At 38.3% G+C, this 288,358-nt stretch overlaps 13 protein-coding genes, 1 long non-coding RNA gene and 3 pseudogenes across 15 annotated transcripts; 4 read left to right on the forward strand and 13 right to left on the reverse strand.

Moving 5' to 3' along the window:
* Positions 1–5,019: 5,019 nt before the first annotated feature.
* LOC144664224 (polycystin-2-like protein 2) lies at positions 5,020–9,607 on the reverse strand. The gene is made up of 3 exons (XM_078525333.1): positions 8,662–9,607; positions 7,843–8,011; positions 5,020–6,632 (listed from the first exon to the last, which is right to left on the reverse strand). The coding sequence occupies exons 1-3, from the start codon at positions 9,601–9,603 to the stop codon at positions 5,020–5,022; spliced, it is 2,724 nt and encodes a 907-aa protein (XP_078381459.1). The 5' UTR covers positions 9,604–9,607.
* An 8,124-nt stretch (positions 9,608–17,731) lies between these two features.
* LOC144664226 (uncharacterized) lies at positions 17,732–40,966 on the reverse strand. Its single transcript, XM_078525334.1, has 9 exons — positions 40,950–40,966; positions 35,771–35,822; positions 24,963–25,169; positions 22,787–22,930; positions 21,037–21,339; positions 20,174–20,464; positions 18,533–18,938; positions 17,875–18,015; positions 17,732–17,807 (listed from the first exon to the last, which is right to left on the reverse strand). The coding sequence occupies exons 1-9, from the start codon at positions 40,950–40,952 to the stop codon at positions 17,732–17,734; spliced, it is 1,623 nt and encodes a 540-aa protein (XP_078381460.1). The 5' UTR covers positions 40,953–40,966.
* Positions 40,967–46,877: 5,911 nt separating this feature from the next.
* On the reverse strand, positions 46,878–61,532 carry LOC144663537 (polycystin-1-like protein 2). Its single transcript, XM_078524516.1, has 10 exons — positions 61,263–61,532; positions 60,534–60,689; positions 60,042–60,167; positions 59,110–59,286; positions 57,583–57,831; positions 56,025–56,744; positions 54,972–55,208; positions 53,364–54,617; positions 52,639–52,807; positions 46,878–49,152 (listed from the first exon to the last, which is right to left on the reverse strand). Exons 1-10 carry the CDS (start codon positions 61,347–61,349, stop codon positions 47,537–47,539), a joined length of 4,791 nt encoding a protein of 1,596 aa, XP_078380642.1. The 5' UTR covers positions 61,350–61,532; the 3' UTR covers positions 46,878–47,536.
* LOC144664227 (sperm receptor for egg jelly-like) lies at positions 61,420–179,898 on the reverse strand. The gene is made up of 4 exons (XM_078525335.1): positions 179,823–179,898; positions 178,211–178,616; positions 61,532–61,860; positions 61,420–61,436 (listed from the first exon to the last, which is right to left on the reverse strand). Exons 1-4 carry the CDS (start codon positions 179,896–179,898, stop codon positions 61,420–61,422), a joined length of 828 nt encoding a protein of 275 aa, XP_078381461.1.
* Positions 82,212–85,088, reverse strand: LOC144663240 (uncharacterized). The gene is made up of 4 exons (XM_078524152.1): positions 85,037–85,088; positions 84,078–84,281; positions 83,029–83,184; positions 82,212–82,327 (listed from the first exon to the last, which is right to left on the reverse strand). The coding sequence occupies exons 1-4, from the start codon at positions 85,086–85,088 to the stop codon at positions 82,212–82,214; spliced, it is 528 nt and encodes a 175-aa protein (XP_078380278.1).
* On the reverse strand, positions 108,780–117,692 carry LOC144663558 (NLR family CARD domain-containing protein 4-like). The gene is made up of 5 exons (XM_078524550.1): positions 117,660–117,692; positions 117,162–117,242; positions 116,611–116,691; positions 110,792–113,619; positions 108,780–109,826 (listed from the first exon to the last, which is right to left on the reverse strand). Exons 4-5 carry the CDS (start codon positions 113,558–113,560, stop codon positions 109,728–109,730), a joined length of 2,868 nt encoding a protein of 955 aa, XP_078380676.1. The 5' UTR covers positions 113,561–113,619; positions 116,611–116,691; positions 117,162–117,242; positions 117,660–117,692; the 3' UTR covers positions 108,780–109,727.
* On the reverse strand, positions 116,857–126,628 carry LOC144663241 (death domain-containing ATP nucleosidase-like). Its single transcript, XM_078524153.1, has 6 exons — positions 126,504–126,628; positions 124,135–124,204; positions 119,792–120,538; positions 117,905–118,090; positions 117,660–117,716; positions 116,857–116,972 (listed from the first exon to the last, which is right to left on the reverse strand). Exons 3-6 carry the CDS (start codon positions 120,498–120,500, stop codon positions 116,857–116,859), a joined length of 1,068 nt encoding a protein of 355 aa, XP_078380279.1. The 5' UTR covers positions 120,501–120,538; positions 124,135–124,204; positions 126,504–126,628.
* Positions 139,448–140,325, forward strand: LOC144663242 (uncharacterized; annotated as a pseudogene).
* LOC144663244 (uncharacterized) lies at positions 148,678–150,151 on the forward strand (annotated as a pseudogene).
* Positions 150,163–151,056, forward strand: LOC144662923 (uncharacterized). Its single transcript, XM_078523855.1, has one exon. The coding sequence runs from the start codon at positions 150,163–150,165 to the stop codon at positions 151,054–151,056; it is 894 nt and encodes a 297-aa protein (XP_078379981.1).
* LOC144663245 (polycystin-1-like protein 2) lies at positions 167,278–177,628 on the reverse strand. Its single transcript, XM_078524155.1, has 10 exons — positions 177,089–177,628; positions 176,415–176,570; positions 175,883–176,008; positions 175,005–175,181; positions 174,079–174,327; positions 172,868–173,587; positions 172,300–172,536; positions 170,679–171,932; positions 169,726–169,894; positions 167,278–168,897 (listed from the first exon to the last, which is right to left on the reverse strand). The coding sequence occupies exons 1-10, from the start codon at positions 177,626–177,628 to the stop codon at positions 167,285–167,287; spliced, it is 5,241 nt and encodes a 1,746-aa protein (XP_078380281.1). The 3' UTR covers positions 167,278–167,284.
* Positions 179,899–185,853: 5,955 nt separating the features above from the next.
* On the forward strand, positions 185,854–186,381 carry LOC144664228 (uncharacterized). The gene has a single exon (XM_078525336.1). It carries the CDS (start codon positions 185,854–185,856, stop codon positions 186,379–186,381), a length of 528 nt encoding a protein of 175 aa, XP_078381462.1.
* Positions 186,382–195,276: 8,895 nt separating this feature from the next.
* On the reverse strand, positions 195,277–213,669 carry LOC144664229 (uncharacterized). The gene is made up of 4 exons (XM_078525338.1): positions 213,660–213,669; positions 197,794–198,000; positions 195,545–195,700; positions 195,277–195,284 (listed from the first exon to the last, which is right to left on the reverse strand). The coding sequence occupies exons 1-4, from the start codon at positions 213,667–213,669 to the stop codon at positions 195,277–195,279; spliced, it is 381 nt and encodes a 126-aa protein (XP_078381464.1).
* A 397-nt stretch (positions 213,670–214,066) lies between these two features.
* Positions 214,067–242,558, reverse strand: LOC144664231 (polycystin-1-like protein 2; annotated as a pseudogene). Its single transcript, XR_013572760.1, has 16 exons — positions 242,439–242,558; positions 236,712–236,763; positions 235,639–235,860; positions 234,951–235,103; positions 233,011–233,304; positions 232,139–232,544; positions 231,042–231,639; positions 230,337–230,492; positions 224,184–224,309; positions 223,091–223,267; positions 222,202–222,450; positions 219,447–220,166; positions 218,828–219,064; positions 217,202–218,455; positions 216,393–216,561; positions 214,067–215,676 (listed from the first exon to the last, which is right to left on the reverse strand). The product of XR_013572760.1 is annotated as a polycystin-1-like protein 2 (transcript).
* On the reverse strand, positions 226,270–230,088 carry LOC144662382 (uncharacterized). Its single transcript, XR_013572434.1, has 3 exons — positions 229,437–230,088; positions 228,977–229,102; positions 226,270–227,725 (listed from the first exon to the last, which is right to left on the reverse strand). It is a non-coding gene; the product is annotated as an uncharacterized LOC144662382 (long non-coding RNA).
* A 19,760-nt stretch (positions 242,559–262,318) lies between the features above and the next one.
* Positions 262,319–275,165, reverse strand: LOC144662181 (protein SSUH2 homolog). The gene is made up of 14 exons (XM_078522939.1): positions 275,108–275,165; positions 272,310–272,381; positions 270,953–271,324; positions 269,176–269,319; positions 268,666–268,741; positions 267,847–267,982; positions 267,687–267,747; positions 266,880–267,004; positions 266,448–266,510; positions 265,912–266,015; positions 264,573–264,665; positions 264,161–264,263; positions 263,220–263,324; positions 262,319–262,867 (listed from the first exon to the last, which is right to left on the reverse strand). Exons 2-14 carry the CDS (start codon positions 272,365–272,367, stop codon positions 262,721–262,723), a joined length of 1,587 nt encoding a protein of 528 aa, XP_078379065.1. The 5' UTR covers positions 272,368–272,381; positions 275,108–275,165; the 3' UTR covers positions 262,319–262,720.
* Positions 275,166–279,259: 4,094 nt separating this feature from the next.
* On the reverse strand, positions 279,260–279,869 carry LOC144663844 (uncharacterized). Its single transcript, XM_078524908.1, has one exon. The coding sequence runs from the start codon at positions 279,852–279,854 to the stop codon at positions 279,264–279,266; it is 591 nt and encodes a 196-aa protein (XP_078381034.1). The 5' UTR covers positions 279,855–279,869; the 3' UTR covers positions 279,260–279,263.
* Positions 279,870–288,358: the final 8,489 nt, after the last annotated feature.

Below are 288,358 nucleotides of genomic sequence, written 5' to 3' on the forward strand. Positions count from 1 at the left end.
AAGATTTTGAGCTATTGTATTGAAATACTACCACGTAGATTATAATTTATTTTCACTCCAGATCCAGCAAAACGGTCAGTTGGAGACTTGAAATGTGCAGTCTGGGGCCTTTTGCAAATCTGCCATCACGTTGATTCATCCTAATTTTTAGTCCAGGTGCAAAAGAATCGAATAAGAAAGTGCTACATGAGCCACTGAAAATAATGATTTTGGCCCTTGTACTATAATACCATCACATAGAAAACAGTTCATTTTCTTTCAAAATCTAGGAAAACCGGCCAGTTAGAGACTTGCAAAGTACAGTTTGGGTCTTTGCAAATCCACCATCACCTGAATTCATCTTAACTTTCACTCCAGGTTCAAAAGTATAGAGTTAAAAAGTGCTACATGAGCCACTGAAAATGATGATTTTGGGCCCTTGTATTGAAATACCATCAGGTAGATTAAAGCTTATTACGACTGAATTTATTCAGGAGTTTAGTAGCTAGCGCGATGGCACTCGCTTGTTCCATCATCTGTAGACTTCTCATTGCAACTCCGCTGACCAGCAGATATACCAGAAGAAAGAGTGTAACAAGGCGGCCGTATAAAGGCGGCCTTTTAAATTTAAAGGGGTTTACAAGAAAAACAAGAAGCAAGGAAAAAAATATGGCTGACAATTATGTGTGGAAAGTATTCGACCACCGAAAAAGTGGAAATTGAGAGCCGCAAAAGCGATGTAATGATTGATCTCTTTCGTATATATCTGTCGAGCTAGCGTCGTACATGTAGGAGCATTCGAAAACTAAATCGGGTTTCACATAAGCTTCATTAACAATGGATCTAGCTAGAAACCAGAGCGTTGGCTAAAATCGAGTGAGTGGCTGCTTGTTCGCAAGAAAAGGAAAAGCTTTTTAGATGAAACAGCACAATTACATTTGTACCTGAATCAGTCTATATGTTCTGATATATTTATTTACAGCGTTATTACTTAACGGCTTACATGTAAATTATTCTGCAATGCATACCTACGGAACGATATAATAAACAAACCTTTTTAGTGCTACGGGTTAAAAAAAGAAAAAAAAAAGAAAAAAGAAAGAAAACTGTCTCCCCTGGGATTCGAACTCGCGACCTTCATTCCCCAGACAGATGCCTACACGAGTGTGCTACTCAGACAAACTAAGTAACGTAAGACGAAAATATCTTATATCAATGTAATAGACATTCCGCAGTTTATCGGTTATCATGTGCATTAAAGAAATGTTTGAATCACCTGCTGCTCATATATTTTCAAGGAATGAAAATTAAACTTTTAAACTTGGCAAAAAAATTCAGTCGTGGCTCGAAGAGCTCTTTGATTTTCACTCCAGATCCAGCAAAGCCGCCTAGTTTGAGACAAGAAATGTAAAGTCTGGGTATTGTTTTTGCAAATCCGACATCACTAATTTTTACTCCGGGTCCAAATCAATCGAATAAGAAAGGGCTACATGAGGCACTAAAAATGATGATTTTAAGCCCTTGTGTTGAAATGTTACCAAGTAGATTATAGTTTATTTTCTCTCCAGTTCCAGTAAAACGGGCCAGTTTGTGGCATGAAATGTACAGTTTGTCTTTCTGCTAATCCGCCATGGCGTTGATTCATCGAAAATTGCACTCCGAGTCCAAAACAATAGAGTAAGGAAGTGTTACATGAGCCACTGAAAATGGTAATTTTGGGCCCTAGTACAGAAATACCACCACGTAAAATAAAACTTATTTTCAAGTCAGATCTAGCAAAACCAGCCAGTTTGCGAATTGAAATGTACAGTTTGTGTCTCCTTGCAAATCCGCCATCACGTGAATTCATCTTAATTTTCATTCCAGGTCCAAAAGAATCGAATAAGAAAGTTGTACACGAGCCACTGAAAATAATGATTTTGGGCTCTTGTATTGAAATACCATCAGGTAGATTAAAACTTATTTTCACTCCAGATCCAGCAAAACCGGCCAGTTGGAAACTTTAAATGTACTGTTAGGGTCCTTTTTATTGCTAATGACATGCAAACAAAAACACAAAGAAGAGAAAATGGGAACCTTTTCAGCTCAGACACATTATTTTAAACGATATACCTTTAATAAGGAACTCATCATGAAAATTTTATTGATCTCTTATCCCATCTTCATATTCCTTGTTCAAAAAGAATTACGGCACTAACACAAGTTCAGGAACCAGATTTTCAATAAGTTCCTCCGTCGCTTCAGATTTGGAACGGAAAAGGTAAACAAAGGAAGCACGTACTTTATCCTATCCAATGAGATAACACTACTTATATACCAATTGTTTCGTTACAAAACACAAGAAATAACTGTTATTTGTGTTGATTACCTAACTGCAGCGCACACCTTCCCTTCTTACCTGTATTGTAACAAAATTATCAACGGAATATGACGAACGTTTCTCTGCCTTCACCCATAAATTCGTCTGACCCAGATATACAAGAATGTCAATACCTGCAAGGTTTTGTCTGGCGAAAGAAGTACCTTACAGAACACGCGTACAGAAGTCTAGTTGCTTTAATTTGTGTTAATTCTCTGGCAATCATTCCCACGATTCTGTTTAACGCGCTGGTCATCTTTGCGTGACGACAAGACGCCTGCTGCAGACCAATTCGAACATCCTTCTGGCGTGTTTGGCGGGGACAGATTTGCTAGTTGGGTTGATTGTTAAACCCATTGGTATAACAGGAATAGTGAAGCGAGCATTCGACATCGAGCCATTTTGTACGTTGGAAACAGTATCCACCATAGCCCTCTTTGCAACATGCTATGCTTCGTTGAGTCATCTCGTGTTGATCAGCATTGACCGCTATATTGCTGTAAAGGATTCTTTGAGATACCGGGAAATTGTCACAAAACAGCGGATAAAAAAGGGTGTACTTATGGCCTGGGCCATTACTGTGTTTTTTGTAATTCAGGAAATTATCTTGGCAGTAATAGATAGTGGAACTAAAATTTATTCAGTATTTTGGAAGTTGACTGGTGTAATTGCTGTCATTATCGGCTTAGGTTTTATTGCTGGTATCTGTTACTGTTATCTGTATATTTTCTCAGAAACACGGCGACAGAAGAAACGTCTGTAAACGGAACAGTTGCCTCAAGAAGAAGCTAAAAGGATAAAAAAGGAACACAAAGCAGCCAACACCCTAGCTATAATTTTGGGTGGGTTAATAGTAACTTACTTGCCTGCAATAATATTCTTTCTTGTGATTTCAACTTTTTCTAAGGACACATTTAACCCAAGCTTTACAGCGATGTTTAACAGTTGGACCTCGAGTTCCATTTTGTTGGGTTCTTTTGTTAACCGTATTATTTACTGTTGGCGAAATAAGAAGCTTCGACGCGCTTTTCTTGAGATTTGTCATGTAAGACAACCAGTTAACAGAGCACCTGACATTGAGATGATAGAAATACAACGCCATCGACCTGAAATTCAGCCTTCAACTTGTGAGGCTTTTTCGATGGCTGCAGCAAACCAAGAACCAGTTTTGCTGTCATTCAGTCATCTGAAATCCGAAGAAATTGTTCATATTGAGGAAGTGGATAACTAAATCTCGTATGTGGGACGATTAAATGCAGAGGGCCACACAACGTTAGAAAGACTATGGCACAATTCTTTGTCGGATCTCACGTAGCTTGGAGATGCATGTACTAGAACTCACTCGAGGTGTATAAAACAGTAATTTTAAATGCACGGCTAGTACGACGACACTTGTATTGGACAATTTATTTGGCCGATATTTCGACTAGTCGACTAGTCTTCTTCTAGTCTTCTAAATCTCGTAAATAGCACAATTTTAATGCTAAATTTGTATGTTTAATATTTCATCCTTTATTGTGAATGAAGGGAAATTGGTATCTACAAAATGTTGTTAAAGATGATGCAAATAAATATATCGAGACTCGTGGAATTGCGTTTTTTTTGTTTTGATGGATATTCTCTAATGTTAAGCATGTTTTAAGTTTACCAAAACGTAGTAAGAAAAATGTAAACCCAGATGAAATAAATGAAATATGCTGATTAAGGTTTATAAAGTGTTTGAGATAAAAAAAATAATACTGTAGATCGCGGTGAAATTATAGGATTGTGAAATAAAAGGTTGAAGGGATGTTAGGACAGATGTTTGTGTGTGGAAACAAGAAAATGCGGGGGCACCTTTAGTGAAAAGTATTTCTAGCATTTTAAAAAAAATCTGTAAGAGCATTTAGAAATATCTTGTTACATGTTAATCAGGCACTTTGATAAAGTTTTTTTGAGGTACCTTAGCGCAGTTTTCCAACTTGAAATGTTTTAAAACCGCATACATCATAACAGGAAATTTATCTTCAACAATAATCTTTCAACAAAACTAATTGAGTTATTGTTATATTGTTTTCATAGGATATTTACTTTTAATGGTGGGAACCCCACAAAACTCTTGGCAAAAATTCACTGACGTCTTTCTCAAAACCCCTTGCCTTTTTTAAATATTTTTTTAAATTTTGTTTACAAGTAGTCAAAACAGTAAACTTGAAAAAGGGAAATGAAAACTAAGTAATTGAATAGATTTCAAGGAAATAATATTTGAATGGATACAAAGAATTCCACAATCGCTAATAAAGCTGTAAAGATAAAGTCTATGGCCACATGTGTTTGTTATGGCTCAGTTTAACAAATATAGAAGACTGCCTTCCGACAGAACTTTTTTTTGATATCCCGCGTCCTGAGACTTAAATGCACATCGAGCCACCTTTAAACATGTAGATTATTAAAAACATAATGAAACGTCTGTCAGATGTTTCTAGAAAGTTAGCAACTTTGACAAAAAATTGAATGCTTATTTTCATATGACACACTCAAATCAAAACTCAAACTATGGAGAAAATAGAGAAATTAAAATGATAAAAGCTGTGCTAATTAACATAAAATTTCAAAGCCATCGCCTTGGTGCTGTTTTTCTTTGGTTCATCTTGGATAGTGTAATTCTGAACTATTAGTCTCATGTAACTGAAAAAAAAAATTCACAATTCGTAGCATATGGCAAGAAAAATGTATTCCTCTTCGTAATAACCTTGAAAGATATCATCTAATAGAGTAAATAATTGTTTTTCTCTCTTTCTTAGTTTCTTTAAATGCCATTTTGTAATAATACCAGTGTCACGAGCGTGCCTAAGCTGTCCAATAGCGCCACTGACTCTATCGTAGAACGATTTTCTTGTTGTGGTATCTTGCTTTTTTAGTGATGGTTCAAGATCCCTGTTTTGCCTTGAGGCTGCAATCGCTCTGCCTTTTGAATCAGTGTCAACGGTCGTCATGGCCCCAGAGTTTTTTGTGCGATTTTCTACACCTTTATCATATCTTGATTGTTTGCCCTCTGAGGTCGACCTTTGCTTTAGGCCATTGCTAATAGCGTCAAAAAACCTCTTATTCTTTTCATCATTAGAACTACGCTCATCTACGAGGACATAAAGCTCGTTGTTAATAACGGAACTCTTGGCATCCGACAGTGCATCGTTGATTGCAGCAATAAAGAAGTTCATGAACATTATCGTGAGGCTTATTAGAAGAAAAGCTGCAAATATTCTGCCAAATGTATGATTTGCGTCTACCAGCTCGTTGATGGGCCTTGCCTTGACCCGGCCTAAGATTAGCTCAAGCTGGAAGTATGTAGCTTTCAGGAACGATGAATATCGCTCCGATCCCGTGCCGAAGATTAGAATGCCAAAATGCAGAAAAGCCATAAAACCAATGGCAAGGACGATTACATAGGATCGAAGGAGCTTTGCAGATACTTTTAGCGTTCTTGAGAATACAGCAACATGCTCATTAAAACGAATTAGCCGCAAAAGCTTCAATGTTACTATAAAGAGCAGAATTCCTAAAACGCCTTTCTCTGCCTCCGTCCAAACTATGACTTCTTGGAAACTTACATTTGCATAAACGTTTTCTTTCAATTTTCTAACTGTCGAGACGGCTTCAGCTGATCGGACAATATTCATTACCACAGCTAGTACTGAGACAGCAACTTGAAAAATTTCCACCCAATTCCAGAATGATTTGAAAAAACGTGATCGTAGTTTATAAACTCTGTAGCATATCCTTCCGACATAAAGCAAGGCGAATATGATGAGTAACAGTACGCACACAAGATAAAATTCGTGCGATTCAGTTTCCTTGGAATACACAGAAATAATTTTTATCCTCTCAAATGACGCACTGTAACTCGAAGGTTGGATTTCGTAGAAATAGGTGCCAACAACTAAAAGATTTGTGGAAGGGTTGAAAGCAGTGAACTCTAGAATGACAGGGCGGGATTTTCGATCCAACCAACTCTGCCTCTGTAACGTTTCGATTATGACGAGGGCGATTTTCTTTTCGTAACCCAGATCGGCTTCGAATCCTCCTCCAGGATAAAGAGAAAACTGTCCCCATTTTGGTACAGCGTCAGTTTTCCCAGGCTTCTGATAACGCCATGGCTTTGGACAAAGTCGAAGAAGTTCGTCTCGCTTCGTAGAGTTGTCGACTGAAATCCAACCTGGTTTGTTGAAAGGGGACGTATCTTTGTTTTTCTCTGAGTACGCACCATAGCAGACGGGGAAAGCTGGCTTCATGTAGTCCAAAACATCACATGGTTCTGGAAAACCAAAGAACAACTGCATTTATACACTAGACAGAGCTAGGTACCAAAACTTTTTTTAAGCTGAGATTTACATAGAAAAAAATCCTTTATCAGAGGTATTTGATGTAATGGCAGGAAGCTTATTCGTCAGATTGCTTTCGCGCGAACGAAAATTGATACCGTACCCACACTTCACTGCATTGCCCCGAAGAAGTAACATAAAGGGATGAAAATCTCTGTTTCGCTCCGTTTTTTGTCTTAATTATCTCATAATGTTAAAGGGAAGGAGACGGATGCATGTTTGAATAAATATATAAACTGTTTGCAAAACAAGGATTTAATAGCAATCTTTTCTTACTACAAGCTAGTTTGATTGATTATTTTTTACCATAAAACGCCAAATAATATGGCTGTTCTATTCTCGACAAACACCTGCAATAATGCTAGGCACATTCATGCGTTTTTGAACCCCTTCAGCTGTAGAAGTTGGGCCATATTGTAAGCCCAATCATCACCCTTTCCATCATCGACCTTTGTTCCAATATAGTAAATACACTTTATTTGATGTTTGAACACATTATACGTGCGAATACAATGAGCAAAATGTTCGCTGGTATTATAATGTTAAACCATCGAATAAGTATGGGTCCGTATTCTGTAAGATTGTCCGACCGTATTTTTGCCCTGTTCTACAATGTTACAACCTGGCATATTTTGCGCGTTATTTTGCCTTAATATGGTAAAATGGCGCAATGGTGGAATACTAATTAGCGTTATCTGCTATTTGTACTAATTATTATGTACTATAATTAACTGAGCGCTTTTATGCCGGCTCGATTACTATTGCAAAACAACGCACATGCTAAATTTAATCTGTTCTTAACAGGGGCTATAGGACACAATAAGAAAACTGCATGTATAACTAAGGCCAAGCATAAAAATGGTAATGGTAATGGTACTTCTATAGCGCATCTTCCGAAGCTCAATGCGCTTCAAAATTACAGCACGGGACGAGATCGGACATCAGCATATTACAGGCTCCCTTGGCAGCCGCTATCCGTCCATGTATGTGATCTCGTCCCAACACCCAACCCATGGATACATGTGAAAAGGCCAGACCACAACAGCGGGAACTTCGTGCCCTACTCAAAAAGTCTTCTTTGAATATTGGTTAGGGTGAGGGACTTAAGACGATATATCATCACTCGTTTGTCAATTTACTTACTTGGTTTAACTCTTAGCTGCCTTAATCGAGGCATTCCAACAAGGACAGAACGTTTGTTGCCGATGTATATACTTTGTTCTTCCCACTGTCCATTGTACCACTTTCCAGCATAAACGCCCGGGAGGAAAACATCACGTAACCAATTCCAGTAAAGAGAGTTGTTGAAAACCTAGATCAAAGATGATGAGTGTAAAGTGATTAAGCTTTTTTTACAATTTGTGGGAAGGGTACTCTTTTATCTCCAAATGTATTTTAGCAATGAAGCTATGACAGGGAAAGATGTTATTGTTTGCGATGTCGATTATCACGTTATCTTATATGAGCGAAAAGTCAACAAAATATTCAATTATTATATGATGATTCAGGACCTTCATGCAAGTGCTGTTCATCTATGGAAAAAAAGGTTAGATGGTAAGGCTTGGTATTTAGACAAGTTACAATTTCGCATGAAAATGAATGTAAAATAATATTTAAAATTGGAAAGTTAACAAATATTTCAAGACCAAAAATTCACAACATGCAGCTGAACAGAAAATTATACGACTTTGGAGAAATGATGTCAGGGAAAAAATATTAGTTTTCACAACGATTTGCAAGTCTCGCTCACTAAAAACCTTAAAAATCCTTTATTGGTAAGAAAAGCTTGTGCTAATAGCCTATATTTTCTTATCTGGACTCGGGTTAAGACCCAGGAATTTTAATGTTGGATATTCTAATGGTAACATTGTTTTCACATTTTTATGCTAGCATGCACGGGACGTAAAAGATATAAAATGGTCATGAAGAGACTGCCTGACTATGATTAATATTTACATTTACCTCGCGGAATCCTGGTAGGCCATCGCGGGTCGACTTTGCCATTAAATACTGGTGATTATTTTGATTTCCATAACACACCACCATCAGAATAAAAACAAATGTACAGTACACAATGATCTCCAAGTAAAAACTCGCCGTTTTCTGTTTCTTCGCTTGACGTCTTCTCATTTTTTCCACTTCAGATAAATCCATCGTCCATAATCTTTTTTTGGAACGCTGGACATTTTGAGCTTCTTCAAGGATTGAATAATCATCGCTATTACTTCTTTTCAACTTGAAGATTGCTGCCAGAAAGGCAGCTGTAAGGAATACTTTGACAGGTTCATTAACTGCAACATCTTGTGTAAATGATATCACCATTGAAGACAACCATTGTTCACTAATGCTTTTTCCCCATACAAGGCTGTAAAAGATAGAAAACGCCGCAGAAACAGCACAAGTGCAAAAACAAAGAAACCAAGCAACGTAAACAAGTACATTATGCACAGAACATGAACACGTCAGTCGATCAGTCATTCTCGAGCTCCCCTTTTGGAACAGAAACGCGATTAGAATGTTAATTGGTGCAACAACAAGGGTGCTTTGAATTCCAATGATAACTTGTTTCCAAGAGAATTTTAATGGTCCGACTTGGATGGTCTGTTCTGATTTTCCGTTTAGCTCATAGAACATAGCATTGGCCAACATGGCTGACAGGAGTAGTGAAAGGCAGCACGATGCACGCTGTACTCTTGAAAAGGGGTCCCTTGGTAGCTTCGCTATCACTGACACCCAAATATGTTTCTCTGTAAGGCCCTTCCACCACCGTTTTGACACATTTGTTTTGAAAGTAGTTTCATTTGCTGATAGTTCTAACATTCTCTCAATTCGCCCATCGCCCCGCTCGAGAGCTAACCACTCGTTGTTTGAAAATGTCCACGATTCCTGGGTTTGCTTGTCCATAATGACAAGGTCGTCAAGGAACCACGATGGACTGGCTCCAGAGTTATCGTGTCCTATTCGCACGGCCTGTATTAAACCCAAGGGTCTATCAACAGCCAGAACAAAGACTTCCGAGCTTCCTCGATAGAAAGGCGAGTCATCTCTACCGGTTTCATTGCTAAGTTGTATAACTCCTGTGTTGTCCTCCGCACCGTATATCTCCATGGCAACCTTGGCTGTTGTACCGGAATTCCACCAGATCCCTGTTTTTATGGTGATCTCATATTCGTATCTGTTACTTGATGACGTGGGCAGTTTTTTTGTATGAGAAGCCTGGAAATGAATTGCTTTGATTAATTTAAATGCACAAAACAATTAGACAGCTTTTAAAATGGAAAGAAAACATAAGATACAGTTAGATAATTCCCCTCTTGCCGCCAAGAGTGACATTGAAAAATCTATTTACTTCATGCCAAGATATCTGTAACATCTAAAGTAATGCTAGCTCAGAGAATGTAAATCCCATACGGTCATATATCCCTGGAAAATAAATTTTAAGATCGTATTTTCTACCTGGACGTTAAGGTTCATATGTTATGTTCCCTTGACAAATACATCGTTACATAATATCATCACCACAAAATCCTGTATTCGAATTCCTTAACGTATCAGTTACCCGCTAACCATAATAAACTTACTCTTAAGGCATCGTTTTTGTCCGCTCTTCTGGCAACAACAAGAACCAATAAATAGGCCAAGAAAGCCACAGCCACTGTCACAATTACCGCCACATTTCCATTCTCCCCAAGCTTTTTGAATTCAACAAGAACCTTGTCGAAATCGATTGGATTTGGCTTGATGAGAAGGCTTCCTCCAAATGACGTCAAATGATTACAAGAACACTTTACAGACTTGTTCATGGAAGCAGATAGAGCCTGCCGAAAAGTTAAAAAGTCAAAAGTTAACAAATTTCTGTCAAAGTTTAGATGTAGTTTATTCAGGAAGAACTTCAGGTATTCTAGTTCATAAAATATATGACTGTAGTCTCGTCAAAGCCCATGCTGGTGAACTAGATTTTGGGCCTAAAATACGTATCCCGAAAGTACTGAAAGGCTTATACCTAGTGGTAGTAGTATGGCCGTATATCCAACACAAATTAGGCAGTGGCATAGTTATACACCCGAGTCAACAAATGGGCCAATGTGTATGACGACGCTAGCTTCACTTTAGGATTGTTGATTAACTTTAAAAATACAATTAAAAAAATAATTCATGCGCAAAGCTAGCGTCACTTTTTAAACGTTGTTAAAAGCTATTTGTGCTGACTTACCCTACAGCCATCTGTTATCCACTTTTGTCGCATGTCTGACCAATAAACGCAGCTTCCCATTGCCACTCTCAAAGTATAGTTCTGATCAGTACTCGGCTCATAAACAGGCACCACACTTACATTTTTACTTTGGGGTTGAGTTGGAGGAGGGCTTTTTACCTCAACACAGGATCTTCTTTGCCGTCCTTGACCAAAACACGAACGTTTCTGTCTCATACGAGGATTTGTTCTGTTGCTATGGGTTACCACTGCTAAATAATACTTTCCAGGTTTCTTAGCAAGGAATTTCATTTGAGTTTGATAGTTGGAAGAACAACCATTTTTGAAGTGTTGATCCATTTTTGTCCAAATACATCTCTCATTGCTGGATATAGTGGCATTAAAATCGTGTTCATTGATGGTTGGTCGATGGCCGAACCTTATATATATGGTAAAATTTACGGATTCGTCTTGGGGTGCAATATCAAGCTGTACCATTGTGTTTTCGAAATCAACCGTTATCTCATGAAAGCGAGGATAGTTGTTCTTGGTAAAGAAATGCAACATTTTTACGGGCTTGCCTTGGGCATTCAGTGGAATTTCTATGATAACATCACTTGATAGTTGCTTTATTTCCACAACCTGTTGTTCGTCATCTTTTAAGTCCAAGGATAACACATTGGAGTCCACTCGCTCCCTCGTCCTGTCCCATGTGAAAGGATTAAATGGTATTGATAACATCTGAAACGTAAGAAAAAAACACTGCTGTCATTGATGAATTAAAATTGCAATGGCACATTTTTTAGATGAGTTTTTCTTACAATTAATTAATTTATTTTATTACCTTTTTTTTACTGTCGATTACCGTCATTAATGAACGAATTAAGAATTTCTATATAACATTCATACTACAATGCTAAGATGAACTAACTAGCAGAAACAAGCAGACTAGCCTGCGAGCAGGCTCTCTATTTGGGGGCAACGTGAATATTGAACTCTTCGAGCGCCGAAGGCGCGATCCCGCGAGTGCCGAAGGCGCGAGTCGGCGAGCGAAGCGAGCCCGCGATTAAAATTGAGAGCCTGCACGCACGCCATTGAATTTCAAATCCGGCGCGTTCGTCCACGAACGCAGCACTCTGATTGGTCAAAAATGACAGGCTCAATTAATGTGAGAAAAACCAGCGTCCATATCAACAAATCAACTACGGCCGGCGTCCGTGAATAGGTACCCGAGTTCGTTCAGCAGCGTTCATGAAGCATTTTGGAAACCTTCGCTTGATTCTAACGGTCTCCTTAACTTAAAACAAGAACAGGAAGATGCGGTAAATTATCTTCTAGAAGGACGAGATGTTTTTGTGGTTATGCAAACCGGTTACGGCAATTGCTTCATACATGTATTTCAACTCTTTGCAGTGGCAATGGTGGAGAAGAAAGTTTACGAGCGACTCTCAGACACTATCGTTTTAGTAATATGCCAACTTTCCAGCATAATTGAAGACCAGGTGCCCGGGACCAGGTGAAGGAGGGGCAATCGATGGGTTGAACTGTGTTGCTTTGCGAGATTTAACCGGCGTTACGAGCGTCAGTTCGCAGTTAATATTTGCATCGGCTGAGAAGTCCGCGACAGTCGGACGAAACGCGCAGGAGAATAAAGCAGCTTTACAAATGCCGTTCGCAGAGTGATGCTCACTAGTTAAGTTCGATTTTCTGATTTTTTTGGGGACAGAAATCGCACACACGGCTGGACAAACTAGACAATATTGCGAATTGTTTTTCAATTTGTTCGTACATCTGTCATCACTTGTCCGCGGCTCCCTTGCCTCTATCCATTTATCATTATCTATAAGTTTAAGAAAGCCTATAAAAGATTCAAGAAGAAGGTTCGTTTTAATTCCTGCAAATTCTATCTTTTAGAAACTATTATGAATATATGTGGTTGGTAAGTTATCACCTACCTGAGCAGAGAAGTTTACGTATGTCGTGGAGGCACCGGTGCTATCAGTCACAGTTACAGTAAAATTTAATGTGAAGTTATGTGCCATGTCTCCAGATTGCAACAAAGAAACAACTGAGGTATTTAAGCCATGATATACCACATTGGTCAACCCGTTGTTAAGTTGATATCGGAACTGGTAGGACAGGGGAAAGTTGTAACTAGTCCAGCCACTGCAACTCAGATGGAAGTAGGTCCTTAATGAAATACCTGATGAAGGTTCTATGGTACACGTTCCTCTTCCGTTTACATGCGAACCGATTTCCCAGTTCCTCTGTCATCACTTGTCCGCGGCTCCCATCGCGATTTGACGCTTCAAATAAATTTTCCGTTTACATGCGAACCGATTTCCCAGTTCCATATTTTACCAAACATGTACACTTGCAGATACAGTAACATTCACTCTCTTTGTTTACAATTTTTTTCGAAATAAGCGCGCGAGCGTTCGATCGATATATTGACACCGGAAGCGTAGCGAGTTGTCAACAAGTTGTCACATTTCGAGGGGCCGGATTTGAAATTCAATGGCGAGCGTGCAGGCTCTCCCTCGGCGTGCCCGCTTCGCCCACGCACTCGCGCCTTCGGCACTCGCGGGATCGCGCCTTCGGCGCTCGAGCAGTTCAATATTCACGTTGCTCCCGAATAGAGTGCCTGCTCGCAGGCTACAAGCAGACGAGCAAACGATTGAGGGTCCGGTTTATATTATTCCACATCAGCTTGTAGAATGTTGGTCAATTTGTTTATTTAATGATTGAATTGGTTGGTTTTTTTTCGGTTATGACAGAACAATTATATTTCATATTTTGTACTTGGCTCGTGTTACTAGCCACTTTATAAAGATAATGACGATCTGCGATTTTGTCGTTTTGGTATATGTTTTGGTATATTTGGTTTTGGTATATGTTACTTTTTGATCAACAGCTGGAGGGAATAAAAATGGTGACATCAGTTGCCTGCTTGAAAATTTAAATTTTCAGACGGTGTGTGTTTACTTTAAGAGTTGCAAAAAAGCACTACATACCTGAGTATCGACATAAAAATTGTTGGCGACACGTGAGACCAGAACAGTACTCTCTGCTGGTAAAACGAATTGGCCATTGTCACTTTCAATCTTTAGTCCAGCAAGTTTCGAAGGTGTATGACGTCCTAACATAAAGGCCATACCACTTGTCTGAATGGAGATAACTTCTTCATCCGGGAGTCTTGTCTCTAGTACCGCATCACTCACAGTGCTTGCGAGGTGCATGCAGCGTTTAACTACATGTCTACCCTACAGGAAGAAAGAAAATATTTGTTGCAAATAGGAATTTGATGTCTTCAATCCGATTGAAGACATCAAATTCCTATTTGCAACTCCATATCTCATGATCCAGATCTCATTTTTGTATTGTGTGACATAAGGTTAAAATACCGGGTCGTCACGGGGTAGGGACCAGGTAATTAAATATTGGACCACCCCCTAGCGTTCATGAGCTTTGCACGAGGACACGCATCAAGCGGATACAGCTACCGGTACCATTTCTTTTTCCCACTTCATCCCCGTGGCCCTTACCGATTTTCCTAGTCTTGCGTTTTGGTTGCCCCCACCTTCACTTGGCAAAATCATAATTTGTAAATTCAGGACAATTTTTTTTTTTTTTTTTTAATAACACACAACAATACAATTACTTACAATACTACGCAGACTAAACACAACTACAATTACCCTACTTCACTATCTAGTCAGTACAGTTACTTAGTCAGCTACGGTGACATCTTCTTCCCTTTACTTACATTACTCCTACCGGGGAGAGATTACCCTCATGTAGTCGGGTCTGTCTGTTGGCAGCCCGTGAGGACAATAGGCTTACATATAGATATAATAGCGCAGGGGAGAATGATTTGTTGTCAACCAAGTGAGTCCAGTGTGAAGAGACTATTGTCAAAACCACAGAATGACGATGAATGACGAGAGGGAAAAGGTGGTGATTGAGTCCTTTCCCCACAAAAGCAGCATCTATAGTCGCTAATCTTGTAATGAGGTGGCCGTGGCCTTTGATCAGAGCCATACATTAGTTCAATTTTTATTAACAATTAAAGGGGCTATGATCCTTTTTGCTCAGAGCAATTTTCACTAAATCATTGGGTGTTTTTTTTTTTTTAACTTTTTGCCAAACAGACCGATCGCGGGTAATACAGCACTCAGCGTTATTTTTTATGTTACGCGCTTATCGTTCCTGCAAATTGAAAATGCTGTTAGCATTCCGGGCTCAGATTGGTTGAAAGGGGTATAGCCAAGGAGGACGAGAACTTCCTTTGTCAGTATATAAGTAGATGTTACTTACCTGACTAGAATCTGAGTTTCTAGAAGCAATCACTGCACCAACTTTTAACATGTTGTTCAGACAGGAGCCCAGGTTCTCAGCAGACTTTGTAATCAATGGTATATCAACGGCATTCTTAGCTTTCGCTTTGGACATCAAGAGTGACGTCATTGAGTCGATCGCAGATAGTGAAGTGACCTAAATCACATTAAAGAAAAGAATATGTTTGCTGCTGTTCTCTAGCTTAGTAGAGCCAGTTAAACAAGATTTATAAATATATTACACTTGCAGTGATCCCCTCAGTTGCATTTAATTAATATCTCTATTTTTTCACAAAGGTTTTTTTTACAGTTTTTACCCAGTATCTGAAATTTCCAGGTAAAATTATCCTTTCTAATGTTATTTTGTCACATTTTCGTCCCAGAAACTTTGCGGTATTAGTTAATTATAGCATTCAATATAGCGGGTCTAGTGTGGCGAAGTTATGTCGTCACGTGCTGTCTTAAGACGTCACAATCAGCCAATGGCATTTAAATATTGTAGGGTAACACAGGGAATAATGCTATCTAGCTGTCTTATAATAACAAAAACCCATGAAAGAGGAGATTTCCATAGTACCTACGTGTGCCCCGAGGGTGAGGGTAAATACTTTCGTTATTCAGCTTTACTCAGTTATAACTGTTTTTTTTTTCGTATGGGATGTGTTAAATTCCAATTCAATTTTGAGTCTCAAGGGGTCAGGAAATTGCTCGAAAATACCAACGGACTCTAAGGACCCTTCTGCTTTCGCCCATGACACCATTCTAAAAAGGTTACATTTCCACAACAAACGCAGGCATTTACAGTGATGCACACCAGTCTCTAGCAGTGCTAAATTGATTAAAAATGTACTCACCAAGATCTTTTCAGACACCGTTTCTGTATCTTGGGTGGCAGAACCAAGTACGGAGGAACTTTGCAAAAGATCTGGAAGGTTTTTCACGTGAAAGGTAGCAACCTTCTGCACGATCAATTCTTTAGTCTGCATAAGTTTTAGATATTAACATTAGACGCATGCCATCACTTTCAATTGGGTTAATAATTCAATTAAGGAACACCTCCAAATACTCCCATTATCAAAAGACAATGTAGAAATTATGTCACAAAGATACTGATGATGACAGGTTTTTACTTAACAATATTACTTAACAATATCTGCAGTTTACATACGATTTTTTTGATAGGTAAATTGTATCATTCTACTCCTTTTTACGTAAATTTTAATATTGTTTATCAATTTGGCCTCTGGCCTCGCAACGCAATTCGTAGAGTATCACATTAGTGACACATGGGAGTTAATGAAGCTTATCTTTACAATAGGGATATTACAGACCAAAAGCCTATTTTGCCTTTACCTTTGTTTTTTCGATCCGGTTCAAACTGGAATGTCTGGAAATTGCTTGCAAAATGGTATTTGCAATTTGAACCGCTCTGTTAAGGTCATCCATTTGGTCTAAATCGTCCAGATGGCTTTGAATGGTGTTAGAAGTGACGTCCTTGAATGGCCTTACCTGCATGTTTATAGAAGATGAGAAAATTGAAATCGCAAGAACAATAACAACATCATCAATAAAAACAATGACAATAATAGTTACAACAAAGGAGCCGTAACGTATTGGCGGCAAAAGTAGAATTTTTTCTGGAGTTTCTGCTATCACGGCAAAATAAAATATATTTGTATACATAACAACTATCGGTCGCCTTCATAATAAAAATCAACAATAAAAATGTGATTTTAAAACTTAGGTTCTCACTTTTGAAAGGAAGTGGATCACAATTTCCTTTGGAGAACGCATTAATAGAGGCAAGATTTACAGACCTTTGTAGCTATGTAGCAAGGCCAGGCAATACAATTGACCTTTTTTAAAGAAAACCTTAAAAGGCCAGGAAATTTGCTCAATGTTCAACGTACTTCCATCAAAACTTTATGGAACTGTCTCTATCCTTTTATCATTACCTATTATAAGTTTAATGAATTTAGGCTATTTATAAGGTATAAGGTATTTTATTTAAAGTCGTTGACGTTGGGAGTGGTTGACCAATCTCCCGAGCCAGGGGCTAATGTTAAAAACGCACGATTGAAACGAAGAACGCCTATAAAATTTTTAAGAAGAAGGTTCTTTTTAATTCCTGCAAATTATATCTTTAAGAAATCATTTTGAAATACTGTGGTTGGTAAATTATCACCTACCTGAGCAGACAAGTTTACGTATGTCGTAGAGGCACCGTTGCTATCAGTCATAGTTACAGTAAAATTCAATGTGAAGTTATTTGCCATGTCTCCAGATTGCAACAGAGAAACAACTGAGGTATTTAAGCCATGATATACCACATTGGTCAACCCGTTGTTAAGTTGATATCGGAACTGGTAGGACAGGGGAAAGTTGTAACTAGTCCAGCCACTGCAACTCAGATGGAAGTAGGTCCTTAATGAAATACCTGATGAAGGTTCTATGGTACACGTTCCTCTCTCTGGGGGCAGTGATGTTGAAAAGTCGTATGCACTTATTCCAGCAAAGCCAAGTGCATTTGTAACAAGTACTGCCAATCGGTAGTTTTTGCCTCCGGCGAGTGAACTCTCCTTTATAACAATTCTGCTTGAATTAAGTGGTGTGCTTGCTATCAAATGTAGATTATTTCCTTTTTGCCATACAATAGGATTGGACTGGTCACCTTGGTAGAACATCCAGTTGTAGGATGTTATGTTGGAGCACTGTGAACCTTGGCACATTGTTTCAATGCTCAATTTGACAGAAGGAACTAATTTTGGACCACAATTTATCAGGCATCTGCAAACCAAAAATAACAGTTAATTTACACTTTTAATCAAAGGGACAATTAATTAACCAAATTACTGTTGGTTGGTTTTCTAAATCCGGGCCCTAAATGCGTCATTTGCCATACCTTTTTTGGCAGACATGTCCATTTGCGCATTTTAAGCGGTAAATTATCATATCAAATGATATGTTTTGCGACTTGTATTTTTCTCGTTTTCTTAAAAGTGAAAAACTCTTTCAAAAGTAAAACTGATACATTTTTTGTCAATATGCAGTCGTGCTTTCCTTAAAAAAAAAAAAGAAAAAAAACTATTTCCACAGCCCAAAAATAAATACCTATTCGTACAGCACATTCCCGGTTAGAGTCAGGGGTGTAAACCTCGGGGAAATCTACTAAAGTATATTGACTTAATAGAATCACTCAATCCAATTACAGCGCCCACGACTCGCCAGTTAAAACAGTTTATTACATTACTACTGCCATTAGTGGAGTATAAGGCTGATACATATAAAATACGTTGTTTCATACCTTTGATATATTCTGGGTGGATCTCCTTTAACAAGATGAACAACTTGAATCGCGCTTGCAGTGCGATAACCTTTGGCTACCGTCAAAGTGAAAACAAATGTCTCACTGCCGTTTGTCGCATTAGTGTTGATCGAAATGGTGCAACCAAAGCTAACCTTTTCATTTTGTATGGCTGATAAATTTACTGGTGGAAACGAGCCCTGCTTCAGCAACTGAAGACAAGACTTGTTGTTTCTTGGTATGCTGCCGTAACGCCAAGTAAAGTTCATCCCTTTTTTGTCACCAGTTTCGGGGTCATAGGATAGCGAGCCGTTCATCGTAATGTTTTCGGTCAATCCTCGGATGACTTCGGTCCCTCCGTAGATGATCGCCACCAGGTTTTGTCGCCTTTTACACAGTCTTCCATCTACAAATGAAATGAAGGACAAAAAAAAAAATAATAAAAAAAATGTATCTGCCAAGATGCAGGTCAACAATGCTTTGGATTAAGAGAGAGAGAGAGAGAACTAAAATTTTACATCACATCACATTCCAAATCAAGTGCTAGGAATTGACCAAAACAAAACATTATACACTAGTAACTATACGGGGGGAGGGAGGGGGGTAGGGGGTTGAGGCCGCGCGCTGGCTTTGGACGCTTTTAACTTTTCAAAGATTCAAGCAAACGCTGCCAAACTTTGCGAGTTTATCTAAAATTTATCTGGAAATAATATGGTAGGATAGGCTGCTGTTTCAGGAACTCGACATCACCATGCCAACGGCATTTTGACAGGCATGTTTTTCCAATTTTGTTATTTCCATGTTACTATTACTAAGAGTAACATTAATACATTTATTTTCACCTTTTTATGGTTTTAAGCACAATTTTTTTAGTTTTGAGTACTTTGCAGAAATTTTGGGTGGTTTTCTGTCGTTTTGGAAAATTTTGAAATCCAGGATGGCGGATCCAAGATGGCGGCTGTTTTTGACAACATGATGTAATTGTCGCGGCAGACAGCAAATAACGTCAGAACTAAGGACGGCTTACAAGAAAGTAGAATGAATTTATCAGTTACAGAAGATTTCGTCTTTCGCACATTTTGATAAAGAAACAAGAAAAACGGATAATTTGATATTGCAACTGAGTGGTGTTAGCCCAAAAAGAGGTGATTAAAGAGAACATTTAAACCTTAAAAAGAATAATTAATGAAGTAATTATAAAAATAAATAAACAAATAAATAAATAATCCTGAACGTATTTATAGATGAATATATAAACAAATAAAGGACAGAATGAATAAATAAATGAACGAACGAACGAATGAACGAATGAACGAACGAACGAATGAATAAATGATGGATTGATTTAATGAATGAATGATTGAATGAATGAATGAATGAATAAATAATGAATGAATGAATGAATGAATGAATGAATGAATGAATGAATGAATAATTTATAAAGATAAAGGGTGGTGTACAATCCCAACAGAGATACTGTTTTGACCGAAGCAATTTATGGAGATAAAACGGCTTTTCTTTAGCAATTCAGTGAACTTCAGCATGATAACTGATAAATAAGGAGTCAAAATAAGTGATCCGCTCTCGGTCTTATAACAATATTCGTTTTGTCATCACTTACAAATAAATAAAACAACTTACCTGTAAAGCTAAGTTTGTTGCAAAAGTCAGAGTTGCAACAAGAGGTATCACAGCATTCCAGTAAATTAGAGCTCATTGCTTCCATACAACTTCTCGGTAGCTTTTCGCAGTTTTGTTTAGTATTGCATCCCATCACAAAATTTTCCATGCTACTGTTTGCTCTCTGGTAACGCCAAAAACATCGGTCCTCGTATCCTTTACAAACAACTTGGGCGCTGCTGTTTTTGGATACCACTTCATCGCTGCATTTTAGGCCTGAGCCGAGACAACTATAACACCTCAGTGGTCGGGCTTCAAGCAAAGTATTGGAGAAAAAAAAAAAATGTATAGTCAGCAGCGAACAATTTTAATGAAAAGTTGCGATGAGACTATAAAGGTAACCACGCGGTGAGCCAATTTACAAGTAACATCTTGGCTACACCGGGCGAAGTACGCTCTTTGTTTTCCTCAGACTTACAAGGCGAGCGGAATTTTGTTACTTACCCAAACGAGTTGGTAAAGAGACGAAAACAATTGACCGTCAACTTCAACGTAGTTTCTATCAGCAGTCTTTAGAGCAGGAAGTAGGCTTTTTGGCAATATGGTTTACAACAACATGACGTATAATGATTGGTCCAAATCGATATTGCAATAATAATTATTTTTCCTCGTAATGCAAGGATCACAGTATGACTCACTTGGCAAAAGTAAGGATCGGAAAAAAACCAACAGCAACAACAATAACAACAACAACAAAGGCGACAACACTGACTAAAACATTAACAGCAACAGCAACGGAAATAGTAAAAAAAACCCATAAAAATCACTTACACCCTGAAATTAATAAAAGGTACACACTCGTAAACATAACTATTTTTACATACCTTTAACTTTGACGAAGGTGTAATCTGACACATTGTGCGATATGAAATTTCGCAACAACACCTCAAGAACACAAGTGTAATTCCCTTCATCACTTTCAAAAACATTTTCGCCAACGAGGGGAAAGACTGGTACAACCAGATCTGTCTTACTATACAAGACCACTCCATTTTTTAACCATGATATCCTCTTCATTCTTGTTAGGGCAGGGTTACCTCTGTCAGTTATGTTGCAGGTTATTGTGACGTTATCATCATGTTGCAGGACGACGGATTCAGGAACAACAATTTTGGGAATTTCTGATCCTATACGATTCCGGTACAAAGTAAAAAAAAAAAAAAATACGTTATTTATTTGCAAACAAAATCTTATGCGATAATTTATCCATTATCGTAATTTTCAAGTTATGAGACTTCTTGGATCGACAAAGTGCCTACCCGATTTATTAAGGAGTGCCTGCCGATCATCAATGCATTTCTCTGATCTTTAATTTTCCCAGAGGTCTGTTAAACGGCCGATATTACACTGAAACGTCATTACTTCATACGACTGATGTTGCTCCTTAAGAAATTGATAATAAGGACTTAACTGCCTGTGTGCTCTAAGATATGAGCAAAGTTTTCGATAACGTTGACAACCAAATATTTTCCTTTTAAACAACAAGATGTTGGCGCCTAGAATAGCGTGCTACAATGGTTTAACAGCTTCCTCTCAAACAGATACTAACTTGTACGAGACACCGTTGTTTCTGATCCACTACTAGTTGAATACAGCGTCCCTATAAAGGGTAGTATCATGGGCCCTTTATTATTAAGCAAATATAAAAACGACCTCTCAGAAGCCCCACGAAACTGCTCTATTGAATTTGACGTTGATGATGCAAAAGTGTTTTTCTTAATTCACAAAACACTGGACTGTTGAAGAGTTCAACGATGATCTCATTTAGGTATAGGTTAAATCTAAATCCAGATAAGCCAAACTTTCTGGAAGCCGACAAATCATTTCAAAACTTCAAGAGTGTCGTTTGTCTTTGTTGGGAGAGGACATCTCCCTCATGTATGCAATCAGCCAAAAGCACAATCCCGGATTTATACTTGTCTTATGATGATCATACCCTTGCGCAAACTAATCACGTCAAACATTGCATTGTCAAAAGTTTAGTGCTTAGCGTAATAATTGCCCTACTTTACTGTTCAAACTTTTGGGCAAATTATTGAAGGCTGTACAAACTTTGCTTTCCAAATTATTAATGGCGCAGTGAAAATTTGATTATGTAACTTTTCTCCTAAAAAGTCTCTCTTCGCCCTCTGCGAAGAATCAATATTATTAACACCAAGGTATTATGTAATGCTTGGTCTTTTTTTATTCATTTTTAGTCAATTATTGTTTAGTTATATTTCTATGGTTTTTTTGTCATGCAATTGTGTTCTGATAACTTAAACGTTAAGGAATGGATGAACAGCTGCTAAAAGTTTCAGCATTCTAAAGTAAATCCCCCCCCCCCCCCCCCACCCATTGTACGTCCGAGGGTTAAACACGCTTTCACAACGTATTAACTATAAATTACGCATGGTGTATCAATAAAGTTACGTTGTTTTCATGTTCAGAAATTGCCATAATCAGCCATCTTAGAAACAAGGTTTGAGAATGCTAAAGGGGGCGGGGGCTGTAGAGATTCACACTAATAACATTATTGAAATATTTTCCAAGTCGGAACTTTAACTGCAGGCCTGGATCGGTCAGGGCACTTACTTTGTATGACACTGACGCTGAAGCCATGCCGCGCTCTTGCTACTGGATCACCCACTGTAAAAGCGTGGCACTCATAAGAAAAGATGTCATCCTCCATTGTAATGTTTCGGAAGTGTAGAGTGACAAAAAGCTTGGTTTTGTTATCTGCAGGTGAAAGAGATTAGCTTCAAGTTAGGTAGTGTCCAGTAGCGTTGTCTTGTTTTAATTACTTATTAAAAGTGATATTCGCTTATCGGAGCAGATAAAGTACGCGGAGAAATAATTTGTAAATAAACCTCTTTAGGCGACGTGTGTATTTAACAACTATTCCACGAGCGCGCGTTGGATATGAGATGGTAGATAGCCAACGAGGATCGGTAGCGCCTCGTTGGCTATAACGATCTCATATCCAACAAGCGCGAGTGGAATAATTGTTTTATTAAAAAACGCCCAATGATTTGCAATATTTGATATCCCAAGCCATTCTCTTTGACGCATATCTGCTACCATATTTGTGCTCAATAGCATAATTAACAATAATTCCACGAGCCTGCGTTGGATATGAGATGGTAGATAACCATCTTGGCGCTACGCGCCTCGTTGGCTATACCGATCTCATATCCAACAAGAACAAGTGGAATAATTGTTTTATTAAAAACGCCCTAAAAATTGCAATATTTGAGCTCCCCAGCTGTTTTTGTTGACGCGTATTGGCTACTGTTTTTGTGGTGAATGGCATATGAGCTCATATACAATTGCCTGTTAACCAAGTAAAACTCAGTAATAGCAATATACCATTGGGCGCATTTAAAAACTCAATGCGCTTACATTTCTATATCAAAAAATAAGTTAGTTAAAACTCATATCATGTAATAATTTCCTAAGACACTAATAAAAAAAGCAAGTGAGACAGCTAATCAAAATTAAGGTTATATGGAAGCTAGGTAATACTAAAAATTGATCAAAAATAAAATTTCCGAATACAAAAATTTTTTTTTGTGCAGATTTAAAGTCGAAAGAGATGGCGCATTTTTGACAGAGTCCTGTAGGCTGTTCCATAGTATAGGTGCAGGGAAAGAAAAGGCACGTTCACCGTATGTCACAGAGGTCACAGTTGCCTGACTGTAAAGAGTATTTACGAAGATGAACGTAACATCCGTTGCGGGCGATATTGTTGTAGAAGGGGCGACAAGTAGGCTGGGCGAGGCCATATTGGAAGGTTAATAAACGAAATGACCTCGATTTGGCTTCTTAAATGTACACTGACATTTGTACTTGGACATGATAGGTTCCGCGAAAATCACGCTAATCGGATCGGATTAAGTACGCGGACTAATATCAGTGCATATTTTTGCGCCAAATTGAGGCAAATGCTTGTTTAGTTCAGACCCAGAGCTAAGTGGTCTAAAAAACAGAACTTATATTTCTATTATTTCTTCGCGTGACAGCAACAAGACCAACAAAGTCGACGACGTTTATTTGCACTGTACAATTACAGGAAATAAAGATACAACCATAAATTAAAAAGACAAATTTTAGATAAACTCGCAAAGTTTGGCAGCATTTGGTTGAATCTTGAAAAAGTTATAAGCGTCCAAAGTCAGCGCGGTCACTTTCCGATCCCCGGTCTGGATAGGGTTAAGTGGTCACCCAATGTGCATCCCTATACGAGACCTTAACGGCTAACATATGGACGTTTTGCCCGGAACACCCTAAGTGAGACCCAAATTTTAAAAATTACTCCCCTCATATGGGGTATTACCCTCCCCCCCCCCCCCCTCTAAGCGTTGCCCCAACCCTCGACATATGTAGTGGGAGCACGTATGTATTCGTAAACTGCTTTTGTCTGGTACTCTGAAAAAAAAAATAATATGGCTGTTTTTTACTGTGGGGTTATTACTTTAAGTTATCAAACGAAAGCCCTAACAACCTGAAATGGGCATACAGATGACAGAGAATCTTAGCTTCTATGTAACAAAACGGATGGTTTGAGTTCAAGTTTTTTTTCTTATATGCTGCGAAGAGAGTAATGCGGTTTTATGGACGTTATCGCGGCTTCTATGACACTGGCGGAACGTGCGTTCTTTTTATTAGAACACATCGTATTTATCCAACTCTCAAACGTTTTAATGCACCCCTCTTGATTACTATCGGATAACTACAGAAAAATAAATGAAAGTTAGATTCATCTACCTACCATGCTCTTCTGTTCGGTTTGTGAAGTACAAGTTGTCACTAGCTGTAAGGTCGTAATAAACATTGAACTCGTCTCTCCTAACAAACTTGATTTTTTCAGGAACCTTCACTCCAGATAAATCAAAAGCTACACACGTCACTTTTGCTGCAGAGAACTCCAGTGGATAAATATTCTCAGGAAATGGCTCAACAATCCCGAAATTATTAGCTATAAAAGAAAAAACAAAATAATAATTAAAAAAAAATGCCTGTTAGCGAATAATGTGTTACACTCGGGATCGAGTGGGTTTTTGTTCTAGCCCTTATTTCCCAGCCCAAAAAAATCTCGCCCAAATCCCATTTTCCAGCCTTATTTATTCCGGAATTTTCCCAAATCCCAGTCCCAGTTCTATTGTTTATGTTTGTGATTCCCACTCCCAGTGACCCAAATCCCATTCTCTCAGTGCAAATTTCCCAAATCCCAATTTCATTTTACCCCTTCAGGCCCCTCGATAAAAAATAAATATATACATAATTGTTTACATTAAAAAATTAATTGTTATCGAATTGTTATCAACAGGACAAGATGCAACTTCCGGCAAACTAAAAAAATAAAAAAAATTCTGCTCATGGAATTCAAAGCTACCCTAAGTTTAGGAACATTTTTCAGTTGATGCAATAATTACGATATAAAACAAATGCTCAATCACTGAAGAGCAAGCTAAATTTTTTTCTTGACATTAAAAGGTGCCATAGCAACGATATAGTTTGTTAAAAACACACCTTTTTTATTTTTAGATGTTGCTTATGGCAAACTGACAATACGAATCTGCACGTAGGATTGAGAGCCAACTTTATTTACGAAAATTTAAGGCGGCTCTGAAATTGATAAGCAGAAATATTTGAAATCTTGCCTAAAATTTCATCTTAACCCTATTCAGACCGAGGGGGGGGGGGGGGGGGGGGCTTTTGATGCCCGCGCTAACATTCAACGCTTACAACTTTTTTTTAGATTCAACCAAACAATGCCAAACTTTTGAAATCCAAGATGGCGGCTGTTTTGACATCATGATGTAATTATCACGTGATGTGACGTCATCATCCCACGTGACGTATACCAAAAGAAAGATGTTTGGACATACTATACATCCTATAAGTTTCATTGTGATTGCTTAAATATTCTGGAAGTTACATAGGGGGTCAGAGAAGGTTCAAAAAAGCCCGGTCTGAATAGGGTTAATGGTCTTGCTGATCAGCTTCGAGAGCAATTTTTTAGGTCCAACAAGAACATTGAGAAGCTTGAGAAGCTTAAAATCGGGCGCTTTGCCTTGAAAGGCAGGGTTCAGTACAGCAGAAACCACGAAGCAGTTACTTAAGTAGCACTCAGTCCGACTGTGTTTGTGTAAGTCACAGGGCTTGCATGAGCTGTATTAGTGTGCATAATATAATATCTAGAACGTTGTCGAGATTGCATTATTACTTAATGACATGATGGTTTCAATTTATAAATGTATCTCACACAATACAAATAAACGATTGAAGTAGACGACTAGACAATGTAAAGTTTGACTTAGCAAAGTGCAGTGTATTGGTAATACTGTAAGGTGCGGTTTCACCTGACGGTCGTGTGCTTTTCGGTATTTTCCAGGCATTGCACTTTGATGGGACAGTACTACAACTGTTTACCGGGGAACTACTATTGTCAAGAAAATGATCACAACTTGTTGATGAATGATTGAACATTTGTTTCATACCATTACTGTAATAGCAATTGATGAAGGCTTTTAGTACTGAACCAAAGTATAAGGACTGGGAAATACTGAAACCCATTATCAGCCACCTTAAACGGAAATATCTTGTTGGTGTTTCAAGGAATACAAGGAAACTTCACTCATCCCATGTATCTATGTATTGCGGTATTTTGTAATTTTTTGAGTGATTTTTGGGGATGTTTGGCAGGTGATAGTTTTTTTAAAAGAATTAGTAAAATTTAGACAACTAAGAAATATTGAAAATTTAATGTGAATTTAACATTGGAATTTGAAGTTAGAAATTGGCAGACGGACACCAAACAGTCCCGTGACATCCTGGAGTGTTTTTGCATGGGGGTCAACTGTGTGATGATGTTTCCATTTTTCTCTTCAATCCCCACTGATAAAGAACTGTTGTTGGTGTTATGTTGGTGTTATCACATGTCAAGCCTTTAACAAGGTATGAAAGAACACAAGGATTTAAATTATTCTGGTGCTCAATTTTTGCGTAACTAAAATTAATGTTACTCAAATTCCTGATGGATTCTGTCTTAAACTGTTACGAGCTTAGTATTTCCAAATTATTGCATGTCAATGTAAGGCAAGACAAGAAATGCCTTGGTTCTTATGTAATTCTCTTAAAAACACATAAGATATTGACTATAATTTTGTCTGTGCTATGGCAATTCACAGTGGGGTGGTCTTGATGTTTCTTTAACTTGTAGACTGGACTGGACTAGTAAAACGCGGACTTGTAAAACGCCTCTAGACACTTCGAATTCCTTGGCCACAATCATCTTACGGCTCTCTTCAATACATAATGTCTCAAAAAAAACAGTAACCTCAGAAAGAAGTCAGAAGCAAATAAGGTCGAAAGACCGAATTTGAACATATAACGGCAAATGTTCTAATGTCACGAACGTAGGAGTCGTGTAGGCCTGTCACCTTTATTTACCACATACTGCCCCCAAATTAAAACAGTACCCTCAGAAAGAAGTCAGAAGCAAATAAGGTCGAAAGACCGAACTTAAACATTTAACGGCAAATATTCCAATGTCACGAACGTAGGAGTCGTGTAGGCCCGTCACCTTTATTTACGATTGACTGTTGATTTCTGGACGGGCCCCGTTCTACCTCGTGCGAGCAATAGTCAGGTGGCTTAACGACCTGATCGTGACAAGAGTGATAAAAGCATGAAATTTGGCACACAATTTGCTTACACCCTTCCAAATAATATTAGAAGGGGTGCCCAAGTCAATCTGCTCACGATTCCGTTTTAAGGGGATATTTCGGTTTTGACTGATATCAAGGTTGGGTATCCTGTGGTTCTATTTTCAAAACAGATATTTTGCCCTAGTTGAAACAAATTTTTGCAATTTTGTCTTGTTTCCCTTAATTCTCTATAAACTTTTTTATTTTGGAAAAGATTGCATGTAAAATAGTGTCAACAAAACCAATTTACAGTTTCTAGTACCTAGTCTTCGCTCGGCTGATAGCACAGGACCAAACAAAACTTTAACAAAGAAACGAAACAAAGGCGTGTAAATTGACCGCATCTTTTCGTACATTAAATCTGATAGTATATCGGGAATGCTCATGTTCAATGCTAAGACCCTCACAAATGCCCCTTGCTCTTAGAATGGCTCTCTGGGCAGTTGAACATTTACACAATAGCGTGCACTGCAACTTTTCTGTTCGGCACATTTGCAGCGTCCTTTGCAGAGATACATTTGATAAGCTCTCTGCAAACATTAGAAACTTTTGGGATAATTATCTAAAGTGGCTGCCACTGGTTGTCCTCTCCTTTTGCCCATGAAAACTCTGCAGGAGAAGGAACGTCCTGAAATGCGTCTCGATTTCGTCCAAATTCCTGCCTGATACACTGTTCTCTGAGCATGCTGCAGGAGTGCATGTTTAGAGAGTAAGCTCAAAGTTCTTTCTGCTTTTAGGTGTTTAATTCTTTCTAATCAATTTGTAAGCTGATCAAATTAGAATAAAACTCCATACTTTCTTCAGTTTTTACCGATAACCTAGTGTTAACGCTTTATTATACCTGTGTCGGAGGAATAGTTTGCAGGTCTCTTTTTTTAGCTTTGAAAATGGCATCAGTCGTGTGTCGTTCACAGAATCCAGATGACTTGATTTGTCATATATTTGACCGTATATCTCTCTAGCTTTTGGAAAATCTCTAAGGAGACACTCAGCTGCTCGAAGAGACGTGTCCAGATGTGGTCCAGGGCAGGTGTTACTTGACTACATAATTCCCATGCTCTGAGATCCATGCTGTCTTTTTTCCAATTATGCCACAGAACTGAGTTACATCCAGTGAATGCGTTGAAAACTGGTATAGCTCGGGACTTAGACTCTCCAAGGGTAGAACAGTTTCATTGACGTTTATTAGTGAAAAGTGGCGCCCCATGCTGAATGCCATGTTTTTTCAATAATACTAATAGTATTAAAACTTGGACCATAAGAAAACAATCTTATAAAGACCAGCTGTGGTACCGCAGTTTGAAACGTGTGGTTAGAGAGATTCACCCCCAATTGGCTATTAGATAAACAGTATTTTTCACAGCGGATGAAAGATCAATGTAACATCATCCCTTGCACGCTTTACCTCATACCCTATTTCCGCGTGCGCTGTAGTGTTAAACTATTGCATTCTCTAACGGGTCTGTCACTGTGCTCCTGGCGAGAATGGAAGACTTTCTGATTTTTCTTATCACTCTGTGCCGAGAACTATTTTTCTAGTGAGCTCACTAAACTATTATCTAGTAGGCTTTTGTTTTCAGTCTTCATTAACTTCTACCGTGTTTGTCTCTATGGACCTGCATATGTTACTTTGTTATTTTTGTACATTTTAAACGGCATGATTTATGCCCAGAAAATGGGATCTTCCAAAAAGTGTGTCAAACTTGACAAAATTTAAAAGAACATGACTCGGCGAAAGTGCTTGCGTCAACGAAAAATCACCGTCATGGTAAATTCAAGATCATTGTTTCCGAAGAATCAGCAAAGAAGACGCACCGGGGATTGTTCAGAGTCATCATCATCGTCATATCCTTTATTTAAACACAATAAGGGTTTTAAGCACAATGCTTGTGGGGTCGTGTGCTAAACTGATATATTACCAAATGCTTAAAACTGTATAAATATCTAGGGCCTCACCGTTTTATCTAGAGAAAAAGACGTAAACGAGAAATGCCATCCACGCATTGTTTTTACATTGTCCAGAGTTTAAAATAAATTCCCGGAATTAAGGCTTCAATGGTAAAGATCTGATCTTTAAAACAAAAACAAAACCTGCTCCTCCTTACCACCCCACAAACAACTCCCCCCGGCCCGCCCATTATGCAAACACCAGTGTTTACAGTCGCAAAGCAAGTCGATCAAGGTATTGATGCATAGTGGTTATCCATGTATACTCCATTGTGATTGATGTCAGAAGTAAGTTATCAGTAATGAAGCCCATTCACACCCGCTGGCTTTTTGGTTTGTTCCGCCTGTGACCTCAGAAACAGACACAATATATCATACGAAAAGTTTTTAAATTGGCAGGAATTTTGGAGGAGTTTACCAAGAAATTAAACTAGAAGCAGAAGATCTTTTCCAAGATCTTGCCGCAGTCATTTAAGCAACCTTAAGCTCAATTTTTTTAATTTTTTTTCTTTGTTATGGAGCGAACTCTAGTGGAGAGACTTCTCGAGAACGTAAGGACTTGAGAGTGCAATTAAATAACATTTTTCACAGATGTTGTTTAAGTGTAGTTCCTGTTTTGTATGTGTAAATTAAATTAGATAAGCCATGCTTTAGTGTCCGCAAATTTTGTCGGAAATTGTTCGAAATAAGACAAAAAGTGTCCAAAAGTAAACATCCGAAATTTTTTGCAAGTAATTATAGTAGTCGAACTCGAACAGGAGCATTTCTATACATCAGTCAAATGATTTAACTCAAAACAGGATTAAAACCATTTTAATGGATAAAACAAGTGTTTATTTTTATGCTCTGCATATAATTTTAACAAATTTCCGAAGAAGTTAAAACATTTTCTTCAAAAACTTACAAAGACAGCAGAATGGCAAGAGCGCCGCCATCTTCGATGGACGAGAGAAGCCTGGGCGCCAGTCATTTTGCCGGTTTTGACTAAATATCCCCTTAAAACGGAATCGTGAGCAGATTTACTTGGGCACCCCTTCTAATATTATTTAGTAGGGTGTAAGCAAGTTGTATGCCAAATTTCACGCTTTTATCACTCTTGTCACGATCAAGCCTTTATTTTGCGTTAAGCCACCTGACTACAATACAAACGACTGCACTCAACAGACGTCAAGTAGTGGAAAGAAAGAAACATATGCACACAACTCATAGCATCAATCCCGTTGTTTTAGTAGGGGTTTGCAGAACGAACATATGCTATACTGCAAAAACATCTCCACGCTAAAACAGACCATAGAGTGCTCAAAAAAGCTAGAAATATGCCGTCGAAGAAACACACAAGAGCTTCAAACACAAATTGTTTCGCTCGCTAAACCGTTTAGTTTCCGTTTAGTGTCCGCGTTCTACAAGTCCGTGCTTAACAAGCCCTCGTTTTACAAGTCCGCGTTTTACAAGTCCGCGTTTTACTAGTCCTCGTTTTACAAGTCCGCGTTTTACTAGTCCGCGTTTTACTAGTCCGCCTTTTACAAGTCCGCGTTTTACTAGTCCGCGTTATACTAGTCCGCGTTTTACAAGTCCGCGTTTTACTAGTCCGCGTTTTACTAGTCCAGTCCAGTCCTCGAAATACAGTATGCCAAAACTCCCCGCCCTCTAAAGATAAGTCCTTGACGGTTCTTGTCGTTTTTCGGTGCCTATTCATCTTCGGCATCTTTCTCATCCACCTCTCGTTCTGTCCTGTGTCTGTCATCACACGAAAGAAAAGCTGATTCTCAAAAAATCTGCCACAAAAGGAAATTGACAAAAACAATATGAAAACCATATATCGAAAGTTTCTTATTCTAAAATTTTATCATACGTCTTAATTCAGAGCTACAAAGAAGTTCCTCCTTTTGAGTTATTGATACTGTTCTTACAGTACCTCTTTCCACTAGCTAAATTTTACAAAATTCCTTCGCGGCGAAAAGGTAGCGCGAATCCAGAACAGACTCCAATCGAGAGTGGGTTAATTCTAGATTACTATTAATTAACTATTACAACATTCATTTTTAAAATAGTTTCCCAAGCCGACTAAGCTAACTAAACGTCGAGTGTATCTTTCAGTAAACAAAACATGCCGTTATGACGCCGGAAATCCAGCTCACGCATACTATACCCCGTGACTCACGCAAACCTCCGACTTACGTGCTACTACAGTCATTCCTTTCTAAACATTTTTTTTTGACCACCACCGTACCTTTCTACCCAAAAAACTCATGAAACCGCCCGGTTTTAACCTGTTTTAACCTTTCAAAAATTAGAGCGTTCGAAACTAAATAAGATCCGTAATCACAAACAACATACAGCCGTTTACCAGCACTCTTTAAAACTCCTGAAACCCTTCAAAATCAGGCAAAATAAATCTTTGAAATAACCTTTATCAATGTTTCTTATTTTTTATTCAGTTCTATAAAATGCCTTTCATACACTACTGTCAAACAAAAATTTCAATTTCCTCAAAGTTTCAAGACAAAAGAATAACAAATATTTCGTGCACAATGTAATTTGATTAAGCCAATATTATCACGTCTAAAAATACTTCAAGCAATTCAGTGAAAACCCGTTTTTTTTTCGTATCAACGAAAACCACTTTCGAATAATCAATACATGAAAATAACAATAAGATCAAAAGGAAGAAAGGAACCTTTCTAATTATTTGAAGACTTTCAAAGCCGTGATATTATGCATCCAATCCGCGATAAAATTTAATTACAACAAAATCCAAGTTCTCATTTTGAATTCCATTTTTTTCAGTTGATACCTTTATCCAACTTGTGAAAAATTCCATTCAAGTTCCTATTAATACTGTACATTCCCAATGTTTTGCTCAGGTCTTCAGAAGCGTCTTACTAACCAAATCTAAAATAATTCCAAAACATGCTGTACAAACATTCTACTCTTTGTGACAAACGACTTGACGACCAATTGTTCGAAATGAAAATCGACACAGTTCTTCCTAAATAAAAAAAAAGTTTTACGGCGGAGTCAGGCTCAAAAAATATACCGCAAGATCACACCCCCATTCATAGTCAGAAACCAGCAAACCATCTAGTTTGCTAAAAAAAACACTGCGTGACATCAATGACGTTACCTTTTTCATTTACAAAAATAACTTTAACTTGTCAAAGTAAGTGCAATTTCACAATGGTGAATATATCGGCCCAGTTCTCGGCCGGGTCCAGTTCTCGGCCACTTTGTGTTTAACGCGTCTTTTCACACTCCAGTTGAATCAAAAAGAAAAGGTATTTCCTTCAAACGATAGACTGATTCATGTGCTTTAAGTATCTTGAGTTTGATCGTTCAATTCGATATAGAAAGCTCACACGTCGAGTTTACGCGGAGGTAGTTGTTTGTTTACGGCTCCAAATTCATGGATGTAGTTAAATTCGTATTTTATCCAAAAGCCCCCACCATACGAGCTAATTTTTGGCATGTGAAACGTAGAATAATTCAGCTTTCTGCTTTAGTTAACTTTTCGTTGAACCGTTGTATTTTTTGGTCTTAATTTACTTCGAAATTTTTTCTTGCGACGTTTGCGTATTTGCCAGTTCTCGGCCACCCTGCTCGCTATCACAGCTTAGCGCTTGGTTTTTAATATAATTTCATCTGCTGCTGCCAGAATGAAAGAAATAAATGTTTTAAAAATAAAGTTCAATCTTATCTCTAAGTTTTGAGCTGACTCTGGTCTTGTCTATTATTTTTACAACACCTAAATATTTCAAGACCTTTTCACTGCAAAATAAACCATCTAAATGCACGGGTCACACAATGCGGTTTTGCCAGAACCTGCACATAGGCAACTAGGCGCGTTAAAATCCTTCTTTTCTAAAGTAAAACAAAGCATCATAAAAATAATTTGGGATCAATATAGTATAAATAGGTTTACAGAGTGATTTTATGACTGTGAAAATTAATTGAGCATTTTTTTACAGATAATTACGCACAAGCTTTTTAGTGGCTGAGAACTGGGCCAAGGTGGCCGAGAACTGGGCCCACAAATGGAGCTTTTATTTTTATTATTGCTCGGGCAAATTAATTTTTGACCGGTCGATAGCTTTACACCAAAAAGCTGAATAATGTAGCTAGCTCTGGGAGAAATTTCAAGTTCCTGCGGTTCTTCTGAGGTAAGAAATACAAGTTTACGTCAAAAGTGGCCGAGAGCTGGGCCAAGGTGGCCGAGAACTGGGCCCACAAATGGAGCTTTTATTTTTATTATTGCTCGGGCAAATTAATTTTTGACCGGTCGATAGCTTTACACCAAAAAGCTGAATAATGTAGCTAGCTCTGGGAGAAATTTCAAGTTCCTGCGGTTCTTCTGAGGTAAGAAATACAAGTTTACGTCAAAAGTGGCCGAGAACTGGGCCAAGGTGGCCGAGAACTGGGCCCACAAATGGAGCTTTTATTTTTATTATTGCTCGGGCAAATTAATTTTTGACCGGTCGATAGCTTTACACCAAAAAGCTGAATAATGTAGCTAGCTCTGGGAGAAATTTCAAGTTCCTGCGGTTCTTCTGAGGTAAGAAATACAAGTTTACGTCAAAAGTGGCCGAGAACTGGGCCCCATACTGTACTTTGCACCGTAAGCTTTTTTCTCTGTCCTTCCGCCGAAGCAAAAAAACAAAACCTGATTACACATTAACCCAAAAGTCGACCAAGTGTGCCTGCAACGATTTCCTGTCAAAACTAAAATGAAAACCATTGCGGTATGCGTCACCCGTAGCGGTTTTGTAGCAACCCCGAGCTATCCCCGTCTTTTTGGCCGCGCCAGGAGACTACGCTCTAGGACGACCAAAGGGTAAACCTTAAATCGGCCACGCCCGATTAATTAGATAAGGGCCACATATTTTGCCAAGTAAATGCGGAACATTCAGCTCAGTGATCATGGCTCTAATATTCGAGTTCGCATCAAATGTCGACACCTGGTGTAGTTACCCAAAATCTTTCCCCAATTCGTGCAGCAAACACAGGTTATTATTCAGTGCTTGGCGCTTGCAACGAAGCTTCTCTTCACTCTCATCAGCATTTGGTTCTCTTTTCTTTTAAGCTCTTTCTGGCTTCCATTTATTAAATTTTGCAAGCATGACCTTTGCCATGACGCACTATGGACGAACCATTCACATTTTGACGTAGGGAGCAGGCGCTACATTTCGGTAAATGATTTCTTAAATGCTCAGTACAGGGCAATAAATTGTATGTTTAAAGAGAAATAATATGAAAAATTAAAAAAAAGTAAAAGTAAACGGTTCCCCGCGGCTAGGATTCGAACTCACAACCAGCCCTCTTGGTACAGATTACAATCATGGTGACACATCTATTTCGCCACTTGTGCAAAAAGTCAATTATGAACTGTACGATAGCAGGCTCCAATGGGTTCTGAGTACCTAAAGTCTACGACCTCGAGGCAAACGTTCGAAGAAGTGTTGAAATGAAAAGGTGTTTGATGTATTGAACTGAGTTACAGTTAAATATATTTGGCTGGGAGCCGTCGACGTTACTTCGAATGGGAAGCTGCTAAAATTTTGCTGGAGTATCCGATGCAAAGGTAATATATATTTTCATCTGTAGAATGTGAATAGTCGAACGGATAGAAGGGTTAAACTGGTCCAAGTCATGATTTGTTCAGGGCAGAACTTTATTTTCGTCAGAATTTTCTGCTTTATATTCTCGTTATATTAATTAATTTTCCGATTTCAGTGGTTCATAGCCACTTTAATTTTTTGGCTCCGGCAAGGCTCAGGAAAAAAAAAACGGTCTGATGGAAACTTTACATTCGAGGTCGATTGAGACTAGCTGGGAACTAAAAATTTAAATCGATTAGACGTATACTTATATACATCATTCAAATTTAAATAATGCATTATGTTGTAAAGTTTAGTTCTAACCATACCTTCACAAACGCACGAGATCCTGAGGACGAACACCAATAAAACTACTTGCATCTTCAAGTAAAAAAAGAAGATTCCATTAAAAAAAGTATCATTATAAAATTATAGAAAACAGCGACCTTTATATTAAAGTATGAGTACGAACACCATCCTTCATAGCTACTGCGCCTGCCTAAGATGTTCCCGTGCCATATTATAATACGATCAATCTCGTTTCCAGACCCATCGCAGTATCTGGCAGTAAAATTGTTTTTAAAGTTGAAAGTCGTACTAGCATTCGTTTTCGCTTTCGTACCGGTAATGCTATTTGAAAGTTCCTTGTTATAGTGTGCCGACAATGTTATTATTAACAATATGGTAACTACATGGTTTAATTCACCTTTCATGATAACAAAATATGCGTCTCGATCAATCTTTATGTTTTCCAGAACTATTTTTATAGCTGTACAATTTTATCCCCGTGTTTAATGCGTTAAATGAGTTTTTCCTTTTTCCTTCTAATCAATAAATAAAATAAATTATATTTTTTAGAGAGTAAGCCACATCAGCTCTAGCTGGTTCTCATGCGGGTCCTCTATCGAAACATAACAAACTCAGTTTGTCATTGTTAAACTCCAGAATCTATTAGTTTCGATAAAGCAATTTTAGTCAGCGAAAACGCGGATATAACGGGTGACTGGCTGGTGAAAGAGTATGCTTGAAATGAATATAATCTAAATCCATTACGGACCAACTGTTGCCTGTCAACATACATGTGTACCGTAAAGATCTTAACTTTAGGCATCGTGTTATCACGACCACGAAATTGGGAGATTGTACATGCAACGTCTTCTAGGAAGCTGGTTTCGACAAAAAATTGATAGAGATTAGGCTTAAAAGCACTGTCGGTGTGACTATAATCATATAATTTCGGTAAATTATAAGCAAATAACGCTAACTTAATTTTATAACGTTTACTTTAGGATGATAAGTTCCTTTCAAACAGTCAAGGAATATAGGTTTTCATTTCGCTAGAGACATAAACCTACACCTGAATTCGGATGCGAACGACTCGACGGTATGGTGAAATGCGGCACCTTTAATAAAATAGAATATAGAATGCAATGGAATAACATAAAAGAAAGATAAAATGAAACGTGGTTCGTTAATGACAATGAGACATGAAGATTGAAACAGGGGGGGGGGGGGGGGTACTCGGGATTTAAAGTGACGGGGATGTTCGAAGCATTTTATCTTTGGTTTGAAATTTTTGATTCCTGGATTTTTTGGGGGTAGGAAAATTTGGCAAGTATTTTCTTGAGTGACTTGATTTAAGTAGGGATTTTTTGGGTATTAAAAACAATCTAAAGATTCGTGGTAGTGCCTTGGCTGTACAGTTCTTCGAATAAAGTACAAAAACTGAACGTGTATTTAATGTTTTTCATGTCATGCATGTCATTTGTTGTTTAGTTTACAGCAGGTAGCTTAATTGATCTTAATGGCACATAATGACTATACTTAGACGCATAAACACAAATCATCTAGTTAGATAAAATCTCAATGTATAATCACTAGTTTCGAAACATATTGATGTTTAATTTTTCTGTAAGGAAAAGTTGGAAAAGATTCTCCAGTGTCATTTAAAAAAGTTCCTTAGCAGTCAAGAGATAAAAATTTTCATATTGACATGTTGAGGGTCCTCCCACTGGTCACGTCCCGAATTAGTATACAGTGCCCCTAGATATCTGTGATCCTCGAGCTAGCAATTATTAACAATTTAGTATTGTTCGGTGTTTACCTAGTATACCACGAAAGAAAAGTTGTTTAATCTGAAACTGTAGGGCCAACACCGAGGAAACGGCCGTCTTTTAAGGCCTTAAACTGTTTCTGATTCTGACAAAAAAAGGGTTGTGGATCAAGCTATCGACCAACACGTTCTATGCGTCTGTTATGTATTTTAGCCTCGAAATATTTGTTAATGCTGCTCTGAATGTGGTTCAGATGTCGGTTTGACGAATTTACGTTCGACGTTTGACCCAACGGTCGAGCTTTACCTGTTTGGGTTCAACGTTTGGCCTGAGCCTAAGAAATGTTGATAAATATAATGGGAAAAAAATGTAAACACCATTTTTTGTCACAATGACAAACAAAAAAACACACGTTTGATGAGATAAATGTTAGGAAGAAGAATTTTTTCCTGTTACAGGCGAAAATATTGCACAAATCAGAGGATTGTAGAAATTGTGATTTCCACTCATATAAATCCAGAGAATCTTTAGTAGACTGTTGATTAATTGGGTGTTCTAGATCTAATAAAATTCAATCTACTCTTTAACATTTACTGCCTTTGTTACTAGAGACTTGAACTACACCTGTATTCAAATGCAAACAACACCACGGAATTAATGTGCCATCGGTGCGTGCACATATCCTTTATTTAAAAATAAAAATAAAGATCTTGAAGCTGCTTTCGATAGCATTACGCTTTAACGGGTGTAATCTTATAAAGGTTATTTACTACAGTGTGTGTCATCTTCTGTTTCGTTTGAGGATGGTTTCACTGAGCTTAGTAGCGTTTATGCGACCTTAGTTATACACAACTATAATACGATACAAACTACCTGTATAACGACTAGTCCTGCTGCAGATGTATTAATGGATATGTACTTTAAATTATCTAATACGAAACGTCGTTAGCTGTATAGGATATAATATTTTTAAGTATAAAACTTTTTTTAGCTGTGAAACTGTTTACTGTTGTCGAGTAGAACTAGACACCACGTCTCTTTGACACATTTAGTGTGCTAAATAAAACCTATGGTGGCCCGAACCTATTTATTAACGTGATGGTTGCATTTTTGAATCGCGCTTTTTGGCAGGGAATATTTCACCGATTTCTTCGAATTTTTGCGTCCTGAATGAAAAATGTTTGAATTTAAGGAAAATGGCATTCGTTTTTTAGTCAGAATAAAATCTTTTGAGATTTGAACATATTTTCAAAATCCAGTTTCTACCAAAAATGACCATAAATTTACAAACCCAACGACAGATTTCTCGTAAACTTTAGCAAATAAGCCTCAGAGCGCTCATGCTTTGTATCAGAAGTCTGACAATCCTGACCATGAAACTCGCGCAAACGCTGGTCAAATTTCTCTGAAAATGCTTCGCTATGCATTCATGTCACGACGCACAATAGCTAAACACTGCAGCCGGACTACCTGTCATTTACAAGGATAACGATCCCCAAAAACCTCATCAAAAAAATCAGAAAGGTATAGCAAACACAGCATCGCAACAAGACCATGACGCTGCGAGGTAAAATCAGATTTTATATTCAGCTCCCCTATCTTGTATTCGTTTCCGAAATCACGAATGACTCTACTAACCCACCAGTCAAGTTGGGAAGTGCCAAGTGACTTCTCTATCCCCTCCGAGACGCACCGATAGCTGATTTGTTTTGACCTCAGGGTGCGAGCAATGAAAATGTTTCATAAAATGATGTTTAATGTTTCGAGACTGTTATCCCCAAGGCCCCGGGGAAACGCACGCACAGGCGCAGCGAGCGGGGGAGTAACTGGGTTCCCCAGAATGGAGAGGAGGTGCTAGAGAAAATGAGCGTGAGTGAGAGAATAAGATACCTGCACGCGTCATGTGCTTCTGTTGCCGCTGTTTGCTGTAGGTTCTGATTACTCACTTTCTTTTTGATAAGGTTTTGGGGATCATTATCCTTGCAGATGACCGATAGTTTGTTTCACTGTTCCGCTATTTGTGCGTCAGTTGACATGAATGCATTAGTGAAGCATTTTTAGATATAATTTTACCAGTATTTTGTGCAGCGAATTGCATGGTCAGAATTGTCATGAAACTTCCTGATACAAAACGTGAGAGCTCTGAGGCCTATTTGCTAAAGTTTAGAAGAAATCTGTGGTCGGGTTTTAAATTTATGGACATTTTTGGTAAAAACTAGATTTTGAAAATATGTTCAAATCTCAAAAGTTGTTATTCCAACTGAAAATCGAATGCCATTTTCCGTAAATTCGACCATTTTTCATTCAGGACGCAAAGATTCGAAGAAATCGGTGAAATATTTCCTGCCAAAAAGCGCGATTTTAAAATGCAACCATCACGTAAATAAATAGGTGCGGGCGTAGCTGAATTCGGACTCCCGCAATTTTACAAATTCACTTAGCTATTTTTCACCCAACAACGATCTTACAGTTTTATCAAGTTTTATTAAGTGCGTCGAACGTGTCAAAAAGACGTCATGTCTAGTTCTACTCGTTATTCTAACACGTTTTTGCGTTACAGGAAGTTTCTCAAAAATGTTAACTGTTGTAATTATGATTTTAGAAGGAAGTTGAAAAAATTGTATTATTTTATTAGATTCGTGACTGGAATTGCAAATTAATTGCAGACACATCCGTTAGGCGGGTTCATTTAATATCATGATGTTTAGTTAAGGGTAAAAAAAATTATTAATGGCAGACAAGAAACTCACGAGATATATAAATCTACATTGTTAAACGTCAACGCATAATAGAGTACACTTTCACAATTCTGATAACATAATGGAAATAAAAGTGAGCTATAATATAAAACGAGGATATCGATCGATTTAAACTATGGCAAAGAAACCTAATTAACGTTTAATTAAACTTTAAAAACGGTTAAGCCGAAATTAAACAAAGATGTTATTAGCTCCATTATGAGCACAAACACTGTCAACAAAATGTCATCCGTCGTTTACCATGCGTTTGGCTTAACTGACTATAATAATGCACATTGACGCAATTATATAATTAGGTAAAATATAAGAGTAAATATCGCCAATTAAAGTTTACTTAAATATAAAAAGCTCCTCAAAACAGCCAAGGAATATATATTTTTTCATACTAAAATGTTGCTAGAGACTTGTACTAAACTCGAATTCAAATGCAAACGACATGATGCAAGGTAAAATAAAGTAAATTAAATAAAATAGAACATAAAATGCAACAAAATAAAATGAACAGAAAAGAAAGATGAAATAAAAAGTGCATTGTTAATTTGCTTGAACAATAGCACAGAAAGCTTGAAACAAACGGATAAAACTGTAAAATTCGACGCAATGAAAATTGATAAAAATTCCATTGTTAATAACAAGATCACGGTTAAAAATAAATTACTCCGCGGAACCTTTGGGAAAGATAGAAAAATACATACCATTATTATTTCTTGCTTTGTTCAATAATGTGGCCCACACAGAACAACACGATATGACTGTGCGGTTTTAGAAATGTGTATTGACTGTTTTATAAACTACTGAACACGTCATGCATGCTATTTGTCAATTGGTTTGTAGCAGGTGGTTCAACTGAGCTTAACCCTATTCAGACCGGGGGGGGGGGGGCTTTTGCGTCCCGCGCTGACCTTGATTTTTTATAAGTTTTTTAAGATTTAACCAAACGCTGCCAAACTTTCTGAGTTTTCCTAAAATTTATCTGGCAACAATTTGGTAGGGTTGGATGATGTGTCAGGAATTTGACATCACCATGGCAACGGCATTTTGACAGGCATGTTTTCCCAAATTTGTAATTTTGCGTGTTTCTGTTAATAAAAATCAACTTAAATGGAATTACTTTTACATTTTTAAGTGTTTAAAGCACATTTTTATTTATTTTGAGTACTTTGGAGTGATTTTGGGTGGTTTTCTGGCATTTTGGAAAAACTTTGAAATTCAAGATGGCGGATCTAAGATGGCGGCTGTTTTGACATCATGATGTAATTGTCACGTCATGTGACGTCACCATCCCACGTGACGTATACCAAAAGAAAGAGTTTTGGACATACAATATACCTATAAGTTTCATGGTGATTGCTTTTAATATTTTGGAGGTTACATAGGGGGGCTTCCGAAGCCCCCCTCCCGGTCTGAGAAGGTCCAAAAAAGCCCGGTCTGAATAGGGTTAATAGCACATTATGACTATACTTGGACCCATAAGCGCAAATCGTATTGTCAAATAAGAACGAAAATGTGAAATGACTAAGTCCGAAATATATAGATTATTTTCCTTTCAAAACTGTTTTGATCATGATTTTGGGAGGAAATGTAAAAGAGCTGTGTCATTTGATAGGGAAAGTGAATTGGGTATACCTAATTGAATTTCATGTCATGTGATAAGGCGGTTAAAATTTCATATCTTTCACTTAGGATGAAAGTTCCTTTAAAGCAGTCGAGGAATATAAATTCGAGGAATATAAATTTTCATATTGAAAAGCACAAGGCCCTCCCCCGGCTCCAATTAGTATACAGTGCCCGTGTATACCCAATATTTCCAGTAAAGAGGAAAGTTGCTTTACCTGCAGGGACAGAGCCGAGGAGACCGCCGCCTTTTCAGGCCTAACAAAGTGTTCCTGTTTTTGACAAAATTGTTTTCGGAACAAGTTACAACCGAAGTAGTTCGCCATACTAAACGTAGATAAAAACAACTTGAAAAGGCAAAAAGCATCCTTTTTCTCCACGAGTGACTCACTTAGAAGCGTTTGGTTAGATACATGGCTGGAACAGGAATATTTTCTTGTTACTGACGAAATCTCGCACAATCAAGAGGGTTTGAACATCAGTTCTACTCATGACGATATCAATACATGCACAGCCTTATAAAAAATAAAATAAAATAATCTCAAATGCAGCAAAATAAATTGAAATAAACTGAATGCAATTAATTAAATGAAAAGAAGATAAACTAAAGCGTGAACCGTTAATGCCCTTTATCACTATACAGACCGGGTTTCCTTACTTTCTGTGATGGGGATACGAGGTGGGGCATGCAGTGGGTGGGTTGGAGCTTACACAGCGACTGGCACCTACAAAGGACACTGACTTAAACTTAGGATGTGTTTTAATTAATTCAGTACTGAATTATTTTTGAACCGCAGTTGTATTTAGTATAAGGTACCATTAGGCTTCTGGGCCGGGTTGTTCAAAGCATGATTAAGCTAATCCAGGATTAGAGTGAATATTGATTTCAGTTTTTTAACTTCTTAGTGAGGTTTTCTGTTTATATTTCCTGTCCTCCATTTTTGTCATTGACTAATCTCAAACTTCACAAATCATAAGCAATAAAAACACTTTTATACACGAGAAATTAAATTGAACCCTGGATAAACTTTTAATCCTGGGTTAGTGTTAATCGGCTTTCGAAAACCCGGCCCAGGAGACTTATTTTCACAGACCGTATTTATTCAATTAAGCGCCCAACCTCGAATAAGCGCCCACCTTGAAGGTAAAAAAAGTTAATAAGCGCCCAGCCTCGACTAACCGCCCACCCCCACCCCCTCAAAAATACTGAAGTGCACAGGAGGAGTACTTTGATTATCATTGAAATTGAGATTCAAATTAACTCAGTATTACTAAGAGACTTCCCCGAAGACCGAGTTTCGGTAGTAATTTACAGAAACTTTCAATTAACAGTTATAATTCTGCTTTGGTAGATCTTCACGTTTTATTATTATCCACTGTTTTTTTGTAAAATAAATTTACTACTTGCGAGAAATGGCGAAAGTTAATTAATCGGGCGTGGCCGATTTATAGTTTACCCTTTGGTCGTCCTAGACGATAGTCTCCTGTCGGCTAAAAATGACGGGGATAGCCTGGGCCAATCGGTTTCCTTTCAGTTTTGACAGTAAATCGTTGTATGAACACTGAGTCGACTTTTGGGCTAATCTGCAATCTGGTTCTCTTCTTTGCTTCGGCGGGAGGACAGAGAAAAAAGCTTAAGGGGTGAAGTACTAAGAATCACCATTGTGAAACTGTAGTTGCTTTGACAAGTTGAAGCTATTTTTGTAAATAAAAGGGGTAACGTCATTCATGTCACGCAATGTTTTTGTGGGAAACTTTGAATCTAGACGCTTTGCTGGTTTCTACAAATAGCAGTGTGATCTGGCGGTACATTTTTTTTGGGGCGGACTCCACTTTAAAACTATTTTTTATATATTTAGCAAGAAGTATGTCGATTTTCATTTCCGCACAGTTGGGCGTCAAAGTCGCCTGTCACAAAGAGTAGAATGTTTGCACAACATATGGTTTGGATATATTTTAGATTTGTCTAGTGACGTTAGTAAGACACTTCTCAAGACGTCAGCAAAACATTGGCAATGTACAGTATTGGTGTGAACTTGAATGGAATTTTTTACGAGATCAGTAAAGCTATCGAATGAAAAGATGACTTGAAAATGAAAACTTCGAATAATTAGAATTAAATACCAATTGAATTTTAGATGAGAAATTCCGGAAGTGACATCTGTGTTCAAAATAGGAATTTTTGTACAACTTAAAGTTCCGAAAAAAAAGACCACATGTTTTGTAAAAATCACAGACAAACATGATCAGGAAAACAAAACAGGCCAATGGGTTTATTCACGAAAATACAACTTTCTTAAGAAAGAGTTTGTAAACAAGACAATGGAATCGAATTACATTTCACACGAAATTTGCATACATTTGAACTTGCAAAAAAGAAGTATCTCTGCCGAGACATAATAGCGAGACCTTACATTAATAATTATTGTATTCTGATCTGATTGTTTTTTTATGCATTAACTATTTGAAAGTGGTTCTCATCGATGAAAACAAAACGGTTTTTCATTCACTGCTTGAAGTATTAATTTAAAGACGTGAAAACATTCGCTTAATCAAATTACATTCTGCACGAAATATTTTGTATCCATTTGTCCCGAAACTTTGAGGAAATTGAAATCTTTGTGGAAAGTACTGCATAAAAGCAGTTCATAGAATTGAATAAAAAGACAAGAGCCATATTGATAAATTAGGAAATTTTAAAACTTTATTTTGGCTCATTTTGACGAAATTCAGGATTTACAAAGACTGCCAGTAAACGGCTGTATCTTGTCTGTCTCTAACGATTTTGCTACGGTTTCGAACGAGCTAATTTTTCAACATAATGTCATGGTAGCGGGCAGAAGTCGGTTCGTTCTGAATATTTCATACGGTATACAAGTTACAGGTCAATATACAGACCCTCTGTACAGAAAAAAACGTTTTGGGAACAAACCATTGTGAACTTATTTTCTATGTTGATCAGTAAAAATCCTAAGTACGACATGGGGTTTGTTATCAAGTTCGTTAGTACGTTAATACTGCAAGGTGTATAACCTCAGAGAATTATTATCAAGTGTGTTTTGTTTTATTAGCGGTTTATACTCTAAGGTCTTGGTATGGGAGATCAAAATTAAGGCAAATTTCTGTTATTATCTGATTGCTTGGCACAGTTAAGTACGATACTGAATTGGTTATGAAATGTAAACATACATTAAATTGAATGAGAGTAGAAAGGGAGGGACAGGTGGGGGTGAAAGGCTAAGGAGATGGAAAGGGAGGGAGAATTAAAATCCATGCTTGGTTATATCACGCAACCTTTGACTTCTGTTGTTTTCTCACAAGAACAAAACTTAAAGTGGGGTTCTACCTGAATTTGAATGGAACTTTAAGAGATTTAAAGAAGGGATTGAAGAAAAGAATGGAAACACCTCCAAACAGTTGACCCCCTCGCAAGGGCACTCCGGGTTGTCAGGAGACTGTTTGGTGTCGTCCACCAATTTTTAACTTCAAATTCAAATTTTAAAATCACATTAAATCTCCTATATTTCTTATTTGTCTAAATTTTACTAATCCTTTGAGAAAAACTATCGCCTCCCAGACAACCCCCAAAATCGTCCAAAAATTAACAAAATACTGCAAAACAAATATATATGGGATAAGTAAAGCTTTTTTGGATTCCTTGAAATGCGGCTGAAATGGTTTTCAGTGTTTTCCAGCCCTTATACTTTGGGTCAGTACTACTATTCTTCACCAGTTGCTATTACAGTGATGGTATGAAACAAATACCTAATCATTGGTCAATAAGTTGTGATCATTTTCTTGACAATAGTAGTTACCTGATTAGGAGTTGTATACTGTTTCATTAAAGTGTAAGGGCTGGAAAATACTGAAATGCGTCAGCCACCTAAAGCGTTGGAAAAATTGGTCTTCAGGTAAAAACCCCCGCCTTTATTAAGTATTGCGAAAAGGCTGCATTTTGCTAAGTGTTACAAATTTATATTTTCTAGACGTCTAGTTCAATCGTTTATTTGTATTGTGCGAAATATATTTTTATAAATTGAGACCATTATGTCATTAAGTAATAATGCAATCTTGAAAACATTCCAGATTTTCATTATTAAATAGAAACACGAAAAATTCAAATTTGGGAAAACAAGCCTGTCAAAATGACGTTGCCGTGGTAATTTCAAGTTACTGGCACAATAACTAGCCCTACCAAATTATTGCAAGATAAATTTTAGATAAACGCGCAAAGTTTGGCAGCGTTTGGTTAAATCTTGAAAAAGTTATAAGCGTCCAAAGTCAGCGCGGGCCTCAAAAGCCTCCCCCCCCCCCCCCGGCCTGAATAGGTTTAAGTGACTGTTTTTCCAGTGATTTTTACTGTACTGTACCCTGCCTTTCAAGTCAAAACAGATAGCTAATTATTAAGCGCCCGATTTTAAGCTTCTCAAGCTTCTCGAGCTTCTTGTTTTAATAAGCGCCCAGCCTCGAATAAGCGCCCACCTCGAATAAGCGCCCACTCTCAAGGTCCAAAAATTTAATAAGCGCCCAGGGCGCTTAATCGAATAAATACGGTAATCAATGAGGGAACACATGTTTCACTTTTGGTTAACAAGACAAACCAGAAAGGCTATTTTCTAGTGTTAATCGTAATTAAGGTTCACCAAAAGCCAAAGGTAATTGAAAAATTGTAACCCAGATAAATGGAAAGGGCTGATAAAGGTTTATAACGGGTTTGAAATAAAATGCTGTAGATCGCGGTGAAATAATAATAGCTGGATATAAATGGTTGAAGGGATATTCGGGCAGGTATTTGTGTGTGGTAACAAGAAAATGCGGGGGCAACTTTAGTGAAAAGTATTTCTAGCTTTAAAAAAAATATGTAAGAGCATTTAGATATCACTTTGATAAAGTTTTGAGGTGTCTTAGCACAGTTTTCCAGAGGGAAGAGAGCTCCTTTTACTTTACAAAGGATTTATCTTCAACAATGGTATTAAAAATCAATAAAGTTATTGCTTTATTGTTTTCAAAGGATACTAACTGTTCATGGCGAGAACCCACAAAACTCTTGGCAAAAATTCACTGAGGTCTTTCTCAAAACCCTTTACCTGTTAAATGTTTTTTCTAAAACTTTGTCTACAAGTAGTCAAATAACTAAATTTTGACATTGGGAAATAAATACAGATTATTTGAATTCATTTCAAGGGAATAGTCTTTGATTGAAAACCCTAAACCTAAGACTACCACAATCTTTGCAATTGCAACCTCTGTTGCTAAGAAACCTGTTAAGTTAAAACTATGACCATAAGTGATCGTTATGGCTCAGTTTGGCGAAAACCGAAGATTGCCTTCCGACAGAAGTGTTATTTTTAAAACCCGCGTCCTGAGACTAAAAAGCATATTAAGCCACCTTTAAAAACATAAATCATTAAAAAAAATAAAAGGTATGTCAAATATTTCTCGAATGTTAGCACCTTTGACAAAAAATTGAATACTTATGGACGTTTTAATTTTCATATAAACATCCTTAATCGAAATTCAAACTACGGAGAAAATGGAGAAATAAAATGATAAAAGCTGTGCTAATTAACATAACATGTCAAAGCCATCGTCTTAGAGCTGGTTTCCTTTGGTTTATCTTGGATAATGTAATTGTGAACTATCAGTCTCGTGTAGCTAAAAAAACCCCTCACAATTCGTAGCATATGGCAAGAAAGGTGTCTTCCTCTTCGTAATAACTTTGAAAGACATCATCTAATAGAGTAAATAATTGATTTTCCTTTTTTCTCAGTTTCTTTAAATGCCATTTTGTAATGATACCAGAGTCACGAACATGCCTAAGCTGTCCAATAGCACCACTGACTCTATCGTAAAAGGATTTTCTTTTCGTCTTTTCTGGCTTTGCTAGTGATGATTCACGATCCCTGTTTTGCCTTGAGGCTGCAATTGCTCTGCTTTTTGAATCAGTGTCAAAGGTCGACATGGCGCTAGAGTTTTTGGTGCGTTTGTCTTCACCTTTAACATGCGATCTCGATCGTTTGCCCTTTGAAGTCGACCTTTGCTTTAGGCCATTGCTAATAGCATCAAAAAACCTCTTATTCTTTTCATTATTAGAACTACGCTCATCTACGAGGGCAGAAAGCTCGTTGTTAATAACAGAGCTCTTGGCATCCGACAGTGCATCGTTGATTGCAGCAATAAAGAAGTTCATGAACATTATCGTGAGGCTTATTAGAAGAAAAGCTGCAAATATTCTGCCAAATGTATGATTTGCGTCTACCAGCTCGTTGATGGGCCTTGCCTTGACCCGACCTAAGATTAGCTCAAGCTGGAAGTATGTAGCTTTTAGGAACGATGAATATCTTTCCGATCCCGTGCCGAAGATTAGAATGCCAAAATGCAGAAAAGCCATAAAACCAATGGCAAGGACGATTACATAGGATCGAAGGAGCTTTGCAGATACTTTCAGTGTTCTTGAGAATACAGCAACATGTTCATTAAAACGAATTAGCCGCAAAAGTTTCACTGTTACTATAAACAGCAGAATCCCTAAAATGCCTTTCTCTGCCTCCGTCCACACTATGACTTCTTGGAAACTCACATTTGCATAAACGTTTTCTTTCAATTTTCTAACTGTCGACACGGCTTCAGCTGATCGGACAATATTCATTACCACAGCTAGTACTGAGACAGCAACTTGAAAAATTTCCACCCAATTCCAGAATGACTTGAAAAAACGTGATCGTAGTTTATAAACTCTGTAGCATATCCTTCCCACATAAAGCAAGGCGAATATGATGAGTAACAGTACGCACACAAGATAAAATTCGTGCGATCCAGTTTCCTTGGAATACACAGAAATAATTTTTATCCTCTCGAACGACGCACTGTAACTCGTAGGTTGGATTTCGTAGAAATAAGTGCCAACAACTAAAAGATTTGTAGAAGGATTGAAAGCAGTGAACTCTAAAATGACAGGGCGTGATTGTCGATCCAACCAGCTATGGCTCTGTAACGTTTCGATTATACCGAGGGCGATTTTCTTCTCGTAACCCAGATCGGCTACGAATCCTCCTCCAGGGTAAATAGAAAATTGTCCCCACTTTGGCACAGCGTCAGTTTTCCCAGGCTTCTGATATCGCCATGGCTTTGGACAAAGTCGAAGAAGTTCGTCTCGCTTCGTGGAGTTGTCGACTGGAATCCAACCTGGTTTGTTGAAAGGGGACGTATCTTTGTGTTTCTCTGAGTACGCACCATAGCAGACTGGGAAAACTGGCTTCATGTAGTCCAAAACGTCACAGGGCTCTGGAAAGTTAAAGAACAACTGTATTAATACACTAAAAGTTTAAAAGTTGAGATTTACATAGAAAAAAATCCTTTATCGGAGGTAGTTGGTGTAATGGCAGGAAGTTTATGCGTCAGATTGCTATCGCGCGAACGAAAATTGATACCGTACCCACACTTTACTGCATTGCCCCAAAGAAGTAACATAAAGGGATGAAAATCTCTGTTTCGATCCGTTTTTTTGTCTTAAGTGCGACTTTCTAGAATTATCAACCAGGCAGTGGAACAAATGGAATAAACGATTTCGATCATATTTTCCCATAGATAGGTGCTGGTGAGAAACCAAACGGACCGTAGTTAGTGTTTCCTAATACAGCCTTCTTTCGTAGAAATATGTCAAAAAAGATTTCGCCCCAATTGGGCTCAAAATCCACTTCCGGTTTGACTGATTTTTTTGAAAGTTGATCGCCTCGCGCGTTATACAGCATCTGTTTATTGATCATTTAATAATATTTATAATGTAATTAGGTCTTTATTGTATGACTGAGCGAAAAATAAAACAAATTAATTTAGCCTGAAACGGGGATAAATCCAAAGGCAAAATTTGCAAATGAGTAGCGAGCGAAATTATGCAGTAAAACTCTGCCATATTTTTCTATGTGCGATAACTTAAAATATCATAAAAACAATTTTTATGGGTTGACTAGAAACTTATCTAATAGGATATCCAAAAAAAACTCCGGGAAAAAGGTTTTTAGTGGCCCGCTTTAGCCTGCATTTAACACTAATTTTGCCGATAATCTGCTGTTTTTGCGTGACAGCAATTGCGTGACACAGGTAGTAAACAGCGAATGAAATTATCGTTTTCAATGCATGTTTGACGCTCTTGTGAGAATTCCGTCAAACAACCTATGCAAAGAAACAAGTCATGTGGTGAACTATTTAAAAAGGTAAAGGCAATATTAGATTTTTTCCCTTCGCCATTTCTGGAACCTTTGCGTGATCTCTACACGCTCTTGATCACAACATGCTAGATGGTTTAGTTCTGTGTTAACTGTTGATCATTCGATCATCCACAAAGCCGGTCGTATAAATGGAAAGCATTCTCAGTTCAATTATTTTACGTAAAAACGATTCAATATAGTTTGGTTTATTTCTTTCCGTGATCTGAAGGAAACAGCGCAACAATTAAATTTTAAGTATTTGTCGAGTGCGATGATGTTGTCGTTGTTGTTTGTTGATGTGTTGTTGTTTCCTTTTTGTCTCAAATTGCCGATATTTTTCCAATTCATTTCCTTTTAAGGAGAAAACTATAAAGCATAAGAAATTCTTGGGGAGAATTGTATACCGCCAGTAGATATCAACATTGAAGGTAATACTGGGGATTTTAAACAATTTTATGGTATACCGCAAGACAGATAAATCATAGCATTGCCTTTCTAAGTTATGTACAACGTTCTATGTATTTTGTGCCCGAATAGTACGTTTCAAGGAACTGAAGCTTCGAATATGATTAGCGCCAGATTTTAACACAATATTTGCATCAGTACTGAATCCAGTGTCTTTGCGACCTGCAAATTGTATAATTAAATTATTTTTATTTTGATAACAAGTCCTTATCCAATTCCACACTTCGATCGGTAAACACGACTCTTCGCTTTTTGTGGATAAAACAAGATGAATGCTTGTTGTTCTTTTAAAGTCAGTACTCTTTTGATCGCAACGACAGAAATCAGCCTACGGAGAAAGTCTCGCTATTATCATGCACTGAAAATATAGCACAGCACAAGTCACTCTGGGAGTTTCATGATATGGAGAGTGAAGTAAAGTTAATTCTTGCTCGAGCTACGATTTTTTACATTCCTCAAAGTGTCGACGTAATGACTACTAAACCCATGGTCTCGGCTGGACAAGATGAACCTAAAGATGTAGGGTCCCTTAGGAGATACCAAAGCATAAAATCGTCAGAATCGTCAGAGGAAAATGTCCGAATGCCGAAGGAAGCTTAAGGGGTAAACATTTGACATTTGGGACATTTGATTCCCGTTGGATCAGGTAGATATCGACATCTCACACGCTTTTGTCTGAATGCAGGCATTTCGACATACAAATACGTCTGACAGTTTTCCTTCTGTTTCCATAAGGTATGTGCAGCCCGTGCAGATCACGCAGACATGCACAGCACTTCGAGGCGGTGGGGGGGAGGGTACTTGGAATTTCAAGTAATGTGGATAATGTACCCCCTCCCCCCCCCCCCCCCCAAAAAAAAAAAAAAAAAAAAAAAACGAGGGCTTCCAAAAACACTCTAAAAAATACCTGGACAAAAACATTTACCCTGAAAATATCCCATGCATGTGACGTCTACTCCTTTTCGTGTATTTTAAATGATTAGCTTATTTAAAATACAGAAATTGTGAAACTGTTTACGGGTATTGTGACAAGCCGTGTAACGTAATTGTTTACATTTTAGCTGTTTTACGGCAAAATTAGTGATAAACAAAGGCCAAAGCGGGCCACTAAAAACCTTTTTCCCAGAGATTTTTTGGATATCCTATAAGATAAGTGTCTAGTTAACCCATAAAAAATTGTTTTTACGATATTTTAAGTTATCGGACATAGAAAAATATGGCAGAGTTTTACAGCATAATAATTTCTTTCGCTACTCATTTGCCAATTTTGCCTTTGGATTTATCCCCATTTCAGGCTAAAAATGAATCTCGATTTGTTTTATTTTTCGCTCAGTCATACAATAAAGACCTAATTACATTATAAATATTATTGAAATATCAATAAACAGCTGCAGTATAACGCGCAAGGCGATCAAACTTTCAATAAAATCAGTCAAACCGGAAGTGGATTTTGAGCCCAATTGAGGCGAAATCTTTTATTGCATATTTCTACGAAAGGAAGCTGTATTAGGAAAAACTAACTGCAGTCCGTTTTGTTGTTCACTAGGACCTATCTATGGGCAAAATATGAGCGAAATCGATTTTTCCAATTTGTGCCGGGGAAAGGCGATATTAGTTGATTTTTGGAGAAAGTCGCACTTAATTATCTCATAATGTTAAAGGGAAGGAGACGGATGCATTTTTGAATAAATATATAAAATGTTTGCCAAACAAGGATCTAATACCAATCTTTTCTTACTGCAAGCTAGTTTGATTGTTTATTTTTTACCATAAAATACAAAATAACATGGCTGATATTCTCGACAAACACCTGCGATAATGCTAGGCACATTCACGCGTTTTTTAACCCCTTTCATGTGGAAGTTGAGCGCAAAATTGTTGGCCAAAGTTGGTCATGCTCCTTTCCATAGTAATAAATGTTGTCTATTATCTTACAAGCTATTATGTATTAGAATGAACTGAACGCTTTTATGGAGGCCAAATTTATTTTGCAAAACAACTCACAGGCAAAATTTAATTTGTCCGAAATCTGTTCTTAACAGGGACTATGGGACGATAAATAGACGATATCTTATCAGCTCATGCATCAACTACTTACTCGGTTTAACTCTTAGCTGTCTTAGTCGAGGCATTCCAACAAGTACGGAATGTTTGTTGCCGATGTATATACTTTGTTTTTCCTGTTGTCCATTGTACCACTTTCCAGCATAAACTTCCGGGAGGAAAACATCACGCAACCAATTCCAGTAAAGAGAGTTGTTGAAAACCTAGATTCAAGATGATGAGTGTGAATTGATTTATCTTTTTTTGCAATTTTTGAGAATTAACTGTACCCTTTTACAGTGGAACCCCGCTTTAAGGGCACCACATTATTACGGACAGTTACGTTTGTCCATAGAAACAGCTCATACATTTTCTCTTACATTAACCCGCCATAATACGGACACCCGTTAATACGGACAACGGACACTTTTCTCTGACCCAAGTGAAAGTTAATCTCGCTTTACGACAAAAAACCGCAAAAATCCTCCTCATTTTAGGAAAGCTTGTGCTAACAGACTACTTTTTCCTATCTGGACTGGGGTAGAGGGTGCAGAGAGCATCGGAGTGGGTTTTAAACTAACTTAACTTAAAAGTAATTGTTATGTGTAGAAAATCGACCTCGTTGAGGTCTCTTTCTTGTAACGATCCATCCATTTTAATATCTGATATTCTAATGGTAACATTGTGTTCACATATTTCTGATAGCACGTGACACAAAAGGTGCAAAATGATCATGAACAGACTGCCTTGGACTCTTATTAATATTTGCTTATATTTTACCTCGCGGAATCCTGGTAGGCCATCCCGGGTCGACTTTGCCATTAAATACTGGTGATCATTTTGATTTCCATAACACACCACCATCAGAATAAAAACAAATGTACAGTACACAATGATCTCGAAGTAAAAACTCGCCGTGTTCTGTTTCTTCGCCTGACGTCTTCTCATTTTTTCCACTTCAGATAAATCCATCGTCCATAATCTTTTTTTGGAACTCTGGACATTTTGAGCTTCTTCAAGGATTGAATAACCATCGCTATTACTTCTTTTCAACTTGAAGATTGCTGCCAGAAAGACAGCTGTAAGGAATACTTTGACAGGTTCATTAACTGCAACATCTTGTGTAAATGATATCACCATTGAAGACAACCATTGTTCACTGATGCTTTTTCCCCATACAAGGCTGTAAAAGATAGAAAATGCCGCAGAAACAGCACAAGTGCAAAAACAAAGAAACCAAGCAACGTAAACAAGAAAATTTTGCACAGAACATGCACACGTCAGTTGATCATTCGTTCTCGAGCTCCCCTTTTGGAACAAAAAGGCGATTAGAATGTTAATTGGTGCAACAACAAGGGCGCTTTGAATTCCAATGATAACCTGTTTCCAAGAGAATTTCAATGGTCCGACTTGGATGGTCTGTTCTGATTTTCCGTTTAGCTCATAGAACATAGCATTGGCCAACATGGCTGACAGGAGTAGTGAAAGGCAGCACGATGCCCGCTGTACTCTTGAAAAGGGGTCTCTTGGTAGCTTCGCTATCACTGACACCCAAATATGTTTCTCTGTAAGGCCCTTCCACCACCGTTTTGACACATTTGTTTTGAAAGTAGCTTCATTTGCAGATAGTTCTAACATTCTCTCAATTCGTCCATCGCCCCGCTCAAGAGCTAACCACTCGTTGTTGTAAAATGTCCACGATTCCTGGGTTTGCTTGTCCATAATGACAAGGTCATCAAGAAACCACGATGGACTTGTTCCAGAGTTATCGTGTCCTATTCGCACGGCCTGTATTAAACCCAAGGGTCTATCAACAGCCAGAACAAAGACTTCCGAGCTTCCTCGATAGAAAGGTGAGTCATCTGTATCGGCTTCATTGCTAAGTTGTATAACTCCTGTGCTGTCCTCCGCACCGTATATCTCCATGGCAACCTTGGCTGTTGTACCGGAATTCCACCAGATCCCTGTTTTTATGGTGATCTCATATTCGTATCTGTTACTTGATGACGTGGGCAGTTGTTTTGTATGAGAAGCCTAGAAATGAATTGTTTTGATTAATTTAAATGCACAAAACAATTAGACAGCTTTTAAAATGGAAAGAAAACATAAGATACAGTTAGATAATTCCCATTTGGCGCCAAGTGTGACATTGAAAAATCTATCATGCCAAGATATCTGTAACATCTAAAGTAATGCTAGCTAAGAGAAGGTAAATCCCATACGGTCATATATCCCCTGGAAAATAAATTTTAAGGTCGTATTTTCTACCGGGACGTTAAGGTTCGTATGTTATGTTCCCTTGACAAATACATCGTTACATAATATCACCACCAGAAAATCCTGTATATTCGAATTCCTTCAGTTACTCGCTAACCATAATAAACTTACTCTTAAGGCATCGTTTTTGTCTGCTCTTCTGGCAACAACAAGAACTAATAAATAGGTCAAGAATGCCACAGCCACTGTCACAATTACCGCCACATTTCCTGTCTCCCCAAGCTTTTTGAATTCAATAAGCACCTTGTCGAAATCGATTGGATTTGGCTTGATGATAAGGCTTCCTCCAAATGACGTCAAATGATTACAAGAACACTTAACAGACCCGTTCACGGACGCAGATAGAACCTGCCGAAAAGTTAAAAAGTCAACACTTAGCAAAGTTCTGTCAAAGTTTAGATGTAGTTTATCCAGGAAGAACGTCAGATATTTTAGTTCATAAAATATATAACTGTAGCCTCGTCATAACTCATGCTGGCGAACTAGAGTTTGGAATTTTTATTCCGAAATTACTTAAAGACTTCCACCTAGTAATAGTAGCATGTCCGATGTCCAACGAAGATTTGGCAATGGCATAGTTATACACCCGAGTTAAATGGGGCAATGTATATGACTTCGTTTGCTTCACTTTAGGATAAGTGACTTACTTTAAAATTACATTTTTTAAAACAATATATATGCACAAAGTTAGCGTCACTATTTCAAAGTTGTTAAGAGGCTGTCTTTCTGAAAAACACCCACTCAAATTCGCGTCAAAAAATAATTTGCCTGAGACTAGGGGCAACTGAAAGACTTTACCGAGGCTAGAACTAAAACATATTTGGTTTGATTCAAAAATGTTTTTTTCTGACCGCGTTAGGAGCCATTAAATATTTTTCGCCTTTGGGCCCGCTGCAACGTCTGGAAAGTTAGAAAAATAGGCATTTTTCGAGCGCGCTTTCAAATATTTCATTCGCATCAAACACCGACAAATTTTATATTAATCTGTTTATAAATATTTCTAGTTTTCTGAGAAAGTAGCAAGTTTTCCCTTGATTTATCTGGAAAGGCGAAATCAAGGATATTATGACCACTACTGATCCGCATCGAACGTAGGTTGAAAAACTATTTTTTGACGTGTTTTTCAGAAAGACGGCCTCTTAAAAGCTGTTTGTGCTGACTTACCCTACAACCATCTGTTATCCACTTCTGTGGCACGTCTGACCAATAAACGCAGCTCCCCATGGCCACTCTCAAAGTATAGTTCTGATCAGTACTCGGCTCATAAACAGGCACCACACTTACATTTTGACTTTGGGGTGGAGTAGGAGGGGGGCTTTTTACCTCAACACAGGATCTTCTTTGCCGTCCTTGACCAAAACACGAACGTTTCTGTCTCCTAAGAGGCTTCGTACTGTTGCTGTGGGTTACCACTGCTAAATAATACTTTCCAGGTTTCTTGGCAAGAACTTCAATCGGATTTTGATAGTTAGAAGAACAACCATTTTGGGAGTGTTGATCCATTTTTGTCCAAATACATCTCTCATTGCTGGATATAGTGGCATTAAAATCGTGTTCATTGATGGTTGGTCGATGACCGAATCTTATATATATGGTCAAATTTACGGATTCGTCTTCGGGTGCAATATCAAGCTGTATTATTGTATTTTCGTAATCAACCGTTATCACATGAAAGCTAAAAGAGTTGTTCTTTGTGAAGAAATGTGACATTTTTACGGGCTTGCTTTGGTCATTAAGTGGAATTTCGATGATAACATCACTTGATAGTTGCTCTATTTCCACAACCTGTTGTTCGTCATCTTTCAAGTCCAAGGATAACACGTTGGAGTCTACTCGCTCCCTCGTCTTGTCCCAGGTGAAAGGATTGAATGGTATTGATAACATCTAAAACGTCAAAAAACACTGCTGTCATGGATGAAAAACAATTGTAATGTACGCAATATATTTAAGATGAAGCAAAATCCCACAGATAATTTTTTGCTGTTTTCTTTTTTTTCTAGCGAAATGTTTACTCGTCGGTTATTGCCGAAAACTAACGAAACAATTGGGGAATGTCTATATGATAATTATACTACAGTGATAAAGTTAACTAACTAGCTAACAAACAAACAAACAACAAACAAACAAACAAACAAACGAGGAAACGATTGAATTTCCAGTTTCCGTCATTCTACTTGTATGCAGGACGCGTGTCACATATCAACCTAGTAAATGGCCCAGCTCTCAACGAGTCTCTCGTAGCTCAGTTGGTTAGAGAGCCCAACCGGTATCTGGGAGGCCATGGGTTCGATTCCCGCCGGGGACTCAGAATTTTTCTTTGTCCCATGCTCGTGTCATGTTAAACACTTCATCTTCATTGTTTATTACCGAGCTTAAAAAATTTACCATCTTTATTATTTACTAGAAACTTGATGATTTCTACATTGCTGATCCTAGTAGTATGCAGGACGCGTGTCACATATCAGCCTAGTAAATGGCCCAGCTCACAAAGAGTCTCTCGAAGCTCAGTTGATTAGAGCGCCCAACCGGTATCTGGGAGGCCATGGGTTCGATTCCCGTCGGGGACTCAGAATGTTTTCTTTGTCCCATGCTCGTGTCATGTTGAACACTTCATCTTTATTATTTATTACCGAGCTTAAAAAAAATACCATCTTTATAATTTACTACAAACTATTTCAGACGATGTGTGTTTACTATAGCATTTTCAAAAAAGCACTATTACCTGAGTATCCACAAAACTATTGTTCGCGACGCGTGAGACCAGAACATTACTCGCTGCTGGTAAAACGAATTTGCCATTGTCACTTTCAATCTTTAGTCCAGCAAGTTTCGAACGTGTATGACGTCCTAGCATAAAGGCCATACCACTTGTCTGAATGGAGATAACTTCTTCATCTGGGAGTCTTGTCTCTAATACTGCATCACTTACAGTGCTTACAAGGTGCATGCAGCGTTTAACCACATGTCTACCCTACAGGAAAAAAAAAAGAAAATGTTTGTTTACAAATAGGAATTTATGTCTTCAATCCGATCTATTATTTATCTGTTTACTTAGTTATTGAGAGAATAAGTCAGATTTTTTTGTATTGTGTGACATAATGTGGTCATGTGGTAGGGCGTGGACAGTTGAAAAATTGTACCACCCTCTATCGTTCACGAACTTTGCACGAAGACACGCATCACGTTTATCGAGCGGATTGAGCTACCGTTTCTTTTTCCCACCTCCTCCACGTGGCCCTTACCGATTTTTCTAGTCTTGCGTTTTGGTTGCCCTCACATTTACTGTCATTAATTGAAAATTCAGGGCAATAATAGTCCTTTCGCTGATCTTGTCATGACGTAGCTATGGGTCTTTGCTAATAGCCAGACATTTGTTCAATTTATATTAACAATAAAATGGGCTATGAACCGTTTTGCTCATAGCCATTTTCACCAACGCATGGTTTGTTTGTTTTTTCGTTGATCTCTTTCCCAGCAAACAGAGCGCGTGTAATGCAGCCCTCAGCAATAATTTGTTATGTTAGAAGGGGTGAAGACACAAAAACAGTTAATAAAATTACCTGAAGTTACTTATATAATTTGCTTTTCAACACAACATCATATCTTTTTAAAGTGCCCATATCTTCATGTCAAAAATCATTTGACTTATGGCAACGAAAGTTTCATGGTTTTTTAACATTATTATTATTATTATTATTATTATTATTATTTAATTTCATTTCAATGGTTTGGAAAAAAATTAAAGATATAAGACATTCTAAGAACGCCAAAACCCGCAAGACATTAAAAGTGAAGTAAATAATGTTCATTAAAACCGAACATTAAAAGCAATAAACACCGAAATATTATTTAGATTAATTGTTCTTGTTGTTGTTTGCTTAAAGGAATTCCCTCAGCCTTTTTGCATTGCGACTGTTTGCTAATGTTATCATCTTGGAAACTACAATGATATTTCATCAAACAGTACTAGTGAAAGAGCGCAGACTGAAAGATTTAGCGAGATTGATCCAACATCGCATTTTTTTAAAAGTATTAAGATGCTTTTTTTTAAAAAAAAACCCGCTATAGTTATGCTAAAACCAAAGAAAAACCACAAAAATAAACGGATGAATGAAAATAAATATTACGTAAGTGATAGAGAAAGTTCCCATTGCTATTGGTATTCAATGCTCAGATAGGTTGAAAGGGTTATAGCCAAGTATGACGAGGCCTGATTTTGTCAGAGAATAAGTACGTAGCTGTCACTTACCTTTCCAGAATCTGGGTTACCAGAAGCAATCAATGCACCAACTTTTAACATGTTTTTCAGACAGGAGCCAAGGTTTTCAGCTGACTTTGTTATCAGTGGTATATCAACAACATTCTTAGCTTTCGCTTTGGACATCAAGAGTGACGTCATTGAGTCGATCGCAGATAGCGAAATGACCTGAATCATATAATAGAAAAGAATGTGTTTGTTGCTGTTTTCTAGCTCAGTGGAGCCAGTTCAAAGCATGATAAACTGATAAACATATCAAACTTGCAGTGACCCTATTTACTTTGGGAGCCAGTTAGCTATAAGTGTTTTATTACTCAGACAGGAAGCTTGCGGTGCGGTTTTCCTTTTAGTTGCATTTAAGTAATATCTCTATTTTTTCACATGCATTTTTAACCAGTATCTGAATTTTCAGGTAAAATTCTCCTTTCTAATGTTATTTTGTCACATTTTCATCCCAGTTACTTTGCTGTGTTAGTTATATATAGCATCCAATATGGCGTGCCCATTATGACGTCGTTATGTCGTCACGTGCTGTCTTATGACGTCACAATCAGCCTGTGACATTTAAATCTTGTAGGGTAAGCACGGGGCATAATGCTTTCCAGCTGTCTTAAAATAACGAAAATCCATTGAAGGGGGGATTTCTATAGTACCTACGTGTGCCCCGAGGGTTACGGTAAGGACTTATAATGAGCTTTACTCAGTTATAACTGTGTTTTTTTTTCGTATAGGATGTGTTAAATTCCAATTCGATTTTGAGTCTCAAGGGCTCAGGAAATTGCTAGAAAATACCAACGGAATCTCACGTCATGTCACGCCCTTGACATCACTTTTAAAAGGTTACATTTTCACAACAAACGCAAAGATTTACAGTGAAACACACCAGTCTCTAGCAGTGCCAAATTCATTGGAAATGTACTCACCAAGATCTTTTCAGACACCGTTTCTGTATCTTGAGTTGCAGAACCAAGTACGGAGGAACTTTGCAAAAGATCTGGTAGCGTTTTCACTTGAAAGGTAGCAACCTTCTGCACGATAAATTCTTTAGTCTGCACAAGTTTTAGATATTAACATTAGATGCATGCCATCATTTGCTATTAGGTTTACATTTCAAGGGAAAAACTGCAAATATTCCCATTATCGAAAGACAATAAAGAAATTTTGCCACGAATATACTGATGATGACAAGTTTTTCACTTTACATGTACAATTTGATAGTTAAATTTTATCATTCTACTTCTTTAACGTAAATTTATCAATTTGGCCTTTGAACCACAGCGCAATTCATGGAGCTCGAGTATCACATTGGTGATACATGGGAGTTCATGAAGCTTAGGAGTTTAGAGGTTTCCAGGATTGCCATGAGAAACTTTACAATAGGGATATTACAGACCAAAAGCCTCTTTTGCCTTTACCTTTGTTTTTTCAATCCGGTCCAAAGTGGAATGTCTGGAAATTGCTTGCAAAATGGTATTTGCAATTTGAACCGCTCTGTTAAGGTCATCCGTTTGGTCTAAATCGTCCAGATGGCTTTGAATGGTGTTAGAAGTGACGTCCTTAAATGGCCTAACCTACATGTTTATAGAAGATGAGAAAATTGAAATGGCAAGAACGGCAACAACATCATCAATAAGAACAACAAAGGAGCCGTGACGTATTGGCGGCAAAAGTAGAACTTTTTTCTGGAGTTTCTGCTATCAAGGCAAAAAAATATATATATTTGTATACATGACAACTATCGGTCACCTTCTAAATAAAAATGGATAATAAAAATGTAATTTAAAACTAAGGTTCACACTTTTGAAAGGTAGTGGTTCAAAACTTGCATTGGAGGGCGCATTAAAAGCTGCAAGATTTACAGACCTTAGTAGCTATGTAGCAAGGTCATGCAGTACAATTGACCTTTTTTAAAGGAAATATTAATAGGCCAGGAAATTTGCTCAATGTTCAACATACTATTATCAAAAACTTTATAGAACTGTCTCTATCCATTTCTCATTACCTATAAGTTTAATGAATTTAGGCTATTTATGGAAACGAAGAACGCCTATAAAATATTCGAGAAGAAGGTTCTTTTTAATTCCTGCAAATTCTATCTTTTGGAAATGATTTTGAATTTTTGTGGTTGGTAGATTATCACCTACCTGAGCAAAGAAGTTTACGTATGTCGTAGAGGCACCGTTGCCATCAGTCACAGTTACAGTAAACTTCAACGTGAAGTTATTTGCCATGTCTCCAGACGGCAACAAAGTAACAACTGAGGTATTTAAGCCATGATATACCACATTGGTCAACCCGTTGTTAAGTTGATATCGGAACTGGTAGGACAAGGGAAAGTTGTAACTAGTCCAGCCACTGCAACTCAGATGGAAGTAGGTGCTCAGTGAAATTCCTGACTTAGGTTCTATGGTACATGTCCCTCCTCCAGGAGGCAATGACGTTGTAAAATCGTATGCACTTATTCCGGCAAAGCCATGTGCATTTGTAACAAGTACTGCCAATCGGTAGTTTTTGCCTCCGATGAGTGACTTCTCCTTTATAACAATCCAGCTTGAATTTAGAGGTGTGCTTGTAATCAATTGTAAATCATTTCTTCTTTTCCATAAATTAGAATTGGACTGGTCTCCTTGGTAGAGTATCCAGTTGTACGATGTTATGTTTGAGCACTGTGAACCTTGGCAGATTGTTTCAATGCTCAGTTTGACAGAAGGAACTAATTTTGGACCACAATTTATCTGGCATCTGAAAACCAAATTTAAGGGTTTATTTACATTTTAAGGAATGTGGTTGGTTGGTTGGTTAGATGATTTTCCATACCTTTTTTCGACGTTTTTGCTTGTTAAGCAAAAATGGTAGAATAGGGGTTAGTAGACAAAATTTGGATCCACATATTTGTAAACTCTCAAGGGACTTTTTTAATTTCTCAAGGGACTGTTTTAATTTCTCAAGGGATTACTTTCCGCTGTGGGTGATCACTTGCGATTTCGTGGAAAAAACGTGACTTGTCACATTTACAAACGTTATATAACAATTTTAAAAGTTACATGTCAGCTTTCTTATCTCAACGCACGTGTGTCTGAAAGGCGATCTATAAAAAGCGTCGCACAAACAATGGATTGCGTAACTAAAACACGAATAAATAATCCCTAGCACTTACATCGCGTTGAGAGCAATGTTGCATGAATCGGCTTTACAACACGCGATAGTATCTACGCAGTTTGAGTGGAATTTCAGTCAAAGACAGCAAAATTCTTTCGTATCTCATCTTCAAATATAATTCGAAAGCATTCGCTGTATATGTGGCTTTTGTTTAATCCTGGGTCTTGATATCCGACCCTCGCCGAGCCTAGACAAAACGCAGCTTGAGTGTAACGATTTGTTTACGCAATGTTTTCTCCGACAGTAGTCGGAAATATCCGTATTTTTTTCGTGCTTTTTCATGGAGCAATCGTAACGGTACGGCCTTGAACACATTGAACGGTGGTCTACCTATAACAATTCAAATATAGCGTCGCAAAAACAAAGCGTCGAACGCATATTTTGCTGTTTCATTTGCTAATTTTGCTGCCGTAATCGACTGCCTCGAAAGGTCCTTGCAGTTTTAAAGTATAGAATTGTCAGATCTCGCTGAAATTTGCACTGTTTATTTGTGTAATGTTAAGGAATATGTGTATAAATACCCGGCGCGAACGAGCCATTTTTGACAAAATTATATGGCTGCATTTCCTCCGCGAAGATAGGAAATTGTTAAATTAAACTACAAAGAAACTGTAATGATAAGTTCGAAGAACAATGCACAGGATAAACCTTCGACTCATACTTCATGCAAAAACGTCGATATCTCGAAGAGACTTTGATTAAAGACCTGGTCATTTGCACATCGGAAGTGGTAAATTGAATTTTATAGTATCAAACGATGCTTGGGCAACTTTACTTTTTCTCTTTTGGTTAAAAAAGTGAAAGACTCTGTCAAAAGGAAAACTGATGTGTTTTTGTTAACATGAAGTCATGGTTTCCTTTAAATAGTAAAAGGTAACTATATCCAATTTCAGACCAAAATGGCAAAGTCTGCCCAATTAAAAAAAAAAACATCATTACCTATGGGACGGCACATTCCGTTACAGTCAGGGATGAACACCTAGAGGAAATTTACTAAACTGCACAACTTTATTGTATCGCTCAATACATCTACAGCGCCCACGACTCGCCAGGTAAAACGTAAAACGCCTACTACAGTAAGTGGCTAATCAATATTGCAGTACTGATGCATATAAAATGCAGGGTTTCATACCTTTGATATATTCTGGGTGGATCTCCTCTAACAAGATGAACAACTTGAATGGCGCTTGCAGTGCGATAGCCTTTGAAAACGGTCAAAGTGATAACAAATGTCTCACTTCCGTTTGTAGCATTGGTGTTGATTGAAATGATGTGCCCAAAGCTGACCCTTTCATTTTGCACGGCTGAGAAATTTACTGGTGGAAACGAGCCCTGTTTTAGCAACTGAAGACTAGAGTTGTTGTTTCTTGGTATGTTGCCGTAACGCCAAGTAAAGTTCATCCCTTTGTAATCACCAGTTTCGGGGTCATATGAGAGCGAACCGTTCATCGTAATATTTTCGTTAAATCCTCGGATGACTTCGGCTCCTCCGTAAATGACTGCTACTAAGTTTTGCTTCCTCTTACAAAATCTTCCATCTACAAACAATAAATTTAGGAAAGACGAACTAAGTATCTCTGCACTGTTCAATGTCTAGAGATGCCATTGGTTTTTGGGTAAGCGGAAGCAACAGGAAATCATATAGGAGCTCCAGCGAATGAGGCGCGCCAGCGGAGCACCATGGGTAAGGAAATTTGGTAAACCCATAAAGCCGGAAAAAAAAATTGGTAATCGAGTGAGCGTACTATACGCCCGTCCGCCCGCCCGCGCCTACAGACTCTCGGAGAGGGGGAGGGGAGTCACAAAATAACCCGACCGGTGGAGGAGAATGTCATCTTATCATATCCAAAAGAACATTGAGGTTAACGACGGCTTGTATCTTTGATACTGGTCATCTATGTTATGGTCAATTGATAGCTGTCAAAACAAGGTATCCGCGGACCAGTATCACATGACCAAATCGCGGGCTCAGGTGTACAATTCATCGAGGTCATGTGATTTTTGTTTTTTGAAGTTGACCGCTGACCATGTTATAGTTTTCCATGGAATCGCGGCCTCAAATCTTACTTGTTTTGTCTAGGGTAAGGACAGGATTGTGTAAGCGCAATTTCTGCGAATAAAGTGGACAATAAATTTCGGCTATGGATCTTTCTAGAGTAGTATACGTTTAATAGCTTCAATAACAGTATTTTCAATGAGAGTATTTTCATAAAATTTTAAGAACCAGAAAATAAGTGTGGAGCTCTGCTTTTAGGCTTGGCTAAATGTATATATTACTAATTTCACAGGAATATAACCTATCATTAAAAACAGGCAAACAAGAGGGTAATACAATGGATAAAGTCACTGGTACAAGTTTAAAACACGATTTCTTTATTTTCCATTTTTTTTGTCAGAAAAAAAAAAGAGACTGTGATAAACGTGTCGGGGCAAAATGAAGATTTGTAACGAGTTGTAAAATATATTTCTTGTCATCACGAACAAAATTGCAAACACGATTACTTTGGTTCTTCGCTATATAATAAATATGAGCCAATCAGAAAGCTAGAGATGCAATCACCGAGGTTAAGAAGTTGCAAATAAAAGGTAGCCAGGATTAATACCTACCTGTATACCTAGGTTTGTTGCAAAAGTCAGAGTCGCAGCAGAATACATCGAAGCATTCTAGTTGATTAGAACTCACTGCCTTTTCGCCAATTAAAGGTAACTTCTTGCAATGTTTTCTAGTATTGCATCCCATAACAAATAGTTCCAAACTACTGTTAACTCTCTGGTAACCCCAAATACATCGGTCCTTGTACAAATTACAAACTTCGGTGCTGCTGTTTTTGGATACTAGTTTATCGCGGCATTCTTGGCCTGAGCCAGTACATTGGTAGCACTTTAATGGTCGGGCTGCAAGAAAAAGTATTGGAGAGAGCAAAAACAATAAGCAATAGAGCAGAAACTTGTGACAAAAGTTAATATAAGAGTATAAAATATCACTTATGTCCAGAATTGAACGCAAGTATTGTTTTATGAGTACTTCATGTCATTCTCGTTCTCAGAGCCTCCGTTTCTTTTGGTCACGTGGTCGGCGAAACGAAGGGCTCTGGTAACACTGACTACCGGATGTCGTAAAATCCACGACATCCGGTAGCGCATGCCCACTGCATGAATGTTCGTCTGCGTCTGCTCAGTAAAAGAAAGGGGAAGGCTGGGGCGGACTAACACGAGAAGAAAACGAATTTTAAAAGAAGATACGAGATTTGAGTTTGGCGTTCGAAAGAGCTGTACAGCAATCCGTGCTACAACTGTCGGAGGACATCAAGAAACAAGAAATGAAACAGGAAGCCGCCCTGCCTGCTGTAGTCGTTAAGTAGAACGACTGTCCTTGTGTTTTGCCCGCTGGTTTTGTTGTGTCGTCTCTACACGCAATATTATCTGACGGCAGATAGAAAAGTTAGAATCCAGAGGAATTGGAGTTATAGTCGCGCTGTTATAGTGTTTAAACATGGAGTCGAGGATATTATCAGCTGATATAAACATTCCGACGGTTGATGATACTGTGAAATTTATTTATGGCCATGCGGAGGTATTGCAGAAAATTCAGAACAAAAAAGGCGCTGATCGACGAGGTATCATTCTATTGAGCAGCGGTAAGAAATATCACATTGAATTTCAAAATCTTCATGTAATTCATAAACTCCATTTAGTGTGTATATCTTTTTGTATAAGTTAAGTTGATAGTGCAAATGTTTGCAATATTTTTAATGCAATAAAAAGTACAACCGAGTTACACCTTACAAGTGACGTATTTGTCATTCGTTCATAAACAAGTGTCTGCTTCGTGAATACGTTATCACAACAAACCTCCAGTGTTATTTTGTCTTTTTCCGGTAACATTTTCAAACTTGCCCGCTTCATCTTCAAATTGTTTCGATGACCGGAAGTATAACCAAAATTGCGTAGAAGCGTTTCGTTTTTTACCTAATTGCGTATGCAGTTTTTATCAGCCAATCAAAAAAATCATATTTTTTACCGTTACCAGGGCCACTACGTCATGTCATTTAAAAAAATACGCGTGGCCCTGGGGAAGAGGATGACTTCATGTTTGACTGTGATATTTGACATTTCCATATATCTTCATATTTGACAGATTTTGGTGTGTTTTAGTGAACTTTTATTAATGAGGACACTTTGTGATGCCTGTCTTGAGCAACGTGCATCTCATTAGCGTTCAATCCTGGACCAGACGACGTTCGAATAGTATCCCATGATGCATTTCGTTTCATCTTATATTATCACTGCGTACGTGACCTAATCAGTATTGTTCAGCTCTCGCGAAGCGAGAAGAAGCGTTCGCCATGGCGTGTTTCCGGACTAGTTTTGATTCAAAAGCTGCTGCTTTCGAGATAAAACGACTGATTCTACGTTCACTGCGTTTCAAAGGAGAATTTCAGTGTCACATTGAAGGGATTTACCTGTGTTTCGCTAGTATACAGAGAAATACATGTTAGTATTATCGAACAATTGGACGAACGTCGAAGAGCTCTCGTTCCTGTGACAGTCAAAAATTCGGCTATAGATGAGCTATTTGTTGCTGGAGTGTTAATAAAGAAGTCCTGTGCTGATCCGAATCGGTTTTCTTACATTTCTTCTTACATCTCTATCGATCTCTAGTCTGTCCGCTTCGCAGTCGGCGGGCTCGTTCGCGTTGTTTACATAATCTGTGAATACATATTTGAGCTTATTATTACGGTTATTTTTCACCAGTTGTAAGCATTTCACTTATTTGAAGAGTACAGTTTTAAAATTACTTTCGAAATTAGTCATTTTGAATGTAAATATAAATGGCAATGATGACAAAGCTCACGATAGAGCCCAGCGATTGTTGCCTGAAACAGACATCACACACGCTTCGCAACACGCGGCGCTGCTTTTCGATCGAAATTTCAGTCATCTTTGATCGCTGAAAAAGTCGTTAAGATGCGGGTACTTCTGGGTACTTCTTTGCAAGTAGAATAATACGGCCTTCATTAAGCAAGCGTGAGACCCATATTTAGTAAAAACCTGCTTATAATCCGAAGAATCGTGAATATTTATGACCTTGTCGCGGGTCAGTGAACACTTTGTGAAGGAGAGCTAATCAAAATAATCAAAATTGAGGGCGTTTTTTAACAAACCACGGTCATAGGACAATTGCAAATCAATGAAAGTATGACAAACAACAAAATAATACAATTTTCTTGCTTTTGACTGGAAAAAAATACGAAATGTGCCGTAGAGAAAGCGGCGCTATTTTACGGTGGAATCCGCCATAACTTCGATATTGCGTGAAGTGCGCGGAGAATTGCACCATGGGATACTATTCGAACGTCGTCTGATCCTGGACATAATTTATCTGTAAAATATCGGGGCGGTGTAGTCTGCGTGCAAAGCGGGGATTAAACGATTGAATCCACCGAGCGAGCTAATTAATCGGGCGTGGCCGATTTATAATTTACCCTTTGGGCGTCCTAGACGATAGTCTCCTGCCGGCCGAAAACGACGGAGATAGCCTGGGCCAATCGGTTTCATTTCAGTTTTGACAGTAAATCGTTGTAGGCACACTGGGTCGACTTTTGGGCTAATCTGCAATCTGGTTCTCTTCTTTGCTTCGGCGGAAGGACAGAGAAAAAAGCTTAAGGGGTAAAGTACTAATAAACACCATTGTGAAACTGTAGTTGCTTTGACAAGTTGAAGCTATTCTTGTAAATAAAAGGGGTAACGTCATTCATGTCACGAAATGTTTTTGTGGAAAACTTTGAAACTAGACGCTTTGCTGGTTTCTACAAATAGCAGTGTGATCTGGCGGTACATTTTTTTGGGGCGGACTCCACTTTAATACTATTTTTTATATATTTAGCAAGAAGTGTGTCGATTTTCATTTTCGCACAGTTGGGTGTCAAAGTCGCCTGTCACAAAGAGTAGAATGTTTGCACAAAATGTTTTGAATATATTTTAGATTTGCCTAGTGACGTTAGTAAGACACTTCTCAAGACGTCAGCAAAACATTGGCAATGTACAGTATTGGTGTGAACTTGAATGGAATTTTTTTACGAGATCGGTAAAGCTATCGAATGAAAAGATGACTTCAAAATGAAACCTTCGAATAATTATAATTAAATACCAATTGAATTTTATTTTAATTAAATTTTATCACGGCCTGAATGCATGTCATGGCTTTGACAGTCTTCGATTTCAAAAGGTTGCTTGGTCCCATTTTCGATAAAAAAAATTCATCTGAAACATTTTGCCTGTCGTGTGACGCACGTTAATCTGGTTTTGAATAGTTTGAAATTGTGTTTTTAAGATTTTATTCTTGACTATTATGTAACTCTTGCGAAGAAAGATTTAATTGATGAGGAACTAGTACTGTTATTTTCCGGATATTCCGATCTTTTATTCGAGAAATGAATTATTTCTTGGCTCGTCATTCAAGCGTTTTGAGTTTAGTTTTGGAATAGGGGAAATTTATTTCCCGTTGAGGGATGACCCGACATGGCAGAATATGAGTGGAACTTGAATAGGGCTGGTAGCCGGCCGAAACAACCGGCTACTTGCCAAACTTTGGCCGTCTACCCTAAGCTTTGACAAAAAAATAAATAAAATAATGGAAAGATGCTGTAAAATACTGCACGACATCCGTGTCTAATGTCTGAGTCGAATTGTAAACGCATTGCAAGAGTTTTTAATATGTTCACCTTTAAAATAAAGCAGCGAAACGCAATGCGGTGAAATCTACATCTTTTGATGAGAAATTCCGGAAGTGACATCTGTGTTCAAAACGGGAATTTTTGCACAACTTTAAAGTTCCGAAAAAAAGACCACATGTTTTGTAAAAATCACAGACAAACATGATCAGGAAAATAAAACAGGCCAATGGGTTTTATTCACGAAAATACAACTTTCTTAAGAAAGAGTTTGTAAACAAGACAGTGGAATCAAATTACATTTCACACGAAATTTGCATACATTTGAACTTGCAAAAAAAAAGTATCTCTGCCGAGACATAATAGCGAAACTTTGCATTAATAATCATTGTATTCTGATCTGATTGTTATTTTTTATGCATTAACTATTTGAAAGTGGTTCGCATTGATGAAAACAAAACGGTTTTTCATTCACTGCTTGAAGTATTTATAGACGTGAAAACATTCACTTAATCAAATTACATTCTGCACGAAATATTTTGAATCCTTTCGTCCCGAAACTTTGAGGAAATTGAAATCTTTGTTGGACAGTACTGCATAAAAGCAGTTCATAGAATTGAATAAGAAGATAAGAACCATATTGATAAAGGAAATTTGAAAACTTTATTTTGGCTCATTTTGACGAAATTCAGGATTTTCAACAAAGACTGCCAGTAAACCGTTGTATCTTGGGATGCTACTAAAAGTGGTAATGGGGAACCGGGAACCGGGAACCGGAGTCTGGGAACGAGTGTACAGCGGTAATCCGTATAAGAGTTCAAAATGGCGGACGAAAAGACAGAAACAAATGCTTTATAGTGTTACCAGACCAGCTGAGACCAGATAATCCCAATATATTTGGACAGGGCCAACTGTCCTTTCAACAAATGGGAAGCCGCCTTTTGGCTCACTGATCGTGTATAAAGACACGCAGACCGATGGTTTTCGAGTTGTAATGCGAACTTGTGGACGTGTATTAGAATACGAATGTTTGTTTCTTTCTAGAAGGAATCTTTCAAGCAAGGCCAGTATTCGAATCTACATTTACACACGCCGCAACGCAAAGGACGGCTGTGGGAGCAAGGAGCTTGCACGCTGATCAATAGCTTTGATCGAAATAGCACATTTCGAAAATCAAATTGTTTTATTGAAATGCAGTCGAATAGTAGGGTAAGTCATAATATGCTGTATTTTCCACTACAATTGCGGGATTGGTTTCATTTGACAGGATGGAACCTCTGCGTTGCGTAACATTAGCAGATATATATTTGCTTGGTTTGTTATCCGATTGATCAAACCTTCGTAAATTGTTGAGTCATATTTATGCATTGTCCAACTCTCGTCAATGAAGTTCCCAAGTACATCTATCTCTTGGCTTAAAAACAGGTTTTTTTTGGCATTTGTAGGTTGTTAGATAGTAATGTGAATGGTGAGTTTTGTTTTGTTTTTGAACCAAACAATTTTTGTAGGCCACACTGAACATTTGTAGCATTTCCAAGATGCTATTCAGTATAATACAGTGTACATCATTGTCCTGAAAATCACTTTTTCTTCGTACACATGGTATTGCATAAAAAGAAAAATTTAAATGTAACATGTGCTATCAAAGCTGTACTGTAAATTATAAAGTACGGTTCTCCAGGGGTGTATAATTGTACTGATTTACCCTTTTTGCAACATCCACGGAGTGTTAGGATGGACATTGAAATAAAGACAACTTTGCAATGTTGTGAATATTGATTTTCTGTATATGTCTTTACCCAACTGCATGCATTCATTTCGAATTCATATTACAGTGGAAAAAATAAAACTGGATGCGTGCCATAAATAACAAGCTGCTTACCATGATGTGTTGTGTTGTCCTACTGGTTATTTTTACAATACACATAGTGTTTTGAATTCATTTACAGATTCACCAAAACAAATTATGACACAGAAATATATTGCAATGCAACACACTGAGCTTTGCACGAGGCTGTCAAAAGGCGTGGGCTGGAAAGAACATCCCCAGTCACTTGTACAAAACACAAAATGATCAGCAGACAGAATGAGAAAAAGAGAATTTCAAATTTATCTTCATTTTGCAGTAGATAAACACTGGTATCTATTTGTTGTCCTTTAGCCAACTGCCGGACCTGCAAAAATGAAATTCAGCTATGATCAGTGTGCTGAAATATAACAGCATACAATAAACTGGTGAATAGCCATTACCAAATAGTTATTTTCTTTTCATAAATGGAACAAATTGACATAAATTAAAAGTCCAAGATACTATCTGTTGTGAGAAGTACATGATCATTGTGTATCGTGATTGCAATAGGGGTTATGGCATCACAGCTGTTGGTTAAGTCTGCGTTTGAGCCCAGTGGCCCATCAAGCCTGAGCTTACCTCGGTTACCATAATCAGTTATAGCATTAGCAACTGGTGGTTCGGGGAAGGGTGTTGGAAATTATTAGAAAATATTGCATGGCCTTATTAGAAGTTTTGTCTTTTCTATTACTGGCCACAAGATAAACATTAATTGACACTGTAAAAGTATTTCAACAAGCAAATTGGTGATTTCCAAGTGAGGAATTGTGCTTGAACTTTGTGTTAAGTATTCCTTAAGATTCAATGTGGTTCACAATTGCACTTGCCATAGTATAAATAAAAAACACACAAATTCTCCCATTGACAAACTGTCTAAAGAATTTCTTATACACAGTTGCATGTCCTGCTGACATGAGGTTTACAACCTTGTCAGTGTCTGTGATAGAAGTCCTCTATTATCTCTATTATTGTTGCTTAACAACAGCAACTGATATCAGCATGCATTTTAGATGCACGGCGGATGGAAGTTCGGTTAATCCACCAGAATGGAACATTCCAGATTCGATCATTTTCGCCTTCGGCATTTCATCGGCGCAAATTATACACAGTGCGCCAAGATGTATCACATGAACAGTGTGGCTACCGTTGCGTTACCGTACGTTGCGTTACATCCGACAATTCGGTTACATCCGGGTTCGTTCTTATGACGCGTGATATCCCCTAGGGAATCGCACGTGCGAACTGGAGTTGTAGTTTAGTTTTGCAGTGTATGGACAAACAGTTTTTAAACGTGCCTTTGCACGTTTTGTGCACCCTTTATTGGATTTTTGACATTGTTTAGGAACAGCTTATATATGGAAGCTACAAACAGAACTTAGCCCAGGAAAAGAAAAGACCCGACCATCTATAAAGAAATCTTGGTTTTTCGTGGAACAGTTGGTTTGGTACGCAGAGTATTGCCGCGTCATGATCATCGAACTTCTAAAAAAGTCTACCAAAAATCTAGGTTGTCTACCTTGCCCAGATTTTGCACACGTTTACCCCGGTTTATGGATGCAACAATCGGGGAAAATAATTACAACTCCAGGAAAAATCTTTGAATATCAGAAAATATTAATGATCATTCATCTACCTTGCAACTCGTCCCAAAATTCCGCCTAAACAGCACCTTCATAGCGAAAAAACACACGAAAAGTCGATTTATAATTACGCTGTTTGCTCCGACGATCGAGTTCGAACACTAGTTCCCAGACCCTTTTCCGTGTTTTCGTCCGCCATTTTGAATTCTTATACGGATTACCGCTGTACACTCGTTCCCGGTTCCCGGTTCCCCGTTACCACTTTTAGTAGCATCCCTGTATCCTGTCTGTCTCTAACGATTTTGCTGCGGTTTCGAACAAGCTAATTTTTCATCATTTGGTAGCGGATGCTACTAAAAGTGGTAACGGGGAACCAGGAACCGGGAACGACCGGGAACCGGGAACCGGAGTCTGGGAACGAGTGTACAGCGGTAATTCGTATAAGAATTCAAAATGGCGGACGAAAACACGGAAAAGGGTCTGGGAACTAGTGTTCGAACTCGATCGTCGGAGCAAACAGCGTGATTATAAATCGACTTTTCGTGTGTTTTTTCGCTATGAAGGTGCTGTTTAGGCGGAATTTTGGGACGAGTTGCAAGGTAGGTGAATGATCATTAATATTTTCTGATATTCAAAGATTTTTCCTGAAGTTGTAATTATTTTCCACCATTGTTACATCCATAAACGTGTGCAAAATCTGGGCAAGGTAGACAACCTGGATTTTTGGTAGACTGACTTTTTTAGATGTTTGATGATCATGACGCGGCAATACTATGCGTACCAAACCAACTGTTCCACGAACAACCAAAATTTCTTTATAGATGGTCGGTTCTTTTCTTTTCCTGGGCAAAGTTCTGTTCATGTGATACATATTGGCGCACTGTGTATAATTTGCGCCGACGAAATGCCGAAGGCGAAAATGATCGAATCTGGAATGTTCAATTCTGGTGGATTAACCGAACTTCGATCCGTTGTGCATCTAAAATGCATGCTGATATCAGCTGCTGTTGTTAAGCAACAATAATAGAGATAATAGAGAATTTCTGTCATTCACACTGACAAGGTTGTAAACCTCATGTCAGCAGGACATGCAACTGTGTATAAGAAATTATTTAGACAGTTTGTCAATGGGAGAATTTGTGTGTTTTTTTATTTATACTATGGCAAGTGCAATTGTGAACCACATTGAATCTTAAGGAATGCTTAACACAAAGTTCAAGCACAATTCCTCACTTGGAAATCACCAATTTGCTTGTTGAAATACTTTTACAATGTCAATGTTTACCTTGTAGCCAGTAATAGAAAAGACAAAACTTCTAATGAGGCCATGCAATAATTTCTGAAAATTTCCCAGCTCAGGCTTGATGGGCCACTGGGCTCAAACACAGACTTAAGTGGAAGTCCCGCTTAAAGCGGTCCTCTCGTCTTCGCGCCAAAAGAAAGTTTCCGTTTATTTTTTGCCTGTGAAAAGGCTTTGGTACATACATACAAAAAAGCAATAAATTATTTTCTAGTTCTTTATTTTCGCTTTGCTACAGACCAAAATTGAATTTTGGCCGACATGGGGCCGCCAACGGTAGTCGATGGGCTAAATTTCGACCATTTTGTGAAGCGCGCTATGTCCACAAAAATGTACTTGACGGAATATCATTTGGCACAAATTCTAAGACACCTTTATTTAGTTCACTGACGAAACGAGGAAAATTTTACGAAAATTCTAAGCATGCCAGCGCTTCTGAAATATACCATACTCTGAGGTCTTTATTCACACGTTAAAATTTAGGTAAATAGAAGAGAATAAAACTCAAAAGTTTCAACATAAATTGGAGTAAAAAAGCACATCAATGTAATCTTCTAACCTCAATGAATCGTTTTATACTTTCAAACCGGTGGGTATCTCCTTGGATTGCACGCGAGAACAAATTAAAATCTGCCATATTCAGTGTGTTTACATAATTGTCGCTTCGTGCCAAAGCTCATTTGCATAACCTTCCAATCGATGAGAAAACTCCCTCCACCGTCCAAACTCGATTAAATACCTTTAGAATATAAGGAAGTTGCTTCTTTTGATATTCCTATACCATACAAATCCAGCTCTGAGAAAAATTGCGTTGAAGATGACAAGAATACTCGCGGCGTGCGAGACTCCACAAAGTAAATATTGACGGTTAATTACACTGGTCGCACTTGTCCCATAATTTAAGTTCAATTCGCTCCCGTAGTATCTCTAGGGGAAGAAGAAGAGTCGAAATTCAGCCATTTAATAAATATAAAACGTGTTAAAACAACAAATTGAATTCTGACAACGGGAATCGATCATGCAAAGACAACTTATAACTTAACGTCCAAAAACATCACTAGGGTTTTATATTTTGGTTTTTTTTTTTTTTTTTTTTTTACAGGTTGCTTACTGAGGAAGCGTAGTCGCCAGATACAATCCACAAGTTTGAATAGAACGTATTGTTTTATGTTATGAAGTGATGAAGGGCCTAAGCTTCAATTCATTCTTGATACGTTTGCTTTCGAAATCGGTCATTCGAAGCCACAATGGAAGGCTTGTGCTTCGGGATTCATCAACTTCATTTTCCCCTTTGCGATACGATGTCACATAACTAAGTGAATTGTGACGTGACTGGCTGATCAGAGGTCAAACAAGGGTCAAACTTTGGGGGTGGTGGGGAGGGGGTTGGGTTGTCGGTATTTTACAGCAGGAGTAAACTTGAGGGGTTTAAGAGCTTTTTTCACAGCAAGAGAAAACTCAGCAGTTGAAAGCATTTAAATGAATTTATGCTTTCCATTGGTCAACATTTTCTTTATTTTTCTTTGAATATGTACTAAAAAAGTTCACTGCGACTTCAGCCAAACAAAATTATTAAACATAACTTGAATGAAGTAAAAGTACTTATGCCTAAATGGATATAGCGAAAAATCACTGATGAAAAACTAAGTGTTGGTTTGCGTTTGTACATCTATCCTGCTAGAAATGTTGTATTGCGTAGTAACCCGTCGCAAAACGAATGTCTGTTTGCCTTGGTCAAGTTTACGGTTTAAGTTTTTAGTTTCATATACTTGGAAAAGCCACAAATGAAGGGCGATAAAGGAAGGAGTGTAATTGGTATGACGTTCTCTTCTTGTGCATGAAAAGGGGTAAGAAACGCGTACGGGGAATAGAGACAAGTTTAGGGAATGGAAATGATTTAATGGAAAGGGAAGGTCATAAACGGGATACGTAATGAGAACTAAAAACTGTTCAACGGGCCGATTAGGAAATGAAAACGGGAACTGAAAAAGGTTTGAGAGAATCATTATATTTCCCCTCTGTAATGGCCCTAGATCACATACCGTAAAATTCCGGTTACAAGCCCTGGGCTTATACAACTTTGTAAGGGTTTTTTGGTGGGCTTATAAGTGGAGGGGCTCATATCCGGGAGGGCTTATATATAATTATAAGCGGAATAAAAAAACGTTCCGAAACGGGCCACGGGAGTGTTGATCAAAATACGTTTTTAAGTTAAAAACGCATAATAAAGCAACATTTAGCCCTGTTCAGTACTTTCATCCGGCAGAGGGGGGCTTATATCCGGGGGGGGGGGGGGCTTATAATCGGATGTATTTTTTTTGTTTCCTGGTAGATGGGCCTATAACCGGCGCCCGGGGGGGCTTATAAGCGGAGGGGCTTATAACCGGAATTTTACGGTATGTACATGTCGTCAGTCCTGATTACAATTCGCATTTTTTAATTCCCTTTCGGCTTCTAAATTTTCCGCTGTCAAACAACTACGCTAATTAGATTTAGAAAGCACGAACTGTTCTTGCAAGCTTGCGGCTTGTTATCGGTAAAAAAATGCCTGTATGCTTTATGAACATCAAGGATGGAGCATGGAGGTGGGTGTGGGGATTAAACAAAGACCCAGGTGCAAGGATTTTTTTCGAGACTTGCAGCCAAACGAAGGAAAGGTACAGTTAATCAAGTAGAGGGCGAAGTCGATGACGACGATGACAGTCTCATCGAAGACGAAATTGTTTACCTTGATGACAAAGCCAGAGTGAAGCAGTAGAAGATATTGTCAGCCAAATGGAACTGGTCTTATGACGGTCATGATATTTGCGAGCATGCCAGACTCATGACACATTATCGAAATTCAATGTCACGACGCTAAAAGCCATGTGCGCTCACTTTGAACTTCCACACAAATCCAGAGATCTTAAGTCCTCCTTATTTAAAAAGGTAAAAGACATAGCATTTTTCATAATGCCCGTGCTCATTTGAAAAAAAAAAACTAGCAAACAAAGGGAGTAAAGACCTATAAAAAGGGACTGAACGAAGTTGTAAAGCAAGAAATTTCAAGAATGTGCACAAGATTATATATTTTTTTTTCACAGATGCCCGTGACAGTAAGATAAAACACAACTAAGGGTAGCATTTTTTCATTTCAATATTGAAAACAGTTTAGCACACTCCGCCTTTTATCGGAACCTTTTCTTGGATTTTTTTTCTGTTCTGTCTTTTTGCGATTTGCTCCTAAATGCCCGACCACAGAGGTAAATTAGCAAAGGCACGTTACACTTGAGTGATACAAGGTGGAATAAGAAATAAGGAAAAAAGAAATATTTAGCGATAAAAACACGAGTCACTTATTAAAAATAAAGATCATTTACTACTTCTGACTTTTCTCTTGCTGTGAAAAAAGCTCTTCAACCCCTCAAGTTTACTCCTGCTGTAAAATACCGACAACCCAACCCCCTCCCCACCACCCCCAAAGTTTGACCCTTGTTTGACCTCTGATCAGCCAGTCACGTCACAATTCACTTAGTTATGTGACATCGTATCGCAAAGGGGAAAATGAAGTTGATGAATCCCGAAGCACAAGCCTTCCATTGTGGCTTCGAATGACCGATTTCGAAAGCAAACGTATCAAGAATGAATTGAAGCTTATGCCCTTCATCACTTCATAACATAAAACAGTTCTATTCAAACTTGTGGATTGTATCTGGCGACTACGCTTCCTCTGTAAGCAACCTGTAAGTGATGTTTTGGAAGTTAAGTTATAAGTTGTCTTTGCATGATCGATTCCCGTTGTCAGAATTCAATTTGTTGTTTTAACACGTTTTATATTTATTAAATGGCTGAATTTCGACTCTTCTTCTTCCCCTAGAGATACTACGGGAGCGAATTGAACTTAAATTATGGGACAAGTGCGACCAGTGTAATTAACCGTCAATATTTACTTTGTGGAGTCTCGCACGCCGCGAGTATTCTTGTCATCTTCAACGCAATTTTTCTCAGAGCTGGATTTGTATGGTATAGGAATATCAAAAGAAGCAACTTCCTTATATTCTAAAGGTATTTAATCGAGTTTGGACGGTGGAGGGAGTTTTCTCATCGATTGGAAGGTTATGCAAATGAGCTTTGGCACGAAGCGACAATTATGTAAACACACTGAATATGGCAGATTTTAATTTGTTCTCGCGTGCAATCCAAGGAGATACCCACCGGTTTGAAAGTATAAAACGATTCATTGAGGTAAGAAGATTACATTGATGTGCTTTTTTACTCCAATTTATGTTGAAACTTTTGAGTTTTATTCTCTTCTATTTACCTAAATTTTAACGTGTGAATAAAGACCTCAGAGTATGGTATATTTCAGAAGCGCTGGCATGCTTAGAATTTTCGTAAAATTTTCCTCGTTTCGTCAGTGAACTAAATAAAGGTGTCTTAGAATTTGTGCCAAATGATATTCCGTCAAGTACATTTTTGTGGACATAGCGCGCTTCACAAAATGGTCGAAATTTAGTCCATCGACTACCGTTGGCGGCCCCATGTCGGCCAAAATTCAATTTTGGTCTGTAGCAAAGCGAAAATAAAGAACTAGAAAATAATTTATTGCTTTTTTGTATGTATGTACCAAAGCCTTTTCACAGGCAAAAAATAAACGGAAACTTTCTTTTGGCGCGAAGACGAGAGGACCGCTTTAAGCGGGACTTCCACTTAACATCCTTAACCAACAGCTGTGATGCTGTCCCCTATTGCAATCACGATACACAATGATCATGTACTTCTCACAACAGACTTCTCACCACAGATAGTATTTTGGACATTGCATGCCAATTTGTTCCATTTATGAAAAGAAAATAACTATTTGGTGATGCCTGTTCACCAGTTTATTGTATGCTGCTATATTTCAGCACACTGATCATAGCTGAATTTCATTTTTGCAGGTCCAGCAGTTGGCTAAAGGACAACAAATAGATACAAGTGTTTATCTACTGTAAAATGAAAATAAATTTGAAATTCTTTTTTTCTCATTCTGTCTGCTGATCATTTTGTGTTTTGTACAAATGACTGGGGATGTTCTTTCCAGCCCACACCTTTTGACAGCCTCTTGCAAAGCTTAGTGTGTTGCATTACAGTATATTTCTGTGTCATAATTTGTTTTGGTGAGTTTGTAAATGAATTCAAAACACTACGTGTATTGTAAAAATAACCAGTAGGACAGCACAACACATCACTGGTTAGCAGTTTGTTATTTATGGCGTGCATCCAGTTTTATATTTTTCACTGTGATATGAATTCGGAACGAATGCATGCAGTTGGGGAAAGACATATACAGAAAATCAATATTCACAGCATTGCAAAGTTGTCTTTATTTCAATGTCCATCCTAACACTCGGTGGATGTTGCAAAAAGGTAAATAAGTACAATTATGCACCCCTGGAGAACCGTACTTTATAATTTACAGTATAACTTTAATAGCACATTTTTCTTTTTATGCAATACCATGTGTACGAAGAAAAAGTGATTTTCAGGGACAATGATGTACACTGTATTATACTGAATAGCATTTTGGAAATGCTACAAATATTCAGTGTGGCCTACAAAAATTGTTTGGTTCAAAAGCAAAACAAAACTCACCATTCAAATTACTATCTAACAACCTACAAATGCCAGAAAAAAACTGTTTTTAAGTCAAGAGATAGATGTACGTGAGAACTTCGTTAACGAGAGTTGGACAATGCATAAATATTACTCAACAATTTACGAACGTATGATCGATCGGATAACAAACCAAGCCAATGTATATCTGCTAATGTTACGCAACGCATAGGTTCCATCCTGTCAAATGAAACCAATCCCGCAACTGTAGTGGAAAATACAGCATATTATGACTTACCCTACTATTCGACTGCATTTCAATAAACAATTTGATTTTCGAAATGTGCTATTTCGATCGAAGCTATTGATCAGCGTGCAAGCTCCTTGCTCCCACAGCCGTCCTTTGCGTTGCGTTGTGTGTAAATGTAGATTCGAATACTGGCCTTGCTTGAAAGATTCCTTCTAGAAAGAAACAAACATTCGTATTCTTCTGATACACGTCACCAAGTTTGCATTACAACTCGAAACCATCGCTCTGTCTGCGTCCACCATTTTGAAAATTGAGATTTGTTTTTGTACACGATCGGTGAACCAAAAGGCGGCTTCCCATTTGTTGAAAGGACAGTTGGCCCTGTCCTAATATATTGGGATTATCTGGACTGGTAACACTAAGCATTTACCTTCATCAGTAAGCTACATTTTACTCCGTTTCTGTGTTTTCGTCCGCCATTTTGAACTCTTATGCGGAATACCGCTGTACACTCGTTCCCAGACTCCGGTTCCCGGCTTCCGGTCGTTCCCGGTTACCGGTATCCCGTTACCACTTTTAGTAGCTATGGTAGCGGACAGAAGTCGGTTCGTTCTGAATTTTTCAATACGATATACAAGTTACAGATCAATATACAGACCCTCTGTAAAGTAAAAAAACGTTTTGGGAACAAACCATTGTGAACTTATTTTCTATGTTGATCAGTAAAAATCCTTACTACGACATGGGGCTTGTTATCAAGTTCGTTAGTACGTTAATACTGCAAGGTGTATAACCTCAGATAATTATTATCAAGTGTGTTTTGTTTTATTAGCGGTTTATACTCTAAGGTCGTGGTATAGGAGATCAAAATTAAGGCAAATTTCTGTTATTTTCTAATTGCTTGGCACGGATTAGTACGCGCACAAACAAAAAACCAAGAAAAAAGGATACTGAAACGGTCAGGAAATGTATGCAAACCCAAAACGCTGGTGAGGGTGGAGGTAGTTTGAGTAGAAAGCTCGATGGGATAGGGTGGAGTAAAAGACTGGAGGAGAGGGGAGGGAGGAGAAAGATGGGAGTAGAAAGGGAGGGACAGGTGGGGGTGAAAGGCTAAGAAGAGGGAAAGGGAGGGAGAATTAAAATCTATGCTTGGTTATATCACGCAACTTTTGACTTCTGTTGTTTTCTCACAAGAACAAAACTTAAGGTGGGGTTCTACCTGAATTTGAATGAAATTTTAACATGTTCTCTTCATAACAATCGAAAATTTTACCAAAATTCTGCAGAAACTCGCTAAAAACAGCACAAAATGGTGGAGAATTATACTGCCAGGCGTTGCAATGCAGGGGAAGACTGGAAACTAAGAAGTGGGAGTCCGCTGAGCGAAATTGCGAGGTGTGCTTAGATGTCCGATATATCGGACACTGGTCCGCAAAGGGTTAAAGAAGGGATTGAAGAAAAAAATGGAAACACCACCAAACAGTTGACCCCCTCGAAAGCGCACTCCAGGTTGTCAGGGGACTGTTTGGTGTCCGTCGACCAATTTTTTACTTCAAATTCTAATATTTCTTCTTTGTCTAAATTTTACTAATCCTTTGAGAAAATCTATCGCCTCCCCGACATCCCCCAAAATCGCCCAAAATTAACAAAATACTGCAAAACATAGATATATGAGATAAGTAAAGCTTTTTTGGATTTCTTGAAACGCAGCTGAAATGGTTTTCAGTATTTTGCAGCCCTTATACTTTGGGTCAGTACTACTATTCTTCATCAGTTGCTATTACAGTAATGGTATGAAACAAATACCTAATCATTGGTCAACTAGTTGTGATCATTTTCTTGACAATAGTAGTTACCTGATAAAGAGTATTGCGAATAAAAGGCTGCACTTTGCTTAGTGTTAAAAATTTATATTTTCTAGTCGTCTAGCTCAATCGTTTATTTTTACATGTATTGTGCGAAATATATTTATAAATTGAGAACATTATGTCATTAAGTAATAATGCAATCTTGAAAACATTCCAGATATTATGTTCTACCAGGGTTCTACACGCTAATACAGCTCATGCAGACTGTGACTTTCGCAAACCTCCCATGCACTGAGTGTTACTAAAGTGACTGTTTTTCCAGTGATTTTTACCGTACTGTACCCCGTCTTTCAAGTCAAAGCAGATAGTTAATTATTAACCGCCCGATTTTAAGCTTCTCAAGCTTCTTGTTTTTTTACTTATGTAATCAACGGGATATGGTGAAAGGGTGCATGAGATGGAAAGAAAGTAATAGTTCTGCTTGGTCGTATCTTTTTCCAACGATAAAATAAAGGATAATTCGAATAAATTTTTGCCCTCTAAAATACTTTTTTTCTGATCAGCCTATATTTTAATTTACTTGAAACTATCAGCCAGTTCTGGATTTCCTCCATGGATATTTTCTCTTAAGTTTAATGAACTCTGAGGACGAAATTTTCTTGCAAAATAAAATAGTACGTATTTGGACAGTTAAAGTATCATAGTCTCCTTTAAAGTTCAATCAAATCACAGCGAGCGTTTTGTTGGATCGAAAATCGCTCTACATCGCTTCTAAACTAGACTAGACGCCAAAAATCCCTTGCTTATCCCAGACTTGCTTTCTTAAAATTGTTTTACTGTATGTGTTTTTAAAAGAAAACCATCTGTCAACAAATTTACCGCGATGATTTTATTTACGTTTAGGAAAGCCTGCTTCTTTTCCGATTTTTCATTCCTATTCTGGAATAGAAATGGATGGATTCGTTGGTGGGTGGCTTAACCTTGGAGGGGACTTCATGTCCTATTCTTTCGCCACCTATTAAAATTATGTATTAAATATTTGTTGTACTAAATCTACAAATGAATAAGTAAGTAAGTAAATAAATAAATAAACAAATTAATAAATAAATTAATTAATAAATAGATAAATAAATAAATAAATAAATAAATAAATAAATAAATAAATAAATAAATAAATAAAAATTATTGTGTTTGTATTGTATTAATTAATTCTGAATAATTATTACTGAAAAGTTTTCCGGCAAATGATATCCTCTTCAAGACCCAAACTTGATTTCTTAATCTTATACGTTATTCCAAACTAAACTGCTTGAAAACCATACCTTTCACAGCGGCACATACCCATATTAAAGCTCACTTATTGGATCCCCCCCTCCCCACCCCTCCCGATAAGACCATGCAGCTCGTTTTTTAAACATTACTTAATCAGTCAGCTACAATTTTTTCCCAGTTGGAGAATTCTATGCCAGATATAAGAGTCGCTACTTACTGTTTCTTTCAAACAGCTGCACCGCGGCGCAGAGCGCAGGTGCACAGTGAAGGAGCCAGCAAAATGAATTTTCAGTTACACATGTATAACTTCATGTGTGTATTGTATCAGACTAGTTGAATAAGTAAAAATAGATGCTATGTTTTTATCGTTACATAATTTATTTATTAAAATGTCTCTCCAAAAGGCATATAACTTGCATCCCTGCATTTGGTCAGAACTCTTACCTGGTGTGACATGGATGTCAAAGGAAGCCCAACTTCTTTTCACTAGATCGCCCTTTGCGAATGCGTGACATTCGTACGTCTGATCCCCATATCGACTGTCATCCTCACGCGTTACATTTCGGAAGTGCAGTGTGACAAAAAGCTTTGTTTTGTTCTCTGCAGGTAGAAGACATGAATTCTATTTTTCTGTAAACTATGGTAACATTGTCATCTTAATATACAGAAATTTAAACAAAATGTCAAAAACGTAAATTATTACATGGCGAATTTCATCCCGGTTTGCCGGGCTGAGAAAATACGTCTGCGATTACACGAAGAAAGTTTCATCCCGGGCTGAATTACAGCCCGGGCTGAAAGTGAGTTTACGGATGCGCAGTGGCGGTTTTCAACGAAAAAAAAATGGCGGCCACGATAATTATTCAGTTTTAAAAGTGTTCAACCCGGGATGAACTTCTCCATGTAAAGGTAACAAAATTCCAGCCCAGGCTGAAATTCGCCATGTAATCAGGCGGGGTGATACTTTGCACAAAAAGTAGTTGTGATCCTTGCTCGGTCGAGTTCATGCGTTGCTGGTGACTTACACACTCTAAAAGCAGTGTTAAAAAGCTGTTTGAATGGAACTTAGATTGCTTATACGTAATAGTCGTGGATCGTTCGTAATATATTTCGTTATTTCTGCATTAAGTTAAAAAGAAACTGTCAAACCTAAACAAAGTATGTCAAAATGATAATACAATGAGAACTTTACAAATAGATAGTTGTGAATCATTTTTATAAAAGAACTGGAAACATGTCAAACATGTTAAAATTTATCTTTTCCTGATAATTTTCAGATTACGTCTAAAAAAAGCTGTCAGATTCAAAACATACCACTCCCCCCCCAATTGCTCCCTTCTTTGGTAAAAGTTTTTAGGAAAATTGTGATTCGACGAGAGTGATATGTAGGTTATAAATTTATCTACAGCCTCTCCATGTTTGAGGAAATCAAAAGTGAAAGAATTTCCTAAGAGATGTGGTAAGCCTCAATTAGATTGAAGTTATTTACTTACCGTGCTTCTCTGTTTGATTTGTAAAGAACAAACTGTCATTAGCTGTAAGTTCTTGATATTCTCCTTTATGTATCCTAATAAACTTGATTTTCTCGGGAACTTTTACTCCTGCTGAATCATATGCCACACACGTCACATTTGATGCAGAAAACTCCAGTGGATAAATATTTTCAGACTGAACATAGAAATGGTTCGGCAACTCAGCTGCAAAATAAGAAAAGATGAATTTCATAAAATTACTTAAAGTTAGGGTCTTTAGGCCCGTAGGGAGGGGGGGGTGCGATGGGTGCGTCCGCACCCCCGCCCCCCCCCACGAGCCTTGGAAGTCCGCTCATTAGCTCATTGTGAAAAAATATATCAAAATGAATAAAGAAATAAACTAAATAAAGGAAAATGGTATTTCTGTACTTCGACTATTTACATTCAATATGGTCCTTTACCTGCTTTGTTTCCTTACAAACTGTCTTCAGAACGCACGAAACGCTGTCTAAGATAACCTATTTTTTGAAAATTTCTTGGGGGAGGATACTCCCATACCCCCCTACGTTTTTTGACGCCTTCGGCGCTCAGGATTCCCCACCGGAAGCGTACAGGATTTCCCACTGGAGGCGCTCATACGCCCCCCCCCCCCCCCTTCCCCCCCCCATGAAAAATCCTGGTTACGGGCCTGTGTGTAACACACGAAACTCACAAATTTCCTTTGCTCTGAACGCAAGACCAAAAAAACCAATGCTAGGATGGGGGAGGTAAGCCGAAACTTACCGTACCCTTCCCCCTCCCCCCTTTCCGTTCCCTTCCTGGGAAAGCGGATGCCCTCATGCAATATTGTAAACTGTTCATCCCAGGCTATTTAACTCATGGCAGTTAAAACGCTGGAAACCAACGATTCAAACCGGGTTCAGCGAATACTTAGCTATAATATTATAGTTAAAGCTTTGTTGTTAAGTTCACTGTCATACCTTCACAAACACACAGCATCTTTACAACAAACACCAGTAAAAACACTTTCATCTATAAATTAGAAATAGAACATTCTGTAAGCCCAAGGTTGTCACTGTTGCAAAGGAATAAATGGCCATTAAGATTGAAGGTGCTTTTGTCCATACAAGGTAAGAAATTCAGATCTTAATATTAAATTATTTATTTATTTATTTTTCTTATTAAACTTCTAACAAAACTTTATGAACAGCAAAACAACAACAGCAACAGCAAACAGTGTACGAAGATCTATCCAATTGCACCTTAGATCTGAATTACCAGTTAAATTTGGGGACGGACCATTATTTTCTTGGAGGGGGGTATGAAAAAGTTTGCTTTGCAAACTTTTCGTTTTTTAATTCATGCAGCTCTGCATACATTTTTTGTAAAAAAACAAACTATTTTGTATTCATATATTGTGTTTGCAGGAAATTTTTTTGTCTTTTTCAGGGCATGCAAACATTTTTTCAATATTTTTCATATCCCCCATTAACCGCGAGAAAAATAATGGTCCGTTCCATATTTCACGGCCTATTCCAACTTTTAAAAGACAGTTGACATACCATACTCTTTCTTACACTGAGCACTTAACTCTACTCTCTCTCACTGTTATTAAAGTTTATTGACTAGGGCCGACGCTGGTGATATTGTACCGTTATTTGATGGTTCAATAAACTTTAGTGATATTGAAAAGAAGTGAGGATCTCAAAATAAACGTCGTGTTCATTTTAATTTTTTAAAATCATTACTTCACTACCCCTCCCCTTCTTGCGTTTTTTGTTTTGTTCAAGGAATGACGTTTATAGTAGAAAGCCTGGAACGTGCTTTGCTGACGGCGAACGTGCTTTATGACGCCGTTATGACGCGAATGAAGTAAAATGACGTCATAATATCCGCCATCTTAGGTTTCAATACTATTCTGCAATACATGTAGGGAAGCTTCGTATTTTTTTCATACATGAGGGATATTTTTTAGGCTAAAAAATGTTTATCCAAGAGGATTCGAGCCTGGGTCGTCAGATTACTAACCGAAATCATCTCAACTCGGCCACCGACGACTAGCCGCCGGAATCCTGAATTTTTGGCTAAAAATTCTAACCCTATTCTGAAAGCTAACCGCAAGCAAACTAAGCTAATTGAAGTTGGCCAACTGGGACGCTATTTAGGCTCAGCAAATCCTATTTAGGCTAACCGTAGTGCTATTAGGCTAACTGGAGTGCCAGTTAGGGTAACCCGAGTACTCTTTAAAATTTGAGTGTTACGTGGTATAAAAAGTCATCCAATTAACAAAAAAAAAATCAGGTAACTTTCGTCTAAAAACCGTGGACTACGTCTTGAAATAGTAATTCCTCCCACATGGTAAGATCCGTTGGTAAATTATTTGCTATTTTTCAGTTCATTTTTTACATGTATTTACAATCTCAGCTCACAAAATTGGATGGTAAGCACCATCCCTTACGATCAGTTGCTGATGTTTTTGAAACAGTAAGCATTATTCAAAGGTCATACCAACCGGTTCTCTTGGGAAAATGGTAAACAACCCTTGTCAACCACACGAAAACGTTTAAAGTGATCATAAATTAAACGATCATTGAGACTAAAGGAAACATACATACCTTTATATTTTCTTGGTTTGCTCTGTAATCCTATAAATATAGTTTGCCTAGAATAACAAAATATGACTGCGCAGTTTTTCAGACGTGCAGCGACTTTTTATAAGCTTCTAAACATGCAACCTTGCATGTGTTGCGTCGTTTGGCCTTGCAGGTGGCTAAATTGATCATGATAGCATTAACGTATTTATACACACTGATGCAAATCATTTGATTAATTATATTATGCACGTATTACGAGCTGTCGGTATTATATAATGTGTTTTTTCGCTGATACGAGAAGACAGATAAAGTGATAGAAGCCTTTTTTCTTTTAAAAACTGTTGTGATTTTGTTTTGGGGTACGTTTAAACTACCTGTTTCATTTACAAAAAAAAATTAATACATGATTTGAATATTTTACTCGTATTACGACTTGTTCGGTAGTATAATTATAATGTGTTTTTTCGATGATACGAAAAGACAGATAATGTGATAGAAGCTTTTTTCTTTTAAAAACTGTTGTGATCTTGTTTTGGGGGACGTTAAAACTACCTGTTTCAATTAAAAAAAAAGAATCAATACGTGAGTTGAATATTTTTTTAAATGTAACTGTCAGCACGTCATTTTCGCTGAGCAGGGCCATTATCAAAGTAAACGTCATTTATGTTTACATTGATCCGCGAGTGACTCACCAGCAAGTGCTTGATAAGAAGATTGATTAATACAGTATGATTTTCCAAGTTACCGTCTTTTTGCTCATTTAGATGAGTGAAATCCTATTGATAAAATACGGGAGATCATAACAAACAACGAACGTCAGCTAAGATCTAAAAGTAAACACAAAAACTAAACATTAAAAGTTTGTTTTTATTATGCAAAAACGATAAATGTTGTGATAACTTATTCATAACGAATAAAGAACTAAAAAACGGAATCGAAGAGGGAGATCCCACACACACACACACAAAAAAAAAAACTACCAAAAATTTTTTTGACCACGTTTTTGTTTTCTCGCTGTTTAAGTATTTAAAAGGATCGCTTTTAAAATATCTCAAACACGTCCCACCGAACGGTGGATTCATTTGAGTGTTTTTAGTTCTTTTAGGTGTTATCTAAGCGACAAATTATGAAAAGAAATGCCGTATCGATATCCCTTCTGTAGGTATGTGAAAGGGGTACAATTTTCCTATCGAAGGTATCAAAATGATTGCCTTTTCTGTCGAAACTAGTATGTTTCGACCTCGGGGCGGAGCCTCCCTGTATACCTCCCGGAGGGTGCCATCAACGGTTTAAGGTAAAAAACACACGGCACACGTCCTACTGTTCTTCTGACAAGGTTCTCAGTTGGAGATTGTGTAGTGATCATTAATGTGTTTTCCAGGCGTTTGTGGTTAAGTGTAGCGTTAAGTTCTTGACCATGAACAGTTTATTTGACTCAGTTGAGAAAAAAAATATGAAAAACTGTCTGATTAAACTGCATGGCCGTCCTCGCGCCTGCGATAAATATTCTTTAATTAATTAACAGCACGAACCTTTTTTTTTTTTTTAAAAAAAATTAGGTGTTTCGAATAAAGGGAAAATACGTACTGTAATCATCCCTTGGCCGGCTTTGTTAATTTTGTGCCTCGTTTAGAAAAACAAGAAATCTTATAACTGTGTTTTTTTGAAACGTGCCGTAACTCTTTTATATGCTAATATACTGTAAACATGACACCGTTAGTGTTTTCTGTCGTTTGGTTTGCAGGTGGCTATTGGGCGTTATTGCTTGTGTGTGACTCCAATTATACCAATAACGCTTATCGATTTGTAAACTGTGCGTGTGTAATTCTATAACATTTTTCGGAACGTCGTTGAATGTACATTCATGTGTTATGTTATTATAAAAAGCTTTCTTTCGGTTGAAAACTGTTCTGATCATTAATTTTGTGGGTAGAACTTTAAAGATCTGTTTCATTTTTCAAGAAACTTGACTGGAATTGGGTATACACTAAATTGCATGTCATTTCAGTTAGCAAGGCCATTTAAATTAGAATTACACGATACGTTAAGGACCGTTTACACTAGCGAGTTTTGATGCGATTTTTGTCACATGTTCGAAACCTCTGGAATATCGTCGCGACAAATCGGACTGAAATCGCGTTGCTCTTGTTAAAGCGGACCTCTTTTACACATGAATACCATACAATACTGACATCGATAACACCTTAGCAATACATCTACAATAATTATCCTACACATAATTTGCCATCTAATAAATAAATTATTGCGATCTAATAGATAAATCTAGCCCGAAATGTTTTATGCGTATTGTTTTTTACAGCTATACATTTCTCAGCTATTACTGTCGTCACTTTGACAAAAAATAGGAATTTTAGAATGTAGTTTTAATTTGCAAGGATTATGAAATAATTTTATTCACTAATTTTCTAGTGTTTTTAGTTTAAACGTCAGTTTTTTAGAGTTAGAACGACCCAAAAATTACCCCCTGGGCTCCAGGCGAGAGCAACCCGGCAGTTTTTGTCTTTCCCTCTCCTCAAAATTTTTGCAAGACTTTACGTTAGAGTTTTGCATATCAACGGATCAAATTATTAATGTTTTTCCACTTGTTAATACAGACCTACTGGTACTACACTACGAGCAGCCCCCTTTTTTATCGTAGCCCGTCGAGCGTGAGTGGAAAAATGGCCGCGTGAAATCTGGGGAATAAGACGCGCAAATAAGTGGTTTGCGCGGCCATTTTTCACTGAAGGCGTTATTCTCGTAATGATCACGCTCATGACGAGCTTAGCCCTAAAAAAAAAATTCTGTCCAGGAGGTCTTTTAATCTTGTACATAACTTGTCACCGCATGCCAGGAAATGTGAAATGAAACCGGTCCTAGTTATGTGTACGTGATCTGTTTCTTGTGTCACGCAGTTTCTGCTTTCGCGGTTTTGAAACGTGCCGATGGATCTTCTTTAAGAATATTATTTGCTAAATTGTCGATATCGGCATCGTTTGCGACCTTAAATCGATGATAAATGTTTCATAAGTTTTCCGGGCAACACGGTCAACTTTGAGTCGGCGTTTATGTGTTTTTGTATCAGTTATACGACATTGGATATCCGACGGACAGCCGAAAGCATAAGTGGACTGTGGTAAGTTACAAATGTAAAAGCGAGTCAACGAAAATAATATCGGTAAAAGGGAGATCAACAGTAATTTTGCCGCGGAAACAAGTTGAATGTATGAAGATTGGGGCTTTCAAGGAGTCGATTGTTGCAGGCTTCACGACATGAATTGAGTAGCATTATTACCAATTTTAAAAGTGTTTTTATCGCATTTTTGTGACATGTTCCTCGCTACACTGCAAAACTCGTATGGGTGAATGCGAAACAGGAAAGCCATGCAAGATTGTGCAAGGGTTTCGTCTAATAAACGAAAAGAGATTCGGCATTTTCGTCTAATGGTTACAGTTGCCGGGTTAATTTATTCTGGCGGGAAATACGAGGTAACGCAATTCGCAAGCAGCGCGGCTCGCCGCCGTTCATCCAAGATAGAAGCAAGACAAACACCGCAGCACAATGGTAAGTTGTATTTTTTTATTTGTGGAATATAAACTTGAGCTTGGGTTTTCAGTTTCACTACGGTCGCTTATGTCAAGCGCTGTAATAATAATCAGCTTGCGGTGCTTAAACCTGGCTAATCGCGCGCTGACTTATTTCGCTCTACTAACCTCGCGCTAATTGTTTCTGTCTTACTTGGGTGGTGAGTTCTTTACTGAGCTCTTGTTATCTGTGGGCAGAATATTAACCTCGCGCTAAATTATTCTGCCTTACTTGGGTAGTGAGCTGAGTTCTTTACTGAGCTCTTGTTATCTGTGGGCAGAATATAACCTCGCGCTAAATTATTCTGTCTTACTGGGGTAGTGAGCTGAGTTCTTTACTGAGCTCTTGTTATCTGTGGGCAGAATATAACCTCGCGCTAAATTATTCTGTCTTACTGGGGTAGTGAGCTAAGTTCTTTACTGAGCTCTTGTTATCTGTGGGCAGAATATTAACCTCGCGCTAAATTATTCTGTCTTACTGGGGTAGTGAGTTCTTTACTGAGCTCTTGTTATCTGTGGGCAGAATATAACCTCGCGCTAAATTATTCTGTCTTACTGGGGTAGTGAGCTGAGTTCTTTACTGAGCTCTTGTTATCTGTGGGCAGAATATTAACCTCGCGCTAAATTTTTCTTTCTTGCTTCGTTGGTTAGTTCAATATTTATCTTGCGTTTTTTTTTTTCAATCCGCGATTGAAATTTTATTGAGCTGTTTTAAGACATGAACATCAAAACCCAAATCCGGCTAAAATATTTGCTTTTTCTTTCTCCACAGAGAAGCCGCGGCTGTTATGACTGACACCTCACTGTACATTGCGGCAGTTCAACGTGCGAACTACGATCTTATGTTACCGATCTTAATCCCCTTAATGGAGAAATATTCTCCACTAAGGGGATTAAGATCTAATTTGCATAATTTTTTTTTGAGGACTAAGCTCGTCATGACGAACTACAAGAAATAAGTTTTTCTTGTATTCTATTTAACAATTCGAGCACATTTTTCCATGGTCTACACTTTTATAGACAATAGAAATAACATAATGAAATGTACAAAAAATATATGAAACAACAAGTCATTGCGCGGGTGGTTCCACTGTAAAATTTTGGACATTTTGTGGCGTAATTTCTATGGTCTGTAAGAGTGTAGACCTAGCTTGAAAAAAGTGGCTGAATTGTTAATAATACGGAAAATTTATCGGCGAATTAAATGGAAAATTAGTGCAAAGTGGCGTGTGCTTGTGACAGCTCGCATGATTAGAACTCGCATGATTATCTTATTATAGAAAACTAACGCTTGTGGTTAATTAAGGTTTTTGAAATGAACGCGAATTGGAGAAAAAGTTACTCCTGAATAAAAGAAGTTAATGCGGTAGAGGAGGAAAATTTTTAAAATAAAGAAAATTAATGCGATTAAGGGATTGGAGCCTTTACTGACCGAAATGAAAATTGAAGAGAAACGACGGGGAATGAACACGGGGGGGGGGGGGGGGGGGGAAGAGGATACTTTGCTGTATAAGATATGTCAGGAAAGTGACAAACCTGACGCTAAGCGGACGCTACGATTATTACAAGAAAGCCACTGTTATCAAAATTTTGATCTTGAAATTTCGATTTGAAACACACTTTTTTGTGAGTGGGGGGGGGGGGGGGGGGAGGGATTGGGGGTGCTTATTTTTATCCGGGTCTTATAACTAGAAGCAGGAGGATGGGTCTAAAACCATGAGATGAGCCAAAAGGGGGAGATGGGGGATCGAAGGGAGGTTTTAGGCGTCTTCTTTTGATTGGGCCTTTAGGTGCAATTATGACTTGATTAAAGCTGGAAACTCATGAGTAATTGATGATGATGTTTTCAACTATACATGTGTGTGTGTGTGTGTTCCTTAAGTAGTAAGAACTTTGTCATTAAAGGCCATACATCATAGCTAGTGAGAATGAAAGTTGTTCCTGAAATTTTTACCCTTACCCAAGCGTTGAAGTGAGTGGCTTTAAAAAGAGAAAAAATAGGTAACAAAATCACAGTGGTGAGAAACCACTGTGATTTGGTAATCATTCCTGCATCAGTGTCATCAGTTAGTCACGTGATAATAGCCTGATTTTTCAGACAGTCCGAGGTTACCTGGCGAGAAGAGACTGAACCGCGGATGATCTGATAAGTCCAGCTACTAGTGCGGTGAAAACGACTGCACAGTGAATTCTCAAGGAAAATTTTACAAGATAAATATTGTTTTTCTCTTGTAGCTTTTTCCTTGCAGAAATTTAAAATAGTTCATTTTTAGCACTGACCCAGTATTTCGGTTAATTTTACTATTTGGTCTCGTGCTTCAAAGCGCGTGGGACGAAAATAAATCGTGGTTCGGGCTTCGAAAAAGGAAAAACGTAGCAAAATAATATAAGAACGAGAAGGACGAATGAAAAAATACACCGCTACACATAAACTGCTTACGCGACGAGACGGGGTACGTAACCACGCGACGCTCAAGCAGAAGACGCGACGCCCTCACGTTGCCCAGGAATAGCTGCTTGGTCGATAACCATTAACGGATTACCTTAGTCTCTTGTTCATTATTTGAAATGGAATATACGATACCGTCAAAAATACCCCTAGGGCCGGAACAGAAGGGTAGAAATAGAGCGAAATGAAATTCTTGTGTTGTTACGCTCCCCACCCCTACAGGGTTCGCATAACCACGTGATCAGTTTGCTTGCAGTGGTTTCTGTTCTGGTTATGTTGGTTATTTCGCACGCGTGTTGAGTCTGTGAAATTGGCAGCTATCTTAGCCTGCATTTTTACCCACAGGACTTTATAAGGTACGTAATCAAACTCATAATATTTATAAATATTAACGACCACAGTGCATACAGTGCACAAGAACCGTTTAAAGTTCAGTTGGCTGTAATGTGTTGTGTTGCAAGATTTGCTGAGATCTGAAAGTCGATCAACTAGGGTTTGTTTTATGTCACTGTGCCTTTTATTGAAGTCCTCATGGCATCTTATTTTATGTTTTGGTTAATGAGATGCCTTTTTATTCTATAAATGTGGTTGTGATTGTCGTTTATGCAGCAGACACTTTAAACTTCGATTTACTACCTTCCGCCATGTTGACAACAAAACATGGCGGGACTACTGGATTAAGGATATGGATCGAAATCCCTCCCGAGTAGCATATATAGTGGGCTCATACTTACTTTTACCCAGAAAAGGCCGGCAATCTGCTGTCAGGGGACAGCTGGGTATTGAATGCATATTTGGTTCAAGTGGGTGGGTAAAATTATTAAGGATAATGAGTAATCAGAAGACGGTCAAATAGTATCCCATGATGCATTTCGTTTCATCTTACATGTATATTATCACTGCGTACTTGACCTAATCAGTATCGTTCAGCTCTCGTGAAGTGAGAAGAAGCGTTCACCATGGTGTGTTTCCTTACTAGTTTTGATTCAAAAGCTGCTGCTTTCGAGGAAATCGATCTATTCTACGTTTACTGCGTTTCAAAGGAGAATTTCAGTGTCACATTGAAGGGATTTACCTGTGTTTCGCTAGTATACAGAAAAATACATGTTAGTGTGATCGAACTATTGGACGAACGTCGAAGAGCTCTCGTTCCTGTTACAGTCAAAAATTCGGCTATAGATGAGCTATTTGTTGCTGGAGTGTCAATAAAGAAGCCCTGTGCTGATCTGAATTAGTTTTCTTACATTTCTTCTTACATCTCTATCGATCTCTAGTCCGTCTGCTTCGCAGCCGGCGGGCTCGTTCGGTGTTGTTTACATAATCTGCGAATACATATTTGAGCTTATTATTACGGTTATTTTTCACCAGTTGTGAGCATTTCACTAATTTGAAGAGTACAATTATAAAATTACTTTCGAAATTACTAATCATTTTGAATGTAAATATAAATGGCAATGATGACAAAGCGCTCACGAAAGAGCCCAGCTATTGTTGCCTGAAACAGACATCGCACATGCTTCGCAGCATGCGAGGCTGGTTTTCGATTGAAATTTCAGTCATCTTTAATCGCTGAAAAAGTCATTGGATGCGTGTACTTCTCGGTACTTCTTTGCAAGTACAATAATACGGCCTTCATTGTGCTAGTGTGAGACCCATATTTAGTAGAAACCTGCTTATAATCCAAACAATCGTGGATATTTATGACCTTGGCGCGGGTCAGTGAACACTTTGTGAAGGAAAGCTAATCAAAATAATCAAAATAAAGGACGTTTTTTAACAAACCATGGTCATAGGACAATTGCAAATCAATGAAAGTATGACAAACAACAGAATAATACAATTTTCTTGCTTTGACTGGAAAAAAAAAAACGAAATGTGCCGTAGAGAAAGCGGCGTTATTTTACGGTGGAATCCGCCATAACTTCGATATTGCATGAAGTGGGCGGAGAATTGCACTATGGGATACTGTTCGACCGTCATCTGATAAGTAATTATTTAGGTTGGGTTTTCAGAATGTGACCATTGGCCAAATTGCAGCTGTATTAAGTTAACAAATAAAAAGCCTTGACCATGCTTTGTTCTTTTATGAAGCATGTTAGGAAGAGATGAGAGCATGAAAGAAATGTAGGATAAAACACGAGCTTACTACCGATTGTAGAGAAATTGGATTCAAACAGGATGCACTCAGAGTGTTGGAATGGATCATACATGACTGCACCATCAAAATGTTTGGTTTTACAAATTCTTTTTCCAAAGAGCATCTAAATTCCTTCAATTAAAACACCTGTCAATTTATGTACCCTCATGTAGAACTGTACTATTTGAGCCGTGAAATTTCTCTATGGTTTGTGAAAAAAGGGAGATCTGAAATGATCTTCAAGCTGTGTGTGTACACAAACAGCAGTTAGATGATGGCGACAGCATTCATATAAGCATGTTGTTAAGCAATAGGAACACTTGTAAGATTGTCACTTTATTTAATAAAAGAAAATACACTGTATATGGGAATTTCAGCAGTAAAAAAATTGATGGTAATATTGGGGTGACCATACATGTATAAATGAGGTGACTGTAAGGCTGGGTTCCACACTACTCAGTAACTGGCAGTTATTACACGGTCAAATGCCACACTTGTTAGGCCTTAACAGTGCATCAAATACTCCACCCTCTCTGGACTTTTAATTATTAAAGGATGGCATACAACAAAACAAAGAAAACTCTGTTGTATTCTCTTTGTCCATGCACCTTACTTGAAATTATGTTTTCAAATTCTGCTCTTTCATTTTTAAGGAGGGGTTTGTGGTAATATGTTATTGATAACATAGCTATAAGAAAAATTCCCTTATGACAACAATCCACCCTTAGAATTTTTTTCTAAACGGTACAAAATGTAAATGAACACCCTTACTAAAAACAGAGTGCTGGAACACTAGCAGTTCCAGAGCATCTGCCTTAAATGAATGGATGACAAATAAATATATCTCCTACCATATAACCGCAGACCAAAGTTTTTTTTTTGATGATTATACATGTAGAGCTGACCAGACAGGCCACATTTCACATCAAATTCCACAATATACAGGTATGGAGCTAACTTGCATTGAGAGGGCATCTTGGGCAAGACACTTAATTCTGATAGTGCCTCTCTCCACCCAGGTGTATAAATGGGTACCGGCAAATTAATGCTGGGGGAACCCTGTGATGGACTAGCATCCAATCCAGGGAGGGGGGGGGGGGTAGGAATATTCCTTGTCACTTCATGCTACAGAAACCTGGAATAAGCTTTGGCCTCTATGGACCATGACGCAGACTTTGGTGAGAAATTGACTTTGGAGAAATTGGTGCTTTTGGATTTGACTGATACATTATTTAAATTAGAGCTAATAATTCATAATTCAATATTCTCCCATCAGTAAAATTGGTCTCAGAATATTTTATAATGCAACCAAAACTAGATACTATCTAAACCTTAAAGCAATATCCTAGACTGTTTTTAATGCGTTCATGTTTCCTCACAAAATATTAACAAATCGCTAAATTAAACAAACCTGATTTTTTTGCATGTAACAAACCAGCAGGAATTTTAAAATGCTATATGCTTATAGGTGTTTGGCAGCTTGCCTTAGATGAAGGGTAGTAAAATATAGTGACCTATATTTGGTGCAAACATTTGCACCATTTTTTTGTTTGTGTATATTTGCTCAAAAACTTCAGTCAAAGGTTATTTTTGATGCGTTTTATTCTCTGTAAAATATTTTGAACAGTTATGCAGCAGTCAGTCTGAAACAAATGGAGATTAATATTTATTTCTAATTATATTATCATTGAAATTGTGTTTCTATCTTCATAACAAAACATCTGGCAAAATCTGTTAGAATTGCTAATAAGATTTATATATGAAAATGTGTGTGTCAAGGAAATAATCATACCCACCCCAAGGACATTCATTGAAAATTTCTTGGGGGAGGGAGGGAGAATTTCAATTAAGCCAACATAGTTTGTGCTACATGTAACGTAAAATTATTTCTTACAGCTTGACAGGGAGCCTATACCAACAACAATCCGTGGGAGGGCCTGCATTTTTTCTGAAACAACATGATGGGTTAACCCTGCTTTCGAACTGCGTTTTTTGTGCAGAATGAAAAGTTTGCTCTTGAAGATCAGAGCTGTTTTCTCAGTGGAATCTTAAAAAAGCGTTGGGTACAGCCCTCAGAAGGCCTCTCGGGAATGGCTTGCTTCTTTAAAGTGAACAATAGCAGAAGCAATGGGAACAATGCCCATAGCCACCAAAACAAAAGCAACTGCTACACGTGAGGACCAATAGAATTGAATGTTTTTGAGTGATGCTATACTACTGAAAATAAAATCATCCATATCTGTTTTGTGCAAGGAAAGCATTTAACATGCCAGCTAGGTTAAATGAATTTCTTGAGGCTGTGAATTTTACTATTATTTTGGTGTAACAATTCATTTCATTATCCATAATAAAGTAAAACACAATAATAATTTGCAGTTTATGGAATGGAATGTTTATAATTTCTTTACCACAATAAATTCATTTAGTCATTCTTTGTCCAACTAAGTTATAAAATTTTATTGTCTTTATCTTTGGTTTAATATTTTTTATACAGTGTTGATTTTTAATTCCCTTTTTTTCAAATATGATAATAAATATGGGACAACAACAACAACAACAACAGAAAAAACAAAGTTAAACTGGTTTGACAAATTTTAAATCAAATACATTGTATACTATTTAACCACAACATATACACAGAAATAAAATATGGAACTCCACAGAGATTTAACCACCAAAATGCCCTTAATATGTAGATAATGTCCCCTTGAATTGCCTGACATTGAACAAATAACCACAAAACACGTGTTCCAAGAACTTTCTCTTATATCTGGGAGATTTGGTGACTGTTTAGAGACATGAGGTGATTAAGTCTGAGTCAGAGAGACTCCTAGTTTACTCGATCAAGAGAGTTGGTGTTGTATAGACATCCGTAACTCCCATAAGGAGGGGGATTGTGGTCACGTGTCTAGCAAAGGCGTGTGTTGTGTATGCTTAGTGCATTTGTGGAAGAGCAACTTTGTATGCTTGAGTCCTGGCCTCTGTAGCCTTTAGGAGTACTACAGTTGACATTTGATGACATAAGCACAGCAAAGTCCACATATATATTTTATTATAATTATTTTCATTAACATTCTTATTACTGATTATTCAGAGGTTATCAACACCTATATTCTAATATGACTTAAGTTTACTTTGAATTGTGCAATAAGTATAGTAAAAATCACTGATTGTGTTGGTGGTTTTTATCAAAATTTAAAATCAAACCTGTTAATCCTACAAAGCCATATATTCTTGTCACATGTTCTAGACCTAAATAACATTAATCTGCGTGTAGTTTTTGGTATTGATTTAGTTGTTTGTTTTTGGAACTAAAACAATTTGAAAGTTATAATGTCCTGGACAAACATATTTCTGAACTGTCACGAAAATGGTTTTTTTCCTATTTACACCTGATAATAATTTGATTTAGTAGTGATAGTTAGGGACTGGTCAATAAGTACCAGGGGTAGGCCTAGACAGATTGTGCTCGCAAAATCATGAAAAGTTGCTCTTTTTAAAGCCAAAAAGTTGCTAAAATGTTGCCCAAAAACCCAAAAAGTTGCTACTAAAACTTCAAAAGTTGCTACTTTAATATATTAAGCAATTGGAAAAAGCAATTGGAGCAATCGGAGCAATTGGAAAAAGGTGGCTCGAACATTTGTGACCCACCCCTTCCTTCTGGATTTAAACTGACTTCAAAACCCACCCACCCCTGATAGGGGGTTGAAGATTACATCACCCACCCCTTTGCTCAAAAAATTCATGGGAAACTTTAGACACATACTGAAACAGTATGAAATAATGATTTTAATTCATAAACAATTATTGAAGAGGTCTAAGTTTTTGCAGAAATTGATAACATAAACTACGACCACTGTCCATCATTCGTATTTGCAAAGTGTTTTAGAAAAGAGTTAACTAGTGAAAGCCCAGAGTGAATATACGAAGGCTGAAGAACGTCAGGTATTGTAGTGTTCCCGTATTAGTACTTCATGTATGCGTATGTTGTAAACCGCAAAGCATTATGGTTGTTCTTGTTGGCAGCCATCTTTGAGTAGCATGGCGAGTGTTATTAAAACATGTTGAGTTCTAAGTGAATCGAGTGATATTCTGTGGCCATTCAACCACGGACAGTACATTGGCGATGAGAAAAATAGTCATTCCGCTTTTGTAAGTGTTTATTTTGAAAATCAGCCAGAAGGAAGCGAGATTTTTGAGGAGAATGCCTGACCCAGAAACGAACTCAACGAGTGCCACAGGAGGCTCGGCGAAGAATCAGCCAACAGGGAGTCAAGCAGCTCAACCGACACAATTTTCAGCAACGGAAGTACGAAATCTACCCTGCTTCAACCCCAGGGAAGATCCAAACAACTGATCTGTGCGTTGAAAGCGCTGGAACCATTCATTCGAGCGGTATGTGCTGGCAAAAGGGATTTCAAGCGATCCACAGAAAGTTGCATTACTGTTACACACTGCGAGAACAGAACTGCAGGAATTATACTATACCCTCACAGCCACGGAAGGAAAACTGAAGCCCTACAAGGATGTAATAGAGGTTCTGGACGAGTATTTCGTACCGAAAGTTAATGTTTCCTTCGAAAGGCATGTATTCAGACAAATGGAACAGCAGAATGGAGAGAAAGTCGATCAGTTTGTGTGCAGGTTGAAGCAGAAGGCGATTACGTGCGAGTTCACCGACGTTGATGAAACAATTCGGGACTAACTGATTGAAAAGTGCCAGGACCAAAGGCTCAGGAGGAAGTTCTTGGAGAAAACAAATGCCACGTTAGCTGATCTACAGCGCATTGCGAGAGCCTACGAAGCAGTTAATGAACAGTTGAAATCTATGGATAGGTCTCCAACACACCCGACAGGACAAGTCAACGGGATCAAGCAGCAGAAATTCCAGAATAAAGGGAGGAGACAGAGTGTAAAGAAAGGAAAGAAAGGTGGACAAAGCCACAAGACACACAAGCCTGGAGCAGATCAATCACAAAGATGTTTTAAGTGCAATCGTTTTGGTCACTTTGCAAGAGATGCTTGCTGTCCAGCAAGGGATAAAGAGTGTGAGAAGTGTGGTACGCGTGAACATTTCGCAGTCTGTTGTTGGAAGAGGGAAGCTACGAAACCATCACCCAGTGACAATCGGGGAAGCTATCAGGCTAGGAACAGTACTTACCACGTACGTAGAAGATGGAGCAACTGGCCGAGAAGATGGATATGCATTTGTTGTTGGAGGACAGCAGGAAACTGGAGAAATTACACTTAAGGTTGGTGGAGTGGAATTGAAGGATGTGTTAATTGATTCGGGAGCATCTTGTAACTTGATTGATTATGGGACCTGGAACAATCTGAAACAGAAAAACGTCAAGTGTGAATCCAAAGTGTCAGACAAGAAGCTGTTTGCATATGGTCATAAGGAACCAATGGAGGTTGTAGGAACATTTGTTGCACAAATAGCTTGTGAAGCTAGTGGAGAGAGTTGTGTGGGTGAATTCACTGTCATCAAAAATACCGGAAAGCCATTGCTTGGCAGGACCACAGCAGAGAAACTTAAAGTATTACGAGTGGGACCTGTTAGTCACTGGTGTTGGAAAGTTGAAGAGTTATCAGCTTAAATTACACATCAATAAGGATGTCAAACCAGTAGCTCAGCAAGTGCGGAGACTTCCCTTTGGACTCAGGGATAAAGTTGACCAGAAGGATATTATCGAGACATTATCGAGGAGGTGCCGGACACTCCTACTGCATGGGTATCACCGTTGGTGGTAGCTCCGAAGCCGGACGGGGACATTCGAGTATGCGTAGATATGAGGAGGGCAAATGAAGTGATTGAGCGTGAGCGACATCCGATTCCCACAATTGAAGAAATCCTATACGATCTCAATGGATCCACCGTCTTCAGCAAGTTGGATCTCAAATGGGGATTTCACCAAGTCGAGCTGGAGGAAGAGTCAAGAGAGATAACAACATTTGTTACCCACTGAGGCCTGTATAGGTACAAAAGGCTCATGTTCGGGATCTCATCGGCACCAGAAAAGTACCAGAAAGTCGTATCGGATGTAATACGGGGATGCCGTGGAGTAGCGAATATTGCAGATGATCTGATTGTTCACGGAGTAAACCTGGAGGAGCATGATCAGAATTTGCATGCAGTTCTACAGTGTCTGCGGGAGAGTGGACTGACTTTGAATGGAGCGAAATGTGGGTTTAGACTACCTAGGTTGACATTTTTTGGACATGACCTTAGTAGTGAAGGGGTTGCACCAAGCGATGAGAAGGTTGCTGCAGTTGTAAATGCACAGGCTCCGAAGAATACATCAGAAGTGCGGTCGTTTGTACAGCTTGTGCAGTACTCGTCAAGGTTTATCCCCAACTTTTCACAAGTGGCAGAACCTCTACGGAAATTACTTAGGAATGGAGAACCCTTTGTCTGGGCTAATGAACTGCAGGTTGCATTTAAGAAGCTGAAACAACTGATGACGTCAGCGAATGTGCTTGCCTACTTCAGGGGTGACTGCAAGACAAGGATCGTAGCAGATGCGGGTCCGAATGGACTGGGAGCGGTATTGCTGCAACTACAAGGTGGGGAATGGAGAGCAGTGTCGTATGCTTCGAGGAACCTTACAGAGGTTGAAAGGCGTTATGCGCAAATGGAGAAGGAGGCGCTGGCTTTAGTTTGGGCGTGCGAGAGGATGAATCTCTATGTGTATGGGGGCGTGTTCGAGCTAGAGACAGACCACAAGCCTCTGGAGTGTATCTTCAGCAGAACATCCATGCCATCAGCGAGGATCGAGCGTTGGGTACTTCGCCTACAGTGTTACAACTACCGAGTGGTGTACCGCCCCGGGAAGTCAAATATCGCGGACGCGTTGTCAGGGCTGAACCAGGCCAATCCAAAGGATCCTAGCAGTGAGAAAGAGGATTTCGTCAGATTTGTTGTTCAAGAGAGTACACCAGTTACCTTGACTCCAAGAGAGATTGAGAGGGAGTCTGAGAACGATCCAGAATTAGCAAGTGTGCGCCAGTACATCAACACAGGCGATTGGCTGCAATGCAAGATGCCAGGCTATGTAAGTGTGAGGAACGAGCTGTGTACCATAGGAAAACTAGTGCTCCGGGGAGATAGGATAGTGATACCCCATAGTCTCAGGAAATCTGTATTAGAATCAGCCCATGAGGGACATCAGAGCGTCGCCAAAACGAAGAGTAGACTGAGGACCAAGGTGTGGTGGCCTAAAATGGACGTGGACACAGAATGGATGTGCAAAGGCTGTCATGGGTGTCAGGTTGTGGGACAGTTTTCACCCCGTGAACCGATGCAGAGGGTCGAACCACCTACTGGACCTTGGCAGGATGTCGCAGCAGACCTGATGGGACCACTGCCCAGCGGTGAGAACTTACTAGTCGTTAGTAAATAATAAAGATGGTAAATTTTAAGCTCGGTAATAAATAATAAAGATAAGATGTTCTACATGACACGAGCATGGGACAAAGAAAAATTCTGAGTCCCCGACGGGAATCGAACCCATGGCCTCCCAGATACCGGTTGAGCGCTCTAACCAACTGAGCTACGAGAGACTCGTTGTGAGCTGGGCCATTTTACTAGGTTGATATGTGACACGCGTCCTGCATACTGCTAGGAACAGCAATGTCGAATTCATCAAGTTTTGTAGTAAATAATAAAGATGGTAAATTTTAAGCTCGGTAATAAATAATAAAGATAAGATGTTCTACATGACACGAGCATGGGACAAACGTTCTCTTTGTCTCTTTGTCCCATGCTCGTGTCATGTAGAACATCTTATTTTTATTATTTATTTACCGAGCTTAAAATTTACCATCTTTATTATTTACTACAAAACTTGATGAATTCGACATTGCTGATCCTAGCAGTATGCAGGACGCGTCACATATCAACCTAGTAAAATGGCCCAGCTCACAACGAGTCTCTCGTAGTTCAGTTGGTTAGAGCGCCCAACCGGTATCTGAGAGGCCATGGGTTCGATTCCCGTTGGGGACTCAGAATTTTTTCTTTGTCCCATGCTCGTGTCATGTAGAACATCTTATCTTTATTACTAGTCGTTGTTGATTATTATAGTCATTATTACGAGTTATGCGGTCAATTACCACGGCCAAGATAGTGGAGGCCTTGACAGGAGTGTTCTCTAGATTTGGATACCCCTACTCACTCAAGACGGATAACGGTCCACAATTTGTGAGCAAAGAGTTTGAGGAGTTCTTACATGAGTTTGGAGTTGAGCATAGGACATCACCACTGCTTTGGCCACAAGCCAACGGCGAGGTAGAAAGACAGAACAGAACTCTATTGAAGACCCTAAAGATTGCAGAAGTAGAAGGAAAGAGGTGGATGAAAGAATTGCCAAAATTCCTCCTGGCGTACAGGTCAACACATCAAGTCTCTACAGGTGCTACGCCTGCCTTTCTAATGTTTGGTAGAGAAATCAAGACCAAACTACCAGAGTTAAGACCAGACAAGTCAGTGATTAATGAGAGTACGAGGGACAGAGACTGGAGCCACAAGTTAGCACAGAAAGCCTATGCAGATGGAAAACGTGGTGCTGTACCAAGCTCGATAGTTCCAGGAGACCAGGTGCTGCTAAAGAACACCAAGAGTACTGGGAAACTAGCGCCAAACTTTGAGCCGGAACCCTACACTGTGCTAGCAAAGGATGGACATCAAGTAACTGTAAAATCCAGTGAAGGAGCTGTTTACAGAAGAGAAAGTTATTGGGTTAAGCCATATATTTCATCCGATGAAGTAGAACTTGACCCGGAGGACACTGTGATTAAAGACACGGACACTAAGATCAAACACACAGACACTTCAAACCCAAAGCCTGTTGACTTAGAGTGTTCGAGACCAAAGAGGACCATCAAACAACCGGAGAGATTTACAGACTATGTTTTGAGTAAAACCTAAGAGGCTACAGAATACGTCTGTACAAGAAACTGTTGTTGACATAAGAAACTCTTGCTGACATTTTATTAGTGCAGAATGCACTATTGTGATGGTTTGGTGGTTTGGCGTCTGCTAAACCCCTAAACCACTAAGCCGCTAACGCGGTGTAAACTTTTAATCACCAATTAATTAATTAATATCAATTAATTAATTATTCCTGAGGAGGGGTGGGGGTGGGGAGCACCTGACCGTACGCCCCAAGTAAAACGCGGAGCATATCTACGTTACTTTCATATGAAGATTTCAAAGGTATATATTTGTTTCAGAAAACCCTTTGCTCTCCTTGTGGTACTACTCTTTCAAACGCATGCGCAGATTAGTCTACGTTATATTCTCAGAAACATTGCATGTATCACGTGTTTGCAGTAGGATTCCTGCAGACTCCATGGCGCCAAGTAAAAACCGCAAAATTAATTAAATTACATTTTGAGACTTCCACAGCGCTTTCGTCATTAAGCATGCAAAAACTTAGACCGAGAGTTTCGGCGCGAAACTCCTAATAACCAGAAAACAAATATCCTAGCTGAACCGCGTTTTAAAAAACCTTTCGAAAGAGATGTTTTTTGAATTTTTTGTTCTTTAATTTTTAAGAAACGTCTTTCTAGCAGTGAAAACCGCAACTTAATTAAATTAAGGTGAAATAATTTGGCTTTATTATTCGGAAAGCAAAACAACTGCCACCGATGTCGTTGCGACAAAAAAGGTATCATGTTTCAGCATTTGCAAGAAAAACAAAAGTATCTCGTTTGCTGTTTCAATATCAAAACTAAAATTCAAACTAACGAAAATTAAAATAACAGGGACATGTTTAGAAATTTTGTATTAAAGCCTAACATGGTGTGCTTTTCAATGCGGTAGAATTTGTAGAATCCCTGGCGTTAATTTAATTAGACTTTAAAGGCATTACAGCGATCTAAGGGAAAAACAAAAGTTTCATGTTACATCCGTCACTTCCTCTCTTTTGATTTGTTCTCCGTATTATTTTGTGAAACCTCTTCCTGAGAGGGATTTCGTGTGGAAGCGAAAAATTCTTTGTGTTTGAACACGCTTTCGTGACGGTTCCGACACTTCTTGAAAGAAATCTACACACTACGTGACTCTCGGCTTCATGCCTGAGTGAGCGTGTGACATGTTCACCAGACCGTGGCGAGAGCATGGCCTTGCGCACGGCATGCTTTAGCGACAGTTTCGGGGGGGAAAGAGCCTGTTCTGAAAATTGGTAATAGACCATTTTACAGTTGCCTGCCAAGTGACCTGGCCTTTGAATGGTAGTGAGGCTGAGGGTGACCTTGCATTGATACAAACCTCCCTGCTTTATCATGTAAATGATAACTAATTAGCAAAAAAACAACATGATTTACAAAACAAAAGCAGTGAGGTCTGTATCAAAACAAGGTCACCTCCAGCCTCACTTCCATTCAAAGGCCAGGTCACTAAGCAGACAACTGTAAAATGGCCTATTGTTTAGGTCATTTTCTAAATGCTGAAGGGGACAATGCGGTAGGATTGTTGTAGAAACCGTGGCGTTTATAATTTAATGCAGTCTAAGAGAAAAACAAATTTAAATCAAGTTAGCGAAGTTGACATAAAAGCCAACGGTTCAAATGATTGAAAACTTCTTTGACTAAGAAATTGTGCTTTGGTGTCAACTTGTCGCCCCCGTGATTTAGTTGTCACGTTTTGTCTTTTAACATCTTACGCCGAGCAAAACACATGAAACTGCGTTTCAGACTGAAAGGTGAACTCATTTGACTTATTCTCAGGCGAAATTACCCTGGAAAATTATTATCATGCTGTCAATTGATTGTCCATATTGCATTCTGCACTGACCTTTGAGTCTCTGAGTTTGATTAAGCAGTAGTATATTTAAACCGTAATAGTGTTGAGAACGTTTATACTGTTATAGCGGAAAGGAAGGGATGTAGTGTTCCCGTATTAGTACTTCATGTATGCGTATGGTGTAAACCGCAAAGCATTATGGTTGTTCTTGTTGGCAGCCATCTTTGAGTAGCATGGCGAGTGTTATTAAACATGTTGAGTTCTAAGTGAATCGAGTGATATTGTGTGGCCATCCAACCACGGACAGTACAGGTATGTTATGATTACAAGCCACCTAAGGGGGGTCAGGGGCGCCCCCCCCCCCCCTGGGAACTTATATTTAGGCCTTCTGAAGTCGCTAGAAATTCATTTAAGACTGCTCACATCGCGTAATTTATCAATTTGTACTGATGAATACAACTGAGAATAATTTTCTTACAACTACAACAGTTTGAAAGCTAGTGAATAAATAAGAGCGCCCACCCCCTACGTGAAGATCAAAACAATCATAACCCACCCCTTTTGGAGGGCTCAAAGACTGGTTACCCACCCCTTTCTGCTCCGGACCACCCCCACCCGTCTCTTCTTATTGACCAGTCCCTTAAGAGCTTTGAATAACAAATGAATGATATTGATGCATGTATTGACTACCATATCAGTGGTCCAAAGAAAGACACCTTACTTGGCGGCTGCATAGCAAATACTGTAACTTTTTCGAAATAACTTTTGCAATAAATTGGTTAAAAAAATGCTACAAGGATAACACTTGGACAAAACGCTTTTTCCTGCTTGCTCTAAAACTTGTTAGTTTCCTGGTGTTGTTCAAGTGACCAAACAGTTTTTGTAACATTGATTAAAACAACCGACCCACCAATTAATCCACAGTTGTAACAAAAGAGGTTAAAGACCCATGCATTGTCATCCAGAATCCAATGTGTATTTGTCCGATGTGAGCACTGGCTCAAGCATTCGGCCCACTTGAGCTTCTGGATTTTATAGTGTGTGATACATGAATTCTGGTCATGTGAAGAATATTGGTCCTATGAGGGCACACATCAAACAGCAAAGGTTATTCAAAGAATATAGGGTGAAAGTGGCCTTGAAATTTTGAATTTCCTGATTCAGTGATGCGTTGAAATGGTCTGTCTTTTATAAATAGAGTGTAAAAAAGTAAAACAAGAGGTACAGTTTCCAATGTTTTTCTGGCTACTGCATAACACCGGTTACACTTCAGACGTCACAAGCCAAGTCACCTTGTTACAAATATTAGGGTGAACAGAGTCTCCTAAACCTAGACATTAACATAAAAATAGTTTGGGATAGCATTAAGGGCTGGGAGACATGTCTAGTCTGTTTATCACAATGTCCTGTGCTTTTGATCTGGAGCAGTAAACCATGATTCTTTGACTTCCCAGCGTTAACCCTTACTGTTAGAATTATGTCCCGATATCCTGTTTTAGTATAAATCTACTAGCGTTCTATCACGAATGCTGTTCTCTGATTGGCTACGCTACTCACTATCTATTCTGTTGTAGAAGGTGAGTAGCGAAACAGCGTACGGTTGTCAACAGAATGGTCGCCGCTTTTTCGCTTTTAAATTGACCGTAAAGAAGGACTTGGATTATTTACTATTCCAGGCGATGTTGGAGAAGATAAAGACTATACCAAAATATGTAATGAAGATTTTACACGGTAAGATAAGCAATTAATATTCACTTACGCTTTTTAAAAGCGGGCGAATCTATAATTTTATAACATTCAGAGATGCGTTTCACCGAGACATTTTGTGGAAATAAAGTTTAAAATGTCTTTGCAAACTAACACAGTTTCATCGTCCCATCGAGGAGCAGTAAAAGAAAGGCTAACCAGATTCGACCTGCAAGTTTTTTTATGCATCAATAAGACTTAAATAAAACAACAAAATTGAAAGCGAATTCAAGGTTGCGGGCGACTCGTTCAACTTTTCATAAATTTCTTATCGTTCACGTTTCCTACATTTAAAACAACTTGACTTCCAAAGGGGCTTTGTAAGTTAGTCTATCTTTAAATTGTCATTTTACAATGAAAATCCGGCTTTTAGTTCAATTTCGAGCAAACGACGTTTTAAATAAATCGTGAATGAAATGCAAAGGCGCACACAGAAGCTAAACAGTGCAATGTGGTTTCTTCCGTGCGAACAACTCGCTTAACTTTTTTTAATCTTTTACGTTTTCGAATTTTAAAAAACTTGACTTCCAAGGGCACTTATACGTCAGTACATCTTTCAATCGTCCTTTTACAATAAAAAACTTGGCTTTTCCTTCAGTTTCGGGCATATAACGGTTTGAATAAATCGTGAATGAAATGCAAACGCGCACACAGAAGCCAATGTAATGTGGCGCAGTTGTCAATTATCCGCGTGTTGTGTGACTTATTTATATCATTATTCAATAAAAACGAGAGCCTGTCTTGTTGTTAAGTTTTGAACGTCTAGTAGATTTATACTAAAACAATTAGATTATTCGCTCTCGATTTCTATGTGTGATAGTTGATTCGGGCTTCGCCCTCATCAACTATCACACGATAGAAATCTCGAGCTCGTAATCTAATTGTTAAATAGTTCAAAATGCCAGGTTAACTTACAGTGCCCCTTTCTTGTTTTGAAAAGGTTGTCAGGACTCAAGAACAGGTGTTAAATGGCGAGCACAGTGAAAGAAATTGAAAAGAAATTAAAATAAACTATTAAACTATTTAAACTATTTTGTCGAATAAAACTGTTTTTATTTTTCTGAAACAAAAAAAACTTTCAAGGAGCTGCCTTTACTCAGCAGCATACTGGAATCTCGTGTATGTGTTAATAAATAACAGTTACTGGAACACATGCACAAAATGTCACTGTACATTTATCCATATTTATCAACTCTGAACATTACAATTTATTTACCGTATATTCATGCAAAATACAGTACAAAGACTAAAATAAACAATGTCTCTAGCTAAACACGACTACAAATTACCTGAGGTCATGTTCTTCGTACAACCCTCGGTAAAATATAAATTGAATATTTTTGTGCAACTAAATGCTTTAAATTCTTCTCAGATGATTCACAGAACCAAATTAAACTCGTACAATAACAAGTTTGGACTTCAAGGTTAATCCTGTTAATTATATTCACCTGAAATTTTTTTCCCGACCAGAAAAACAAAATTAGAGAATGCTACTTAATCGTTAATAAGGACGCAAATTTAGTGTTTCTTCAAGTTCTTTTTGGATGCTTGTGTCTTATTTCAATTCAAAATTCCAAACAGAAACCAAACCAGCTGCTGCTGGGCGGTGAGGGTCACGCCTGCAGACTGTATGTAAAACTACAACCATTTTAGTCCGTGACCAGCTTGTAAAATCTCCTTACTGTTTTGTTACATTTTATATAATTTTCCTTGGGAGAATTTGGTTATTAGTCAACACGTCTTTCCTGAGTTGATAAGCTTGTTCATTTTCATAACCTGCCTAATTGAATTTGTTTTAAAAATGTAAGGAGAAGATACAAGCTCATCAGTGCTGAGCATTAACTAGTTTAAATGAATTTTAACACGATACATCTGCCTGCAGTGCACTTATACTAGAGAAATCATCATCAATGGTCATCCACAATTAAAACACACGAGCATCAATCCTAAATATTTAAATGATATTTGTGAGGTTCCAGCTATTCAGTCCGTATTAGTGATTTAGACTTAAGTGTTTTGATAAACATAAGACATCGGACATCTAAGGATGGTTATTCATTGACTGTCCAAAGTAATCACGTGCTCGCTCCTGAGCTCTGTGACTGTTTGTAAGTTCGAAGAAAAAGAAATGTATGAGAATTTTGGAAGGGTCTTATTGTCGTAAAAATTTTGCGAGTAATGTCTACATTTACGTTTAAAATTAAGGTAAATCTACCTCATTTGTTTTTTTTTTCGTCTCTGCGGCTCAAATAGCGAATGTGTGCGATTTGAAGGGTTGTGGGTTGACTGTTGCTACACGTTATAAGAGAACAACAGTAAAAGTCAAAGCAAAACACCAACCATCATGATACATCCAGGGTCGCATCTCCTCAGGTTTTTGTAACAAAGAATCTAACTCTGCTTGGGATTTGACCTCTCACTCAACAGTATGCGGCTCGTCCCACATGATCGGCTCATTCTCTCGTAATTCAAACTGTGTGCGCAGTCGATAGTCATCACTCTTAGGATAGCTGGTCTATCAGACAGAAGAAAAGCGACAAAAAACATAACAATCTGACTGTATGAACAATTCATTAAACGCTTTAATAACTGAACCCAGCACACACCAAGTTTTAACATTTTTATATTGTACTTTTAATGTCTCAGGGCCACTATGGATACCAGCCTTGTTGCTTAATAGGCAACCCTGGTTAAATCAGTTAAGTTACTTACCTACCAAACTGCCAACCTACCTACCTACAAATTAAACGAAAGCCGTTTTTCATCTGCTTTATGTTTGTTGCTGATATTAGAGATAACAAGAAACAAATGGATAAACATTCACAAATAAGTTCCCTTGCCGATATGGCAAGAGAAAATAAAAGAAATAATTTAAAGTAAACATTGATTTCGTTAAAAAAAGAACAGATCATTTTGTTGGGTTTGTATTTGCATTTTGTTGGTTTTCTTGTATTTAACAATCGGAAAATAGAAAACATCAACAGCGCTGACATATAATAAAATAACCTTTCCATACGATTTGTTCTTAATGTTTTGGGTTCGATCCAAGTTAGCCAAAATAAAAGAAATTAGAGTCAATGTGTATTTCTGCGTTATAAGAGATAGTAGCAGGCAGGGGCAGAGGCAGGGGCAGGGTCAGGGGCAGGGTCAGGGGCGGGGGCGGGGGCGGGGGCGGGGGCGGGGGCGGGGGCGGGGGCGGGGGCAGGGGCAGGGGCAGAAGTAGGGGCTGCGGCAGCGGCAGCGGCAGTAGGTAGTAGCAGACTGAGATAATTGCGTATGGAGGAATAGTTTGCTGTGAAAGAAATGAAGAGATTTCATTCAGAAATAATATAATCTTTCAAACAGTAAAGGCTGCTCCTAACTCGGTACATTTCCCAGACTACTCGCAGAAATTGTTTCTATGCAGCTTAGTGAAAACAGCGCCAAGTATTCACAGCTACAAAGAATAGATATAAGTGTTAACAAAAATAGAACACTTACATGGTAATCTGTGTACAAGGTTCCACGTAGTACTGCTTCATACAACTCCTTGGCTTCTTTCTTTGTCATCTTAACACCATACAGGTACAGATGCCTCAGCTTAGGAATACTGCTTAGATGCAGGGTCAGATCACTGACTCCTCGGCTAAGTGGATTGGACATTAGGTCAAGCCGCTCCAGCTCTGGTACATACTTCAGTGCACGGGCAAGTGCTGATACTTCCTCTTCACCCATCTGTGTTCCACTCAACTTCAGCTCGGTCAAATGACACACACAGTGCAGGTGTTTAGCCAGGTCAGTGATCCCATGACCCAGTGGGATGTATGATAATTCAAGTTTCGTCAACTTTGGAAGACTTTTTAAACAATGAGGTAGAGCTGTGGCTTCCTCTTGACGTATCTGTGTATTATTCAGCTTCAGCTCATTCAGGGCAGACACACTGCTCAGGTGGTTAGCCAGTTCAATGATCCCGTGTCCCAGTGGGTTGTCTGATAAATCCAGTACTTGTAACTTCTTTACATCTTTTAGTGAAGCGGCAAGTATCTCACACTCTTTATCTCCCATATGCACATCAACCAGCTTTAATTCAGTTAACTGTGGCACGTGGTGAAGGTTATCAGCCAAATCACTCACACTACTGTACAACGAGTTCAATGACAAGTTGAGCTTATGTAAATTAGGAGCCCGGTGCAGTGACCTAGCAATGTCAGTAGCACACTTTGCTGTCAAATTGATTCCTGCAAGAGTAAAGCTGTGGAGATTGTCAGTCAAGGAGATACAGGAAATCATACTCTCTGTCAACTGAGCGTCATAGGTATCGCCATTGAAACTCTTGATATCAACGTTTCGAGGACTCAAAACAAAAGGTAACACTTTATCCACAACCATGAGCTCTTCACTTGTTGGCTGTATAACTTCAATCTCGCTGACAAATGACATACAATGTTGCAGTCTCTGCTCCGGCACGTTGCCAGTCGAACTCAAAGCTCTGCTGTTGTCTTGATTCTTTGATAGATCATCAACAGTGTTTTGGGGAGAAGACACCGGTGGTGAAACAAGTTTAGTAAGCAGTTCAGTAGGCAGAGCGTGATTGTAATCCTTACGAATGCGAGTGAGATAGAAGAACATTTGCTGACCTTCTTTCTTTAGAAAAAAAACACCTTCTGACACATAATTTTCTACAGTCCCGATCTCACCCGAACACGGCATGACGGCAGTGTTCAAGTCACGCATGATAGAGAAAATGTCATCATCGTCTGCTGTACTGTCGTTGAAAAATACATAGTTTGGTAAACTGCTAATACATTTCAGTAAGCGTTCTCTGGCAGCAATAGACACCTCTTCCCTATCTAGTATTACGACATACTTAACACATTCGAGAAACAAAGGAAACACAGCATGTCTGTCCGAGGCTGGACAACAAAACAAACATTTTAAACTAAGAGAAATAAACTTTCTTTGACCTTCTGACAGATCGTTAATGGAAGGCGTTTTAGTGAACTTATACGCTGTGAGACCTTCTTTCTCTGCTATGATCCGCAAATGACTGAAAACAGCACGGGCAGCATCTGAAGACAACTCACAGACGAAATTCAGAACTTCGACCATCTTCTGTACCTTTTCTAAAGAGTCAACTTTTGACAGGCAGATGTCAGTTTCATTCTTCTTAATCACCAGTTCTTGAACGATGAACCAGGCTGCAAGGAACTCCTGAACAGATTTATGGAGAAAATATACGATTTTTCCAGGATTTAAACTTGATATTTTCAAAACCTGAAAAAAACCAACATCAATAAACTTCTTAAAGACATCGCCACCGGGCAGTTTGCTGAAGTTGAAATGAAGACAGTCTTCCAAAAGAGCATAAAATGCCAGTTCTCCTAATTTTGAGAGTTCCTCTTTGTATTCATCTATGCTTTTAAATGCCTCGTCTGAATCTTTTGCAGCCAGGTGATTCAAGAGGGTCTGCATAAATTTTGTGTAAAGGTCTGCCTGAGATGTGGGTAGTCCTTTACGATCTTTCTCTTTCCAGACTAGACACAGCATTAACAGAAGAAGTGGTATCTCCGCCATGCTCCAGAGGTTGTGTCGCGACAGGTATATAACCAGCTGTCCAACTTCTTTTTGATCACTGAGTATTTTGCTCGCAAACTGTTTAACTTGCTCCTCACTATCAAACCCATTGATTTCGAACTGAACATGACTTGGCCCTCTCAGCTCATCCTCTTTCACTGGCCGTGTGGTCACAACAACACAACAACGTCTCAGTTTACTGCCTTTCCAAATCTGATAAACTGGTGATGATTTTCCAGCGCTGTACTCATCATAGCCATCCAAAACGAGCAGGACTTTCTCCTGGTTCTGGCAGACGTATTCATATAAGTGAGCGACTGCCATTGGTTCATCAGCAGACAACAGCTCAGCTGTTTTTAGCATGGCACAGAAATCTTCAATGTCGCAGATGTCTCGCAACTTAATTAAAAGTAAAACATCAAACTTCTTTAAGATATCTTTCTCGCCTCTTGTCCAATCCGCAGCAATTTTTTGAGTGAAAGTTGATTTTCCTATTCCCGGTCTTCCATACACGAGAATTCTTTTAGGGTTTAGATGACGCCCGTGGCCTTCAAATATTTCGCTGTAGTCGTTAAGCTTTTTTTTCATTGTTCCGTCAGGTTTTCTGTCATCTCTCAGCATTGATAACTGTATGTAAATGTCATCAATTTGCACAGTGTTGTCTGGATCCCAAGGTGTGATTTTCACTTGACTCATGGTGTTGTAAAACTCATGCAGCTGTTGTTGACACCATTTCAAAAATATGGCCGCACAATCTATTGTCAAGAAACAAAAAGCAAAACGTATGACAAATACCTGATACAGGCTTTTGAAAACGTTAAAACACAGAAAATTATGCAAATACGCTAAGCGTGCGAGAGGACAGAAAATTAATAATGGGAATTGTAAATGTCACTTAACGTCCGTTTCAAAAGCCCGTGTCAAACATTTTAGATATTCTTAATTTTAAAATTCTGGCAGCAATTTCAGAATTTTTTTGTTTAAAAAGAAGCGAATTCATTATTTTTTCTCTCTTCCCAAATAGAACAACTGTGATCACTTGTTTTGTTTTTCCAACAGCAGCAGATACTAATATTTTGTAACTCTTTTATTATACTGTAGAACAGGTTTTTTTTTTTTTTTACAATTGAAGCGAACGCACCAGCAATAACCAAACGACGATGAATAGTTTTATTCATCTTACAACAAATGAAATAATTATCGGTGGTTTCTAGGACAAAATAAAAGTAAATACAAAAAGGTTAACTAGAAAACAACGGCGTACAACAAAAGTAAAACGAGAAAACAAACGATAAAGAAATGACATATACCTGACGGTTTGGATGCATAGAGAACAAGCATAGATCAGCGGAACTTCGGCGTAGATCATCAATCAACCAAGTGTCTTAGACTTACAATAAACGCGCGAAATCCTACAAATTTAAACTCGGGCACGGGAGAACTGGGAGGTGACGCACGACCAATAAGGGATTGCTTACCACAACAATAATTCTGCGAAATTGCACGGAATATTGCCTGATACATTGTCGACGAAGCCGTTGACCAAGCTAGCTAAAATCAGATAATATTTCGCTAGATTAAGCGGGAAGGACGCGGAATATAAACCAGAAGGCAACAACTGAAATTATAACAGTTTCAGCTGTGAAAAAAAGTCATTTGTAGGTGTAGGCAGATGGGAAAGGAAGCCATAAGTCACATCAAGCTATCGCACTGTAAAAATGTGACTGCGATGACTGTACATGAGAGACACGAGGGATAGATAGGGGAATGTGGGTAGTGTTTAACTTTGAGTCTTAAGGAGGCTCGATGTAGTTTTTTAACCGAAGGGTGCTTGTTTTGAAAACTAAAATTATCTGGGAAGCCATTGTTCGATTTTTACCAAAATACACCATAATGATCAAATATGACCAAATTTTAATTTTTTACCCGTCACTTAATCACAAAGGTTACCATAGCAACCATTGACGTTTTCTTTTGTTCTCAAACAAGCTTGATTTTCTCGAAATCTAGATTGACTCTTGGTATTCATTTTTTGATATGTTCAAGTATAGTAGATTGACTACCTGTACAAAAAATTTTAGGAAAATCTGTAAGAGCGTTTTTGAGTAAATCAAGAATGAAGTTTTTGTTATTTCTTATAATTTCCTACAATTGGCAGTCGATATATTTTAACAAATTAAAGCAAAAACTCTTTCGCCTTCAGTTAATGGTTTTAGATGGTGTAAGTATTTATATTTCAGTAAGAGTAACTGCGCTCAAATAATACAAAACAATTTAAAAGCGCCTATTTTATATTAAAACAGGGTTTTTCTGAAAATGTCATTCTTCATTTACTTGAAAACGCTCTTACAGATTTTTCTAAAATCTCGTCAACAGTTAGTCAATCTACTAAACTTAAACATATCAAAAAATAAACACCAAGAGTCAATCTAGATTTCGAGAAAATCAAGCTTGTTTGAGAACAAAAGAAAACGTCAATCGTTGCTATGGTAACCCTTGTGGCTAAGTGATGGGTAAAAAATTAAAATTTGGTCATATTTGATCATTATGGTGTATTTTGGCAAAAATCGAGCATTGGCTTCCTAGATAATTTTATTTTCAAAACAACCACCCATCGGCTAAAGAAACTACATCGAGCCTCCTTAAAGGACTCTAGTCAGCCACGCCTTTGTTTATGTTTACATCCGAAAGTTTCGGTATTATATTTTACGTGGAGCGTGTCAAAACGAAAGAGATCACTGTGAAACTGCTTAAGACAGTCTAAAGGTAATTAAACAGACTTCCAGTAATACAGCTTACAGCAATGCAGAAAAATTTCGCTTCGTCATACAGTATTCATAACTTCGGTGGCTTCGAAAATGGCGGAGGCTTACTAGGGTCCTTTAAGATCTCTGCTGGTATCTTTTCTCAAATCAGGTGTATATGGTCAGAAAAACATTGTTATCAATCATTGGTACATAACGGACATCCTCTATTGTTACCCACCGATTAATTTCGTGCGCGCTCATTGGCCAAGAGGCATTACGTGGTACAAAATAGGACAACGGCCATCAGGCTATACAGTGATAAATGGAAAAGAAATTTCTATGTGCTGGGTGACACTTGTTTAACCCTATTAAGACCGGCCTTTTTCAGATCTTTTCAGACGGTGGGGGAAGGGGGGGGGGGGGGGGGAGATACCGCACCCCTCGGTAACTTCCAGAATATTTAAGCAATCACAATGAGACTTAGAGGATATATAGTATGTCCGAAAATCTATCTTTTGATATATGTCACGTGGGATGATGACGTCACGTCACGTGAAAATTACATCATAATGTCAAAACAGCCGCCATCTTGGATCCGCCATCTTAGATTTCAAAATTTTTCCAAAACTTCAGAAAACCGCCCAAAATTACTGCAAAGCATTTAAAATCAATAAAACTGTACTGAAAAACCGTTAAACGGTGAAAATAATTTCATTAACGTTATTTTTTCATAGAAACACGAAAATTACAAATTTGGGAAAATATACCAGCCTGAAAGGGCTTATTTACTAAATATGTTCGTAGGTTACCAATACAACTTGTGACAGTTTGTTGAATTACAAAACAACTATCCTGTTGAACCTTGCGGAATATCATCTGATTTAAAAACACTCAACACAGAACCTCGTCGACTCGACCGGTATTCCGCGGAATCTCGCAGGATAATTGTTAAATAAATGTAATCTGCAAATGTGAAGCTTTTCTTCTAAAAAATAATACCTTTAGCCTTGATGCGCTTGGCATCCCGTTTCTTCGAACACCGTACCCCTCTCTTCGGTTGGCTGGATGAACTCTGCTTTCCTAATGATGTATGTACCAGAAAAAAAAAGAATTATTTTTTTAACGTCAGAGTAGTCTGAGGGGAAAATTAACGGGATACGGGATGTTTAAACAAGAGATTACGGGATATCTGACACAAAAAAAATTGGGGATACAAAGCCCCAAATTTAACAGGATACGGGATATTTAAACCAAAATATGAAGGGAAACAGGATTGTCCAAACCCCCTAATGGAGCCTCAAATATGGTGTGTACTTTCCAGGGGCTCATGTAACTGCAGTCTATTGCGATTAAACTGTAACCTGAAAGAACAGAAGTCAAGTTTTGATTTTTGGACGCGCTATGCCTGGGGGTGCACAGAAGATGTTGTCATGTGCTGGATTATTTTTATAGCAGAGGGTGGGGGTGAGGGAAATGGGTGCTGCCTTGATATCAGCTCACATAAATTATACAATCATCAGTAGTAAAGCCTTAATCCTTCTTAACAATACCTTTAAGTTTGATGCGCTTGAGATCACGAGTATTTGCACTTGGTGCCCCTCTCTTTAATTTCCTGGATGAACTCTGATTGTCTTTTAATATATCCCGCAAGAAAGAAAGAAATTTATCAATGTCAGAGGAGTACTACATTTGTAAAACGATTTCTCCTAAAAAAAATGCATATACCAAACACATTGAATAACAAGAACAAATTTTACATTATAAGGGATTAAAACCTAATCACAGAGAACAAAATGATCTTCAAAGAAGAGATATTTATTACAACTGGTAACTATAAAGGATTCCAAACGCACCTAAAATGTCTCATCGTAAAGGTGAGCTCTATCTTCATCTTCAGAAATTAATGCACACTGCCTGAACGCCAACGTAAGGGAGGGGGGGGGGGGGGGGGGGGTAAAGATATTTGTTATGAAGTTTTGAGTCCTTAGAGTAATCGGTAGGTTTTTTCAGTAATAGAGTTTTCGGCCTAGATAAGAGGTATTAAATACCTTGAACTCTGTTGCGCTTGATTGCTGAGCTAATTGCTGATAAATCTGCTGACACATCTGCAAGTAAAAAAAAGGTTTAAAAGGAATAAACTTTAATGAAACCTTAATTGCATCAACCAGGCTTCAGTACGAACACCTTGAAAAACAACTGGATTATTTTAAACAAAAGAAACTGCCATGAAATCGCAAAAAAAGTCTTTCATTGTTGGACTGAGAGCAATTTTGCATGATCCCAATTATATTACCTCCATAATGGCGCCATCCTCGAAAAACAACGGGATCGCTCAAAATATTTGCAACAACAGAAGCGGCCATCACACTAGCAAAATGACTCCAATTCTCTTTTACGCACTCAGTACCATCAGCATAATCTGCTATTCCTTTTACGATTAGCCATTCAATCTGATCATCAAATGCAGCTGTAAAAATACCTGAAAAAGAAAACATGTAAGAGTGTTAACTTGAGAGAGAAACAGTAGTAAATACAAATAAATATATGAATAAATAACTAAATAAATATTTGAATTTTAATTAATTAATGACAATATGGGTGTCGAAATTATCCTCCATCATACATGTAGGCTCTGTACGTCAGATTGCAGAACAGTCCACTTTTACCTAAAGGTCCTGGGTTTGAATTTTACCTGCGCCGCTTTATTCATTTTTCAGTGGTCAGGATTTCTAGTGTCTCATTACTTAATAACTTTATTATTATGCAAATGATGGATATCGTGAAATACAACCCAGACGATATTTTACAATTCGTTTAACTGTTTGTTTCTTATACCTAATCGTACCTTTTTGGTACGCTTCGGTAGCATATCATGCGAGTTTGGTCGAGCCATGGTTCGTATTTTGGCGAGACGCAGTCGAGCCAAAAATACCCATGGCGAGACCAAACGAGCCTGATATGCAGCCGAAGCGTACCAAAAAGGTATGATTAGGTATTTACCGTACCCAAATTCAGCCAAAAATCCGGTTATATTTATCGTTCTGTTGAAGCCATGCTTGCAAGGTACGTACTGCAAATTGTGTTGACTTGGTCTTCAACACTTTAACCAAATGCAGTCTTCTGCCATTTTTTCCACTCGTTTGTTTAGAGTTTCATTCTCTAATTTTCAAAATCAAAATTAAGCGAAAAATTTGGAAATTCCGACTCCACTTTTTCAGTCTGAATGTCTTAGTACTCGTCGGCAAACATCACGTAATTGGCGCGCGCGCTCAAGTTTAGTTTGCGCGGGAAAATTTTTCTCTTTTTACGACCGCTAAACACCGCTAAATTAAAATTACGAAGTTCTGTTTTATTGGTTAAACCTCTTTTTTTTTCATCGTACAGTAACACTACTTTACTTCAAAGTGACCGTGATATGGTGGCATATCAGGTCAGTGACTGGATATCGTAGGATATCAGGACAGTAGATCGCGCTTCTGATTGGCTACTTGCGAATTTGGGTACGGTAATCACTGATATGACTGCATGAAGTCGGTTCCTTCTTGAGAGAAAATAAACGCAACACTGTATGCAGGTGCTCATGACTAATGTCAATGTAATGCATCCAACTAAGGAGGAAGGGAGAACTACACTCAAGCGAAAACAATTGCTTGAGCATAACTCAACCTGGGGATAATGTTCAGCAACAAATCTTTATTACAGATGGACTGCTGTATTGTTTCACGCTAGTTTGATTTCGTTGCACTAAAGTTTCAATGTGCTTCTCACACAGATACCGTCCCTGTCTCTCCAAGTGTAAGCCCACCCTAAAGTACCAATAAGCCCCTAACTATTAGACGCAAAAATCCTTCCAATAAATTATTAGGTAAGCAACTTCATATAAACCCTCAAGAAACCCTTCAACCACTTAAAACGTTCATTAGAAACTCTTTTAAATCCTTTGGAAAATCTTTGGGAACTGTCTGAAAAGTCAAAACCCTTTAATTTTGAAACCTGGTTTCAACCAAATCACAATGCTCTAGAAGATTTGTTTTTTATGTGAAAGGTCACATATAAGACTACAGTGTAAGCCCCCCTCCCCCCGCCAATAGAATAGGCCTGCTTGAAAATACATCAAATTGAGACCACTAAAAAAGCCTTTTGACACGAACAATTACCTCACTGTTAAACAACAACCTACCTTCACCTTCCATTTCTATTGCAAATGCCGGTGGAGAGAACTTTGCCAGTTCCTCACGCCGCCATCCAGCACTGACCTGCTCAGGGCCACTCAAAAACTCACCATCACAATGTACTTTGACTTCCCGTGCTGCTGGGTTTTTCAAAGGTGCCTCCCAGCCATCGCCTGCGTGTTTGATAAGGTCAAGAAAATGCCTGCTAACACAACTTCTCATGCCAGTTGATTGCTCTCCAGTACTGGTAACTATTTTGGATGCATATGCTGTTAACTTCGCGGAGACAACAACATCTCCTAACTTGGTTTTCTCGGGGTTCAGACCACTGCAGCTTCCTACAGAAATGACACCCTTGGGCCTTAGTTTAGTGACAGCATTTTTTACAGTAATCAGAGAACTGCCAGGGCCAGTGGAACCTTTGTAGCACCTTATCAAAGCAACTTTTACTTTCTTATCTTGACCTGCACACATGTCTCCAAAGTAAACATAACCAACACCATCAAACCAGCATCTAAATGGATCTTTCAACTGCACATAACAAGCTATAAACTCACAGTTCTTGACCGTCACTAGCAAGAATTCAACAGTCAGATTCGTGTCATCCGGATCCTTTAGTGGTGCTCGAATATCTTTTATGGATGGAAAATGAACACTTAGGTCAGGTGGAACATCATTTGAACTGCTACCAGAAGTGTCCATTGCAGCTTTGGCCATTTTTATCACCTGATTTTGATAATGTTCTTAGAGAGCAACTGTTAAAAAAATATATAAAAAATTAACTCTGCAGTAGCACAAATCCAAGCAAAATCTTAGAATGGAATGTGATGGTGACAATTATGGTTTCGTTAATGTTAATTTTTGTTTTTCCATCAAGCATTCCCCAAAATTATCTATGGACAAATTAGTTCATTTAGATGAAGGATTCTCAGAATGCAGTTAAAGTGAGGACAGTAGGATCTTTATGACCCATGTAGGATGTGACCGATGAATGTAAGAAGCCCCTGGAAGTAAACTTCCTTAAAGGAGGTGTGTTGTGCAAGCCCCACCCATTGCCCTTCGCTTATGTCTAGGATTGAATGCAAGTATTGCTAGGGTTAGGGTTAGAGAAATCAGGATTCAACTGCACAGTTAAACCAACGATTTTGTAGGAGTGGGTATTATAGTCCATCAAGTGGGAGTAGAAGTACTCGTAGTTAATGCTATTTGTCACGGAAATCAGAGCCATTAAAGCGCCATTCGTATGGGCCACTAGCCTCATCTGCAGACTTAAAATGTATTTAAATTAACGACTTACAGTTACATTTGCTGTTTGCTGTACCTATGATATCCTGCAGTCTTTCATTAATCTGAATATCGAACATAGAATGTCCTACCATTGATACCTCAGCAATGAAAATTATCTTCAAACTATCAAATTTACATCTTAAGGAGTTCAAACGACTAACATCAAGCTTCTTATAAACCTTCAATGACTGGTTTGCAGGCATTGACAATGAAGTATGGATTGTACTTCCTTGAATATTGTAAGCAGCTTTACCAGTTGGAGCAACAATAATAGCTTTAATTTGATGAAAACCTTCACCAGCTCTTGTGTTTTTAAAAGTTTTTGTAAACTGCTTGAAACAGCACTTTAGTCAAGTGGGATTTTGCGACTACAGCACCACCAGAAGAAACAATTAAATTAAAGGGTTCATCAGTTGTCTTCACAAGGTGTAAAACATGATAGAAAAATTTCATTTGATCAAAATTAAGAGAACGAACAACTTCTTCATGCTCTTCATCTGGCAATTCATCAAATGAGATATTACGTTCATAATTCTCAGTATTCGAAGGAATCCTCAGCAAGCAAGATCATAGTTTCTAACTTCTTCTGTGTTGCATACATGTTCACATTCAGTTTCTGCAAGTTGATACAGTTCTACATGTTGTGTGTTTGGAGCTATACATTGGAGGCCCAAGTTTACTGCCTTTAATGTTTCCAATGAGCTTGAAACTTGCAAGCTATATCAATTGATGACAAACCTCGAGCTTGTCAAATTTTAAAAAATTCATCGAGCGGTTTTTAACTTATTATCACTTTTGTAGGCATAGGCCAAATAATTAACAAAAATGGCAACAAGAGCATCTGAACGCACGCTCATCAAATTCTTTTTTCTCGCAATCGACAAAAGCAATCCCCACCACTGTTTTTCACACGATTTTAAATGGAGTCAAACTACTATAAGATGAAATTGCAATTCACAGGCGCGTCGTTTTCTTTAGATATTACCCCGTTTTCTCTTTAGTATGTTTTTGACTGTATTTATAGCCCCGAAAACTTCATCCCCAAATATGAGAGTGATTCAGTTCGACGCGAAAGCAAGGAAGCAAAGTGTGAGCAGTGCAACTCGTCGATCGTTCCCACGTTCGATCGACATAGTTGCATTGCCCGTGCAACGAAGATTCCCAAATCATGGTAAGTTTCAGAAGTCGTTCAACGATCGAAAAAAAAAATGTAACATTGTATACTCGACAAGCAACGAATGTTGCAGTTGAAGGTGGAAGTCGTGTATCGTGTTTTAGCTAGAAAAATTCACCATACCTTTAAAAAGGCTGCCGTGAAAATTTTGCGATGGGTATTTGTTTCCTTGCGCCGTACGCTTCGTTGAATTTTTTTCTGAAACGGTTCACAAGAATTATCTCTCCGTTGCACGAGCCAAGCAACTTCGTCGATCGAAGGAGAAAACTACTTCGTGTAAGAAGACATCAGAGTCTCCTGGCCGGTTCTCCTGGCTGATTTTCTGGCCAATCAGGAGGAAGGAGTTCAAACGCTTCTGGAACTGGTTCGGTAAGACAAAGTTCCCAGGGGCTGCTACGCTCTTGTAAACTTTCGCCCGAAAATCCCATCGTCCCGATAAGCTGCCCGTCGCCCCGACTAACTGCCCCTGGGTCTCCGAGGATGGTTGAAATGCATCGTACCAAGAATGTGTTAGTTTATTATTATATAATTTGTATGTTGTACAGTGCAGGTTTCTCGTGGCTTTTCTTGCTTTCTTCGTTTTATTTGGTACAATTTTGCCTTTTTATTCTTGTTGTTATGCTTCATACATGTACTCAGTGTAGGATGATTATTTATGTATTTACTTTCTTGTTGATTCCAGGACCATTAGCTGTTCCACTATGATGTCTACGCACACGGCTTACCTCGGCCTCGGCCGTAGTACCGATCTCTTTCTCGATTGATTCTTCTCCAACGGTAGAATTATAATAATTTCTCTGGAAAGATACCTTTTGGAAATCTTCTTCGACGAAATTTTCTTCTAGCTTCATCATATAAACTTTGGTTCCTTCGAGCGCGAGTCGAGCTAGTCGCAGAGAAAACCCGCGTGAGACGCTTGAGTGCGTTCAGCCAATCAGATCACGCGTATGAACAAAAGAGCAATTCAAAACAAAAACAAACGACCGCAACGACTCTTGGGCGAACGTGGGCCTTTAACAGATGATTCGAACCTTGCTTCAGCTGCAGAAAAGCTACAGAAAAGTGTTGCAGTTCCAAGTTGTCTTATCATGGCAGATAAATCTTTTTTAGCTTTCTCAAAGTATGGCGGGGAACCACGGAGAGCTCTTAGAAAGCGATAGTCTTCATCTAAATGAACTAATTTGTCTAAAGCACCTTCCTTCTTTAACTCCCCTGCTATCAGTCTCTTTTCATTTGTTTTGTTCTTTCGTAATGCAATCTGGCACTTGCCTAAGATTATTTTCATTTGTAGCTTTTTCAGTTTAAAGAAAATATTTCAATACACTGAGCAACTCTACGATCAGAACGCCTTTACTCTGATTTGTAAAATGTCACTATAATACACGGGCACATTTCTATCCTTATTATCTGCTCTTGCTTGATCACAGAATATAGCAGGATATGCTAGCTCTTCACAATATTGGTCTTTAAACACACTTATTGGATGATTGCTTTCACCTGGTGCAATTTTCAAAACTTTTTCACGTTTACAATCTTCTACAAAGTCTAGGGATGTTAACATTGTATCCAAAGTACCAGCACACATTTCTGATTCATCCACCTCATTCCAAGAATATTCTGTTTCCCCTTCAGTAGGACAAGAATCCTTAGAAAGATCTCTACTAGAAAAATGCAAATCTTGTCCACTATCTGAGCATCTCGACATATTTAGAGTCACTGGTATACCTACTAATGCTTTAAGACATTGTTTGTTTGCTGAGCCATACCCTTTTTAACACACTTCCACAAAAACAACATTTTTTGGGTCAAGAATTTTATATTTGAACAGTTTAACCACAGCAGAAGTACTTACATTTCCTATTGCTTCACTGAAATGAGAAGATGACTCACCTTTCAGTGGTGGTAAATCATGAACAGTGGCCATGTGCATACTTAAAAGTTTTGCTCTTTTTCCCAGGCACTACACAAGGAACAAAAAAACACCACTTCATTACTATCACAATCATTTTGAGAAAAAAATGGACTGCAGTTACTCTTCTCATAACATTCACTATCAGTTTCTACTCCATGACCATACAAAAGATGATTTTCTAACCTATTTAAGTCTATTAAAACTTCTTCACAGTCAAGGCAAATAAAATAAACGGCACGCAAAGCATGCAGAGGCGATGACGTTTCCCAATGAAGCTTAAAAAATTTTCAGGAAATTTGTCAAAAAAATAACGTTAATAAAAAAAGCTGACAACTTCTGTGTTGAACGATTATTCAACAATGTTGCGTTACCTTATAGTGTGACATCAGAATAACGATATACGATACAGTTCTCGCGAGCGAGCTAGGTCAAGGGCTGTTTCATAATTGCCAACGACACAGGCCCATTGTATTAATAAAAGTAGAGGTGCGATCATGTCTGTTGACTGAATTCAGTAGAACTCCTCAAATATAAAATTTGTCTCTTTCGTTTATACTTGGGATCAGGCTTTTCTAACTTTCCAGAAGTATTTCCTTCGTGTTTTTGCGGGGATTTCTTGTTAACTTGATCTCCGTTAGCGTAACATTTATTCCTGTAGTGTGTGGTGAAATTAAACGCGTTTTGCCGATGCCCTCAACTGCGAAAGACAACTCACACATGACAATCACAGATGGCGGAACGAAAAAGTAAACAACAAGAGCGATTCTAGTTCCCAGTTTCCTTCGGTTTGATAATGGAGTAATTCCCACATTTTCACATGAATCCTTGATCGCGCCCCAGCATAAAAATTATAAAAATTATCAAGTTTAAATGAAAACAATCCACCATTTTCTGAAAAAGATTGTACAGTAGTATTCACTGACTTATTTGAAGGTACACTCATTTCCCTAATGCTGCTTGAACGGCTGCAAGCACTATCAATGCATATGTCATTTTCTTTACACCCTGTGAACAAATCATTCCAATCTGGGTTCAGTTTGATGTTTTCTTGTTGATACAGTATACCATTTTTTTTATCTCTCATCCTGAGTGGGCCTTCTTTGTTTTCCATTGATTTAGTTTGTTTTCTCTTCCTGATATCATGACCTACATTTTGTAGTGACTCACTTTCTGTTTCCCATTCAAGTAAATTGTGATACTGACTTTGTCCTGAGGTAGCATTCTCATTAACTCTTGCTTGTTCTAAAGCTCTTTTATGATTTCCATTTTGATCTGACATGCACATGTTGAAAACCTGATACTTCATAATGTGATCCATTGCACCTTTTAGCATTGTCTATTGACATAAATGACAGACTAAAAGAATTGGTGTGCCAACAGCTCTGATCACCTGATAAATTTTTTAACTTTAATTCCCAGGACTTCAAATGGGACTAAACTCTTTTCTCTGTAAAAGTTTTGAAGGTGCTGAACCATTTCCTCCATATTATTAAATTCCAACACTATGGCTGTTCCATTTACTGCAAGATTGCCATGGGTATCTCGTGAATGGGAATCAAAAATGCTATAATGACCTTTGTTGTCAATAACAATAGCAACTGTATCGATTTCAGTTGTTAACAGAAGGCATCATAGTCTTTTATTAACATATTTAATGCCTTTTTTCAATGGTACATAACAGTCTCTAACATCAGACATGTGCAAGTCACCAGCAAAACTGCTACTAACATTAATGGGAAAGAATTCATCATTAATTGACAAGGGCGAAGGAATTTCGGATAGCAACAAAAAAGTCTTTTCCTATTGAATTACTAATATGAGAATAAAGTACATTGCCTTGAAGCAGTATTTCATTAAGCATATCCCTACACCATGATGCATTAGTTTTGAAACTGTAAACAACAGCAGTTAAGTACATCGCAACACATTGTTTACCAGCATTTGGTCCAAACAGTGAAACATCACCTTGATGATAATCAGCCGTGACAGTTTTTGACGGATCTACAACTTGGAAAGGCCCACGATTAATTTCCACATCATTTGCAAGTCGAATCAACAGTGGAATATAGAAACTATACAGACACATTAATTTTGGGTGAACTTAAACCTCGCGTAATAAGCCATTTGCCACGAGCGGATAACTCTTTTTAATGTTGGCAGATATAGGGTTTCCATGTAAAACAAAAACAACAGCGCACACCAGAATTTCTTTCTCATATGAACTGAATATTCTTTGGCTTTCAAACGAATATAATGTAGCCCCACTGCTGCTCTGCATTGCGTTAAAGACACCACATCAACGGTATCAATAAACGTTCATGCAAAACAAAACTTTCAGATAGCTCACCTTTTCAATCTCCTTTGTTTGCTTTCTCGAACAGTATCATTTAGCAGTCACGACAGTGAGGAAGTCACTAAAGTCACCAGATATTTCTGCTATTTCAGGTCTGACAAATCTGACAAATATTTCAGTGCTCTTACAGCACTCTTTCAGTGCCATTTCAATGCAGAAAGAGGTCCAGCCGAAACAGCGCTCATAATTTGATGTGGACCCTTGCGCCGAATGCGTTTGTTGAATAGTCATGAATCATGTAAAGTGAGCACAAAATTTTCTGATACCTGACGTACGACAATCACAACAGACAGCAAATTTCCGTTGCAGCAGGAAACCACTCTTACTCGCAGCCACCCAAGATGGCGGATTGCAAAGCATATGAGCCAAGACTTACCCACTCACCCACGTGACATTAATTCCTGTAGATAATCCCACTTGGCTATGTTGATCAGTCGATCGCGCTTTTATTTACACACGATAAATGTGTTGGAACAGACAGCAGAGAAGAAACGTAAGTTTGCTCAATTGAACAACAGTAATATTTTATTTTATTTTTTTATTTTTACATTTCCCTTTGTTGCCTCAACAAAGGATACCTTATTTTCCTGACATCGGATAAACAACTTACGATACACGCGAGCAAGCTTAAGGTCAAACGGTATCTCGTTCACAGCGGCTCCTTGTGGTCCTGTTTATTAAAAGGATTTAAAAATTTCTGTCTTCTAAATCTACTAGAACTCATCGAATATAATAAGTCTCTTTCGTTTATACACTGTAGTGTTCCATTCTAAATGCACGGGAACAGACGTAGATTTGCTCAATTGAACAATAGTAATATTTCATTTCATTTCTTTATTTTATTTTTACCTTTCCCTTTGTTGCCTCGACAAAGGTTACCTTATTTTCGTGACATGGGATAAACAACATACGATACACGCAAGCAAGCTTAAGGTCAAACGGTATCTCGTTCACAGCGGCCCTGTGTGGTCCTGTTTATTAAAAGAATTTAAAAAAAATTCTGTCTTCTAAATCTACTAGAACTCGTCGAATATAATAAGTCTCTTGCGTTTATACACTGTAGTGTTCCATTCTAACTAAAAGGGAGCTCGAGTGTTTTGCTTTTGTGCTCTACGCGGCGATTTCTTGTTAAGTTAAACTTGATTTCCGTAGCAGTCACGACAGTAAACAAGTCACTATTCGGCTCTGTTGATCGGTTGGTCGGAAGCTTGAATTTTCCATAGCTTGAGCGTTTGCACGCGGTGAATCCAGTGTAAGATCTTGAAACAAAGCTGCTACAAATGTAATGAAGCTAATGCTTTTGACTCAAATGTTTAGTTCTAAGCCAGGCCAAAACTTTCAACGAAATACTTTATCCCATTTATCCCCGAATGTTTAACACGCTTTGCATAACTTTCAAGTGAGGAAAAACAATGTAAATTGGCTCCCCGAAAGTTCTTTACTCTTTGCCGAACTAGAATGAATAAATAAAATATTTCCGAAGAAAAAGGATTTAATTGCATTGACATTTTCGGGCAACGCTACGAAATCGTTTCCATTAGCAAGCAGGCAAGGTTTGTACACAACTTTTTCAATCTACCATCTACAGACCCATATCTCTAACCTGCATAGCATCGAAAATCCTCGAACATATTGTACACAGCCATACGATGAAACATTTTGATCATTGTAACATACTATCAATTAATACTTGCTATTCATGACATTGCAAGTTCTCTACAACAAACAAATCTATTCATGCTGCTGTGTTAGATTTTTCGAAAGCCTTCGGTGAAGTCTAACAACAACGCTTACAAATGAAGCTGGGGAGTAACGGCATCCATGGTAACCTCTTGTCCTGGATGGAATCCTTTCTCACTAAGAGGGCCCAAACTGTCATCTGTGAGGGTGCAACATCTACCTCCTCCCCAGTGACCTCGGGAGTACCACAAGGGTCAGTATTAGGTCCGCTGTTTTTCCTAACATACATCAACGGCCTGCCAAACGGTCTAACCTCTACAGTTAAGCTTTTGTACGGTGTGGTGGTTGAAGACTCAAATTGCGACAATCTCCAAGACGACCTCAATAAACTAAAAACCTGGCAACATAAGTGGAAGGTGCAATTTACACTTCTAAATGCAACATCATCTGCATTTCAAATAAGCAAAGTCCTCCTCAACGGACATATTCTTTTTGCAGGTCCAAACTTGAGCAAGTACATTCTGCACCGTACCTAGGAATTACTGTTAACAGTAAAATAAAGAGGTCTGAACATATCTCATCTATCTCAAGCAAGGCAAGTCGATCCTTGGGTTTGATCAAGAGAAATCTCTGGAATTGCCCCAGGAAAGTACGCGAAACGGCCTATACCAGCATCGTCCAACCCAACTTGGAGTACGCAATTGCCTCGTGGGACCCACACCACAAAAAAGATATTTCATCCCTGCAGAGAGTTCGAAGAAAAGCTGCCCGTTTTTGCCTTCAAAACTTCAACAAAACAGCAAAAGCGTGTCAGACATGTTATCTGACTTGAAATGGGACACATTAGAAACAAGACGAAAGAAAAACAGACTGACTCTAATGTACAAACGTAGTCATAATCTAGTAGACATAACCATGGGAGAACACTTAATACCAAACAGTAAAAGAGAACACGCAACAGCCATGCTTTTATGTATAGGATACCAAAGGTATCTAAGGACATTTTTTTCCTAGATCAATAACAGCCCGCTGCCCGCTGACTTAGTGAATTGCAAGTCATTATCTGATTTTAAATTAAATTTAGGGAAGCATGTGAAATAAGTAAAGTAAATAGTAATTAAGAATTATTATTTAATTATCCTGCTATTCTGACATATCACTTTTATGTAATTTATGCATATGTACATACCGTATTTTCTCGATTAAACGCCGGACCCCGATTAAACGCCGGCCTCGTATAAACGCCGGGTCAAAATTGCAAATTTTTAAATAAACGCCGGGGGCGTTTGTTCGAGGTCCCGGCGTTTATTTGAGTCATTTGAGGTCAAGCTAACAAGTAAAAATCTCTTGAATGTCAGCGCTATGACACACTAGTACCGTATGCTGCTTTGGAAATTTCAAAAAACGATCAAAGGAAAATTCCGAGCGATACATAGCTAGGATGGACGCGGTATAACGGGGTAAAACGAAGAGAAAAATTATTTCCGCCTTAATTGACAATAAACTGCCCCTTGGTCTCGGTAACAGTAAATCAATCTGAAAATTTGACAGAAAATTACAGTCCGTTAATAAACGCCGGGTCCCGATTAAACGCCGGCTTCAAATAAACGCCGGGTCCATCAAGCTAAGTTTGAAATAAAAGCCGGGGGCGTTTAATTGAGAAAATACGGTATTTTGTATTTAATTTGGCTTTTATTTATAGTTGATGTGATGCCTTACAAGATTTTTCAACTTAATAAATGTAGATGTAGATGTAGATGCACGTTTTGTTGTTTGTTTTATATTCCTCTTTATTCGCTTTTAACGCATGCCATTTTTCTTTCGGGCAATAAGACAACATATTGGGGGGGGGGGGCACCCTGCGATGGACTAGCATCCCATTCAGGGGGGGGGGAATAGAAATATTCCTAGCTAATTAATGCTACAGAAACCGGGATATTCTAGTGGGTTAGTGCTAAATTATGTGGAAATCGTTACAGACCGGACAAAAGCACCAAACTTGGCATACAAAGACTTTTGACCATGTCATTTCCAAAAATCCAATGCTCCAAAAACGATTTTTACTTGGCGGCGAATGTGACGTCATTTCTAACGTCACACTAGTGTTTCTGACGTTTCGTGTTATAGGAAGATAAACAAAGTTGGGGTTAAGACTTGCTGCCTCTTATGCAGACAGAAAAGTGAAGACCTTTTGCAGTACTTAACAATAAATATAAATTAAAAAAACGTGAGCCTTAAAAAAAAACTGTTTCAAAAATTGTTAAGGTTCCTGGTTCCTTTGCGCGAAGGCGTATTATTTTAGGTTTCTCCAATTAACCTAAGTGTCATATTTTTTGATGGATAAACCATTTGACGAACATTTTAGATGCTAATGATGTAATCGTGTAAAAATATATTTGCTTGTGGTTGATTTAGCTCGCCGGGAAACTTTGATGATATCACGCGCCTGCATAACATCGGCGCATGTTAAAAAACTACATGATAAGAAAATTTGCGCTTAAACTTGTGTGTGATTGGATTGCTGCAGCAGGGCAAGTGGCACGATAAATTTGATTTTTTTTTTCAAATAAAAACGAACAATACAAAAACAAAAAATAATAAAATAAATCTGCTTTGCATATCCCAAAGAAAGAGGAAGCACTACCGCATTGGTTATTATTTCCACATCACCACAAGCACCTCAATAATATGGCTTGGTCTATGAGGACCACCCATATTTTTTGTTTAGTACAATGTATAATTTCAGCAAAATGGACAGGTTAATGGGTATACCGAAATTTGGACATGATACTGAGAACAGAAATTATCTCATTGGCGTTTAGTGTACAGTCCCACAGAGGACGATATTTTACTCTGTCTTACAGAAATGTCTTCAAAAACTTATGTTCTTACACCTTGCTGTCGACCACAGCAACTACGGTTGCTGGGGCACTGTCCATTTTCATTATATGCGAGCATGGGGCTTAGTGACGGGTATTGTCACAAAGTTAAAGGTAAAGGTACGTAGAGATTTTACTGGTATAATTACAGTTCTAGGAACTGTACTGCAGTTGAGAATGGTTTGGAACATAATTCTGTTTTGTCTATATAGTACATCAGTATGCCAATTCTCACGCATTATCCCAGAGTCTCCAGAATACAGACTGAATCTCCCAGTCTCCTGTATACCCCATTCAGCCTCCCAAGTCCAATGTGGCTGGTATAGTATCTGCCATAGCATGTTTATCGAGTGCACAGCAATCGAGCGTTCCTACATACAGGACAGACCGTTCATTCACTGGTCGCAGAGGTCGCCCTCAACCTAGTGAAAACTGTGACAAGACCAAAAACTAAAAGCTCATCTGTTATCCTGATTTCATTAGTCTTGGTCTTGTCACAGTTTTCACTTGGTTGGCTCCGTAAGTCTACGTTTTTGCTCCTCAGTTGTTTTGTCTGTGACAAGACCAAAAACCAATTGCTCACCTGATATCCTGATTCCAAACATAGACATCATTCTTTCCACCGTCCTTTTTGAAATTCCCAATAGCTCACTGATTTTAGGTACTGTAAACGCATTATCTACAAGGAATACCAGTTGACCCTCTGATACATAAAAGGAGGGCGACCTCTACGACCATTGAATAAACGGCCTGTCCTGTATGTAGTAACGCTCGATTGCTGTGCAGTCGATACACATCCTATGATGGATACTATATATACCAGCCACGATAAAATCAGGCAATTCCCCAGAATTCATAAGAGTACAATTTAAATACTCCAATCGAAGCAAAATTCTACTATAATCACCGTCCTGGTAGGAATCTAGCTGAAAGAGCCTGGGGAGAAGGTCTATCCCCCTCCCTCCCTCACCGACAAAGGCTTATTGTCGCGACCAATGATCACTAAATCGTAAACAAAAATTAAAAAGTAGAGTTGAAAATGTGAGTTAAAAGTTGAGTTAAAAATGTACAGCGAGCTAGGTCAAGTACAAACGTTGAGTTAGAAAACCGCTGAAAGATAAGTGTACAACACGTCTCCATTAATATGAACTCTGAAAGAACGGTGTAAAATTTTGAATTGAAATGTAAAATTCAAATGTTGAAGTTGAAAATTTAAATGATGAAGTTCAATTCCAAACAATGAATTTTGGCGGGGATCGTACGCCATAGACGACCCCTACTTTATAATTACTCAAACCTCGTGATCATGCAGTAAAGTTGGAAGTGGTCCAAATAATAGTGCGGCATAATTCTCCCAATTATCTCACGCTTATATAAATGCCATGAAAGCGACTCCAATAACGAAAACTTGCAAAAAGCGTATTCGATACAACTAAAACACCGAAAATGAAATCATGCATACCTTGATCGTTCGTTTAGACCATTCACACTGGATCGAAGAATCAGCAAAATTGGTAATGGGTGAGAGTGCAATCTCGTACAACAAGCTTTCTTTTCTCTTTTGAGGGTTCAACAGGATCGTGGGAATAATTGCCAGAAAATTGATACAAAAAAGCAAGTAGATTTATGTACGTATGTTCTGTTAGGAACGTTTCTCGCCAAACAAGATCTTGCATGTAAATGCATTTTTCAATGTGTGGGCTAGACAAATTCGTGGATAAAGGGTGAAAAATCGTCCTCATCTCGCAATGACACAGTTGTTACAACAGAGGAAGGAAGAGAAGATGGACCCTGCATGCAGTTTGGTAATTAAAACACAAAACACAATTTCTTGTGTGTCTGAATATAATGAGTCTGTGAATATTGATTTTCCACTGGTTACTTTAACGTAAATGTTTCTTTTGTCTACCATGCTGTTCGAAAAACAAAAGCGACGGAAAAGCTTAGATAATGTGGTTCCTCGACTTGTATAAGTGCAGTTACTTTTTTGAGCAAGGAATATGTAAATTATGATATGAGATCAATTGAATTGTACTGATGGCTTCCATGAAAGGTATATATGCTTTAAAATTTTGTGTTAAACCAATCTCTCCTTTAGAAGTGCCTATTTCCCCGTCTTTGCGTTTGTTGCAGTGAGTACTCTTCTGTCTCTGAATTTTGACGAGAAAAACCACTTTTCGGATCACGTTGTTTCCTGAAAGAATTATTTGTACAACGAAAGAAAGCTGAATCAAATTGTAACCGGAGGTACAAGTCTAATAGCAAGAGAAAAATTCAGGCTTTCAGCCGACTTCGATTCATGGTTTCTTTACTATTATGGTAAACGTGGTCTATATTAAGGCTTGCTTTTTATAGAAGATCAGTTCTGTTCTGCAAAATGCGCACGGTGATTTCTTCCTACCAAATTTTGTCAAGCCGTACCAACTTTAAACGCGCCGTCGTCCTTGCTTGGAGCAGGGCAAATTTTTGTCAAGCGTTAAAACTGACAATTTCGGAATTTACATGACTTTAATATCTGAAGAAAAACGTCAATCAAGGCAATTTGATCTCGCTTTTAAGAGTCTATCCAGGCAGAATATTTTATTTTACGCGGGAATCAAACTGTGAATACAGAAAACGGAAGTTATAGCAGTTGTTATATATTCTTTCCTCGGGATTTTGCAGGAGAATCCTTACTATAGATAAGAACACATACTATACTATGGATCGCAAGTTCACTTTCCAGTTGCACCTCCAGGTACATGTACTCAGTTGGATTGGCGCAATTAAATTCCTTTTTAAATCGGCTCAGTACAAGTACGTACCGCCGATCAACAGCGTGTTTGATTTCAACGTGAATGACGCTTTGTGGCTATCAAAAAGTTTGGTGTTTTCAAGTGCATATGCGATCACCAAATTGAAAATCTGGTGGCGACAAAGTTTGTCGAGATTTTTTGTAGAGACAAAAAATAAATTGTCAAGCTAGTGCGTTCGGTACCTAAATCAACAATTTGAATCACCAACTGTTTTAGCTTTGTGCATTAGTTACCATAGTGATAAACGGTCAAATTTGAATTGTAAATAATAGTTTAATATATTATTCAAAAAAGGCTAAAAAGGATAAAAGGTAGGTCATCATCAGTGACATTAAAATGGACTTTTACATTCAACTTGGTTTTGTGTTGTTGTGTAATTCCCGAGAAGAACAGTTTGGCGATAAAACAGTGCACCTGTCATCCTCGGAGACCAGGGGCAGTTTATAGTTGGGGCAGGGGAAAAAGTCTATACGGGCGAAACAAAATACGACGTAGAAAAGTGAAGAACGAAGAGAAGAGCCCTGGGGACAACCTCTTAACGGACCAGTTCCAAAAGGTCGTCGTCGTTCTGGCTTCTGATTGGTGCCACAAAACCTTTTATGCTTCCCAATAAGAGAGCAACAAGACCAGGAGTCGTTTCGTGTGTTCTTACACGAACAGATACACGAAGGCCAAGTTGGTCGCCATGTTTGTTGTTCGCTGAAGCTACATAGAGCAGAAACGTTGCAGTCACATTTGTTGGGGAAATCGTTCGGCATATCTGCAAGAAACTTACGCAAAATACGCTGGATCATCATAGGATAGGTATCGTAACGGTAGTGAAGATTGCGAGTTTTAACACACATAGCGATCAACTAATCATTGATGTCGATATAACTTAGGGGTTTCGAAATTCGCTTTCCTTGGACGGAACAATTTTTTTTTCTCGCATTACTGTGCCAATGCTGAGTAATTTTTTTTATCGCACGGGCCAGGCAGATATATCGAGCAACGAACCGCTTCGTGTACGAGGGGAGCACGACTTTCTTCAGCTTTTTTTTCCCGCCAGCATGAAAACCGGCCAGTTTGAGAAAGAGATGCACAGTTTGGGTCCTTTTGCAAATCCGCCATCACGTTGATTTATCCTCAAGTTCACTCTAAGTCCAAAAGAATCGAATAAGAAAGTGCTACATGAGCCACAGAAAATTACCATTTTGGGTAATTGTATTGAAATATCACAACGTGGAGTGTAATTAATTTTCACTCCATATCCAGCAAAAGCTGCCAGTTTGAGACTTGAAATGCATAGTCTTTTTTTTTGCAAATCTGCCATCACGTTGATTCATGCTAATTTTCACTCTAGGTCCAAAAGAATCGAATAAGAAAGTACTACATGTGCCACAGAAAATGATGACTTTGGCCTTTGAATTGAAATTCCACTTCGTAGATTATGGCGTATTTTTCACTCCAGATCCAACAAAACCTGCCAGTTTGAGACTTGAAATGTACAGTTTGAGCCTTTTTGCAAATCTGACATCACGTAGATTCATCCTTATTTTCACTCGTGGTCCAAAAGAATCGAATAAGAAAGTGCTACATAACTTACAGAAAGTGATGATTTTGGGACCTTGTATTGGTACCCCACGTTGATTAAAGATTATTTTCCCTCCAGATCCATCAAAACAGGCATGTTGGAGACTTGAAATGTACAGTTTGCCACTTTTTTCAAATCCGCCATCACGTTGATTCATCCTAATTTTCATTCCAGGTCCAAAAGAATCGAATAAGGAAGTGCTACATGAGCCACTAAAAATGCTGATTTTGGGACCTTGTATTGAAACACCCCACGTTGATTAATTAAAGATTATTTTCCCTCCAGATCTATCAAAACCGGAAAGTAAGAGACTTGAAATGTAAAGTTTGGGTCTTTTTACAAATCCGCCATCACGATGATTCATCCTAATTTTCACTCCAGGTCCAAAAGAATCGAATAAGGAAGTGCTACATGAGCCACTAAAAATGATGATTTTGGGACCTTGTATTGAAACACCCCACGTTGATTAATTAAAGATTATTTTCCCTCCAGATCTATCAAAACCGGAAAGTTAGAGACTTGAAATGTAAAGTTTGGGTCTTTTTACAAATCCGCCATTACGATGATTCATCCTAATTTTCACTCCAGGTCCAAAAGAATCGAATAAGGAAGTGCTACATGAGCCACTAAAAATGATGATTTGGGCCCCTGAACTAAAATACCGTCACATAGTCAATAGTTGATTTTTACTCCAAATCTAGGAAAACCGGCCAGTTAAAAATTTGCAAAGTACAGTTTGGATCTCTTTGCAAATCCGCCATCACGTGAATTTATCTTAACTTTCACTCGAGGTCCTAAAAAATCGAATAACAAAGTGCTACATAAATTACTGAAAATGATGATTTTAGGATCTTGTATTGAAATACCACCACATAGATAAAAGATTATTTTTACTCCAGATCCAGCAAAACCGGCCAGTTTGAGACTTAAAATGTACTGGTTAGGTGTTTTTGCAAATCTGCCATAACGTTGCTTCATTCTAGTTTTCAGTCCAAGTCCAAAAGAATCGAATAAGAAAGTGCTACATGAGCCACTGAAAAGGATGATTTTGGGCTCTTGTATTGGAATACCCCACGTTGATTAAAGATTATTTTCCCTCCAGATCCATCAAAACCGGAAAGTTAGAGACTAGAAATGTACAGTTTGGGTCTTTTTGCAAATCCGCCATCACGTTGATTCATCCTTATTTTCAGTCCAGGTCTAAAAAAATCGAATAAGAACGTGCCACATGAGCCACTGAAAAGGATGATTTTGGGCCCTTGTATTGAAATACCCCACGTTGATTAAAGATTATTTTCCCTCCAGATCCATCAAAACTGGCATGTTGGAGACTTAAAATGTACAGTTTGGGACTTTTTGCAAATCCGCCATCACGTGGATTCATTTTAACTTTCACCCAAGGTCCAAAAGAATCGCATAAGAAAATGGTACATTAGCCACTGAAAATGATGATTTTGGCCCTTGTTCTAACATACCGTTACAAAGAAAATAGTGTATTTTCACTCCAAATCTAGGAAACCGGCCAGTTAGAGACTTGCAAAGTACAGTTTGGGTCTTTTTGCAAATCCGCCATCACGTGAATTCATCTTAACTTTCACTCGTGGTACAAAAGAATCGAATGAGAAAGTGCTACATAACTCTTTGAAAATGATGATTTTACGATCTTGCATTGAAATACCACCAAGTAAATTAAATCTTATTTTTACTCCAGATCCAGAAAAAACGGCATGTTGGAGACTTGAAATGTACCGTTTGGGTCTTTTTGCAAATCCGCCATCACGTTGATTCATCCTAATTTTCACTCCAGGTCCAAAAGAATCGAATAAGGAAGTGCTATATGAGCCACTAAAAGTGATGATTTTGGGACCTTGTATTGAAACATCCCACGTTGATTAATTAAAGATTATTTTCCCTCCAGATGCATCAAAACCGGAAAGTTAGAGACTTGAAATGTAAAGTTTGGGTCTTTTTACAAATCCGCCATCACGTTGATTGATCCTAATTTTCACTCCAGGTCCAAACAAATCGAATAAGGAAGTGCTACATGAGCCACTAAAATTGATGATTCTCCCTCACCGTTGCTGACGTCACTACAGGACCACGTGAGATTGCGCGAGCAAGCTTGCCTTCAATGTGCGATTTTGTTTGCCAGCACAAGACGTTGTTTGAGTCAAGTGTATTTTACCTTCTTTTACAGCGTTTTTGGCGAGAGAAATCTCTCGGTTTTGTTCTATTTGGTTAATTTTCGGGTACAATTACCTGAATTAACGCTTCTTGTTCGGCTTATTGGAAGCTAGCCGCAAATTTTTACGCTACTTCACAATCGAAGGTGCGTAATGGCAGGAAAAGATTCTGAGGGCAAATCGCCTGTTGACACGTCCTCAAAACAGGTGGAGGAATCTCCCGAACACCATAACCCTGAATTGAAGGGAAAGGACAAGCAATTAAGAAAGAAAGAAGTTTCTCGAGAGAAGAAGAAAACAGCTTCTCAGCCCAGTTCTTCAAAGACAACGACCGTGGCGAAGAGCGATTTCATTGACAGCGTTAAAACCTCAATCAAAGAAAGCATGGTTGAAGGTTTTCGCCACATATCAAAGTCACTGTCTTCGGACATTGCACAGGTTCTCTCGAACGCTGGTAATCCATCTAAGCGTTCACATAGCGATCACTTATCTGAAAGCGACTCGGAGGACGAGCAAAGCCCTGCTCGAAAAGTACCACGAGGCGCGAGCGCCACGGACAACGAGTCCATTGACATCTCTATAGATTAGCTCTTTCCTGAGGGTAGCGAAACGAGAAAGGACAGTGATAAATCTGAGAAAACTGTCGAAAACGATTTTTTGGGGTCCATTGCCGCTGAATACGATCTTGATGAGGCATGTTCAAGTGATGTGGACCCAAAACTTGCAAAGATAATAAATAAAATGATACGAACAAAGTTGCCTGATGATAAGTTGAAAGAAAAACTTTCAAACTGCAGCAGACCAGGGAACTGCGAAAATGTCACAGGGACTAAAGTCAACCTTGAAGTCTGGTCTAAAATTAGATCAGGCACAAGGAGTCGAGACCTGAAGCTCCAAAGGCTCCAAAACGTAATTCAGAAAGCAACGATCCCACTGATCAACCTTACAGATCAGTGTATAAAACGTGAAATTTCATCCTTGAAACTGTCAGATGAAAATGTTGCTATGGTCACAGGATGCAAAATTGATTTTGACCAGTCCCCTCAGCAGAGGCAGCCACCTCGCCAACACCAATTTAGTCACAAAGAAGCTGAGACAATAAGTGCTGAGGTTGAATAATTAGTTCTTAAAGGTGTTCTCTTAAAATATTTCCATGAGGAAGGTGAATTCCTATCGACTATCTTTTTGAGACCAAAAAAAGATGGTTCTCATCGGATGATCCTCAACTTGAAAAAGTTGAATGAATTTGTGGCATACCATCATTTTAAGATGGAGTTATTGAAACATGTTATTAGCATGATCAGACCAAACTGTTTCATGGCATCTGTGGATCTCAAAGATGCATACTATTCAGTACCAATCCACCGAGATCACCAAAAATATTTAAAACTTGAGTGGCAAGGGCAGCTCTACCAGTTCACTTGCTTACCTAATGGTTTAGCTTGTGCTCCTCGATTATTTACGAAGTTACTCAAACCTGCTTACAGCACACTCAGGAAACAGGGTTTTCAGTCAGTTGGCTATATTGACGATTCCTATTTACAGGGTATCACTAAGCCCGAATGTGAGAATAATGTCCAAGCCACCACTGAATTGTTTGATAGTTTGGGCCTTTATTTTCACCCAGACAAATCAATTTTAGAGCCATCACAGGTTCTATAGTTTCTAGGTTGTCTTAAATTCTGTGACCATGACTGTCACTGTGTCTCATGCCAAGGCAGAAAATATCAAGCATGTTTGCAAAGATCTTTTGACCAAAACACAACCTACCATCAGGAAAGTGGCAGTTGTCATAGGCAAACTTGTGGCCAGTTTCCCTGGGGTTGCTATGGGACCCCTGTTCTATAGGCAGCTAGAGAACGAAAAGACTGCTGCCCTTAAGTTTCATCATGGTAATTTTGATGAAAGTATGGTGCTGTCACCTACTGCAAAGTCAGATCTACAGTGGTGGGTTGAGAACATTGGAAATGTTTCTAAACCCATTTCGCAAGGTAATCCCTCTTACACTCTTCATACAGATGCCTCCCTACAAGGATGGGGAGCTGTTTTTCAGGGGTAGACATCAGGAGGCCGCTGGGCATCCGATGAAGCTCACCAGCATATTAACTGTCTCGAATTAAAAGCAGCTTACCTGGGCTTACAGTCCTTCTGTAAAAACTTGTTTCATACCCATGTGAGAATTTTGTTGATAACACCACAGCAGTTTCTTACATCAATAATATGGGTGGCACTCATTCACTTGAATGCAATCACATTGCTAGAACTATTTGGATGTGGTTCATTGCAAGGAACATTTGGCTATCTGCTGCACATTTGCCAGGAAAGTGTGATACTGCAGCTGATAAAGCCTCCAGAATTTTTCATGATCAAACAGAATGGAAACTTGATTCCAACATTTATGTGTCAATTACACAAGCCCTGGTGGCCCCATCTATTGATTTATTTGCATCCAGGATTAATTTTCAGACTAAGCCTTACATAGCTTGGCATCCTGACCCTGGTGCATTTGCTATAGATGCTTTTTCTGTTGACTGGGGGAAACACTATTTTTATGCGTTTCCTCCGTTTAATCTCATTGACAGGGTTCTGCAGAAGGTGGAAGCCGACCAAGCCTCTGGGATACTAATTGTGCCACAGTGGACAACACAGCCTTGGTTTCCGATTTTGATGCGCCTCCTTGTTCAGGAACCTCACATTCTTCCTTGAGGAAAGAAAGTGCTCCAGCTGCCATACAACCCCAATGCCATTCACCCACTCCACCACAAGTTGACTCTGATGGCTTGCAAATTGTCAGGATGTCATTACAACGTCAAAGACTTTCAGAACCAGCTATTGACATTGTCATGTCATCATGGCGAGAATCAACAAAGAAACAGTACAGGACCTACCTTGCAAGATGGCATAAGTTTTCAACATAACGGTCTTGTGATCCCTTGCAACCAACTGTAACAGATGTTATTGAATTTTTGACTGAACTTTTTCAATCTGGCACTGGATATAGCTGCTTGAACACAGCTCGGAGTGCATTGTCGGCTGTCATTGTTTTTCCTGACAATACGCCTGCTAGTAGCCATCCCTTAGTTGTAAGATTCATGAGGCCCTCTTTACCAAAGTACACAAGTACTTGGGACGTTAATGTTGTGTTAGAATTTTTACGTAAATTTGACCATGTTCAAAAATTATCATTGAAAGAGCTCTCTTGGAAGCTTACCATACTGTTAATGTTATTGTCAGGTCAGCGAATTCAGACTATACACCTGCTCGATATCAGGTACATGACTTTGACACAATCGAGTTGTTCATTTTCTGTTTCTAAACCAGTGAAACAAACAAGATCTGGTACTCATGTACATGACCTTGTTTTCCAGGCATATATAAAGGATCCTAGACTCTGTATTGTAGAGTGTCTACAGGAGTATATTGTTCGTACGAAACCTCTTAGAGGGGAGGAAACTCAACTCCTCATTAGTTTTGTAAAGCCACATAAGGCAGTTTCTAAAGATACCACTGGAAGATGGGTCAAGTGTGTTTTGACAAATGCTGGTATTGATACAAACCAGTTTGACGCCCACAGCACTCGCTCAGCCTCAACTTCAGCTGCAAAGAGATCTGGTTTGGACATGACAACCATCATGAAAGCTGCTGGATGGTCAAATGCGTCTACTTTTGCTCTGTTTTATGATAAACCCATTGAACAAAGTCCTGATGCTAATTTTGGTCAGGCAGTATTATCTCATGTTTAACAGGAAAGTTTGTATACAACTATTGAGGTGACATTGTACTTTGGCACTGTTCTTGCATTAAACTTGTTGCCTGGATATTGTTGTCGTTGCGTAGGAACGAAGGGATCACGTGCCCACCCATTGAGGTGTTGACTGAGCCATTGGCTCATTACCCATACCCCCTTTTGGGTCGGTGTTTACTCAACAATGTTAAAAATTGAAGGCAAGTTTGCTCGCGCAATCTCACGTGAACCCTTCGTTCCTACGCAACGGCTCAGGAGAATCACAATCAAACTTCACTTACAGGTAAGCTCGTTTAATTTTTGATTTTGGGACCTTGTATTGAAACACCCCACGTTGATTAATTAAAGATTATTTTCCCTCCAAATCCATCAAAACCGGAAAGTTAGAAACTTGAAATGTATAGTTTGGGTCTTTTTACAAATCCGCCATCACCTGGATTCATCACTCCAGGTCCAAAAGAATCAAATAAGAAAATGGTACATTAGCCACTAAAAATGATGATTTGGGCCCTTGTACTAAAATACCATCACATAGAAAAAGTTTATTTTCACTCCGAATCTAGAAAAAACCGGCCAAATAGAGACTTGCGAAGTACATATTGGGTCTTTTTGCAAATCCACCACCACGTGAGTTCATCTTAACTTTAACTCGTGCCTCCAAAAGAATCGAATAAGAAAGTGCTACATAACTAACTGAAAATGATGCTTTTAGGATCTTGTATTGAAATACCACCACGTAAATAAAAGCCTATTTTTACTTCAGATCCAGCAAAACCGGCCAGTTGGAGCTTCAAATAAACAGTTTGGGTCTTTTTGCATATCCGCCATCACGTGGATTCACCTTAATTTTCACTCCAGGTCCAAAACAATTTGATTACGAAAGTGCTACATGTGCTATTCAAAATGATGATTTTGTGCCCTTGTATTGAAATACTACCACGTAGATTATAATTTATTTTCACTCCAGATCCAGCAAAACCGGTCAGTTTGAGACTAGAAATGTACAGTTTTGGTCTTTTTGCAAATCCGCCATCACGTTGATTCATCCTTATTTTCAGTCCAGGTTCAAAAGAATCGAATAAGAAAGTGCTACATGAGCCACTGAAAATGATGATTTTGAGCCCCCTGTATTGAAATACCCCACGTTGATTAAAGATTTTTTTCCCTTCAGATCCATCAAAACCGGCAAGTTGCAGACCTAAAATGTACAGTTTGGGTCTTTTGCAAATCCGCCATCACGTGAATTAGTCTTAACTTTCACTCCAGGTCCAAAAGAATCGAATAAGAAAATGGTACATTAGCCACTGAAAATGATGATTTGGGCCCTTGAACTAAAATTCCGTCAAATAGAAAATAGTTGATTTTCATTCCAAATCTAGGAAAACCGGCCAGTTAAAAATTTGCAAAGTACAGTTTGGATCTCTTTGCAAATCCGCCATCACGTGGATTTATCTTAACTTTCACTCGAGGTCCTAAAGAATCGAATAAGAAAGTGCTACATAAATTACTGAAAATGATGATTTTAGGATCTTGTATTGAACTTGAATACCACCACATAGATTAAAGCTTATTTTTACTCCAGATCCAGCAAAACCGGTCAGTTTGAGACTTAAAATGTACTGTTTGGGTCTGTTTGCAAATCCGCCATCACGTGAATTAATTTAATGGATATGACTAGCGTAAGCCTGGAGCGTGACTTTTTTGAGCTCTTCACGCGCTCCTGTAGGGTAAACATTGCGTGACCAGCCCAAAAATGTGCGTAGGAGGCTAGACTTGCATGGCCTTCCGTGACATGGACGTTGATATACTAATAAAATAATGTGAAAAATGGATATGCAAAGATGATATTAGCTGCAGCAGTTCCTTCATAAGCCTGCAAACCCAGGCGTTGCCCGTGGCGTTGACAGGTTGTTAGTCCTGGTAATGTTTATCGCCTCGCTCTTATCTCGAAAACGGGACAATACCATTGTTATATTTCCGTTATTGTTATATTTCTATGAGGGCCACAAGTTTATCAGTTTGATTACTGTCAGATGTCACCCTCGTTAAATAAAGTCATACTTACTTACTTACTTACTTACAATGTTGTCACGAGGTTTATGTCAAAGTGGTCGTTTCTCGTTTACGTTGACAATCTTGTCTAATGGGTTCGTCTGTTAAATTCACGAAGCGAGTTACACTTCCTTATTTAACTAGCCACTAGAGAAACTTGTTAGTTCTCTGTCTAAATGAGAGCCTTATTTTTCAAAACATTAAATAGTTAATATTTTCCATAAATTGTGTTTTGTGTGCGCTTTCTTTGTCTGGTGTGTAATTTGGTGGCTGAGGTACGTAAATGAACGTGAACTGAATCACAGGTTCAAAGCACAATCTCGGACAACGGATGAGACATGACATGAAAGTCTACTTAATTTTCCCCCACCCTCCCACCACGCTACCGACATGGAAGACTTATAGATCGTCATTATCCCGATCTCTGTATTTTTTCTCCGTGGGTATCGAAGAGAAATTAACTAAGCAGGAAATATATTAAGAACCATCACGGACAAAATGTGCAAAAGAAAAACGAGCTGTCCGTACGGAAAGTGTAGTGTTTGAGAAAGTTGTCACGTGACTCGTCACCAGTCTGGCAATTGTTAGACGAGACACGTCTGTCACGTTCTTTGAGAACGTGATCTGTCTAAAGAAGAATTTCACCCAACTCGTTGACAGCGGTTTTTCATGTCTTGCAGTAACTAAGGGAGGTAGTTAATGGCATCACTTACCAAACTATTGATTTTGTTAAAAAAAATTTAGGCACACCACCTCAGTGACTAAAGAAAGTAGCTTACTTACTTAAAATAATTCGAGTCATCCTGCCACGTTCTTTGATAACGTGATCTGTCTAAAGAAGAATTTCCCCCAACACATTGACAACGGTTTTTCAGATCTTGCAGTGACTAAGGGAGGTAGCTAGTTAAATGGCATCACTTAGCAAACTATCAATTTTGTTTAAAAAAAATTAAGCACATCACCTCAGTGACTAAAGAAGGTAGCTTTTGCACAGAAAATAATTCAAGTCAGCCTTGTGACTTTTTTTCGTATGAACTTGCTACCGGGCTTACGTCACAGCAAGCTCAAATTTTAATCACTCACTGCTAGCTAGCGTGACGTTTATCCTTTATAAGTTTTAAATGTCCTCTCATTTTACTTCCGGTATCTCCGGAATCCATTCTGTTTGCACAATTACTCGCGTGAATCTGTTGCCATCTCATTGAGTTGGGCACTGGCTATAATTTTTTTATCATTTTATTTTGGTGCACTACATTTATCTTATGTTGCGATGACCTTTTTCCCCTCAATTAACTGCCCAGAGCTCAAATTTTAATCTCTTACTGCTAGCTTGCGTGACGTGTATCCTTTATAAGTTTTAAATGTCCTCTCATTTTACTGCCGGTATCTCCGGAATCCACTTAGAAGTCTTACATCAAGTATTTTGTTTACGTTATTACTCGCGTGAATCTGTTGCCATCTCACGGAGTTGTACACTGGCTGTAAGTTTTTTTTATCAGAGCGCGTTCGAGCCTTGTCGCGAATTTTTTAACCCATTGCTTCAGAACAATAACAAGCCTGTTCCCGTCTAATTTGCATATGCATGTATACGTGCCTGTTCCACTTGACCGCGCAATTAAAAGTTTACGTCTGGCGTAGCGTTCGCTTTCCCACTAAACTAACTCCATTAGTGTAGTGTACAAACACTACACAAATAACCAGGATGAGTTTCACTAGTCCTATTACAAAGGGGTGTAACCGAAAAGAGGACGCGACGCGAGTGTGAAAGCAGCGAGACAGACTACCATATTTATTCGATTAAGCGCCCTGGGCGCTTATTAAATTTTTTTATACCTTGAGCGTGGGCGCTTATTCGAGGCTGGGCGCTTATTAAATTTTCACCATTGTTAGCAAGTAGTAATAAGCTTAGTTTGCAAGAATACAGTAAATAATAACAAAACGTGAAGTTGTATCAAAGCTGAATTTTAACTGTTCATTGAAAGTTTTGTAATTATAAATTACTAAGAAAGCTCGGTCTTTGAGGTAGTCTCTTGGTAGTTCTTAGTCAATTTCACTCCTCTCATTTTACTCCTCTCGTGCACTTCATTTTTTAGGGGGTGGGGTGAGCGCTAATTCGAGGCTGGGCGCTTATTAACTTTTCCTACCTACAGAGTGGGCGCTTATTCGAGGCTGAGCGCTTAACCAAATAAAGAGAATATTTGTATACAAATAAGATTTTTATGTCTTCACCCCTGCCTGACATTAAGAGTCAGGATGTGTTGTGTGACATTAGGTCACCATTACGAGGTCACGTTTTGCCGCATACAATTAATTATCATACCACCCTCTAACAATCACATGCTCATCACCAAAGACTCGCATCGTGCGAATTCGTTAATGCAGCTACCCTTTCTTTTCAATCTAAAAGGTAAGCTCTGTTGATTTTTCTTACTCTGTACTGCTATAATTCAAGGGTTAGTTGCTTCAATACCACGTTCGGAAAATTTTTCCTAAAACGACTTGGGAAATTTACCGCCTGCGTTCCTGTGTCGTCGGAAACCGACCGGTTGTTTAAGCTCATATATTGGCGCTGTGCCGTGCTTTGTCGCCTTTGTTTAATGGCTTTGAAAACGCCCACGGTGCTTATTTTAGGGCATTCTTTTGTTGCAAGGATGAAAGGGGATTTAGCGGCGGGATTTGATTCACGTGCTGAGCCGAATTTTAGCCTTAATGGCACTGCGTTTGTCCACATGTTTGGAAAAGGCGGTCGAACGGTTGCAAAACTACGCGACCACGACCTTCCCGTCGTTACGAGTCTTGCTCCGGACGTGGTAATTCTAGAGATCGGCACTAATGATCTTTCAAGGTTGGGGCCTGAAGTAGTGGCATCGGAAATTGAAGTTTTAGTTTCTTCGCTGCGTGAAAAGTATTCTGTACGCGTCATAGGGGTTTGTCAAGTAATCCCTCGTGGTGAATCTTACGCGGGATTTGAATCCTTCAATGACAAGGTGCCAGTTTTGAATCAGTGTGTTAGTGCATTACTAGAAGACATTGATAATGTCTTTTGCTGGTATCACAAGGGTTTTTCTAATCCCTCAAACGCCCCAGTTATACATGATGGTGTGCATTTGGACGCTAGAGGCCAATACAATTTATATCGCAGCTATCGTGGCGCCATTTTAAAGGCCGTGGAGATACTTCACGTGTAAGGAAGTTTGTTTGTCCATTTATTTGTTTATTTGCTTATTATTGTGCTACACGTTGTACCTATAAATTTTGTTTTTAAACTGGAGAGTTTTTACTTTTGGTAATTTAATTCCGGCGACATTTTGTCAGCCCGGCCTGTATTGGCCAAATAACAATTTTATGTTGAGGCTTCGTTCCTCTATTATTACTGGAGTTTTGAGTCCTCCAGGTTGTGTGAGGCTACGTTCCTCTATTATTACTGGAGTTTTAAGTCCTCCAGCTTATGAGTGAGGCTTCGTTCCTCTATTATTACTGGAGTTTTGAGTCCTCCAGCTTATGTTTATGAGGCTTCGTTCCTCTATTATTACTGGAGTTTTGAGTCCTCCAGCTTATGTTTATGAGGCTTCGTTCCTCTATTTCAATTTTAATTTATTTTCATTTAATTTGAAGTATTTTTATTTTTATTTGCCTCATTTTATTTATTGGCTGACCATATTATAACGTCAGCATAGTAACTATTGTGAGGCTCAGTTCCTCTAATTTTCTTAAATGGGGGCTTTGTGCCTCTCAGAGTAACATAACAAAAAATAAATAATAATAATAATAATAATAATAAAGAATGAATGAATAATAATTGTCATAATGATAATAATACTAACTCAACAAAAAAATAAATAAATAAATAAATTAATAAATAAATAAAAAACAAAACAAAGACAAAGACAAAAACAAAAACAGAAAACTGTAGTTAATACTGGTTTTCATTTAAGTTTATTTGAGACTGTGTCTCTACATCTATTTATTATATGGACTTTTCTATGCTTGTACAAACCTTCATTTTGGTTTTGGGCCGCAGTGTCTGCCGCTTTTCTTTGTATCCTAGAATGCCCCCACGCCGTCAAAAACGTTCATCAGTTACTACTCGAGAAGGACCTCCTCCGAAACGCACACGACGGGGCAGTCAAACTAATGGCCAGAGGGCTACAGCACAACAAACCACCGCAGCACAACCAGCCGTGGCAGGACCAGGATTACCAGCTGATCTGTTGGAAAAGATTGTGTCTACAGTGACAATGGAAGTCACGAAGCAGTTAACACCCCTTCTTATCCCTGCGGACCGGGCTGCTCCTCCAAACCTCCAGCTACTGGATGAAGTACCAGCTGCTCAGAATGATGTGATTGTTGCTGGAGTTAACCCACCACCATCGCTTGCCGCTGCTGCTGCCGCTGCTGTAGTTAGTGATTCAGTAAACACAGTCAATACCACTCTGTCAGGTGAGGTTCTGCCTGCAACCACATCAACACCTTTACCATCAGGCCCCTTGTTTTCCTCTGCCAATTGATGCCAAAGTTTCCCCGAAACTGAGGGCAAAGATTTGGTTGCAAGAGTACATAGATTTTGGCTCATTATTGGCAAACCCGGTGTTGGATAACAAATATCAGCTAAGTTTACAAACAGCCACGGAAGGCAAAATCCCATCTCTGTGTTTTGAGCCTGCAGCTAGACCAAAAAAGATCCAGACCATTGACACATGAATGCATGCCTTTCATATTTTTACGGGCATTTATACCAGTAAATATCCGAATGAGGCACCAGCCCTTATGAAATACGCAGATGTTATCCAAGACTTGGCAGCCAGAGGGCATAATTGGAAGTATTATGACGAAAATTATCGCTTCCTTAGGCAGAGCCAGGCTAGTGCCTACCCATGGGGTAGCATTCACTGGGAGTTGTGGCTCCGATCACAACAGACCCCATATAAGAGAACCCCTTCATCTTTTGGCACGAGTTCCAGACCACCTGGCCGGTCTAATACATCCATCCCTAGGGGTTTTTGTTATAGCTATCACAAGGGTAATGAGTGTGGGGGCTGCAATTTTAAGCATGCTTGTTTCAAGTGTCAGGGCCAACATAGAGCCTCACAGTGCAATTTTCGTGGCTCACGTAAACCCACCACTACCCACCCCCATGCTTACGGGCCTTCATCTGCCAACACCAATAAAGGTTCATAAGTTGTGTCATCTTCTTTCTGGGTATATTCATTCGACTGTTAAATTTTTGCATTCTGGCTTTTCTGAGGGTTTTCTCTTGCATTATGAAGGTGAGCATTTTTTCTTTTGAGACCTCTAATTTACAGTCAGCTCTAGAGCATCCTGAAGTAGTTGACGCAAAACTTAAGAAAGAACTGGATGCCCATAGGCTAGCTGGCCCATTCCATTCTCCCCCATTCCCTGTTTTTCATGTCTCTCCCATTGGTGTGGTCCCTAAGAAGTCACCGGGTGAATTTCGACTAATCCATCATTTATCATATCCAAAAGAAACATCAATTAATGATGGGATTTCTTCTGAACATTCGAGTGTACATTATGCTACCATACAGGATGCCATTCGCCTTATCAAACTTGCTGGCCCTGGCTGCTTTTTAGCCAAGACGGATATAAAAAATGCATTCCGAATAATTCCCATTAATCCCAGTGATTATCATCTTCTGGGAATCAAATGGAATGGCCAGTATTTTTATGATAGGTGTATGCCTATGGGTTGTGCCAGTTCATGCAAGACGTTCGAAACTTTTAGTACTGCAGTCGAATGGATTGCCCGGGAGAAGCTTAGCATTCAGAATATTCTTCATTTACTTGACGATTTTCTGATTGTTGCCCCCTCGAAGTCCCTCTGCCACAAACAATTGGATATTTTCTTAAGTCTATGTAGTTATTTAGGAATTCCCATAGCACCAGAAAAGACATGTGGCCCTTCAACCATCCTTTCTTTTGCTGGTATTGAGCTTGATACGGTTCAATCTCAGGCTCGCCTGCCTCAGGATAAGCTTTTAAAGTGTACCCAACTTATTTCCCAATTTCTCCACCGAAGGAAGGTCACTTTACAAGAGTTACAATCATTAATAGGTCTTTTGAACTTTGCCTGCTCTGTTATTCTGCCTGGTCGCGCCTTCTTACGTAGGCTAATAGATCTTACTACAGGCATAAGAGCTGCATATCACCGTATCAGGCTTTCTGGCCAAGCAAAGGATGATCTTCGGGTTTGGTTGTCATTTTTTGTCCTCATTCAATGGTCGATCATTCTTCCTTGATGAAATTTGGCATGGTTCGGATAAACTAAATTTATTTACTGATGCAGCAGGTTCAATTGGTTTTGGGGCAGTCTTTGCAAACCACTGGTGCTATGGGAAATGGCCATCAGATTGGCTCAATAAGAATATTGCATTTCTGGAATTTTATCCAATTGTTTTGAGTCTCTACTTATGGGGTCATCTGATACAAAATCGATGTATCTTATTTTTCACGGATAATGAAGCCCTAGTTTACATTATAAACAAACAACCATGTCGTGATAGAGACCTTATGTTTTTTGTCAGAAAGTTGGTTTCAGTCTGCTTGAAGTACAACATTCTTTTTAAGGCTAAACATGTCCCTGGTGTCTGTAACAAATTGGCGGATTCTTTGTCTCGATTGCAGATTCACACCTTCAAGCAGCTGGCCCCTCCTTATATGAATCCCTGTCCATCGGAAATTCCCCTGCATCTGCAGCCCCAGCATTGGCAGCTATAGTTTCTAAGCTTATGCAATCAAGCTTGCAGCCATCCTCTTTACCTACTTATAAAAGGACATGGGTGCTTTTTAACCAATTCCTGCATGATACATTTCAGTGTACAATGTTTTCTCTTCCAATCCCACCTCCAACCCTAGCACTTTTCATAGCCTATTTGTTTAATAGGCATTATGCCCCATCCACTGTGAACACATTAGTCTCTGCTCTGGGGTATTCACATAAGCTTGCAGGTTTTCCTGACCCAGGGAAAGTATTTTACATTGTGCAGACATTGAAAGGATACCATAAGATTGGCCATCGTTTGGATTGTAGACTTCCAATCACCCTGAATATTCTTCATAGATTATTAGATTCTGCTTCTCATATTGCTGGCTCACAGTACCAAATTACTTTATTCCGAGCAATGTGTTCTCTCGCATTTTTTGCATTCCTGCGAGTGGGTGAAATTACTGCAACAGGGGAATCTTCCTCCCCTTTACAAATTCATCAATTAAGCAAGCTTTTGAACCCTGCTAAGGAAGTGTTTGGCTTAAAGATAACCTTTCAGGACTTCAAACACAATTACAACCAACGCCCATTTTCCCTCGTACTCAATCGTCAGGATAGCCATTGCCCAGTTCAGTTATTACTTGATTACCTTGCGTTACGAGGCAATGCTCAAGGCCCTATTTTTCTCACAATTCTAGGGACTCCTGTCCCTAGGGTGTTGTTTGGAGACCTTCTATGTCAAGCCATTAAATATTGTGGGCTTGACCCATCTCGATACAAAGGACATAGTTTCCGAATAGGGGCTGCCTCATATGCTGCTGACAGGGGTTTTTCCGATGCTCAGATTCGCATTCAAGGGCGTTGGAAATCCAATGCCTTTCTTAAATATATTAGACTATCTACTGCCTCCAACTGATTTGTTGTTTGCCCTAATCAGTAGGTGGAGACTGTCTCGCAAGGGCAGCAGTCTCACTTGCCTTTAATTTCAGCTTTTTCTACACCAAAGCTTCATTAGTTTTAATTGATTTAATCTTGGTTACACTGTATTTGTGAATTTCTGGTGATCAGGATTGTCTTGCAAGAGCAGCAGTCTTACTCACCTTTAATTTCAGCTACACTATATTTGTTAATTTCTGGTGATCGCGACTGTCTCGCAAGGGCAGCAGTAACGTTCACTTCAGTATATTTTCCTAATTGTAAATCAAGCTAGGCAATTAGGTTTCTTATGTCTGTTCATAATTATGTTGATAGTTGAGGTTGTCTAGCAAGGGCAGCAACCTTTTTTCACTCAGATGAATGAGGCTATCTTGCAAGGGCAGTAGTCTCCTTCTTCTGTTTCTTTGTAGGTCCATAATTTTCATTTGTTTAATTATTGGAAGCTGACGTGTCCAACTCGTTTAAATATCTTCTACTAACATTTATTAATCAAGGCTGTTTGCAAGGGCGACAGTCTCATACTTAAATCTTATGCTCGTTTGTTGAGGCCGTCTGTAAAGGCCGTAGCCTTACCTGGTTCAATTTATTGTATGGTCACTTGTTCATGGATTACATTATATAGAGTGCTGTATTTCCCTTGGGTGGGGCAGCATCATGCCAAATGTCATGATGCTTTTAGCGTTTTGGTTGCCCTCACCTTTACTGGGAAAAATCATTATTTCTAAATTAAAGATATTATAAGTCCTTTTCACAGATTTTGTAATGAGGTGGCTATGGGCCTTTGCTCATAGCCATATATTATTTCAGTTTATTTAAATAATTAAAGGGGCTATGAGCCTTTTTCTCATAGCCATTTCACCAATTCTGTGTTTGTTTGTTTGTTTATCTTATTGCCCAGCAAACAGAGCGCGGGAAATACAGCACTCAATGTTTATTTATTTCAAAAGGGGTGAAGACATAAATACGGTATTTTAAAAAACTTTCTTTAACATAACGATTCAATTTCCCCCCCCCCCCCACTTTTTGTCAAAGCTGTTCAGTTTCCGTTTCCGTTTTCATGTTTTTGCTCACAAACACCTGCCCTGAGAGTCGTGCTAACAATATTTTGTAAATCCTTTACTCACACTTGCGATCTACAGCATTTTTTTTGCAAATGCGCTGTTCAAAATACTTTACCATGTCATCTTTAATTTATTTTAAATCTTGGCTACATGTTTCGTCTTACCATTTGGCAAAATTAAATCATGCTTAACATGAGAAATACCCTAAGAAGAAAAACAAAAAAAAAATCGCAGTTTCACAGGCCTGTATAATATCATATTTAATTTATTTGTATTACATCATGGTGACAACATTTCGTAGATAGCAATGTTACTTGATTCACATTAAAGACATTAAAGAAAAAATACTACGCATACAGACTGCGCATACACTGTACTATGTACAAAATTTAGTTATCCATTTCCTCGATATGAACAATTTCTTCCGGGTTAAGATGACTGAATGACAGTAAAACTGGTTCTTGGTTTGCTGCAGCCATCGAAAACGCCTCGCAAGTAGAAGGCTGAATTTCAGGTCGATAGCGTTGTATTTCTATTATCTCAATTTCTTGTGCTCTATTTTCTGGTTGTCTTACATGACAAATCTCAACAAAAGCGCGTCGAAGCTGTTTATTACGCCAGCAGTAAATAATAGGGTTAGCAAGAGAACCCAACAGAACCGAAGTTATCGCCCAATTGGAAAAAACTGCCGCGATGCTTGCCTCAGTTGAAAAAATTGCCACTACGAGAACGAGTGTTATTAAAGGCAAGTAAGTTATTGTTAATGCACCCCAAATTAATGCAAGGGTGTTGGCTGCCTTATTGTCCTTCTTCACTTTTTCGCTTTTTCTCGAGACAACTGTTCGGTTTGCAGACGTTTTTTCTGTCGCCGCGTTTCTGAGAAAATGTACACATAACAGTAACAGATACCAGCAATGTAAACAAAGCCGATAATAACAGTTATTACTACTGCTAACGTCCAATATGCTGAGTAAATTTTAGATCCACTATCTATTTCTGCCAAGAAAATTTCATGAAATACAAAAAAACACAGTCATGGCCCACGACACAAGCACGTCCTTTTTTATCCGCTGTTTTGTGACAATTTCTCGGTATCTCAAGGAATCCTTTACAGCAATATAGCGGTCAATGCTGATTAACATGAGATGACTCAACGAAGCATAACACGAAACTGAAAGGGCTATGGCACATACCGTTTCCAATGTACAAAATGGCTCGATGCCGAATGCTCGCTTAACTAGTCCTGCGATAGCCATGGGTTGAACAACCAGCCCGGCCAGCAAATCTGTCCCCGCCAAACACGCCAGCAGGATATTCGAATTGGTCTTCAGTTGGCGCCTTGTTGTCACGACAAAGATGACCAACGCGTTCAACAGGATCGTGAAAATGATTGCCAGAGAATTAACACAAATCAGAGCAACTAGACTTCTGTACGCATGTTCAGTCAGGTACTTCTTTCGCCAGACAAAACCTTGCAGATACTGGCATTCTTGTATATCAAGGTTAGACGAATTTGGCAGAGAAGCGGTCGTCATTTTGAAACGAGTGAAAATGATCAAAATACAAAACAAGAAGGAAATATGCCAGCAGATGCGAGACAGTTCAAATTTAAAAACATTTGGTGTCGGTTCTTTTTTTTCCTGGACAACAAAAGAAGTTGAATACGGTTTAGGTAGTTCTTTTCTCATTGGATACTGAAAAATCTGCTTCCCGTTCTGTGGAATAGAAATGTAAATACTGGGCACTTGAAAGGATAACATCAGAGCATTTCTTTTACTTCTCTGTAATATCATTGTATGAATAAGGGGATATTTTGGGATTAGATCTTATAAGACTGATAAAGTAGCACTTCCCTTTTGATAACAATTAATTAACGTACTTATTAGAGTCAATAAGTAAATAATCATAAGGCTTTTCCAATTTGCATAAATGATATAGTATGTATTATCTTGAGTGTTATGAAGGATAACATCAAAGTACTTCTTTACTTCTCTGTATTATAATTGTACGAATAAGGGGATCTTATGGGATTAGACCTTCAAAAGGTGCCCCCATTTTTGTAACGGTTAATTAACGTTTCGATTAGCATCAACAATTTGATTATCGTCAGGCTTTACCGGTTTGCAAAAATGATGAAATAAGTTTTTTTCTTGAGGGTTTGTTTTCACTGGACAATTAGCTTTTAAACAGGTGTTAACTGGCCTTTTCTTATTGGTCACCTGGAGTACGAGATAAGTTGGTCTTTTAAAAAAGAATACTAGCCTTACGCTATTTTTTCATCCAAAGCTTTATATTCCGATTTCGCTTTTTGCAGAAAACCTTTCTTTATAAAAATGTTTTTTCTCCTCTCTCCTTTCGGTTTGTATAGGTTCAGAATTTTACCATTCGTAAAAACTAAAGAATAAGAATTTTAGTTTTAAAGTAAAAAAAAAGCTCAAAACGTGCTGCCTCGCTGCTAGCTAATCTTCCTTGTCGCCATTCAACAATATTTGAATATTTTAACTGCACGAAAGAACCAATTACTAAAATAATTCACGTTTAGGAGTATTCTTAGACAGCTAGAAATCAAAATTAAACATTTTTAGTAAATATTGAAACTAATTTTGTGGTTTTATTGAGATTAAACTACAAGGTAATTATTTCGTGTACACGATTTGATAAACACTGACCAGGCAAGTGAATCTTTTTTTTTTATAAGAGAACGGCTGAAGCTAACGTTTTTCATATTCAGTAAATTTGACCCCTGTATATGGGTACATTGTTTATTTAGGAACTTAAATAAGGATTTTCATTCATTTTATTCTAGGAAGCATTCCCTGACAGCTAGAAATAAAAGAAAATGACAGTCAACAGTTTAAATTTAAGTTGAGATCTAATTATGTGTTTACAAAGATTAAGCGCGATTTGATAAACAAATAAATTGTAATTGACGGAATGAATACACATTTTTATATAAGAACGTCTGATTTGGGTGCTTTTTCTGGAGATTCTTCAAAAATTCTGTCCACGAAAATGATTTTAATATCACTCCGAAGCGTGAAAGTACACGTCCACCTTGCTGTCAGGTGATGACAATAACCATGTGCCATGTTAGACTTGAACGAGAGTTTAATTTATACTGTACGTGCATTTGCTAAAAAAGCTAAAAAACAAAGTTCTCGCCAAAATTCCACCTTGTGTTGTTACTAAATGTAAATTTAGTTGATTTAACGATAGTTGGGGCTTAATTGCACATTTTCTCGCTGTATTCATTCTTATTCATATTTTAAAATATTCCAATTTTATTAAAGGGCAACAGGAAAATTTCCATTTTCATGAAGCCGGAAAAATCGTCGTCATCTCGCAATGACGAAGTTGTTACAACAAAGGTAGGAAGGGAAGATGGACCTTGCAGTTTGGTAATTAAAACACAAAACACAATTTCTTGTGTGTCTGAATGAGTCTGTGAATATTGATTTTCCACTGGTTACTTTAAAGTAAATGTTTCTTTTGTCTAACATGCTGTTCGAAAAACAAAAGCGACGGAAAAGCTTAGATAATGTGGTTCCTCAACTCAACTTCCTTTTTTCTTTGTCCCACGCTCGTGTCACGTTGAACAATTTCTTCACTATTTATCACCGAGCTCAAAATAAATTTACCATCTTTATTATTTACTACACATTTAATGATTTCGACATTGCTGAACCTGGCAGTATGCAGGACGCGTGTCACATATCAACCTAGTAAATGGCCCAGCTCACAACGAGTCTCTCGTAGCTCAGTAGGTTAGAGCGCCCAACCGGTATCTGGGAGGCCATGGGTTCGATTCCCGTCGGGGACTCAGATTTTTTCTTTGTCCCACGCTCGTGTCATGTTGAAAAATTTCTTCACCTTTCTGATCAAGTTGTTTTCCTGAAAGAAATTATTTGTACAACGAAAGAAAGCTGAGTCAAATTGTAACCGGAGGTACAAATCAAAAAGCAAGAGTAAAATTCAGGCTCTCAGCCGACATCGATTAAATGGTTTCTTTACGATTATGGTAAACGTGGTCTATATTAAGGCTTGCTTCATATAGAAGATCAGTTCTGTTCTGCAAAATGCGCACGGTGATTTCTTCCTACTAAATTTTGTCAAGCCGTACCAACTTTAAACGCGCCGTCGTCCTTGCTTGGAGCAGGGCAAATTTTTGTCAAGCGTTAAAACTGACAATTTCGGAATTTACATGACTTTATTATCTGAAGAAAAACGTCAATCAAGGCAATTTGATCTCGCTTTTAAGAGTCTATCCAGGCAGAATATTTAATTTTACGCGGGAATCAAACTGTGAATACAGAAAACGGAAGTTATAGCAGTTGTTATATATTCTTTCCTCGGGATTTTGCAGGAGAATCCTTACTATAGATAAGAACACATACTATACTATGGATCGCAAGTTCACTTTCCAGTTGCACCTCCAGGTACATGTACTCAGTTGGATTGGCGCAATTTAATTCCTATTTAAACCGGCTCAGTGCAAGACGTGCCGCCGATCAAAAAGCGTGTTTGATTTCAACGTGAATGACGCTTTGTGGCTATCGAAAACTTGGGTGTTTTCAAGTGTGTACGCGATTACCAAATTGAAAATCTGGTGGCGACAAAAATTGTCGAGATTTTTTGTAGAGACAAAAAACTTTGTCAAACTAGTGCGTTTGGTCTTAAATCAACAATTTGAATCACCAGCTGTTTTAGTTTTCTGCATTAGTTACCATAGTGATAAGCAACTTTTACTTGTCAAATTTGAAATCTACATAACAGTTCAATATGTTATTCAAAAAAGGCAAAAAAGGATTAAAGGTATTTAAGTTCTAAAATCAAAACGTTTTCGACGCTAGGTCATCATCAGTGATATTAAAATGGACTTTGACATTCAACTCGGTTTTGTGTTGTTATGTAATTCCCGAGAAGAACAGTTTGGCGATAAAACAGTGCACCTGTCATCCTCAGAGACCCAGGGGCAGTTAGTGGGGGCAGGGGAAAGTCTATAGGGGCGAAAAAAATTTCCGCGAAGAAAAGTCAAGAACGAAAAGAAGAGCCGGCTCTTCTTTTCGTTCTTGAGGGATGTTCAATTTTGTTTGTTCAATTTTGGTTTCTTGCAAGCAACCAACAGGGCTTCCATTATTTTGCGTCGAAAAGTTGTTTTTTTTTTTCGTTAACGCCATGTTCCATGTGAAAATGTGATCTGAATTTTTTGCAAGGTGGCGGGCTGACACCGAGTTAAGGGTCTTATTTTCGTGTTTGTCATTCTATGGCAAACCCGAAAAAACTGGCACAAATCTAATGTCATCTATCGTGCCGTGTGCAAATGTGGCGAAACTTACATTAGTGAAACAAAACGTGATTTCACAGTGCGAAAAGCAAAGCACGAGAATAAGGCCTAGTTCAGACGCCGTGCTTCAACCGTTCCGAACTTAGTTCAGAAAAAATACTAAACGTACAAGCCGCACATACACACTGCACTATTTACAATATTTAGTTATTCATTTTCTCGATATGAACAATTTCTTCTGGGTTCAGAAGATATCTAAATGACAAAAAAACTGGATCTTGGTTTGCTGCGGCAAAGCCTCACGAGTAGAAGACTGAATTTCAGGTCGATGGCGTTGTATTTCTACCATCTCAATGTCTGGTGCTCTGTTTTCTGGCTGCCTTACATGACAAATCTCAAGAAACGTTTACGTTTTCATGTTTTCGTTCACAAACACCTGCCCTGAGAGCCCTTCTACCAATAATTTTCTAATCCTATAGTATCATGCACTGCGATCTACAGCATTTTATTCCAAATCCGCTGAAATACGTTACCAGTCCTTTATAATTTATTCTCAATATTAGCTACATTTTTTCTTATTACCATTTGGCAAAATTAAATCATGCTTAACATGAGAAATACCTTGGGAAGAAAAACAAGAAAACAATCAGTGCAGTTTCACAGGCCTGTATAATATTATATTTATTTGTATTGCATCATGTTCACAACATTTCGTAGATAGCAATATTACTTGATTCACATTAAAAAAATACTAATTTTACAGACTGCGCATACACACTGTAGTATTAACAAGATTTAGTTATCCATTTCCTGGATATGAACAATTTCTTCCGGGTTAAGATGGCTGAATGACAGTAAAACTGGTTCTTGGTTTGCTGCAGTCATCGAAAAAGCCTCACAAGTAGAAGGCTGAATTTCAGGTCGATGGCGTTGTATTTCTACCATCTCGATGTCTGGTGCTCTATTTTCTGGTTGCCTTACATGACAAATCTCAAGAAAAGCGCGTCTAAGCTTTTTATTTCGCCAACAGTAAATAATAGGGTTAACAAGAGAACCCAACATGACAGAAGTTGTTGCCCAACTGGAAAAAATCGCTGTAACGCTTGGGTTTAATGTGACATTAAAAAAACTGTCTACTATCAGAAGGAGTATTATTGTAGGCAAGTAAGTTATTGTTAACGCACCCAAAATAAATGCTAGGGTGCTGGCTGCTTTTTTGTCCTTTTTCACTCTTTTAGCTTCTTCTTGAGGCAACTGTTCGGTTTGCAGCCGTTTTGTCTGTCGCCGTGTTTCTGAGAAAATATACAGATAACAGTAGCAGATACCAGCAATGTAACTAAAGCAGAAAATAAGAGCTATCACAGCAGTCAACGTCGAATATACTGGGTAGATTTTAGTTCCACTTTCTATTACTGCCAAGACAGATTCCTGAATTGTCAAAACGACAGTAATGGCCCAGGCTACAAGTACAGCCTTTTTTACTCGCTGTTTTGTGACAATTTCACGGTACCTCAACGCATCCTTGATTGCAATATAGCGGTCAATACTGATCAACACGAGATGACTCAACGAAGCATACCACGATACAATGAGGGTTATGGTGGATGTAGTTTCCAATGTACAAAATGGCTCAATGCCGAATGCTCGCTTAACTTCTACCGCGATAGCAATGGGTTGAACAACTAGCCCAGCCAGTAAATCTGTCCCGGCCAAACAAGCCAGCAGGATATTCGAATTGGTCTGCAGCCGGCGCCTTGTTGCCACGACAAAGATAATCAGTGCATTCAACAGGATCGTGGGAATTATTGCCAGAGAATTTACACCGATTAAAGCAAGTTGATGTCTGTACGTGTGTTCTGTCAGGTACTTCTTTCGCCAGAGAAAACCTTGCAAATAATCGCATTCTTCTATATCTGGTTGGAACGAATTCGTGTGAAAAGGCAGAGAAGCGGTCGTCATTTTGCAAGGAGAAAATGATCAAAACACAACGCAAGACGCGGTAAAATGCAAGCAGGTGCGAGGGAGTTTGCAATTTTGAAAACATTTCCTGTGGGTTCTTTATTCCCTTTGCAAAAAAAAATTCAATACGGTTTAAGTATTTCTTTTCTCATTGAATACCGAAAGTTCACTTCCCGTTCTGTGAAGTAAAATTGTAAATGCAGGACATTTGTCGAAAGATAACATCAAAGTACTTCTTTACTACTATATAATTGTACGAATAAGGGAATGTTTTGAGATTAGATCTTCAAAAGTAGCCCTTCATTTTTATGACAGTTAATTAACGTACCAATTGGACTCAATGGGTAAATGATTGCGAGGCTTTCCGATTTGCATAAATGAAATAATAAGTTTTTTCGTGGGTGTTTTTTTTTTACTGGACAACACGTTTTTAAGCGTGGGTTTACCGGCCTTTTTCTTATTGGTTGCCTGGAGTGCGAGATAAATTGGTGTTCCAAATAGAACAACTGGTTAATATGTATTATTTTCTCAACCACTGCATTTTATTCAAGTTTGGCTTTTAGCAGGTTACCTATTTATCAAATTATTATTTACCTCGCCCTTTTTAGTTTGAGGCTTCAAAATTTCACTATTCCATCCAGTGGTCAACATAAGATAAGAATTTCAGTTATGATATAAAATAATTGGCTCAAAACATGCTGGCTCGCTAATGATTAGTTAGTCAACATTATTTGAATATTTTAACTGCACGAGAGAGCAAATTACTAAAATAAATCACCTTTTGGAAGATTCCCAGACCCTCGAAATCAAACTTAAAGGATACAATTTTAGTTAATATTGAAACATTTTTTTTGTTTCTATAAATATTAAATCATTAAATATCTATTTTGTGTACACGATTTGATAAACACTGACTAAGTGAAAAGACATTTTTTAATAACCGAACTGCTGAAGCTAACGGTTTTTATATTTTGATGATTTGATCCTGAAAATGTCTTAAAATGTTTTATGTACGTTCATTTCGTCCGGGAGCATCCCCAAACGGATAGAAATAAAAATATGACAGTAATTATTTTTTTATTAACTCGAAATCTAATTTTGTTTTTGTAAAGATTAAGATGATTCCTTAGTATTTTTTTTCGCATACGACCTTCCCGAACCCAATAACATCCAAGACATTGGAGTGTCGTGGTAAGACATGAGAAAGGAGAAACGACAACAAGACAACGCGAGAAAAGGCGACTTATCTTTTAACTCGGAACACTAGGCCCTGAGAATTAATCATTGACTTCAGGTAAATTAATTTCTCTTTGAAAGAAAAATAGGAAGATCGCGCGCGATCTACGCCATTACGCACAGAAATACGAACATTTTATTTTACCAAACGGTCTTGCTAACAGCAAGGCTACAGGCTACTTTTACAAAAAAGAGTACACTTTTTAGTTTGAAATAAATGTTCCTACAGCAACGTCTGTCATTGTCAGATAAAATATCTGAGTGAATTTTGAATATGTAAGTTTTTATACAAGTTTCTGAAAATAGCATTCATAACAAAAATCAAATACATTTATACACTTACTGCATGTATAATAAAGAAACACATTGACATTACTCTAACATAGTGTTCGCCCGGTATCCCTTATGCACCATTCGATACGATAGTTGAAATTAAACAAGATAAGAATTTCAGTTTATGCCGTAAAACAATTGGCTCAAACGTAGTTGGCTAGGAAATGGTTATTTTTCCTGCTGTCATTGAATAAAATTGATATATGTTAAGAATGAGAATAATTTCTGCAAGAGATGGTGCAAATTAATCCCCAATTATTGATAAATCGACTTACTGTACACTGAATTTCGGTGAGAGCTTTGATTCTTTTTCGGTTTGTTCTCTTATTTATACATGCAAGTACAGTACAAATTAGACTCTTGTTCAAATCTAACATGGCGCATGATATTTGTCATCAACCAACAGCAAGATGGATTTTTCACACTTCGGAGTGATATCAAAATCATTTCCGTGTAGAGAATTTTTAAAGAACCTCTAGTCAAAGCACCCAAATCATTCGCTCTTATATAAAAATGGTGTATTCATTCCGCCCATTTACAGTTATTCTGATAATCAAAACGTGCACTTGCGATTTAATGTTTGCAATCACAAAATTAGATCTCAATTTGAATTTAAAATGTTGACTGTTATTTGCTTTTAATTCTAGCTGTGCAGGAATGCTCCCTGGAATAAAATGAATGAAAATCTTTATTTACATGTCTAAACAAGAACATCAAATTGTAGACCATTTTCAGAGTCAAATCTTCTGAAAATTAATTGCCTCGTCAGTGTTTACCAAATCGTGTACATAGATAACTACTTAATAGTTTAATCTCACGAAAACACAAAATTAGTTCCAGTATTAACAAAAAATCGTTATAGCCTTTTTCATTTTCATTTCTAGCTGCCTAAGAATACACCAAAACGTGATTTATTTTGGTAATTGTTTTTTTCGTGCAGTTAAAATATTCAAATATTGTTAAATGACGACAAGGAAAATTAGCCAGTAGCGACCAGTGTACTGTCGTGAATTGTAATAAACGTCGTAAGTTGTAATAGCTGTCGTAAATTGTAATAACAGTTGTCGTGACTTGTAATAGCTGTCGTAAATTGTATTATAATATAGATAGGAGTCTACGCGCGCTCTGATTGGCTAAAAACCTATGTTTTATCAGAGTATAAAACATAGAAAAATCATGTTTTATTGTTTTTCGTCAGCTTTCCTCGAGTGCTTCGCGCGTCGTTGACTGTTCGTTGGCTATAACCACTCGTATCCAACAAGGGCGAATGGAATACATTGTTTTATTAAATTCTTTTTTAAGTATAAATCCACTGGACATTTCATTTTGATGTAAACGAAGTGAGGCGGGAAAAATTGTGGCGCGGTGTCCACTGCTTGAGTTGAATGAAACTCGCAAGGAAAGCGAGCGAGAGAGTTTTCTTTCGAAGATTTTCTTCGACAATCTCCTCTTAAATCGTCTATTCATGCTGGAACTTGATTGTGACAACAATTAAGGTTTACGGGAATATCCGAAGCAATAGCTTTTCTGGAAATCAGGGAAATTATACGCCTTGTTCAAGTCGAACGAAGCAAGGGACGGATGTCATCGAGACTACTATATTATGCTGAGACGAAATTGCACTCGGTGCAGTCGGTGAAGTTTATCGAAGTTCAAAAAGACAAGATCAAGATTAAAAGGTAACAAACTTACCTGAAATGCTTAGCCTTATTTTACGTCGAATACTGAATGAAATTGTGTCAGTTTTCTGGTCTTCCCGTAAACTATTTTCTGCTTTTCATCTTTGTTTACTCGCTCTTGTTGTACATATTTTTAATTAAACTTTTCACTCGCGGTGTCTAAAATCTATATCATAAAGCAAAGAAAGAAGCCTAAGCCATGTTTTATACTGTCATAAAACACTCCGGGCATTTGAGAACACTCGAGAAATGTAGAAAACATTCGCCTGCGGCTCATGTTTTCTACATTTCCCTCGTGTTCTCAAATGCCCGTCGTGTTTTATGACAGTATAAAACATGGCTTAGGCTTCTTTATTTGTTAAATAACAGTTGTCGTAAATTGTAATAATGCACCTATCGCAAATTGTAATAACAAGCTGTCGTAATTTGTAATACCCTGAGCTGTCGTAAATTGAAATAGCTCATTGCCGTGTTTTGTAATAACCAGGTCCCTAGAAAGACGATTAGCGCTTATCGTCTTTCTAGGAACCGGGGCCTGCAGTCTTATCATATTTTATTTTGCCATTTAACTCTGGAAATCTGTTAATCTATTAATTGCAAGCATTTCACAGCGAAGAGAGTCAGTTAGAGGTTCCGGCATTTTTTTTTATTTTTTATTTTTAAAAATGTGCATTAGAGTGATTTCATTAAACCCGTGAAACACTATCTACCAGTCAGTGCTAACTGGTCAATAATAAACAAAAGAAAACAATGGAATAAGTGTCTAATGGTATCAGAAAGTGTAATAACTATTTCACGGGTTAGGTTATGATTAAAGGGAATATGTCACAGACTTTAACCAGAATTTGGCATCGGAAATGACCATCAAATTCGGGGAAATATTATAATGACCCCCTAAAACAGTGAAGGAACATTTCAATAACACAGCAAATACAAAAGAAGATACGGATGGCCAAAAGTGATAAAGATTGAATAGGATTGCAATATGGGTTTTTGAAATATTGTTGGGTAAAACGGCTTTCAAAGTTAGTCTTATTTGCTTGTAACTTTAAATAATAACTCCCGGGAGACATGGCTGCAATGAAGCTACGGTTTTCTCATTTGAATGCATAGGAGTAATTGCTTTGCAAACGTAAAAGTTTCATAGCAAGTATTTGGCAAAACTTTAAAAATAAACTTAACTCAGCCGTGACACAGTCGCTTTAAAGAGTGAAAGAAACCAGGCTCTCCGATCGAGGATGGGGCGAAAAGGCACTTGCCTCGTCTAAATTTTTATCCAAAATTAAAGACAAAATATTTTCTGTTGGGATAAAAAATCGCCAGTTGAACAAAATCGAGTTTCTTAAGAAATACCTCATGAAAAATGTCGCTAAAAGAGATTCAGAGCTTCTAGATTACACATTTTCTGGAGGGCATGCCCCTAAAACCCACTAGTAAGATCTTGCCTCGTCTATGGCAAAGTTCTGGTTACGGACCTGCATTTTATAGAATTATTACAAAACACGACAATGTGCTAGTACAATTTACGACAGCTCAGAGTATTACAAATTACGGCAGTATGTTATTACAATTTGCGATAGGTGCGTTATTACAATTTACGACGGCTATTACAATTCACGACAACCGTTATTACAATTTACCACAGGTATTACAATTCACGACAGTACAGACCAGCACGTTTAAAGCTAATTTTTTACTTTAAAGCTGAAATTCTTTTTTTCTTTTAGTTTTAACAAATGGTAAAATTTTGAATCTACACACCGAAACAAGTTGTTATGTATCTAGATCTGCAAAAAGCAAAATCAAAATATAAAGAATTGGGTGAGAAAGTAACATAAAGCTAGTGTTCCATTTGGAACACCAACTTATCTTGCACTCTTGGCGACCAATAAGAAAAGACCAGTAAACACCTGCTTAAAGACTTATTGTCCAGTGGAAACAAACACTCAAGAAAAACTTATTTTATCATTTATGCATGCAAATCGGTAGAGCCTAACGATAATTTACTTGTTGAGTCTAATCGGCACGTTAATTAACCGTTATAAAAACGGGGGCTCCTTTTGAAGATCTAATCCCATAAGATCCCCTTATTCGTACAATTATAATACAGGGAAGTAAAGAAGTACTTTGATTTTATCCTTCATAGGTATCAAGCATTTACATTTCTATTCCAAAGGACGGAAACCAACCTTTCAGGATCCAATAAGAAAAGAGCTACTCAAGACGTATTGAATTTCGTTTTTGTCTAGGGAAAAAAGAACCCACACGGAATCTTTAAACATTTGCAAACTGTCTCACATCTGCTTTCATGTTCCCTTTTCTCGTTTATTTTGATCATTTCAATTTCTTGTTGCAAAATGACGACCGCTCCTCTGCCTTCATCCACGATCTGGTCAGACCCATATATAGCAGAGTGTAAATATCTGCAAGGTGTTGTCTGGCGAGAAGAGTACCTGACAGAAAACGCGTACAGAAGTCTAGTTGCTTTAATTTGTGTTAATTCTCTGGCAATCATTCCCACGATCCTGTTGAACGCGTTGGTCATCTTTGTCGTGACAACAAGGCGCCGACTGCAGACCAATTCAAACATCCTCTTGGCGTGTTTGGCGGGGACAGATTTACTGACTAGGCTGGTTGTTCAACCCATTGCTATCGCGGAGCTAGTCGAGCGAGCATTCGGCATCGAGCCATTTTGTACGTTGGAAACAGTATCCACCATAGCCATCTTTGCATCATGCTATGCTTCGTTGAGTCATCTCGTGTTAATCAGTATTGACCGCTATTTTGCTATAAAGGATGCCATGAGGAACCGGGAAATTGTTACAAAAAAGAGGATAAAAAGGGCTGTACTTTTGGCCTGGACAATTTCTGTGTTTTTTATAATTCAGGAAGTTCTCTTGGCAGTAGTTGGCGGTAGAATTAAAATTTACTCAGTATTTTTTACGTTAGCTGGTGTAATAGCTTCTCTGATCGGCTTAGTTTGCATTGCTGGTATCTGTTACTGTTATCTGTACATTTTCTCAGAAACACGGCGACAGAAAAAACGTCTGCAAACCGAACAGTTGCCTCAAGAAGAAGCTAAAAGAGTGAAGAAGGACAATAAAGCAGCCAACACCCTAGCAATAATTTTAGGTGCGTTAACAATAACTTACTTGCCTTTAATAACACTCGTTCTTGCAGTGGTATTTTTTTCTAATGACACATTAAACCCAAGCGTTACAGCGTTTTTTTCCAGTTGGGCATTAACTTCAGTTCTGTTGGGTTCTCTCGCTAACCCTATTATTTACTGCTGGCGTAATAAAAATCTTCGGCGCACTTTTCTTGAGATTTTTCATGTAAGACAGCCAGAAAACATAGCACCAGACATTGAGATGATAGAAATACAACGCCATCGACCTGAAATTCAGCCTTTCACTTGTGAGGCTTTTTCGATGGCCGCAGAAAACCAAGAACCAGTTTTACTGTCATTCAGTCATCTGAAAGCCGGAGATATTGTTCATATCGAGGAAGTGGATTACTAAATCTTGTAAATAGCACATTTTTTTGCGAAACTTGTATGTTTAATATTTCATCCTTTATTGTGAATGAAGGAAAATTGGTATTTACAAAATGTTGTTAAAGATGATGCAAATAAATATATCGAGACTCCTGGAATGGCGTGTTTTTGTTTTAATGGATATTCTCTAATGTTAAGCAAAAGGTAGTAAGATATTTAAACCAGATGAAATAAATGAAAAGTGCTGATTAAGGTTTATAAAGTGCATGTTTGAGATAAAAATAATTAATGCCGTAGATCGCGGTGATATTAAAGGATTGGGATATAAACGGTTAAAGGGATGTCAGGGCAGGTGTTGGTGTGTGGAAACAAGAAAATGCGGGGCACCTTTACTGAAAAGTATTTCTAGCTTTTTAAAAAAAAATCTGAAAGAGCATTTAGAAATATCTTGTTACATGTTAATCAGGCACTTTGATAAAGTTTTTTTGAGGTACCTTAGCGTAGTTTTCCAACTTGAAATGTTTTAAAACCGCATACATCATAACAGCTCCTTTTACCTTACGGGAAATTTATCTTCAACAATAATCTTTCAACAAAACTAATTGAGGTATTGTTATATTGTTTTCATAGGATATTTACTTTTAGTGGTGGGAACCCCACAAAACTCTTGGCAAAAATTCACCGACGTCTTTCTCAAAACCCCTTGCTTTTTTTAAATATTTTTTTAAATTTTGTTTACAAGTAGTCAAAACATTAAACTTGAAAAAGGGAAATGAAAACAAAGTAATTGAATAGATTTGAAGGAAATAATATTTGAATGGATACAAAGAATTCCATAATCGCTAATAAAGCTGTACAGATAAAGTCTATGGCCATATGTGATTGTTATGGCTAAGTTTAACAAATATCGAAGACTGCCTTCCGACAGAACTTTTTTTTTGATAGAAAGTTAGCACCTTTGACAAAAAATTGAATGCTTATTTTCATATGACACACTCAATCGAAACTCAAACTACGGAGAAAATAGAGAAATTAAAATGATAAAAGCTGTGCTAATTAACATAACATGTCAAAGCCATCGTCTTGGTGCTGATTTTCTTTGGTTCATCTTGGATAGTGTAATTCTGAACTATTAGTCTCGTGTAGCTGAAAAAAAAAAATCACAATTCGTAGCATATGGCAAGAAAAATGTATTCCTCTTCGTTATAACCTTGAAAGATATCATCTAATAAACTAAATAATTGTTTTTCCCTTTCTCTCAGTTTCTTTAAATGCCATTTTGAAATAATCCCAGTGTCGCGAGCGTGCCTAAGCTGTCCAATAGCGCCACTGACTCTATCGTAGAACGATTTTCTTGTTGTGGTATCTTGCTTTGTTAGTGATGGTTCAAGATCCCTGTTTTGCCTTGAGGCTGCAATCGTTCTGCCTTTTGAATCAGTGTCAACGGTCGTCATGGCACCAGAGTTTTTTGTGCGATTTTCTACACCTTTATCATATCTTGATTGTTTTTCCTGTGAGGTCGACCTTTGCTTTAGGCCATTGCTAATAGCGTCAAAAAACCTCTTATTCCTTTCATCGTTAGAACTACGCTCATCTACGAGGGCATAAAGCTCGTTGTTAAAAACGGAACTCTTGGCATCTGACAGTGCATCGTTGATTGCAGCAATAAAGAAGTTCATGAACATTATCGTGAGGCTTAATAAAAGAATAGCTGCAAATATTCTGCCAAATGTAGGATTTGCGTCTACCAGCTCGTTGATGGGCCTTGCCTTGACCCGGCCTAAGATTAGCTCAAGCTGGAAGTATGTAGCTTTCAGGAACGATGAATATCTTTCCGATCCCGTGCCGAAGATTAGAATGCCAAAATGCAGAAAAGCCATAAAACCAATGGCAAGGACGATTACATAGGATCGAAGGAGCTTTGCAGATACTTTCAGTGTTCTTGAGAATACAGCAACGTGCTCATTAAAACGAATTAGCCGCAAAAGTTTCAATGTTACTATAAACAGCAGAATTCCTAAAACGCCTTTCTCTGCCTCCGTCCAAACGATGACTTCTTGAAAACTTACATTTGCATAAACGTTTTCTTTCAATTTTCTAACTGTCGATACGGCTTCAGCTGATCGGACAATATTCATTACCACAGCTAGTACTGAGACAGCAACATGAAAAATTTCCACCCAATTCCAGAATGATTTGAAAAATCGTGATCGTAGTTTATAAACTCTGTAGCATATTCTTCCCACATAGATCAAGGCAAATATGATGAGTAACAGTACGCACACAAGATAAAATTCGTGCGATCCAGTTTCCTGGGAATACACAGAAATAATTTTTATCCTCTCGAATGACGCACTGTAACTCGTAGGTTGGATTTCGTAGAAATAAGTGCCAACAACTAAAAGATTTGTAGAAGGATTAAAAGCAGTGAACTCTAAAATGACAGGGCGTGATTGTCGATCCAACCAGCTATGGCTCTGTAACGTTTCGATTATACCGAGGGCGATTTTCTTCTCGTAACCCAGATCGGCTACAAATCCTCCCCCAGGGTAAATAGAAAATTGTCCCCACTTTGGCACAGCGTCAGTTTTCCCAGGCTTCTGATATCGCCATGGCTTTGGACAAAGTCGAAGAAGTTCGTCTCGTTTCGTGGAGTTGTCGACTGGAATCCAACCTGGTTTGTTGAAAGGGGACGTATCTTTGTTTTTCTCTGAGTACGCACCATAGCAGACTGGGAAAGCTGGCTTCATGTAGTTCAAAACGTCACAGGGCTCTGGAAAGTTAAAGAACAACTGTATTAATACACTAAAAGTTTAAAAGTTAAGATTCACATAGAAAAAAATCCTTTATCAGAGGTGTTTGGTGTAATGGCAGGAAGTTTATGCGTCAGATTGCTATCGCGCGAACGAAAATTGATACCGTACCCACACTTCACTGCATTGCCCCGAAGAAGTAACATAAAGGGATGAAAATCTCTGTTTCGCTCCGTTTTTTGTCTTTATTATCTCATAATGTTAAAGCGAAGTAGACGGATGCATTTTTGAGACAGATGCATTTTTGAATAAATATATAAACTGTTTGCAATACAAGGATTTAATACCAAACTTTCTTACTACAAGCTAATTTAATTGTTTTTTTTTTACCATAAAACGCGAAATAATATGGATGTTCTATTCTCTACAAACACCTGCGATAATGCCGGACACATTCAGACGTTTTGAACCCCTTTCCTGTAGTAGTTGGGCCATATTTTTGGCCCAATCATCGACCTACCCATCATCGACATTTGTCCCAATATAGTAAATACACCTTATTTGATGGTTTAACATATAATACGTGCGAATGCAAAGAGCAGGATGTCTGCTTGTATTTTATGTAAGCCATCGAATAAGTATGGATCCGTATTCTGTAACTGAGTTTGTCCGACCAAAATTTTGCCCTGTTCTACATGCAGTGTAGCAACCTGGCATATTTTGCACGGTTTTTGCCTTACTATGGTAAAATGTGCATACGCTTTCAATAAATACATAATGTGAGCCTAAGGTGTCCCCCGCGACCTTAAATAGACGTTATCTCATAACTCGTGTGTCAAACTACTTACTTGGTTTAACTCTTAGCTGCCTTAATCGAGGCATTCCAACAAGAACAGAATGTTTGTTGCCGATGTATATACTTTGTTTTTCCTGATGTCCATTGTACCACTTTCCAGCATAAACGCCCGGGAGGAAAACATCTCGTAACCAATTCCAATAAAGGGAGTTGTTGAAAACCTGGAGTAAAAATGATGAGCGTGAAGTGATTAAGCTTTTTTACAATTTGTGGGAAGTGTACCCTTTTATCTCTAAATGTATTGTAGCTATGAAGCTATGTTAGGGAAAGATGCTATTGTTTGCGATGTCGATTATCATGTTATGTAATAACCGAGAATTGAATAAAATATTCGATTATTATATGACGAATTAGGACTTTCTATTTTTCATGCAAGTGCCGTTTAGCTATGGAAAAATAGGTCATTATGATAGTAAGGCTAGGTAAAATTATAGACAAATTACAATTACGAAAACCATTTAGCATGTAAATGCATGTAGAATATTATAATATGGAAAATTTGAAATTTAACAAATCATGCTACGAAAGCTAAGCAATAAAGTCCAAACATGCAAGTGAACAGAGAATTGAACGACTTTGGAGAAATAATGCCAGGGAAAAAAAATAATAGTTTCCACAATGATTTGCTAGCCTCGCTCACTTAAACCGGAACAACCCTTCATTGGTAAGGAAAGCTTTTGCTAACAGCCTACATTTTCCTATCTGGACTGGGTAGAGGCTGCAGAGAGCATCGTAGTGGGTTTGGAAACTTACATAACTTAAAAGTCGTTATTATGCGTGAAACATCAACCTCTATAGAGGCCCTTTCTTGTTACGATCCAGTCATTTTAATGTTGATATTCTAATGGTAACATTGTTTTCGCATATTTTGTTAGCACGTGACGCAAAAGGTCTAAAATGATCATGAACAGACTGCCTTGGACTATTATTAATATTTACACTTACCTCGCGGAATCCTGGGAGGCCATCACTGGTCGACTTTGCCATTAAATACTGGTGATCATTTTGATTTCCATAACACACCACCATTAGAATAAAAACAAATGTACAGTACACAATGATCTCGAAGTAAAAACTCAATGTGTTCTGTTTCTTCGCCTGACGTCTTCTCATTTTTTCCACTTCAGATAAATCCATCGTCCATAATCTTTCTTTCGAGCACTGGACATTTTGAGCTTCTTCAAGGATTGAACAACCATCGCTATTACTTCTTTTCAACCTGATGATTGCTGCCAGAAAGACAGCTGTGAGAAATACTTTGACAGGTTCATTAACTGCAACATCTTGTGTAAATGATATCACCATTGAAGACAACCATTGTTCACTGATGCTTTTTCCCCATACAAGGCTGTAAAAGATAGAAAATGCCACAGAAACAGCACAAGTGCAAAAACAAAGAAACCAAGCAACGTAAACAAGTAAATTTTGCACAGAACATGCACACGTCAGTTGATCAATCGTTCTCGAGCTCCCCTTTTGGAACAAAAATGCGATTAGAATGTTAATTGGTGCAACAACAAGGGCGCTTTGAATTCCAATGATAACCTGTTTCCAAGAGAATTTTAATGGTCCGACTTGGATGGTCGGTTCTGATTTTCCGTTTAGCTCATAGAACATAGCATTGGCCAACATGGCTGACAGGAGTAGTGAAAGGCAGCACGATGCCCGCTGTACTCTTGAAAAGGGGTCCCTTGGTAGCTTCGCTATCACTGACACCCAAATATGTTTCTCTGTAAGGCCCTTCCACCACCGTTTTGACACATTTGTTTTGAAAGTAGCTTCGTTTGCAGATAGTTCTAACATTCTCTCAATTCGTCCATCGCTCCGCTCAAGAGCTAACCACTTGTTGTTGTAAAATGTCCACGATTCCTGGGTTTGCTTGTCCATTATGACAAGGTCATCAAGAAACCACGATGGACTTGTTCCAGAGTTATCGTGTCCTATTCGCACGGCCTGTATTAAACCCAAGGGTCTATCAACAGCCAGAACAAAGACTTCTGAGCCTCCTCGATAGAAAGGTGAGTCATCTGTACCGGCTTCATTGCCAAGTTGTATAACTCCTGTGCTGTTCTCCGCACCGTATATCTCCATGGCAACCTTGGAAGTTGTACCGGAATTCCACCAGATCCCTGTTTTTACGGTGATCTCATATTCGTATCTGTTACTTGATGACGTGGGCAGTTGTTTTGTATGAGAAGCCTAGAAATGAATTGCTTTGATTAATTTAAATGGACAAAACAATTAGAAAGCTTTAAAATGGATAGGAAACATAAGATACAGTTAGATAATTCCCTTTTGGCGCCAAAGGTAACATTGAAAAATTTCTTTACTTCATGCCAATATATTTTTAACATCTAAAGTAATGTTAGCTCAGAGAAGGTAAATCCAATACGGGCATATAATTATCCCCTGGAAAAATATTTTTAAGACCTTATTTTCTACCGGGACGTTAAGGGTCACTGTTATGTTCCCTTGACAAATACATTGTTACATAATATCACCACCAGAAAATCCTGTATTCGAATTCCTTAACGAATCAGTTACCCGCTAACCATAATAAACTTACTCTTAAGGCATCTTTTTTGTCCGCTCTTCTGGCAACAACAAGAACCAATAAATAGGCCAAGAAAGCCACAGCCACTGTCACAATAACTGCCACATTTCCTGTCTCCCCAAGCGTTTTGAATTCAACAAGAATCTTGTCGAAATCGATGGGATTTGGCTTGATTAGAAGGCTTCCTCCAAATGACGTCAAATGATTACAAGAACACTTTACAGACCCGTTCACGGACGCAGATAGAACCTGCCAAAAAGTTAAATGTCGAAAGTTAACAAAGTTTTGTCAAAGTTTAGATGCAGTTTATGAGGAAGAACGTCAGATATTTTAGTTCATAAAATATATGACTGTAGCCTCGTCAAAGCCCATGCTGGCGAACTAGTTTTTCTGCTTAGAGTACGTATTCCAAAAGTACTTAAAGACTTATAATTGAAAGTAAAATGGCCATTTGTCTAACGAAGATCAGGCAATGGTACGTACAGTTATACACCCGACTCAAATGGGGCAATGTGTATGACGACGTTAGCTTTACTTTAGGATTGTTGATTAAAGTTTTAAATAAGATAAAAAGACTTACCCTACAGCCATCTGTTATCCACTTCTGTCGCACGTCTGACCAATAAACGCAGCTTCCCATTGCCACTTTCAAAGTATAATTCTGATCAGTGCTCGGCTCATAAACAGGCAGCACACTTACATTTTTACTTTGGGGTGGAGTAGGAGGGGGCCTTTTTACCACAACACAGGATCTTCTTTGCCGTCCTTGACCAAAACACGAACGTTTCTGTCTCTTATGAGGCTTCGTACTGTTGCTATGGGTTACCACTGCTAAATAATACTTTCCAGGTTTCTTGGCAAGGAATTCCATTGGAGTTTGATAGTTGGAAGAACAACCATTTTTGAAGTGTTGATCCATTTTTGTCCAAATACATCTCTCATTGCTGGATATAGTGGCATTAAAATCGTGTTCTTTGATGGTTGGTCTATGACCGAAGCTGATATAAATGGTCAAATCTACCGATTCGTCTTCGGATGCAATATCAAGCTGTATTACTGTATTTTCGTAGTCAACTGTTATCTCATGAAAGCTAAAAGAGTTGTTCTTTGTGAAGAAACGTGAAGTTTTTAGGGGCTTGCTTTGGACATTAAGTGGAATTTCGATGATAACATCACTTGATAGTTGCTCTATTCCCACAACCTGTTGTTCGTCATCTTTCAAATCCAAGGATAACACATTGGAGACCACTCGCTCCCTCGTCTTGTCCCAGGTGAAAGGATTAAATGGTATTGATAACATCTGAAACGTAAGAAAAAAACACTGCTGTCATTGATGAATAACAATTGCAATATGCACATATTTAAGATGAAACAGAATCTCAGAAAGATGGAAGATTTTTTTCAATTTATTTATTACTTTTTATACTGTCAGTAACCGGCATAAATGAACGAATAAGGTATTCTTATGTAACACTCATACTACAATGCTAAAATAAACTAAAGACTAACTAACTAGAAAAAACAGACGAGCTTGTAGAATGTTGGTTTCAATTTTTTTTGTTTGGTTGAATTGGTTGTTTTCTTTTTCCGGTTATGACAAAACATTTATATTTCATACTTTGTAATGGGCTCGTGTTACTAGCCACTTTATAAAGATAAAATAATGATGATCTGTTACTTTTCCAGCAGCCGGAGGGAATGAAGATGGTGTCCACGGATGCCTGCCTGGAAACTAAGCTAATTTTTCAGATGATGTGTGTTTACTTTAACAGTTTCAAAAAGCATCATTACCTGAGTATCGAGAAAACTATTGTTGGCGACGCGTGAGACCAGAACATTACTCCCTGCTGGTAAAACGAATTTGCCATTGTCACTTTCAATCTTTTGCCCAGCAAGTTTCGAAGGTGTATGGCGTCCTAACATAAAGGCCATACCACTTGTCTGAATGGAGATAACTTCTTCATCCGGAAGTCTTGTCTCCAGTACCGCATCACTCACAGTGCTTACAAGGTGCATGCAGCGTTTAACCACATGTTTACCCTACAGGAAGAAAGAAAATATTTGTTGCAAATAGGAATTTGATGTCTTCAATCCGATTGAAGACATCAAATTCCTATTTGCAACTCCATATCTCATGATCCAGATCTCAATTTTGTATTGTGTGACATAAGGTTACGATACCGGGTTATCACGGGGTAGCGACCAGACAATTAAATATTGGACCACCCCCTAGCGTTCATGAGCTTTGTACGTTTACACGCATCAAGTGGATACAGCTACCATTTCTTTTTCCCACCTCATCCCCGTGGCCCTTACCGATTTTCATAGTCTTGCGTTTTGTTTGCCCCCACCTTTACTTGGAAAAATCATAATTTGTAAATTCAGAACAATAATAGTCGCTAATCTTGTAATGAGGTGGCCGTGGGCCTTTGATCAGAGCCATACATTAGTTCAATTTTTACTAGCAAATAAATGGGCTATGATCCTTTTTTCTCAGAGCAATTTTCACTAAATCATTGGGTGTTTTTTTTTACTTCTTGCCAAACAGACCGATCGCGGGTAATACAGCACTCAGCGTTATTTTTTTTTATATTACGCGCTTATCGTTCCTGCAAATTGACAATGCTGTTAGCATAGCGGGCTCAGATTGGTTGAAAGGGGTATAGCCAAGGAGGACGAGAACTTCTTTTGTCAGTATACGAGTGTATATTACTTACCTGACTAGAATCTGAGTTTCTAGAAGCAATCACTGCACCAACTTTTAACATGTTGTTCAGACAGGAGCCCAGGTTTTCAGCAGACTTTGTAATCAATGGTATATCAACGACATTCTTAGCTTTCGCTTTGGACATCAAGAGTGACGTCATTGAGTCGATCGCAGATAGTGAAGTGACCTAAAACACATTAAAGAAAAGAAAATGTTTGCCGCTGTTCTCTAGCTTAGTAGAGCCAGTTAAACAAGATTTATAAATATATTACACTTGCAGTGATCCCATTTACTTTCAGAGCCAGTTAGCTATAAGTGTTTTTATTACTCGGACAGGAAGCTTAGGTACGGTTGTCCTTTCAGTTGCATTTAATTAATATCTCTTTTTCACATACAGTTTTTACGTACCCAGTATCTGAAATTTCCAGGTAAAATTATCCTTCTAATGTTATTTTGTCACATTCTCGTCCCAGAAACTTTGCGGTATTAGTTAATTATAGCATTCAATATGGCGGGTCCAGGATGGCGAAGTTATGTCGTCACGTGCCGTCTTAAGACGTCACAATCAGCCAATGGCATTTAAATATTGTAGGGTAAGCACAGGGAATAATGCTTTCCAGCTGTCTTAGAACAAAAACCCATGGAAGAGGAGATTTCCATAGTACCTACGTGTTTTTTTCTTTTCATATGGGATGTGTTAAATTCCAATTCAATTTTGAGTCTCAAGGGGTCAGGAAATTACTCGAAAATACCAACGGACTCTATGGAGACTTCTGCTTTCGCCCATGACACCATTCTAAAAAGGTATTGTTTCCACAACAAACGCAGACATTTACAGTGATGCACACCAGTCTCTAGCAGTGCTAAATTGATTAAAAATGTACTCACCAAGGTCTTTTCAGACACCGTTTCTGTATCTTGTGTGGCAGAACCAAGTACGGAGGAACTTTGCAAAAGATCTGGAAGGTTTTTCACTTCAAAGGTGGCAACCTTCTGCACGATCAATTCTTTAGTCTGCATAAGTTTTAGATATTAACATTAGACGCATGCCATCATTTTCAATTGGGTTAATAATTCAATTAAGGAACAGCTCCAAATACTACCATTATCAAAAGACAATGTAGAAATTATGTCACGAAGATACTGATGATGACAGGTTTTTACTTAACAATATTACTTAACAATATCTGCAGTTTACATACGATTTTTTTGATAGGTAAATTGTATCATTCTACTCCTTTTTACGTAAATTTTAATATTGTTTATCAATTTGGCCTTTGGCCTCCCAACGCAATTCGTAGAGCATCACATTAGTGACACATGGGAGTTAATGAAGCTTATGAGTTTAGAAGTTTCCAGGATTGCCATGACAAACTTTACAATAGGGATATTACAGACCAAAAGCCTATTTTGCCTTTACCTTTGTTTTTTCGATCCGGTCCAAAGTGGAATGTCTGGAAATTGCTTGCAAAATGGTATTTCCAATTTGAACCGCTCTGTTAAGGTCATCCATTTGGTCTAAATCGTCCAGATGTCTTTGAATGGTGTTAGGAGTGACGTCCTTGAATGGCCTAACCTGCATGTTTATAGAAGATGAGAAAATTGAAATCGCAAGAACAATAACAACATCATCAATAAAAACAATGGCAATAATAGTTACAACAAAGGAGCTGTAACGTATTGGCGGCAAAAGAAGAACTTTTTCTGGAGTTTCTGCTATCACGGCAAAATAAAATATATTTGTATACATAACAACTATCGGTCTTAGGTTCTCACTTTTGAAAGGAAGTGGATCACAATTTCCTTTGGAGGACGCATTAATAGATGCAAGATTTACAGACCTTTGTAGCTATGTAGCAAGGCCATGCAATACAGTTGAACGTTTTAAAGGAAACCTTAAAACGCCAGGAAATTTGCTCAATGTTCAACGTACTTCCATCAAATATCTCATGGAAATGCCTCTATCCATTTATCATTATCTATAAGTTTAAGAAAGCCTATAAAAGATTCAAGAAGAAGGTTCGTTTTAATTCCTGCAAATTCTATCTTTTAGAAATTATTATGAATATATGTGGTTGGTAAGTTATCACCTACCTGAGCAGAGAAGTTTACGTATGTCGTGGAGGCACCGGTGCTATCAGTCACAGTTACAGTAAAATTTAATGTGAAGTTATGTGCCATGTCTCCAGATTGCAACAAAGAAACAACTGAGGTATTTAAGCCATGATATACCACATTGGTCAACCCGTTGTTAAGTTGATATCGGAACTGGTAGGACAGGGGAAAGTTGTAACTAGTCCAGCCACTGCAACTCAGATGGAAGTAGGTCCTTAATGAAATACCTGATGAAGGTTCTATGGTACACGTTCCTCTCTCTGGGGGCAGTGATGTTGAAAAGTCGTATGCACTTATTCCAGCAAAGCCAAGTGCATTTGTAACAAGTACTGCCAATCGGTAGTTTTTGCCTCCGGCGAGTGAACTCTCCTTTATAACAATTCTGCTTGAATTAAGTGGTGTGCTTGCTATCAAATGTAGATTATTTCTTTTTTGCCATACAATAGGATTGGACTGGTCACCTTGGTAGAACATCCAGTTGTACGATGTTATGTTGGAGCACTGTGAACCTTGGCACATTGTTTTAATGCTCAATTTGAGAGAAGGAACTAATTTTGGACCACAATTTATCAGGCATCTGCAAACCAAAAATAACAGTTAATTTACACTTTTAATCAAAGGGACAATTAATTAACCAAATTACTGTTGGTTGGATTTCTAAATCCGGGCCCTAAATGCGTCATTTGCCATACCTTTTTTGGCAGACATGTCCATTTGCGCATTTTAAGCGGTAAATTATCATATCAAATGATATGTTTTGCGACTTGTATTTTTCTCGTTTTCTTAAAAGTGAAAAACTCTTTCAAAAGTAAAACTGATACGTTTATTGTCAATATGCAGTCGTGCTTTCCTTAAAAAAAAGAAAAAAAAAACTATTTCCACAGCCCCAAAATAAATACCTATTCGTACAGCACATTCCCGGTTAGAGTCAGGGGTGTAAACCTCGGGGAAATCTACTAAAGTATATTGACTTAATAAGAATCACTCAATCCAATTACAGCGCCCACGACTCGCCAGTTAAAACAGTTTATTACATTACTACTGCCATTAGTGGCTAATCAGGAGTTTAGGCTGATACATATAAAATACGAAGTTTCATACCTTTGATATATTCTGGGTGGATCTCCTTTAACAAGATGAACAACTTGAATCGCGCTTGCAGTGCGATAACCTTTGGCTACCGTCAAAGTGAAAACAAATGTCTCACTGCCGTTTGTCGCATTAGTGTTGATCGAAATGGTGCGACCAAAGCTAACCTTTTCATTTTGTATGGCTGATAAATTTACTGGTGGAAACGAGCCCTGCTTCAGCAACTGAAGACAAGACTTGTTGTTTCTTGGTATGCTGCCGTAACGCCAAGTAAAGTTCATCCCTTTTTTGTCACCAATTTCGGGGTCATAGGATAGCGAGCCGTTCATCGTAATGTTTTCGGTCAATCCTCGGATGACTTCGGTCCCTCCGTAGATGATCGCCACCAGGTTTTGTCGCCTTTTACACAGTCTTCCATCTACAAATGAAATGAAGGACAAAAATAAAAAAAAAATGTATCTGCCAAGATGCAGGTCAACAAATTATAATGCTTTGGATTAAGAGAGAGAGAGAGAACTAAAATTTTACATCACATCACATTCCAAATCAAGTGCTAGGAATTGACAAAAACAAAACATTATACACTAGTAACTATACGGGGGGAGGGAGGGGGGTAGGGGGTTGAGGCCGAGCGCTGGCTTTGGACGCTTTAAATTTTTCAAAGATTCAAGCAAACGCTGCCAAACTTTGCGAGTTTATCTAAAATTTATCTGGAAATAATATGGTAGGATAGGTTGCTGTTTCAGGAACTCGACATCACCATGCCAACGGCATTTTGACTGGCATGTTTTTCCAATTTTGTTAATTCCATGTTACTATTACTAAGAGTAACATTAATACATTTATTTTCACCTTTTTATGGTTTTAAGCACAATTTTTTTTAGTTTTGAGTACTTTGCAGAAATTTTGGGTGGTTTTCTGTCGTTTTGGAAAATTTTGAAATCCAGGATGGCGGATCCAAGATGGCGGCTGTTTTTGACATCATGATGTAATTGTCGCGGCAGACAGCAAATAACGTCAGAACCAAGGACGGCTTACAAGAAGGTAGAATGAATTTAGCAGTTACAGAAGATTTCTTCTTTCGCACATTTTGATAAAGAAAAAAGAAAAACGGATAATTTGATATTGCAACTGAGTGGTGTTAGCCCAAGAAGAGGTGATTAAAGAGAACATTTAAACCTTAAAAAGAATAATTAATGAATTAATTATAAAAATAAATAAACAAATAAATAAATAATCCTGAACGTATTTATAGATAAATATATAAACAAATAAAGGACAGAATGAATAAATAAATGAACGAACGAACGAATGAACGAACGAACGAATGAATAAATGATTGATTGATTTATTTAATGAATGATTGAATTAATGAATGAATGAATAAATAATGAATGAATGAATGAATGAATGAATAATTTGTAAAGATAAAGGGTGGTGTTCAATCCCAACAGAGATACTGTTTTGACCGAAGCAATTTATGGAGATAAAATGGCTTTTCTTTAGCAATTCAGTGAACTTCAGCATGATAACTGATAAATAAGGAGTCAAAATAAGTGATCCGCTCTCGGTCTTATAACAATATTCGTTTTGTCATCACTTACAAATAAATAAAACAACTTACCTGTAAAGTTAAGTTTGTTGCAAAAGTCAGAGTTGCAACAAGAGGTATCACAGCATTCCAGTAAATTAGAGCTCATTGCTTCCATACAACTTCTCGGTAGCTTTTCGCAGTTTTGTTTAGTATTGCATCCCATCACAAAATTTTTCATGCTACTGTTTACTCTCTGGTAACGCCAAAAACATCGGTCCTCGTATCCTTTACAAACAACTTGGGCGCTGCTGTTTTTGGATACCACTTCATCGCGGCATTTTAGGCCTGAGCCGAGACAACTATAACACCTCAGTGGTCGGGCTTCAAGCAAAGTATTGGAGAAAAAAAAAATGTATAGTCAGCAGCGAACAATTTTAATGAAAAGTTGCGATGAGACTATAAAGGTAACCACGCGGTGAGCCAATTTACAAGTACCATCTTGGCTACACCGGGCGAAGTACGCTCTTTCTTTTCCTCAGACTTACAACGCGAGCGGAATTTTGTTACTTACCCAAACGAGTTGGTAAAGAGACGAAAACAATTGACCGTAAACTTCAACGTAGTTTCTATCAGCAGTCTTTAGAGCAGGAAGTAGGCTTTTTAGCAATATGGTTTACAACAACATGACGTATAATGATTGGTCCGAATCGATATTGCAATAATAATTATTTTTCCTCGTAATGCAAGGATCACAGTATGACTCACTTGGCAAAAGTAAGGATCGGAAAAAAACCAACAGGAACAACAATAACAACAACAACAAAGGCGACAACACTGACTAAAACATTATCAGCAACAGCAACGGAAAAAGTAAAAAAACCCCATAAAAATCACTTACACCCTGAAATTAATAAAAGGTACACACTCGTAAACATAACTATTTTTACATACCTTTAACTTTGACGAAGGTGTAATCTGACACATTGTGCGATATGAAATTTCGCAACAACACCTCAAGAACACAAGTGTAATTCCCTTCATCACTTTCAAAAACATTTTCGCCAACGAGGGGAAAGACTGGTACAACCAGATCTGTCTTACTATACAAGACCACTCCATTTTTTAACCATGATATCCTCTTCGTTCTTGTTAGGGCAGGGTTACCTCTGTCAGTTATGTTGCAGGTTATTGTTACGTTATCATCATGTTCCAGGACAACGGATCCAGGGACAACAATTTTGGGAATTTCTGATACTACACGATTCCGGCACAAAGCAAAAGAAAAAAAAATACATTATTTGTTTGCAAACAAAAGCTTATGCGATAATTTATCCATTATCGTAATTTCCAAGTAATGAGACTTCATGGATTGACAAAGTGCCTACCCGATTTATTAAGGAGTGCCTGCCGATCATACTTTCTTTACTTACGCCAATCATTAATGCATTTCTCTGATCTTTAATATTCCCAGAGGTCTGTTAAACGGCCGATATTACACCTGTTTCCAAACAAGGCAACAGAAGCAATAATAGACCAATCTTTCTGCCACCGACATTGCCAAAGGTGTGCCAGAGTTGTTTATAATCAGTTTGTCATCTATCTAAAAACAAAGCAGAGGCCAACAACAAAATGGAAACAGCGGCAAAAAATGTCACTCCACTGAAACGTCATTACTTCATACGACTGATGTCGCTCCTTAAAGTGCTACTACGATCAAATTTTCGATTTCCATATTTTTACATTTTCGTGTACAATAAGACTTTCTTACTCACCTTGCAAATTTTCAATCCATTACGAACATCAGAAGTCGTTTTGTTTTAACGTTTATTTCCGACATTTTATGGCCGCCATTAAACAACCTTGTTCCAAGGCTTGGTTGCGAATAGGGAGAAAATGACGTCAAAGGCTAAATACCTCACGGGTTGAAATTATAATAACAATATGTATTGAAAATCACGCGAAAAGCAACAAAAACTTTGGGCTTGTTTTTCGTGCAATTTTCTATGCTGATTGTTATTCTAATTTCAACCCGTGAGGTATTCTAGTCTTTGACGTCATTTTCTCCCTATTCGCAACCAAGCCTTGGAACAAGGTTGATTAATGGCGGCCGTAAATTCTCTGGAATAAATGTTATAATACAACGACTTCTGATGTTCGTAATGGATTGAAATTTGGCAAGGTGAGTAAGAAAGTCTAATTGTTCACGACAATGTAAAAATATGAAGATCAAAAATTTGATCTTCATATTAGCACTTTAAGAAATTAGCACTTTAAGAAATTGATAATAAGGACTTAACTGCCTGTGTGCTCTAAGATATGAGCAAAGTTTTCGATAACGTTGACAACCAAATATTTTCCTTTAAACAGCAAGATGTTGGCGCCTAGAATAGCGTGCTACAATGGTTTAACAGCTTCCTCTCAAACAGATACTAACTTGTACGAGACACCGTTGTTTCTGATCCACTACTAGTTGAATGCAGCGTCCCTAAGGGTATTAACCTGGGCCCTTTATTATTAAGTATATACAGGCTCCTGGTATATATAAAAACGACCTCTCAGAAGCCCCACGCAACTGCTCTACTGAATTTTACGTAGATGATACAAAATTGTTTTTTAATTCACAAAACACTGGAGTGTTTGAGAGATCAACGAAGATCTCCTTTAGTTATTGGTTATTACTAAATCCAGATAAGCCAAACTTTCTGGGAGCCGAAAATCATTTCAAAACTTCACAAGTGTCATCTTTGTTCGGAGAGGACGGTCTCCCCCATGCAATCAGCCAAAAGCGCAATCCTGGATCTGTCTTTCGATGATCATAACGCGACCACTGTATCTGAATGTACTGCGCGCTTTGCGTAAATTAATCGTGTCAAACATTGCATTGACAAAAGCTTACTGTTTAGCCTAAAACATGCCCTACTTTACTGCTCGAACGTTTGGGCAAATACGACATACATGAATATACGGAAATTAAAGGCTGGTTAAAACTTTGCTTGCCGAATTATTAATGGCGCAAGGAAATTTTATCACGTAACTTCCCTCTTAAAGAGTCTCTCTTCGACCTCTGCGAAGAACCAATATGATTATCACCAAGGTATTATGGCCTTTAAATGTGTGACCGGGCATGCCCCTAAATGCTTACAGTGCGGCTACTGTAACCGGGGTCACCCAGACAAAGTTAACCAATCACAAAGCAGAACTAAAACAAAAGATTTCTATATTTTCAGCTTCAGCCAATCAAATGTCGAGTACAGAACAAAGAAATTGCAACTTCTTCGTTCGCCACGAAAACAGATCGATACAAACTTTGGCCGTATGGCGGCGATGAATTTTCAATTTTAATTTCAATTGCATCCGTTTTGAACTTGAGTGGTTGTGACAGCAACATTTGGAAGGTAAATATTAGCGATGTTTATGTAAGAGAAGTTCGAAACTGTGTAAAAACTGGGGAAGAAACGACTGTATCTTCTGTGTCAATGGTGCGTGGCGGAGTTCGCTCGAGACAATTTCAAGTTTTCTCTTCGGCATCAACTGGAGTTTTGGAAGCTGTACCATTTGGAAAATAAATACACGTGATGCCAGCGAAGACAGACATTCTGCGCTGTATAACGCACCAGTAAAAGTGGCGATGCCAACATTTTTTGTCGTGCGCGTTTGAGTAAATAAAAATAAGATTTCAATTTGTTCACTCGTGAAGCTTATGTAGTTTATGTTGAATATAGCAAGGGTTAACGTTTAGATTTAAAATTCGAGTAGTTTCACATGCTGTATAAATGGATGTCATTTTCCGTGCAAGTTTGCGAGAATCGATGTCAATCGAAAGCAGTGAACGCAACGGCTTTTTGTTTGGCAAATTGCGTGGCGAATTTGCTCACCGCTCGATTCCCTTCCCGCCGGCTGTAAAATGTAACAATGTTGAACACTACAGGACACAGGGCGAATTCTAAACAGGAAAATCGGTTTTGTTTTCAACACTGACTAGGATACAAGTGAAAATGCTCTATAAAATTTTTCTTTGTGAAATAAATTCCTCCACAAGCTTGACGAGATGTTGGTCTTTGAAGATCAAAATGATGAAACCAGTGAAGCGTTGAGGTGCTCGAGGAAACCGGGCGGCGGTGAAGTTTAAAAGGCATTGAAAATTCAAATACGCCACGTATTGTTCTATACGTACGTCAAACGTCAAACTGCCGTAAATAAACGGCAGTTTGAAATTGCTCGTTCACTTGCACGTTAGTAAAATGTTGCCGGTAATAAAGATGGCGGTTAATCGAAGAGGTGGATTGTACGTGAACGGCAGCAAATTGCCTCCGATGTATCGTGAAAGAGTTCTGGATTTACATCATGAAAATTTTTCTCAGCGGCAAATAGCGCAGTTAACAAGGACAAGCCTGCACTTCGTCCAAAATGTTCTCCGAGACTACAATGTAACAAACTCGTCTTTACAGCCGCCGAAGTCTGGTCGGTATAAAACGCAGACCATGCAGACTGCAGACTGCAGACTGCAGACCGTGCAGACCGTGCAGACGGTGCAGACCGTGCAGACTGAGTAATTTTTTTTTCTTCTTTTTTTACATTGTGTTTCACAAAACTTTTCACGAACGGTTTCCGAAGTTCGTTTGAAATTCGCGAAGTTCGCTACGAACTTTAGGGGGAATTTCATTATGTAGTTGTCAATCAAATTACGAACTTCGAAACGAAATTGTGAATTTCACGTGCAGCGAAGTTGAAAGGTTGAGGAGTTCGCAAGTTGAGAAGAAGTTCGTCCAGTTTGTTTAATTTGGTGAAATGAATCCGTTCACGGTACAAGGAAAGGCAATTTCAAGTCCAGGAAGGCAGGAAATCATCTAAAGTTGGCTTCAAGGTCAAGGATTATTTTATTTAGCTTCCAGCTTGTTGAGTTTTCTTCTACTGTCAGAGAGCGCGTTACACTGTAAACATTGGAACATTTTAAGTTATAGGTAAAACGAACTGGTCGGATATAGCAGTTTATTTGTTAAGTTCAGGTTTCTAGTTCAATTTTATAACGTAAACAAATGCTTCGGTTGGTAGTTATGCTTTGGGAATACAGGGTTTTCTTGAGAAATCCCCCAAAAATTTTTACACTGTCCTTAATAATAAAATATAAGTAATTCGTAAATAAATACACATTTCAATTGTTCCAAAGCAAGTGTTGTTTATTAGTAAAAAATTTTTTAATCAAAGCTTATTTGTTTGCAAATATAAATTCTTTCAGAGGAACAGAGTTTATCACGAACAGACAGATGGCGTGACTTGCGTGTTGTGTAAACACAGAAGTATAACAACACGGAATTGAAAAGTTCTTGTTTTCCGCAGATTTTCCAAACTGATGTGTATTTAAGAAGGAAAACGTTTTTTTCTCTTTAGAAGATTTTTACGGCACACACAAACAGTATTTTTATATGTAAACCGGTTCATCTGTTGAAATTTTTTCCTTCGAAACTGCACACGGCAGAACTTGTAATCTATTTTTAGTCGGGTGTCGGGTGACATTGGGAAAACTCAGTTGTAACATTCACAAACCATTTTCAGGGCAGCCTTGCTTTTTAGTCCGTTGATTTCCTGCCTTACTGGACTTGGGATTGCTTTTTGCTGTACCGTGAACGGATTCATTTCACCAAATTAAACAAACTGGACGAACTTCTTCTCAACTTGCGAACTCCTCAACCTTTCAACTTCGCTGCACGTGAAATTCACAATTTCGTTTCGAAGTTCGTAATTTGATTGACAACTACATAATGAAATTCCCCCTAAAGTTCGTAGCGAACTTCGCGAATTTCAAACGAACTTCGGAAACCGTTCGTGAAAAGTTTTGTGAAACACAATGTAAAAAAAGAAGAAAAAAAATTACTCAGTCTGCACGGTCTGCACCGTCTGCACGGTCTGCAGTCTGCAGTCTGCAGTCTGCATGGTCTGCGTTTTATACCGACCGGCCAAAGTCCGCGTATCCGAGACCGACAATGACTCCTGATGTTGTGAACTATGTCGAAGTTGAAAAACTAATGAAACCAAGCATTTACTCTGGTGAATTACAAGAGCGAATGGTTTTGGATGGTGTGGTTCGCCCCTTAGATTTCCCAAGTAAGGCTGCCATTACCAAATGTATCAGGTCAGATTTGCTTATGACTCACAAAAAAACTTGGAGTCAACAACAGCAAATAATGTTGCCCTGAAAGATGCGTTCTTAGATCAAGTCAGCGATCTTAATCCTGCCACACTTCATTTTTTCGATGAAAGTAGCGTTTTAAAAACAACAGCAAACCGTAACTTTGGAAGCAGTGACGTTGGACAACCGGCATTCGAGTTTCAAAGGTATGCCTCGAACGCAACATACACAATAAATTTACTTCACTCTATGAAAGGTGTCGATTACATGAACATCCTGGATGGTCCGTCAAACGGTCACGCAATGCTTCTGTTTTTTGAAGAGTCAGTTGAACTGCAAAATAATGACGGATCTGCCGTTTTGGAACGAGAAGACACTGTGATCATGGATAATTGTGGTTTTCACCACGGGCATTTTGTGGAGCCACTGTTGACAGACATGCTTGCCGAGTATGGCTTACGTCTTCTTTTCCAATTACTCTCCACACCTGAACCCGTGCGAGTTGTGTTTCCATCAAATTAAATGCTTCCTTAAACGCAACCAGCTCCTTTCTCAGAACCATACTGAAATTGCAATTTATGACGCATGTCGTGAAATAACAGTGGAAAACTCTTGTGCATATTTTAGGCACTGTGGTTATTTGCAGTGACTAGTGTATCTTGCTACCTTTCAGTTGTTTACGACCTTGGTATACCGATAGTCGCTTTAGTTTTTTAGGTTCCAATGAGCCGATAAAAGTGTTCACCCGCGTCACGTCTAAATGATGTTTTTAAGTGACTGAGAAGTCAGAGAATGTAGCAACAAGAAAAAAGTACAGTAAAGTTTTACCCTATAGCTAGGTACAAGAGGTTTTTTTGTGGCGAAGGCTTAGATAAGTATCAACTTGTGGAGTAAATCTAGAGTTAACAAACGAAATGAGCAATATTGTACCGGCCCTCTTTATACTTTTTTGACTATACTAAATACAACTATAATCGAAATTCTTCAGCGTAGCATTACATGTAATAAAAAAGTGCTCATCTGACTACACCGTCTTTATTTGACAACATATTACTTGTGATGGGGAGTTCGAAGCAGCGTTTGTCATGTTTGTTGATGTGTCAATCATCTTGAGAAATCAATCCTCCAGGTATAAAATGTAAAGATTGCTGCAACCGATTGTGTACAGTGGAAAGATTTTTTCTTTCAAAGAAAATGATATATCTGCATGGTATGATGATTCCACCTCCTTTATGGCACATAAATGGCCATGGCCTTCGACTTGGTTCGGGATTCCCGGTAATCTCACTAAAAAGAAACAAGTAGAATTTTTCTTTAATAAAAAAGTGCTATAAACGAAACGCGTTATTATGCCATATGCGTACATACAGAGCCTGATCATTTCTTACATCCCCTTTAGTGTTACATGCATAGCGGCTTCTATCGACATACATCTTTCGACGTGCTAAAGAAACAAGACGGATCGAAATCCGCCAATCACAGCCCACTAGCATGACCTTCTGAACTTGTGGGCTCATTTTCATGAAACCAACAATGGCAGTTGGGAATGGGGCTTTTCTAGGAAAAATCGAAGCTTTACTGCTAGCAAAGAAATATTAAATAGCACCGAGGTGCTCTTTTTCAGTTATTCCTTCTGAAAGGAATCACTGAATATTCCAACGTCTAAACGAAAAAAAAAAACCCTGATAAAACTATATCAAACTTTGTCTTTGTCACACTACTCTGGTAACTATCACAGAACATCACGAAAGTAACGATCAGTGAAAACCATTTCGTACCAAAGAACAGTGATATTTTCTTTCAGTTCTGCAAAAAGGCTGTAAATGAAATCGGCAAAGCCAGCAGGAAGATGTCCGACGGCGCTATGGGCATTCACCACTGATATTGCGTGAGGATCATGTACGTTGTTTACCTCTGGAAAACAATCATAAATATGTCCAACATTGACAGCGTTTTCCACCGAAATTCTGCTGGCCATTTCTCGTTACGGGCGTCTTATCGAGTTCTGTAACTTCTTTATCTGATTGCGCGAGACAACGTAAGCTGTAGGGATCTGTATAAGGCACTATGCATAAAGGAGACGTTTGATTGGCTTAAGAGTCTCAGAGTTATTGTTTTGATAGGTTCATAGGTTAAATTCTCGCTCTTTTCCCGCTTATAAGAAACTTTCACATAGAGTGCTTGGTCTTTTGAACTGATACGCCATGGAAGAGAGCGAAGTTTCGCGCTGGGTCGGTTCGATTTCTTGTGGTTTAGACCTGAAGCAGTTTTCCAAAGACTTTGAAGAACGAGGGTTTACGACTAAAGAGTCACTAAAGTATGTTGAAGCGTCTGATTTAGATGTCTTTTTTCCATCTCCGCGAAAGCTAACATACGCGCAGAAAAAATCTTAGTAAAAGAGATTAAACAAGTTGGGGTTGTTGGGTCAATGAAGGACACGACTATGCCACAGGCGCCAACAACAGCTACAAACACAGGCAACACACCACCGGTTTACATCCCGCCAACAACTCAAGGAAGTGATTCTAGCAAACCAGCTGGCTTCTTTGAAAAGAAACAAGAAGGCATCACAAGTGACATCCAGTTTCTACAAACAAGAATCGCCAGCGCGAAGCACGAGTTCTCGCGGTTACAAGCACAAGCGAATGGATATGATGATATGGCGCCAAAACGAGCCAAGACATGCTCAAATTGCCACTTCCCTGGGCATACGAAAGGGACCTGTAAAAACCCGTCATGTCCTGGAATAAGCAACTGCAGCCTTCAAACTAAACATCCCGAATTCAAATCTGCGATAACAGAGCTTCAAGACCTTATAAAGAGTCTGGAGAAACGGGAGCAGAAGTTCAAGGATGACCTCCTTAGCTTTAAGGCCGCTCGTGAAAAGGCTTCAAACAGCTTCTTTGCCATAATGAGGCCAAGGTTAAAGAAAGCTAATGCAATGAAGTATGCTGGAACAGATCGTCTTCTACTTGATAGAGATTTGATGACATTGAAGAAAGCGCTAGGGAGTAAAATCCCATTCGATGAAAGCAATGATTGGCGTTTGCCATTTCTAATTGAAGGGTTCCAGAGGAACACGATTAACCCGCTACCGCTACAACAAAGTGTTTTCCACAACAACAGCTCAAGCTCAGAAAGTCTCAAGTATTAGCCCTGCAGTAGTAGCCCAGTAAAGTTATGCCAGGAGGTCAAAATGCTTGCAACAGAATTTTTCTTTTCATATTGTTTGCTTTTGAGGCATGTATATTAACATACTAAAAGTCAACAAAAATCAACTTATGGGAAATACGTAAAAAATCCATGTGATGACGACTTCCATGTTTTTATGCAAATTAGCCATTGTAAACTGTTCGATCAATGTTACAGTCCACCTTGCAGTTACATCTGATAACGCGGAGGAGAGTTTCCAGTGCAGGAGTTTTCTCGGTCATTTCCGGAGTTAGGGTACTTTCTGTTTTTTTTTTTTCCATCCCCAGTCACACGGTGGAAGCTCTTGATTCCCAGTCCAATGATGCACCTGGTAATACACGCGAAGGGAATGAAATTTCGCTGTAGACGACGTCGGAGGCAAGGATATCGCAGGCCTCCAAACTGTTGCTCACCTTGCCGCCATACAACTCTACTAATGCGCGTTCTCCTGCTTTGATAATATCTTTTTTCAACGAATTGCCATTATGAAATACTTCGGCATGCTGCTACAACTGTGATCACTTCTTAAGACCGACGGCCTTTCCAATACCAAACAGACGTGACGTGGTATCACATCCCAGCAGCGCGTGTAGAAACGGGAAATGTCTGCAGAGGTTTGACCTGAGTACAGAACAAGTAGCTTAGATGTCCCGGCAAACCTTGCCTTGCGCGGACTCCTCGTTTCGGCTCTGGTTTGAAGAAACGTTTCTTATTGCTGTTGTTTCCATGATGGCAAAGTAAAATAATTTAAAATGTCTGTGTCATCTGCGATGATGACGCTGTCTCTAGTAGCAGATACAGAGACCGCAGGTTGAGCTATCAAGATATCAGCATCACCGGCACCATGGATGGTGTCAAACCTCACCTCCTTTAACTTTTCACTCAGCATGTTGATGAAACGTTGTCTATTCTGTTTGTCTCGCAGAAAAAAAACGTCTTTCTTTACAGTGAGTGTGCTCAGAAGATCACAATGTACAGCTACAGTGTTGTTTTATCCTCTTCTTGAGTGAGTTGCGTCTTTAACTGAAGGCGCATTGCAATAACCGTCAAAAACAACAATACACCTGTCATAATTTTGAGAAACGTAATGAACATAGCAGCTACAGATGTCACAAAAAGGTTGTACCGTGTTTCCATGGGATACGATGAAGCAGTAGTGCTCCTCCATCAAGAACATAGAGTGGTTGGCTTGGTTGTGACATTTCTTCAAGTTTTACCTCCTTCCAAAATCCATCAGCTAGCACTGGTTTATCTGCTTGTCTTGGGACAAATGTGGTTTCAAACAAAGCAACAGGGTAGCTGCAAAGTTCGTACTTGAACAGGTCTTGTAAGTCCATTAATTCATTTGTGGCAACGACGAGCAATCGCTAAAAGAGCAACTGTGGATCAATTTGCACATGATCCTTGTAATTGCTACAGTCGCTTTTGATCCAAAGGGGGTAGCTTGTTGCTTTCGTTTAAAAGAATACTCATTGATACTCTTTCCTGCATAGACTTAAGGATCGTCCAACATGATCATTCCAACATTTACAGATTCCTGTGCTAAAACTCCTGATACTATGCTTCTTAGTCAGGTATCTCGCTTGGAAAAGGGGTTCCTTATCCGAAGAAAGCAGGCTAGTTTCTTTGTATTCTTGCAGTCTTGCTTCTGTCGAGTGTCTAAAGCTTCTACGTGTTGCTCGCTAGTGTTGTAAGCGACGCCAGTGAAATCTTGCATAGACCTGTTCACGTCGCAACAGACAGGCATAGACTTGAACCACACCAATCTTTGCAGCTCAACTATTCCTCTTTCTCTTGTAAGGCCGCCAGTTGATTTGATGCTGCGCATCAGCGTTTCTTCAGTTATCAAATTAGTTGAAAGACCATCCCAAAATTCATCGGTGCGGCGAACAACATGCAGACCATTCAAAAAATGGAAATAGATATATGGATGGTCAGTTTGCAGTGTAACCATTTGCTGAAGGTACACGTAGATCGTTTTGGTATACAAATTACCTCATGTATTCGATTAAGCGCCCGAACTCGAATAAGCGCCCACCTCGAATAAGCGCCCACCCCTACCTCCAAGAAAAAACTGAAGTGCGCAAGAGGTCTAGGACACCTGTAGGAGTATTAATTGACTAAGTACTACTTAGAGACCACTGGAAGACCGAGTTTTCTTAGTATTTTATAGACACTTTCAACGAACAGTTAAAATTCTGCTTTGATATATCTTCTCTTGTTGTTATTATTTATTATTTTGTTGCAAAAAACACTTACTACAGTTTGTTAAAAATGGTGAAAATTTAATAAGCGCCCAGCCTCGAATAAGCGCTCCCTCTCAAGATCCAATAAATTAATAAGCGCTCAGGGCGGTTAATAGAATAAAAACGGCATGCCCAGCTGCTGCAAAGTAAGGAAAGATCTCTTGCAATAAAGACAAATGGAGATTCCAGTCTCCCGTCCTTTTTGCTCTTAGAAAACGCTTCAGTACATTCACCATTTTCATGTACTGAAGCCAAAGGTGCCCTGTATGGCTAGCTTCATTTCTTTTCTTCTCTTTTTTAATTCTTGAATCAACATCCTCTAATGTAGCCCTTGGCTCTTCATCGATATTACCTTCAGACAGCATGTTATCCAATGTTTGTTTTGTTTTTCGTAATAAATTACTTGGATGAGTAGACGACACGTTGCAGCTTACTGGCGCGACAGAACTATTAGGCGTGTCCACTGTCGAAAACTTCAAATCTGATGGACTGGGCTGGAACTATTAAGGAACTGATGTCGACCTTTTACTCTATCGTCAGTTTTAACGCGAAACTGGAGCGAACTCAATCTTTCCGGGTGCTTACATATTTTGTTCTTTTTAAGAACGCGATTTAAAGACTATACTTTTACACTGTACTTTGCAGTTGTAATATCAAAGTGCTCTGTTCAGCTAAACACATTAAAACTTCGTAACATTTTAGTGAAAGTAATATTTCGTTTCGAGAATGTTCGATGAGCAAACCAAAGCCTTAATTCGCCCTTTAAACACACTTTGCTAAAAAAGTTAGTTGATAAATGCCACATAAAATGGAGTTTTGTTGTAAAACGTATCTGTGATAAGGCTAATTTGCATAAAAACATGGCGTCTAAAGGGAAAAATTACGGAGGTAAAATACTTGCTTTTTTTCGTATTTCCCCTAGGTTGATTTTTGTTGACTTTTATTATGTTTTTTTGGAGTCCTTAAAGAAAACGTCCCTGAAGATAGGAATTCTGTTGCAAGCATTTTGACCACATGGTACCTAATCCCGTTAACTTTCCTGGACTATAGTAACAAAAGACAAATAAACATGTCAAGTACTTTATCTTTGCGTTTATTATTAGACTCTTTGTTTACTTATCAAGGTGACCTTTATCGCCATTTATAGTCTTTATATAGTTTTATCAGTCCAGGAACTTGCATTCGACAAATTATCAATACCATTTTGAAGTTGAAACATGTGCTAACGATATTTGTTGTATTGTGACTTCACAAGGATCTATTTTCGATGCAATCAGAGTTGTTGTTGTTGTTGTTGGCTGTTCATGTTTGTTGAATCGACTGATTCTGATTTCAGTGAAATGCATGTTGAAGAATAAAACGTTCCGAACGAATTCATTTCAACGGTTGAATTTTTTTGCGTGTTTATTCAAGCTAGCTGAATTGCCGAAACTTTCGGATGAATACGGCCGATACGCTTTCGGTGGAACTCAACGATCGGACATAGCAGAAAACTAAATTTATCACGCTGGTAAACAAGCCGTGTTTTCGTTGTTTGCAAATACGCCACGCACTTTGCCTAACCTATTACCGTCGCTTTCACTGGTACGTTATACAGCGCAGAATGTCTTCCTTCGCTAGCATCACGTGTATTTATTTTCCAAATGGTACAGCTACCAAAACTCCAGTTCATGCCGTAGAGAAAACTTGAAATTGTCACGAGCGAACTCCGCCACGCACCATTGACACAGACGATACAGTCGTTTCTTTATTTAAACTCATTAAGGATTACCTCTCGAATCGGCGACAAAGGGTAAGGATCGGCAGCAATTTCTCCACATGGCAAGATATAGAAGCTGGCATTCCGCAGGGCTCCATACTCGGACCTCTGCTTTTCAATATATTTATGAATGATCTAGCCTATGTTGTAAAGCAAAGTAAACTATCTGCTTATGCAGATGACACACAAATTTTCTACGCTGATAAAGATCCCGCCAAAGTTCAAGACACAATCAACACTGATCTATACCACGTTGACAAGTGGTATACCGACAATGGTGTGAAAAGAAACCATTCCAAGTACCAAGCGATTGTGATGGGTAAAACGCAGAACAAACCATTATTTCGCTGTGAAAATGCAGTTATTCCAATTGCCGAGGATTTTGATCTACTTGGTGTAACTGTGGACGACAAACTCAAGTTTGACAGGCATGTCACTAAAGTCTGTAGGAAAGTGTCTCAACAAGTTGCAGTATTAAAGCGTATGAAGAAAATGCTACCGTACGAAATAAGAAAGACAATCTATACGTCTTTCATTGTTCCGCATTTTAATTACTGCGCAGAGACATGGCACTTCTGCAGCAAAACCTCTGCAACAAAGCTAGAGAAGGTTAACGAAAGAGCCATTCGCTTTGTTTTCAAGGACAAGAACACCCCTTACAGGGACCTTCTACAAGCCCTTGGCCTGCCAACCTTGGCCGAGCAACGAGTATACAAAATTGCTAGCACGATTTTTAAAACAATAAACGGTCCTAGCCCTCTCTGCTTGCGTGAGCTGATACAACCTAGAAACTCTTCCTACAACTTAAGAGGACAAAATATTCTCAATCTACCTAAAGTGCAAACTACCAAGCACGGACTCAAATCTTGGCGATATTTCGCCCTCAAATTATGGAATAGCCTCTCAGACACTGCCAGAACTTCAATATGCTACAAAACCTTTAGAAGGGCGTTAAACGCTGTAGATATTTGTCGTCATCTTTAATTTTTAACTAAATAATTGTATATATTTTATAACTTTTAGCTCATTTTTAATCAGGAAATGCGTCGCACATATTTAAAGCCTAAGAATTGTATTCACTTTATTTTATTTTATTTTTTTTATTTTTTATTTTTTTTTTCATTGTGGCTTACCTGTAAACTAGCTGGTGCGTTCCCGCTGATTTTGCTAACCATATCTGCGGGACGCATCGAAACCATAGCTAAGTGTAATGACCACATTAAACATTGTATTGTATTGTATTGTATTGTATTGTATTGTATTGTATTCTTCCCCAGTTTTTACACAGTTTCGAACTTCTCTTCCATAAACATCGCTAATATTCACCTTCCAAATGTTGCTGTCACAACCACTCAAGTTCAAAACGGATGCAATTGAAATTAATTGAAAATTCATCGCCGCCATACGGCCAAAGTTTGTATCGATCTGTTTCCGTGGCGAACGAAGAAGTTGCAATTTCTTTGTTCTGTACTCGACATTTGATTGGCTGAGGCTGAAAATGTAGAAATCTTTTGTTTCAGCTCTGCTTTGTGATTGGTTAACTTTGTCTGGGTGACCCCGGTTACAGTAGCCGCACTGTAAAATCCAAGTTCATTAAAGAGTAAGCTTTAGGTCATCTTTTTATTCAATTTTTTAGTCAATTATTGTTTAGTTATATTTTTATCGTTTTTTGTTATGCAATTGTGTTCTGATTATAACTTTAACGTTAATTGATTATTATTAAATAGTCCCATTAGGGCGAGGTGACAATATACTAAAGCATGTACAGTATGTGTATTGATATTGCAGACAGGTGCCTCATCAGGGCCCGATTATATGGCGAATTTCAGCCCGGGCTGGAATTTTGTTGCTATTACATGAAGAATTTCAGCCCGTGCTGAACACTTTTAAAATTGAATAATTATCGTGGCTGCCATTTTCTTTCGTTGGAAACCACCACTGCGCCTCCGCAAACTCACTTTCAGCCGGGGCTAAAATTGAAAAGGCGATTACATGAGGTTTTTTAACCCGTTTGCCTGGGCTGAGATGAAACTTTCTTCATGGGATGCCTGGGATAAACCCTTCTTCATGTAATCGCAGACGTGTTCTTAAGAAGATTTGTTTTGGAAGCCGGGCTGAAATCTCAGCCCGGCAAACCGGGCTGCAATTTCAGCCCGGGCTGAAATTCGCCATATAATCGGGCCCTTAGAGAGCGTGAATTTACTTCAAATAAGACATCTTTCAGACTCCTACAAAATAAATGAAGTGTGTGTTATAATGTTTTAGTGCCAATAAGAAGCACACTTTCACAACATATTAACTATACATTTCGCGTGGTGTACGAATAAAGTTGCGTTGTTTTCATGTTCAGAAATTGCCACGGTCAGTCATCTTAAAAAGAGGGGTTGGGGAGGGGGGATCTAATAGAGCTTCACAATAACAACATTATAGTAAGTTTTTCTCAAGTCGGAGCTTTAACTGCAAGCCTGGATCGGTTAAGAGCACTTACTTTGTATAACAGAGACGGAGAAGCCATACCGATATCTTGCGACTAGATCACCCACTGCAAAAGCGTGGCACTCATAAAACCCTCTTTTACCATAACTGTCATCCTCCATCGTAATGTTTCGGAAGTGCAGAGTGACAAAAAGCTTGGTTTTGTTATCTGCAGGTGAAAAAAAAGCTACAGGTTAGGTATTGTCCAGTAGCGTTGTCTTGTTTTAATTACTTATTAAAAGTGATATTCGCTTATCGGAGCAGATGGTGTACGCAGAAAAATAATTAGTAAATAAACCTCTTTGGGCGGAATAATGCCCAATGTCCAATGCGCAATGACCGCACGAGAAAAAGTAATCGGTGGGTTACAACATTGATAGCCTTAAGAGTTATTCCCCAGCTTTCAAACTTTGCGATTTACGTTTTCACATTTAGGTTTCATCATTGTTTACCCTCGGACGTACAAGCAAACTCATACCCCCACCATCGTACAAGGGGGCAGGGTGGATAGAACCCCTCCCAAGAGTTTTCGTTCTATTAAGGCGCAGCGAAATTATTTTGTACTGAGTAGAAAGCCCGTCGCTCACTCAATAAGATGAGAAAACTTTTGTTGGCCGTGATGTCATATGAGGTCACGTGACGTCATTAGAGCCTTTATCTTGGATCCGCCATCTTGGATTTCACCATTTTCTTAGAAAGTCACAAAATAATGGAAAGTGATGTAAATCAAGCCAGAGAGCTTATGAAATGTAAAAATAATCAAATCGTTCAATTCTGTTTAAAAAAATGGAAAAAATTAAGAAAAGGTCAAAAATGACGATTCTTAGCCAGACTTGCTTGTAATTATGACGTTGTCATGGTAACGTCAAATATCATAGGCACATGGTTGAAAAATCAAAATTTCCACAAGGGATAAACGAACAGCTACTGAAAGTTTCAGCATTGTAGAGTAAATCCCCTTTTCAAAATGTCCGAGGGTAAAACAAAGTAAAAGCTTTTTTTGTTGCCGACAGAATGCAGCCTAGTGTGAAAATATCAATATATTGGAAGGTTAATAAACGAAATGACCTCGATTTTGCTTCAGAAATGTACACTGATATTTGCCCTTGGACAAGATATGTTCCTGAAAAATCACGGTTTTCATCGAGCTCTTCTCACGGGAAAAAGGCCGCTTATCGGATTAGATAAAGTACGCGGACTAGTATCAGAGCATATTTTCGCGCCAAATTGAGGCAAATGGTTGTTTATTTCAGATCCACAGCTATTTGATAAAATTTTGCGGTGTTTAAAAGTCATGACGCAGTAACGTTTGCACTGTAAGGCTTCAAGCCAGCCTCGTTTAGAGAAGAGGGCCTGCTATTACGCGTCTCAATCCTTGATTACTCCGCACATCCCGTGAGGACCATATAAAATAAACGGAGATGCTGGACGAAAACTTTGAATTTAACCCCTACAGGAGACGAGTATCAATTTTTTTTTGTCCCCTTAAAGATACCAAATTACTAAAAATAGAATTTATATTTCTATATATTTCTTCGCTTGACAGCAACAACAACAACAAAGACAACGACGTTTATTTTTACTGTAAGATTACAAAAATAAAGATACAAATATAAATCAAAAAGACAAACAGTAAATGGTCACCCAATGTGCATCCCTAAACAAGACCTTGACGGCTAAAAATATTGACGTTTTGCCCGGAACACCCTAAGTGAGACAAAAATTTAGAAATTTACTCCCCTTAGCGAGACGACGAGCATCCCTGTCTCTTTCAAATTGGGGGTATTAACCCCCCCCCCCCCCCCCCCACCCCGCGGCGTTGCCCTAACCCTACACATATGTATTGGAAGCATATATGTATTGGTAAACTGCTTTTCTCTGTTACTCTGAAAAAAATATATGGCTGTTGTTTACTGTGGGGTTATTACTTTATGTTGTCAAACGAAAGCGTTAACAACCAGAAATTTTTCAAATGAGCAAATAGATGACACACAGTCTTAGCTTCTCAGTAACAGAAAGGGTAGGAGTCGTTATGCTTTTTTTTATTAACGTTATCGCAGCTACTATGACACTGGCGAAATGTGCGTTCTTTTTATTAGAACACATTGTGTCTATCCAACCTCAAACATATAAATGCACCCCTCTTGATTACTATCTGATAACTACAATGAAAAGAAAAAACGTAAACAGGTTAAGAAAAATAATTGGAAACTTGTATCATGTTACAGTGTTTGGCAAAAAGCCGAATTTTCATCTACCTACCATGCTCTTCTGTTCGGTTTGTGAAGTACAAGTTGCTACTAGCTGTAAGGTCATAATAATTATTGAACTCGTCTCTCCTTACAAACTTGATTTTCTCAGGAACCTTTACTCCCGATGAATCAAAAGCTGCACACGTCTCTTTCGCTGCATTGAACTCTATTGCATAAATATTCTCAGGAAATGGCTCAACAATCTCAAAATTATCAGCTGTAAAGGAAAAAACAGTATGAAATTAAAAAAAAAACCTGCCTGTTGGCGGTTAGCGTGTTACACTCCGGATCGAGCGGTTTTTGTTCTAGCCCTTAACCCTCGGACGTACAAGCAAACTCATACCCCCATCATCGTACAAGGGGGGGGGGGGGTGGATGGAACCCCTCCCCGGAGTTTTCGTAGCTTACTCTACAAGATGACATAATTTTAATTGGCTGTGACGTCATATGACGTCACGTGACGTCATAAGAGCCGCCATCTTGGATCCGCCATCTTGGATTTCAACATTTTCTTAGAAAGTCACAAAATAACGGAAATTGATGCAAAATCAAGCTAGAATGCTTATGAAATGTAAAAATAAACAAATCTTGCACTTCTGTTCTAAAAAACTGGAAAAAATCAAGAAAAATGTTAAAAATGACGATTTTTGGCAAGACCTGCTTGTATTTATGACGTTGCCATGGCAACGTCATATACCATGGACACATGGTTGACATATCAAAATTTCCGCAAAGGATGAATGAACAGCTACCGAAGCTTTCAGCATTGTAGGGTAAATGCTTTTTTCAAAATTTGGAAAAAACCTTACGGGGGGGGGGGGGGGTGGCATCCACCCCCCCCCCCCCCCCTTGTACGTCCGAGGGTTAAAACGTCAGGGTTTTGTGATAATGGGCAATATTTGGAGCTCTCAAGGTGCCCCAAGGTTGGAGTTATAAAATCCCATTTCCCACATGTCCCAGCCCAAATTTTGCCCAAATCCCATTTCCCAGCTAATTTCATTCCAGAGTTTTTTCCAAATCCCAGTCCCAGTTCTATTGTTTTTTTTTTGGTTTGTGATTCCCAGTCCTAGTGACCCAAGTCCCATTTTCCCAGTGAAATTTTCCCAAATCCCAGTTCCATTTTACCCCTTCAGGCCCCTCGATTGATAATAGTTATAATTATACATAATCGTTTACATTAATAAAACTTATATTCTATGACGTTCCTACTTTGCGTTTGGATCGAATTGTTAATTGTTATCGAATTGTTATCAACAGGACAAGATACAACTTTTGGCAAACTTAAATTTAGGAACATTTTTTAGTTGACGCAATAATTGTGGCAATTATGGTCAAACAAATGCTCAGTCACTGGTGAAGAAGCTTTAATTATTTTCTTAACGTTTAAAGATACCATAGCAACGGTATAGCCTGTTAAAAACACCCTTTATTTTATTTTCAAGATGTAACTAAAAGCAATCTCAGAATGCGAATCTGCACATGGGATTCAGAGCCACCTGAATTTACGAAAATTTAAGGTGGCTCTTTAAAGAAAATAAATCACCGGGAAATGATGGACTGGCGTGTTCTGAATAATTTTGACTACGATGATTTATCAAAATCACAAAAGCAAGCGATCATAACTTTGATAGAAAAGAAAGGAAAAGACAGGGGTTATATTTCAAATTGGAGACCAATCTCGTTTATAAATGTGGATACTAAGATTGGATCAAAAGCAATTGCAAGCAGACTTCAGGAGGTGTAACCTGGTACAATACATAATAATCAAAATGCTTATGTTAAAGGGAAGTCTACTTTCGACGCAGTTAGAAGTATTGATGACATTTTAGAATTTACGGAACGGAAAATGCTCAAAGGCTTTATGCTAGCAATTGATTTCAAAAAAGCGTTTTACTCGCTTAACAGAAGTTTTATGTTTGAAACGCTGTTAACTTTTAGCTTTGACCCTTCCTCTAGTTATGAAATGGTCTTTTGACAGGCCCATTCCATATGCGAAAAGGTGTTAGACAAGGTGATCCCCTATTAGCGGAAGGAAAATTGTCGTTTACGTTCCAAGTGAAATTGTGTGCAAACCATCAATGGTAACCCCAATAAAGTATATATTTTCTGAAAGCTTATTGAATAAAGATTGTAATTTTTGATTTTTGTTCTGATCATATAGACCGTACTAAGCAACGCCAGCATTTTCTTTGCAATTATGATGTTGCGCAATATATTTGGCTTATTTGAGAACACATTTACGTGAGCGCCTAAACTTTTATGTGGATTTGATCTACATATATTGGTCTAAAAATCAGTGTCTCAGGTTTCTCTTTTCTTGCTCCATTATTTTTTTTTATAAATTTTTAAACTTAAATATGCCGTTTTTAGGGCTTCTTCAAGTTTACAAATTAACAAAAAAGGCGTTACCTCGAATGCGAAGTTGCGAACGTTTAGCTGGAGTATCCGATACAAAGGTGATATATATTTCTATCTGTAGAATGTGGATAATTGGATGAATAGAGGGTTAAATTGGTTCAAATCATGATTTGTTCTGGGCAGAAGTTTATTTCTGTCAAAATTTGCGGTTTTATATTCTCGTTTTATTAATTCATTTTCCGATTTCAGTGATTAATAGCCACTTTGATTTTTTTTGGCTCCTGCGAGGCTTAGAAAAAAATACCAAAGGTCATCCGATAAAAACTTTACATTCGAGGCCGATTGAGACTCATCGCAAATTCGCAAACTAAGTGGGAAATAAAGGTGTGAATCGATTAGCCGTATAAAAGTATACGTCATTCAAATTTAAATAATGCATTATGTTGTCAAGTTTAGTTTTAACAATACCTTCACAAACGCACGATATCCTGAGGACGATCACCAATAAAACCACTTGCATCTTCAAGTTAAAAATAAAGATTCCATTAAAAGAACTGTGTCATTTTATAGAAAACAGCGACCTTTATATTAAAGTATGAGTACGAATACGATTCTTCAAAGCTATTGCGTGTGCTAAAGATGTTCCCGTGCCATATCAGTCACAGTCTGCATGAGCTGTATTAGTGTGTAGAACATAATATCTGGAATGTTTTCAAGATTGCATTATTACTTAATGACATAATGGTCTCAATATATCAATATATTTCGCTTTCAATAACATGGTTTTTGAAAGTAGGCGGCAGGGTACTTTTCGAGCGCCAAAGGCGCGTGTCACCTAGGGGGGTCTGAGGGCATCCCCCCACCCCCCAAAAAAAATGAAATTTTGATGCTTGAAAATGCTATTTTCGGCATTTTTCATTCAATTCAATGTTTGCATACATTTCCTGACCGTTTCAGTATCCTTTTTTCTTGGTTTTTCGTTTGTTCGCGTACTAACCTGTGCCAAGCAATTAGAGAATAACGGAAATTTGCCTTAATTTTGATCTCCCATACCAAGACCTTAGAGTATAAACCGCAAATAAAACAAAACGCACTTGATAATAATTCTCTAAGGTTATTCACCTTGCAGTATTAACGTTCTAACAAACTTGATAACAAACCCCATGTCGTACTAAGGATTTTTGCTGTTAAGTTATAATAATAATAATAATAATAATAATAATAATAATAATAATAATAATAATAATAATAATAACTTTATTAACGTGTCAAATCTGTAGTAGCTGAGGGGAAAAATCCCCTCTACTAATTGTGGACACCTAACCTACCTAACTAAAAAACGTAATTAATATATATAAAATAGAAAATAATTATGTACATTTAAAAAACCTAAGTACAAATATATTAAAATTCTGTTTCTTTAACTATATTAAAATATAAAAATTAAAATTATGTTAAAAGTAAAAATTATGTCATGTTATGTTGGCTGCCAGTCATTCTTGGCATAGTTTGCATCCCCGACAGTCACTGATATTAGCAGCCAGCGCAGTAAGGTCCCGTCCACGTATAACGCATTTAAATTTCTTCAAAGAGGGTAAATTTCTTAGTCTAGGTGTGAGAGCATTCCAAAGTTTGGGCCCTAGGGCTTTCAATAACAACGGTTTGTTCCCAAAACGTTTTTTACTGTACAGAGGGTCTGTATATTGACCTCTAACTTGTATACCGTATTGAAAAATTCAGAACGAATCGACACCTGCCCGCTACCATGATATCATGTTGAAAAATTAGCTCGTTCGAAACCGTAGCAAAAGACAAGATACAGCCGTTTACTGGCAGTCTTTGACAATAAAGTTTTAAAATTTCCTTTATCAATATGTTTTTTATCTTTTTATTCAATTCTATAAACTGCTTTTATGCAGTACTGTCCAATAAAAATTTCAATTTCCTCAACGTTTCGGGACAAGGATAGAAAAATATTTCGTGCAGCATGTAATTTTATTAAGCGAATGTTTTCACGTCTAAACCGTTTTGTTTTTATCAATGAGAACCACTTTCAAATAGTTAATGCATAAAAAAATAACAATCAGATCAGAATACAATAGTTATTATTGCAAGGTTTCACCATTATGTCTCGGTAGAGATACTTCTTTTTTGCAAGTTCAAATGTATGCAAATTCCGTGTGAAATGTAATTTGATTCTACTGTCTTGTTTCCCATGTTCATGAATGATGAAAACAAACTCTTTCTTAAGAAATTTGTATTTTCGTGAATAAAACCCATTGGCCTGTTTTGTTTTCCTGATCATGTTTGCCTGTGATTTTTACAAAACATGTGGTCTTTTTTTTCGGAACTTTAAGTTGTGCAAAAATTCCTATTTTGAACACAGATGTCCCTTCCGGAATTTCTCATCAAAAGATGTAGATTTCACCGCATTGCGTTTCACTGCTTTATTTTAAGGTAAACATATTAAAAACTCTTGCAATACGTTTACAATTCGACTCAGACATTAGACACGGATGTCTTGTAGTATTTTTGCAACATCTTTCCAGACCGTTCCATTATTTTATTTATTCTTTGTCAAAGTTTAGGGTAATGTCAGACGAAAGTAGACGGCCAAACATTGGCAAGTAGCCGGTTGTTTCGGCCGGCTACAGGCCCTATTCAAGTTCCACTCATATTCTGCCATGTCGCTTCATCCCTCTACGAGAAATAAATTTCCCCGATTCCAAAACTAAACTCAAAACGCTTGAATGACGAGCCAAAAAATAATTCATTTCTCGATTAAAAGATCGGAATATCCGGAAAATAACAGTACTAGCTCCTCCTCAATTAAAACTTTCTTCGCAAGAGTTACATAATAGTCAAGAATAAAATCTTAAAAACACAATTTCGAACTACTCAAAACCAGATTAATGTGTGTCACACGACAGGCAAAATGTTTCAGATGAATTTTTTATCGAAAAGGAGACCATATTGTGCATGCAGGCCGTGATAAAATTTAATTAAAATAAAATTTAATTGTATTTAATTATAATTATTCAAAGTTTTTATTTTGAAGTCATCTTTTCCATCGATAGCTTTATTGATCTCGTAAAAAATTCCATTCACGTTCGCACCAATACTGTACATTGCCAATGTTTTGCTGACGTCTTGAGAAGTATCTTACTAACGTAACTAACCAAATCTAAAATATATCCAAAACATGTTGTGCAAACATTCTACTCTTTGTGACAAGCGACTTTGACGCCCAACTGTGCGGAAATGAAAATCGGCACACTTCTTGCTAAATAAAAAATAGTTTTAAAGTGGATTCCGCCTCAAAAAATGTACCGCCAGATCACACCGCTATTTGTAGAAAAACCAGAAAGCGTCTAGTTTCAAAGTTTGCCACAAAAAACATTGCGTGAGATGAATGACGTTACTTCTTTTATTTACAAAATAGCTTCAACTTGTCAAAGCAACTACAGTTTCACAATGGTCAATATTAGTACTTTGCCCCTTAAGCTTTTTTCTCTGTCCTCCCGCCGAAACAAAGAATGGAACCTGATTGCAGATTTGCCCAAAAGTCAACCCAGTGTGCCTACGACCATTTACTGTCAAAACTGAAATGAATCTGATTGGCCCAGGCTATCCCCGTAGTTTTTGGCCGACAGGAGACTATCGACCACGACGCCCAAAGGGTAAAACACGAATCGGCCGGCCACGCCCGATTAATAATCTGGTAACTAAATGGTTTAATTCACCTTTCATGATAACAAAATATGCGTGTAGATTAAAACCTTTATGTTTTCCAGAACCTTTTTTGTAGCTGTACAATTTTACCCTCGTGTTAAATGCGTTAAATGAGTTTTTCCTCTTTCCTTTTTAATCAATAAAAAAATAATTTATATTTTTAGAGAGGAAGCCACATCAGCTCTAGCTGGTTCTCATGCGGGTCCTCTATCAGTTTGTCATTGTAAAACTCCAAAATCTATCAGTTTCGATTAAGCCATTTATAAAGCGTTTTTAGTCAAAAAAAACACGGGTAAAACAGGTGACTGTGTGGTGATAGAGTGTGCTTGAAATAAATATAATCTAAACCCATTAGGGAACAACTGTTGTCTGTCAACATATACCGTGAAGATATTAACTTTAAGCATCATTATCACGACAATAAAATAAGGAAATTGTACATGTTACGTCTTCTAGGAAGCTGTCTTCAACAAAAATTTGATAGAGATGTCATTAGCTACTGTTATCAGCCCGAAATCGTGCGTCGTTTCACTTGCAGCTTGCTCAATTAAGCTTTAAAGCACTGTCGGTGTGACTATAATCATATAAGGTAAATTATTTAACAAATAAAAAAGCCTTGGCCGTGCTTTGTTCTGTTATAAAGCACGCAAGGAAGTGACGAGAGCACGAAAGAAGTGTAGGGTGAAACACGAGCCGCAGGCGAGTGTTTCTCTTTACTTCTTGAGTGCTATCGTCACTTCCTTGAGTGCTTTATAACAGAACAAAGCACGGCTAAGGCTTTTTTATTTGTTTTATAATAAAGTTTTACTTAAAACTTTTGAGAAATTGGATTTAAACAAGATTTATTCTCAGGATGCGCGCGCGGAATGGCGTGACGGATCGTACGCGACGGCGTCAAAAGTCTTTTGATCTACAAATTCTTTTTTTTCAAAAACGCGTCTGAATTTTTGAAATAAAAGAACGTTAAGCACTACTTGAAGTCTTATCATTAATTGTTGATAGAGCTGAACCACTTAAACCTTGAAAAGTCTCCTCAGTTTGCTAAAACAGTGAGATTTAAAATGATCCACAAGCTGCACGCGCACGCAAACGGTAAAAGATGGCGAGAGCACTCGTAAGCAGCGTGCTTTATACTCTCATAAAGCACGTTGTTTAAACCAATCAGAACGCTCGTTAGATTATCACTTTATTATAACGCCAATTTAATTTGATAACGTTTACTTAAGGATGAAAGGTTCCTAAAAACAGTCAAGGAATATATTTTTTAATGTCGCTAGAGAAATAAACTACACCTGACTCTAGATGCGAACGACTCGACGGTATGGTAAAATAAAACAACTTCATTAAATAGAATAAAGAATGCATTGGAATAACACAAAAGGAAAATAAAATGAAACGTGGGTCGTTAATGAACAATGGGACATAAAGATTGAAACAGTTATCAAACTGTAAAACTCGACGTGACGAAAATGATAACAAATTACATTAGCTTTTGTTAGAACACCAACACTGTTTGACAAATAGTACTCCGCAATACCTTTGAAGGAGGAACTACTATTATTATTTCTTGCTTGGCTTAATAAGGTGGCCACACTGAACAACACGATATGACTACAAAAAGTGTAGTGATTGTTTTGTAAACTACTCCACATGTTATACATGTCATTTGTTGTTTGGTTTGCAGCAAGGAGCTTAATTGATCTTAATCTATAAACTTTATTGGTCTCAAGAATTTACAATAATAAGAAAATGACCAAAAAGGAATTGCGCGAACGGGAAAATATTGTTACCCATGTGAGGCGCAACCCTAAAAACTAGTAAGAATGTTGATAAAAATCTTAAATTAAAAAAAATACAATAAACCTAATTAATTACTTATAGTTAAAAATTATAGTTACAAAAAACTAAATAATTACTTATAGCGGAGCTCCCACGCGCCGAAGGCGCGCGAGCGGAGCATCCATAGGCAGGCAAATGGTATCCTATCGAACCGAGAAATTTTGGGAGTTGCCTACGTACGTACGCCCGTACGCACGGATTAGGCCTGGGAGACGAGGTTGCCCGCCCGTGGCTAAAGAAAGTAAGGAAATTACAAACAGCAAATAAAGCTCGCAAGGCAAGACAAAATGTACACAAGGGGTAAAATTACACAGCGATACTACACAGCAAAATATCTGAGAGGTTTATTATCCAACTGCTCTATTTTGTTAGTCTTTTTTCGTGTGTGAGTGTATCGAAGCCTTTACGCCAAAAAAACAATATGGCTCGATGGCTCTCGTTCGATCGCTACACGGTTAAATTCAATTTATTGGTCTCTGGTCGCTTTTTTCGTAACCCTAAAACGAGCAATTGATGTTATCTTCTATCGACTGGATGATGTGGACGTTTTAATTTGATCTAAACGAAGTAATGTTATGAAAACGCGGGAAAATGTGTTGCGCGGTGTTCACTGTGTAGGCTGAATAAAACCGAGAGTATAAAAGAGAGCGACAGAGAACTTTCTTACCGTAATATTTCTTGCACGATGTCCTCAAAAGTCACCTATATTCCGTGTAATTGTAGATAACGAAAGAGGTGTACGATGTGACCCGGAATAATTGCGAATGATATTCCTTGTGCACGTCCAGTTTGCTAGTTTCTGTTGTTTGCGGATGAATCTTCGGCCATCAACATCAAGAATACAACAACTTTAGCAATGATTGTGTAAAAGGAAGCTAAACACTGCATGGATCAAGTCCACTGAAGAAAGATACAGGAACCTGATGCAAGGTAACAACCTGTACTGAATTGCTGAGTCTGATTTTATGACAGAAACTTTCATGATGTTTATAAACTTAAGCTTACTTTCTAAGCGCAGTTTCGATAGATTCTATGTCGGTAAAGTTTAGATCCTTCCTTTATATAACTTAAGCAATATACTTTGCCCCTTTAAGTCGCTTTAACTGTGACTTGTAGTACATTTAAACTAACGCTTAAATTTCAGTTCATTTTTTTTTGTTCCCCTGAGTTGGTTTCATTTGCTATGGATTTACCGATTATCTATTGCCGTAAGTTGATTTTCTTTGGCCGTCAATAAAGTCGAATTCTAATCCCTTGCCGTGAGAGTTCTTCTTATTGCTGTGAGTTTATTCTGACTTTCAGCCTTACATTTTCTCGGCGGAAGAAATTCATACAGTATAAATGACGTTTTTCGAAGTGCTAAACGACGACAAAACAAAAAGCTCGAACAAAAAAAAAATATTTAAACTAAACTTGCTCTGAAAAACATGTTTACCCCATCTAGCTCTTGCGCGAGTTGAAAAATATAAACTGACTCATATTTTTTAAAGTAGTTCAAACATTTTTTTTGCTTTAGTGTAGTCCACTTTTACACTGAATAACTACACTGAATAGAGATGATTTAGTGTACGTTTAAATTTGTTTAAATTGTGAACACGGTAAGAAATAAAAGATAAGTTTTAAATTTACGTACGTGACTGAGAAACCCTTTTCAGTACGCCGATGTTAAGACAAATACAGGAAAAAAAAATACGACGGGAATATGCCTGCTATTTTCTATTCTTAGAAAGCAGACAATAAACTCTTAATTAATTTTTAGGCCATAAGTTGTATTAAAGCAAAACGATAAGAAGATCGTAAAATTATTTTCTATTCTTTAGAAAGGAGAGAATAAACTCTTAATTAATTTTTTGGCCATTAGTTGTTCTGCCTCGAGATTATGATGTCTTGCACTTATGCATGGGCCAGCGTATACATTAAAGCTTTGACCGCATATTTATCAAAATGAAAACATTGTAACTCCAGCAAAAATTAAATAAATTAAAGGGAAGCTCCGCTTTTAGGCTTGCCTAAATCTATATATTAGCTATAGTTAGAAAACAAGATGTGGATAATATTAGTGGCACATACGGGCTTTACTTGACGCAAAAGATATAGTCAGATAAAATCTCAATGTATAATCACTAGTTTCAAAACATATTGATGTTTCTTTTCTGTAAGGAAAAGTTGATAAAGATTCTTGTCATTTAAAAAAGTTCCTTAGCAGTCAATGAATAAAAAATTGCATATTGACATGTTGAGAGTCCTCCCACTGGTCACATCCCGAATTAGTATACAGTGCCCACAGATATCTGTGATCCTCGAGCAAGCAATTATTAACAACTTATTATTCTTCGGTGTATACCTAGTATTCCAAACGCGAGAAAAGTTGTTTGTACCAGTAATCACATGATTTCGAGTGCAATTTGGAATAAATAAGCACGAGTAAATTTTTCAAAGGCTAACAAAATTGCACGAGCCCGCAGGGCAAGTGCAATTTGTAGCCTTTGAAAAATTTACAAGTGCTTATTTATTCCAAATTGCACGAGAAAAATCATGTGATTACTTGTTAATAATATAGAAGCGACAATTTCGGTCACGCTTTGATAATTTTCGTGACAACTTCAGAGTAGCGCCTGGCTAAAAATTTTGACGTGTGAATTCATGCGTAAATTCATTCACTCTCTGGAAGTGCTGCATGAAAAGTTTTCAGAACAGTCTTTTGACTCTTTTCGCCGTTGAATTTGAAGAATGTGAATGACAAAGGAAGGAAAAAATTCCTAAGGTTCTGCTGCTGTTCTTGGCTGAGAGGTATTTTTTTGGTACGTTTTATCCGTGCTGTGTTTGTGTTCGCCCGAACAGAAATCAACCTCAGTTCAACACATGTTGCTCTAGCTGACAAATTAGTCAAACTAGAATACCGAACTAAAATACTGAACTATAAAAATCTACCGAACGGATTTTCTTAGTACAGATGAGCACTCTGCTACAACTCCGCATTGCTACCTGATTTCACTGGACGTTTTACAGGTTAGATTTGCCTCTTAAGCAGTTGTAAAACTATCTTTTGTGCCTTTTGTTGTTGAGCGAGCTTTTAAATAAACAAGCTTCGGCTATTATTAAACAATCATGAAATGAAATGCTTGCTCCTTCTGTGTTCAAAACTAGGTAACCGGTTCCTTGGAAGTCTGGTCAGTACTTCTTCGCGTTTCGCTTCAGAGAAGTGAAGCAATGTTTCGGCGAGAATTTTAATTTACTATCGGCTGTCGGCCGTGAGCTTATTTCGAATTTAGTTTATGTCTTGTCCTCTTTGCGTTTTTGATAATTTTACGTCTTTTACAGTAAGTAATGTTTGTTGTTCTTCTGTACTTTGCGTCGTTTTCAAGTCTTTTAATTAAAATTGCGTTATTAAGTTTAAATTTTGTCTCACTTTCGTCCGCCATTTTGTTTGTTCAAGATGTATTTTTCATGAGGCTGTTGTCAATTACACCGTTTTGCACTGCCAATTACACTTTTTGCACTGCCAATTACACGTTTTGCACTGCCAATTACACTTTTTGCACTGGTTTGGGATAAATTGACGTGTTCTTAGCCAATCAGAATGGAGAAATTGCTGCTTGTATATTATTAAATCTGAAATTGTAGGACCAGCATCGAGGAAACGGCCGTCCTTTAAGGCCTGTTCCTGTTTCTGACAAAAAAGGGTTGTGGATCAAGCTACAATTTCGAAATTTACTGTAAAGCCCGGGCAAACGTGGAACTTCACATGAAACGAACTAAACTTAGCGAATTAAGCTCATGACAAGTTCGACGTTTGACTCAGTTGAGTTCGTCCGAATAAACTAAGATCGACCAACACGTGCTATCCGTCTGTTATGTATTTTAGCCTCGTAATATTCTGAATGTGGTTCAGATGTCGATTCAACGAATTGTGTTCAACGTTTGACCCAACGGTCGAACTTTACCTGTTTGGGTCGACCAAAACTGCAATTTAGTTCGTCATGTGAAGTTCGACGTTTTGCCTGGGCCTAAGAAATGTTGATAAATATAAACACGCGTTGGATAAGATAAATGTTAGGAAGTAGAATATTTCCCTGTTACAGGCGAAAACATTACACAATTCAGAGGATTGTAATCATTGTGATTTCTACTCATAATCCAGAGAATCGTTAGTAGACTGCTAATTAATTGGGTGTTCTAGATCTAATACAATTCAATCTACTCTTTAATAGTTACTAGAGACATGAGTTACACCCGTATTGAAATGAAAGCAACACGACGGAATTCATCATGCGCCATTGTTACGTGCACATCCTTAATAAAAATATAAACATAAAAAACTTTAACAGGTGTAACCTTATAAAGTTCATAAACTACCCTGTATGTCAGTTGTTGTTTCGTTCGAGGATTGTTTTACTGAGCGTAGTATTGCGTTTATGCGACCCTTATTATAACCACTGACGCTGTAAAATAGCTGAATATATTTCGGACTCCCGCAATTTTACAAATTCACTAAGTTATTTTTCATGCAACAGCTGACTTACAGTTTAAGTTTTATTAAGTGCGTCGAACGTGTCAAAAAGACGTAATGACTAGTTCTACTAGTTATTCTAACACGTTCTTGCGGCACAGAGAATTTCTTAAAAGTGTTAACTGTTGTAATTATAATTTTAGAAGAAAGTTTGTATTATTTTATAAGAATCGTGACTGGAATTGCAAAAAAATTAATTGCAAGGCACATCCGTTAGGCGGGTTTATTTAATATTGATGACGTTTAGTTAAGAATAAAAAAAAACTCTTAATGGCAGAGAAGAAGCTCACGAGATATATAAATCTACATTGTTCAACGTCAACGCATAATAAAGTACACGTTCACAATTCTAATAACATAATGGAAATAAAAGTGAGCTAGTCAAAAAAACGAAGAAAGGGAAAGAAAAATATAAAACGAGGATGTCGATCGATTTAAACTATGGCAAAGAAACCTGATTAACGTTTAATTAAAAATTAAAAACGGTTAAGCCGAAATTAAACAAAGATGCCATTAGCTCCTTTATGAGCACAAACACTGTCAACAAAATGTCATCCGTCGTTTACCATGCGTCTGGCTTAATTGACTATAATTATGCACATTGACGCAATTATATAATTAGGTAAAATATAAGAGTAAATATCGCCAATTAAAGTTTATTTAAATATAAAAAGCTCCTCAAAACAGCCAAGGAATATTTTTTTCATATTAAAATGTCTGACATGGGCTACACTCGAATTCGAATGCAAACGACATGATGTAAGGTAGAATAAAGTAAATGAAATAAAATAGAATATAAAATGCAACAAAATAAAATGAAAAGAAAGATAAAATAAAAAGTGCATTGTTAATTTGTTGAACAATAGCACAGAAAGCTTGAAACAAACGGATAAAACTGTAAAATTCGACGCAACGAAAATTAATAAAAATTCCATTGTTAAAAACAAGATCACGGTTAAAAATAAATTACTCCGCGGAACCTTTGGGAAAGATAGAAAGATACATACCATAATTATTTCTTGCTTAGTTCAATAATGTGGCTCACATAGAACAACACGATATGACTGTGCAGTTTTCGAAATGTGTAGTGACTGTTGTATAAACTACTGAACATGTCATGCATACTAGTTGTCAATTGGGTTGCAGCAGGTGGTTCAACTGAGCTTAAACGCACATTATGACTATACTTAGACCTATAAGCGCATATCGTATAGTCAAATAAGATCGAAAATGTGAAATGACTAAGTCCAAAATATATAGATTCTTTTCCTTTGAATACTGTTTTGATCATGATTTTGGGAGGAAATGTAAAAGAGCTGTGTCATTTGATAGGGAAAGTGAATTGGGTATACCTAATTGAATGTTATGACATGTGATAAGGCGGTTAAAATTTCATATCGTTCACTTAAGGATGAAAGTTCCTTTAAAGCAGTCGAGGAATATAGATTCGAGGAATATGAATTTTAATATTGAAAAGAAGAGGGCCCTCCGCCCCCCGGCTCTTATTAGTATACAATGCCCGTGTATACCCAATATTTCCAGTCAAGAGGAAAGTTGCTTTACCTGAAATTGCAGGGCCAGGGCCGAGAAGACCGCCGTTTTTTCAGGCCTAACAAAGTGTTCCTGTTTTAGACATTACCGTACCCAAATTCGCAAGTAGCCAATCAGAAGAGCGATCTACTGTCCTGATATCCTACGATATCAAGTCACTGACCTGATATGCCACCATATCACGGTCACTTTGAAGTAAAGTAGTGTTACCGAGCAATGAATTGAAAAGAGGTTTTACCAATAAAACAGTACCTCGTAATTTAAATTTAGCTGATGTTAAGCGATAGTAAAAGGAGAAAAACTTTCCCGCCAAAACTAAACTTGAGCGCGCTCGCCAATTGCGCGATGTTGGCCGACGAGTACTGAAACATTCAGACTGAAACTATGGAGTTGGAATTTCCACATTTTTTGCTAAGTTTTGATTTTGAAAATTTAGAGAATGAAACTCCAAACAAACAAGTGGAACAAAAGGCAGAAGAGGAACTTGATAAAAGTGTTGAAGAACAAAAAGGTATCAACACAAGCAGGTCAACACAATTTGCACTACGTACCTGGCAAGCATGGCTTCAACAGAGCGTTAAATATAACCGAATTTTTGGCTGAATTTGGGTACGGTAAATACCTAATCGTACCCTTTTTGGTACGCTTCGGCTGCATATCAGACTCGTTTGGTCTCGTCATGGGTATTTTGGCTCGACTACGTCTCGCCAAAATACGAACCATGGCTCGACCAAACTCGCCTGATATGCGGCCGAAGCGTACCAAAAAGGTACGATTAGGTATAAAAATTGTTTTCAGATCAAGTTACAACCTAAGTAGTTTGCCATACTAAACATGGATAAAAAATAACTTAAAAGTGAAATAAACTGAACGCAATTAATTAAATGAAAAGACGATAAACTAAAGCGTGAGCCGTTAATGCCCTTTAACACTATACAGACCTGGGTTTCCTTACCTTCTGTGATGGGGAAACGAGTTGGGGCATGTAGTGGGTGGGGTGGAGCTTACACAGCGACTGGCACCTACAAATGACACTGATTTAAACTTAAGAAGTGTTTTAATTAATTCAGCACCGGATTATTTCTGAACCGCAGTTGTATTTCGTATAAGGTACCATTAGGCTTGTGTAGACTTATTTTCACATATCAATGAGAAAACAGATGTTTTACTTTTGGTTGACAAGACAAACCAAAAAGGGGTATTTTCTAATGTTAATCGTGATTTAGGTTCACCAAAAGCCAAAGGTAATTGAAAAATTGTTACTCAGGTAAAAGGAAAGAGCTGATAAAGGTTTATAACGGGTTTGAAATAAAATGCTGTAGATCGCGGTGAAATAATAGGATCTGGATATAAATGGTTGAAGGGATATAAGGGCAGGTGTTTGTGTGTGGTAACAAGAACATGCGGGAGCACCTTTAGTGAAAAGTATTTCCAGCTTAAAAATAGAAATATCCCGTTTCTTGATAATCAGGCATATTGATGTTTTGAGGTGCCTTAGCACAGTTTTCCAAAAATAATTTTTTTAAAAAACCACACTCGTCCTTAGAGCTCCTTTTACCTTACGGAGGATTTATCTTCAACAATGGTATTAAAAAAAACCCAATAAAGTTATTGCTTTATTGTTTTCAAAGGATACTAACTGTTAATGGCGAGAACCCACAAAACTCTCGGCAAAAATTCGCCGAGGTCTTTCTCAAAATCCCTTGCCTTTTAAATGTTTTTCTAAAACTTTGTCTACAAGTAGTCAAATCACTAAATTTTGACATTGGGAAATGAATACAGATTATTTGAATACATTTCAAGGAAATAATCTTTTATTGAAAACAAAGACTACCACAATCTTTGCAGTTGTAACCTCTGTTGCTACGAAACCTGTAAAAACAAACCTATGGCCATATGTGATCGTTGTGGCGCAGTTTGGCATAAATCGAAGATTGCCTTCCGACACAATTTTAATTTTTAAAACCCGCGTGCTGAGACTTAAAACCACATCGAGCCTCCTTTAAAAATGTAAATTATTAAAAACATAATATAAAAAAAAACTTTTCAAATATTTCTCGAATATTAGCACCTTTCACAGAAAATTAAAATTTGAATACTATTAGACGTTTTAATTTTCATATAAACATTCTCAATCGAAACTCAAACTTCGGAGAAAATGGAGAAATGAAATGACAAATGCTATGCTAATTAACACAACATGTCAAAGCCATCGTCTTGGTTCTGATTATCTTTCGTTTATCTTGGATAGTGTAATTCTGAACTATCAGTCTCATGTGCCTGAAAACAAAACTCACAATTCGTAGCATATGGCAAGAAAGGTGTCCTCCTCTTCGTAATAACCTTGAAAGACATCATCTAATAGAGTAAATAATTGTTTTTCTCTCTTTCTCAGTTTCTTTAAATGCCATTTTGTAATAATACCATTGTCGCGAGCGTGCCTAAGCTGTCCAATAGCGCCACTGACTCTATCGTAAAAGGATTTTCTTTTCGTCGTTTCGGGCTTTGTTAGTGATGATTCATGATCGCTGTTTTGCTTTGCCTCTGCGATGGCTCTGCTTTTTGAATCAGTGTCAACAGTCGTCATGGCGTTTTTGGTGCGTTTGTCTATACCTTTAACGTGCGATCTTGATCGTTTGCCTTTTGAAGTCGACCTTTGCTTTAGGCCATTGCTAATAGCGTCATAAAACCTCTTATTCTTTTCATCGTTAGAACTACGCTCATCTACGAGGGCATAAAGCTCGTTGTTAATAACAGAACTCTTGGCATCCGACAGTGCATCGTTAATTGCAGCAATGAAGAAGTTCATGAACATTATTGTGAGGCTTATAAGAAGAAAAGCTGCAAATATTCTGCCAAATGTATGATTTGCGTCTACCAGCTCGTTGATAGGCCTTGCCTTGACCCGGCCTAAGATTAGCTCAAGCTGGAAGTATGTAGCTTTCAGGAACGATTAATATCGCTCCGATCCCGTGCCAAAGATTAGAATGCCAAAATGCAGAAAAGCCATAAAACCAATGGCAAGGACGATTACATAGGATCGAAGGAGCTTTGCAGATACTTTCAGTGTTCTTGAGAATACAGCAACGTGCTCATTAAAACGAATTAGTCGCAAAAGTTTCAATGTTACTATAAACAGCAGAATTCCTAAAACGCCTTTCTCTGCCTCCGTCCAAACTATGACTTCTTGGAAACTTACATTTGCATAAACGTTTTCTTTCAATTTTCTAACTGTCGATACGGCTTCAGCTGATCGGACAATATTCATTACCACAGCTAGTACTGAGACAGCAACTTGAAAAATTTCCACCCAATTCCAGAATGATTTGAAAAATCGTGATCGTAGTTTATAAACTCTGTAGCATATTCTTCCCACATAGATCAAAGCAAATATGATGAGTAACAGTACGCACACAAGATAAAATTCGTGCGATCCAGTTTCCTGGGAATACACAGAAATAATTTTTATCCTCTCGAATGACGCACTGTAACTCGTAGGTTGGATTTCGTAGAAATAAGTGCCAACAACTAAAAGATTTGTAGAAGGATTAAAAGCAGTGAACTCTAAAATGACAGGGCGTGATTGTCGATCCAACCAACTATGGCTCTGTAAGGTTTCGATTATGTCGAGGGCGATTTTCTTCTTGTAACCCAGATCGGCTACGAATCCTCCTCCAGGGTAAAGAGAAAACTGTCCCCACTTTGGCACAGCGTCAGTTTTCCCAGGCTTCTGATATCGCCATGGCTTTGGACAAAGTCGAAGAAGTTCGTCTCGCTTCGTGGAGTTGTCGACTGGAATCCAACCTGGTTTGTTGAAAGGGGAAGTATCTTTGTTTTTCTCTGAGTACGCACCATAGCAGACCGGGAAAGCTGGCTTCATGTAGTCCAAAACGTCACAGGGATCTGGAAAGTTAAAGAACAACTGCATTAATACACTAAGCAGAGCTAGTTACCAAAATTTTTCTTTAAAAGTTGAGATTTACATAGAGAAAAATCCTTTATCAGAGGTATTTAGTGTAACGGCAGGAAGTTTATGCGTCCGATTGCCGATTTATTAAATGATGCCATACACACACTCCACTGCATTGCCCCAAAGCAATGTAACATAAAAGGAATAAAACCTCCGTTTCGATCCGTTTTTTTGCCTTTATAATCTCATAATGGTAAAGCAAAGCAGACGGATGTAGTATTGAGTAAATATATAAACTGTTTGCAGAACAAGGAACTAATACAAATCCTTGCTTACTACGAACCAAGCAAGCAAGTGACAATGCTATGCACATTCATGCGTTTCTAATCCACTTTTCAGTAGAAGGCGAGTGCCAAAATTGTCTGTGGAACTTCCATCATCGACCTTTGTCCGAATATAGTCAGCGTTATTTATTTATTTCTACAAGTTATAATGTATTCAAATTAACTGAGCGCTTTTATGTCGGCTCAATTTATTTTGCAAAACAACCCACAGGCTAAATTTAATCTGTTTTTAACAGGGGCTATGGGAAAGGATACGAAAATTGCATGTTTAACTAAGGCCACGCAAAAAAAGTCTCTGTGAATATTAATTAGAGTGACGAACTTGAATAAACAATATCTCATCACTCATGTGTCAAACTACTTACTTGGTTTAACTCTTAGCTGTCTCAATCGAGGCATTCCTACAAGAACAGAATGTTTATTGCCGATGTATATACTTTGTTCTTCCTGCTGTCCATTGTACCACTTTCCAGCATAAACTTCCGGGAGAAAAACATCACGTAACCAATTCCAGTAAAGAGAGTTGTTGAAAACCTAGAATAAAAATGATGAGTGTGACTTGACTTTGCTTTTTTGGAAATTTTTGAGAATTAAGTGTACCTTTTATCTCCAAATGTTTTTTAGCTATGAAGCTATGGTGGGGAAAGATGTTACTGTTTGCGATGTCGATTATCACGTTATCTTATATGAGCGAAAATTCAATAAAATTTTCGATTATTATATGATGATTCAGGAATTTCATGCAAGTGCCGTTCAGCTATGGAAAAATAAGTTAGATGGTAAGGCTAGGTATATAGTCAAGTTACAATTAGAAAACCATTTAGCATGAAAATGAATGTAAAATAATATTTAAATTTGAAAGTTAACAAATATTTCAAAACCAAAAATTCACAACATGGAGCTGAACAGAAAATTGAACGACTTTGGAGAAATCATGGGGTACAGGGTGCAGAAAGCATCGGAGTGGGTTTAAAGCTTACTTAACTTAAAAGTCGTTGTTATGTGTGGGATATCGACCTCTTTGAGGTCGCTTTCTTGTAAAGATCCATCCATTTTAATATTTGATATTCTAATGGTAACATTGTTTTCACATATTTCTGATAGCACGTGACACAAAAGGTGCAAAATGATCATGAAAAGACTGCCTTGGACTCTTATTAATATTTACACTTACCTCGCGGAATCCTGGTAGGCCATCACGGGTCGACTTTGCCATTAAATACTGGTGATCATTTTGATTTCCATAACACACCACCATCAGAATAAAAACAAATGTACAGTACACAATGATCTCTAAGTAAAAACTCGCCGTGTTCTGTTTCTTCGCCTGACGTCTTCTCATTTTTTCCACTTCTGATAAATCCATCGTCCACAATCTTTTTTTGGAGCACTGGACATTTTGAGCTTCTTCAAGGATTGAATAACCATCGCTATTACTTCTTTTCAACTTGAAGATTGCTGCCAGAAAGACAGCTGTAAGAAATACTTTGACAGGTTCATTAACTGCAACATCTTGTGTAAATGATATCACCATTGAAGACAACCATTGTTCACTAATGCTTTTTCCCCATACAAGGCTGTAAAAGATAGAAAACGCCGCAGAAACAGCACAAGTGCAAAAACAAAGAAACCAAGCAACGTAAACAAGTACATTATGCACAGAACATGAACACGTCAGTTGATCAGTCGTTCTCGAGCTCCCCTTTTGGAACAAAAAGGCGATTAGAATGTTAATTGGTGCAACAACAAGGGCGCTTTGAATTCCAATGATAACCTGTTTCCAAGAGAATTTCAATGGTCCGACTTGGATGGTCTGTTCTGATTTTCCGTTTAGCTCATAGAACATAGCATTGGCCAGCATGGCTGACAGGAGTAGTGAAAGGCAGCACGATGCCCGCTGTACTCTTGAAAAGGGGTCCCTTGGTAGCTTCGCTATCACTGACACCCAAATATGTTTCTCTGTAAGGCCCTTCCACCACCGTTTTGACACATTTGTTTTGAAAGTAGTTTCATTTGCAGATAGTTCTAACATTCTCTCAATTCGTCCATCGCCCCGCTCAAGAGCTAACCACTCCTTGTTTGAAAATGTCCACGATTCCTGGGTTTGCTTGTCCATAATGACAAGGTCATCAAGAAACCACGATGGACTTGTTCCAGAGTTATCGTGTCCTATTCGCACGGCCTGTATTAAACCCAAGGGTCTATCAACAGCCAGAACAAAGACTTCCGAGCTTCCTCGATAGAAAGGTGAGTCATCTGTATCGGCTTCATTGTTAAGTTGTATAACTCCTGTGCTGTCCTCCGCACCGTATATCTCCATGGCAACCTTGGCTGTTGTCCCAGAATTCCACCAGATCCCTGTTTTTATGGTGATCTCATATTCGTATCTGTTACTTGATGACGTGGGCAGTTGTTTTGTATGAGAAGCCTAGAAATGAATTGTTTGGTTAATTTAAATGCAAAAAACAATTAGACAGCTTTTAAAATGAAAAGAAAACATAAGATACAGTTTGTCAATCCCCTTTTGGCGCCAAGAGTGACATGCCAAAAGTGAAAAATCTCTTTACTTCATGCCAAAATATCTGTTACATCTAAAGTAATGTTAGCTCAGAGAAGTTAAATCCCATACGGGCATTTATCCCCTGGAAAATAAATTTTAAGATCGTATTTTCTACCGGGACGTTAAGGGTCATATGTTATGGTCCCTTGGCAAATACATTGTTACATAATATCACTACCAGAAAATCCTGTATTCGAATTCCTTAACGTATCAGTTACCCGCTAACCATAATAAACTTACTCTTAAGGCATCTTTTTTGTCCGCTCTTCTGGCAACAACAAGAACCAATAGATAGGTCAAGAAAGCCACAGCCACTGTCACAATTACCGCCACATTTCCTGTCTCTCCAAGCTTTTTGAATTCAACAAGAACCTTGTCGAAATCGATTGGATTTGGCTTGATGAGAAGGCTTCCTCCAAATGACGTCAAATGGTTACAAGAACACTTTACAGACCCGTTCACGGACGCAGATAGAACCTGCCGAAAAGTTAAAAAGTTAAAACTTAGCAAAGTTCTGTCAAAGTTTAGATGCAGTTTATGAGGAAGAACATCAGATATTCTAGTTCATAAATCATATGACTGTAGCCTCGTCAAAGCCCATGCTGGCGAACTAGTTTTTCTGCTTAGAGTACGTATTCCGAAAGTACTTAAAGACTTATACCTAGTGAAAGTAAAATGGCCATTTGTCTAACGAAGATTAGGCAATGGTACGTACAGTTATACACCCGACTCAAATGGGGCAATGTGTATGACGAGTTAGCTTTATTACTTTAGGATTGTTGATTAAAGTTTAAAATACGATAAAAATAATCATTATTTACTTATAAAGCTAATTCCAGTGCAATTCGTGCTGACTTACCCTACAGCCATCTGTTATCCACTTCTGTCGCATGTCTGACCAATAAACGCAGCTTCCCATTGCCAGTCTCAAAGTATAGTTCTGATCAGTACTCGGCTCATAAACAGGCACCACACTTACATTTTTACTCTGGGGTGGACTAGGAGGAGGGCTTTTTACCTCAACACAGGATCTTTTTTGTCGTCCTTGACCAAAACACGAACGTTTCTGTCTCCTTTGGGGCTTTGTACTGTTGCTATGGGTTACCACTGCTAAATAATATTTTCCAGATTTCTTAGGAAGAAATTCAATTGGATTTTTATAGTTAGAAGAACAACCATTTTTGAAGTCTTGAACCATTTTTGTCCAAATGCATCTTTCATTGCTGGATATAGTGGCATTAAAATCGTGTTCTTTGATGGTTGGTCGATGACCAAATCTGATATAAATGGTCAAATTAATAGATTCGTCTTTTGGAGCAGTATCAATCTGTACTATTGTATTTTCGTAATCAACCGTTATCACATGAAAGCTAAAAGAGTTGTTCTTTGTGAAGAAATGTGACATTTTTAGGGGCTTGCTTTGGTCATTTAGTGGAATTTCGATGATAACATCACTTGATAGTTGCTCTATTCTCACAACCTGTTGTTCGTCATCTTTCAAGTCCAAGGATAACACATTGGAGTCCACTCGCTCCCTCGTCTTGTCCCAGGTGAAAGGATTAAATGGTATTGATAACATCTGAAACGTAAGAAAAAAAGACTGCTTTCATTGATGAATAACAATTGCAATATGCACATATTTAAGATGAAATAGAATCCCAGAAAGATGGAAGATTTTTTTCAATTTATTTAGTACTTTTTATACTGTCAGTAACCGGCATAAATGAACGAATTAGGTATTCTTATGTAACATCCATACTACAATGCTAAAGTGAACTAAAGACTGACTAACTAGCAAACAAACAGACGAGCTTGTAGAATGTTGGTTTCAATTTTTTTTATTTGGTTGAATTGGTTGTTTTCTTTTTCTAGTTTTATTTATATTTCATACTTTGTACTGGGCTCGTGTTACTAGCCGCTTCATAAAGATTTAACAAATCGACCACATTTTTCCATGGTCTACACTCTTTTATATAATAACCTGAATTCTACGCGCATTTTGATTGGTTCTTACTTATGATCTATGAGAGTACAGACACATAGATGACGTCACGCGGTGGTGTGACTCGCGCGCGTGATCATAGTTCATAGTCCAAATCAGAGTTGTCGGCAAAGTTTTTCAAACTTGCGGGGCCACAACAAAGCAAAAAAGTTCAGCTTAATTACAAATCTACAGTGAGAAAAAATATGCCAAGCATCGTTCACCTTTCGAAGCATTTAACTGGGCGAAACAAGCTTGAAGAAGACAGTGAATTATTCGAGAAATTATCCGAAATCTGTATGAAAGTTTGACCGATCAGTTCTACAGTTGGACGACGCCACGGGAAACAAACGAATTGCGGTTGAACGCTTCGGTTAATTCTTACAGATTTGAACAACTTTCCAAATCGGAATAAAGGTTAGTTTTTTCATTGACTTTCAATTGGCCATTTTTCTGTTTATTCAATCGGGTTAACAGTGCTTCGTGTTAACGAAAACTTAATAGTGAAATCAAGACAACTTTATAGCTCACGATCGGTACGGCGGCATTGCTCACACTGAAGTGTGCTGAAGTCTTGTGTTATTATATAAAACAAATAGATTCCATTTTGCCGTGGGTCTGTTCAGTTATAGATCACAGAAGACGTCAAAATGTGGTATGAACATCAGTGACCCACTCGCCTTCGGCTCGTGGGCCACTTCTTTTGTTCATACCACATTTTGACGTCATCTGTGATCTATAACTGAACAGACGCACGGCAAAATGGAATCTATTTGTTAAATAGACTATAGAAATGACGTCAGAAAATGTTCAAAACTCAAGTGGAACCACAAGCCGTTAGGCGAGTGGTTTCACTGCAAAGTTTTGGACATTTTATGGCGTCATTTCTATGGTTTATAAGAGTGTAGACCATGGAAAAATGTGGTCGATTTGTTTTATACCATAACAAACTCGAACAAGTATTTATCAAAATACAAAAGCGATGCCTGACCGTGAAGAAACTTTGCCGGTGGGACGTAAAGATTCCGGTCCGACACGTAAAAACGACAATGATACAAAAGAAGATGAACAAGAATTCAAAGAATAACAATTTTAATTACCTTTTCCTCTCTCGTTGAGTGCGTGCCTATCGCTTGAAGCGAGCAAGATTATTTTTCTTTCTGAAGATCTTGTTAGCGCTCGTCTACTTAACATCGACAGTCCGCTGCCGGTTCGCTAGCACCGTTCTTCTCAGTTAGACCAAAATTCAAAAGCCTTGTCAATTTTCTTTCGAGAGATCACCTAAGTAGAAGTCCAATCCTGAATTCCCAAAATCAAATGCGTACTTGATTCAAACAAAACACGATGAAATTCGCTTTCATTCATGGCGACCAAACTTACACATCTTTTAGCCCGCGCGTGTGCGAGGCGTGATCTGACGTCACTTTCATGGTCTATGCTCCCATAGACCATAACTTTGGACCAATCAGCGCGCGATAATTCTCTCGGTTATGGTATAAAAAATAATGACGATTTGGGATTTTGTCGTTTTGGCAAATTTATGTTACTTTTTCAACAGCCGGAGGGAATAAAAATCGTGTCCACAGTTGTCTGCCCGGAAAGCTACGTTAACAGTTTTAAAAAGAATAATTACCTGAGTATCGACAAAACTATTGTTGGCGATGTGTGAGACCAGAACATTACTTTCTGCTGGTAAAACGAAGTTTCCATTATCATTTTCAATCTTCAGTCCAGCAAGTTTCGCAGGCGTATGGCGTCCTAACAAAAAGGCCATACCACTTGTCTGAATTGAGATTACTTCTTCATCCGGGAGTCTTGTCTCCAGTACCGCATCACTTACAGTGCTTACAAGGTGCATGCATCGTTTAACCACATGCCTACCCTACAGGAAGAAAGAAAATATTTGTTGCAAATAGGAATTTGATGTCTTCAATCCGATCTATTGTTTATCTGTTTATTAAGTTATTGAAGAATTAGTCAAAGTTTTATAGTATTGTGTGACATAAGGTTATGATACCGGGATGTCACGGGGTAGGGCACAGCCAATTAAATATTGGACCACTCTCTTGCGTTCATGAGCTTTGCTGGAGGACACGCATCAAGCGGATACAGCTACCATTTCTTTTTCCCACCTCACCCCGTGGATCTTACCGATTTTCTGGACAAACTCATAATTTGTAAATTCAGGACAATAATAGTCACTTCGCTAATCTTGTAATGATGTAGCTGTGGGCCTTTGATCAGAGCCATACATTAGTTCAATTTATATTAACATTTAAATGGGCTATGGTCCTTTTTGCTCAGAGCAATTTTCACTTAATCATTGGGTGTATTTGTTTAACTTTTTGCCAAACAGACCAAGCGCGGGTAATACAGCACTCAGCGTTATTTTTTATGTTACACGCTAATCGTTCTTGCAAATTGACAATGCTGTTAGTATTCCGGGCTCAGATTGGTTGAAAGGGGTAAAGCCAAGGAGGACGAGGACTCGCTTTGTCAGCATATAAGTAGCTGTTACTTACCTGACTAGAATCTGAGTTTCTAGAAGCAATCACTGCACCAACGTTTAACATGTTGTTCAGACAGGAGCCAAGGTTTTCAGCTGACATTGTAATCAGTGGTATATCAACAACATTCTTAGCTTTCGCTTTGGACATCAACAGTGACGTCATCAAGTCGATCGCAGATAGCGACGTGTCCTGAACCATAAAAGAAAATTTGTTTGTTTGTTTGTTTAAACTCACTGAAGCCAGCTCAAAGGACAGTAAACTGGAGTTTGATTAAACAAGAATTATTAACATATATAACTTACTTTTGGAGCCAGTTAGTTCTGACCGTTTAATCCCTTGGACAGGAAGGATGCAGTTCATTTACATCGCTGATGTTTTTCACATGCATTTCTAACCCAGTCTTTAAGTTTCCAGGTGAAATTTTTCTTTCAAATGTAATCTTTAACATTTTCGTTAATGTAAATTGGGGTATGAGTTAATTGTAGCATTAAATATGGCGGGTCCAGGATGGCAATGTTACGTCGTCACGTGTTGTCTAATAACGTCACAATCATCATGTGGTAGTTTTATCTTGTAGGGTAAGCACAGGGCATAATGCTTTCCAGCTGTCCTATAATAAGTAAAGAGGGGATTTCCATAGTACCCAAAAGTACCCCTAGAGTTAGGGTAAACAGTTTTGTTAGAGTAAAGAGCTTCACTTTACGTTTATACCATCATAAACATACTGATTTGTTTCTAATTGTTCGTATTTTGCATCGCCCTGTGGACTCGTCAAACTGCAGTCCAATACAACGATATATTTTACGGAAATTAAAATTTCCAGAATAAAGCTTGTGAGCTTTGCTCAACGATATATTTTACGGAAATTAAAATTTCCAGAATAAAGCTTGTGACAAACAACGGTATAGGATGGGTTAAATTCCAATTCGATTTTGAGTCTCAAGGACTCTGGAAATTGCTAGAAAATGCCACCGACTCTCGTGGAGAATTCTGCTTTCGCCCTTGACACCACTCTAAAAAGGTTACATTTCCACAACAAACGCAGAGATTTACAGTTAGGCACACCAGTCTCTAGCAGTGCCAGATTCATTAAAAATGTACTCACCAAGATCTTTTGAGACACCGTTTCTGTATCTTGAGTTGCAGAACCAAGTACGGAGGAACTTTGCAAAAGATCTGGAAGGTTTTTCATTTGAAAGGTAGCAATCTGCTGCACGATCAATTCTTTAGTCTGCATAATTTTTAGATATTGACATTAGACCTATGCCATCATTAATTTTTCAATCGGGTTAAGGTTACACAATACCTTCGCGGGTGTCCTTCAGAAAAAAATTCGCACACGCGTTGTTTTTAAGTAAACTACCACAATCTATATATCAATAGAAAGGTAAAGGACTGTAAAATGCGAAAAAAAATATCCGATGTTTGGCAGAGCCATTCTTGAGAAGTTAGAAGCCGGTAAAGATAAAAAGACCGAGTGTCATTCCGCTGAATTAATCGGGTATCAAACACAACCACTACCGCAAAAGTACTGCACAATGTTAATCGGCAAGCATCAATCTCTCAAAGCGTGTCAGGCTTTTTCTTATTTCTTATTGGTTATCTTTTTATAGACCCGCAAACTATAAGTATCGAATAATTTGCCGTCCTTGTTGCGTCCGCGGCTGTCACAAGAGAAATATTCAAAATAAAGGAAATCCCCGACACGCTTTTGTTCTTCGATGTTTTGCGAATGTTCTGGACAAATTTCGTTAGAATCCGCCAACTCTAAATACCCTATTAATTCATTCAAAGAGACGATATTCTCGCGAAAAACGACTGCGAGTTTTCGCCATTTGAAGATTGGTAAACATGTTACGCTCTTATGTCAACAAGATATGCCGCCGACCAATGAAAATGATGGCACCCCTACCGTTCACAGCGAGCGAAACGATCTTCGCGGGAATTCAAAGGCAATAATAATGTGACAGTCACGTTCAATCTCCTTGTTGAACTTCAGCGTGCGAGCGAAATGGAAATATCAAGAAAAATATGCCAGGGAAAAGTACCGACCTTCTTCTTAGGTCTCGGCTTCGATATTTTCGCTGTCCACGGAGTTTTCTCGATCATTGTTAACTTCTTTCAAGATCCCAATAAAGTCAGTAATGAAAAACGAAGAGCGATGAACCAAATAGCGATATCTAAAATGTGAGAGAAGGAAAATTGCATGTGAACAAAAAATGCTAATGAGGTTCTCGTAATAAGAGCTCCGGGATGAGGCTCTTTCGCGCAAAAACGTCACCGAGAAGTCAACGCGCTGAGGATTATGACACCTAGCTGTGTTATTAACTTTTATTTTAAAAACCTTTTTTTCGAAATAACTCGCGTGCGTTTTAAGATTTTTCTTTAATTTTTGGGGAAATGTTAGATGTATAGTAAATCTTGAGTTTAGTCCAAAAAAATTTTTTGACAAAAGTAGCGCTCTGAAGGTATTGTGTAACCTTAATAATTCAATTAAGGAACAGCTCCAAATACTCCCATTATCAAAAGACAATGTAGAAATTATGTAACGAAGATACTGATGATGACAGGTTTTTACTTAACAATAATATATAGATTTAGGCAAGCCTAAAAGCGGAGCTCTCCAGTTAATTATTTTGCACTTTATTGAAACCTGAATTCAAGCCATTGTACAATTTTAAGGCTAAGAATATAATATTCGTTTTATTTTTTTTATAAATATTAATATTGTTACTTACTTTTTTTTTTACCGTGTCCCGGGGGGGGGGGGGGGAAAGAGGTACTCCCTATAATTTACTAAAGGGGTGTGCCACTGAGTCGCTGAGACTCTGTACCTGTTCCGGAGAAAAACGGCTCAATTTGCGACCCTGTTCCAGACAAACAGTGCAAAATAGGTACCCTGTTCCAGACAATATCCACAATGAAAAATATATGAAGATAGATATAAACACACTAGCGTACATCACAAAGCGCTCACTTGACTTTGTCTGCGGCTTGGAGAAAAACCAATGAGAGGAGCGGAGTTTCATAGCTAAACTTGATAGTGTTCCACAGTCAAAAGGGTGATTTGTATACCCTGTTTCAGAGTCAGAGAGGCAAAAGGCATACCCTGTTGAGCAGCACATACCCGTATAGCCCTTATATGGGAGTACCGTATACAGCAACACCAAATAAGCCGAGAACAAACAAAATCAATCAAAACGTTTTAATTCCACCGACAGCATTATGATCCAGAAGTCTGGATGGGAAATTATGCTGCAAAACGGGTAATTATGTAACCTTCGTGTAGATAAGGAGGGGGTAGTAGGGCTGCATGTTGGGGTAGATAGGCATATCACGTGGTAAGTTAGCAAATCACTTAACATTTAGAGTATAAAGGAAATAATATACATCTACATTAAGAATATGGTTAATTTTCTTTTTTTCATTCATTCATTTGTTTTTATTTTCACTATTTGCCTATATTTTAATTTTGAATGGAAATGGCAGAGGTCATACTTGTAGCAAAGGGTTTACAGCATATTGCCATAAGCTAATGCCAAGCAAACCGGAATGAAAGCTAACCACAAGCAAACTAGAGTGAAAGCTAATCCCAAGCACACCGGATGAATAAAGCTAACTGCGAGCAAACAGGGGTGAACCTAACTACAAGCAAACCGGAGTGAAACTAACTGGAAGCAAAGAAGGGACATTCTGTAACAGAAAAAATAGAATCATGTTTGCTTGTGTATAAAACTATGCAAGAAAAAAATATAGCATCAATACTTTGACTGCTCTTTTAAAAATTTGTATGCTTTATTGTACACATTTTTGTGGAGTCATGTTGCCCATTCGTCATGGAGTTCACAAAGTAAGCAAATGAGTCACAATTTGGTTGCTTCATGGACCGTACCTAATGGATACTGCAAGTTTTATCTGGCTTTAGAATATTTCACTAATTTTAACATTATAGCTGTTCTTATAAATTGTACGCAGCATACAACACATAAGAATGAAATTGGTATTGCATATTGCTTGCAATCACGATTTTAACGTCTATACTTTGGAATTACAGTACCACCAGTTTCAGCATTACCAATCCAAATTCAAATTATTACATTGCTTTTTAACTCCACTACCTCCCCCAAGGTCAACCAAAGATCTTATGATATACAGTAATTAGACAACTACATGTAAGTCCTGTGTAGTCGAGGGCTCAAAATATTTGGACACTTACAGGTCATGTTTACCGGCCAAAGAGATTTTAGCTTGGTCACATGTGGTTTCTTACCAGCCAAAACATTGAAAATAGCAATTTTAAACTCCCATTCATTTCTGCTGTTACTGTTTTGGCTGCATATTCTTAAAAAGATCACTTCATAATGCACTTGTTACATCTAAAAAGATGTGAAAGAGACAGGTCAATCAAGAAGTTGTTTTCTGAAGTACACTGTAAATACGTTAACATTTAAAATATAAACTTTGCTCATTTGCAGCTTTTCTTGATTTCAATTTACATGTAATTTACTAGTCTCTTGAAAATGGCATCATGAAGACACCCAAACATCAAGCTGGATAACCTTAATCCTTCCTGTTTTCTTTTGATGTCCTTGTCCACATTCTGTTTTTGTGTCTGTGGCTCTGCAAATTCTGAAACTCATGTTAACCCTGAAAAAAGTCAAATGCCACAGATTAAATTAAAATTGATTAATTGGCATGAATATCAATAATTTATACAACAAAACACTTAACGCAAGCTTGTATAAAGTGAAGCAAAACCACTGGATGCGAAAGGATACCTTATATATTTAACAGAGATGTATCAGCACAGACTATTTTTTTTTACTGATAACTGCGAAGTCAACTACAGAAAAAAACCCCGGTAACTCAAACTCGGATAACTCGAACAACCTTGCTAACTCGAACTCACTTCCATTTCCCTTGGATTTGACCCCACTTTTCAGTCATTTTTACTCGGTTAACTCGAACTCGGATAACTCGAAAACCCCGCTAAGTCGAACTAAATTTTGTTTCCCTTGAACAAAATTTGGGTCAAACTTTTTACCCTGATAACTCGAATTCCGGAACTTGCAACTCGCAACGGTTGCCCATTGATTATAGCAATGAACAGATCATGTATTTGACAGTCATTTTCCACTCTTAACAAAAGAATGTGTGGTCGCTTTAGAGTTTCTGGCAAGATAAGTTCAATTTGCACAGTACTGTATACTGAAGTGCTTAAAAATCAGTAAACTATCAATTATTAACTTGGCAAATAAAATATTCAATCAACCCCGCTAACTCGAAAAACCCCGCTAACTCGAACTCATTTTCGTTTCCCTTCAGAGTTCGAGTTAGCAGGGTTCTACTGTAAATATTTTAATAAACTCAAAGCATCACTGCAAACCCTTACACCCCCTCTTAATTAAAAGGTTTGGCCTTTAAATACTCCCCCTCCCCTCTACCCCTATATATACATGTACATGCATAGGAAAAACATTGCCACATCTTAAAAGCTTTTCTCTTAACAGTAATACTAAGATTTTTAAAGATACACATTTAATTAATAATAAGTTTGCATGCACAGCTGCATACAGTGTCTAAAATGGCATGAATTTACTCACAAAGATTCCAGTTTTCCAGTAGTCATTAACCTTTGTTGTGTGCATTTTCCAAATTCCACAACAAGATCGTGATTTTTTTATGACAAATATAACATTTACTGTTGACATTCTGAATGAAACCAGCAAAACAGACCTCAAAATCTCAAAATTGTTGACATTGTTATGTAATCCACATGAACGCTCAATAGTGAACAGAACTACATGACAAGTGGATTATTTAATATATTTGGGAACGAAAGAGCTAAGTAATGAAGCTGAAGTTTATTTAGTCTGACTAAATGAACAGTAATTTTACCTCCATCATGAATATCAATAAACTGCATACACTGAATCGATCTATTTCACTCGGAGTTAACGAAATTCCAGGTGCTTCGTGCAAACTGACATCACTTTCATTCTCATCTCAGCTGCTCTTCCAGCACTGTAAAACAAAATAATCATATCACAAGCATTTAAAAATCGTAAGCTTAATTTTCTTCGAGATGTGTTGAAGTGATATTCTTTGTGAATTCGTTCCTCGAAGGCCCAACAATTATTTGTTTACATAATCAAATCCTCCTATTTGATCAGTAAAACCTGGTAAAACTGAATTTTAACGAATAGTATTTTTCAACATTGTTCATGTCACAAGCAAATGCTTAGTGGCGAAAGCAAGTAAAATGTGCCGTAAATATAAGCTTACTTTGCGTATAAAGTAAGCTTAAGACAAAACGTAGAGATATTAAATGACGGAAACACTCCAGTTTTGTACTCACCTTCACCAGTTGGCCGCAGTAGGTACACTCGTCTGCTCGTTTTATCTCCGTTCCCTTGTTCTCCGCTATTTCTTTGCCTGTTTTCTCGGCACCTCTCTTGCTATTTTAGTCGCTTTTCTTCGCTACTTTGCTACCAGGTTCGACAGGCGCTTTGCTATACTTTTTCGCCTGCTTTCTGTCCGGGTTTTCTGGATCTCTCGCGATCTCTTTCCCGTCGCAAATCGCTTAAACCCTGTTTCCTCGAAGTTAAGTTTACCCTGCTCTCGTTTGTAGTCATCGGCATAACAAGGAGCCAAAATAAATATGTTTGTCTCAAGTTCTAACTTTCAGACTAGCTGAATAGGATTTAAAAATACGTAGTAATTTTGAAAATTTCTTTGCCAAGAGACCTCACACTGCAAAATTATTTCGCGCCAGTACTGCGCGAGTTGTCAAGACCTTTCAAGATCCCGGATGTGCGCAACACCGTACGTACGCCGTACGCGCCCGCGAGGCATGCCGCTAGCCATGATGACCATGAAAACTCGGATGCAAGGTTTCCTATTTTATTTCATGTGTTTTTTTTTTTTTTTTTTTTTTTTTTTCATGTGTTTTTTTTTTTATGGGTATGGTGCTCCGCTCTGCGGCCCTTACGGGCCGCTAAGGAGCTCCGCTATTATCTGCAGTTTACATATATGCATACGATTTTTTTGATAGGTAAATTTTATCATTCTACTCCTTTGTACGTAAATTTTAATACTGTTTATCAATTTCGCCTTTGGGCTCACAACGCAATTTGAAGGGTATCAAATTGGTGACACATGGAGGTTCACGAAGCTTATGAGTTTAGAAGTTTCTAGGGTTGCCATGAGAAACTTTACAATAGGAATATTACAGACCAAAAGCCTCTTTTGCCTTTACCTTTGTTTTTTCGATCCGGTTCAAAGTGGAATGTCTGGAAATTGCTTGCAAAATGATATTTGCAATTTGAACCGCTCTGTTAAGGTCATGCATTTGGTCTAAGTCGTCCAGATGGCTTTGAATGGTGTTAGAAGAGACGTCCTTGAATGGCCTAACCTACATGTTTATAGAAGGTGAGAAAATTGAAATCGCAAGAACAACAACAACATCATCAATAAGAACAATGGCAATAATAGTTACAACAAAGGAGCCGTAGCGCATTGGCGGCAAAAGTTTCTGTTATCACGGCAATACAATATATATTTGTATACATTACAGCTATCGGTCGCCTTCACAATTAAAAAAACAATAATAAAAATGTACTTTTAAAACTAAGGTTCTTACTTTTGAAAGGTAGTGGTTCAGAACTTGCTTCGGAGAACGCATTAAAAGATGCAAGATTTAGAGACCTTTGTAGCAAGGTCATGCCATACAATTGACCTTTTTGAAAACAAACATTTAACGGCCAGTAATGTTCAGCGTATTTCCATAAAATACTATATGTAACTGTCTCTATCAATATCTATAAGTTTTAGTGAATGTAGGCTGTTTATGGAAACGAACAACGCCTATAAAAGATTCAAGAAGAAGGATCTTTTGAATTCCTGCAAATTCTATCTTTTAGAAATCGTTTTGAATTACTGTGGTTGGTAAATTATCACCTACCTGAGCAGACAAGTTTACGTATGTCGTAGAGGCACCGCTGCTATCAGTCACAGTCACAACGAAATTCAATGTGAAGTTATTTGTCATGTCTCCAGACGGCAACAGAGAAACAACTGAGGTATTTAAGCCATGGTATACCACATTGGTCAACCCGTTGTTTAGTTGATATCGGAACTGGTAGGACAAGGGGAAGTTGTAACTAGTCCAGCCACTGCAACTCAGATGGAAGTAGGTCCTTAATGAAATTCCTGACTTAGGTTTTATGGTACATGTCCCTCCTCCAGGAGGCAGTGATGTTGCAAAATCGTATGCACTTATTCCGGCAAAGCCATGTGCATTTGTAACAAGTACTGCCAATCGGTAGTTTTTGCCTCCGGCGAGTGAACTCTCCTTTATAGCAATCCAGCTTGAATTTAGAGGTGTGCTTGTTATCAATTGTAAATCATTTCTTCTTTTCCACACGATTGGATTGGACTGCTCTCCTTGGTAGAGTATCCAGTTGTACGATGTTATGTTTGAGCACTGTGCACCTTGGCAGATTGTTTCAATGCTCAGTTTGACTGAAGGAACTAATTTTGGACCACAATTTATCAGGCATCTAAAAACGAAAAATAACAGTTTATTTTGTACTTTCAATTAAGAAACAGAATTATTTTAGGTTCGTTGGTTTTTAAATCCGGAACCTAAATACGGCATTTTCCATACCTTTTTTCAGACTTCTCCGTTTGCGCATTTTATGACTTTTTTTCTCGTTTTGTAAAAACTGAAAGGCTCTCTTAAAAGTGAAACCGATACGACAGTTGTTAATGCGCCGTCGTGGTTTCCTTAAAAATATAAAAATATATATTCCTTATATAATATAATATTTCCACAACCCAAAAGACAAATACCTGTTGGGGCGGCACATTCCCGGTTAATTAGAGTCAAGGGTGTTCACTTCAACCAAAGTATACAGCCTAATTATAATGGAATCGCACAACCATTTATAGCGCTCACCACCCGGCAATTATAACATTTGTATTCCATTACTACGGCCCCACGGTTAATGGCCTATCAACGTTATAGGGCTGACACAAATAAAATACGGAGTTTCGTACCTTTGAAATATTCTGGGTGGATCTCCTCTAACAAGATGAACAACTTGAATGGCGCTTGCAGTGCGATGGCCTTTGGTTACGGTCAAAGTGATAACAAATGTCTCACTGCCGTTTGTAGCATTGGGGTTGATCGAAATGATGCGCCCAAAGCTAACCTTTTCATTTTGCACGGCTGAGAAATTTACTGATGGAAACGAGCCCTGTTTTAGCAAATGGCGACTAGAGTTGCTGTTTCTTGGTATGCTGCCGTAACGCCAAGTGAAGTTCATCCCTTTGTTATCACCTGTTTCGGGGTCATAGGAAAGCGAGCCGTGCATCGCAATGTTTTCGTTAAATCCTCGGATGACTTCGGCTCCTCCGTAGATAACCGCCACCAGATTTTGTTTCCTCTTACAAAATCTGCCATCTACAAACAATAAACAATTTTTTGAAGATAATTGAAGATAATTTTAGTAACTCAGTTAACATTACCATGATAATATCATTACCTCGCCCTGGTTTCAAAACACTTTTTCTTTTGATAGAATAAATGTAACAAACAAATTGCTTGTTTCTATCTGGCGTGCAAATAATTTCATTTATCCTGTCATCTATCCCTTCCTGGGAAAGATAGAACCCATTAAAATGAACTGGCTCCCAGTGTGTGGCTTCATTGCTCAGTTGGTAGAGCATCGCAACAGTGTCGCGGAGGTCAAGGGTTCCGTTGAAGGCCTATTTTTTTCATTTCAGGCTTTTTCCGCAATTTCTTTAATTGGCGGGCTCACAGTACTAGTGAAAATCGTGTATTTGCTTGCTTACTAACTCTACTCAGTTATCATTTTGAATTCCCAAAAAAGTTATTAGAAAAGTATTTATCAATGATTAATACCTACCTGTATACATCGGTTTGTTGCAGAAGTCTGAGTCACAACATGATATATCAAAGCATTCCATAAAATTAGACCTCACTGCTTTTTCGGCTTGTCGAGGTATCTTTTCGCAATATGGTTTAGTATTACACCCCATTATGAAACCTTCCAGGCTGCTATTAATTCTTTGGTAAGCCCAGTAACATCGGTCCTCATATCCTTCACAAGCAACTTGGGCGCTTCTATTTTTGGATACCACTTCATAGCGGCATTCTTGGCCTGAGCCAAGACATTTGTAGCACTTTAGTACCGGTCGGGCTGCAAGAAAAATATCGGAGAGCACAAAAAACTAAGCGCTATGAAAACTTAAGATAAGAGTACAAAATATACGTGTGATGAAAGCTGTGTACAAGAGGTGGGTGAGACCATGTAAATTGCGAGCAACTTCTCTCTTTCCCTCGATCTGCCGTGCGAGCGGAACTCTGTTACTTATGCTAGAAGGGAGTGGAAATGAAAGTAAGATGGCTACTTCAATTGGGCGTCACGTTGATTTATTCTCTAGTTACAGAAATTGCGAGGAGGAGATTGTTTGGCAGGGTCTTGTAAAATAAGTCAGTGTGTATCTGGACAATAAATACATTATACCTTATTATAGGAAATTATCACTCCATGAAATTAACGCGAGTTCTCAAAATTCGCGTTAATTTTTTTGAGCGTTAATTCCGAAGCCTTAATTTCACGCCAAATTATAGACGAACACATATAGCAGCTACTAGGAAACAATAACCTTCTTCCTTCTGCACACTATTTTTCAATCTTTGACAATGTAAAAGCTATAAAGAAATCTCATCTGCAATATATCCAGTTCATTCTTGCTTTCAGACGAGCGCTTCTCGGCATCTTTTTTTACTGCAACCAAAATATCTTTAGATACATCACTAATCGTTTAAATTTTCTTCAGTTTTAAAAATTTCCCCCACTTTCGCGATAATTTCCTTATTCGAAATAAATTTTCCCTCTAATTGACGTTAATTTAATTCGCGTTAATTTCAAAGATATTCATTTACAGGAGCGTTTTCGGTAATCTACTGAAACGGAATTTAATTACTCGGGAAAATCAGTCGTATAAACAAATCAAAGCAAGCACTTTGTTCGATCGAAAATTGCTCGGTTTCGTTTCTAAAGTTTAGGCCTAATCGATAAGAAAGTGTTGCTCGCAAATCACTAATAATTAGCTGGCTCAAACCTTGTTCAATTTGAAAAGTTCTATGCATAGGCATTATGGTCGCTTCTGACAATTTCTTTCACTAAAACAGCTGCACAGCGGCGCAGCGCGCAGGGCGCGCAGGTGTATAAGGGATCCGGCAAGACAGAATTTCAGTTAAGAGGGACTATATCACGGATTTTACCAGATTTTTGAAACGCCAAAATTTATATTTGTGTCGCATGAAACCTAACAACAATGGTCTATTTTTATTAAAAATGGCTACATTAGGGCACTGAATCTGTTAACTAGCATCTTTGGCTGCGGATGCCTCGGATGTAAACGGATTGCAATTTGAAAACGTTAGGCAAACGTTTTCTAATTGTTTCCGAGCGTCTTCGAAAAATCGATAGCCGTAGCTTGATTTTTATCCGCGAATTAAGGTTTTATCTTCCTTTAGATGTTCAAAGATAATGATTTTTTATGTGTTTAGTTACCTACCACTTATTTCAGAACAGTTTTGACCAAAAAACGGTTAAATCCCCGTGACATAGTCCCCTTTAAGGTACTAGCCAAGGGCAACTGAGTTGTATACTTCCATCAGAATATAACATAATTTCATGTGTACATTTTAACAGACCAGTTTTGACGGAAACACTGCAAATAAATGCTATGTATTCATCGTTACATTAATACTTTATTGAAAAGTTCCCCAAACAGACATGATAACTGCATCCCTGCATTGGGTCAGAACACTTACTTGGTATGACATAGACGTCGAAGAAAGTCCTTCTTTCCACTAGATCACCCTTTGCGAAAGCGTGACATTCGTAAGGTCGATCCCAATATCGACTGTCGTCTTTACGCGTTACATTTCGGAAGTTCAGTGTGACAAAAAGCTTTGTTTTGTTATCTGCAGAAAGAAGAGATGTTAACTATTGTTCTAAAAATTGAAAAACAAAATGTCAAAACACTTAAAACAAGGTATATTGGTTAGAGCCTCGACTAAGGGACACTTTGCCCAAAAAGTAGTTGTAATTTTTGTTAGAGACTGGGTCGAATACATACGTTGCCGCTGACATACATACTCTAAAAGTATCGTTACAAAGCCATACCAGCGAAACTTAGATTATATATAGTACGTCTTCTTTGAGGACAACTACATGACGTGATGAGTCGAGGTTCTGCCATTTTTTTATTTTGTCATTAAGTTAACAACTATCAAACCGTGAAATAAAGTATGCCAAAACGATTTAAAAACGGGAAAGTTACTGAAAGATATCGAAACATTTTCATAGAAAAACTGGAAAAGCATCAGGTTTTATTGACATTCCAGGATAATTTTTAGGTTACGTCACAAGGTTTGGTATCATTTTCTTTAAAGGATTCAACATCTCCACCCGGAGAATTCCAAACTTACCACCCCTCAGCTAGTTTGATTTACCTACCAAGCGTTTCCGTTCGATTTGTGAAGTAAAAATTGTCATTTGCTGTAAGTTCACGGCTTCCTTCTCCCTCTCTTCTAAAAAACTTGATTTTTTCGGGAACCTTTACTCCTGCTGAATCAAAAGCTACACACGTCATATTTGCTGCGGAATATTCCAGTGGGGTAAACGGTTTGTCTAACGGTTTGTCTGTGACATAGACATGGAAAAAGTTCGGCGGCTCAGCTGCAAAATAAGAAGGGATGAATAATTTCACAAAGTTATTAGCATAAGGGTCATTTTGGTGTGATCATGGGTAATGCACTCACGGTCCTTTTTTTCTGAGCGCAAGACCAGATGCGAATACAAGATGACTAGCGGTAAGGGCAACTTGATAAAATGCTAGGATGGAGAAGGTATCCCCCGCCTCTAACGGGGGCTGGGAACTCAAGATTCAAATCGTGTTAATCAACATTCTCGTTCCCAGAACCGCTTGTCATTTAAGGCCGGCTGAGCCTGAGGCACGGGGAACAAATGGCTTTGGGGACACATGATTTAATTGGGTAGATTTTTAACAACAAATCAAATCAATACTTTCGTGGCTGGTGTGACATGCATGTTTCGTCTCCGCCAAGAGACTCATCAGAGACCTTTCGGTGAAGCTAACTCGTCGAACATCGCGTTCGAAGTCCCGCTAGCGTCGAAATGATAGTGCAATTTGGCCTTACATCGCGTAAGCATTCCCAATTGCGTAACGTGTAAATTGTTATTGAATACTTTCGTGGCTGGTTTGACACGCATGTTTGGTCTCCGCCAAGAGACTCATCAGAGACCTTTCGGTGAAGCTAACTCGTCGAACATCGCGTACGAAGTCCCGCTAGACTCAACCATAGCAAAATCCCTTACAACAAAGGGATTTTAAAACTGTTGATTTGATTCGTCAAGTTTTTATTTTTCTTTGTTGGAGATCTAGCTAATCAAATCATGTGTCCCCAGAGATACTTGTTATTCGTACCCCAGGCTCTGCCGGCTAAAAGGAACAAGCAGCACTGAAGACGAGAATGGTCAAGCAAATACTTCGCTGTTTTTTATCATACCTTCACAAATGCGCAATATCTTTACAACAAACACCAGTAAAATCGCTTTCATCTAAAAATAAGAGGAAGAACATTCAGTTAATGACTAGCCCAATGTTTCCCAATGACATTAACAAACTAAGTTTCTCATATTGTTAAGGATAAAATAACAACAACAACAATAAAAACAATATCCTTTTCGGTGGCACTCATTACAACTAATGAAAGTTGACGTCCCATATTCTTTCCTAAACTGAGTACCGAAATTACTTCAAGGTAATTTCAAGGTTTTTAATTACCTTGCCATTAGTTTCATAACCAACTTTATAAATAGTAATGGAAAGAAAAGAGGCTGTACATGTCAAATAAACGCCGTGTTTAGATAAGTTTTAAAAATCATAGCCCCACTACACCCTCCCGTCTTGATAATTATTTTTAATTACTAGAAAGTCTACAACTTGCGCTACTGAACATTATTATGACGTAACTATGACGTAATAGGACGTTCAATAATGTCCAAAGATTTGCTATCTAGGATTTCAATACTATTTTCCCATGCCTTCAGAAGACTTCAAATTAGATAATGGTGTATTTCATAACATCGTTGCCATGATAACGTCGAGACAATAGTTTTAACAGTAATTTTTTTTCTTTTTTAGCATTGATAAGAATGCTATTGTTTCACCCGTGAAACAACACCTAAAATTTGCCGGCTAAATAGTCAAAGCTAAGCAGAAAAAAAATGGTGGAGTTAATGTCTAATAGTATCGGAGGCGTGGTGACCTAATGGTTAGCACGCTCCGTCCCGGGATCGAACGGTCCGGTTTCGAGCCCTGGCCGGGGCACTACGTTGTGTTCTTGGATAACGCACTCTTAGTGCCTCTCTCCACCCGGATGTATAAATGGGTACCGGCCCGGGAAATAATGCTGGGTGTAATCCTGCGGTGGACTGGAAGTGTAGTAACGATTTGTTATTTTGATTTTCCTAAGCGAAGGAATAGTTCCAACGCTGTGGCATGCCATTTATGATATTAAAACCAAAAAGTTTCGGAACTCTATAGGTTTTAATATTTCGGCTTTTACTGTTCATGTAAGTAACGGATATGAAGACTGCAGAAACAACGATTCGAATGAACTGCCGAGTGAACAGCCAAACATGTGCATAAGCACGTGAAAGGTCTGAACAAACAGACTGAGCAGACGAAGGTCGAAAGTGCAGAAAACCATCCATAAGACTGACTGACTAGAGGGTTTACTGACTAGATGGTAAAGAAAAAAGTCCTAATAGTTATGTTTGTGCCAGTAACCGACGCAATGAGTGGCTATGCTGGTTTACTTAGTAGTGATCTGTTGTCCCTATTTAATTTTATCGCTTAGGTAAATTACCATTGTTAGTTATATTGAAGAAATTATAATAGTGAGCTCACTAATAAGTTTTCCTGGATCGGAGTAGATTGTCATGAAAGCTCAGAAAGTCTGCCATTCTCGTCAGGGGCACAGTGACAGACCCCTTAGAGAGATAATTAATTCGCGAACAATAAAGCTAGAAAACAGGATAAGCGCGCGCGGGAATACGTTACATTGATCTTTTCCGGATTGTAACGTACCGTTAACTAAAAGCCAAATCAGGGTAAATCTCTCTAAAACCACGTTTCAAACTGTGGTACCACAGCTGGCTTTTTGTTATTTTGATTTTCCTAAGCGAAGGAATAGTTCCAACGCTGTGGCATGCCATTTATGATATTAAAACCAAAAAGTTTCGGAACTCTATAGGTTTTAATATTTCGGCTTTTACTGTTCATGTAAGTAACGGATATGAAAACTGCAGAAACAACGATTCGAATGAACTGCCGAGTGAACAGCCAAACATGTGCATAAGCACCTGAAAGGTCTGAACAAACAGACCGAGCAGACGAAGGTCGAAAGTGCAGAAAACCATCCATAAGACTGACTGACTAGAGAGTTTACAGACTAGATGGTAAAGAAAACTCCTAATAGTTATGTTTGTGTAAGTAACAGACTCAATGACTGGCTATGGTGGTTTACTTAGTGGTTATCTGTTGTCTTTATTTAAATTTATCGCTTAGATAAATTACTATTTTAATTTAATTAAGGAATTTATAATAGTGAGCTCACTAATAATTTTTCTTGGATCGGAGTAGATTGTCATGAAAGCTCAGAAAGTCTGCCATTCTCGTCAGGGGCACAGTGACAGACCCTTTAGAGAGATAATTAATTCGCGAACAGTAAAGCTAGAAAACAGGATAAGCGCGCGCGGGAATACGTTACATTGATCTCTTTCCCGTATTGCAACGTACCGTTAACTAAAAGCCAAATCAGGGTAAATCTCTCTAAAACCACGTTTCAAACTGTGGTACCACAGCTGGCCCTACGTGGCTGAGCTAACTGTTTTCAATCTATACCGACGAAACGTTTACAAAAAGTTTAAAACCGGCAAAAATCTAATGACCTAAGTTAGGAAAGATCGTTGAATGTGTTTAACAGTTGATGATGAGATTACATTACTAAAAATTACCGTAAACTAAATAAGCTTTCGCAGTTATGTTTTACACATTGTTGTTAGGATTTAATTTGGCAAATCAAATCTCTTAAAAACAAAAATAATTAACTCACCATCGGAAAAGACTGAGCGCTTGGCACGGAACAAACTCGTTTGGTCGTTTTCTTTTGTTAGCTCGCGACGGTTGGTTGTACACGCGTACTTTAAATTGGAATGCTCGCATCATGCACGCGCGCGCTATCTGGGCACCAAAAAGAGTGGTTAAAATTAAGTGAGGGAAAAGTTTTGACGTCGCAGGATAATACTTTGATATTAAAACCAAGAATTTTACGAAATTCGGCTACGTTACTTGACGACTGGCCATTGGGTTTTACTTGGTAGTAACAGGTTGTCTTTACAAAAAACTATTTCTTAATATATTATCTTCGGTTTAAAACTAAATAATTTTATACCTATCAAAATGGCAAAATCCACTAAAAATTGTCGAGCCATGAGTTCCTTCCCGGATACATCCAACCGTCTTTACGAAGAAATTGGGTGCCATAGACAAACCATTTCTTTGTGGGTACTAACAAGGTCGTTTTATAGACGTATTCGCCTATCTCGAAACGAAAAGAGGTCTAGCACAACTGACCCACGGAGGACTGGATCTTGAGTTGGTCATGGTCCGCCATATGGTGGGATCGAGATCCGGCATATGGTTAAAGCAAATTGTTATTTTGATTTTCCTAAGCGAAGGAATAGTTCCAACGCTGTGGCATGCCATTTATGATATTAAAACCAAAAAGTTTCGGAACTCTATAGGTTTTAATATTTCGGCTTTTACTGTTCATGTAAGTAACGGATATGAAAACTGCAGAAACAACGATTCGAATGAACTGCCGAGTGAACAGCCAAACATGTGCATAAGCACCTGAAAGGTCTGAACAAACAGACCGAGCAGACGAAGGTCGAAAGTGCAGAAAACCATCCATAAGACTGACTGACTAGAGAGTTTACAGACTAGATGGTAAAGAAAACTCCTAATAGTTATGTTTGTGTAAGTAACAGACTCAATGACTGGCTATGGTGGTTTACTTAGTGGTTATCTGTTGTCTTTATTTAAATTTATCGCTTAGATAAATTACTATTTTAATTTAATTAAGGAATTTATAATAGTGAGCTCACTAATAATTTTTCTTGGATCGGAGTAGATTGTCATGAAAGCTCAGAAAGTCTGCCATTCTCGTCAGGGGCACAGTGACAGACCCTTTAGAGAGATAATTAATTCGCGAACAGTAAAGCTAGAAAACAGGATAAGCGCGCGCGGGAATACGTTACATTGATCTCTTTCCCGTATTGCAACGTACCGTTAACTAAAAGCCAAATCAGGGTAAATCTCTCTAAAACCACGTTTCAAACTGTGGTACCACAGCTGGCCCTACGTGGCTGAGCTAACTGTTTTCAATCTATACCGACGAAACGTTTACAAAAAGTTTAAAACCGGCAAAAATCTAATGACCTAAGTTAGGAAAGATCGTTGAATGTGTTTAACAGTTGATGATGAGATTACATTACTAAAAATTACCGTAAACTAAATAAGCTTTCGCAGTTATGTTTTACACATTGTTGTTAGGATTTAATTTGGCAAATCAAATCTCTTAAAAACAAAAATAATTAACTCACCATCGGAAAAGACTGAGCGCTTGGCACGGAACAAACTCGTTTGGTCGTTTTCTTTTGTTAGCTCGCGACGGTTGGTTGTACACGCGTACTTTAAATTGGAATGCTCGCATCATGCACGCGCGCGCTATCTGGGCACCAAAAAGAGTGGTTAAAATTAAGTGAGGGAAAAGTTTTGACGTCGCAGGATAATACTTTGATATTAAAACCAAGAATTTTACGAAATTCGGCTACGTTACTTGACGACTGGCCATTGGGTTTTACTTGGTAGTAACAGGTTGTCTTTACAAAAAACTATTTCTTAATATATTATCTTCGGTTTAAAACTAAATAATTTTATACCTATCAAAATTGTTATTTTGATTTTCCTAAGCGAAGGAATAGTTCCAACGCTGTGGCATGCCATTTATGATATTAAAACCAAAAAGTTTCGGAACTCTATAGGTTTTAATATTTCGGCTTTTACTGTTCATGTAAGTAACGGATATGAAAACTGCAGAAACAACGATTCGAATGAACTGCCGAGTGAACAGCCAAACATGTGCATAAGCACCTGAAAGGTCTGAACAAACAGACCGAGCAGACGAAGGTCGAAAGTGCAGAAAACCATCCATAAGACTGACTGACTAGAGAGTTTACAGACTAGATGGTAAAGAAAACTCCTAATAGTTATGTTTGTGTAAGTAACAGACTCAATGACTGGCTATGGTGGTTTACTTAGTGGTTATCTGTTGTCTTTATTTAAATTTATCGCTTAGATAAATTACTATTTTAATTTAATTAAGGAATTTATAATAGTGAGCTCACTAATAATTTTTCTTGGATCGGAGTAGATTGTCATGAAAGCTCAGAAAGTCTGCCATTCTCGTCAGGGGCACAGTGACAGACCCTTTAGAGAGATAATTAATTCGCGAACAGTAAAGCTAGAAAACAGGATAAGCGCGCGCGGGAATACGTTACATTGATCTCTTTCCCGTATTGCAACGTACCGTTAACTAAAAGCCAAATCAGGGTAAATCTCTCTAAAACCACGTTTCAAACTGTGGTACCACATCTGTGAAACCAGATAAGCTCCGGCTGTATGGGCCACTTGGCTCTTTACTTTAGTATCTGAAAGTGTAGTAACGATTTCACGGAAAAAGTAATGCCACTTTGACATAAACCATTTGAAAGAGTTTGACCGTCAAAGCGTCGTGCAAAAATATTTTATTTGTGTTGTCTGTTGTTTGACAACAAGAAGAAAGAATCACGAAAAGCTCGGTTGAAAATCGTGGACTACGTTTTTCCATAAGTGTAGTCCGTTCATCCCAGATGGTTTGAACGGTTGGAAAATTATTGCCCTTTGTTAATTTTTTTTACAACGCATCTAAACAAAAACCGCGACCAACTTATCGATGATAGGGCATCTTATACGGTTGGTTTGATGATTTTGGTAAAACAAAAACCGTTATTCATTGATCATCCAAACCGGTTCTTTTGGGCGAAAGGCAAACACCCCTTGTGAACCACACGAAAACTTTTTGAAGCAAATAAACGATCTTTAAGAATAAATAAAATATGCGTACCGTTATTATCTCTCGATTTGCTTTGTAATATAGTTCGCTTAGAAGAACAAAATATGAATGCGTAGTTTTTCAGACGTGCAGTGACTTTTATTACCTTCTGAACATGCAACCTTGCATGTGTTGCGTCGTTTGGCTTTGCAGGTGGCTAAATTGATCATGATAGCATTAACGTATTTATAACCACTGATGCAAATCATATGATTAAATGAATACTACACGTATGACGACGTGTTCAGTGATATATAATTGTTTTTCGCTGATACGAAAAGACAGATAGAAGTGATAGAAGCCTTTTTTTCTTTTAAAAACCGTTGTGATCTTGTTTTGGGGGACGTTAAAACTACCTGTTTCGTTTATAAAAATATTAATACGTGATTTGAATATTACACATGTATTACGACTAGTTCGGTAGTATAATTATAATGTGTTTTTTCGCTGATACGAGAAGACAGATATAGTAATAGAAGTCTTAATTTTTCTTTTAACAACTTTTGTGACCTTGTTTTGGGGGACGTTAAAACTACCTGTTTCATTTAAAAAAATCAATACGTGATTGGAATATTTTTTTTAAATGTAAACTGTCAGCACGTCCGCATGATTTTCGCTGAGCGAGGCCATTATCAAAGTAAACGTCATTTATGTTTACATTGACCCGCGAGTGCCTCACTAGCAAGTGCTTGATAAGAAGATTGATTAAAACAATATGATTTTCCAAGTTACCATATTTTAAGCGAAATTCTATTGATAGAATACAGTAAATTACAAAAAAAAACAACAAAGGTCAGCTAAAATCTAAACGTAAACACAAAAACTGAATATTGAAAGTCCGTTTTTATTATGCAAAAACGATCAATGTTGTGATAACTTATTCATAACGAATAAAGAACTAAAAAACGGATTTGAAGAGGGAGATCCTACACACACAAACAACAACAACAAAATTTTTGACCACTTTTTTCGTTTCCCTTGTCTTGCTGTTTAATTAGGTATTTAAAAGGATCTTTCAAAATATCTCAAACAGACCCACCGAACGGTCAATTCATTTGAGTATTTTAAGTACGTTATAGGGTTTATCTAAGCGACAAATTAAGAAAAGAGATAAAGTATCGATATCCCTAGGGATGTGAATTGGGTACAATTTCCCCATCGAAGGTATCAAAAGGATTACCTTTTCTGTTGAAAGTGGTGTGCATGTTTCGAGCTCGGGGCGGAGCCTCCCCGTATACCTCCCGGAGGGTGCCATCAACGGTTAAAGGTAAACAACACACGGCAAACGTGACACGTCTACTGTTCTTCTGACAAGGTTCTCAGTTTCAGATTGTGTGTAGTGATCATTAATGTGTTTTCCAGGCGTTTGTGGTTAAGTGTAGTGTTAAGTTCTTGACCATGAACAGCTTATCTGACTCAGGTAGGAAAAAACAAAAGGAAAAACGATCTGATTAAACTGCATGGCCGTCCTCGTGCCGCCAGTAATAAATATTATTTAGTTAATTAACAGCACGAACATTTTTTTTTTAACTTAGGTGTTTCGAATAAAGGGAAAATACGTACTGTAATCATCCCTTGGCCGGCTTTGTTAATTTTGTCCCTCGTTTAGAAAAACAAGAAATCTTATGACTGTGTTTTTTTAAAACGTGCCGTAACTCTTGTATATGCTAATATACTGTAAACATGACACCGTTAGTGTTTTCTGTCGTTTGGTTTGCAGGTGGCTAATTGTTGGGTATTATTGCTTGTATGTGACTCCAATTATACCAATGATGCTTATCGATTTGTAGACTGTGCGTGTGTAAGTTTAATATATTTTTCGGAATTAACGTCGTTGAATATACATGCATGTGTTATGTTATTATAAAAAGCTTCCTTTCGGTTGAAAACTGTTCTGGTCATTTATTTTGTGTGTAGGAAGAATTTTTAAAGAACTGTTTCATTTTGCAAGAAACTTGACTGAAATTGGGTTAACTGAATTGCAGGTCATTTCAGTTTGGCAAGACCATTTATTTTTTATATCATTTACTTAAGGATAACACGATACGTTAAGGAACGCTTACACTGGCGATTTTTGATCCGATTTTTGTCGCATGTTCGAAACCTTTGTTATATCGTGGCCACAAATCGGACTGAAATCGCGTAGCTCTTGTTAATTCGGACGTTTTTCTACATGACTATCGTAACATATATTGATAGGTTGGGGGAGGTTGGAGGAGATTACTTTGCTGTACATGTCAGGATAGTGGCAAGCCTGACGCTAAGCGGACGCTACGATTATTATAAGAAATACACTCTTATCAAACTTTTGATCATGAAATATCGATTTGAAGCACAGTTTTCTGCGAGTGGGATGGGAGGGGGGGGGGGGGTAGATTGGGGTGCTTTTTTATCGGGGTCTTATAACTGGAAGCAGAAGGATGGGCTTCAAACCATGAGATGAGCCAAAAGGGGGAGGGAGGGAGGGGGGAAGGGGAGGGGCGAAGGAGGGCAGTAAGGTTTTAGGTGTCTTCCTTTGATTGGGGTTTTAGGCTCGATTATGACTTGATTCAAGTTGGGAGATCATGAGTAGTTGATGATGAGAAGTTTTGCATGGTAGAACCGCGGAAAAAAACAAAGCGCACTCAGTACCCATCCCCTCTTGGTAGGGTTAGACCCAAGCGTCAGTATTAATATGAAAATTCCGTTCGATGCTTAGTGCTCTGCGATAAAAAAAGATTGCTAAATTCATAGACTGTTCTTCGAGGATGTTATCTAATGAAAAGCAGACCAAGTACTGTTAATGTGTGTTTGCTACTTAGTTGATAAGAACTTTGTCGTTTTAGGCCATACATCATAGTAAGTGAATTTTTTTTACAGAGACTGTATGTTCCCCAAGCTTTGAAGTGATTGGCTTTACAAAAAGTACGGTACCGTCACAAAACACCCCCAAGGCCCCAAGGCATGAAATGATGGCAAGAAATAGAACGAAAGGATATTCTTTGTGTTGTTACGCTCCCCACCCTTACAGGGTTCGCATAACCACGTGATCAGTTTGCTTGCAGTGGTTTCGTTTTGGTTCGATGTTGGATGTTGGTTCTTCGTACGCGCGTTGATTTGTTGATTTGTCCGCTATCTTCGCTTGCCCTTTTATCCGGCCAAGAAAATTTAAAGGAGAAGTTCACTCCAGAATGACCATTTATTTTCTTTACGCCAATAAAAAGTTTATAAAAAGATACGTTATCCACCTAAATTTCAGCCTCCAACGTGCGCTATAACCCTACGAAATCTTTCTTTGAAGTAGCCCAAAACTCGACAACTGAACGCCGCCATTTTGGAGCCTGGTTATGTATGCGTGACGTCAAAGAGCTCAGCCTGAAGTTTGGCGGGAATAGTCGAAACTCCTTGTTTCCTTGTAGTGGCGTTTGTTTGTCAAAATACAAATGAGATACAAAAATCTTTTCGCCGTCTTCAATATCTAGAAGAAACATTACTCAATAACGAATATTTGTGTGTTCCGAAAGCTATACGGGAGACTGCTTTGAAGAAGATCACAGATACAGTCTCCTACGTGAAAATACCCACACACAAAAAAGGAAAGAGTCAGACGCAATACCAACCAATGATGCGTTTATGTTATTTCACTTTTTAGTTGATTTCAGGGAGGACTTTTAATCAACCAGAGAAACTCTTCTTGATCAAATATAAGATCGCAACTCCCAAAGTGAACTTTATGTCAGTTTTGTAATTAACTGACTGAGCTAGAAATGTTTGATTTATTTTATTTTGATTTACATGTACAACCCAGTCATTGCATCCAAAATGTTAAACAACTTAGCCCGTTTTGTTATTTCTATTCTGAGAAGAGTTGTTGCCAATTTAAGTCAATTTTTGTTCATGCCGTAATTATTTGCCGTCGTCGTATTTGCTTGATTAAACGCGGGTCACCGATTAAACTCCGGCTTCGTATTAATAAACGCCGGGTCAAAAATGCTTACTTTTAAATAAATGCCGGAGACGTTTGATCGAGGTCCCGGCGTTTATTTGCGGTCGAGCAAACAAGTAAATATATTCTCTTAAATAGCACTACTACGACAAACTGGTACGGTTTGTTTCTTTGGTAATTTTTTTATAATGTTCAAGGAAAGTCCGGCGTAAAATAACTAGGATGGATGCTGTAAACAAAATGAAACAGCAATGTTCGTGTTCGTGTTGTCATGACTGTCGCACTGTTGTTTATAATAGTGAACGTTTATAACTGCGGAGGACGTTGGCGACATTGCCGTTTATGGACTCATTGGCTGTTTATGTTCTGCAGTTCGGTTTGTAACAAATCTTGATTGCAACATGCACGTGCCGTATGCAATACTGTAACTTTGGTAAAAATCATCCTCGGAGACCCAAGAGCAGTTTGTCGGCCGGGACGACGAGAAAAATCGTGGTTCTCGGGACTGAAAAAATTACAGAAAATTGCACTTCGTTAATAAACACCGAACCCCGCCAAGTTTGAAATAAACGCCGGAGGTGTTTGATTTGAGAAAACACGGTAAGCAAAATGACTAACCTCCATTCTTTCCTCATTCTTTCGCCTCCTTTCGCTTGCATGTCGTTTAAAGGGAGTTACATAAGGAGATTTCTTAAAAATGGTTTATATTCGTCTGGCTTTTTCCATCTCTTGTGGGTATTTCCACGCAGGAGACTGCATCTCTGATCTACTTTGAAGCAGTCTTCCACATAGTTTTCGGAACACACAAATATTTGTGTCCAATTTTGAGCAATTGTTCTTTTAAATATCGGAAGACGGTGAAAATAAACACCTCTTTTTGTATTTCTTGGAGCTCTGTTTGAGCAAAATGGTACTGCACAGACAGGCATTTTGACAAACAAAAGCCACTACAAAGAAATAAGGAGTTTCGAGTATTTAAATTTCCCCGCCAAACTTCAGGCTTAGCTCTTTGACGTCACGCACACATTACCAGCTCCAAGATGGCGGCGTTCAGTTGTCAAGTTTTGGGCTACTTCAAAGAAAGATTTCGTAGGATTATAGCGCACGTTTGAGGCTGAAATTTTGGTGGATAACGTATCTTTGTATAAACTTTTTATTGGCGTAAAGAAAATAAATGGCCATTCTGGAGTGAACTTCTCCTTTAATAAGGTAAGTAATCAAATTCATAATACTTATAAATATTGATGATCACAGTGCACAAGAACAAGTTCAGTTGGCTGTAATGTGCTGTGTTCCAAGATTTGCTGAGATCTGATAGTCGAACAACTAGGGCTTGTTTTATGTCGCTGAGCTATTATAAATGCCCTCATGGCCTCTTAGCTAATGCCGTGGTTAGTAAGATGCCCCCTCATTCTATAAATGTGGTTGTGATTGTCGTTATCGTAGCAGACCGTTTTAAACTTCGACTTACTACCTTCCGCTATTTCGAGAACAAAATATGGCGAGACTACGGGGTTAAGGATATGGATCGAATTCCCTCGCGAGTAGCATATATAGTGGGATCATATTTACTTTTACCCAGAAATGGCCGGCAATCTGCTGTCAGGGGACAGCTGGGTAACGCAACTAAAAATATTGCATTGAAAATCATTTTATATCATAGGTACTGAGATTTTCTCACGAAAAAACGATTGCGTGCAAATGATACGTAAAAAGCATTAGCCAATAGGAAAGGCGAACGCTGAAAACTCACTAGTGAAAAAACGTCGTTTGTCCAATCACAAGCGCGAACGACGAAAACTCACTTGTGAACAACACCGTATCGCCATTTTGATTCTCGTCGTAAACACCGGCGACATGGCGTAGACACATTCAAGGTTTGTTTGTGTCTTTAACGGCTCCATTGACTCGTTTATATTGCAGAACAGGAAAACCAAAACACTATAAAGAAAACGAAACAAGACGGCCTTGTTGTCACAACGTTTCTTCATACAAAAAGAGAAACACAAAGCGAGATAACCGAAATTCCTCCTGCCAAGTTGAATAAACCTTTGAGTAAATTCGCACAAAGTAAGGACAAGAATACGGGCCGTCTTCACTCCGAGGGATTGAAGCGAGTTTTGATTCAGATGATGACTAAGACACTGCAGGTTTGTCCTTGGTTTTTGCAGACTATTTTCTTGATTTAATTTGGTAAAAGTTCGCTCGAGTTCGCGTTGAGTTATTTAGCGTTTAGCGCTGTTTTGTTCTGTTAAAATATTGAACTGGAACTTGCAAGTTTTGTACAAGTCTCAGTCAGGTTTTCTATCAAAAGTTGTTTCTGTAAAAGTTGTGAGAGTATAAACTGACGTCTCATCTCTTGTGTTACTTCATTAAAGATGTGATTTTGAAAGACAAACATGTTTTAGTTATTTTAGTTTATGGCAGATGAATGGGTTTCCTAAACACGCGCGTAACTGATAAAAAGTCGAGCGATTTAATTTGCTTTTCAAAAACCTCAGTATCTATAAAATAAACAAATTACACCATAGAAAATGCTTTATACGATTTTTATTCATTCGTAGAGTTGTATCAGAAAACTCACTCGTTCGCTACGCTCACTCGTTCGTTTTCTGATACTACTCAACTCGTGAATAAAAATCGTACGCGCGCATTTTCCATGGAGTAATCTCTATATAAGGCATAGCTAATCAATCTTAGCTAAATAAATTGTATATCAGTCAAATGCAAAAGTCTCATCCCCTGTAGACAAACTCTTAGGCATTTGACCTACTTTGAAAAGTTTTGGTCACATTCACTATAGTGGTAATACAGTCACCAATGAGCCATGACAATTTGGGCATATTAACAGGGTTCATATAAACAGGGTAGAGTTAAAAATGTCTTTACTGGTTTCCTACGTTGTCTCAAGGTCTAGTGTATCAGGTTTCTCTTATTCATATAATGCCAAGGCTAGTGGAATGATTCTCCGGGCTCCTGTTTTTTTATCATGGGTTACCCAATGGGCAAGCAATGTTTTTTTTTTCTGCCGACAAACCTCAGAAATTAGCCTAGGGTGCAGCAGACAGTTTGTGAGGAAAAGTGAAACAATACAATTTTTTTTGTAAAATGAGCAGGTAAATCTAAGTGACCTAAATATATTTTTAATGTGTAGAATATTTGCTAACAGTGCACTTGTGCAGGGTAGTTGAATTACAGGCAATTCAAGTCGCAGTTTAATTTTTTCAGAAATCCTAGTTTCGACTATTTGAATTGCCGCAAACTAGAAGAAACATTACTCAATAACGAATATTTGTGTGTTCCGAAAGCTATACGGGAGACTGCTTTGAAGAAGATCACAGATACAGTCTCCTACGTGAAAATACCCACACACAAAAAAAAGAAAGAGTCAGACGCAATACCAACCAAAGATGCGTTTATGTTATTTCACTTTTTAGTTTATTTCAGGGAGGACTTTTAATCAACCAGAGAAACTCTTCTTGATCAAATATAAGATCGCAACTCCCAAAGTGAACTTTATGTCATTTTTGTAATTGACTGACTGAGCTAGAAATGTTTGATTTATTTCATTTTAGATCAAGCAAAATTTTAACTTAACTTATTACTTGTTTGTATCTTTTTCTCTGTCTTTTTTCCCTTCTATATTTACATGATTTACATGTACAACCCAGTCATTGCATCCAAAATGTTTAACAACTTAGCCCGTTTTGTTATTTCTATTCTGAGAAGAGTTGTTGCCAATTTAAGTCAATTTTTGTTCATGCCGTAATTATTTGCCGTCGTCGTATTTGCTCGCTTAAACGCGGGTCACCGATTAAACTCCGGCTTCGTATTATAAACGCCGGGTCAAAAATGCTAACTTTTAAATAAACGCCGGGGACGTTTGATCGAGGTCCCGGACAAACTGGTACGGTTTGTTTCTTTGGTAATTTTTTTATAATGTTCAAGGAAAGTCCAGCGTAAAATAACTAGGATGGATGCTGTAAACAAAATGAAACAGCAATGTTCGCGTTCGTGTTGTCATGACTGTCGCACTGTTGTTTATAATAGTGAACGTTTATAACTGCGGAGGACGTTGGCGACATTGCCGTTTATGGACTCATTGGCTGTTTATGTTCTGCAGTTCGGTTTGTAACAAATCTTGATTGCAACGTGCACGTGCCGTATGCAATACTGTAACTTTGGTAAAAATCATCCTCGGAGACCCAAGAGCAGTTTGTCGGCCGGGACGACGAGAAAAATCGTGGTTCTCGGGACTGAAAAAATTACAGAAAATTGCACTTCGTTAATAAACACCGGACCCCGCCAAGTTTGAAATAAACGCCGGAGGTGTTTGATTTGAGAAAACACGGTAAGCAAAATGACTAACCTCCATTCTTTCCTTATTCTTTCGCCTCCTTTCGCTTGCATGTCGTTTAAAGGGAGTTACATAAGGAGATTTCTTAAAAATGGTTTATATTTCGTCTGGCTTTTTCCATCTCTTGTGGGTATTTCCACGCAGGAGACTGCATCTCTGATCTACTTTGAAGCAGTCTTCCACATAGTTTTCGGAACACACAAATATTTGTGTCCAATTTTGAGCAATTGTTCTTTTAAATATCGGAAGACGGTGAAAATAAACACCTCTTTTTGTATTTCTTGGAGCTCTGTTTGAGCAAAATGGTACTGCACAGACAGGCATTTTGACAAACAAAAGCCACTACAAAGAAATAAGGAGTTTCGAGTATTTAAATTTCCCCGCCAAACTTCAGGCTTAGCTCTTTGACGTCACGCACACATTACCAGCTCCAAGATGGCGGCGTTCAGTTGTCAAGTTTTGGGCTACTTCAAAGAAAGATTTCGTAGGATTATAGCGCACGTTTGAGGCTGAAATTTTGGTGGATAACGTATCTTTGTATAAACTTTTTATTGGCGTAAAGAAAATAAATGGCCATTCTGGAGTGAACTTCTCCTTTAATAAGGTAAGTAATCAAATTCATAATACTTATAAATATTGATGATCACAGTGCACAAGAACAAGTTCAGTTGGCTGTAATGTGCTGTGTTCCAAGATTTGCTGAGATCTGATAGTCGATCAACTAGGGCTTGTTTTATGTCGCTGAGCTATTATAAATGTCCTCATGGCCTTTTAGCTAATGCCGTGGTTAGTAAGATGCCCCATCATTCTATAAATGTGGTTGTGATTGTCGTTTTCGTAGCAGACCGTTTTGAACTTCGATTTACTACCTTCCGCTATTTCGAGAACAAAATATGGCGGGACTACGGGGTTAAGGATATGGATCGAATTCCCTCGCGAGTAGCATATATAGTTGGATCATATTTACTTTTACCCAGAAATGGCCGGCAATCTGCTGTCAGGGGACAGCTGGGTAACGCAACTAAAAATATTGCATTGAAAATCATTATAAGGCATAGCTAATCAATCTTAGCTAAATAAATTGTTTATCAGTCAAATGTAAAAGTCTCATCCCCTGTAGGCAAACTCTTAGACATTTGACCTACTTTGAAAAATTTTGGTCAAATTCACTATTGTGGTAATACAGTCACCAACGAGCCATGGCAATTTGAGCATATTAACAGGGTGGCCATATAAACAGGGTAGAGTTAAAATGTCTTTACTGGTTTCCAGAAGAGAAGGGATTTAACTTCATTGAATTTGAATTTGATAGACCTTGAATTAGAGTAACTTGCGTAAAACTGTGTTGCAATTTAGTAAATATTCTATTTTTGACTAAATGGTATTAAGTGTAAAGGAGACTGGAGGAGCAAACACATTGAAATGTTTTTACTCTTGGTTTAATTTTTAGTCCATGCTTGAATGAAATAGGCAACCTGAGTTTCTTATTTTTGGTCTTATCCTGAGTTTAATCTACGGGTAGCACTTTTGGCAAAGAAAAATATGGCTGGGAAAACAAGAATGCATACGGTATTTGTTTGTTTGGTTAATTAGGAATGTGCATTTGGCTCAAATGAGTGGGTAAAATTATTAGGGATTATACAGGTTGGGTTTTCAGAATGTGGCCATTCGCCAAATTAACGAGGCAGCTGCATTAATGGGGTTAATTATTCATTAAATGAAACAGCCGCGATCATGCTTTGTCCTGTTATTAATTAAGCAAGCAAGGAAGTGACAAGAACATGAAAAAATTGTAATGAGCTTTCTTTAGATTATGGAGAAATTGGATTCAAACAGGATTAAGTTCTAGGATGCACGCAGAATGGTGGGATGAATCATACATGACTACATCATCAAAGTGTTTGGTTTTGCAAATTCTTTTTACAAAGAGCATCTAAATTCCTTCAATTAAAATGTGTCAATTTTATGTACCTACATGTAGAACTGTACTATTTGAGCCATGAAATTTCTCTATGGTTTTTGAAAAAAAGAGAGATCTGAAATAATCTTCAAGCTGTGTGTGCACATAAACAGCAGATGATGGTGACAGCATTTGTAAGCTGTTTGCTTTGTACTCTTATAAAGCACATGCTGTTAAAAGCAATGAGAACACTTGTAAGCTTGTCACTTTATCATAAAAGGAAATACACTGTTTATGGGAATTTCGGCAGGGGAAAAAAGTGACGGCAATAATTGGGGTGACCATATAAATGGGGTGACCATATAAATGAGGTGACCCTAAGGCTGAGTTCCACTCTACTAGCCTAGCTTGAAAGTAATTACACGGTCAAATGCTCCACTTGTTAAGACTTAAAAAGGGGGGAGGGGAAGCCTGGAGCCATGGGGCCCATACTGCCGGAGCTTATCCCGGTTTTCGTAGCATTAAACGGCTAGGAATATTTCTACTCCCCCCTGAATGGGATGTAAATGAAAAAATGTAAATGTAAATTATGTTGTTTATAGTGGTCATGCACTTAGCTTCGAGATAGCTAGTTTGCAGGCATGCCACTTAAACAGAAGAAACAAATATGCTAGTCCATCGCAGGGTACCCTTCCAAGCATTATGTCGCTGGTACCCAAGGCCATTTATACAAAGAGAGTACGTACAGTGAGACCGCTTGATCCGGAGTCTGGCGCACTAACCATTAGGTCACCGCGCCTCCCATTTGTTAAGACTTAACAGGGCATCAAATATACTCCACCCTCCATGGATGATAATTTTTATAATTATATACGCGACCACGTAGGTGACATTTCACATCAAATTCCCCAATATATGCACAGGCAGCCCAAGCTAACGATAAGAGCCACAGCACTCTAAGACTCATTTTATAAAGATTTGTATGGGAATGAATTAAATTTGTTTTACGATATAGGAATTCGAATGTTTATGAATAAAATTGACTTACACTGTTGCTGTGTCGTGTTCTTTCTTGTTTGCCAGCTGCTTGAGCCAATTTGAAGTGATTTGAACGAGTTATTGCTTTGCGAAATTTTGAGCATGTGTACTTTATTAAATATTCCGAAGACTGGAAACTAGTTTCGACAGCATCTCACTGGAAGCGAAATATCTTCCGTGAAATTGGTCAAATAGCTACAGAATTTCCACCACCGTTATCTCCGGTAATTTCTCTTTCCTATCGTTGTCCATTTGGTTCCGAGTGCTCTAGTTAAGCGTAGAAAATTTCTCCGAAGTGCGATTTTTGCTTTTCTTGTTATGCACGGCCCATCAAACCACACACAAAATGGCGTCAGGTCAACAAAATCGACCTCAGTGGTGGAGGGGCATGGAGTTATTGTTACTTACTCCAAAATACGCTGTGAGACCCGGAGAGGTAGATTTTCTACCGGAAATAAAAGCGGTGTTTAAGAAATCACGTGCCGGTGATTTTCTATTTCGTGTAGAAAATCGACCTCTCCGGGTCCCACAGCGTATTAAAGAGTTAGCAACAATATCGCCATGCCCTCCATCACTTAAAACTATTTCTTACAGCTTGACGGGGAGCCTGTACCAAAAACAATCCACGGGAGGGCCTGCATTTTTCTGAAACAACACGATGGGTTAACCCTGCTTTCGTACTGCCTTTTTTGTGCAGAATGTAAAGTTTGCTCTTGAAGATCAGAGCTGTTTTCTCAGTGGAATCTTACAAAAAAGGGTTGGATGCAGCCCTGACGTAGCCATCATGTACTTTGCGAGTGGATCATATTGTAAGACAATCTTGCACGCAAGCAAATTTTCTGCTACAAGCTCGACAGACTATTCAAGTCTTGCTTTTTTTACCTTTCAATAAAATAAGCTTACATATTAAAACCTCGGAGTCTAAAAGTAGTTTCGTTTGATGATCAGCGATGAAATAGGAGGTAGCCAGCTTACCGTAATGGACTATTGCATGAAATTTTTGTTCCCGGCCTGTTGAGGAACGGTGGATTTATTTAGGGGCAAGGGCAAAAATCAGTGGATTTCCTCAGGGGTTAGATAAAAATATAAGGGAATTCTTTAGGGGGAATGGGTGAAAAGTTATGGAATTCTTAGGGGTAAGAATGCATTTCTAATGGAATTCTTGAGGGTTTAGCACATTTTCAAAGAATTTCACTGGGGGTTAAGGCATTTTTAGTGGATTTCTTTAGAGGTGTATTCGTTTCAACGGATTTCTTTAGGGGTAAGAATGAAAGACCTGTCCTCAACAGGGGAAGGGGGGGGGGGGGTGCGGATATTAAATGCAATAGCCCAATCTGTCATTTCAGCTGAGGCTAGCTAGCAAAGCAATACAAAGGCGATCCAATTATATTTTTCTACACAAAAAACAAAGTATTAATTACATGTCACCTTACCTTAGTAAGCGAACGAAGGTCTGTAAAGTATACTTTCTTTGAATTACCTTTCTCAGAACTCAGAATCTACAGCGCGCTAAACGTATCCGGAACTCAACCGATCTGTTTGAACTATAAAGCTGCCGGACAAAAATCGATATTTTGTCGGCAGTTGGGGAGCAAAATAGCACCATGGGTGGGGAGGTAGGTAGTCTAATAATGGTCCATAAAAAATTTCCAGAGTTATTGTAGCGGAAAATATTCAATCTGTGCCAGCGCCATGAGTTAAAAACAAAAATAACATCATTTTTTGTTTCAATATTGCATAATTTTCGTAGGTTAGCTCGCGTCAAAGAGATAGGGGAGGGGGTGGAGGGGGAATTGGAAAGAGGCGAACGTGTCAAACTGGCAGCCGTCACATAACGTCCCTCAGCTTGTTTGATCTGATAGGTCCGCAATGTGCACATGTGGCTACAGATCATTTCTTTGTCGATTCTGTTTTACAAGAAAAAAAGGAAAAAAAAACATGTCTCGCTTGGAAATATCTGTATTTTTATCCCCTTATATTGAATTTTATTCTCTTTATATTCCTTTCACTTACCCCCAAATTTCCATAGGTTTGTTGTAGGTCAGATTTACCCTTGATACAGTTTTACCATCCATCTACAACATTCTCTATACTTTAGGCTGCCTTATGTCTACCCTTGAATCGTCCGCGGTTTCCCTTTCATCTGTCAGCGATCCTCCATATCAAAATATTGTACCTTTCTTCTTGATGTTTTTGTGTTTGTTTTGCTGCACAGGGCGATAACTTTTCTAAATCACCTGGGGAGGGGTACTCGACATAATTTCGGGTAGGGAGGTGCGGCCCGGCCTCCTACCTTGTTGTAATCGTGAATTATGCATCAATGCCAAAATCAACGTAAGTCAGCAATACAGAAGAATTTGTGAAATTCGGCTTGTAACTTACACCTCTGCAGGCTCTGTTTGACATTGGTCCATGTAAAGATACCCCCTTTAAGACAAAAAGGGGTGAAATATATACCCCGTTCAAGAAAAAAAGCCTAAAAACCATACCCTATCGGACCGCACGTCCCTGTTAAGCCCTTATAAGGGCGTGACCCCCCCCCCCCCCGACACCCCCCTGGCGACACTTTTTTTTTCGAGCTGGACGATATGTTGTCCGAACAGGGCCGAGTGGCTTGAATGTTAACTTGTTGAGCTGGGTGATAACTCACTTATAGCTTGTCTAAGTGATAGCATAACTAGTCCCAGGGCCGAGGAATAACTAAGCCGAATCGGCCGAGCTGGGTGAAACGTAGCCGTGTTGGAGATGGCCATTTTTGATCGTCCGATATGAACGTTTTACTTGTGTGAGCTGAGAATTCTTGTCAGAATGGTGCATAACTTGTCCAGCTAACAGTTCGCTGAATCCCATTCTAAAACTCGCAACAGTAACAATAGTGTGGCAGCTCTCATAGGCTTGTTTTTCTGATGGTCCTTTAGTGTGGCATTTGATACTATGTTGAAGGTTATTAGCATTGTTTCTGTTGTTTGTTCTCTTGTTCTCTCGAAGGGTAGCAAGCCATTCATGTGAGACCTTGCGAGAGCTGCCACCCGACCCAATGAGGTACGGGTATTTTTGTTAGAAAAAAAATGTTCAGGTGGCGCGCAGCAATCAACTGAGAAGTTCAAAGAGAATCTGTGTGACATTTTTATTTCAGGAATTTGATGCAGTCTAGGAAAATTTTTATTTCCTGATGCGCGAGCTCACACCAAGTCAGGTTTTAGCGTGACATTTCCCACGTTTGAAGGGAGTTTTTTAATTACTTGAAGTTTACATAAACTTAAAAACAGAATTGATTACAAGAGACTCGTAACGCGTTTGCGTGTCTTAAACTGAAACTAACACCTATATGCTTAACATAATTAAGTGCTTGAGCCCAGGAGTAATTGTAGTTCGTATAGTGTGATCGTCCGGGCGAGGGTAGCTTTGAAAAGAACTGTTGTTGGTGGCTGACTTTCGACAAGCTGAACGGAAGTCATCTTGAGAGCAGGGAGAAAAGATCTTTTCAGAACTTTCCTCAGCAGGACTAGCACACTAGCGACGAACTATGTTTCAGATTCGTTTTTGTATTAACTTCGCATCAATCTTCTCAAATCAGCTCGCTCGGGCAAATGGCTAACGCTTGAATAGTCAATTTTTAAATTCAACTTCAAATTGACCATCAATTTAGTCAACTAAAGTAAATTATCTACAACAATCTAGTTACTACTCCCCCATTCCCTTCTCTCGCGTCATCTACATGACCTCTATTCACAGCAACGAAACTTGAAAGCTCAAGACCTTAATTGAATACGTACACTCTACACTCCCTCACTTTAAATTGCGTTAGCAATGCTATTAAGAGGGCGTCTTTCTTAGAAACACCCACACAATTTCGCGTAAAAATAATTTTGCCTGAAACTCTGTCAACTGAAAGACGTTACCGAGGTAAGAACTAAAACAGATTTGGTTTGATTTGAAATGATATTCTGGCCGCGTTAGGAGCCATAAAATATTTTCCCTTGTCAGCCCCCGTCACAACGTCTCGAAAATTGAAAAATAGGCACTTTTCGTAACACTGTAAAATATTTCTTTCGCATTATTTAGCCGCAAATTTTATATCAACTTGCTCATAAACCTTTCTAGTTTTCCAAGAAAGTCACAATTTGCCTCTCAATTCTCCTGAAAAGACAAAATGGAGCGTAATATGACCACTACAAATCGCCTTCGAGCGAAGGCTGTAAATTGGCTTCGATTTAGAGGCTATTTTTTAAATTTTGGGACCAACCTAATACTTCTAGCCTATACAGCCGACTAGAGTAGTCGTTATCTGCAAATATGTGCAAAATCCCATGTACGTTTTCAATATTTCAAAAGTTGTGACCGTTTTTATCAGCACATGTACCAGCATTTTCGATTTTTTAGCCTATATTGAAATCGAACTCTCTCGAGCAGATTTTGACACACATGCAGCCTACCTGCTTCTCATTTCGGTTTATGTCCAACGTTAGACGGTTAACAATCCCCAGATTGCTAAATTCCATAATAACTCCAGCAAATTGGTAGGTATTGCCTTCAAAACTTGAGCACCACGGCATCTATCGAGTCCCTTGTTGGCGAGCGAAAGCCTGAATCCAAGGCTACATTTCGCACTAAATAGCCCATTGAACACCGTTTCAGAGCCGTTTTTCTTCAAGAATCAGTCAAAAGACACTCCGAGAATGGTATTCAGAGAACATAGCCGCGATGTGAGGTCTGAATTACGAAGAAACATCACCATTTACAGCGTACATCTCGACAATATCGATACTGTGTGATGCTGCTTCCGCAGAGGTCCGCATAAATGGGGAGTCCGCTGATCGCTTGTGCCAACAAGGCAATGTCACTATAATTTTTTTTAAATCAAAATTTGGAAAGCATGCGCAATTTCGAGTTTTAAAGAAATCAATCCTATAAATAAATATATTTTAAAAGCGAAGCCTCGAGCCAAACGGCCCATACTGTCACAGCTTATCCCGGTTTCGAGAGCATTAAGCGGCTAAGAATTGTTCTACTCCCTCCTAGATGGAATGCTAGTCCATCGCAGTCCCCACCCCCCCACCCCAGAATTATTTTGCCGGTAACCATTTATACACCCGGGTATGTAGAGGCGCTATGAGAGAAAATTGACTTGCTAAAGAACACAATACAGCAACGCTGGCCAAAGATCGAACCGCGGACAGTTCGATCTGGAGTCCGGCCGACTGTAATATATAGCATTTTGAATTTCGGAGTTCACGCCACACAAGACCTAAGATGGCCGCCAGAAGGCTGTCACGTTTTCTTAAAAAAATCCTCATCTTGCCATTTTTAATACTCTGGATACTTGAGCGTTGAGGTTTTGCGGGAAGAGTTTATTTGAATGTTTACTTTTTCGTGAGGGTGATCGGATTTGTAGCAGAATTTAATGCCAGATCACATGTCTGTGCTCTTCAAATTTGCGTGAAACAATTTGACGGATAACTAGAGTACAGAATAATGTACAGATCTGAGACTTGGACAAGTAACGGTAGTTTATATAGCAGTTTTCTATAACCTGCAATAATTTTTTTTTACTTAATAGTTTTGGTTTTATTTTTGGCGGCGTGACAGTGAAAACCACTTATAGGATGTAGTATTCTTAGCCTGCCTGCCTTTTGATGAGAGGGATGAGAGGACTTAATAAAACGTAGAACGTAATATAAGCACAGCTATGTCAAGGCATGGAGCTAAGACTACTCAACGACTGTCTGTTACTCTTACAGGATGTTTAACATGGTTTAGTCAGAAACACATTCACGAATCATATCCGTCCCCTTGTCTATCAGAAGTTGCTTTTTTTCTTTTGATTTTACATGAATCTCAAAGTGGCTACAGATGGCTTTCAGCATGACCACATTGAATTTTTGAAGCGTGTTGCTGTGGTAACGTTCACAGAGGTCATACGTGTCGTAGCAGGTGGGATGCGAGACGTTGATTTCTCTATTAACCTCATCTACCAGAACTTGTCTGTCGGAATTTTCCTGGAGGCATTGGATATCTTCCTCGTCATCGGGTGACATTCCGACCACACCCTGATCCTTGCGACGTTTTGCTGTTAGTCGGTAGAAAAGGCGCTGGATTTGGTTCTTCGTCAGCCACTCTGTTCTTGTAAACATACGTTCATTGTCTTCATTTTTGGCATTTCGCATGTCTACTGCAACTTGGGAAGGGTATAGGCGTACGGGCAATTTTTGCCAGAGGGGCGGTGAGACATTTGCCCAAAAAAATTCTCGCAAGTTGCATGCCCAAATTTTTACGAAACAGTCTAGAAGAAACAAAGTTCATACGAAGCACTAACATAGGCTTTCAAATGAAGTGAAAAATTCTTATATAAGAATGTATCATATGAGCTCATACAGCACGTTAAAAGAAATAGCTGTCTCTACCATTTCGACGGCCGAAGATATCAACCATACAATCCATGTCATTGTTGACTACAGAGTTAGAACATGCCCATTAAATGCTAATAAGTGCGATGGCAAGTAATAATTTAGGCCAAATAAAATAAAAAAAAACAAATGTTTTTTGTCCCGATTTCTATAAAAAAAGAGAGCGGCCGCGCGCATTTTTTTTATTTTTTAATTATTTATTATTTTGTTGTATTCCATACCTGTGTTGTTCGAATATTGATGTAGAAGTAGTAAACTTGTATTAAGTGTCAATCGCTCTAGCGCTTTAAACACCTATTGGTGACACTAATGTTTGTTCCTCCATCGTCAAATTCTTCAGGCCAGAAGCGAACTTCCAAAATAAATCCTGCAAGGTAATTGACCTATCCAGTACGGACCTAGTGTAACAAGGATTTAAAGTTTTGGGCCTTAGTTTGTATTAAACGCAGACAAAAGCCATGTCTTACTCCGTACAAAGTGAAACTAAACATTGTTGGTTTTTGTTCGTTCTAATTTTTCCAAAAATAAAAAAGAGAGGCGGCCCCATAAAATGAAGCGGGCGGGGACGAGAAACGCTTGTTTTGTTTTTGTTTTTTAATTGGCCATACTGACACGTTGTCGTCACATCACATGCGGCGGAGGTAAGTTTTCAATCTGCGCAACGCACTGAATGATCGTTCTGCAGAACACGATGTAGCAGGTATCACTCACGGATATGAAGAACGTAAGGAAACTCTGAAAACTTATCAAATAGATCATTCTCTTGCATTTCTGAAACAGACATGTAGCCTAATCCGCGCACACGGCGAAAACTCGCGCACATTTTCTGCTCGGCTTCCAGAATGTCTCCGTCGATTTTATAAAATTTAGTAACGCAGAGAAGCTTTCTATATCAGGTGTTTAACTGTGACAGATATTTGCAGTACAGTGCCCAACAGTAAAAAAATTACAAAAATGTATATCAACAAATGATCCCCTTAAAATAGAAAATATCTATCTCTTCGAAAAAAAAAAACTTCTTTAAAAACTGGCTTTGCCCAAATTTCTCTTGCTGCCCAAAAAATCTGAGTAGCCCAAAATTTGAGGGGGCTGCAGCCCTCCCTGCCCCCCCCCCCCCCCGGCCTGTACAACTATGGGGAAGGATCCGCCTTTCGCCAAGTTCTTACTCCTAGTGTAAACCGTGCCGTAAGGTATTCTTTAACCTTCTGCGAAATTCTAAAGTTGCTCCTCGGTTTGCTTAGGGCTCATCCTGTTTGTATAGGATTGATTTATTTAAAACTCGAAATTGCGCATGCTTTCCAAATTTTGATTTAAAAAAATTATAGTAACATTGATAGTAACATTGCCTTGTTGGCACAAGCGATCAGCGGACTCCCCATTTATGCGGACCTCTGCGGAAGCAGCATCACACAGTATCGATATTGTCGAGATGTACGCTGTAAATGGTGATGTTTCTTCGGAATTCAGACCTCAAATCGCGGCTATGTTCTCTGAATACCATTCTCGGAGTGTCTTTTGACTGATTCTTGAAGAAAAACGGCTCTGAAACGGTGTTCAATGGGCTATTTAGTGCGAAATGTAGCCTTGGATTCAGGCTGGGGATTGTTAACCGTCTAACGTTGGACATAAACCGAAATGAGAAGCAGGTAGGCTGCATGTGTGTCAAAATCTGCTCGAGAGAGTTCGATTTCAATATAGGCTAAAAAATCGAAAATGCTGGTACATGTGCTGATAAAAACGGTCACAACTTTTGAAATATTGAAAACGTACATGGGATTTTGCACATATTTGCAGATAACGACTACTCTAGTCGGCTGTATAGGCTAGAAGTATTAGGTTGGTCCCAAAATTTAAAAAATAGCCTCTAAATCGAAGCCAATTTACAGCCTTCGCTCGAAGGCGATTTGTAGTGGTCATATTACGCTCCATTTTGTCTTTTCAGGAGAATTGAGAGGCAAATTGTGACTTTCTTGGAAAACTAGAAAGGTTTATGAGCAAGTTGATATAAAATTTGCGGCTAAATAATGCGAAAGAAATATTTTACAGTGTTACGAAAAGTGCCTATTTTTCAATTTTCGAGACGTTGTGACGGGGGCTGACAAGGGAAAATATTTTATGGCTCCTAACGCGGCCAGAATATCATTTCAAATCAAAACAAATCTGTTTTAGTTCTAACCTCGGTAAAGTATTTCAGTTGACAGAGTTTCAGGCAAAATTATTTTTACGCGAAATTGTGTGGGTGTTTCTAAGAAAGACGCCCTCTTAACTGAGCATCACTATAATCTATATTAAGATGAGTAAAACCTATAGCTATGTTTCTTTATGTCATACTCATTCACCTAAAACTGAACTTAAAACACCAGCGCAATCTTCGTGTAAAGCCTTTCAGTCTTTACACCAGTCTGTATTCAATAGAATCACCTATATTAAAACACCTTATGGAACAAAATTTTCGGACATCCAATTTTCGCATCTTTCGTGATTTTTTGTTAAGAAATTCTCCAAATGCGCAGAAGTTAAATGTCCCGAAATGTTGCTCTTTCAGACCTCGAAATTCAGTTGTGGGGAAAATTTCGTTTAACGAGGAATATAACTAGGGCCTTTAAAACAAGGTTACATTACAATTTGGTTGTTGCAAATAACAGTTGTTTCTTTTGTTTTGTTAGTCTAAAGTATATTGCAGCCACAACAGCACTGTTGGGGGTAGTCTGGGGCGTGCACTTTATGATCAAGCCCGTACACCCAGAATCGAGTATTAGTATCCTTCCATTCAGATTTCACTTCAGACACTGGCACGGTGCGTAAAGTTTGACGCTGAAATAGAAAAAAAAAAAGAAATAAAGTATTAACTTCTCTTTCTTCGGCTTTACTTTGTATTGGCGCTATTTTCCTTCAAAGAGGGCGATGGTGGAACGAAACATTTTCGTCGCTTAGATTGGCCACTGCGTCTCGTGAGAAACTGAATGGCTTTTTTTATGCCATATAATAAATCCTTTATTGACCAAGCGTGAACGGTCAAGGTAGCAGGATACTAGCCTCGTCCTTTACTTTTTTATTTATTTATTTTTCTGGGGGGGGAGGGGGGAGGGGGGGGGGGTGAATATGCATGTGATGTTTACCCTTGTCTAGAGGTTTTCTTTTTTTCTATGATTTCATTGTTTTATACCTGCATAAGGATTCGTTTTGATGGCCAGTTTCGAGAATGAGCGTCAACAAGTCGCTGTGAACCACCATTCACAGCATGGTCACGAAAAGCTGTTATCGGATACACCTGCAAATATAGTTCCAGAGAACATACAACAATTAACATACAATGTTATCAATACTGTATGTAAAGTTGTTATGGTACAGTACATTAAACTTGGTAGAAATATTAAGTAATGTTTAATAAACGGGCAGGAGTGCTTTATCAAGTTTAAAACACGAGGCGCAGCCGAGTGTTTTAGACTTGATAAAGCACGAACTGCGAGTTCATTGAACGGCTTTAATAACCTCTGATGTAGATCTTTTCATTCTGGCATTAATATTTAGATTTTGGGTTATTTTGGCCAAGAAAATTGGACACAAAATTTAGCCGTGTCTGTATCAGATATAAAGTCACTCAGTAAACATTAATTTCCTTTGTATTTTCTTAATGAATCATTAATGAGTTTTTGAATCAGTCAATGAACACACATGCTACTTGGAAAATTATCTACAAACAGTTGTTGAACCTATGCCCAAGGTGGTGGTGGTGGTGGGGGGGGGGGGGGGGCTCTCATATGAAAGAGGCGGGGATGCTCGTCGTCTCGCTTAGGGGTGTAAATTTCGGATTTTTGGTCTAACTAAGGGTGTTCCGGGAAAAAAGCCAATACTTTTAGCCGTCGAGGTCTCTTAAAGGGTTGCACACGAAGAAATATACAAATATAAACTCTATTTTCAGTATTTTTGGTATCTTTGATGCCCAAAAAATTGTTCTATTTTAGGGCTTCTTTTTCAAAATTTCCAACGAGCATTCCAGCCCCTTTTCTATGGAAGTCCGCCCCGGAACATATGTTGGAAGTTCAACCACTAAGCTAAAGTAGAATCGTGCGAGCTAGGAACTAAAGATCGAGAAGAAGAGTTTACCCTTGGAAGTTCTTGGGTAAAAATGTCTGTTCCTTGAGATCCAACTATCAAATGATCTGGTAGATCTGTTCTCTCCGTCACATGATTATCAATGTGGCATTCCCTGGATTAAAAGGAAAGAAAGCATCATAAATGAAAGAATTTTATCTATACAACATAACCATGAAATAGTATTTACTATCAACTAGAAAGAAATACATTGCTCGCTGTCTCTGGCCGAGATGAAAATGCAGACATATTCTAGCTTAGTTAGGTAATGTGTATTTACATTTGTCCTTCGTAATCTGTGACCTCTACCAGCCTCGTTTCCTACCTGAGTAAGCTAATTATTTTGAGGTTTTCACGCCTTTGGAGGTTCAGTAGGCCCAGGTAGTGGGAGGGGGGGGGGGGGTGGAGGAGGGAGAATACTCACCATTTGACTGTCAGTTGGATGAACATCTTCAGCTGGCCTTGTCCATGACAAGTCCAGCACATGACACGGCCGTGACCATGACAAGTGTGACAGCTGTAACAATCAGATAGAAAACCAAATTTTGTTACGTCAAAGTTATTTATCAGCTTAATGTTGATAAAGTTAATTCACCTTTAAAAATTAGTTAAATTTAGTTGTGACCACGCACAGGAAAATGTACGTTAACGCTTATCCGTTAAACTGGCATAAAACTATTAATAATTATAAAGAAAATAAATTTTTTTGGGTTTAACATAAAAAAAAAAAAAAAAAAAAAAAAAAAAACGCGCCCCAAAATAACGTTAACATCCGTTAGCATTTCTTTAAAAAAGCTTTCTCAAAACATTAACGGAATAAGCTTAATCGTTAAACTCAAAGTCATACCATTAGAATGGACAGCATGACCAATAACAAAAATCCTGTTTCCGTTAGAATGGTCGTTAGGAAAAAAAAGCATCCGTTTAATGGGTGATGTAACTCTTTGTCATTTGTTATCATGGCATACGCAGCTGTTATGTAAAGAATGATAAAATAACGCGTGCCTTACAAAATTAACAATTGGTTCATGCTGTAGCTTGCATTATCGAGTTATGGTGCATGCCAGAAGTTTGGAGAACACGAAAGAAGCGTAAGAGTTGCCCGAGGCGATAGCCAGGAGCAACTCTAGCTTCTTGAGTGCTCTCCAAACTTCTAAAGTACACCATAACTCTATGGTGGACAGCTAAAAGCATGAAAAAATTGTTTTATAACATTACCGGTGGAAATGTACGTCAAACCCGCGCAAGAAAAATAACTTTCTGACTAAGAGATTTGCGCACGCTGTCAGCGTGCCCACTTGATTATGGTGAACCTTCACGTATATTGAATTTCATTGCGCAGCTGTGCTTGCTATGTTAAAATGTTAGTTTACTGTTTATTAGCTGCTATATCAAATTTTGAATGCTGACGTTTCGAGCATTTCCTCTTCATTAAAGCAATTTTCTCGCTGACGTAGATGTGCAACAATTTGTGTAGCATCTTACTGGCCTCCTTCGCAGACATATAAATAATGTCTACGACGTACAGATTCTCCCATGGTGCATGACAGATAAGAGAGGTCGCCCAAAGATGACATGGCGACGGACGGTTGAGAAGGAAATAAAGGAGATGGGGAAGACCTGGGAGGGCATTAAGTTCATGGCAAGGGACCGCCCGATGTGGAGGGAGCATGTTGCTGCCCTACATGCCACTTAGGCGTAATGGGCATGAGTGAGTGTGAGTGCTAAGGAGAATTTTAAAATCGATTATCAACAATACTTACATTCTCCTTCCTGATCCGTGACACCGGGTGCAGCGGGTGCGATGACGATGTCCATCGCGGTACTCTGTACGGCGGCCAGAGCCATGACACGATTTACAACTTGTCTGGAAGAAAATGCAGGGGATAGTTTGTGAATACAAAAACTCATCCACTGTATTAGCTTCTGAGCAAATTCCCAGCTTCTTCCTTCATCAATGCAGGAAGGATTGTATGTCTGTACACAGGCTACATCTACAGCCAAACCTCTGCTAATGGACACCTTTTGTTAGCGGACACTAAGTCATGGTAAGTAGCCACCTTGTGAAGAGAGGGAGGGATTCCTCCTGAAAATTTGGGATGGGGGTTCGGTGTGCTTTCTGAAATCCTTACTCTGCTTCAGACCAGTTTTCCCTACCCTATTTTAGACCTAACCCAAAACTTGGTACCTATTTCAGAACAGACCAAGAATTATACATAATTACCAACCAGAGTGCATAAACTATACCCCATTTCAGAACAAATAGCATTCAGATGGAGGAAAATTGAAAAGTTCTTACCCGTCCTCTTCCATAGCATCTGTAACAACGTTTATAGCCCATGGCTAAACATTCATGGCAAGGCTGTAATTACAAATGTTAACAAAATAAGGCATAAAATAATGGCGGAAGTGTCAATGCGAAAAAAAGAACGCCTGATCGCAGGTTAAAATAAACTATGTGATCCTATTTCAGGATTGACGCTTTGCACACTCACATGATGCAGTAAACCATCTACCTCTCTTCTGACATCAAACACACTTTATCTTCAAATCTCTCAACAGGCAAACTCATCTACTTCCAATCAATTCAGTCATAACACATGCTGTTTTTTGTCAAGTCATACAGCTCTTCTTTAATTTAAATTTCCTAAGCTGTAAAATATTTTTCCAAAATGGTCTAAACATCCACAAACTGGTCCTACACTAGTCTCATGACAGGCATGGCATATACCTTAACTGTAGCAGTATGCGGCACTTCGATGTGAGTTTCTTGGGGTGTGAATAACTGGGTTGCTTGAGCAGGAATGGCCCAGGGTGGAGGGGCAGGGCCATTCTGAGGACCATCGATGTGCTGACCTATGAGAGAACGTTTCAAGGGGTGTGGTCACCTCTTTTTGAACATATTAACTAGATCAAGGCATACTGACAGAAATGCTTGGATTCATTTTTTAGATCAGTTCTCGATAAATGAAAGGAACTTGTTAGAGAGAAAAGATGACTGACCAAGAGTGGAGAGAATCGACGAATATCAACAAACTTTAAAATGACAAGATGATATTTGTGGTACTAACAGAATAGGTGGGAAGTAAAAATTAGTTTTTATTAGTTTTCACAAACCTTAACTATGACCCAACTATGCCACCCAACAGCTTAATTTTGCCCCACCCCCTGTCCATGCTTCAAAAAAACCAGATCTATGGTAAAAGGTAACTTAAGTAAGTCTGCATTTGAGCCTCGTGGACCATCAGACCAGTAACACTCAGCATTAAATTTGCAGACCTGTACCCATTTATACACCTGGGTGAAGAAAGGCACTATGAGATTGAAGTGTCTTGCCCAAGAACACAATGCAGTGCCCCAGCCAGGGGCTTGAACTTGAACCACCCGGTCTAGAGTCCAATGCACTAATCATTAGCTAGGCCACCATACCACCTACCAACAACTTATATAATCTACGGCAATCAATAAAATAGACAAAATGATGTTCATTTAAAGCAGAGGTACTTGTACAACTGGTGCATATTGTTTCCAAACTCACCTCGGTATGGCTCATACTTCCAGGATGTGGATCTGGATTCACAGAAACTAGCCAAGTTGTACTAGAAATGAAACAAAAAAGTTACTAATCAGTCAATTTGCATGTTGGCATGCTAACATGTTGACAGTGCAGGGCACAGACCTGCTTATTTCCCACTTACATGATAAGCACTTGATGGAGTTATGTCCTTGATGTTCATGTCTGTTGCAGCTTTCTTGCCATAACAGCAGTTCTCAGCTACAAAAGCCAGGAGTGCATCCCTTGCTTGTTCTTCTGTTATGGCTGTGGCCGGCTTTCTACAAGACAAATGTTCAATTTTATACATGCATCAAAACATGATAAAGCTGGTAAAATTTTCAACTTCTGGAAAATGTGATGAAACAATACGCGAGTCGGGCTTTTAGCCAGGATTTAAAAAGTAGGAGTCCAAAATTTTTGTAAGGCCTGACTTTGTCCCCATAGGAGGGCCTGAGGAGCATGCCAGGTGTTTTTCTGCAGTTATGAGTGCAAAGGTATCTCAAGGCTTCCAAATTTGCTAAAAAAAACCCTCTGTATACAGTTATTCTAATTAATTTTCTCTGAAAAGTGGCCGTCCATAGGACTCCTGGACTCCCACCTGGCTAAAAGCCTGACGTGAGTCTGTGTCAAATGTTACAGCATAGAAATTTTGGGGTAAACGATCAGCAGTGCAGAAGTTGGCTTGCTTTATCACACATTCACCAGACATAAATTCACCCAGGAACTCAAATACATCATATGATGTAATCACATGCAAGAAACAAGTAACACAATGTAGCACAATGGAAGTCTTGTAGGGAACTCTTAAAGCATAACTTAACTGTGAGCTGTACGCTTCCTCCCCCCCCCCCCCCCCACACACACACACACACTTTAGGGCGCTAATGCTTGCCGCAGCGTAGCATGACTTCTGTTCATTTACTCAGGCTAATTATATATATAGTCTCCTTGATCAACTTACTGTTGGGAAATCTGTTCTGGTGTTTGCTGCTGTTGTGGTGGTTCATATGGCGGTGGAGGGGGCAAGTAATCAGCACCTGAAAACCAGTATTGCAATAATTGTTTGGGCCCAGTGACACTTCAAGATGGAGATTGTCCCAGTTTCCATAACTTAAAGCCACTAAAAGTATTTCTACCCCCGCCCCCTCCCCCCACCTTCCCTGGATGGGATGTTAGTCCATCACAGAGTTTTAGGTACTCCAGTATTAAATTTGCTGGTAACCATTTAATGCCTAAGAACTGTCATTTTTAAGGGTATTATGAGAGTAAATACCACTCAATCTGGCGTCCAGCGCACTAACCATTAGGCCACCACGCCTCCCACAATAATAGTTATCAGTGAGCTAGGATAAGCTTGGGCCTGACGGGCCACAAGGCCTGAATACAGACTTCACTTTTAACCTAATTGCCATTTTACTATTTAAAAATTAATATTGAATATATAAACTTTTTTGCCACTGCCATCACTTACCAAAATTAACATTCTCATATCCTGCAAACTTGCTAAACATATCAGCTGGTGGAGCACTTGACAGAGGGGGTGCGACATTCTCGTTGTCATCCACATCTTGATCAGGGACATCTGATCCAGTATAACTTGGAGCTTGTACTTCACCTACAAGAGAAAACCAAGTTACTGGTAGTTGTTTCTTGGTACTGGATTTTAACACTGAGCTCTAAGCAACCTTATTAAATTAACTACAACCCAAGACAAAAAGAGTTGGGAAGGTTGTCAAAACAAACCCGATTGAGAGAGTTTATAATTCAATTTAGATAGCAATCCCCATTCATGTACTGCTGTAGGATCCCCCCCCCCCCCCCGCTCCCCCATATCAATGTTGGTCCCTCATTTCACAACCAAGTTGTGTGTGTACCACAGGAACAAGCGAATGAGAGTGATGGAGAAAGAAGGTGATGGAGAGGAGAAAAGGGAAAAGAGACCCCGTGTACGAGGCGAAGGAGAGTTGACGAGACGCCGAGTGAGGGTCTCACCGAGAGACTCAACCAAACAGCAGTACTCCAACAGACGTTGGACCTGTGGTGTAACCTTGGTCGCTTTTCGCTCAACATTAAATAGGGGAGGGGAGGGGAGGCACAAAAGGGAAAACTTCTCAATATTTTTGTCTGGGGTTGTATGCTTGTGCAACACTTGGCACAAAGAACACAGGATGTTAAAGGTAAATTATGTGTAGTAACCTGTGTGAGGCTGTGTGATAGCCTATGGTTGTATTCATGTAAAAATGAAAAAAACTTCTGCAATATCCAGCTATCTTATGACTTCATGCTTGTCAGGTCAATTACCAAATACGCGTAAGTAAGGATTTGGTAATTTTCATGTATTTTTGGATAAAACAAGTCAATTGTAATTTACTATAATTTAGTTAAAATTAGTTGGTGAAGAGCCACCTCATGAAAAATGCTAATTAAATCTGTATTGTTATTAAAACTATTATTATTCTGCCTTTTTCGACGTGAGGATTTGTCACCCCAACGCAGAATCATATAAAGATCTCAGCCAAGACCAAATTTATCGCCAGCATGAAAATGGGAAATGGCGCTCATATGCAAAGAGAGTTTTGGAAATCGAGCAAGCCGGCACATTCCCTCCGCTAGTATTCTCAAGTACGGGAGGAATGGCAGAAGAATGCAGACGATACTACAGCAGACTAGCAGAACCTGGCAAAAAGAAAGGGGAAGACACTCCACGACACCTGGGACGCCGCATCGAGATCAGCGTTCATGCCAGAGGTTCACGCACTATCAGAAGATGGAACAATCTAAACATTAATGACATTGATATAGAAATAGAGAAAGGTCGAGCACGAAACCAATAGTTTCCCTAAAGACTCTTAAATTTTATTGGAAACGAGAATAATACATATAAAATTTTTATTAGCTTTTCTTTTCTTTTAATAATCACCATTTTTAAAAGTTGATTTTGAAATATAGAAAAAAATAATTACATATTAGAAATGATTTTAAGATTTCAATTCTCGCTTATACAAAGACATTGTACCTTTTTATATAGCTTTTTTTTAATTCTTAATCCTTTTTATCGGTGCTTGTATTTTTAATGATTGCATGTAAATAAAGTTATTGTCATTTTTAAAATTATTATTTTTATTACTATTATTATTGTTATTATTATTAATTATTATTTTTATAATAAATTATTAGAAATATTATTATATATAACGGTATCTTATTATTAACATATTAACATTATTATTAATCTTAACATATAATACCTTGTGGTGGAACAAAAGCAGGTTGAGTACCATCTTTTTGTTGCATTGCACCAGAACCCACTTGCTGACCTACAGGGGGAGCAAAACCTTGCCGCTGAGAGGGTGGGGGTCCATAGCCTTGTTGTTGAGGGGGTGGTCCTCCAGGGTACTGCTGTTGTCCTTGCGTAGGACCATAAGCTGGTTGTTGTTGGGGCGGTCCGTAATCTGGTTGTTGCTCAGGAGGTCCATAACCTGGTTGCTGCTGAGGAGGTCCGTAACCTGGTTGCTGCTGAGGAGGTCCATAACCTGGTTGCTGCTGGGGAGGTCCGTTACCTGCTTGTTGATGTTGATAACCCTGTTCAGGTGTAGATCCGTAATCTGGTTGTTGTTGACCTAAATCAGATGACAGTTATAGCTATCAAATAAGTAATTACATAATTATTTCATGTTGAAGTTTCATCAGTGCACAATACGCATGTATCTTCTACCTATGCTGCAACTGTTTATTTTTACGGTAACCTTTTAGTAACATGTCTACTCTGAAGTTCAAAGCCAAACTAACGATTGCTTTTTTTTCACTTGGCACCACCAATCAAAATTTTGACTAGAGCCAACAGAAACAAACTAAATATATTAAAACCTCTAAATTACAACAAAAGGACATGACGTTTTGAACCAGTTGAAGTGAAATTTTGTTTCCTGAGAGCTAGGTCCACTTAGATGATTATGGCAGCGAAAACATGAACACTAATTGAGCAGAGTTCACAAGTTATTGAAAAAGACCATGTTATTTATAAGACCTGATGCACTGTCCTGGGTATCATCCTCAGGAGGGGGTACTCCCTTATAAGGGCTTAACGGGGACGCGCGGCCCGATAGGGTATGGCTTTCAGGCTTTTTTTGTCTTAAACGGGGTATATATTTCACCCCTTTTTGTCATAAACGGGGTATCTTTACATGGACCAATGTCAAACAGGATTGGCTGATATGCCTGCAGAGGTGTAAATTTATACAAACTTAGCCACAAATTCTTCCGTATTGCTGACTTATGTTGATTTTGGCATTGATACAAAGCCAGTGAGGTATTTGACTTGTTCGTCTTAGACCGGGAATCAAAAAGTGGCATTCTGTGTTAAACAGGTTAGGAAAATCAGAGGTCAGGGTTTAGGAGGCCGGGCCGCACCACCCTTCTCGAGATTATGATGAGTACCTCCCCCCCCCAGTTATCGTACTTTATAAGTAAGTTAACCAAAAACGTCTTGTCTTGACACGAGACGAAAATTGCATTCAAAGGTAAACTCAGCAAAAGAAATTTCCAACTATAACACGAACACAAAAGATAAAGTGCAAGAGCTTTGACTTTGTATACTGTACCTACCTGGATACATAGGTTGTCCCACCTGGGCTCCTGGTGGGAGGTACTGTCCCTGACTCATGCCTCAAAGCACCACTATTGGACACTGACACTGACAGTGGATGAGCAGTAACAGAAATAGGAATAATTGGTCATATACTCTCTTTCCCTTTATTGTGCAGTCTCAGAAAATATCTGTACTCAACCCCATGGAATCATAAGTCCTTAAGCTTACTGCAGACCTTTAGGGGTTTCTTCCGGAAAATCGTTATACGCGCGTTTCTTTTTACAAAACCTTAGAAAAGTATATATCACTGTAAAGCTAGTAGAATGTAGAATCTAAAGAAATTATTATTTTAAAGATTTAGTCTAATGGTAAGCTCGCGCAAGCCTTAAACCGCAACACTGACGATGGTTGCTAAATTGAATTACCTGCTTTCGTGTTCGCACAAATGACTAAACAAACTGAACAGTGTCAATCAGCAGTAATGGACTGCAAAAGTGTGTGAGGTTTTTTGGATATTCCTATTGGTTGCTGAGAAAATCTATTGTAAACTCGGCGATTAGAATATTTGCTGATCTTCGTCACGTAAGAAGGCGTAAAACGCGAAATATTCGAAATATTAAAAAAGCCTCACACACTTTGGCGCGTTAATAACCAAGGGACACTTTGGCCAAGTTTCGTTAAAATCCGTCAAATCTACATACCCTATTAATTCGCTTGAAGCAGTGGAATCCTCGCAAAAATAAAGCCCGATTTTTCTGCTCCTAAAGATTTGCAAGGTTATCACACCTCATCAAAGTGTTTGTCAACGCGGTCATGCCGCCGACCAATTGAAACACAAGCTTGCGTCCCCAGAGACTCCTCACCAAAATATTCCATTGAAATTCACTATTATTTCGCAATCAAATCATGGTCGAATGATTTGAACGTGGCTCCGAACCGTAAATTTGGCCCGAATATTTGGAGTACTAGCAGCTAGATATGTGGAAAGTAAGGACAACCAGAATGGATTCTAACACGGGAAAACAAAAGGAAAATGAAGCGCTAGCAGCCCGGCGTATCCAATCGAACGTTCGGTAATCGAACCCAATCGAACACCAATCGTTCGATTGGGTTCGGTAATCGAACATAATCGAACTCACAATAAAATTTGGTCAATCGAACAAAATCGAACGTTCGATTACCGAACAGTCGACAGTCGAACAAAATCGTACTCAGTCCGACGTTTGAAATCTGAAATCCTGTTTATTTATATTGCGGACATTCTGTACGGTGCACCACCCACTGATTAGTTCTGCGTGATTCAGTTATAAAAAGACGGATACCGAACAAAATCGAATCGAACTGAGTTCGATTGTGTTCGATTGTGTTCGATTGGTTCGAAAATCGAACTCACAGCAAACTAGATGTTCGATTTTATTCGATTACGGAACACAATCGAACGATTGGTGTTCGATTGGGTTCGATTGATTTTTAGTTCGATTTTGTTCGATTGGTTACGCCGAGCAAACGGGAAAGGACGGGAAACAAGCGGCAAAAATAACAGCCAAAATCGGCTGACCGGCGATCCCAAACAAAGTGCTGTAGCGGGGATGAATTCGTTCGGTAAAGCTTTCCCTTGAGTGTTATTGTTCGATTTGATCTTGAGCTCCAACTGGGCATCAATTTGCTTCTGGCTTTCTTCTAATCTCCCTCTTTCATTTTCTTTAACGCGGTTTTCTTACGAAATTTTGTCCAAGTTGTGTTCTCTCTTTTCGACGAACTCATATCATTTTTTACAGACTTTTGCATGAAAATTCACTGATCCTTGTGGCCTAACCCACGCTAAACAGAACATCTCTTTCGATGTAAATAAAACATTCAAATCTGCGTAACTCGAGTCGCCGGATGAACTTTTCCGCGAAAAATGTACGGAGCGCCCCATGTGTAATAAGGATTATAACACCTTTTGTTATTTATTAACTTTTCTAAAAAGAATTTTTTTTTCCTCGATATCTCGCGATCATTTAACAATTTTACATTACTTTTTTCACCAAACTATAAATCAGAATTTTAGGTTTAGAATGAGCAAAGAAAAAAAAAATCGCAAAATTTGGCCTCTGAAGGTCTACAGTAACCTTAAGAATAATATTATTTTATTATTTTTTTTTAAACCCACAGATATCATGAAAACTACACTGCAGACAGTGTTACTTGAGCGCCAACAATCCAGGTAAAAAGATCTGTCTGCCAGGCAACCAATCAGATTACAAAAATTTCAATATTCTGAAAGGACTGCACACGGAGTAGAAATTAGTTAAAATTCCAGCATGGCAGTCACATTTTTATAAAATAATGTTTTCTCTGCAACTTGGTTACAGAGCTTTTCCGGTGCAAGTGAACAGATTTTGTTAGTAAGCAGTTACATTAAAGTTTTAACATTGTAACATTGTATATTTACATAAACCCTGGCAATGCAAATTATTAATTACAACAAAAGCCCCAAAGAGATCAAAGATATGCATGATCGAAAACTGAATCAAATTTCGACTAAAATCTTGCCACTCGTTTAGCAGTCATAATAACGTTAATAAGAAAAAGTAGCAGCATCTACTTCTGCAACAGCAATTACATAAATATGAAAGTGTAGATATTGCATGACAACAGGTTAACAATTTTAAAAGGTTCATTTCACATCGATTTAGTTAACAGAGTGAGCTCAAATACTCGCCGACATTTAAGTGGTCTGTACGAATCACGATCAAGGAAATATTACTTTCCTTAGGTATTGATACATTCTAACTCATTGCCAGTGGTAAAATAGTTGAACATAACTTACAAGGTATCCTGATTTATGGCTTATAACTCTTGCCGTATAACAGATGGCCAACCTTTTTTGCCGGCGGCTCCCACTCCAAAAGAACTGGGTACGAGGATATCAAAACATGGCAACACAGGACACCAACGCAATTCCTTGACGGCAGAAAGTTACGCTCTTTTTTTTCGGGGTCGCATAAAAAGAATAAAAGTAGTGTTAGAAAAAAAAACCTGATCTCAGGTTATGGATACCTGGTAGTACTAAATGGGGACCAGAAAGCAACTGGGTTGAAAGCGAAACTTTCGAAAAACGAAGACTTGAGTACGAAGGACCCAGAACTCAGTGGACTCAGTGGGTTGGTGGATCCAGACAGGTTCTCAAAGCAAAGGTTACGCAGATTTCTGCTCGACATACTTAATTATGGGTAGTCTGTTTTCTTTGAGTAACAAAACGTTGTGTTGGTGCAATTGCGTTAGATTCTAGAGTTAGTCTGTTGATCTAAGGACCGGTTCAGACGCCGTACTTCACATGAGCCGCATCGAATAAGATTTTTGGGCCGACCTAAATTATTTAGATCGGCTGAATTGATTCAGATGCCGAGATTAATTCAGCCGAACTTAATTAAATAGAAAAACCAATTAGTATTGCCAGCGGTTTTTACGCAGGTCGAAGGTTCTTCTGAGATTCTATGATTGAGAGCTGAGGGCGGCAAACAGAAGAAAAAGGATGCAGACTGTATTGAATCACATTGTGACGAGAAGGCGACAACTGATGAGTGTTTGCCTTCTCAGTATGCTTCTGATGTTTTCTCGAGCCGAAAACGGCACATCCAAATATGCTCGTTCTTGCCGAGTACTTATTGCACTTATTTCAAATTGGAATCTTGCACTTAATGCAGGAGCATTTTGTAAAGTCAAAGCACGAACTGCACATATCAACTTCTTCGCTTAAAGCATGTTTTGCACTCTGGCGCCATTCTGGATCCTTACATTAACCTTAAGCGCATGCTCTGTGGTGAAAAAAAAAAAACAAAAACATTTTCATAATTTATGCATTTGGTTTGGCTCCTGTGAAGATTGGCGTTTGAATCAAAGCCGGTCCACAGCCGTTATTCCCGGCTGAGCTAGACGTGAAGAACGGCTGAGCCGATCCGAATTCAATCAGCCGTTCCGAATTGATTTAGACGCCGTACTTCACATGAACTTAATTGAACTAATTCGATTCTGCTCATGTGAAGTACGGCGTCTGAAACGGGCCTAAGACGTTGTTGTTGCAATTGTCTAGTCAGGTTCAAGAACGTTAACATTCGAATAATTGATATAACCACTAGTGAGAGTTTAAATTTGCAATAAGTATTGTATGTTATAATTATGACCTACTGTTTCCATTCATTGTATCAGTGACTTTCAATCAGTTTTTCAGATCTTCTTGGTGAGTTCACCCTATGCACTTTTGTCTTATACCAACCAGTTTCAACTTTTTGTAAACATGAACCGTTATACTTTAAGACCACTTAAAAGTTGTATTGTTTTGAAGTTAAATTTTTTATTTAACCGTTTTGTTACTGTTAAAAATGAATAAATCTCATTACTGAGAACTGAAGTCATGATGTAGCAATTTTAACTTGCGACAGTGTTTTCAAATTTCACATTGTATTTTATGCAGAAGTAGATAAGTTTACAGTTCTTAAACCGCACCATGACGGTAAATAAAAAAAACCATATCAGGTGGAAAATTAGTCTTTTTTGCTGTGAGCATCCCTTTCTACTGGGGTTGCGTTGCGTGACATCCCAAAAACCGCCTGCAATGAGACTGATGGTAAATGGGAGGATTCTAAAAAAAGACAACAAACAAATTAACGTCAACCTATTTTTTCAAAGTAAAATAATTTAATGTGCCGATCCCCTTCTTCCCACCGCATGCATGTAAATAAAGTTATTGTCATTTTTAAAATTATTATTTTTATTACTATTATTATTGTTATTATTATTAATTATTATTTTTATAATAAATTATTAGAAATATTATTATATATAACGGTATCTTATTATTAACATATTAACATTATTATTAATCTTAACATATAATACCTTGTGGTGGAACAAAAGCGGGTTGAGTACCATCTTTTTGTTGCATTGCACCAGAACCCACTTGCTGACCTACAGGGGGAGCAAAACCTTGCTGCTGAGAGGGTGGGGGTCCATAGCCTTGTTGTTGAGGGGGTGGTCCTCCAGGGTACTGCTTTTGCGCCTGTGTTCATAAAAGTGGAATGCACCTGAAAAATTGCTTTTATCAATGATTTTGAAAATCAGACTATATGTATATCCCTGAATATTAATCTTCCATCTTCTTAATTTTTTAAACCAGATGAAACTAAAATTTGCTTTGTATTTTTTTTTTCGTTTTTAAATTGAATATGAGTTTGCTTTTTAAGGAAAAAACTTTTTTCAGATAATTTTCCATTTCTATCAGGCCAACATCCATGCATGAAGATAAATATTTTCTAATTACTACTGAGCAGGAATACTGATATGTTAGAACCGTTTGTTCAGCCGCATATGTTTGTGAAATGCCATCTTTTCTCTTTACTGATGTCGTGCATGAATTCATGTTTTTGTCACATTTAATTCCTTTATTTGTGAATATGAATCTATGCACTTCTTCAGTGGCTAATTGCCTCACTGAATAATACGATACATTTAGTTTTGCGTGTAGCAAAATGTATTGGGAAATGAACGCAATAGTTTCTGTCACTTGGGGAAGCTTGGTGCGTGGTAGTACTTGGTGTTAGAACTCACTAAATATGTAGTTTTACTACAAGTACAATTGCTATACATGGCGAGGAACTCAAACCGAAGAGTTTTGGCACTTGTGAGGAAGCGTAACCAAGTACTAAGGTTAATCCTTATTTCCTCTCCAGATCCACCAAAACGGGCCATTTTTTAACTTAAAATGAACATTTTGGCCCTTTTGGGAAAATGCCAACATGTGGATCTAGCCTAAAGTTCACTCCATGTCCTAGAGAATTGAATGAAGTCCGCCACATGAGGAACTCAAAATGAAGATTTTTGGCCCTTGAATTGTGATGAAATGCCACCACTTACGTAGATTAATCTGAAGCTTAAAATATACCTATAAGGCCTTTTCGGGAGAATACCATCACCCGAATCGAGCTTAATGTTAACTACAGGTCGAAAATAATCGAATAAGAAAGTACTAAAGGAGCGACTCAAAATATTTAATGAAGAATTGTGATCCTTTTGGTGAAATGCCACGATAAAGTTTAAGCCTTGATTCCACTCCAGATGCACCAAAAAAACGGTTATTCAGTTGAAATATTAAAGGTAAATTTTGGGCCTTTTTGGAAAACGCCACCACATAGATCGAGCCTACTCCAAGTCCAAAAGAATCGAGGAAGAAAGTGCCACATAAGAAACTCAAAATGAAGATTTTTGAGTTTCTTAAGCGCTCACGTGTTTACCCAAACAAATTATCCCCAAAAAATAAAGCCAGAGACTAATCGTGCTCTATTTTCTTTTACATTAAACGCTTTACGATAAACATAATTTCAGTTGCTCATCAACTTTCTTACTTCCCACCTCGCTTAGGGAGTGGTCATTATTTATGGGGAGGGGGGCGGGGGTTTGGTGAATGGGAGAAGGCAACATCAGAAACTTTTTATGCCCCCGCTCCTTTAGGATCAAGTGAACTTTTTTACCCCCCCCCCTCCCCCCTTCCCTATGAATAAATTTTAATCATGTGTGATCTGAAAAATCTGGCCAACTTCTTTATTGACTGTGCTGTAAAGTGCGGAAGGGAAGTACTACGAAAAAGAAAGATTCAAGTCGCGACAAAGGATTGTGTTTTGTAGAAGGAAACGTTATTAAGATCCCCCTGTTTCCTAACATCTGTTTTTCTTTTTATTTCAGCAAGCAAAGATTACATGAATTCCATGTTTGTAAAACAATAATTAAAACATAAATCGCTTTGGCAGTTTTTCCCTTAAAACACCAGCTCTGAATGTAAATTTCTTATTATAGTTTTATACTTCAGTTGAACAGTTTTCTCTTGATAATTCCCTTAACATGTATTCTACCATTATATGCTTACATGCTGAGCGGCTTAATTGTTACAAAAACGTATATCGCTTTTTTCTTAAAAGTTCCATTTTTTCGCGCTAAACATCTTGTATGACAGTGGTTTCAATGTACTTGATCCCTACTTTCTCCTCCTTGTTCCCTTTATAAACCTCAAGGGTAAGGCCGTTGTTGAGCATCAGTCGGTTGTTGTAGACAGCGGTCTTCACGAAGCCTCCGTCATGCGCAGTGTAGCACGAGCCCGAGTGTTCATCCAACTTGAGGGTGATGACAAACTGTCCGGGGTAGTGAGTGTCACTTGGTCTTGGCGAGGTATGGCTGATCTGTCTCCATCCGATCACAGTCGCACCAGAAGTACCCTCGAAGCCAAAACACGGTGCCGCGCTGACGTAATTGTTTTTATCCGCTGTCACGAAGCCGACAAATCTTTCCCCGTCTGACACACGATACGAAATGTCGCTGTCTTGTGTTGTTCCGATACTGACGTCATGCGAAACCACGATTTTTACGGTCAGTCGCGTTTCGGACGGCAAGATACCACTAGGAATCATGGGAACTTTCAAGAGAGCGGCGAAATCAACTGAACCGCTGACGAATGTAAGCTGTTCTGTGGTTTTGAGATGAGCACTGTCCATGTAAGAAGCATGCGCACCAAGCCAATTCGGGGTCATAAACTGATGGAAAAACCCAACCTTCTACAAATAAACAAATTTATAAACAGCATCATTAGGGACGGACCATTATTTTCTTGGGAGGGGGGGATGAAAAATCTTCCTCTGCAACCTTTTTTTTTTAGTTTACGCACCTCTGCAAACATTTTTTTTCGACATTCGTACTATTTTTTGTTATACATATCGTGTTTGCAAACAATTTAATTTGTCTTTCCAGGCCCTGCAAACAATTTTTTTCAATATTTTTCATCCCCCCCCCCCCCCCTCCAAAAAAATAATGGTCCGTCCCTTGGCATCAATATTGACGAGAGTATTAGTAACTTTTATTCTTTGCTAATCGGTTTTAATACTTGAAAATACTCTTGATGAGAAAATATCAAGTATTCAAATTGGCTGTGCATATATTTCTACGTTGTTTGTGGCTGAAAACCGTGTACTCCGCATTGCGCACTTTCAGAATAGCCAGATGACAGTTTTGGAAACGTTTTACTGAAAAATGATACATGGTTTATGATTTTGCTTGCCGATGGGGGATCGGAGCTTAAAACTTTCTTCAAATAGTCTAAATGATTTAAATTTAAAAACAAGATAGGATTGTAGGAAACTTCCTTGAGACGCAACCAATTTACATGTACAGTTCCCCATAGATCACTGTCAGGTAATTTATGATATATTAATTTAAAAACAAAATGTCCGGATCTGAATAAAAGGTTTTGATTAATACAAGTATTAGACACCGGGGGGGGGGGGGGGACTCCCATATTAAATGGACGGGGATGCTCGTCGGAAATTTTGAAATGAACCCCTAAAAGAGACCAATCTGGGCGTGACTCAAGCTATTTTAGACCCCTAAAAGATACCAAAATTCTGAAAAAAAATCTTATATTTGTAATTTTTTATCGTTTGTAACCCTAAACGAGACCCTGAAGGCTAACAATATTGCCATTTTCCCCAGAACACCCTAAATGAGACCCAAAGTCCGAAATTTACACACTAAGCGAGACGACGAGCATCCCCGTTCCTTTCATATGGGAGTCCCCCCCCCCCCCCCCGGGGGTATTAGACAACTTTCTCAGCAACCCTTCTGTCTGGATTCTTTGCTAGAATAGTAAATTTTGGATATTTTAGCTCAATATCCTTATAAAATTGATAACAAAGTTAATAAATGTCGTGTAAGTTGCTACTTAGGCGTATTTACTTACATTGCACGTTACAGAGCTCGAGGCGAACAACAGTAACATCAACAAGATGGTCGTCGAAATGTTCACACGGGATTCAGCCATTTCTGTTTAAGTTCTCTGACCTGCGAGGCTATAGAAAAGCGAGTGTAGGAAAAATCGATAATTGTATATATTACAACGAGAATCACACGATGCTCTTCAACATACACAGGTAAAGATATAAAAACAAATTATTGACTATTGGTTATAATGAGTAACTTTATAATTTTCAAGTCTATTTTATTACTTTCGTATCTATTCTAATTAACCTCATTTAGTTTATTAGGGCTTCGTGTAAAATCTGTTGTTGGGATAAAAGGACGAGGAAATTGTGTACAATTAAGCGCCAAGGTTTTTTTTGTTTAAGTTCCCCATGATAGTCAGGTACCCAGGAGTCCAAAATGTGACACCCACGGGCATTTTTGTCTGATTTTTGGCAACATAGCTATTTTTACTAAATCGAGTACGCTGATTTCGAAAATCAATGTTGCCAAGCTTAATTCTTGCGTTAAGATGATGTTTTGATGCATTTAATTATGACGTCAATGTCCAAATAAGGAATTTTCTTTCCTTTAGCTATTTTAAGCATAATTCATCCAGAAATTCGTTCAAAACATTATTAATATACTGTAAAAATAATTTTAAGAATTTTCTGACAGTTTTTATACCGTTTCTATGAATATCAAGCCGTCCAGTGAGAATTGACCACGCCCTCTCATAAAAATTCACTTTATCACGGGTATAGTTTTAACATTTTGTTGAAAAATGAAAGTGATTCTTGTATTAATAGAAAGTTGTAATTGAATTGCTCCAAAAACATCAGCGATGTTTGACATACACCATAACGACTGTTTTTATCCACAAAGAGAGTGGCAAGAAGAGACAGAAGCAAGATAATGAAGCTGAGAATTCTCTACATTCCACACAACAAAATCCCGGTTGTTCTTGTCAAGGACAAATGAGACATTGCAAAAAAATTGCCAAGAAAGATCTCGTGACTCTAGAAATAAAACAAGATCTTTTGATTGGACAGACTTAGCTTGAACGATTCGTGGAATGGAGGCCACTATCTTCAGACAGAGAGGAAGAACCAGAACGGGAAGAAGGTATGGAAGACAAACTTTCGTGACCCTGTTTGCAAGAATAATCCACCTCTATTTGCCAGCCTTTATGAAGTCAAAAGTGCTGCAACTAGCCCCAAAAAGAGAAAGACTTTAAATTTGCATGGAAACCAGAGTATTCTATGTTGTCTTGTGACGGTGTATGAAGGCAGGCGCGAGATAAACATGCAAACCATATTATAGCATCTGTGGTATGATGCCGGTGCCACTGTTTCTCGCAGAAATGAACCCCACAAGTGTGAAACAAGTCAATTTTAACAGACGTTCTCAGAGAAAAGGTCAAGTGCCTAGAGTCAGTTTGTTCTTCGATGGCTTCGCCCTGATGGCAGCATACTAATTATGGTGGCAGCTATTGGCAAACCAAAAAATGCAAATGTTTTCGGTGGGTTTGCGGAATGTTACGTGAACACTGTTTTACGGAAAGGTCCTGGATACCAAAGGATCGATGTGTTACTCGATGAGAGGCACTCCATAAAAGCAACGACAAGACGTCGACGCTCCGAGAACACGGCGCGGCCTGTGAGCAGAGTCATTGAAGTACGTAAGAGAGGTTCAGTTGCGGCCGATGAAGTAGCGAACATTTTTGGCACTAGGAGACAACAAAGCGGACTTCGCACGGATTCTCTCAGATGAACTTATCTCGCAGGCACTGACTCTGCAATCGTAGTATATCTGGTGGTTTTTCATACGAAGTGGATTCTGCTCAGATCCTGGCCTAGATGTAGCCTTTTTGAGATCCAACCAAGAGGAAGCCGATACGAAGTTTGTTCGTTATGCAGTCAGTCTTAGCGGGCATGTCGACAACATAATAGTTTCCACTCGAGGCACAGACTTGCTGTTACTTCGAATTCTCCTGGCACATCGATCGCGCTAAGCTCTCATCAACAGTGTGGATATGGGCAGGAACGTCAGAGAATCCAACGTAAATACCTTTAGAGGATGTCTCAGTAAATCTTCCTGATAACTCGTCAAGTTCCGTTGTTACCATCTCACACCATCACCGGCTGTAATAGCACCTCTTCCATCTGTGGAGAGTTTTCACAGAACACTTCGTTCTTCTCTCCTCAGTCGGAGAGATGTCCTCGAAGCTGACACCACTACCTCCGCAGAAAACGTTTGTTTGTTGAATATATAATAGGGCCTCTTTACATGAGAGTTTTCGTCCCGGGATGACTTTCGTCCCGGGACGAATTCATCTCGGTGTCTGGTCATTGCCTTGTTACTGTCTACATGATTTCGTCCCGGGATGAGTTATATCGTCCCGGGATGAACTCATCCCGGGACGAAATCATCTCTGTCCTAAGCACCGGGATAAAATGTCATCCCGGGATGAAACGCTACAAAAAACGCCATGTAAACAGTTTTTCCGGGATGAAATGTAAAGTAATGTAAGCACGGGCGAGATGAACTCAACTCGGGCGGGACGACTTACGTCCCGGCATCTCGGGATGAACACGCTCATATAAAATGAAAACTTTTTCATCCCGGGTTGAAATTCATCTCGGCTCTCATGTAAAGAGGCCCTAAGAAATCCGATCTGACCACTGGCTATATATGTGCCTCTTCGCTATGAATTTAGAAAATCGCATGTCATGTGCACTGGGCTGTGTAGATGCACCAAGACCGACGCTAATTGCTATATCAACCTGCGCTAAAGCGCTTTAAAGAAACTTGTTTAAAAAGCAATATTTGTTCAATGTTTTTGAAAAAGTTCAGAAGATATATTAAAAATATTTACCATATTTATGATCATTTTGAATTCGTTAATTTTACATGCGTTCAACAAAAGTCTTTATCATGAGCCTATAACAGACAAAGTGCATTGTGAAATAAGTTAGATTCAGCGATATACAAGACAAACAATAAAGTTTTATCTCTAACTATAACAACGATGATACATTACGGCATTAACTATGATGTTATTTCCATTTATTTTACCAGAAAATGCTGAAACAAGGGAAACTCGATATATGAAAATTGTAATGGCGTCATTCTTGATGCTCGCTACCTCGTAGCTTCAGCGTGGCAAGACTACAACATTTTTCTTTCTTATTGCAACTATAGCGATTTGTTAATACAAAAATCGCATTTGTTCTTTGACAAAATAACAAAACAACACCCGTGATAAGGTTCCCGTGATAGGGTGAATTTTGTTTGAGAGGGCGTGGTCAATTGTCACTGAAGGGCTTGATTTTCACACAAAAACAGCGTAAAAACTCTCAGAAAATTCTTAAAATCATTTTTACAGTACACTAGCAATGCTTTAAATGAATTTGTGAATGCATTATGCTTAAAATAGCTAAAGGAAAGAAAATTCCTTATTTGGACCATGACGTCATAATTAAATGCATCAAAACATCATCTTAACGCAAGAATTAAGCTTGGCAACATTAATTTTCGAAATTAGCGTACTCGATTTAGTAAAAATAGCTATGTTGCCAAAAGTCAGACAAAAATGCCCGTGGGTGTCACATTTTGGACTCCTGGGTACCTGACTATGATAATGAATATTTGTTAAACACATCTATTATACAATTAACACCAAGCGAGCCTTAAATTTCAACTGTACAAATTTTTTTAAGAGAGAGTTAGGCTGGCAATCTTTTTTTTTCTTAACACGAATAAATTGGCACAAAGCCTTTTGGATGTGACTGATTTTACTTTTATTCAAGATAATAGGCGGTGAGTATTCCTCAACTGTGCGTGTCACTCATTTAAAATCAAATGTTAGACTACACTGTACTTGCAAACTGCAACTACAAGAGTATATCGTACAGGGGGTACTTTTGCCCTACCTACCTATTCGCTTGTTCGCTGTCTGAAACGAGAAAGCTTGTCGTTGAAAGGAGAGCAATGTTAAATGCTTGAACGCTATCTATAAACGCAGATTTGTCCATTGGAGAATGTTCTTTTAATTTGTTTTCACGTTTTGTTGTCTCAATATTTAATTTAGACTAATGGCATATAATTATGTCTAAGTGATTCCGCCTGAACCAACAAAAGCGACTGCCCATTTACATCCATCGGAAAGCGTTAAACGGTTAACCTTCTTCATTTAAAGAACTGCCTAAGTTCTGGAACAGTTTTCTTTATGCGTCCGATTACTTAGAGACTGGCTATTTAAATTTCTCTTTATTTCTCAAAAATGCAAAATGAATTTTTCTTTCTATGGAAAATAGGCTATTCTGAGCAATGCTAAAAAAAAACATTAATCTTCCAGGACTTATATTTTTGACAACTTTGAGTATATTCGCCTGTGTTTATAAAAGTGGAACGCAACTGAACGGCAGATAAGCACTATTAACGAAGATTAGATGTGTATACCCCGGAATATTAGCCTACCACCGTCTTAAATTTTAAACCACAAGAAACTTAAGTTTACTTTGTCTTTTCTTGTCCATTTTGAAATTTATTGAATAAAAAGCGTCGAGCTTAAGTGTGAATAAAACTAATAAATAAAATTTTAATGTTACTGAAAAAATTATTCTTATGAACTGAATCTGTGTTTATACACGGCAAAACGTGCAAACTGTAAGCTGTTATGCTACCTTGGTGCAGCGTATAAACATTGAAGGTAGGATAAGATGTTTCCAAAGTGAGCTTATTGAAAACGTGTAGGTGAAATAATTCTGACAAATTCTGAAAAATCTGGAGAGCATATTGTTTTCAGAAAAGAAAAAGTTAAAATTAACGTAAGTGTGAAGTTTTGGAGACACTTGACTACCACAAAAAAACCTTTATGCACTTTCCGAGGACGCTAAACTCCTTTTCCTATGTTATTTAAGGAGCCATGCCTTACCATGCCTAAGTAGAAACGCGCTAGGAAACCCACGAGGCAACGTATAGGCGTCTCAAGGTGTAACGCACGAAGCAAAGTAGGAGGGAACTTACAGAGGACGCAAGTGAAATTTACCGCATGTGGGGACACACAGTAAAACAAAACGGACGAGGTACCACGGTACAGCGAACGGAGAAAGGCGTGATAGAACGCACAGGTAACGCAAGAGGAATGCAGCGACAAGGCAGGGAACAAGGTAACGCCCGTAAGAATGCGCACGGAACGCAGGGTTTAGCGCTCAACAAATTGAAGCGCCTTGAGAGGCCAAACACGGGCAACACAGGAGAAAACTCACCAGGAAAGCATGGAGGAAGTGCTGGGAACAGGTTAAGTGCATCTGTCACAGAAAACCGACCATCTATGTATGGAGGTTATGAAATTCGAAATCCTTGATTCCCACTATTTTTTGTGGAATGATAGCATTACATGTGCCGATCACAATGAGCATAAAAGTTTGACTAGCTGCTTTTAATAAGCCAAGAAATTGGACAGCCTTTTTTCCGTGATCCGAGGACAAAATTTTATCTTCAAAAATAACAAAAATGATGCATATTTTATTATTTATTTTCATGAAGTGATAAAAAGAAGGCATCCTTCTTTGGCAATATATGGAAAGGGGGTGGTATATGCTCTTAGGAATATCATTAAAATTGCCTGCCATATCAAGGTAAAATATTCAGGGGTGGTCAAAAGTGAGTATCTATTTTAATTGTCAGACACCAGCATTTTTTCACTTTTTTTAAAATGCCACTTCTCCATGCTCCAGCAATTTTGGGCTTCCATTCATATATGGATGTAAAGAAGATGGCCCCAGCTTTAAAAAGCTGTGAAGAACTTATTGGGCAATTGCATATTATGGATCTCATGCGCTGCTTCTTCTACCTCTATTTTGTAAAAAAATGGGTATGTTTAATGTTTTAACAACCTATTGTCGGTGAGAAGTTTTAAATGAGATTTAAAAAACCATAACGTTTGACAAGACATTTACTGTCACAATCACACTGTTTCATCATTTCTCTTACTTTTTTTGCAAATAACGTTGAAAACCTGAGTGTTTTGAATTGGTAAGGCGAGGGGAGGGGGTGGGGAGCGGAGGCAGAAAGAGCCTCCTCTTTCCTTTCAAAAGTAATTAAGCTATTGCGTAGAAACTTTTTTGGAATGCTAAGCTCCCTAAACCTCGTAGGTTGATTGTGGTAACGTTTTAGCAGTGACGTCATATAACGTCAAAATGACGTCATCAACTTCAAAATCTTCACTTTCAAAATTTAAGATTGTTAGAAAATATCTAGAAATTTGCAAAAATGAATAAAAAATGAAAAATAAGTTTTACGTACAAAAAGCCTGAAATAGTTTTAAAAGAAACTGAAATTAATTTTTAAAATCTTTTGAAGGCGAAAATTAAACCATGAGGGTATGATCGATAGTGTGGGGTCAATATGCGGAAATGTGTTAATGTTTTGGTCATACTTCCTATCTAAAACACTGGACTATTGGAAAATTGAAAAACAATCTGAATAATGGCGAAAATTGACGTCAGCGAGCACAATATGCAACTTTGTTGTCGCCATCGTGCATGTCTTAAATAATACGTACCTAGCTGAACTAAACTCTAAGCTTCTTAGACAGAATGTGGCCAAAATAGTCCAACATCATAGTACTCCATTCCATGTTACTTCCTATTGCAAGTACAACAACTTAAAACATTTGTTAAAGCATCCTTGTACGGGGCTTTACGACGCTTAAAGTTCTCAGTGTCTATGTCAAGTAAGTCGCAGATGTCTTTCAGATCAGCAATACTGAATTTCTTTTCTAGTTTCCCATCTGCAGCTAACTTGCACAGGTTGTAGGACTTGTAGGTGATGGGATGCTCCAAATTCAGGCTTCCAAAAACAACCTTCTTTCTACGTGTGATGTCCTCTTCGCGTTCCTGCATCTGCTCTTCATCCAAAAATTCTTCTACCTCCTCCAGACTGGCAGCTGCGTTTAAAGAACCGTGTTTCTTTTTTGCTGTTGCAAGACGGGACAAGTATGATGCAATCTGTTGAGAACTGAGACAGTCACTTCCAACAAATAGACGATTACCCTTAACATCTCGTTCTCTGCGCATTTCCCGAGCAACTTGAGTTGGCGATGCCTTATTTCCTGTTTCCTCGCCAATAAGGAATCTGTCATTAAGATACGCTTTAACGGTTTCAGAAAACCGGGCAGACTTGTGTGTTTTTAATGCCCATCCCATGGTAATATTGTTGACCCCCTGTCCACTCTGCTCAGACTCACATGAAAAGTTAGCGGCGAAAAGTGGCTTTGACAGTTCGTCATTTATCA

Source organism: Oculina patagonica, chromosome 8 (assembly GCF_052425735.1).
Source record: "Oculina patagonica isolate OP01 chromosome 8, crgOcupat, whole genome shotgun sequence".
Taxonomy (NCBI): Eukaryota; Metazoa; Cnidaria; class Anthozoa; order Scleractinia; family Oculinidae; genus Oculina; species Oculina patagonica.

Bases quoted from the DNA above. Each gene is read 5' to 3' on its own strand.
- LOC144664228 (XM_078525336.1), top strand. From the start codon at position 185,854: ATGTATCAGGTCAGATTTGCTTATGACTCACAAAAAAACTTGGAGTCA.
- LOC144663558 (XM_078524550.1), bottom strand. From the start codon at position 113,560: ATGAGTCAAGTGAAAATCACACCTTGGGATCCAGACAACACTGTGCAA. The intron at 109,827-110,791 runs GTAAGTGTTCTA...TCTGTCTGATAG, and splicing joins CCTTGTACACAGATTACCAT to ACCAGCTATCCTAAGAGTGA.
- LOC144663241 (XM_078524153.1), bottom strand. From the start codon at position 120,500: ATGGCCAAAGCTGCAATGGACACTTCTGGTAGCAGTTCAAATGATGTT. The intron at 118,091-119,791 runs GTAGGTTGTTGT...TTTCTTTTTCAG, and splicing joins AATAGAAATGGAAGGTGAAG to GTATTTTTACAGCTGCATTT. The intron at 116,973-117,659 runs GTATTTAATACC...CTGTTCTTTCAG, and splicing joins CAAGCGCAACAGAGTTCAAG to GTTACAGTTTAATCGCAATA.
- LOC144662923 (XM_078523855.1), top strand. From the start codon at position 150,163: ATGCAATCAAGCTTGCAGCCATCCTCTTTACCTACTTATAAAAGGACA.
- LOC144664227 (XM_078525335.1), bottom strand. From the start codon at position 179,898: ATGAGCTCTAATTTACTGGAATGCTGTGATACCTCTTGTTGCAACTCT. The intron at 178,617-179,822 runs GTAAGTTGTTTT...TTTCATTTGTAG, and splicing joins CAACAAACTTAACTTTACAG to ATGGAAGACTGTGTAAAAGG. The intron at 61,861-178,210 runs GTATGAAACTTC...TTTGGTTTTCAG, and splicing joins CCACCCAGAATATATCAAAG to ATGCCAGATAAATTGTGGTC.
- LOC144663844 (XM_078524908.1), bottom strand. From the start codon at position 279,854: ATGACCCCGAATTGGCTTGGTGCGCATGCTTCTTACATGGACAGTGCT.
- LOC144664229 (XM_078525338.1), bottom strand. The intron at 195,701-197,793 runs GTAGGTAGATGA...TTTCACCTGCAG, and splicing joins AAACCGAACAGAAGAGCATG to ATAACAAAACCAAGCTTTTT.
- LOC144664224 (XM_078525333.1), bottom strand. From the start codon at position 9,603: ATGGACAAGCAAACCCAGGAATCGTGGACATTTTCAAACAACGAGTGG. The intron at 8,012-8,661 runs GTAAATGTAAAT...TCTTTGATCTAG, and splicing joins GCCTACCAGGATTCCGCGAG to GTTTTCAACAACTCTCTTTA. The intron at 6,633-7,842 runs GTAAGTAAATTG...TTGGTTTTCCAG, and splicing joins GCAGCTAAGAGTTAAACCAA to AACCATGTGATGTTTTGGAC.
- LOC144662181 (XM_078522939.1), bottom strand. From the start codon at position 272,367: ATGAGTCAGGGACAGTACCTCCCACCAGGAGCCCAGGTGGGACAACCT. The intron at 269,320-270,952 runs GTATTATATGTT...TTTCTCTTGTAG, and splicing joins TGCTTTTGTTCCACCACAAG to GTGAAGTACAAGCTCCAAGT. The intron at 267,748-267,846 runs GTAAGTGGGAAA...TTTCATTTCTAG, and splicing joins CTCCATCAAGTGCTTATCAT to TACAACTTGGCTAGTTTCTG.
- LOC144663245 (XM_078524155.1), bottom strand. From the start codon at position 177,628: ATGTGCCAAGGTTCACAGTGCTCCAACATAACATCGTACAACTGGATG. The intron at 176,009-176,414 runs GTAAAGGCAAAA...AAACTTATGCAG, and splicing joins ACCGGATCGAAAAAACAAAG to ACTAAAGAATTGATCGTGCA. The intron at 168,898-169,725 runs GTAAGTAGTTTG...TTAACTTTCCAG, and splicing joins GCAGCTAAGAGTTAAACCAA to AGCCCTGTGACGTTTTGAAC.
- LOC144664226 (XM_078525334.1), bottom strand. The intron at 21,340-22,786 runs GTAAGTGCCCTG...GGAATCGTATAG, and splicing joins CAGCGTCAGTGTCATACAAA to GATCAGAAATTCCCAAAATT. The intron at 17,808-17,874 runs GCAAAAAGGAAA...ATTGTTATAAAG, and splicing joins CAGTCCAATCCTATTGTATG to GAGAGTTCACTCGCCGGAGG.
- LOC144663537 (XM_078524516.1), bottom strand. From the start codon at position 61,349: ATGGCAAATAACTTCACGTTGAAGTTTACTGTAACTGTGACTGATGGC. The intron at 55,209-56,024 runs GTAAGTCAGCAC...ACTTTTCGGCAG, and splicing joins GGATAACAGATGGTTGTAGG to GTTCTATCTGCGTCCGTGAA. The intron at 52,808-53,363 runs GTAAAATATAAG...TCTTGAATCTAG, and splicing joins GCCTACCAGGATTCCGCGAG to GTTTTCAACAACTCTCTTTA.
- LOC144663240 (XM_078524152.1), bottom strand. From the start codon at position 85,088: ATGAAAGTGTTTTTACTGGTGTTTGTTGTAAAGATGCTGTGTGTTTGT. The intron at 83,185-84,077 runs GTAAGTAAATAA...TTCTACCTGCAG, and splicing joins AAATCAAACAGAGAAGCACG to AGAACAAAACAAAGCTTTTT. The intron at 82,328-83,028 runs GTAAGAGTTCTG...TAATTTTAATAG, and splicing joins TGACATCCATGTCACACCAG to GTGGCGAAAGAATAGGACAT.